This window comes from Myotis yumanensis, unplaced genomic scaffold (genome assembly GCF_028538775.1).
Source record: "Myotis yumanensis isolate MYYU_CA2020_CCGP unplaced genomic scaffold, mMyoYum1.0.hap1 SCAF_2, whole genome shotgun sequence".
Taxonomy (NCBI): Eukaryota; Metazoa; Chordata; class Mammalia; order Chiroptera; family Vespertilionidae; genus Myotis; species Myotis yumanensis.
In genome coordinates, this window is record NW_027223753.1 from 79,226,751 (window position 1) to 79,433,198 (window position 206,448).

The 206,448-nt window shown below is 41.2% G+C and overlaps 1 protein-coding gene across 1 annotated transcript; it reads right to left on the minus strand.

Moving 5' to 3' along the window:
* Positions 1-23,875: 23,875 nt before the first annotated feature.
* On the minus strand, positions 23,876-165,065 carry CAP2 (cyclase associated actin cytoskeleton regulatory protein 2). Its single transcript, XM_070405687.1, has 13 exons — positions 164,763-165,065; positions 143,212-143,333; positions 138,799-138,899; positions 113,208-113,285; positions 70,890-71,033; positions 70,483-70,568; positions 66,729-66,834; positions 40,519-40,708; positions 39,319-39,494; positions 37,715-37,838; positions 37,544-37,626; positions 29,322-29,462; positions 23,876-25,321 (listed from the first exon to the last, which is right to left on the minus strand). Exons 2-13 carry the CDS (start codon positions 143,330-143,332, stop codon positions 25,238-25,240), a joined length of 1,434 nt encoding a protein of 477 aa, XP_070261788.1. The 5' UTR covers position 143,333; positions 164,763-165,065; the 3' UTR covers positions 23,876-25,237.
* Positions 165,066-206,448: the final 41,383 nt, after the last annotated feature.

Here is a 206,448-nt window from a genome sequence, read left to right on the forward strand (position 1 = left end):
TCCCGTCAGAAGGAATGAATAACCAAATTAAACGGACCATTTGTCCAGTTCGTTTGGCTCCGCTGCGGAGAGTTGCATTGTGAGAGAAGAGGGATCGCGCTGATTTAAGAGCTAGACTGTCCTTATTCTGGAGCTAACCTTTCAAAATCTTACTTTCCATTGCTGTAGACAGAAGCCTACTGCTCCAGCAGAACTGCGTCTTTCCCCAAATCCAGTGTCCCCCACCTTGGGTGCCTTTTCCTTTATTTTCTGTTAAGGCAAGACCTTTCATATCGCAGGGCTTTGGAGCCTTCTCTGAGTATATTTGTATTTTAATACGCTTTCCTATGTCCTCAAGCTGATTAAGTGATAGCAATATGTGTATGTGTTGGTGGTGAGAGCAGCACCAGGTGTTAGACTGGTGGAGTCAGACCAGACCTTGGTTCAGCAACCTCGTACTTGAGTTCTGGCTAATTTAGAGCCAAGACTTAAACTATGAGAGAAAGTTTATTTAGAAAGTCACAGAAGTAGAAACGAGCTGTAGAAGAAATGGGCGCAGGAAACAATTTACAGGGGCAAGAGAAGAACCCTGGGAGCTTAGGAGAGAGAAAGGTAAAGGCAATGAACCGAAGGGTACAAAGAGGGAGAGGGGAACAGTGTGGGGATGCTTCCGGAAGGAGAGCGCAGCGGGGTCCTCCTGTCGGAAGGGCTTTTTTCTTTTCTTTTCTTTTCTTTTCTCTTTTCTTTTCTTTTCTTTTCTTTTCTTTTCTTTTCTTTTCTTTTCTTTCTTTCTTTTTTTTTTTTGGTTAATCCTCACATTTGCAGACCTATTCAAGACAATATTAGTATACTATGAATCCAAAATAAGGGAAAGGTCATGGTAGCATATAGCTAGAAAGGTTACCCTTACAAATTTGGTTTTAAAGTAAACGAAGTGTAATGTTTAAACAAGCATTCCAAGTTTGGGTGGTGGAGGCAGGAGAAGCAGGAACAAAGAAATGAAGATGACATAAACAAGAGTGAAATATTGTGCTTATTGGACACATGGACTTTGTTTGGAACTCCACTGATTATATAGTAGCTGGCACAGTGCCACTCACATAGTAGACATTTAATCAGGACTATTGGTTACAATTGTCAGAAGTCCAAATGAATTTATTGACTTGCATAACTAAAAAGTAGAGGAATAGGTTTAAAGGATATCTAGTTACAGATAATCAAATGATAACTTAAGCGGTCACTTCTTTTTTTCTTTCTCTGACTTTGCCTTTGAGAAAAGTAAGAGTGTTTCTGTTTTAGTGCTAAAAAAACTAATTTTAACTTGCTTATGTAACGAACAAATTAAGAGGTTCTACATTTAAAAGGCATTTCAAAAGAGAGAGGCGAAGTTCAAAGAAATGTTGGCCAATAATTTTCTAGAATTGAAGAAAGATGATTCGTTAGATGGAAGAAACACAAATTTTGAGAACATAACATACAATGTGATGAATGTAAGCAAAGAAAAAAAAATGACAACCTTAAGAGCAGCAGTTAAAATATAACCTACCTACAAAGAAGCGACATTTAGATTGGAAGCCAAATTTTCAAAAGTAAAAATATGTGTGCAAAATATATATTACTGAGGGGAAATTATTGAAAACCTAGAATGTTATAACCAATTGAATTATCACTTAAGAATGAGGTTGCAATATAATGCACCACTGCAAATTCAAACAACATCCTGGTTAACCCTAGCTCCTTCCCATCATACTCAGCTAAGGCTTAAAGGCTCAGGGATGTAGAAAGAGAGTATTCATGAGTCAAAATGTAAATGGATTATGTAAATATGGCTGTACATGAGTTTTGAATCTCCACGAATCCCCACATAAACACAGAGTATACAGTGAAACCAAAAATGCATGGGACAATATTTGCAACAATACTAGATCACAAATAACTCCACAAACACAAAATACAAGAAGGTGGAGTCAAACTACAAATGCAAAACTTGCACAGTATCAATACTGAAAAAGTCCTATTAAAACTGTTAAAATTTTGAGAAAATTATATAGGATATGACAGAAAAAAACAATAAGAAAAATCCAGAAATGAAGTAACAACTTGGGAAAGAATTAGAAATAAAAGAAAAAATACTAAACTAGAAGGAACACTGGAGTAAACAAACACAATGATAGTGCCTAAAGAAAGCTAGAATTTGAAAATAAGGTTTTCTTAAGTCAAAAAGAAATACAGAAAAACATAGAAATTATTTGAGAGAAATGATAAATATTGAAAATAGGCAAAGAAGATCCAACATATGGATAAAGAGTCTTTGATAAAGAACACCAATCTTGCTAACAGAACAAATACAACACATTATAATTCAAGAGAATTTTTCCTGAAATATATATTCTATTTACATATATTCACATGTTTTTATATAAATATGTATATACATTTGAAACCATTTTTAGAAAGAGCATACTGTGTATCTGAAAACATTGAAAATGAAGAACAACAAGCTGTATTCTAGTAAAATTACTAGATTTCACATTTTGAAAAGTGGTCATTAGGCCAAAAAAGTAACTTATGAGTGAAAGAAAATTAAATTATCATAAGACTGCAACCTTAACACTTCACGTAAGAAGAAATCAGTGAAACATTTAAAATATTCAAAGGAAGAAAAAGAGAACCAAGGTCTTTGTACCCAGCAAAACTGACTTTCAAGTATAAAAGCATAGATATAATTTGTTATCAAAATGAAAGAACTCAGAGAACATTATTCACTTGAATTCTTCCTGAGGAATCTACTGGGGAATGAATGATGCCACCCATATGACTGACAATGACAGGAGGACAATTGGTGAACATTAAATATTTAATTACATGTAGATCTAAGACTAAGTGAAGGTTTGTTTTGGTCAGGGAGATTGAACCCACAAACTTGGCATGTCAGGGTGACACTCTCACTAACTGAGCTACCCGGCCAGGGCTAAAATCACGCAGCAATTTGAACAGAGAACGTTTACTATAAAGAATTAATGGAATTGGAGTAAAGGGGAGTTAACTGTTAAGTGGCAAAGATAACTCCTGCAATATAGGAATAGTAGATATAGGGAGCAGCCACCACTCCTAGGATTGAAATAGAGTGGCCAAGGTACAGCCCCGCTGCACTCACCCCCACCCCCACCCACCCACAGGCACCTCGTTGCTGAAGAGGGCATGACTGTGGCTCACTGGTTGTCACAGAAGTTTGCCGAGGAGTGGCCTCAGTGGGACTAACTAGAAATTCTCTCTTGAAAGTGCTGGGAGAAGCTATCTACAGGGAGGTGCCTTATCTCAGAATTCCTTGCAAACTTACAGAAAGGTGCTTTGCCAGCAGCATAAAGCCATCCAAGAAGCAGTGTACTGGGGGGAGTGGCCGTGGGAAGCTGCTGCTTGTTGCTGGTCATTGGGCACTGCTGAAAGAGACCATGTGCTCTGCAGGAGCCCAATGAGAAAAGCACATGAGAACCAGAAAGAGAAGCCTCTTCCCCCTCCAGTGGCATCCTGGTGCCCTCTACCAATAAAACATGTCAAACCTACTGGCATGGGAGAAGTATTGACAGAGTTCGGATTTGTTATTGCAGAGCAAGCAAATATTTGGAGCAGAGAGTCAATAAACTGATATGTAAAACAGGGTTAAAAGAGAGTATACTCTGACATGGATTTATATTCTAAAGTATTGATACAAAGATTACTATAAAACTAGAGAGTATGGGGAGAACATCAGCAAAAAATTTTTAAACTTTTCAGTATATTGATGGTGGTAATATTATTATTTTGAGAATGTGTGTGTAAAATTAGTGATTATCATTAATATGAATTCTCAAAGAATTACAGAAACGTGATGACTATCAAAGTCAGGATAATGAATACTGTTAGGGTCACTGAATGAGGTACACACGAGGCTGAAAGTGGTAAAGAATTATAAATTTATTAGATCATCTGGAAACCAGATGGGCTGAGCCCCAAAATGGCACCCATACCCAGGGATAGGGAGTAGAGATTTTAAAGGATTCTAGGTGGGCTTTTTTCAGTTGGGAATTCTCTGGGCAGGTCTGGATCCTGGGCAAGTCCAGAGGGGAAAGTTACTGGTCTTAGCAAATGGAATGTGGTCTAAGTGAAAGGAAATGTTGGTTGTGAAATGATCTACTGGTCAGTTTCCCAGGGAAGGGGTATCAATTCAGTTATATGGTCAGACCTAACAATTACTTTTGAGGGAGGGAAGGGTTTGTGATTGAGATGGAGCACACAGACAGACTTCTGGGGTGGCTGACAAAATTCTTTCTCCTCCTTTGGGAAGTGATTACAAGGATATTCATTCACCTTATAATAAACCATCAAGCTGTTAGAGAAAGTGACACAAACGGAACCTCTTTCACTCACACACCTGAACTGTGAAGGATATCCTTCAGTAAGAGGGAAATGGAATTCAGAAGCAAGGAGTGAGATGTAAAAAAAAAAAAAAAAGACTTTAGGAAAATGAGATCCTGCAAGGTTCTAATGAGTTGAATGAATTTGAGAAACAGAGTCTAGAAAAGCATGGTGAACTGATCATTGCCAGAGACCAGTTCCAGCATGTCATAATTTGAAGAATTTCATCAAAAGGTTGATGAGATTTGGGGACTCATCAGGGTTGAGTCACACATGTAGTCACCTGTTGGGAATGGCTGAAGGTATTTTCCCAAACCTGAATATGATACATTAAACTGATTGCTGGCTGCCAGACAGCTAAAAGGCATCTTAATCTACATGCTATTGCCTCCTACTGGCCAAACACCTGAACAGCCGTAGGCTAATTCCCTCATTCTGACAATGGACTCTGTACCAAACCCTGACCTTTTGAAGTGTATATCTCTGCCTCGCCTCAGGACAAGTTGTGTTAATAAAAAGCATGGGGTCCTGGGGACAAGGAGAACCTAAGAACTTAGACTTAAGATCTTGGATCTTAGCTCCATTAGCTAAGCTCCTCTGACTCCCAATGCCTTTCAAAATTATATCTCGTCTCCGGACTCTTTATTAGTCCCTGGATTCCTATTAAATCTACGCACAGCCTTCTCCAGATTCCTGAACCCTTCTTGATGCTGGGACAAGAACCCCGGCAGATCATGTGTATTAATCTCCTTTCCAAAATACCCATTGAAAAGAAACAAAGGACTAAAGTTGTAAACCTACAAGGCTCATGTAGTTTTGCAAGGCAGGAGGCCATTGACGTAAGGAGGAGAGACTCAGAGCTTGGAGGTGCATGAAAGTGGAAGTGAAGTACAGTAAGTTCACAGGAAGCAGATTGAGTAAAAGTCTGTATGCTAAATAGTGACTCCTCAACCCCACTCCCCCCTCCTAACTCTGTTCTTAAAATTCTATCAGCCAAACCTATGCCTCCAAAGCTAGATATTGAAATCTTTTGAGAAACTGAATGATCTCAGAGAAAACCCTCTATATGTTGTCATTTGGGTATCCAAGAACCAAAGTTTGGTTTGCAGCTTATCACTCTCCTCTGAAACATACCAGGATATAAAAATAAAATGCTAATGTCTCAAGAGCAACAGTAGAATCTAATCTGTAAACATGTTTGAGATGGGAAAATAATATTGAGGAGCATTTAACAATTTAAAAAATAATTGCATAGATATACAGAAAACAACAACAACAAAAATTGAAAGAAAGGCAATCATTAAAACCATGAAAAGCAAGCCTTTCTGAGCTACCCAGAGAGTGGTCTATACTGCATTGCTCTGAGTTCCTGTTGTAACTTAAGAGAAACTTGCACCATGTCCGGAGGCTTTGATGTTCTGCAAAAGAAGGAGGAAGATGTCCTCAAATTCCTTCCTCCCCCTTAGGTGGCACTGACCTTGATTTTACATTATAAATCTAGAGAGAACCTGGGATATACTTCTGCTGGCAGCTTTTGCCATTGTTGCCATTGAAAACCGTGCTGATGTCAGTGTCATTTCCTCCAGAAATACTGACCTGACCTGGGAGCTGTGCTGAAACTGCTGCGCCACTGGAGCCACTCCTACTGCTGCTGCTTCACTCCAGCTTTCTGAGAGCGGTGGTTCCTGATCCCGGGCGTGAGCACCAGCCTCTCATAGAGGTGCCCATGGTGGCCTGCCTACCGTTGCTCTGTGTAACACAGACTCTCCTCTGTGCTGTGTGAACAGTGCCATCCTGTGAAACCACAAGGGAGCTCTCACTCAGTGGGTCTGATGTGATGCTGGCCCAGGAAGTTCTGCACATGCGTGGCACCATCTCCAGTGACCACCGTGGGAGGTCATGCCTGAGCTCTACTTCTACAGAGACCCTGAAGATATCGGAAAGAGCAGGCCACTGCTGAAAGGCTGTGACCAAGGAGGTGTTCCTGGGTGAATGAACCGCTCTCGCTCTCACAGTGACTGCTGCTCAAGTTGAAGTCACAAACTGGTCTGAAGGCATGCAGGTGCCCTCTGCGCCTGGTTCCCTACTGAAGACTGGGGCACTCAGCCTGCCACTGCCCAGAGCCCCGAATGGGTAGGAGCAACCACCAAGTGGCCTAAAGCTGTTCTTCCACAGATTCTTAAACAGAATGGAAATAAGGGTGATGAAAATTAAACAGTTAAAAAAATACCAGGAGAAGAAAAGAAGAGCCCCAGGGAGCAGGATGGGGGCTGGGAATGGGGAATGTGGGGCAGGTTATTGTCATTTCTCTTTTACTATATTTGTTTTTAAAACTATATATATGTTACTCTGATGGCAACAAAAAAGGAGGGAAGGAAGAAAAAATGAGAAAGGTGGGGCTGACTTCAGGTTTGGTTGCATAGAGAGGGTGCAAATAATATCATCAGGACCTGGGTTCTATCTCAGAAACGCAAGCTATTTTTTATTTTTTATTTTTTGTTCTCATTAGAACTTGAATCTTGAATGGTGATGCGAAGTGGTTGGATATCTATCAGTCTAAAAAGACGGTTCATGAGTTTCTGTTACTGGATCCTTGTATTATCCTTGGTTCCTGATAACTTTAAGGTCCAGTTGTTCACCTTTCCTTTAGATTTTGTGAGCCTGATTCTTTGGATTTTAACCAAAGAATAGTAACTATAACAGGATAATAATCACAAAATTCTGTATCAGTTTAACACATAAAAAAGAATTATTAATTTTTTTGCTTTTCAACATCTCTTTGGAGAACTATACCTCCCTCCATTCTTAACCTATGTAGTTCCGATAAGATTGACTCCATCTCTGTATCCCTAAAAGTAGACACACGAGAGTATTCATCCCCTCGCCACAGGTTCGGGGATAGGAAAGTGATATGAACTGGGCCACACCGAGTCATCTTTGGAATTTTGCCATTTGAAGGAGATACTTCTGATTCGGAACCTATAGCTGCTGGTGGCCATTTTTTATGCCGCATCAGTTGACCTTTCCTAAAAGTGAAACCAACATAGAGAAAAGTGAAACTGTGAGATGGAGAGAAACAGAGAAAGTATTCTTGTGACATCCTGGATCCAGCTACATCTGAAACCATCTCCTGGAATTTTAGAGTTGCCCAAGCTAATAAATTCCTCGTTCCTTTGTTTCTGTCACAACCAAAAAAATCCTAATGCAGACTGGGATTCCAAAGTTCTTCACATGCCTTCTTTTGCTTTGTCAGTGACCTAAGTCACTCACAAGTTCTCTCCAGCATTTTTCCATGAGGAGAAAGGTTAACATCACAATTTATAGCTTTTTACAAGTGTTGACTTTCAACAAACGCCCTTAGAGCTGGGTCGCACATATTTAAATGGTACCGTTTAAATGGTGTTGTTGCTCTTGAAAGCATTTCTCTTCATTGGTTACAAACCAGTGCTCAGGTCAGAGACCAGTGGTGTTAACTCTCTTCCTTTGGTGGGGAAGCTGTTTGCCATCTGGGCATTCTTCTCCTCATCATCCCATAGTCCAGCTGGTTTATGTCATGAGTTCTATGCACCAGGGGCTGCACACTACAATCTCTGAGGAGCCTTTAAAAACCACCCATGTCTGGGTCCTACCCCTAAAAATTCTGATATAACTGATCTTGGTTAGGGTTCAGCCATATTTTCTAAAACCTCCCCAGGCCATTCTATCGTGCAACCAGAGTTGAAAGAGCCGCTGGCACACACTGCATCTCTAGAGAGGCCTCGCCGGTTCTAACCAAAAAGTGTTGGTAACTGTTCGCCCTGAATTGCTCCAGTGAGTATGTAGACTTTCTTCACCTCCTATAGCCACAAATTCATTTCTACACTCATTTACTGAGCATTTATACTCATTTAAGCATTCCTGGATACTAGGAATACAAAGGTGAATTAAGCCACGTTTTTTTGTAGTTGAGGGACTACAGAATAGATGGGAGAGATTGGTAGGTAAGCACCTACATGACAAAATGTGAGCCAAAGGAGGGTGTGGCCAGTTCTCCCTGCAAGGAGACAGAGTTGTAAATTGGAAAGGGCTTTATGTAGGAGGTGACTTTGAGCTGAGTTGACGCTTTTTATTTTTTTATTGATCTCAGAGAGGAAGGGAGAGGGAAAGAGAGATAGAAACATCAATGATTAGAGGGAATCATGGATCAGTTGCATGCCCCCCACCGGAGATTGAGCCCACAACCTGGGTATGTGCCCTGACTGGTCAATGCTTAACCACTGAGCCATGCCGGCCAGACAAGCTGAGTTGACTCTTAAAAGTGTTTATTATAAGGACACAGTAGGGAAGGTTATTTTGGGAAGAGGGTGCAACATGAGCAACTTTCATGGAAATAGCTAAGCTGATATTTAAGGTCTGGGGTGAACTGAGTAGAGATAAATTTGGAAAAGTAGGGAGGGGCTGGATTAGGAAGGGCTTTTGTCTCTTATAAGAAAGTTTGGACTCTATCCAAATGCTGTGAACAACAGAAGCTATTGAAAAGAGATAAATCTGGTCAGATTTGCTTTTTAGAAATATCTCTCTGGTAGCCATGTGAGAGGTAGGTTGGAATGTTATAAATTTGGAGACAAGGACTCCAGCTGGGAGATTATAATCTGGGTAAAATGAAGTGAACTTGAGGCAATAGCAATGAGGAGGTAAAGGAGAGAAGGCATTTGAGTGAAATAAATGAAGCCCAATTTGCAGAATTCGGTGACTGAATGGATTTGGGGAGAGAGAGAAGCATCACACTGTCTTTGGTTTAGATGCCTGAATGAGTGGACTGTGATGCCATTCATAGAAATTAAGGAAGGCAGAAGGAAGCACAAGATGGGAGAAGGGAGGAGCAGTAGGGTGCCTGTGAGATGTCCAATGGGTACTGGCTGTTGAATATATTGTATCATAAAGATACAGATTGAGGTGTTGTAAGCATACAGGTGGCCCTTGACAAGTAGGTGGAAAACTCTATGAAATGAGAAGAAATGAAAGTCAAGAGCAAAGGCCAAGGGACTATTAAAGAAGAAGGAGGAAGAGGAAGAAGAGGAGAAAAAGGTGAGAAAGGATGATGAGGTGGGAGGGAAAGTAGGATTGAGTAAGAGGAGAAATTTTTCATAAGAAAGGAAAACCATAAAGTGTCAAAACCATAAAGAAATCAAGAATTGCCCAGCTGGTGCCCAGCTGGTGTGGCTCAGTGGTTGAGTGCCAACCTATGAACCAAGAGGTGACAGATTCGATTCCTGGTCGGGGCACATGCCTGGGTTGCGGGCTCGATCCCCAGTAGGGGATATGCAGGAGGCAACCAATCAATGATTCTCTTTCATCATTGATGTTTCTATCTCTCTCTCCTCTCCCTTCTCTAAAATCAATAAAAATATATTAAAAAGAAAAGAATTGTAGCAGGCATTTTTTTGTACCCTAGCTCTTTTTTCCTTCTTGTGGTAATAGCACCCCAATTTCCTCTTATTGAATAACCCTTCTCTCAATAGATGCAGTTGGGGAAGGACTATCAGGGCCTTCTACTCCGCCACTCCAAGCCATGTGGTGGGCATGTGACCCAAGCTCAGCCAACTGGACACACTCACCTGGAACTTGGAAAGTCGGGCAGATGGTTGAGGGATGGTATAAATATAACACCAGCAGAGATTCCTGGTAATACTGTTGGTTATTTCTTGCTATCTATGCTTCTTTCTTTAATTTCAGAGGCTGTGATATCCTTCCACTAAATTCCTCTTAAGTGTAAATTAGCAAGTGCTGGTTTATGATCCTTCCAACTGAAGAACCTTACATGAATTCAGCCATTAGGAGGTCACTGATGGCTTTGCCTGGTAATTTCATGGAGTGAAGGGTGAAAGGCTGATTGAGGAGGGAATAGAAGGTGAGCAAGTAGGGATAATAATTGCATTTAACCATCGAGGAGTTTCTTTTGGAAGAGAAGGTGTTAGGGAAATAGCTAATTATTCTGAACCATATTTAAATCCATGCTTTGCTAGGACAACTGACAAGAGAGTTTCTGAAAGTTGGGTAGCCATGAATCTGTTATTTTAGTATTGATTTCTCAAGTTTTTAGCCAGATTTAGTTTATCAGTATATTTTAACTCTTCTTACCAGTAATGTATGAGAAAGCTACCCCATGATGACAAATTGCTCTTTAAAGTATCTACTTCAGAAAAAAAGTTTGTTTGATTTGACATCCTGATAGAAAACAATGTGAAAAAAATAAAAGCACCATGAAAGGTTTCTTCTGACACGTTGTCCAATGCACCCAATAAAAGATTAAATTTAAAAATAATTTAATTTCAGTACTTTTAGAAATACACATTAAATATCGTTTCCTTCTTTAGCCAAACATTGAGTGAATTACCATATGATGCTTTTCTGCCCTCCAGTGGTTGTTATAAGCACTAAGAAATTTATTATCTGTTTTTTAAATATTTTATATTATAAGAATATATTTTCTTTATAACAGAAATTTTAGAATTCAAAGTGATTTATAAATGCATCAGCATTTACAAGAGGCGCATGTTATTCTTAGAAATGGGCCGCACTCATAAAACAACAGCAAACCTCATTCTATAAAGTCAACTGACTTGAGGCAACCAGTAGGTGGAGGAATTTCCAAAGCTAAGAACTCCACCATGCTATCCAAAACCAACTTCAGAACCCAAGGATCTTAAAAATAACTGGTTCAGTCTTCCCAGTTTTACACTAACAGGAACTAAAGACTGCTGAATAGCCCCAAGCTATACATACATATACACATCGTGTCCATGAAATTGTGGTAAAAGGAAAGACTATTCTAGATTAAGATTAGATTTTACTTGTGAAATATGAGACTTGGGGGTGAAGTGGAAACTTGTTAGGTATGGATAGCATGAAATAAAAAGCTGAAAGTAAGTAGGGTATATGAAGAAAGTTATTATGACACTAGAGTCTCCATGCACAAAATTCATGAAAGGGGCTTGGCCCTCGTAGCCCGGGCTTTGTCCGGAAGGTCGTCGGGCTCTCCGGTCTAATTAGCATATTACGCTTTTGTTATTATAGATAAGAGAGGAAAAGCGGCCGAAAGTGGGAGCCCTGATCAAATGTTAGTGTTATGATATGCGGAGAGGTGAAGGGAGGGAAATGAGTTTGGCTTTGACCTGGTTAGCAATAAAAAGCTGTTATGAAAGACAAATGACAAATATTTATAAAATATAAAGTGTGGGTACAAATGAATGTGAAAAGCACTGATTTGCCTCTTCCTGCTGCTCCTTTATTTATCAGCACTGGAAGCAACCAATGCAGAGGGAGAAGCCACAAAACCTCCTAAATACCTGGTCAATTTAGCCTTTCTATGCTGAACTCAAATTCCTTCTTTGCAATTTCTTTCTTAGCTGTGGTACCTCCCCTACCAAACTTCTTCCTGAACTCCCTCCAAGACAGAGTCGACTAGTTACTCTCCCTCTTCATGATTGTTTACTTTATTTGCATGCTTTTCCTCAATTGTGTTACCATTTTCATAAAGTGGGACTGCACTGCCGGGTCATTGTGGAGTTGTAAACAAGCAGGACATGAACTGAAACTTGAATTCAACTTCATCAAATTTCACTCTGTTCTTGGCCTTCTCTCCTGTGGCCAAAAGCATGAAAAATTTCCACAGTTCTCCAGGTTTCTTCTCCATTTTCTCTTTTGTCATAGGGTTTTGTTGACCTGCACCCTCTTTTCTAAATGTAATACCCTGGCTCATTTTGTTCTTTTTTTTTTTCCGTTTTGTTCTTACTAACCAACAATGATAACTTATCTTCTTTTTATATAATAGGCTCCCCTGCATTCTCGGTCAATTTATGTACAGTTTTATAGGCCATATCATGTTTTTGCCTGGAAAAACTTACTAAGACTGATGGTACCCACTATTGTTGAAGTATGGAGAAATAGGTTCACTCATACAGTTTGTGGGAGTGTAAGTTTGCACAACTTTTTGATGGCTGATTGTTAGCATCCACCAACATTAAAAATATTGGAGACTTATGACTAATTAATGCCCCCTTTGGAATCTGCCTTTCAGAAATATGAGCACTAGGTATGAAGATGCAAGTCTAGTATATTCCTTGCAGGATTATTTGTAAATGTAAAGTAGTAAGAATAAATGAGATAGCCATCAGAAATGAAAAGATCAGAAAGCAGGATAGTATAATTTGTCAATAAATCCAATAACTAGATCTTTGAAGAAAAAAATAATACCCTACATAAAAATCTGGCAATTTAATGAAGAAAAAAGAAGAAATCACAGTCATGGAACTTTAATAATAAGAACGAACGTATAGTGCTAGCCAGTTTGGCTCAGTGGATAGAGTGTCGGCCTGCCTACAGAAGTGTCCTGGGTTTGATTCCAGTCAAGGGCACATGCCCAGGTTGTAGGCTCGATTCCTAGTGGGGGGCATGCAGGAGGCAGCCAATCAATGATTCTCTCTCATCATTGATGTTTCTATCTCTCTCCCTCTCCCTTCTTCTCTGAAATCAATAAAAAAAAATTTAAAAAAGAACATGTAATTTAAAATCCTGAAATCATTAAAAAATAAAATAGAATATGTTTAACATCATTCCAACAAATTTAAAATATTCGGAGGAAGTGAATTATTTCCTAGAAAAATATAAATTGCCAAAATTGACTGAAGAAGAAAACAAAAACCTAAACATTTTTATTACCACTGAAAAAATTTAAAAATCAAAGAACTATCCACCAAATGGTTAATCTTTTAGTTATTTTTTAATTCTCATTTTCTAATTTCATTGTCTTGAGCTCAGAAACAATGCCTGTATATTTTTGTACTTTAGAATTTGACATATTAATATTGAACTATTACATAACTAGCTTTTAAGTGTGTTCTATAAGATATTGGAAAAATAGTCTATACAATTGGCACTTTCTAGCTAAACTGCATAAAACCCCCACAATATTCCTTATTTGCCTACCTCTCACTTATTTTTAATTACAAAAGCAAAAATATGATTATTATAACAAATTCAAACCATAAAGAAATATCTTTGCACCCCAAAGAGAGTTTAAAGATCAGCTATAGAAGAGGTCAGAGAGACTGGAAGTGAGATAGATCCTCATGCTGGCCTTGAAGGAGGAAATAGCCATGCTGTGATCTATCTATGGGAGGGGCCATGAGGCAAGGACTTGGGGGATGGCTTCTAGAAGCTGAGAGTGGTCCCCAGCCAACATCCAGCAAAAAAACCCAGAGACCTCACTCCTACCACTTCAAGGAACTGAATTATGCTAATAGTCAGAATGAGTTTGGAAGAGAACCTAAAGCCTTATATGAGCTCTAGATGAGAATGCAGTTCCATGCTACATTCATTGATTTGATTTCAGTCTTACCTGACTCTGACCAGAGCACTCAATTACATCATGCCCAGACTTCTGACTGCAAAACCTAGGGCAGTGATGGCGAACCCATGACATGCATGTCAGAGGTGACACGCGAACTCATTTTTTTGGTTGATTTTTCTTTGTTAAATGGCATTTAAATAGATAAAATAAATATCAAAAATATAAGTCTTTGTTTTACTATGATTGAAAATATCAAAAAATTTCTATATGTGACACGGCACCAGGGTTAGGTTAGGGTTTTTCAAAATGCTGACACGCCGAGCTCAAAAGGTTCGCCATCACTGACCTAGGGGATAATAAGTGGGTATTGTTTTGAGCTACGGAGTTTGTGGTAATGCAGCAATAGAATAATACAAATACATAAAGACTTCTGAAAGTTATATTTTCAGTGTGAATTGTATTCATCATAAACTTTAATTTTCTATTTAATATATTTACTTTGAATTTTATAGTATTATATATTATTAGCTAGAGGCCTGTTGCATGAAGAGATTTGTGCAATAAGCCTTCCCTTCTTCTGGCTGCTGGCACCGGTTTTCCTCCAGCACCTGGGACCCAGGCCTTCGCTCTGGCTGGAGCCACCTTCCGTCCTCCATCTTCGTGGCCCCCGCTGGAGCCGCCTTCTGTCTTCCATCTTCGCGGCTCCAGCTCACCTTCAGTCTTCACTCTGCCACTTGGAGCCTATGTATGCAAATTAACCACCATCTTTGTTTGTGGTTAATTTGCATATCATGCTGATTAGCCAATGGGAGGTGTAGCAAAGGTACGGTCAATTACCCTGTTTGTCTATTATTAGATTAGATGTTGTGACTCCTGCTTCTCATTTGCATTTATTTAATATCCTTTTGCCTATTTTTTTAGTTCTAATTTTTTATGATGCTTTGTTTAGATGGGGCTTTAAAAAACAGTGGAATATCCTCCTTTATTCATGGTGCGTACATTTCGAAGATCCCCAATGGATGCCTGAAACTGCAGATACAACCAAACCTTATATATACTATGTTTTTTCTTATAATACATATCTATGATTAAGTTTAATTTATAAATTAGGCACAGTAAGAGATTAACAATAGTAGCTAATAATAAAAAGAATAGTTATAATAATACTAGAGGCCTGGTGCACGAATTTGTGCATGGTTGGAGTCCCTAGGCCTGGCTGGCAATAAGGGCCAATTGGGGCCATCTTGCCCAGTCCCAATTGGGGCTGGACCATGGGAGGTTGGCCAGCCGGCTGGGGGGAGGGACCATGGGAGGTTAGCAGGCATGGGAGATTGGCTGTGGGAGTGCACTGACCACCAGGGGGCAGCTCCTGTTTTGAGCATCTGCCCCCTGGTGGTCAGTGCGTGTCATAGTGATGGGTTGACCGGTCGTTCCGATTGTTCTGGTTGTTTGGTCATAATGGTCACTTAGGCTTTTATATATATAGATACTGTAATAAAAGTTATGTGAATCTGGTTTCTCTCTCTCTCTTTCTCTCTCTCTCTCTCTCAAAATATTCTAGTGTACTATATGTTCAATGTGGACAAAGAGATGGTTCACATCTCGAGGAGGATACAGTGGTGAGAAACAGCATGAGATTTCATTACACTACTCAGAATGAGACCCAATTTAAAACTTACAAGTTGTTGGGGAAGGGAGAATCGAAGATGGCGGCAAGGGAAACACCGGAGACTGCCGCCGTGGACAACCACTTCAAAAATACAACTAAAAGTCGGAGCGGACATCAACCAGAACCACGGGAAGGCTGGCTGAGGAGAGTCTCTTCAACTAGAAGCAAAAAAAACAGCATTCCGACGCTCAGCGGAGGCACAGTGTGGAAAATTTAAAGGTACGGCGGTGTGGTGGTGAGGGTGCGCGCGCAATTCGGGCTGGCGGCTGAGGGCGCGATTGTCGTTTTCACTCAGGAGCGAGTCTCAGACTCTGGGCTACAGATCCGGGCGAGTCTCTAGGGACCCAGACTCAAACGGGAGAAGCGGGACTGTCTGGCTACGGCCCCTCCGAGGTTTGCAGCGATTGCTGGGACAGAGAGGCAGAGCCCCTGGGGACGGACTGAGAGCGGCCATAGCTGCTCCCTCCCCCCCGCCCTGTTGAGCCCGCCCCGCCCAAACCCTGCGCACAGCCATTTGCCGATCGCCTCAGGCAAGGGCTGGACTAGCGCCTCCCCTGAGGACTGAAGTTTTCCCACAGCTGATTTCCACCGCCAGTCGGCCTGGTGGTCAAATCCCTCTAGTGTTAACTACAACAATTAAGGCTTGGCTAGAACAAGACTGCGCACAGAGACCACAAGGGGGTGCACCAAGAAAGCATAAAAGATGCGGAGACAAAAAAACATGACAGAAATGGAGGATATGGAGCTAAGAATCGCAATTTTGAGGGCTTGCCATAAATTTGTGCAGAGCCTCACGAAAACTAATGAGACCCTCGATGCTACGATAAAGAAATTAGAAAGTAAGCATACACGGACTGAAATAAAGAATATTATACCCAATAGCAGACCAGAGGAGCACAAGAATCAAACCAAAGATTCGACAAAAAACACCCAATTGGAAAAGCAAAATGAAAAAAGAATCCAAAAGTGTGAAGATAGTGTAAGGAGCCTCTGGGACAGCTTTAAGCGGACTAATATCAGAGTCATTGGAGTGCCAGAAGATGAAAGACAGCAAGATATTGAAAACCTATTTCAAGAAATAATGGCAGAAAACTTCCCCCACCTGGAGAAAGAAATGGACTTACAGGTCCAAGAAGCGCAGAGAACCCCAAACAAAAGGAATCCAAGACACATCATCATTAAAATGCCAAGAGCAAAAGACAAAGAGAAAATCTTAAAAGCAGCAAGAGAAAGAGGCTCAATTACCTACAAGGGAATACCCATACGACTGTCAGCTGATTTCTCAACAGAAACTTTGCAGGCCAGAAGGGAATGGCAAGAAATATTCAAAGTGCTGAATACCAAGAACCTACAACCAAGATTACTTTATCCAGCAAAGCTATCATTCAGAATTGAAGGTCAGATAAAGAGCTTCACAGATAAGGAAAAACTAAAGGAGTTCATCACCGCCAAACCAGTATTATATGAAATGCTGAAAGGTATCCTTTAAGAAGAGGAAGAAGAAGAAAAAGGTAAAGATACAAATTATGAACAACAAATATGCATCTATCAACAAATGAATCTAAGAATCAAGTGAATAAATAACCTGATGTACAGAATGAACTGGTGACTATAATGAATCAGGGACATAGAAAGGGAATGGACTGACTATTCTTGGGGGAAAAGGGGTGTGGGAGATGCGGGAAGTGACTGGACAAAAATCATGCACCTATGGATGAACTCAGTGGGTGGGGAGTGAGGGTGGAGGGTGGGGTGGGAGCTGGAAGGAGGGGAGTTATGGGGGGAAAAAAGAGGAACAAATGTAATAATCTGAACAATAAAGATTTAAAAAAAAAAACTTACAAGTTGTTTATTCTGTAATTTATGAGTTGTTTATTTCTGTAATTTTCCATTTAATATTTTTGGACCACAGTTGACTGCAGGTAACTGAAACCACAAAAGTGAAACTGGGGATAAAACTACTGTATATACCTGTTGAATTGAGTTTCTGTATTCTCATGGTAAAATTTGTCACATTTATACCTATTTTTGTAATATCTTTGGTTTTATTTTTCATCTTGCTCCACTTTCTATCTCATTCTTCCTTTTATTTTCTGTATTTTGGAATATACTTTTTTTGTTTTCTCTTTTCCAGTGTTTTAGAAAGTGTGCATTTATTTTTTATAATTATTTATAAATTAAGGTTCTCTAAAGAAATCCTCAAGACAGAGACTATGAATCTGGCCTCCTTGTATCCTCAGTACCAATTACATAGAAGTGTCTAAAACACATTTGATTTGATCAATTGATATCACTAACATCTGTGCAATTATACTAGCTTTTGCCACTCTTTTCCTTTTGGAATATATTTTTTCATGTTAATTATAAAACATGAAAAACATTTTTTTACATGCTCTTTAGAATAAAGGGGAAAGATTTTTTTCTAACCCCATACTCCAAAAATAGGCATTGTTGCCATTTAAAAGATATTTTTATTTATGTCAGAGAAGAAGGGAGAGAGAGAGAGAGAGAGAGAGAGAGAGAGAAACGTTAATGATGAGAGAGAATCATTGATTGGCTGCCTCCTGCATGCCCCACACTGGGGACTGAGCCTGCAACCCAGGCATGTGCCCTGACTGGGAAAAAAACCATGACCTCCTGGTTCATAAATCAACGCTGAACCACTGAGCCATGCCAGCTGGGTGGCATTGTTGCCATTTTAAAGTATATCTTTCCATATTTTTCTCTACTTTTTAATGATGATAACAATAATAATAATTAATACTTATTTAACCTTTCTATGTACTATATGTATATTGATTAATCAAGTCCTCAAAACAGTCCAATGAGTAAGTACTATTTTTACTGTCTCTGTACTAGGGATGAACAAACTGAGGTGTAGAGAAGTTAAGTGATTCCCCTGCCCCCAAATTATGCAGCCAATAAGTGTTAAAACTATGATCCATTCTCTCAACCATATATTAAACTGTTTCATCAAATATGTTTATATAACTTTACATACAAACTAAATATAGTTATTTTAATTGACTTACATTCAATAAAAATGTTCTTATAATCTATTTTTCTGTTACACTAGAGGCCCAATGCATGAAATTTGTCTGGAAGGACGTCCGGAAGGTCGTTTGGCTGTCCGGTCTAATTAACATGTTATGCTTTTATTATTATAGATGCTCATTTTACTTACTGTATTTGTATATCTTTCCAAATTTGCTGAAGGTATTTCTGGTGAATGAACCAGTAAATCAGAGAATTCTTTAGGTGGCATATTAGTTTTGGTAGGCTACGTTTCTCTGATAAGTAAATCCAAATAAAGTTTATTTCTCATGCAACCACCTAGGGCAGGTTCAGATCAGTGAGTGGCTGTTTTCCATATTGTGACACAGGGGTCCAGGCTAACTTGCTCTTCTTGCATAAGCAGAGTATATTGTCATTTGCATGATTGAAGCTGGATGTCATGTCAAGTATTTTGTTGGTGGAAAGAAAAGGGAACATGAAGAAAACATACTTTAACAGACTGAATCCTGAAGTAGGATTTATATTACTTAACACTCATATTCCTTCAAGGAGTATCTAGTCATGTGGCCATTGGAAAGAAAATAGATTTTGATGGACAGCTAGTGACTGCCACAGGCAGTTTTGTTGCATATTTGTTTTATCATATTTGAAAAAGAAATTTAACACAATTATCTCATTTTTAAAGAATTACATGTTTTTAAATGTATCATAGGTATTTGTTAAATGGACACACACCTCTGGTTAGTGGCAGATCCAGAATAGAAACCAGATCTGACTCCCAGGCCAAAGCTCTTTCTAATTAATGCAAGACCTACTTTACTTTTTTTTGAAAACTTAATGAAATATGAAGATATTTTTTTCCTGGTGAAGCCAAGTCCTGAGGTGTTGAAGAGAGACTTATTTCTGAAAACGATAGAGTATGGAATTAATTTAATTTGGGAAAACAGCTGTCTAGCCTTTTGGCAGAAGCAGCCTGCAGAATGTAAACCATATTGCTGGTATAATTATTATAGTTGCTAACAAATGAGAGAACATTTTGATAACTGTAGAGAGCCAGATTTTAGTTGTTAATAGTGGGACATCACTCTCTGAAATCCACAGCCACTGAACGGGCTTACATTAAACTATTCTTTCTTTATTCTTCAGATACTTGCATATCAGTGGTGATTGAGCATAGAGAAAAGGGCTGACCACTTACATAGTGAATTAGAACAGGTAATTTAGGTAACTTAGGTTTTCAAATAGTATTTCTTTTTCAAAAAGCATATGTCATTTATTTCTTTTTGCTTAAATTAGTCAGATAAATATAAAAATCTCTCTTTCAATTTATCATTGTAGTCAGAGCTAAACAAGTGAGATTTTTAATGGTGGAGGAAATTCCTGGTTATTGCAGCCAACTTTTTTCTCTCAGGATATGGAGAGTACATATAACTTACTACTCCTTTAATACCATATCACAGTAAATTTATATCCTTTTAAAAAAACATACGTATCGTATGTGGCTCTTATAAAATATTTCTCTGGATCTCGATACATCTTCCAGTAATGCTACAGGACAATGTCTTTAAGTATACATGCAGGAGGATAGATTTTTATCATGCTTGATTGCAGAAGGCAATCACTTCCCTGGAACTGACCATCTGCATCAGCCTAACTCTTATATTTTCTCTTTAGCTTTTAAATTGGAGAAGAATGCCCAAAGTAGGGATGTCATATAGCATCAGCTGCATGCAGGACATGTGCCATTAGCTCCTCCTTGCCAGGAATGTGCCATTCATTATGTGTGGGTACAATGCCCATAGGGACAAGGAGCAGGAAAAACCAGTCTTCCCAAACAAATCTCGCTCCTTCCAAACATATCTATAGAACTGTTATGTTCGTGGGAAGACTTTCCATTATAAGTTTATTGGCTTATGAGCTGAAATGAGGTCATGAAGTTATTATTAAAAATAAAAATTAAATGCATACTTCTAATCAGTCTTTAAGATTAATTATTGATATAATGGAAAAATCACCAACTGAATTTTAATGAAAAAACCTCTATGATATTGGTGAATGGGATTTAAAAATTATTGTTTAGTAAGTGTGGTCAATGATGCATCTCTTTCATCTGGATCTTCACATCAGTAAGAAGTATTATTTTTTGACTATGATGGTGCCAGGGAACTTATATGCTTATAAGTAGAGCCATGGACACAGACAACAGTGGGGTGAAGGCCTGGGATGGGTGGGTACGGGGTGGAGGGGGTCAATGGGAAAAAACACAAAGGGGACATCTGTAACACTTTCAACACCAAAGATAAAATTTAAAAATAAAATAATTCTTTTGAAATAAACATGATCAATTAAAGTCATTTTTGGAATATTAAACTTACAAAATACTTCCTAAGGATTTGTATCAGAGACAATGGAAAAGACTCAAGACCCATTCCACCTGCCAACTCTCCATTTCCAATGAAATATCACAAAGATGCCTTGTTAAACATGTTCAAGACTGAACCATGGTTCTCTTCCAGATCTGGTTGTCCTCCTGTGTTTCCTATCATAGGAAGTGGCTAGTTTGAAATCTGTGATGAGAATTGACTAATTAGAAAGGTGTTCAATGAAGTAGGGATGGGCAAGATACTCTGTGGACACTTGGAGTTAAGAATTTGGGGAGATGGACTTGGGTTGGAAATGTGGATTTGGGAGTCATCTACATTGAGGTGATAGGTGAAGTTAATGAGCATTTGAGAGAGGGGAAAAGTAGAAAGGAGAGAAGGCAGAGAAGTTTATTGTGTATCAAAGTCAAAAGGAGTTTAATAAGAAAAGGACAATGTCAAAAACCTTGATGGATGAGGAATGAAATAAAATGGGACTAAGTGACTTTCGGGAGTTTTAGAAATGTGGTTATAGACAAGCCAAATTACAGTAGTTATAAGAAGGTGTGTGTGTGCGTGTGTGTGTGTGTGTGTGTGTGTGTGCGTGTGTGTGTTCTAGTCCTTGCTTTACCTATAACTGGTTGCTTGTCTAATGTCAAATTTCAAATGTTTAATGTCACAGAACCTTAGCCTTTTCATTTTTAAAATGAGGGGATTCCTTAGATAAACTCATCTAGATTCTAAGAAGTTGAGGTACACATTTTCAATAAATGAAAGAGTGAATGACTAAACTACATGCATTTCCTATCAGTTCTAGAAAGAATTTCTATAGATAAGGAGAAGTGGTTAGTACCAACTGCTCACTTTAAGATGTCTTGCTGTGAAAGGAAGACTATCAGAAAGAAGCAGATTATCTAATGGAGTCAGTATTATCAAAGAAAGATTTTTAAAGAAAACAAAGGCTCTTTTGGATTATTTAAAAAATCATTTTGATCCTATAACATGATACTTAATAATATGACAAAGTAAACAGATCCTTGCACTTAATTATTTTTACTGACATTTATTCTCGTTTTGATATTTTGTGAATTTATATGACATGCAATTCTACTAAGTATGGACTCCTTTCCTTCCTTCCTTCCTTCCTTCCTTCCTTCCTTCCTTCCTTCCTTCCTTCCTTCCTTCCTTCCAACTCTGGCAAGTGCTATTTTATTTAATAACTAGAGGCCTGGTGCATGAATTTGTGCATGGGTGGGGTCCCTCAGCTTGGCTGGTGATCGGGGTCCATCGGGGTTGTCTTGCCCAGTCCCGATAGGGGCCGATCGGGGATGGCCCACTGGGGAGAGGGACTGCAGGAGGTTGGCTGGTGTGGGGGAGGTTGACCATCCATGGGAGGTTGGCTGTGGGAGCGCACTGACTACCAGGGGGCAGCTCCTGCATTGAGCGTCTACCTCCTGGTGGTCAGTGCGTGTCATAGCTACTGGTCGACCAGTCATTTGGTCTTTCGATCGACTGGTCGCTTAAGCTTTTATGTTTATAGATGTAGCATATCCTTTTTAGAGTTTTTTCTTCCTGGTTAAATTTTTCCTCCAGAAGTTAATTTATTAACTAGAGGCCCAGTGCATGAAATTCGTCCATGGGGGTGGGTCCCTCAGCCCGGCCTGCACCCTCTCCAATCCAGGACCCCTCCGGGGATGTCTGACTGCCTCTCACAATCCAGGACCACTGGCTCCTAACCGCTCGCCTGCCTGCCTGATCACCCCTAACCCCTCTGCCTGCCTGCCTGTTCGCCTCTAACCCCTCTGCCTGCCTGCCTGTTCACCCCTAACCACCTCTGCCTGCCTGCCTGATTGCCCTAATTGCTCCCCTACCGGCCTGATTGCCCCTAACTGCCTCTGCCTCACCCTGCACCCGGAACCCAGGATTCCCTCCTCTGGCCGGTCACAGGCACCCAGGACCTGGGCTTCCTTCCCTCTGGCCTACCGCAGGCACCCAGGGCCCAGGCCGGCTTCACCCAGACTGGTCACAGCCGCAGGGGACTGTGGGCAGGCAGCTTTGCCTGGGCCACAGCCACTGGTGCCTGGGACTGCATGGCAGGCAGCTTGTCCTTCTCCCAGGCTGCAGCCTGGCTGGTCCCCATTCCTCTCTTGCAAGCTCATTTGTGACTGGCTGGTTCCCATTCCTCTCTCCCCAGTGTTGAGTGTCTGAGCCATATGGCATGACAGCGTGAGGGTGTGATGGCCATTAGCATATTAGCTCTTTATTATATAGGATTGATTATAAAAGTTATTTATATTTATATTATACATTAAAACATACAGTATCTCTCTATATAAAAACCTAAGTGAGTGTTCAACCAGTCTCTATGATGTGCACTGACCACCAGGGGGCATATGCTCAACGCAGGAGCTGCCCCCTGGTGGTCAGCGCCACTCAGCTGACTAACGGGTGCCAGACGCTGGGCTCATGGCTGGTGAGCGCAGTTGTGGTGGCACAAGCCTCTCCTGTGGACACTCCCCCTGCGTGCCCCTCCCCCATCCAGACCGGGACCGAGATCAGTACTAGCATTGGAACTGACTGGGCATGAGCCTGCGGCCACTTCTCAGTCATGGGCGTGCTGGTATCGCCCTAGGACGGGCGCGCAGAGACTGCAGCGGAGTGGCAGCGGCAGGTGCAGCGGGTCCGGGATGAGCGTGAGTGGCGTGGCACCCGGCCTGGACTCAGGCTCCTCCCCAGCCACCTGCCGCTTCAGCACTACTATACCCCTCAGGGGATGCTGGACTGCCTGTTTCGGCCTGATCCCCACAGGCCATGCCAAGGGACCCCACCAGTGCATGAATCTGTGCACCGGGCCTCTAGTATATAATACTTATAAACTAAATTTATTTTCTGGGGTGTTTACATTAACTAAGATGTATGAGGGAGGTTTTCTCAGTGAAGAGACCTTGAATTATAAAACAATTCTAGAATTTCCTGACTAACTATTCCAACTACAAATGGCTTTATGTTATATGGATCTCAGAGAAGCCATTCTTCAGAGAAGGTGAGGGCATGCTGGACATATTCTTTAATTCAACCAGAAAGACAGCTATCTTTCCTAAATCTGACAGATGAGCAAGAGGCAAATCAAAGGAGAAACAAAGAGCTTTAATACCCAGAAGTCATCATAGCATTTAAACAATTAGAATATTACTTTATTTCATAATAAATTTACAGTTGAAAAAAAGATATTTACTAAAGCCACAACATTATTCATATAGACAAAACTTTTATTGCAAAACCTTGGTACAGGAGCATTAGTAATTTTAATTCCATATGGATATAGAGATATTTAAAAAAACAGAAACAATGTATTCCAAAGGCTGTAATAGGCACAATATATATGCTTGTGTTTGGTCTGCAAGCATTATACTATAACTCAGTATATCTGATCTAAGAAGTTGCAGATTTTCATCACTATGTACTAAAAACATACAAAAGAGTATCATACTATGTTAAAAAAGCATGTACTATCAATACTACAAAATAGGAGCAGCAAGCCAAACCAACAAACGATTCCTTGGGTTTTGGAAGAAGTAATACATTTATGGCTTTTTTATGTTTGTTTTTGAGACTGGTTAGCAAGTCTGGCAAGTGGAAAAGAAGAAAGTGGTCTATAATATAACATTAAAGACATCACTTACAAGGCATCTGATATTTAACAGGTGCATAACTGGAAACAAAAATTGAGCTTGATCTTAGTGCAAAATTGTAAGGTAACATGTCAGCTTCCACCCATCAATTTTTTGGCATAAAAATCTTTATGCAGAAAAGTAAAAGTTTTCCAAACGACAAGTGGAAATATTTAAGACAGATCATTAGACCTGACTTTTGGTTTTTAGTAACTGTAAAGAATACAGGTGTCCCAAGGACCAAGAAACTGGATATGGTCCTTTGTATGGGATTTTCTTTTGTTCTGTAAAAACATGGGTTGAAATATGTGTTCATGCTGACAGTGTATCCATGCTGATAAAGGTGAACATGTGGAAAAAATAAGAAAAAAAGAAGGCAGATTTTTCAGAGCATACTACTATTACATCATGTTGAGATTGTCTTAAAGGTAAAAATATACATCTTAGATTCTCGAAGGTTTTATTTTCCAGCTAGCAATTAAACATAAGTGCAAAAGTGAACCATGCAATATTTTTACCTATCAGCTACTGTGCTAATGACATGAAGGGAACAGAATTCTTTTTTTCCCCCTTTAAATGCATAATGCTCACAAGTTATCATTGGAACTCAAGTCATACACAAAAGCAAATCATGAAGAAATGTTAAATATTTCAAAATGCCCAGGAAAGCATGCCAGAAATGATGCTGTTTCTATTGCACAGAATTGTTGGAGGCCACTGCTAAAGCGGTAGGAGCTACTGCAACTTCTAGGTCTTTAACACTGCTTTTTTTTGAGGGGGTGGTGATACAGGTCAGGGGGTCTGGTCTCTCTGGAGGTTAACCCATAATTTCTGCAGGTTCAGTGACCAACTTGGATCCATCCCATGCAGTCTTGAATTGTTCAGGAATAGGGAATTCTCTCTGGAAAAAGGCAAGGAGAACGCAGTTATTTAAGAAGGCTTCCTTTTGCAAACAGATGGAAGGCTGATTAGTGTCATACGATGGACAAAGTCATTTTATGGAACTCAAACCTGTATCATGGAGAAGACTTCTATGTCACATGAAGACTTGCATAGTCATGGATCAGCTTTGTGACTGTCTGCTAGCCTCATCATTAAAGCTAGGACTTATTAAGAACCAGATATATATTTTTTAATCCTCACCCAAGGATATTTTTCCATTGATTTTAGAGAGAGTGTAAGGGAGAGGGAAAGACAGAGAGAAACACGGATGTGAGAGAAACACATCGATTGGTTGACTCCTGCACGTGCCCTGACCAGGTCGTGGGCTGGGGAGGAGCCTGCAACCGAGGCACATGACCTTGACTGGAATCAAACCCGGCACCCTTTGGTCCACTGGCAGACGCTCTATCCACTGAGCCAAAACAGACAAGAACCAGACATTTTTAAAGCACTGGTTATACTAGTATGTGAACTCAGTTAATCGCCTACATCCCTGTGAGCTAGATACTGTTGAGATGCCATCTGCAGCAAACAGAGGCCTGTGAGGTTAAGCTATTGATCTAGGTGACATTACTAGCAAGTAGAACAGCCAGACTTCACACCTAGACAGCCTCTCTTACCCATGACTCTCTACCAAATTCAAACATATACAGGAATCAACTGGGGAGTTTGTTAAAATGTAGATATGGATTCAGTAGATCTGGGGAAGAGAATGACAATCTGCATTTCCAACAAGTTCCCAGGGGCCACTGGGCTACTCTTTGATGAAATATAAAAATATGCTTCAGGTTATGCATCAATTTCTCAAGCTTCATCCTGTCAACCTACTCTTCCCATTGCAAAATACATGCACACGTACCACACACACACATCACACATGCACCACACACACACACACACACACGCGCGCGTGCGCGTGTGCGCGCACGCGGAATAACCAAAATAAAAGTAGTTTAAACTCTCCTTTCCCCAGAGTGGTTCTCCAGTCATTTCAGAAGAGGATTAAAAAGGAAGGTGAGGAGGAGTAGTCCTTGGCCCCAGCTTCTATGGCCTCCCTGGACTTCTGTACACACAGCACTGCTGAAACCACAACTGTCTGATAAGTGGGTGCCTGTGCTCACCATTGGTGAGATGTGAAGTTTCGTGGAATACACACATGAGTCCATATCTTCCTAGATGTAGGATCCAACTATTTCCTCTGGAAGAAGCTATTTATTTATTTATTTTAAAGGGAAGGTCCTTTCTTTTTTTAAAAAATATATTTTATTGATTTTTTACAGAGAGGAAGGGAGAGGGATAGAGAGAAACATCAATGAGAGAGAAACATTGACCAGCTGCCTCCTGCACACCCCCTACTGGGGATGTGCCCACAACCAAGGTACATGCCCTTGACCAGAATCGAACCTGGGACCATTCAGTCTGCAGGCCGACGCTCTATCCACTGAGCCAAACTGGTTAGGGCAGGGAAGGTCCTTTCTATAGTGAGTGATGAATTCTTCTTGAGTGAAATGCAATGCAAAGTCTTTTGATGAAGCAAAGAAGCCACAATCTTAATGACCGTGTGTGTGTGTGTGTGTGTGTGTGTGTGTGTGTGTGCGCGCAGCCAATACCCCTTCTGGGGCTCTTCTTGATGAGTGAAAGAATACTCTGGTGTGAAGGCACGGCACCTCTTTGATAATAACTGCACTGCAGCTGTTCCAAACTTTTTTGGGGGTGTAAAGTGAGAGTGATAGGATGACAGATTTCTCTTGGGATGAATCATTGCTCCCATCCATTGCCAGGTGACAGTGCCCACAGCAGGACTTCTGTATTGCTCTCTATGACCTCCACCTGGAAAATGCATGAAGAGGGCCTAGGACAGAGGGCACAAGGTAATTTAGGAAGAGAGGGAAGACTACATTTTCATGCTCAGGTTTTGACCTGTACTCATTCTTTAGATCAGTGGATCCTACTCTTGGCTCCATACTGAAGTTATCTGGGAAGCTTTAACGAATACAGATGTCTGGATCCCATGCCCATGGATTGTAGCTTAATTACTCTGGAGTGCTCATCCAAACCCAATGCTTTTCTTAGCAGATCCAGTCCCCATGCAACTGAGCCTTCTGCTTAAATAGCTGCAAAGGCCAGGCCTCACCCTCATTTTTGGCTCGCTTCTCTGGGGCCATTCTTTAGTGGCTATAGCACTTCAGTGGTTTGTTTTAGGTGGAGAACATGCAAGAAGCCTCCTCTAGCCCAGGATTAGGCTGGCCATAGACCCAGCAGAGTGCTGGCAGAGTCTTGTTTTTTACACTTAAATGATGAACTATAGGCTGCAATATGTAGGTGTGTCTGGGTAGTGCTGGAGAACTTAGTGAGAACTGGGGAAAGGAGACATTAGCAGGCAATGGTCCTGTCCATACTTAGAAAACATTCCTGAGTTCAAATAGCCCATAACATTCATTTCTAGTTTTGGTTTACATGATTAATATATAAAGAATACTACCATGTTTTATTGACCCCATCATTGTGTTGAGGCTATATTGCCAGTAATCACTCTTCTTGTCTCAGTAGCCTGGCTTCTGAAAGCACATGGAATTAGGTAGGTGGATTGGGATTTGAATTTTGCAGAAGAGCAGGATTATATTTACTACTAGAGGCCCAGGCACGAAATTCAGGATCCCTCAGGGGATGTCTGACTGATGGCTTGGCCCACTCCTCAGAGGGAGAGGGCTTAAGCCGTCAGTTGGACATCCTTAGTGCTGCTGCGGAGGTGGGAGAGGCTCCTGCCACTGCCCTTGTGCTCGCCAGCCATGAGCCTGGCTTCTGGCTAAGCGGCGCTCCCCCCAGTGGGAGTGCCACTAGGGAGCAGCTCTTGCATTGAGCGTCTGTGGTCAGTGTGTGTCATAGCAACCGGTTGTTCCGCCATTCGGTCGATTTGCATATTAGCCTTTTATTATATAGGATGAGCCAAGTGTCTCCATGGACGTTTTGGGCAGGATCAAATGCCTTGCAAGGAAAGAACATGAGAACAGTCATGTTGTCTGTCTAAGGAGATTAACCCAAGTGCTGACAGTGGTGTAGATAGTTGGTTGATTGACCCACAGGATGATGGGGGCCTCTACATCCAAACGTGTGCCAGCTATGCCATGTTTGCTCCCACCCTCCCTGCTTCACTGCCCCCTCGCACAGTTAGAATCAGAGGGAATGATCTCAGAAGTAATAACTAGTGGGAAGCAGTACTTGCTTCCAAACAGTAACAACTGGCAGGTCCACCACACTGGGGATGCAGAGGATATACTTCTTTATACTTCCTTTGCAATGTGTGAGGATATCCACACACTTCTGTCAGAGGCTGCTTTGTTGGGGAAAGGAAGCAAAGAAAATAAATGGTGGCAAAATCACGCAGGCTAGTGTTTCTCTGAAGGGTTGCTGGATATACTGTTGGCTTATTAAAATACAGATTCTCAGCTCCAGGTCTCCCAAATCCCTTTTGGGAGCAGGCATTTTCATGAAGCTTCCTAGCGAATTCTTGTGCTGAGTTTGAGAACCTCCGGCATAAGAATAACGACACACTTTGGTCTACTTATTGTTATTGCTCCCCCCTCCACTTTTCCCCCAAAGCATTTCTCCCTCGTTTCTGTTTGCCTCCACCATAGCGAAGGACAATATTTACTCCTAACTAATATGGACTCCGATGTATGCTGTACAGTTTGATAAAAGCTAGCCCATTAAGCTAATGATTAGTGAACTGCCTTGAGTCACAAATTTAGGAGTGAGCGTAGTCAAGGAAATAAAGAGGGGAAAAGATATGGATTATATTAGGCAGCTAATTATGTGAAGGCAACTCTTGGAATGCCTTTCCTGTCTGTGAATGAGGCTACAAATGAAGCTCATAGATTGGAAGCTAATTGAATCAATCTCAAAGAAGGTTAACGATAAAGGCTACAGAACAATTCTTTAGTCTTTTGAAAGGTACGTACATAATCACCGTCCTGAGGGATAAGTATATTCATTTCAGATGACTTGGCACTCACTATCTCACAGTCTAATGCATCTTCACTGAGGTATATGTGGCAGCCTTCTGTCTTATTAATGGAAATTGTTGGCACTTTTCCCATGACCTGAAATAGAAAAAATAATAATCTAAGCAAAGAAATAAAGATTACAATATTCTCAAATAAATACAACACATAGGCCAAACCAAGCGTTAGGAATAGCAGGGTTAGAACTGGAGGCTGGTTAAAGGTGTGGTCTCCAGGCTGAATTGGTGGGTGTCATTTGGGGACAGAATGAAAGGACCACACAAGGGGATTGTCAAACCTCAGGGTCTCTTTCCTGAGACAAAATAAAGGGATAATTTGAAAACAGCAGCTAAGTGTTGAGAAAAAGTCTCACAACCCTGTTAGTGGATTTGAAACATATATTTGATTTCATGATAAAAAGTAACAAGATGCATTGCCTTTATGTGCTTAAAATTTTAGTTTTGACAAATCTCTGTAAAAGTTGGATTAAAAACAAGTGCTAATATTGTCATTTAAGAGCAAAGAAATTATTCTTGTAATTGAGATTTCTCCTGAACCTAAATAAGAATAAATAAGAAACACTACAATTCGTTTCACGTAAGTCCTTTGCTAGATAAAAATCTCACTGGCTGAATGTGAAGCTTAAATGAGAGAATGAGGGTCTAGGTATTTTGAAATGTATTCATTTCAGGAGTGAAAACTGGAGACTTCGTTCAAGCCACTCATTGTATAGGTAAAAGGGACCATACACAAGAGGAGGAGATTCTTTGTATTGTTTACAAAAATCTAAGTGCTATAAAAATTTTGATCAGTCTTAAATGTCTCCTTTACCAGTCAGTTTTCAGATGTCCCCCCCCCCCCCAATCTCTATAGGGGTAGACTGTTCCCCCAAATGACCATATTACATCTCTATAATTTTCCTTTTTGTAATGGTAATTGAAGCGATAAAGACATCTCCTCTTTCACCCTGAAGAAAAGACTGGATTGCAAACCAAAGGAGCAACTCCTGTTGATAGTGCAGGTGATGTAAAGAATTCCTTTGGGGGAGTCTAGCCAGGTCACCACACTTCTCTGTTTTCTCCTCTCTCCACAGAAACTGGACACTGATTTGGACTTGAGCCCCAGGCAAAAAAAAAGAAAAAAAGAAAAAGAAAAAGGCAGAGGTAGTTCAAGGTCAGGTAAGCACAGGGCTTTGCCATAAATAAAATAGAATAATAATACATATATCTATATTTCAAACATGTGTCAGCAATAATGTTTTGGCAATCTAGACTTGTTTATTTTATAATGCTGAAGAGCATACACGTACTGACCAGAACTGTATGAATAGCAAAGGAATAAATTGCCAGTGAGTCGTAGGTGGTTTGTTTATGAGACTGAGTGAGGCCAGCACATTATGCTAATATAGTGTATTTATATATTGCTATACTAGTATCTACACTAATAAAAGAGAAACATGGTAATTAGCGTACGACTGCTACCCTTTTCATTGGCTAATCAGTGAGTATATGCAAATTAACTGTCAGCCAAGATGGCGGCCGGCAGCCAGGCACTGAAGTGAGCATGAGGCTTGCTTGCTGAGGACTCCAACGTTCCCCGCCTCACTTGCCGGCCTCTCAGCAGCAAGTCTAAGCAACTATGTACTATGTTGCAAATAAGAAGGTAAACAAAACCCCAGAAACCAGCCGGACTGAAACCCAGCCAGACCGAAACATTGTATCAATGTTTTCAGCAGCGAGGCCTCAGAGCTAAAGCTGGCCTAGAATAAAAAAAAAAAAAAGAAGAAGAAAACAAGGAGTGGTTGGGAGCTTCAGTCACTCGCTTCAGGAAAACAGCCCTCAGCCCTTCACCCAGACTGGCCAGGCACCAGGCACCCCAGTGGGGACCCCCACCCTGATCCAGGACACCCTTCAGGGCAAACCAGCCAGCCCCCACCCGTGCACCAGGCCTCTATCCTATATAGTAAAAGGGTAATATGCCTCCTGGCACCGGGATCAGCGGAGCAGCGAGGCTCCCGGCACCGGGATCAGCGTGACAGGGGGCAGCGCCCAAACCCCCTGATCGCCCTGCGGCTCTGTGTGTGACAGGGGGCGGGGCCACAACCTCCCTATCCGCCCTGCTCTGTTCGTGACAGGGAAAGGCGCCCTAATCCCCTGATCAGCCCTGCTCTGTGCCTGATAGGGAGGAGCTCCCCAATCCCCTGATAGCCCTGGAGCTCTGTGTTTGACAGGGTGCGGCGCCCCCCGCCCCCAACGGGCCCTGCTATGTGTCTGATAGGGGGGAGCTCCCCAATCCCCTGATCGGCCCTGCTCTGTGTGTGACAGGGTGCGGCGCCCCAACCCCCCCCCCCCCCCCCCCGCCCCCACGGGCCCTGCTCTGTGTGTGACAGGGTAGAGCCATAACCTCTCCATCGGCCCTGCCCCGAGTGTGACAGCGGTGGCGCCCCATCCCCCTGATCAGCCTGCTCTGTGGGTGATAGAGGATGGCGCCCCCCCCCTCACGGGCCTTGCTCTGTGTGTGACAGGGTAGAGCCATAACCTCCCCATTGGCCCTGCCCTGAGTGTGACAGGGTGCAGCGCCCCAACCCCCTGATCCGCCCTGCTCTGTGTGTGACAGGGGCTGGTGCCCCAATTCCCCTATTGGCCCTACTCTGTGAGTGACAGGGGGGAGCTCCCCAACCCCCTAATGGGCCCTGCTCTGTGAGTGACGGGGGCAGCGCCCCAACCCTCTGATTGGCCCTGCTCTGTGTGTGACAGGGGGTGGCGCTGCAACCTCCCCATCGACCCTGCCTTGAGTGTGACAGGGGGCGGCGCCCCAACTCCCCAATCGGCCCTGGTCTGAGCCTGACCAGGGGCTGCACCTAGGTATTGGGCCTGCCCTCTGCCACCCGGGAGCAGGTCTAAGCCAGCAGGTCATTATCTCCTGAGGGGTCCCAGACTGGAAGAGGGCACAGGCCGGGCTGGGGGACCCCCCTCCCCCCACCCCCCGAGTGCACAAATTTTTGTGCACCGGGCCTTTAGTTGTGTTAATAATGCTGAAACGCCCTGCTAATCTGAAAAGCAATAGTAGAATTTAAGAAATAGCCCCGATATGGTAGGAATTGTCATTTCCACAGCATTTTGGTCGATACTGTAGAGAGTAGGTTATACACACGCCCTTCCCCCTGTGAACACTTTGAGAACAGAGATTACTTCTTATCAGAACTGGGCCAAAGAGTAGCTCCTCTGCTGAGTGGCAGGTGACATGTGACCTTGCCCAGGCCAGCGCTCCAGCATTTAATACATGTTTCTGGATTAGTTTTGCTTTTCAAAAATTTATTTCTCCATAAAAATTTCCAAAATTTCCATGGAATCCCCTAGTCTCTTCTCTCATAATGTGCACTCTTTTCTGGGATAGTTTGCCAAAACTAGAATTGCTGGATCAAATCATATTAACTTTGGCCCATGCCCTTTTCTCCCTTTCAATCTTTTTAACAGCGGTATTGAGGTAAAATCTGCAAACATAACATTCACCTAGTCTAAGCGTACAATTTAATTATATTTAGTGAATTTACAGAGTCGTGCAACCATCACTTCCATTCAGTTTTAGGCCATTTCCATCATCCCCCAAATAACCCTGGTGCCCATTTACAATCAATCCCTGTCCTCACCCAGGCAACCACTAATCTGCTTTCTGTCTCTGTGTCCAGGCCCTTTTAAAACAACGTAGTAAATGTATTAAATAGATAATGACATCCACTTGGTCTGAACACTTAAAAGTTCAGAAAGTATTCAGTAAAATGTCTCTTGTCTCTGAATTACAGATAACATGGCTTACCTTTCCACATTTTTTTTTAAGAAATCTTGACTATATCATTAAAAAATTATGATATATTTCAAACATAGAAGAAATCTTGTAAAAAATATAAATACAGATATGCCTGTCAAACAGCTTTATCAGAGTTGAGCATTTGGCTTATTTGCCTTTTTTAGGACTGTAATCTTACAATATCTTTGAAGATTACCACCCACCACCTCATTCACCAACCTTTTTCTCCCTCCAGATGTAACTAACTCTTCTGAATTCTGCGTTTATATAACCTTCTGTGTTAGTCCCTTGGGTAAAGTGACCTTGAGCCCTCATAAGCATAATTAACATGTGCGTATTGTTTGGCATGTTTTCAATCTTTATGTAAAGGGACACATTGCCAATGTCTGATTCTGTAACTTGCATTTATTGCTCAGTGTTGCTTTTGAGATTTATGTTTCTATACATGTAACTATAGTTCATACATTTTAACTACTGTACAATATTCTATTAGTAGAATTTTTTTATTCACTTACCAGTTGGTGGACATTTAAATTGTTTTTTTATTGGTATGCAAGCTACTGCAATAAACATTTTTACACATCTCATGATGTATGTATTAGAGCTTCTTTAGTGTACAAACCTAAAAGTGAAATTGATCGGGCACAGGCTATGAATGTCTTTGACTTTATTAGATGGTGCCAATTTACTCTGCACAGTGAGTGGGATAGATTTATTCTCCTAACACCAAGGTATCAGAGGTCCCATTATTGCACTTCTTTAACAACCTCTGTACCATGAAACTTTAATATACCACAGTCCGTAAGCTGCACAGTTGTGACATACATGAGCTTCAGCTAATATGTCCCTCATAAAGTAAAGACAGCCTGAAAGCAAAACTTTTGAGTGTTAAAAGATATATGTAATTATAGTACTAATTTGTATTCCTATTTCTGTTAGGTGAGTCATGAATATTTTCATGTATTTATAAAAAATTCATTTTTTTGTCTTTTCTGGATTGCCTTAATATTATTTGCCCATTTTTCTATTGGGCTATTGTGTTTTTTTTCTTAATGATTTGTGTTAAGTTCTGGTTACATTATAAATTCTGGTTACAATCCTTTTTGATTATCTACAAGTGTCATTTTTCCACCCATGGCTTGTCTTTCAGCTTTGTGTCTGATGTCTTTTACTATATAATTTTGAATTTAATGTAGTTAGATTCATCTGTCCTTTTCTTTACAGTTTGTGTTTATTGACCCCAAAAGCAGCGAATGAACAAATAAAACAGACAAAGAAAGATACAGACAAGAGAATGATGCTTACCAGAGGAGAAAAAGGCTGGGGAGATGGCAAAAAGGGTAAAGGGGGTCACATATATAGTGATAGAAGGAGACTAGATTTTGGGTGGGGAACAAACAATGGAGTATACAGATGTTATATTATAATGTTGTACATCTGAAATTTATATTAATGTTTTTATTTATTTATTTTTTCTCTCTCTTTATTAAATTAAATCTTTATTGTTCAGATTACATTTGTTCCTCTTTTTTTTCCCCCCATAACTCCCCTCCTCCCAGTTCCCGCCCCACCCTCCGCCCTCACTCCCCACCCACTGTCCTCATCCATAGGTGCATGATTTTTGTCCAGTCTCTTCCCGCATCTCCCATTCCCCTCTCCCCCCCAAGAATAGTCAGTCCATTCCCTTTCTATGTCCCTGATTCATTATAATCACCAGTTCATTCTGTACATCAGATTATTTATTCACTTGATTCTTAGATTCACTTGTTGATAGATGCATGTTTGTTGTTCACAATTTGTATCTTTACCTTTTTCTTCTTCCTCTTCTTAAAGGATACCTTTCAGTATTTCATATAATACTGGTTTAGTGGTGATGAACTCCTTTAGCTTTTCCTTATCTGTGAAGCTCTTTATCTGACCTTCAATTCTGAATGATAGCTTTGCTGGATAAAGTAATCTTGGTTGTAGGTTCTTGGTATTCATCACTTTGAATATTTCTTGCCATTCCCTTCTGGCCTGCAAAGTTTCTGTTGAGAAATCAGCTGACAGTCGTATGGGTACTCCCTTGTAGGCAACTGACTGTTTTTTTCTTGCTGCTTTTAAGATTCTCTCTTTGTCTTTTGCTCTTGGCATTTTAATTATGATGTGTCTTGGTGTGGTCCTCTTTGGATTCCTTTTTTTGGGGTTCTCTGCGCTTCTTGGACCTGTAAGTCCATTTCTTTCACCAGGTGGGGGAAGTTTTCTGCCATTATTTCTTCAAATAGGTTTTCAATATCTTGCTGTCTCTCATCTTCTGGCACCCCAATAATTCTGATATTAGTGCACTTGAAGCTGTCCCAGAGGCTCCTTACACTATCTTCGTATTTTCGGATTCTTTTTTCATTTTGCTTTTCCGGTTGGGTGTTTTTTGCTTCTTTGCATTTCAAATCTTTGGCTTGATTCTTGTGCTCCTCTGGTCTGCTATTGGGTATAATATTCTTTATTTCAGTCTGTGTATGCTTAATTTCTAGTTTCTTTATTGTAGCATCAAGGGTCTCATTAGTTTTTGTGAGGCTCTCCTCAGTTTCTTGCAAGCCCTCAAAATTGCGTTTTTTAGCTCTATATCCTCCATTTCTGTCATGTTTGTCTCTGCATTTTTTATGCTTTCTTGGTGCACCCCCTTGTGGTCTTTGTGCGCAGTCTTGTTCTAGTTAAGCCTTGATTGTTGTAGTTAATACTAGAGGGATTTGACCACCAGGCTGACTGGCTGTGAGACTCAGCTGTGTGGAAAACTTCTGTCCTCTGGGGAGGTGCTAATCTAGCCTTTGCCTGAGGCGATCCGGCAAATGGCTCTGCGCAGGGCTTGGGCGGGGCGGGCTCAACAGGGCGGGCGGAGGGAGCAGTTATGGCTGCTCTCAGTCCCGTTCCCAGAGGCTCTGCTTCTCAGAACCCCAGCAGCCGCTGCAAACCTCGGAGAGAAAGCTGCCCTCAGATTCCAACTGATGCCGGACAATCCTGCTTCTCCCGTCTGAGTCTGAGTCCCTAGAGACTCGCCTAGATCTGGAGCCCAGAGTCTGAGACTCCCTCCCGACTGAAAACGACAACCGCGCCCTCAGCCACCAGCCTGCGCGCACCTCGGTACCTTTGTATTTTCCACACTGCGCCGCCTCTGAGCCTCAGTTTGCTGTTCTCTTTCCTTCTAGTTGAAGAGTCTCTCCTCAGACAGCTTTCCTGTGGTTCTGGGTGATGTCTGTTCCGTCTTTTAGTTGTATTTTTGAAGTGGTTGTTTGCGGCAGCAGTCTCCGGTGTTTACCTATGCCGCCATCTTGGTTCTCCCAGAAATTTATATTAATGTTATTAACCAACATTACCTCAATACATTTAATAAAAAATGTTTTTATTTTTTAAATATATTTTATTGATTTTTTACAGAGAGGAAGGGAGAGGGATAGAGAGTTAGAAACATCGATGAGAGAAAAACATTGACCAGCTGCCTCCTGCACACTCCCCACTGGGTATGTGCCTGCAACCAAGGTGCATGCCCTTGACCGGAATCAAACCTGGGACCCTTGAGTCCGTAGGCCGACCCTCTATCCACTGAGCCAAACCGGTTAGGGCATAAAAAATGTTTTTAAAGTGTCAGTGATGAAAAGCCCAGTAAAACAAGAAAGATCCATAAAACTAAAACAAAATTTTAACAAACATTATTAGGAAATATCAGATAATAAGGGGTAATTAGCAATATGAAAAGAGTGTAATCAAAGAAATAAGTTATACTTGGCCAAAGGTAAGAAGTCCTTTAACTTTTTGCATAGTATAAAATCTCATTCAGCTAAATCAAAATTATTAAAGGGATGCAGATTTTCTTCTGTTTTTCAAATTCAATTTCAACCTTATTTTCCAGATTGTGTATCTGTTCTCATTGACTCTTCAGAAAACACCTCCCTCCTCCCTTGCTTTTCCTCAGAATCAATGTTTCCTGAGGGGAAAAATTGTCTTCAGGATGGCGTTATTATGTTTGGAGAATCTCTTGGTATTTTTTTGTTCATTCATTAGTTGATTCATTTAAATCTCTTACTCATCAAACATTTATTGGACACCTACTATGTGCAGGCACTTTGCACATTCTGGGGCTGTAAAGATTAATGAGCTATTTTTGAAATAGAGGTGGTAAACCAGTATCTGGAGTGCACAATAGAATGTATTCTAATGGATTGAAAAGGATGAATCAACACTGCCTAGGAAGTAAGAGAGGGCTTCAGGTGATGATAGAGCTGTGTTAGAGGGAAAGGGAACAGGAGTGTTGTAGGCAGACACGAAGGGCCTCTTGCAGGCAGACTGAATGGTCTGCGCAAAGCCATGCTGGAGGCAGAGCAGGATTAAAGGGCACTTACCTGCATCTGAATATCCTTGGAGTTGATCACTTCCACAATGCCCACCACATTGTCAAACACCAGACCAAACTTCTTACAGTTGTCTAGGAAAAAAACACTCCACTAAATATACACATCACATTTATACAAGCAACTTATTACGGTAACTATAGAGCCATAGTTCTGCCCTACCAATTGTAATGGAATTTATTTTCCCTTTTATCTGTAGGGTAGACTTGTTGCACTTGAAAATGTAAGCCACTTGTTTCAGTTCAGTCTCTGAAATCACAAGGTCATTCCTGTCCTCTTGGTACTCCTGCGATTAAAACATACGCAAACATTAAATGTAAGGATGTGTAGATAAATTGAATCCATTGCATACTGAAATCACTATGGAGCTCAGCATGCATGCATTATAGCTTTTTAATATGTTCTTTCTTTTAGACCATTTTCTTTTTTTTTCTTTTTTTTTTAAAAAAAAATATATTTTATTGATTTTTTACAGAGAGGAAGGGAGAGAGAGAGTTAGAAACATCGATGAGAGAGAAACATCGATCAGCTGCCTCGTGCACATCCCCCACTGGGGATGTGCCCACAACCCAGGCACATGCCTTGACCGGAATCGAACCTGGGACCTTTCAGTCCGCAGGCCAACGCTCTATCCACTGAGCCAAACTGGTTTTGGCTAGACCATTTTCTTACAGACCAAACCACAAGTCTCACTTTGTCATTGTAATGTTGGGATCAGATGCAACCACTGGTTGGAAGGGGGGTTGGTGCCAATTTGCAAACAGTCAGGTATCAGGCACCCTGGTTAGGGGTGGGGGCTGAAGCAGGGATGGGAGAGCTTTATGCTGAGTCTGGATGCTGAGTCTGGACTTAATGATGCTGCAGCAAAATCTGCTGTGTCAAGTACGAGTTGGGCAAATCTCAGTGTATTTTCAGACCATGGTAACCTTTCCTGGGATTTTGGTCCTCAATCTTTAGGGAAGCTCTGGGATTGGCAGGGGGGCACTAGCATCATTCAATGTGTCTTTAGATCCTGCTCATCTGGAGGTAGAGGGTGAAGCGATAGGTTATATCAGCACCACCATCAATGGGGTAGAATGAAACATTTTATAGCCGATCAGAAAGGGGCGCAGATGAACAGTTTATGGAAAGAGTGGTCAGACTCATAGAGACAGCAAGCAGAGTGGTGGTTGCCAGGGGTTGAAGTGAGGTGGGTGGGGCGAGGAGTTCGTGTTCAAGGGGTATAGAGTTTCTGTTTTAAAGATGAAAAGAGTTCTGTGGATGGATGGTGGTGATGGTGGCACAAAGTATGTACTTAATGCCATTGAACTGTTCACTTAAATCAGTGGTTCTCAACCTTCTGGCCCTTTAAATACAGTTCCTCATGTTGTGACCCAAGCGTAAAATTATTTTCGTTGCTACTTCATAACTGTAATGTTGCTACTGTTATGAATCGTAATGCAAATATCTGATATGCAGGATGGTCTTAGGCGACCCCTGTGAAAGGGTCGTTTGACTGCCAAAGGGGTCGCGACCCACAGGTTGAGAATCGCTGACTTAAATGTTAGGATGGTAAATTTTGTGTTACGTTATTTTACCACATTTAAAAGTAATTTTAAAAGTTGAAGGAAAGAATAAATGGGAAATAATGATAAAAAATGTTTATGGAAGCATCCAAAAAGGCCCTGGTTTCTAGTGTAGCCATTTCACTTGGATCTTTAAGGCCCTGGTACAGTTTTGCCTTTCATCAGAGCGCATCAGGAATAAAGGCTACAGGCTTCACTCACCACTCTCCATTTCTTCCCTTCCAGCTCGAACACAGGGGCATGTTTCTGAAGAGGACGTGACTGGGGAGCCTTGGGGCCCGGAGAGTGGCTTTTGGTGGGAGATGCAGTTTGTCCTCCTTGAGTCCGAAGGCTGGGGTTCTTGTATGTCTTCTGCGCATCGGTGACGTGCCGGAGCCCTGGGAAGGCAACGCAGAGACACAGTTCTGAGTAGGTTATGCAAAGGGAAATGTCCCTGTCTTCTTAGAGTGACACGTGTAAACAGCACAAGAATTTTTTTTTAATGCTATTTTCATAGCAGTCAGGTTAATATGCAGAATTTGAGACGTGTTTATGTTAGAGTTAATGGAAACACTGTAAGCATTTTTCAGTTTGAGGAACCTCTTCTTATAAGTACCGCGCGCTAACCGATTGCGCCACTGGAGCCCCCAAGGAACCTCTTCTTTAAGGAGATAAGATGACAGATAAAAGTTCTGCAAAAAGAAAACCATGGTGCCAAAATGGATCACTTGATTTTTTTCTCCCATGGCTAAATCATTCCGCCCAACAGCCAAAAGGTAAGGGCATTCCAGTGAGTATAAGTCAGAGTACAGGATCATTTAGGGTTACAGATCCATTCCCTTACTCTCCAGATGAGAAAGTGCAGCTAGTTGAAGCCAGAGAAAAATTCAGAATTTTGGGTTCTTAACTGCCATCCTAGTTCATAGGGACACTTATACTATGATTCCTATTACCCATGCAAAACTACATTTGCATAAGGCGTTTGGCAACAGGACTTTATTAAATGTTGTATGATTTTTAAAAAAATTAACTGTTTACTGTGAGGAGAAAGTAGTTCAATGATATGATTCCTTGACAAGCCTGTGCAAGGATTGAGGACACAGGTGCTATTGTTTGTCATTTGTTATTTTTATTTCACTTGATCTCGATGCCTGGGTTGTAGATGGTGCCGTAACATCAGGGGCTGAAGTGTTGAGGCAGCGTGCAGTGGTCGATTTAGAACCTAGGGTCTCTGAGTTCTTTCTGGTCCACCCACTGAGTCCATCTACCCCGAGATGAAGACACCGCAGGCTCCTGCCTTCCCCGCAGCAGCTCCCTGTGTGCTGGGGACTGGGATGGAAGGGTGCAGCCATCATTGTGGGCTCTAGGGGATCTGTGTGCCTCCAGGGAAACAGCTCCAAGGTGAGAGCTGATATTTCTCACCTTTCGTAATGGCCTCCCCTTGGTTCAGTTGTGCAAATAAAGCTGAGCGTGAAGGGGAGGACTGCTCTTTGCTGCCTTCATTCTCAAAAAGTGGAGGTGGCCCGGGAGGAGGCGGAGGAGGCGGGGGTGGAGGAAGGCCAGGCCCAGGGGAGAGGGCAGACAACGTGGCTGCGGCTGAGGCCACTGGACCCTGTGGGAGAGAGCAGATGGAAAGCACTGTGTTGAAACTGATGTCCTTTCCCAGCACTGGGATTTTGTTAATGTCACTTACAACCAATGTTGCCAATGAGGAATTGGGGTGCAAGACTCACAAAGGGCACCCCAGAGGTGCGCTTGTACATCATGGGTCTGTTTGGGACGACCTGGGACCCAGAGAGGGTTCACCTTGAGAACATGGAGCATGACTCAGCTGTCCAGACCTGTCAGTAGAAACTCCACACCCTGGATTCACGCTGCTAACTCAGAGGCAAACAAAGCCATACTCACAAATTCATGTCCAAAGTTCAGAGTATGAAGGAAACGGAGCCTTTTGCCAATGGAGAAGCATAAGAAAAAAGTGGTCCAACTCGTAAGAGGATTCCCTTTTTTGGGACACTGGGAATTGCCACCACCAAAGAGCGAGAGAATGTTGAAAAGTATTCAGTGAGTATTAGATGTTTTTGAACCTTCTTGTGCAACTGAAGAAAGAGATACTGAAATCCTTTCTCTGGAACTCATTTTTCTAGTATTATTCCTCACACTGATCCCCCAAGCAAGGACCACGTGTGACCTGGATGCTGTCGTGCCTGAAGGTGGCCAGGGACCAGGACCCACCTGAGGATTTGGCTCCTCTAATGCTGAGGTTTAACGAGCCAACTAAATGCTGCGATATCTATGCTTAGTCTTACTTTCTTTGCTATGTGAAGTGCAACCCTTGTTGTAACTAATTGAAATGGCAGTAAAAGGTGATAGACAATAGAGGGATTTGTTTTATCACTTCGAGAGGATTGCGGCTTGAAACTGGTAGGAGAGAAACACATACACAATAAAGCTGTCTTACATACCATTTTACTTTTAAATTCTGAAGAAGAACACTGTATTCCTAGGATAAGGAATATTTTTTCCCAATGGTCACACAGTTCTTGAGACTGACCAATTTTTTTTGGATGAAAAAAAGTAAGAAATTTAAAAAGAGTGATGGAAACATGGCTTTATCTCAATTGTTTTCAATACCAAATGCAATATGTGAAACATTACATAGTGCTAAATATTAACAAAGGTAGCATATCCTTATTTTCCTAAACAACTCACTATTACAAGGGGTCAATGTCAAGTTTTTAATCTGTGGGTTTTTTAGTTAAAAAACAAACAACAGCCGAAACCGGTTTGGCTCAGTGGATAGAGCGTCGACCTGCGGACTGAAAGGTCCCAGGTTCAATTCCGGTTGGGGGCATGTACCTGGGTTGCAGGCACATCCCCAGTGGGAGATGTGCAGGAGGCAGCTGATCGATGTTTCTCTCTCATCGATGTTTCTAACTCTCTATCTCTCTCCCTTCCTCTCTGTAAAAAATCAATAAAATATATTAATAAAAAAAACAAACAAAAAAAGCAACAAAAAACCCCACATGATTTTCAAAGTGTTTACATGGTCCCTATTATGTGTAGAATTACCTTGAAATAAAAATTCTCTTAGTAAAAATTGCCAGTTACAAAAATAGTCATGGGGATGTAAAATAGAGCAGAGGGAATGTAGTCAGTAATGCTGTTATAACTATGCCAGATGGATATTAGATATACCAGAGTGATCACTTGGTAAGGCATATAGATGTCTAATCCCTCTGCTGTACACCTGAAACGAATATAATATGGTATGTCAACTATGATTGAAAAATACATGTACAAAAAGATTCTTCTCTATTCATAATGCAGATCTTAAAAACCGAGCAGGCTGGAGATCTCACCTCCTGAAGGAATAATATGTGATGGGTTTTGTTTCTAAGGAAAACCAGCCTGACTCCATCAGGATTTTCGGGTCAAGCAGAAAGTGATCACACAGTTCTTGAGACTGACCTTTAAAAAAAAAAAAGGTATCTTAAATGTTTCTATTGTGTTACTGAGGTGAAATGTGAGACTTTGCTCTGAATCATAAAGAGCATAAAAGATAAGCTTTGCGCATCAAACAATATCCCAGCCCTCAGCTCCAGACACTGAGTATTGCTTTTACTCATAAGCACATAATAACTCAAGTAGTCAGTGAAAGGACAGCCCTTTCTCCCCCGTCTGAAACCAGGCAGCTTTACAGCTCTCCTATTTGTGGAAAGGAGAGACGACGCTGGCTTCTAAATCGCAGTGATTTACATGGCCCCCTGGCTCTCAGAATTCAGAGCCGCTCTCCACGAGCCATAAAAGGACACTGAAACCAATAAGCCACATATTCAACTTTTTGGAACTTTGATACGTTCAGATGGCCGACCCAGGAACACTAAACAAAGGATTTACTGCAACAAATGTTGCATATAAAAGCCAAAAAATAAGAGAACTCAGGACCAGCTGAAACTCTGCCTTCGGCTTATCCTTTGTGCGTTCGGGCTCATGCCAGGATCAGCCGCAGGGAGAGCACAAAACTAGGCTCTGGTTTCCAAGGGGACTTTGTAATTAGCATTCCGGGGCTTTGCTGTGTACAGTGCACTTGAAAGCAAACTCATTAGATATTCCCTTAACAGGAGCTCTGTGGGCCGCCCCTGGCAGCGCGGTGGCTTCTTTCTCTTCTCCTCCTCCTGTAGGGCATCACAGCACGCGATACCACAGCCTTCTGCGCATGTGCCTACCCATGAGTGACAGCCACATCCACTGGAATCACACCCAACGTTAAGTCTTCAGACGTTCCAATAAAAACAGAGGGGAGATGGGCAGGGAAGGGAAGGCAGCCAAACATTCTGGAAAGTCTAGTATGGGTCAGGCACTAATTGTTTCCATTCATTTAACATATATTCAATGTTCATTATAGGACAGGCATTTGCCAGTCTCGATGCCAAACTTGTCTGAACCTTAGCATCATCTGGGAATCTCTGAGAAATTCCAAAACCCGGGCCATGTTGCAGAAACACTCTCCGGGGAGGTGGGACACAGGCATCGGGTTTTTTGAAGCTCTCTAGGCCAGTGGTCGGCAAACTCATTAGTCAACAGAGCCAAATATCAACAGTACAACGATTGAAATTTCTTTTGAGAGCCAAATTTTTTAAACTTAAACTATACAGGTAGGTACATTCAACTTTAAATTCACGGTTTTCGTCTTCCATTTTTCTTTGCTTCTTCTTTGTAACCATCTCAAACAGGGCACCTAAAAAATGTTTCGTTTTATAATAATAAAGTCACCAACACAAAAGAATTATAATTCTTAAATTGATGACAAAAATACCTGTAGGATTTGCAGCTGGTTGGAAAAATACAGGTAACTTTATGCTTCGAGTAGGTACTTTTGTCACCCGCACGCGATTTGCGGACGCGACTAGCACTAACCACTGCACAATGAGACTGCTGACTGACTGGCTCACTCAACTCATGCATGAATCGTGTGTGCCTCCCCCGCGCTGCGTATTCAGCGGCCCGCTGCCTCTCCCGTAGCCTGACCGACCGACACCCCCCACTTCTTCTAACGCCACTTCTTCAAAATAGACTCCCCCAGACCGAAAACCGACTTCTGCGCATGGGCCATGAAGTTTCAATCGCACTGTACCTGTGCGCCCGCACGTGGTATTTTGTGGAAGAGCCACACTCAAGGGGCCAAAGAGCCACATGTGGCTCATGAGCCGCGGTTTGCCGACTACTGCTCTGGGCGATTCCAATGTGCTGACAGGTTTGGGAAAACCATTCTATGTGCTGAGATTGATTATAGTCATCACAACAGTATTACCAGAACTGTATTGAAATCCTTTCTTTCCAGAAAATAAAGCAGGAAATCAGAAAGGCTGACCCAATATTAAACGGCCAGAAAGTGGCAGATGCATAACTCAAGCACATACCTGCTTGATTCTAAAACCTTCTTCAGGATCGGTGGTTGCCTGAGGTGGGGGTGCAGGGGAAATGGGTGAAGGGTGTCAAAGGTACAAACTTTCAGTTATAAAATAAGTAAGTCCTGGGGATGTGACTATAGTTAATAACTCTGTATTGTATAGTTGAAAGTTGCTAAGAGAGTACATTTTAAAAGTTCTTATCACTAGAAAAAATTGTAATTACATGTTGGATGGATGCTAACTAGACTTATTGTGGTGATTGTTTTGCAATATATACAAATTTCAAATCATGTTGTACACCTAAAACGAATATAATGTTATATGCTAATTATAGCTCAAAAATTATTTACAAATTAAAGCCTTCTTCAGGGAAATCTTTTATACCATATTCAGACTTTTAAAAAAACGAGTCACTAGTCAAATGAAAGAACCAGAGGTATGGGCTACCTGAAGACATACCAGGTATGTAGTGTTGCTCATGGGCCTCTTGGAGTTGGTGTGAAACTGGCTTCATTTTTATCTCCACTACAGCTCGCTCTATCCCTCTATCGCCTAAGCAGCTGACCAGCGCCTACAGCCACCCTGGAACCAGGCTTCATCCTCTGAGGACATAAGAAGTCTTGGGTATTGTCCTAGCTGGTTTGGCTCAGTGGATAGAAAGCCTGCCTGTGGACGGAAGGGTCCTGGGTTTGATCTGGTCAAGGGAACATGCCCAGGTTGTGGGCTCGATCCCCAGTAGGGGGTGTGCAGGAGGCAACTTATCAATGATTCTCTCTCATCATTGATGTTTCTATCTCTTTCTCCCTCTCCCTTCCTCTCTGAAATCAATAATAAAAAAAAAACAAAACCCAAAAGGAAGTCTTAGGTGTTGACACTGGTACCTCAGCATCAAGTCACCGTTGATGCTGGTTTGCTGTGACCCTGTGCTCTGGATCTGGAAACTGGTCTCCTGCCTTCCCCATTTTTCCCGAGTACCCACAGGTTCCAGTAATGGGATCTTGCAACTAAACCTTGGTTCCCTGCCTATTGCTCAAGCTGTTCTGGGATGGAGACCTAATTCCCCTGCTGGGGATAGCTGTGACGTAAGGGCATTGCCTCTCACTGTGGTTTCCTCTTAGAGAGAAACTCTCATGGCAGAGCTAACGCCCCAGGTTGACTAGACTGAACAGGAAGCAGTGGCTCAGATCAGGGCCTGCAGCCTCAGTTGCCTGTTGAGGGTCCACTGCTGCTCATCCTCAGTGAGATGGAGGCCCCGTGGGAAGCAGAGTTAAGCGGGAAAGGCGCACTGGGAGAGGCAGGCTTGGCACGGCTCACACTCCGTTAGGTCTGTGTAGGGATATTAGAAGGATCACTTCAGAAGGGCAGATTGTCTGGAGGTGCTGAGACCAGGGCTCCAGGAACCTGAGAGAGTCCTGGGAGAGTCACAGGGCAACATCTCATTAGCCTGCAGAGTGCATTAATTTCTCAGGACAGAGGCCACGGTACGGGTCAGATTTCCCATGCAGAATAAAACTAAGACATTAAAAAGATGCTGTTTACTTATAAATTACCCAAATATTTCTGGTCCTTCTAAAAGAACCCCTTTCTTAATAAAAAATTCTTTCCTGGTATGTTTTACCCTGACAATTACTTTAATGGTATTTCTATGGCGTAGAATTATACATCTAAAAGCTCAGGACCTACAGGATTGTGATAGCCTGGGACTGGCACAGGTCACGTGGATTGGAAAGGAAAGGGGAGGGACCTGGAGGGAGACTCAACCTTGGTTCAGCAGCCGGGACTCCCTCCGCCCCCAAATGCTTTTAAAGACACGACTTCATTAGGTTGATGAAATGAGTCTCGAGTACCTTAGAGCCCCAGACTAAAAAAAAAAAAAATGGAAAAAACAACATTTTATTCAAGTCATGTTAATAATGGCTTACAACCTAAAAAAAGAAAAGCAGCACATTTCTGATTCTAAGTGACCATATTCAGGGGACAAAAGTTCACTCATGTTGCAAGAACACAGCACAAAATCTAAAAATGCTGCTTTTGAAAGCTCTATTAAGATTAATTTTGAGAGCAGATGTTTGATTATATACTTTTTTTTGGAGGGGGCACAAAAGACTTCAAAAAATGTCTGCAAATGTCTTTCTCTAAATTAATTTCAACTGTCCCGGGAACAGCTGCGTCCTCTGATGTTAAATATACGAACTATAACTACCAGATAATGAAACCATTGTACGTGACATGTGGAAAGCTTGCCTTTTTTTGCTTTATACAAATACATTATATAAAAATTATATATATTACATGTAATGTATTTATGTACCAATGTGCATCGACTTTTTCATTAAATGTCACTTGAAATAATTACTGATTTTATTACCTTATAATTTAGATTTTATTCTGAAAGGGAAAGTACTTCTAGTTCTTAAATGAAATCTCCACATTGTTTTTCTGTTGGCAATTACACATGTACTTAACAACCCATTTCTATCCCCAACGACAGACACCATTGCATTAGTTACCCAGCTAATTTGGGTGCAGTCTAGCTTTGGATCTAAATAATCTACAAAAAGGACTCCAATTTTCCATTTTGTTGAGTTTGTACAAAGCAGAATATCGGTACTTTTAGACAGAGGTTTTATGTCTTTGTGACAAAATTAAGCAAAATGTGAAACACTGCTGCTTAAGTAAAAACACACACACACACACACACACACACACACAACTATCAGCTACAGAGAGAAGTTTCCCACCTAAGATTTTCTGCTTAATAATTAAATTGGAGATTTTCAACTTTCACACTTCAAATTCTAAGATTTTTTCAAACCCAACAAATTAGGGCATCAGATGATTTGGTCTAAATAGACTCTAACTCAGTAGTCGGCAAACTCATTATTCAACAGAGCCAAATATCAACAGATTGAAATTTCTTTTGAGAGCCAAATTTTTTAAACTTAAACTATATAGGTAGGTACATTGTTATTAACTTAATTAGGGTACTCCTAAGGCTTAGGAAGAGCCACGCTCAAGAGGCCAAAGAGCCGCAGTTTGCCAACCATAGCTCTAACTCTTTAATAGATGGGTTGAAAAGTGAATTAGAATAAGTTGGGCTCATTTGTCAGTTCATCCAACAAATTTACCGAGGTCTATCTTGCAAGGACCTGGGATATGATGAAGAAGGAGGCATGCATCCTATTTGTTAAGAAGCTTATAACCCAGTGGGAGTGTGAAGTATATAAATAAGTTAACTGCAGATGCAGCTGGACATGTGCCATGTGTCACATGAGCCAAGGACACTGGGGGCACACCGGAGGGTGTGGCCATCTCTCCTCAGGAGAGTGGGCCCAGGACAGGCTGCTGTGGCCACACCATCCAGTGCTTTGTAGAGAACAGAAGTTCTACGAGAGACACTGAGGGGTTGGTTCTCAGCATGGGAGAGACGTAGATCTAAATAACATTAATCTCCAACTCTGAGAAGAGGTCAGGCAACCTATATATTGGCCTATGCTTTTACAATTTTTTGAAAAAGCAGAGAACAAGAAAATAAAAATAACACGTGACAGTGTCTTGGAACTAGTGGATTGTGTTTCTTATCACCGAGCTTTTATTGATGTTTTTTTCTATAAAATGAGCTTAGTGATAGTAATGTTTTGAGCCACCTGTCTTTAAATATTTGTGGAGAGCACAGATAAAACTGCAAAATAAAGCAGCTGACATGTGGTGGTGCTGTTTTTGGGTTTTACCACTCCTGCCCCCATCCTTTCCTCATGTCCAGCTTCCCCCCACCCCCCCCCCCCCCGCCCCGCCCAACACACACACAGCTGTCTTCTGTTTCTTGGTTATATTCTCTCTTTAGCTGTCCACCCTGAAGCCATCCTGGCCCGCTAATCACCTGGTATCAGTGACAGTTGACATGTGCCCACTTACAGACTTTAAAGCAGTTTAAAAATCTCCAAACCATTTTAATCACAGATACACTTACATTACCATGCTAAAACTACAGGAATTCACAATGTTTTATAACCGCTCATTTTTTTCAAATGCTGTTTTATTGATTTTACCAAAGAAAATGAATCTCAAATGGTTCTGTGTAATATGAGAAAAATAAGAGGATGATTAACTTCTCATATACCAAAATAGGAGGGAGGGCTTAAAGCAGTGGTTCTCAACCTTCTGACCCTTTCAATACAGTTCCTCATGTTGTGGTGACCCCCAACCATAAAATTATTTTCGTTGCTACTTCATAACTGTAATGTTGCTACTGTTAGGAATCATAATGTAAATATCTGATATGCAGGATGGTCTTAGGTGACCCCTGTGAAAGGGTCGTTCGACCGCCAAAGGGGTTGCGACCCACAGGTTGAGAACCGCTGGCTTACAGGCAAGAACTATCAGTTTCAGAACCCAAAACTAACTTTCTATATACATAAATCAGAAAGTTTGCATAACAGCAAGAAATGCTTTGCAAATTCGTGATTTGGGGTTTGTTTATGGTTTCGATGTCAAAACAAGTTGCTTTCTATTTTCTGAAAGATATAGTTTGATCAAGAACTGAGTCAAATTGATACATTTCCAAATTTGTAAATTTCTGTATTTGCAAATTTTACATTCATATTGATATCACACTTAAAAAATATATTTTCATTGATTTCAGAGAGGAAGGGAGTGGGAGAGAGAGATAGAAACATCAATGATGAGTGAGAATCATTGATTGGCTGCCTCCTGCATGCCCCCCACTGGGGATTGAACCCGCAACCCAGGCATGTGTTTTTGACCGGAATCGAACCTGGGACCCTTCCATCTGCAGGCTGACGCTCTATCTACTGAGCCAAACCAGCTAGGTCTGGATATCACACTGTTACTGGAAAACAACTATAATCAAGGAAAAAAGATTAATGGATGATCATCCTGTACAACATAAAGTATAAGCCAAAGTGAATTTATGACTTTAGTTTCTATTCTCTTATTTTTATCACTTCCTATAATTTTGAGACTTCTTCTGCCAATGAAAACAAAGTTTCTGTGGGCCTTTCCAAGGAAACAGAATTGTTAAAAATACAACAATAAAATGCTGTATTATATTTTAAGCATGGGTTTATTAATATTTTTTAAAAAGTCCACTTAGGGAATATTTCCCATTTCATCTGTGGCAACAGAACACCACTCCCAACGATACGTCCATGCAGTCCAATAAAAAGATGGTCCCACAATCTGAAGGAAACGTGGGATCACTTTTCTTCAGAGGCAAGACTCCAAACACCCTTATAGAAGTAAAGAGGGAGGTAAGGAAGACTCCAAATCTCATGACTTCATCAATGACTTCCAGTCGCCTCACTCTTCTAGTGGTCCCCACCCTCCCATGATCTCTGTAAGCCATGTTTTTGATGACCTGGAGGGATGTGAGCTATGGCAGTAGATGAAAAAAGAACAAGAAAAAAATCCCTTCAGAGAAGGAAAAATACTCTTAGGTTGGAAACCGTCTGGGAATAATGTACACAGTCTATAATAGTTTGTGGAAACTGGTAACTTTGTTTTTATGTTCGTTGTTCTTCTAATTGATGTATTGAATGTGGCCCTTCATAAAACATAGGTGGTGATTTCTGTTTAACGAAAAGTAGAAATGTGTGATGAAAGCTGACCACGCCCTCAGAGCAGAGTCCAGAAGAATATATTGAACACTTTCTAATTTGCTTAAGCCATCCAGCTATTTTGCATAAATTGTCTTGATGAGTAGTTCCAATTATTAGTTTGGCCTTGCTTTGCTCCTGCTATCAGAACTAAATCTGGAATTTCCAGATCGTCTTTTCTTCTTGTCTGCCAGCATTGGCAGCTTGAAAATAAAATTTCTCATAAAATAAAAGGAAAGATAAAATTAATTTTCCATGGGAAAATATTCCAGAGTTAAAGATAGCAGAGTATACTCACCAAAGAGACAAACCACAGAGAGCCAACAGTTATATGAAGACCCAGAGCGACTGACATGTGGCTTGAATTATCTGGACAATTACTTTATTTGGACAGAAAGGCCTAGGTCCGAACTTCATTGAATTAAAGTTTTCGATTTTCTTTCAGATTTTAGGGTCATAAAGAAACTCTTGTATTATTCAAATTATCCATACTTGGTAGATGGCAGAGATGGGGGTGAGGAGGCAAAATAATAGCTGTTATAAAGTTGATTTACATTTGGCTCTGTTTTCTATCTTATTTTTTTAGGAAAAAATAAAAGCACCAATATCTGCTGAGCATTACAGTTAAGGCATACTAACACAGTAACTTTTGTCTCGATTTCAGTTCCAAAAACTACAGGAAAGGTTAATTGGCGCTTACTGGTGGGTCTGGGAAAAGGTCTGTTATTAGCCTAGCTTGCATCAAGGGTGCAACCTGGAACAACACACTATGGTCTGGCCTTGACTCTGTGTTATATTAAGAATTTGTTTTAACTTCAGAACACAATCTGCACCTTTCCCTTATTCCTTCTCAAGAAAATCTTTTTGCTTAATCTAATATTACATGCATTTCCCGAGTTTATACCAACTGGGAATAGGGGGCATGCAGGTGGCAGGTGCAGGGGAGGCACTGGTAACCAATATGCCCTTATAATAAAATACATTGCTCATTTCTATTACCATCATTTGGTACAAGGAAAAATATGACTTATATGGCTTTTGAGCAACGGACACAATCTGTATAGGTAATGGAATAATACTATGAAAATTCCACTTTGAAGAACTGTGATTACAAACTAACAAGTTCAGTTTAGCAAATGTGTTTGGACTTGGTGTGTGTTTAAGGCCCTGGGCCAGCCACTGCTGCAGATCCCAGCGGAACGGGAGAAGGACTCTTCTTTCAATGAGCTCCAGCCTTGGGGCGAGGAGACTTCTGTGCTCCCCGACTACGGGCACTTGGCTGTAGGCCTTTGTATCTTTGCTCAGCTGGGCTGTGCCTTTGTTTGGAAGGCTCTTCTTCAATTTACTATCAGGAAAATTCTTAAATATCCTTCAAGATTCAGCTCACAGTTCTCTTCTTTTGTAGGTTTTCTGGGGCTCTCCTAAGAGAAAACGTCCTGTATCTCTATTACAAGGAACACCTGCATTTGTCTGTGAATTCAGGTTTGTCATCCTAGCCTGGGCTCTGAAGAGCCACTCATTATTCATATTTTTTGTTTTGTTTTGTTAACCCTCACCTGAGGATATTTTTTCCATTGATTTTTTTAGAGATAGTGGGAGGGCAAGAGACAGAAAGAGAGAAACATCGATGTGCGAGGGACCATCCATTGGTTGCCTCCCACATTGACCCGGACCAGAGCCAGGTATCGAGCCTGCAACCGAGGTACATGCCCTTGACCGGAATCGAACCTGAGAGACCCTTCAGTCCAAGGGTTGATGCTCTATCCACTGAGTAAAACTCTTCTAATGCCACCAGCAATGTGGCCCAGTGCCTGAAACAGGCTAGGTGCCTCATAAATATTTGCTGAAGTGAATAAGGAACTGCTTTGTAAGGTAGAAAGTGCTAAGCATCATGCAAAAAACACAGACTTTATTGCTTTAATTTTTTCATTGATTCTTTTTGAGAGAGAGAGAGAGAGAGAGAGAGAGAGAGAAATTTGTTGTTCTACCTATTTCTGCATTCATTGGTTGATTCTTGTATGTGCCCCCTGACTGGGGATGGAACTGGAAACCTTGGTGTATGGGGATAATGTCGAGATAATGCTCTAACCAACTAAGTTACCTGGCCAGGGCAAGAAATACAGATTTTAGGAAGTGTTGCAGAGGTTCTGTGGAGGGAAAGGGTAACTTCCAGCTTGGGGACAGGCAGAAATCAGAGCAGCTTCTTGAAGAGCAGACCTTTTGAAATAGACTGTGCAGGATGAATGGATCAGATTTGATACAAGGAAGCAAGAGAAAGGGGATTCCAACAGCGGGGACACAAGTACTGTCATTACAACACATACATGCAACTGGATTGTTAGCAAGCACACGGGAACGCACAGATCCACATTGTTACTGTCTTTCCACGCATTACCTTTGATGTGACACACCTGCTAATGAAACGGTCACTACTCAAAACATTCTTTTAGAGACGCCTTCAGCCCTGTGTACCAAAACATGCCCACCAAAAAACCACTCTGGCCTTCATACTTTGCTTCTTTTGACTAAAAAGAATATTATTCAGATGAATTTCTCTCTAAACAGGGTCTCAATGGTTTGTGGCCATTTGAAAAGATAAAATTCACCTTTAAAGAAGGAAGATTTGCTACCACTGAGCATCCTAAAAAGGATGAGCCGGCCAGAGGCTTTCTGTCAAGGCCCTTTCTCACTGGGGAGGGACAAGGAGATGGAGAAAGCCATGCAGCTATGAAGGTGATTACTGGAAGGCCCGGTCTCAGGAAATCATGGTGGAGGGGGGGTCCTGGAGGTGTGGAGGCTAAGAGGTTGAACCCCAAGGCATGGCACCTTATTAGTGAATAAGAAGCTGGGGTGCCCACTGAGTCACTCAGGGTGTCCTTCACTCCAGGGACCCCAGCCCTCCTCTGGGAAGCAGCTCAGCATGCACCCCTAAATCACCGCCTCCTGATTTTCCCGAGAGGGGCTGGGGGAGAGACTGGGAAACGGGGCACCCCAGTTACACACCGCCTTCAACATTACACATTAAAGAATTTTATATAAGCTCACCTGAATTAAAATAGTCCTGAGGTGAGGGTTTAAATGAATCAGGGCCATATATTAACTTGCTGGCCCTCAGGTTTAGAGAGTTCAAGTTCTTGGTTATGAAAAAGTTCTGGCAAATCAAATAATCTTGATCATTAAGGCAGGCAGTTTTAAAAGCCACTACTGTTTTGATTTAGGGAGAGAAAGATTAAAACACTCTAAAAAACATGTGTTCTAATCAACTAACAAAACTAACAATAAAACTCAAAGGTATTTATGAGACAATAAAAATAGTTCTAACTATAAAAAGTTTACGGCTTTATAGTACAGATAATTCTAAACTATTGTGTATAAAATTATGGATATTCATTTTAACCTACACTTATTCTAGTGAAGACATGGCGCAGGTAGAAATAAAATCATCCCCAAACTTCAAAAGACAGACTTTGAAGTTATAGGCAGTAATCTATCAAATCAGACAGCTGGTCAGTAAATAACCAAGAGGTCATTACGTAAAACCTTACTCCTTAATTCCACAAACCTGCATCTACCTCTAACGCTCCAGAAACTGCTTTCTAAAGGCCACTGATAAGATAGACGGGGCAGCCTTTCCCAATCTTACTGCCCCTGCCTGGCCCGGTGATGGTGGCAACCAGCCTCGCTTTCTTAGAGTCCGGGGCCCTGGACTCCAGTTGTCTTGTCTCCGTGACGGATTCACACCATTCTCTAAATAATGGAGTCGCCCAAGCTTTTATTCTCCACAGTATTCTCTTTTTTCTCTGTTCTCATCTATTTAACTATCATCTCTAGGTCCTCCCCACACGCCTTCAGTGATTTTTAAAAATTGGTTGCCTCCTGCATGTATCCCGACTAGGATTGAACCCACCTGACTAGGAATCAAACCCGGGACCTTTCGGTGTACAGAACGACGCTCTAACCAACTGAGCCATACTGGCCAGGGTCCCCTTCAGTGATTTTCATACCTGCATTTCACCTGCTTACTACACCTATTCATCTCCATGGATGTCGCATCTGCACCCCAAAAACAACATGGTGAAAGCTTGTGAATATTTTTCATGCTCCTCTACTAACCCCTCCTGTTGATTTCCCTATTTTCATTAATGTTATTATGGTTCTCCTAGACTTCCAGATTGGAAACTGTGTGTTTAGAGTTAATATCTCTCTTCACCTCTCTCTCTGGCTCTTCCCTTTGTCCTCCAATTCGGGGTCCACTCCATCTCTTTCTTTGCATTTGCACTGTCACACTCAAGGTCACATACTACCACACCTCCCCTGGCCATCCACTCGTCTCCTAACATGTACCAGAGCCTTTAATCTCTCCCGGTTCCAGCCTTGCACATCTCCGACATCATTACTTACAGTGTAAGTTTCTGAAACAAGACCTAGTGTGAAGAAAAGAACCCTGCACATCACATAGGCACATCTTCTTAGGAACAGAGAAGGATTTCGTCATTTGGCCCCGGTTTGCCTGTCTGACCTCACCACTTGCCTCATTCAACTCTGCGAAACGACCAGCTTTTCTCTCAAAGCACTTTGTTCACGTCCTATGTGCGTGTGCCGAATTCTCTGCGAAGAACTGCCCTTTCCTTTACTGCCTGGCTCAGGAACACCTGCTCGTCCTTCAAGACCCAAATCAAATGTCTTGCCCGCACAGGAGCCTGATTAGCCAGGTTTATTTCCAACATAGCCCTGTATTGTTGTTATTCATTTTTGCTTCATAATTAAAATCTGCTATTTGATGGCAAAAACTGAAGCATAAATATAATGCCTAATGTATGCTCTGTACATGGTAGGTAGCAATAAATAGTTATGAAATAAATGAATGAGTAAAAATTAATGATATCCCTTGAGTCTCCCTTAAGTTGGACTCCTTTGGTCTAACTTAAACATGAGAGCAGTGCTTTCCAAACTTTTTTTTTAAAAATAAATTTTATTGATTTTTTACAGAAAGGAGGGAGAGGGATAGAGAGTTAGAAATATTGATGAGAGAGAAACATTGATCCGCTGCCTCCTGCACACCCCCTACTGGGGGATGTGCCCGCAGCCAAGGTACATGCCCTTGACCGGAATCGAACCTGGGACCCTTCAGTCCGCAGGCCGACACTCTATCCACTGAGCCAAACTGGTTAGGGCACTTTTCAAACTTTAATGTGCATATAAAGCCCCTGACAAGTCTCATTAAGAGGCAGGTTCTGATTCACAAGTCTGGGCTGGGGCCTGGGATTCTGCATTTCTAACAAGTTCCCAGGTTGCTGCAGGCTCAGGGACCACACTGCACTGCAGGATTGGGTGTCCCCCCCCATATTTTCCTGGCCTATGATACTCATCATGCTTTGTGCTCCCTCTAGCATGCTACTCATCCCATTATCATGTTGTATGGTTTATATATTCATCTAGAATGGGAGTTTCAGTGGACAGGAGCTGTGTCTACTGAGTCATAGATCCCTCTTTGTATTCTCAGAATCTGAGGCATGGTAGGTGCGTCAGCAATGCTTAATTAGTAGTCTCTTTCTGGCTGAACTCACCACCATTTCCAATCTAATTCCATTATCTGTGCATTGGAGCTTATTTGTTAGTCAATGACCCTCCCAACTCCTTCTGGTCTCTTCCGTAAGAGAAGAAAGGGAGCTAAAAACCCAAGAGCAATGGAGCTGACTGAATGCAGCTGTGGTCAGGTAGACTGGAGAGAGTCAGTCTCTGTAGCCACTGAGATCAGTGGGCTTGTGATCCAGACAACTGGCACACCATCCAGGCTTCATCCACTCACTATGATTAATAAATCCCAGGCATAGGTTTGGGACAACTTTAAAATATGGTGTGTAAAAAGCTTGTATCATATGTAAGTAAATGTGCACTCTGCCAAAAAATAGCAAAAATTATTACATTTTTTTTCTTGAAAAAATGCATAAAATAATTCTGTTTAAAGCCTAAATGAAAATTTAGATATAAGAGATTGAGTTTTTGCTTGTAAAATCAAGAAGAAGCCAGAGAGGACAGATGACTTGAAAATTTAAAGACATACATATTTAATGACATGCTAGAGCATCTACATTATTTATAATAGTCAGGGTACCCTCTGGCTGAATTTTAATTTGATCACAAGCAAACTGTTAACTTTTTGCTTTGTAAATGGACATTTGTTCTTTATGTTGAGAAACAGGCTGAAAATAAATATGTACCTGGAAGAAAAGGAGTGATTTCAAAGTCTCTTGCTTTGTGATAAATAAAACCCCACCTTGTAAAATATTATAACCATTTCCAATGATATGCATTTTCTGGAGGTTCAGGGGAGGTTAGGATGGATGACAATTGGTATATAGGATAGATTTTTTAAAAAATCACCTTATTAGCAGAGGGAATTCCATCACCATTATATACTACTTTATACACATTCATCAATGTGTAGTTTTATCCTGCTTTACAAATAATCATATCATAGTTGTTTTCAAAGCAAAAGTAATTCAGACAGACATGTAAAAGGACAAAAATCCGTTAAGTTTAACATCAGAAAGTGAAGAAAACAACCGCATGTTATCCTATTTGTGTGAACTTCTTTTCATGACCTTTTTTCTGGCCAGATCCTCACAGAACAGAGTAACAGCTGGAAAGTTGATCTGGGCAATTCATAGAAAGATCAGTTATTTCGGTAATTACAAGTGTAAAGATTAGGCCTTCGTGGTTCAGCGTTAGTTATCTGATTTGTAGGAACTGCCAAAAGATATTACAAATCTGACCTACTGCCCAGGAAAATAATGAACAGTATTGGGTTCCTGCCAAAAGATCAATTTATTCCACAAAGTGCATTTGAGACTAGTGCGTATGAGGAAACTATGTAAATTAATATGGAGAAGAGTTCCCGATCACTAAACTACCCCCAAACTGCAAGAAGTTTCTGGTGTGGAGTCCTAGTCCACGGCCATGTTGCAGAAAAGAGAAGATTCCATTTGCCACAGTGAATGTGAGGAGAAATTCCAGACGCATTACTTCACAGCTGCTTCTTCCCCCAGCGCACCCCCACCCGCGCCAGCACACTTGTGCACACAGGGACCCCCCTGCCAATCACTGTCCTGAAAAACTGCTGGCCGCAAAGTTTTCATTTCACCCTGACAACTGAAGGCAGGAACAGTTGTCTGACACAGCTGCAGTCCGGACGCAAAGGTTAGGAGGTGGGAGCAGGCAAATACAGTTCCAGTGCTAACTCGGGGATGATCTTTCTCAGAGCATGTACCCTTGGAAACAGGCTCAGACTCAGCAGCAGGCATGCAGTCATCTGGTCACTCAAACCCACAGAGCGCAAATCTCAAAATCCAATTTGAAAGAAGAAAACCTGTTACTCAAAATACTTAACATTTATATTTAAATTAAAAAATATAATTAAAAATATTTTTAATAGTTTTTTTTTTTACCCCAAATCTAAGAAGGGAACAAAAATATGAGGAAATAGGTTTCTATGTATATGTCTTAAAACTTGTCAGAAGATTTTGTACATATAATGTTATCTCTGGATCAACATTTTCTTACCATAGTCATTTCTCACTTTTAATATCTGGCCAAAACTTTATCATACTGCTCTTCTGTTAAAGAAATGAAGTAGATGCTCTGCTTTATAATGATTACCATTTTGAATAGAATTTTCCAGGATCATGACATGTGCTCAATAAGTAATAGCTGTCATTTTTTATTATGGCAACCCATGCTGCCTATACATGCTCCAAGGGTCATTTACATTTTGCACAAATATAACATTTTTTGTTTTATAACATGTTTTTCAAAATGTGGAATATGACCCATCAGTCGGTCATGAATTTAGTGAATCTCAGCCAGAATTTTATAAAAAATGAAATAAAACGTAAAGGAAAATATCTGAATGCATATCATGTGCTAAGAAAAAGTATTGTTTTATGAAACTTATTTTAGTGTTGTGGGTACAGTGTGTGTGTGTGTGTGTGTGTGTGTAAAATGTATTTCTTACTATGGGTTGCCTTGAAAAAAGTTTGAAAGTCATTGTTACAAGGCATATATTTCTAATGAACATAATGAAAAGATAAGTATTCACTCTAGATAGAACAAAGCAAAACAATTACATTTATTTATCTATAATTAATAATAAATTGTTTTAAAAAATATTTATTGTTTCCCTAGCTGGCTGGGCTCAGTGGATAGAGCATCAGCCTGCGGACCTAAGGGTCCCGGGTTCGATTCTGGTCAAGGGTACATGCCTGAGTTGTGGGCTCAATCCCCAGTAGGGGGTGTGCAGGAAGCAACCAATCAATGATTCTCTCTCATCATTGATGTTTCTATCTCTCTCTCCCTTCCTCTCTGAAATCAATTAAAAAATATTTTAAAAAATCTTTATTGTTGAGAGTATTACAGATGTCCCCTCTTTTACCCCCCCATTACCCCGCTCCATCTGGTTTCTGCCCCACCTCAGGCCTTCATCATCCTATTGTCTGTGTCCATAGGTAATGCATATATGCATATAAAATCTTTGGTTAATCTCTTCCTGCCCCTCACCCCCTGAGATTTGTCAGTCTGTTCCATGTTTCCATGCCTCTGATTCTACTTTATTCACCAGTTTATTTTGTTCATTGCATTTCTGTTCCTTTATTTTGATTTTTAGATTCAATTGTTGGTAGATATGTATTTATTGCCATTCTCCTCCTCCTCCTCCTCCTCCTTCTCCTCCTCTTTCTTTCTCTTCCTCTTCCTCTTCCTCTTCTTAAACAATACACTTCAACATTTAATGTAATACTGGTTTGGTGGTGATGAGCTTCTTTAGCTTTTTCTTATCTGATCTTCAATTCTAAATGAGTGTTTGCTAGTTAGAGTAATCTTGGTTTTATTTCTTGCCATTCCCTTCTGGCCTGCAAAGTTTCTGTTGAGAAATCAGCTGACAGTCATATGGGTACTCCCTTGTAGGTAACTAACTGCCTTTCTATTCATGCTTTTAAGATTCTCTCTTTGTCTTTAACCCTTGGCATTTTAATTATGATGTGTCTTGGTGTGGGCCTCTTTGGGTTCCTCTTCTTTGGGACTCTCTGTCCTTCCTGAATTTGTAAGTCTATTTCTTTGACCAGGTAGGGGAAGTTTTCTGTCATTATTTCTTCAAATAGGTTTTCAATATCTTGCTCTCTCTCTTCTCCTTCTGGCACCCCCATAATGCGAATGTTAGTATGCTTGAAGTTGTCCCAGAGGCTCCTTACACTATCATCATAAATTTTTTTATTCTTTTTTCTTTTTGTTCTTCTGATTGGGTGATTTTTGCTTCCTCATATTCCAAATCATCGATTTGATTTTTTGAATCCTCTACTCTACTGTTATTATTTATTTCAGTTAGTGTATGCTTAATTTCTGTCTGGTCCTTTTTCATGTATTTGAAATTCTCACTAAGATCCTTGAAAGTTTCAGTAAGTCCCTTGATACTCTCATTAATTCCCTTGAAGCTCTCATTAAGTCCCTTGGAGCTTTCATTAAGATCCTTGAGTAACCTTAAAACCATTGTTTTGAACTCTGTATCCAGTAGTTTGCTTGCTTCCATTTCTTTCATTTGTGACACGTTTCTTTGTATCACCTTTTGGCTCCTTCCCTGTGTTTGTTTCTATGTATTAGGTAGAGCTGTTATGGCTCCTGGAATTGGTATTAGGTGTCCTGTATTGCCCAATGGCTCAGTCTCCCCAGCCAGCTGAGCTGGGAACTCTAGGTAGGCCCCTGTGTGGACTGTGTGCACAGTCTTATAGTTAAGCCTTGATTGCTGTTGGTGTCACTGGGAGGAAATGACCCCCAGACCAATTGGCCTTGAGGACCAGCTGTGTCTACAATGGAAGAGCTGCTGTGCAGGAGGCACTCCTATGCAGCAGGACTTGCTTCAGTGGGGCTTTGGTGCTCACTGAGTCTTCCCTTTGAGTGTGTCACTTGTGGATGTATAGAGTTGTAATCTGGTATGGTCTAAAGCTTACCATTGGGTGCACTGGCTATGAAGCCTCCCAGGAGGTACAAACTCAGACACTGCCTTTATGAGATCTGCAGGTGGCTGCTACTTGTTTTGGGCTTGAAAGTGCCTAGACAAGGCCCAGCTGTGAAGCAAGGCAAGCTGCTGCTAATGCCAGGTCTTGGGCCTTTTGTTGATAGGTTTGGGGCACGATGACACCAGCTGCTGCTTATTTGAGAGATTTTAGCAAAGTCTGAAGCCTGAGCCAGGATAGGCCATTCATATAGGAAAGCAGTTGCAAACAGCTTAGGTGGGGCTACATATTGGATTGGATGGGGTCTCAGGGAATCACCAGGGTGGAACAAACAGTGTGGGCCATGTTTATGGAAACTCAGATATGGCTGTCACTCAGCTCTGCAACAGGAGAAGTCTCAGCACAGGAACAATGACCCCTAGGAGCACCCCTGTCTGGAAGAAAGACACCCCAAGTTTCTGACCTGATGCCAGACAGTCCAGTTCCTCCCCATATGTCCCTGGATTCTCCCAAAGTCACCACTCAGCACTAGAGTTCAGAGGAAATGAGACCATATAAGTTTGTGTGTGGGCCCTTTAAGAGGAACACCTAGGACTCCAGCAGCCTCTATGTTACTCAGCCACAATCCCCACTGGTTTTTATAGCCTAAAGTTAGGAGGACTTCTCTTTACAGCTCTTGAACCCTGGGCTGGGGGTCTGGTGTGCAGCTGGGACCCCCTGCTTCTCACAGGAGGCCTTGGAGATATACCTCCCAATTAAAAAGATGCCACATGTGGGTGTTGGACCAGCCCGTTCTGCACCTCTGCTCTTTCTACCAGGGTCAATATGCTTTCTTCTTTACTTCTCTAGTTGTAGGACTTCCATTCAGCCAGCTTTCAGATGGTTCTGAATGATGGTTGTTCAGTATTTTAATTCTAATTTTGATGTGGTTGTGGGAGGCAGTGAGTACAGGCATTTACCTATGCTGCCATCTTGGTTCCAATCCCAATCAATTCTTTTTTCACATTTAAAACAAAATTACTCAGCTCTGCATATTGCATTAAAGGTATTCAAGCCATTTAAAATTAAATTTCTATTCATTTTCCATGGGCACCATTAGAGAATTAACATTTGTTTGTTCACATGATTATTTTCAATAAATTGCTGCTTATTCCTGTTTCATTTATCTACCATGAAATAATGAGATATCCAAAGACCATTGATGTTTAGTTTGTTATTCTCTCATGATGACCTATCTTCATGGCAAACTTGTGACAATTTTCCTTGATGACAAATTATAAAACAGCATCTCATTGGAAATGTATGAAAAATAATTCCACCTACACATTTCCACACACACCCTTCAAATATTTATGAACTCTTCTTTCAGAATTCATAACATTGTGAGCAAAAGAAAAACAATCAGCTCAATTATTGTTTCTCACACTATACATTTCAGTTTATGGAGAAAATAGGCAAAGTAGAAAATAAAAAGAAGTGTCAGTCTTTAGGGGTCAATGTTAACATTTGTACAAGCATTGGGGAACAAATGCATAAGTCCCACACTCCCTTGAAAAATCACAAACTCTGCCTTCCTATTAAGCCTAATCTACTAGCATCAATATTTAGAATGAGGTTAGGTCAGTGGTCGGCAAACTCTTTAGTCAACAGAGCCAAATATCAACAGTACAATGATTGAAATTTCTTTTGAGAGCCAAATTTTTAAAATTTAAACTATATAGGTAGGTATATTGTTATTAACTTAATTAGGGTACTCCTAAGGCTTAGGAAGAGCCACACTCAAGGGGTCAAGGAGCCGCATGTGGCTCGCGAGCCGCAGTTTGCCGACCACGGGGTTAGGTGATACAGTACGGCTATCAGGAAAGTGTGGGTTCTACCCTCAAATAGAATTCACAAATATGCCATTTCATCTCAGCGTTTACTCTAGTTAGACCATCCACTGTGACCACTGAAAGGTAACATTCATTTCTAACAGAAGGGATTTTTCCATGAGAAGCATTTCCCAAACAGGTACATAGACTTAAAAGGTCAAAGAAGATTCTAAAAGACCCATAATTCACAACTTAGTTCAAACTATTTACTGAGCACTTACTCTATGCCAGGTACTATGGTAGGGGCTAAAGGTAGAGATGAGTTTCCAGTCGAATGAGAGAGCTCTGGAAGCACACAAAAAATTACAACTCTATATACTGAAGGCTATGATTGAGGTATAATAAAACTATGAAAGAGGCATAGAGGGAGGGCCATCTATTCCAGATGGAGAGCCAATAAAGATCGATGGAAAATTCTTGAAGAAGTGATGTTGAAGCTGAGTCTTGGAGAAGAGGGAGGGTACACCCCCCAGAGAACTCAGGCCACATAGCATACTATATGTTTGGGACATTGCAGTAAAGGCTGGCCCATATGAAATTTGCAAATTTTGAAATAATGACAATTTGATTTGTTTCAGCCTAAGCATTGCATATGGTCAGGATTCCATGAGCAGTTTGGTAGTGTTGGGATGCAGTGAGATAAGGGAGGGTAAGAGAGAAAGCTGAAGAAGAAGGCAAAGGTCAGATCAACATCTCGTGCAGGAATTGAAGTGGGAACAGACACAGCCTGGGATTTTAACCCAGGACTAGGATATCATACAGACTAGTAGAATTGCTTAAGTATTCAAAAATATTATTTTATAAACTTTAAAACACCAGAAGAGAAAGCAAAAACATTATAAAAGACATTTTATTCATAATTCTATTTCCTTAAAATTAATAACAATTTCAAACCTTTCTACTTCCTTCCATTTTTATGACAGTTTCTTTTTTTTTTAAATTAAATCTTTATTGTTCAGATTATTACAGTTGTTCCTCTTTTTTCCCCCCATAGCTCCCCTCCACCCGGTTCCCACCCCACCCCACCCTCTGCCCTTACCCCCCCACCCCACTGTCCTCATCCATAGGTGTACGATTTTTGTCCAGTCTCTTCCCGCACCCCCCACACCCCTTTCCCCCCCGAGAATAGTCAGTCCACTCCCTTTCTATGCCCCTGATTCTATTATATTCACCAGTTTATTCTGTTCATCAGATTATTTATTCACTTGATTTTTAGATTCACTTGTTAATAGATGTGTATTTGTTTTTTGTTTAATATTTTATTGATTTTTTACAGAGAGGAAGGGAGAGAGATAGAGAGTTGGAAACATCGATGAGAGAGAAACATCGATCAGCTGCCTCCTGCACATCTCCCACTGGGGATGTGCCCACAACCCAGGTACATGCCCTTGACTGGAATCGAACCTGGGACCCTTCAGTCCGCAGGCCGACGCTCTATCCACTGAGCCAAACCAGTTTCGGCAAGATGTGTATTTGTTGCTCATAATTTGTATCTTTACCTTTTTCTTCTTCTTCCTCTTCTTAAAGGATACCTTTCAGCATTTCATATAATACTGGTTTGGTGGTGATGAACTCCTTTAGCTTTTTCTTATCTGTGAAGCTCTTTATCTGACCTTCAATTCTGAATGATAGCTTTGCTGGGTAAAGTAATCTTGGTTGTAGGTCAGTGATGGCGAACCTTTTGAGCTCGGCGTGTCAGCATTTTGAAAAACCCTAACTTAACTCTGGTGCCGTGTCACATATAGAAATTTTTTTGATATTTGCACCATAGTAAAACAAAGACTTATATTTTTGATATTTATTTTATATATTTAAATGCCATTTAACAAAGAAAAATCAACAAAAAAAATGAGTTCGCGTGTCACCTCTGACACGCATGTCATAGGTTCGCCATCACTGTTGTAGGTTCTTGGTATTCATCACTTTGAATATTTCTTGCCACTCCCTTCTGGCCTGCATAGTTTCTGTTGAGAAATCAGCTGAGTCATATGGGTACTCCCTTGTAGGCAACTGACTGTTTTTTTCTTGCTGCTTTTAAGATTCTCTCTTTGTCTTTTGCTCTTGGCATTTTAATTATGATGTGTGTTGGTGTGGTCCTCTTTGGATTCCTTTTGTTTGGGGTTCTCTGCGCTTTCTGGACTTGGAAGTCTATTTCTTTGACCAGGTAGGGGAAGTTTTCTGTCATTATTTCTTCAAATAGGTTTTCAATATCTTGCTCTCTTTCTTCTTCTGACACCCCCATAATTCGGATGTTGGTGTGCTTGAAGTTGTCCCAGAGGCTCCTTACACTATCTTCATATTTTTGGATTCTTTTTTCTTTTTGTTTTTCTGGTTGGGTGTTTTTTGCTTCTTCGTATTTCAAATCTTTGACTTGATTCTTGCCATCGTCTAGTCTGCTGTTGGGAGTCTGTATAATATCCTTTATTTCAGTCAGTGTATGCTTAATTTCTAGTTGGTCCTTTTTCATAACCTGAGGGTCTCACTAGATTTCTTGAGGGTCTCACTACATTTATCGGCAGTTTCTAGAAAATTCTTGAAAAACCTTATAAGTGTGGTTTTGAACTCTATATCCTGCAGTTTGCTTTCCTCCATTTCTGTCATTTGTGACCTGCTTCTTTGTCTCTTCATTTTTTATGCTTCCCTGTGTTGATAGAATGGCTTTCTGTGCTAGGTGTCCTATAGGGCCCAGTGGCTCAGCCTCCCCAATTACCTGAGGTGGACACTCTTGGTGCACCCCTTTGTGGGCTTTGTGCATAGTGTTGTTGTAGTTAAGCCTTGATTGTTGTAGGTATCACTGGGGGGAATTGACCTCCAAGCCCATTGGCTGTGAGAATCAGCTGTGTCTGCAGTGGGAGAACTTCTGTGCTGGAGACACCCTTATGGGGCAAGACTTGCTTCAGTGGGGCTTTGGTGCTCACTGAGTCTGCCCCCTGAGTGTGTCCCTTATGAATCTGAGGAGTTGTAATCTGGATGGTCCCACTCTGACCTCTGGGCTTCCTGGCTCTTGGATCTCTAAGGAGGTGCTAATTTAGCCTCTGCCTGAGGCTATCCAGCAGGAGCTACGGAGAGATCTGCAGATTCCTCTTCTTTGTTTGGGGTTTGGAGGTGCCCAGATGAGGCCCAGCTGTGAAGCAATGCAAGCTGCTGTGGGACCTTGGGCCTTCTTTTGGAAGTTCTGGGTCTCTCTGACCCAGCTGCAGTTTGTTAGGTAATTTTCAGGTTGCAAAGGGCCAGGGCATTCATATGCAAAAGCCTTTGTGCACAGCTTGGGTGGGGCAGGGTCTCAGGGGATCAACAGGGCGGAGCAAGCAGCTATGGATGCTCCTCAGTCCTACCCTAAGAGGCCCCGCGTCTCAGTGTCCTGGTAATCGCTGCAAGCACCTCTGAGAGAAAGCCACCCTTGAGTTCCGACCGATGCCAGACAGTCCAGTTTCTCCCCGTATGAGTCTGGGTCCCCAGAGACTCACCCGGACCTGGAGTCCAGAGCAGTCGGGAGCTTGAGACTCCCTCCCGATTGAAAAAGACAACCATGTCCTCAGTTGTCAGCCCTTTCCACGTGTACCTCCGTACCTCTGCACTTTACTTCCGCACCTCCTCTGAGTCTCAGTGTGCTTCTCTCTTTCCTTCTAGTTGTAGAATTTCCACTCAGCCAGCCTTCCTGTGGTTCTGGATGATGTCCGTTTTGTCTTTTAGTTGTATTTTTGAAGTGGTTGTGTGAGGCAGCAATTTCTGGTGTTTACCTATGCCGCCATCTTGGTTTTCATGACAGTTTCTTAATAATATATGCCATTTTTGATTCATAAACTTTTGCACTCTAGCACTAAACTAACTACAAAATCATTTCCCATGTAATTATAATGTTACTAAGAGGCCCAGTGCATTGAATTTGTGCACTGGGGCGGGTCCCTCAGCCCGGCCTGTGCCCTCTCGAAGTCCGGGAACCCTCTGGGGATCAGGCCTAAGCCAGCAATCAGACATCCCTCTCACAGTCCGGGGCTCTCGTAGTCTGGGGCTCTCGCAGTCTGGGACCCCTGACTCCTTACCGCCTGCTGGTGGGTGAGGCTCCCACCACTGCCGCTGCACTTGCCAGCCGTGAGCCTGGCTTCTGGTTGACCAGTGCTGCCCCTGTGGGAGTGCACTGACTACCAGGGGGCAGCTTCTGCATTGAGCATATGCCCCCTGGTAGTCAGTGCACATTATAGCAACCGTCATTCTGCCGTTCAGTCAATTTGTATATTAGTGTTTTATTATATAGGAAAGGATTTAAAAAAAAATATTTTATTGATTTTTTACAGAGAGGAAGGGAGAAGGATAGAGAGTTAGAAACATCAATGAGAGAGAAACATCGATCAGCTGCCTCCTGCTCACCCCGCAACTGGGGATGTGCCCGCAACCAAGGTACATGCCCTTGACTGGAATCGAACTGGGGACCCTTCAGTCTGTAGGCTGATGCTCTATTCACTGAGACAAACCGGTTAGGACTAGGAAAGGATTTTTAACAGTTGCTCAGGGTTCTTACCATAGACAACTTTTCTTCTCTCTTTTGTATGTCATGTAGGCAGTTCCCAGATTTTCCTATGGCAAATGACATTTTTATAAGCAGTTTCTACATGTATGTTTTATCTTATGCTTTCCTTGAGGTAAATTCTAGTGTGAGGTTACTAGGCTACCAGAATAAATACTTCTGTGGTGTTTTGCTAGCCAGGTGAAAGAGGGCTTGGTACTTACTGTTTTGCTCCAAGTAAGGCCTGTGGTGTGGTGTTCCTTGATGTATGCTTGAAGCTCACTCCAGATGTTCAAATATGACTTCACCCAATCTACATGGCGTAAATCGCTTTATTATGAAAGAGAATAAATGAGAATGGAGTTAGGATCTAAAATCAGATTTAAAAGAAAAGCAGGAAGGCACATGATAATCCAGTAACTAAGGCTGGATGACCTTGGAGCAACTGTCTTTCTAGTTTGGTCACTGTGAACTGATTCCAAAGAGAACCTTGAAAGAAAAGCATTCCAGGTCTCTCCTGAGGGGAGCCAAGTGCCCTGGAGGTGGGGAACAGATAGGATCAGGGAGGCAGACCCCACAGAACCAAGTTGATTCAGGTCACGTGTCCTCATGTCACCTGTAATGGGAAGATGACTGCAGAGAGGTGACCCTTCCTTTCTGTACTGCTTCTAATGCACAATGAAAAACTAAGTGTTTTCAGGAAAGACAATGGAAAAGAAAAAATGTCCTTTGGTTTGTTTTCTAATAATTTGGTTGAGTTATTCAGTTGAAGTATAACCAAATTGGAGGATTTTCAACTGGTAAGGACACTGCTGTTATAAGAAAAATTATTTCGGCCCAGCTAGCATGGCTCAGTGGTTGAGCACTAATCTGTAAACCAGGAGGTCACAGTTTGATTCCTGGTTGGGGCACATGCCCAGGTTGTGGGCTTGGTCCCCAATGGGGGGTGTACAGGAGGCAGCCAATCAATGATTCTCATTATTGATGTTTCTGTTTCTCTCTCCCTCTCCCTTCCTCTCTGAAATCAATATGCATATATATTAAAAAAAGAAAAATAACTTCCTACAAATGGGTATCATTCCATACATCTAAAGGTAACATTCATTTAAATTACCTTAATTTGATACTCCCAACGACAATGTAAGCTAGGCGGGGCATTACCAGTACTTCTATCCCAATTTTGCTGAGCCAAGATGTAGTCAATGCTTACCTTTTACAACAGGATTAACATGCAGGATTGAGTTGACTGTTAGAAATATTTAACTTGTAGACAGGCAAAAATAGTTGCATTTTCTTTGGATAATGTCCACCCACACATTTTCCCCACTTTGAATGAAGTAGTGGTAAATGAGACAATGATGAGATCTCAGTTAACAAAAACGGAATCACGAACCTGGGCCATTAATCGGAAGACAATCACTGAAGGAGAGCTCTGTTACTAAAGCTCTTGTCAATAATGACTTTTTTCTGGATGTATTTTGTTTTGTTTTCCTGGAAATGCTCCATGAAAAGTACCACTAGCACGCTAGAATCCCACTATATTAAGTCATGCCATTGAAGAAAAGTGAAATGGGGAACTGAAGTCATCATTATCTACCCTTCAAAGAGGAAAAATGTGAGTGTGGTTTTGTTCTATATTTTTAGATTTCCTGATTATATTAATCAAATCTGTGAAAAATCTCATTTTCACTTTCTTGCCAAAACCAGAAAGGCTAAGTATAGTTCCATATGTCTCTTGCATCGGTTTCTTTATCCTATGAGGTGTGTGAGGGTCTTAGTATAGTGCCCTGCACATAGGAGGCAGTATATACAACAGCTATTGTTAAAACACTAAGATCGTTTCAATATAATGTACACACATATTTATATATGATTATTTAATACATATATTGCATAAGTACATATGTGTATGTGCATACAACACACATGTCTATAGACGTTCTAGAAATAGCAGGTTGCATATTTAATATATTTAAAAATAGAAAATAATATATTTTCTATTTAAAAATTCTAACAAGCAATGAAGTTCAAACATGTATATGCAAATTCATTTTTAACTGTTATGATTTTGACTTGAAGAAAGCTCTATCAAAATAGTGAGGAATAACAATATGATATCTTCTAGCCTGAAATCAGCCTCTATGAGACAACACATTGAGCAGGACCCAACGACACATCAGGAGCTGCAAACCCATCCTCAGTTTCATTTACCCTGGAAGAAGCTATGATGCGGGGCATGCGATTTCAATGAGTATGACTTGGAGAGGCCATTCCTCTATAAAGTCAAATTTACTGAAAAAGAGCCAAACAACCAACCGAGCCAGTCATAAAGGTTATTTACACAGATGCAGAGTTCACTACAGCTGGCTTGGGTGCACCCAGAAGTGGGTGTTAGGTGAGCAGTGTGCAGTATTCTCCTTCTGTCAGGTTAGCACCCCTGGAAGTCCGACCAGTGACTTGGGACTGGTTTGACTACTTCTGGAAGTGAAGTGAACGAATCCATACCTCTGGCTGCATTTCCCCAGCTTCTGATACAGTCTTCAGGTGGTCCATTAAGTGTCATTGAGTTGTCCCTGATGCTGCCAGCAGTATATTTTCTACTCAATAGCTGACATTGAGAGGCAAACACTGGGCTCTATTTGCATGTGTACAAAAAAGCAAAAAACCACAACCCTCCTGGCTGTGCTGCCACCTGGAGAGAATCACACCCATGGCCCCCACACACACTCAGATAGGGGCTGGGAGGAGGCCAGGAGCTGATGACATGAGAGGAAAACAGAAATGACCTCCAAGGGTGATATGCAAAAGAGCAGAGACCTAGGTGTTGCCCAAGGGGTCCAGTCCTGAAAAAAAGGCTAGGCACAGAAGGTCTTTATGATGTGGAAGTCACTATGGGCATAGGTTCGTGCCAACATAATTTTTATGTCCGGCTTTTGTAACAGACTTCATTTCTGAATTGTTATTTTTATGTGAGAAGAGCAGGCTGTCTTGCATTGTTGATGCTTCTTCTCATTCATATTGCACAATTCTATAGTATCTACTACAACATGGCAACATTTGGAGCTGTATCCTTGGGCACAGTCACCTCCACCACAGTCCTCTGGGTGTAGGAAGTCTGTTACTGGGTATAATAATCATTTTATTGAAAGTTCCTGGGGAGGGGGTAAAAGGAAACAGGCATGCTTAAATCTCCTACAGCTGCCCTTCCTAAAAGCTACAAGAACTCTTTTGCTAACATGGGATAAATGAACTATGAAGGCAGCACTGCAGTTTAGGAGGTGTTTTCCTGATATTCAGCTCTAGTGTCTCTCCATTTGGTCCCATTTTCAATTTTAACCCTAGTTTAGGTCTAACATCAATGATTTGGGTTGTAGAAAGCAACGATTTTAAAATTTAGAAGCTGGGTCTCTGGGCATACCCCTTGGTTCAGACTCATCTGCACTTCCAGCAGCTCTCTGAGTGGCTGCTGTTCTTACAGATGTCTCTCTGTCCACCCCGATTGTATCTCATCTTAACACAATCTCTGGTTTCCCTCAAACTGGCCTGGTTTATTGTCTCATCTCATTTTTGTTCTTCATTTATACTTCATTTCCCGATTCCTCCTTTCTTCTCTCTGCTCACCCACCAACTCTATTTTGATCAGTGTAAAAGATCTGGGGCCATATAGGGCCGGTCCATCACAAATCATCACAGAGCTCTCGCATTATTGTGGGAATTTGTAATAACATGCATTCAAGTGGGAGAGTCTGTTTATTCATTACAAGAAAACTGAGGCAGACTTTCTAAAACACGCATCTTATCTGGACAACTGTTTCACTTTTCATGTTGCTTTACCTGCAAAGATAGGATTTTTCATTATCATTTATAGTAAATTAGCTAACAGCCCCTGAAAGGAATCAGTAATGAACTATGTTGAGTTTTAGGACAAATGTCTAGTAAGCGATTAACTAGAAATTTAATTCAACACACTGCACGTACCTGTGTTTGTAGTCCTTTAACACCCTGTTAGTGTAAAAGGTGGCGGCATCATTCATCTCCTTGACATAAGGGCCGGGTTTGGGGGACTGAGAGAACAGCACCATCACCCAAGCATAGAAGGGAAAAAAAATAGGATAAGAAATAAAATGCCTTAAAGAAGAAGAACAGCAATGGAGATGTTGACTTGAAAGTTGGAGACAAATTTTCTCTGTGAGGATTGATAAAACACTTTGCACATCGGAGAACACAAAGCACCAAACTTCAAACAGCACAAGAGCGGCACATTCCGCCTGCACGGCCTCGGCCTTCAGTAGCAGACAGAGGACGGAGGCTGAAGGGAGCCGTGGCTTCTCTGAAACGCTCCACAAATGTGACGAGGTGCAGGGCCCACACTGCACGCGACTCACCACAGCTATCCACCCCAGCGCCGGGATGCTTTCGCTGACGGCTGAGAGATGGTTAAACATGGTGCTGCCCCGGTTCCTCTCTCGGAAAGTTTGGATTTCCTGAATCTTTTCTGATATTGGTTTCAGAAGTGCAGCCACGTCATTCTGTAAGCAAACATTGAGCACTGTTACTTCAGACGGGACAGAAGCAGGTGGCCTCCATGCTGGCGTGAGCCGTGGTCAGGACGCACCATTTGTCAGTGGCTTTCAGAAAAGAATGATTTTTTTCGTTACAATAATGCTATATTTTCATTCTCTGAAGTATGAAAATTGCACATAGTTTTAGCAACATTAATGTCGCCCGAGACATGGAAAACCCCCAGCATATGATACAGCCCAGTTTTAGAGAATTATGCATGGAACAGAGTGAAATTGGGTGTGGATCAGTTACATTTTAAAATGGGATGCGTAGATCCCATGCTGTAATAACACAGGTCTGAAATCAGGGTGGGTGAGAGGTTGGTAAAAGGACAGCTTCCTATTCCCGTGGGAAAATGATGTGAGGGAGGGTCCTTGCCTTTATTAGAGTTACCCTCACCCACGTGAAAAAGCAGAAATCTTTCGTTGAAGCTTTTTTAAAAGAAAACGTGATGACATAATATTTATAGTTACCTTAAAGTCTGGTTTGACTTTTTCTACATGCCCTGGGTCAACTTTGCCTATGACGACTTCTGATTAATTCAACAACTGATTTCACCAGCTATATTAAAAATGACTTTCAAATGCATGTGAACTGACTTATGGCGTATCACAGAGGTAGGTGCTTGCAACATCTCTCTGCCTATACCCTTCGCATCCTCTACTTTCTCTGGTTTTGAAGAGCAGATATAAGGTTACCTGAATTTTTTTTTTTTTGGTGTGTTTGTGCTCCAAAGAAATAGCAAGTCTTGTACTTCAGCTTTGTAAAAGCAGTTGAAGAGGTTTCTAAGTATTGTTTGCAGGAAATAGAATAGAAAAGCTCCTAAAGCTCTTTCATTTCTTTAACCAAGACTTCAAAGATTCCAGCCTTGGCTACATATCGGAATCACCTGGGAGCTTTCAAAAGCGGAGGCCGGGTTTCACCCCCAGAGACTCTGATTTAACTGGTCTGGAGGTGACCTGGGATGGGGGAGATTGGAAAAGTTCCCCAGGTAAGATTTTTGTTGTTGTTAATCCTTACCTGAGTACATTTTCCCCTTGATTTATAGAGAGAGTGGAAGGGATGGGGAGAGACAGAGAGAGAGAGAAACTTTGATTGGTTGCCTCCTGCAAGCGCCCCAACCAGGGCCAGGGATTGAGCCTGCAACTGAGGTACATGCCCCTGACTGGAATTGAACCCGGGACCCTACAGTCTTGGGCCAATGCTCTATCCACTGAGACGAACCTGCTAGGGGCCAGGTAAGATTTTAATCACTGCTACAGTGGTGGATTAATACCCCCAAATACTAGGACAGAAAACAATTAGGGAAGTAGTTATATTCACTGCTGCAGCTTCCAGACCTCACTTTTCCTTCTTGAACCCCAAAGATTCGCTCCCTTAAAATAAATGTATGTAAAGGCTTTAGATTTAGAAAGAATTTAGTTCAAATCTCAGCTCTGCCATTTAACTAACTTTGTGGCCTTAAGCAAATTACTTAATTTGAACAGTGGTCTCCTCATCTGTAAATCAGATATAATACTTATAGCCTATAAACTATAGGAGATACAGCATATTAAATCTCTGGCACATGGAAGGTACATAGTAAGTGGAGGTTATTATTATTACTATTATGCAATTAGCTCAGACTGGAGGTAAAAAGGATGTTCCTTGTAATATGTGATATTGATTTGCTTCAAATAAATGTATATTTGACATTTTTATTTTTCAATTACAGTTGACATTCAATATTATATTATATTCATTTCAGGTGTATGGCACATGGTTATACATTTATATAACTTATGAAGTGATCCCCCAATAATTGTAGTACCCATTTGACACTATACATAGTTATTACAATATTATTGACTATATTCCCTTTGCTGTACTTTACCTCCTTGTGACTTTTTTGTAAATGCCAATTTGTACTTCACCTTTTTCACCCAGTCCTCCAACTCCCCTACCATTTGGCAACCATAGTCTGTTCTCTGTACCTATGAGTCTGATTCTGTTTTGTTTGTTCATTTATTCTGTTCTTTAGATTCCACATATAAGTGAAATCATATGGCTTATTTCACTTAGCATAATACCCTCTAGGTTCATCCATGTTGTCACAAATGGTAAGATTTCATTCTTTTTCATGGCCAAGTAATATTCCACATCTTCTTAAGCAAATCATCTATTGATGGACACCTAGGTTGCTTCCATATCTTGGCTATTGTAAATACTGTTGCAACGAACAGAGGGGTGCATATATCTTTTCAAATTAGTGTTTTGAATTTCTTCAGATAAATACCCAGAAGTGGGATTGCTGGCTCATACTATAATTCAATTTTTAATTTTTAAAGATGCTTTAGGACTTTAATGTCCTTCACATGTTCAACATAAAGTACTAGCCTACTGGTGTGGCTCAGTGGTTGAGCATCCACTCTTGAACCAAGAGTTCGATTCCCAGTCAGGGCACATGATGGGTTGCGGGCTGAATCCCCAGCAGGGGGCATGCAAGAGGGTGCCAATCAATGATGTTTCTCTCTCATCCATGTCTCTCTCTCCCTTTATCTCAATAAAAATCAATAAAGCATATTTTAGCCTGGCCAGCATGGCTCAATGGTTGAGCATCTACTCATGAACTGTTGATTTCCCTGTCAGGGCACATACCCGGGTTGCGGGCTCGATCCCGAGTGTGGGGCATGCAGGAGGCAGATGATCAATGATTCTCTCTCATCATTGATGTTTCTCATTCTCTCTCTCTCTCTCTCTCTCTCTCTCTCCATTCCTCTTTGAAATAAATAAAAATATATTTTAAAAATAATAAATAAAACATATTTAAAAACACACACACAAAACTGTCATAAGGAGAAAGAGTCTTCAGCAAGCATCTTCCGGAACTGACAGCATTACACAGAGAGGCCTGGCTACCTCCCACAGACCTAGCCCTTTCAGGGAAATCATATGGAGCCCAAGAGCTTTATCTGAAGCTAAAGAAAACAAATAGCTTTATCGAGAAACATTTTTTCTAAAGCATCACCTCCTTTTGCCAATTTGGAATGGGATTATCATTTTGCTTCTATTCTGGGGCTCCCTTGGACGTCCCCAGAATCCTTGAGAACTATCAACTGTTAGAAGAGCTGGAGCTAGAACCCAGGTCTTCTGTGAGGCCCCAAGATGATTCTCTACATTGAAAACGCAGAAAAATACAGTTAGCTTCCTGCACACAGGTTTCTTCTCTGCCAACAGGACTAAGGAAAAGTATTGTGAAGAGATTAAAGGCTCAGGTCTGGAATAGGACTACTTGGGTTCAAATCCATGCTCCCCGGTACACTAAGCTCTAGAACTTTCCACAAATTACCAAATGTGTCCATGATTCCATGATCACATCTGCAAAATATTGTTGATAATGGTACCCACTTCCCAGGGCTGCTATGAGGAGTAAATGAGAGAACAGGCCTACACTTGCTACAGCATTAGGTACATTGCGGGTGCTCAACAAACGGTAGGCAATCTCCAAGGTGTCTGCCAGTTAGAAAGTCTCTGATTGATGGGATGCATTGGCCAGCTCTTTCCTATCATTGATATGCAAACACAAGGAGAGTAACATCCTAACTGAGATATGCAGATGGACAGAGGCATGTGTTTACTTGGGGGAAACAAAAAGAAATTTAGGGAAAGATAGCAAAGTGTGCTCAAAGTTCTCAGTGGGCTTTCTACTTCTCCATGTTGAAGGAGGGGAAAACCAAAAAAGAGTTGCTGCAGTAGCCAGCCAGGCCTTGTGAAAACCTCATCAACACTTTCCCACCTTCTCACTTTCCCTTCTGGCCATCACTGGGAAAAGGTCTTACAGATTTGGCCAAAGGACCCCGAGTCAGGTTTGTTTTGGGCTGAACTGTCCTTCCCAAATTCCCATGTCGAAGTCCTAATCCCTGGTACCTCAGGATGGGATTGTGTTTGGAGGCAGGGCCTTTAAAGTGGTAATTAAGTTAACATGAGGTCATTAGGGTGGACCCTAAACCACTATGACTGTCCTAATATGAAGATGAGATTAGGACACACTGACACTCTGTGGGAAGACACCAGGAGAAGACATTAACTCAAAGCTAAGGAGAGAGGCTCCAGGAGAAGCCAACCATGCCGACACCTTGACCTCAAACTTCCAGTCTCCACAATTGGGAGAAAACAGTTTTTGATGTTTAAGACCCACCCCACCTGCCCTGTCTGTGGTACTTTGTTCTGGCAGCCTGAGCAAACTAATGTCAGGATGAAATGCCAATGCAGGAAAAGCAAACAAACACCCCCCAAAACCAACAATAAAACAGACAAAACCCTCTAAACATTGCCTGCCCCAGACATAGCTATTTCATGCTTGTTTGTTAATGGCCGCAAAAGTCAGGTTTAATGCCTCTCCCTGAACCATGCTCTTTAGAATGCAACACCTATCAAAGGTGTGTTATCAGTTTTCCCAGAAGGCAGCCGGCTTTAATTAAGGCAAAACTACCATAAACGTCTTAATTTTCTCCAACAGCTTGCTAAGACATCATATTCTTGATGCAATGACATTTTTGAGAAAGACCAGAATATCTGAATTGTTGATGAAACTTGGCCTATTGCCCCAAAGAGAAGAAGAACCAGAAACTGTGTATTTACAATGTTAGATAGATTTATTAAGGCCATATTTGTTTATCTCCAACTTCTCAAGAACAAACTCTAAAGTCTGAGGAGACAGAGTATTCTGAAAAATATTTTATATTGGTTATCTGATGAAAGCATTATAAAGATGGAGAAAGTTTCCTTCTGCCTTAGTTTGGCAATTTCGTGAAGAATTGTCTTCATTAAAAAAAGAAAAGAAAAGAAGAAAGCAATGCAGAGAGAACTAAGTTCCACAGCTATTTGCACAACCTTAATAAGCAGTACAGCTTTTATTTTGTGCCAGTAGATTTCTCCTGTGCTTTAAAGTAGGCTTACATTCTCCAGCTCATCCCTAACTTTCACAGCTGGAATAAAAAACACAGAGAGGACATTAGAGTTGTGATGTGATTTCCACCCAGGCTGATGGTGTGGGATGTCACATGAGAAGCAATGGGGAGGTTGTTATTTAGAGGCACTTGCATCTGTTTAAGTATTAAGCGTGCATTAGGCGTACTCAATAAACACAGGTTGAATTGTACTGATGTCAATTAACACTGCAAGAGGGCTTGCAACTGATAGAAGGAGATACATTTAAGAGGCACCCTGGGCTTTTTTTTTTTCAATGGAATGCATTGGCGGTGGCTCCTCAGACACATCTAAAAGCTACTGTGCTTTGAAATGATTTCAGATCTGTCAGTTTTACACAGGTCTCACTCAGATTATTATTATTATTTATCACTTATGTTTCTTTTATTCTAGATGTTTCTCTGAAAGAAAATCATTTTTCAAGGCTCATGTGAGGATTAGCTGAAAAAATCTCCCCCACCCTTCCCCAGGTTTCCGCGGCTTTAACAGAAGGTGAAAAACGGCCACAGCGAAGGAGATACATGCCCCAACTGTGAGTTTCAGCAAGTGTTTCCAAGGGCTGTTTAGCTTGATGGGGCTGTGCTTTGGAGAATATGTCAGGACTTTATGACTTTAGTTTCTGCTTTAAAGTTGAAGAATTGAGACCCATTATCAGCTTCATCTCAGTTTAGCTCCAGAAATAATTGTTTTGCAGAAAGAAAATTAAAGAGCTTTATCAGCAGGCTTTGTAGAAACGTTACCCAAAAAGGAAAACTAAATTCCCACTCATGCTGTTCTGCAAGGAATGGAACAAACCCTGGGAGTTTGACCTCAAAGATTTGTCATTAAATTAAGTGAAATAAGTCGGTTTTTTCTGGAATCCAGGGTTTTTCTGTGGTTTCTACATCAGGTAAAAAATAGATCAATCTGTTGTTACTTCTTTAAAAATAATTTCTTTTTCTGATTATAAAATTAATACCATTTGCTCTTTATGAAACATTGGAAAATACAGGTTGGAAAACATAAGTAAACAATAAACATTCCACCACACTGAGAACTACTGCTAAACTATTTTTCTTGTAGATATAATTATTCGTGATATCTTTAAAAATAACATAAATGATTTTAAAACAATCATTTTATTAAGACCATAAAGAATGGCCCTAAGAGTTGAATTCAACTCTTAGTTCAATTCAAACAAACAAGCACAAAAACAAACAACCATCACTATATTCTTGGCAAGTTTTATGAGAATGCTATCATTTTAGAAAGGATGTTTTAAATATAAATACCACAAAGGCATTACAACTCAGGCAAATTTAATGGCATTAAAGTAAAAATTAGACTTTTTCATTTTTGGATCCCACCTACATTTTAAATTGTAAGAAAGCTCAGTAAGAAAGCTCAGATCCAGCAGTTCTTCTTAGCCAAGCATATTACCAAATATTGATCTTTGTTTCCGTTCAAAGTTTTAGCAGTTGCTTCTGTTTGGGTGCATGTATGTACATGTGTGTGAGTTTTAGCATAGAAAACATATGGAAAGTATACCTCAAAGTATTAATATAAAATTTTATTTAATTTTATTGGCTTATCCACATTCTCTAAATTTTCCAGAATGTACATGCATTTCTTTTGTAATTAAGGAAAAAGTTTGAAACATATTAACCAGGTTTGTAGCTTCAATGGTACAAAATTTCACATAGGTGTGATTAAGTTTATATATATCCAAAAGTACTAAGTCTCTTTCTTCCCATCAGGGAAGTAGCTTCAGGAAAACATATTCAGCAATTATTAAAATAAATTATTCAGATGAAGAAGAATAGTTAATATTTTCTTAGGCAAAGGTTATCCAAATTAGAAAGAGCGTTTGTTCTAAAAATATATTATTTGGGTAAACTCTAATAAATAAAGCAATTGTCTTCACCATTTTAAGTGAGTAGCTAATTATTTTTATCAGAGATATTAATTTGAGTTAACTTGCTTTGGTAGATATTTCCCGAGGCTCTTTCCCCTTCATGTTCCTCTTATGTAAATATTTTCCACTGCTCAGGAATACTTTGGAGATTTCAGAATATGCCTCATGGAAATACTTTCAGAAACATTTGTACATTTAAGACAACTTGAAAATTTAAAACATTTGCAAACTGTCACGGAAGTCAATCTAAATAAACAAAACCTACTGAGCACCACAAAAATACACGATACCATGGTAGTTACCATTATATTGCATCATGACAAATTCCGTGGAAAATATTTTTATATGTTCATAAGGCTTTACATTCCATGTATGTTTTTTACTTTGGGTTGCTAAACTCTCTTAAAAATACACTCCAGAATTCCAAAGCCTTTTGCTTATATTCCTTAAAAATCGTTCTTAAAGAGTAAAAGCAAGGAGATTTGGTTTCCTGGGGGAATGAACTGCTCTGGAGAGTTGCCTTGTCCTGACACCTAAGAGAGAAGCTTACAACAGGCATGAACTTTTATTTACATTTAAAATCAAATGTTCAACAACTCATTATAGTCATCAGCACATTTTTTTTAGTAATAACTTGTTTTTTTTTTGTTTTGTTTTTTTTTGTTTTGTTTTTTTTTATTTTTTTATTTTATTTATTTATTTATTTATTTATTTTTCGCTTAAAGTATTACAAAGGGTATTACATAAGTGTCCTTTTAGTAATAACTTGTTTAAAAAAGAAATGATTTCAGACATCCAGAAAAACTTAGAAAGTAATAATGCCATGCACCCATGTATACAAAACATAATTTAATATCCTACCGGGCCCAGGATCATCACTGTGATATCCCTTTACTGACATTTGCTAAAGAACAGCTGGAAACACAGAGGTCTGGAGCCTGGGACGTAGAACTATTTAGGTAAGACCTGAGGGGTGGCACTAAAGCTTGGTGCCATGTTGTTCTATTTTTCTCAGAAAGGTAGAACAGTGTGCACTTGCAGTTGTCAATTGGGCATTTTTAATGTGAAGTCTTTTCTGCAAAAGCATTCAGCAAACTGTAGGCTAAAGAGCTTCTCCAAAGTCACTTTCTTACTTTTCAGATAATAACTTACACTGTTGCTATCAATGTATTTTAACTTGTCAGAGGCATTCAAAGCCTTATTTAGGATTTTGGGGCCATTGGCACAATGAGCAAGGGACATGTCTTGGTCAGTTCCCACTGTGTTTTGTCTTTGGCCCTGTTCACAGGTGTGAGCCCTATCTCCCATCATTTCTAGTTTCTGTGCTGCTGTATTTGGGGGAGCAATTACTTAAAAACCTATAATTTATTCATCAGAACAAGAACAGAGTTCTGCTCATATGATATGTGGGCCACAATTTTCTCTAAGCTCTTGATGTTTGACATGTCTTGGAAAGTAGGGTGATATAAAATGTCAAGTTCAATGGAAATCTAAATGCTTACCCATTGACCCACAATAGTTTGTGTCTGTATAATATCATATATCCTGAATCTTATTGCAATAGGGGTCGGAAGGCAGTGAAAATCAAATCCCAAAACCCTTAACATGAACTGTTCCCTCGGGTTAAGAGTTATAGTTTTCATTAAAGCTGTTCTGATAGGTAGGTTCTTTCACTGGTAGTGCAAAAATATAGTAGCCAGTCTGAGAAAACATTGCATTGATGTGCAGGCTAATGAATGAGTGAACCTGGGATATATACGAAGCTCTAGTGAAACACTCCTGTACAGCTGGGCTGGACAAAATGGGTTCTAGAGAATGCCAGGGTCATGGCAGGGACATGGGATTAGCTGGATTATTTGAGATCCGGGAAGGAAGCAGTGGGTCAATTACGGGGAATGACAAATGAAGACATACAAAATCACGGCAGAGAGAAACCGGAAGGGAAAATCAGGCTGAAATAAAAAGCTTAACCTGGTTATCCACAATAATAGACTGGGTGCCCAAGAAGAATTTGATCTTGCATTTTGTTATTCTTTCAGCTGATTTTATTGGCCCAGCCAAAAAGATAGCAACTCTTCCCCTATCTGGGTAGGCACCACCTGGCTTCTGACAGTGAGGGCGCTTATAATCGCCTATAATTTTACTTTATGGGATTCTGAACATTAAAGCTGAAAGGCAATAGATCTCACTTCAATGCACAGGGACTTCACTAACCAGCTATCTTCAGGGATATATATTGGAGAAAACTGCCAAAACCATTCAAACTCACCAGCTTAATAAAATCTAAAACAATAGACTGTAATCAGACATTAGTTTTTTGAAACAAAAAATTCTGAGCTGCCATTAATTTTTTTCTGCCATTTGTTGAGCATTAACTGTATATCAATCAACCATGTTGACTGGTTTACACCAGTTGTGTCTGCTTTCTCATGATCTCAGTTTGAACTACCAAAGCCAACATCTGAAAGACCCCCGCCCAGTCAACTGCATTGAGTGGGTTATGTTTTCCCCTGGATAAGTCCCATGGGCCAGATCTTTCCTTGGAGATTCATTTATGTGGAGCATTGCTGAGATGACATCTATAGCCTGCATTCCAAACTCAGGGGTGAGTCTGAAGACATTCCATTATTGTACCAAGCTACTGATAAACTTCGCCCCATCATCCTTAACGAGAAATCTGCTTTCTCTTTGAAAGTTAGCACAATCTTTATAAGCTTCCACGGTTTGTTTTTCTCAGGAACTGTGCACCCCACAGAGCACCGGCCCCAGCTTGGCGGGCAGCTCAACATAAATGGTGCCTCCTGGTCAGTGGAGGGGAGGGACTTCCGTGGATGGCATCCCCTTCTGGCCAGTGACGTTTCACCACAGAAACCTGTTTAACTATGCTTCACCTGATGTATTTCAAATTGCCTCTGTAATTTTTTATTTCCCCCCCAGTTTCCAAGGAACTGGTGTTCTGTGGAACAGACTCTGGGGAAGGCTGTCAGAGGGTCTGTGAGTGACTTTGTGGATTCATAGAGATCTGCTGGGCTCTTATCATGTATTCATTTGTTTATTTCCTCTCCAGTTATTCTTGCTCATTACCATGGAGACACTTTCAGGGGCATTTAATGGAGGAAAAGAAGTCTCTTCTCTCTCACCTCCAACACACACACACACACACACACACACACACACACACACACACACACGCTGCTTTTAGGAGCTATAATAATCTCTGGGAGGCTGTTGGCCTAGCCCTCCCCCTCTGCACTGAGATTCTAGCTTCTATTGCTGTCTCCCCGTCATTCTTTTTTTGGCCAGCCCTACCCTCTGCTTCTAATCACCATTGACAGTTACTATCTCTTCCTCTCCTTCCTCCTTATCTTCTTTGTTTTCTCTTTCTTCTCTCACACGGCTAACCTTGCCTGTGGAAAGGTGGGCCATTTAGAAACAATGCCACTGAATCACATTCTTGTCCTTCTGCTGAGCAAAGGAATGGCTAGTGACATTGCCTTTAGCCTTCAGGTCTTGAGCTCTTTTCTCTCTGAGCCGCCCATGGCCGTGGGCGCTTTTTTTTGGTTTGTTTGTTTCTGAAGAGGGATTTGCCTACTCCCAAGTCCAGAGGAATCCCGTAGCTTTTCCTGATTTAAGGCTTCCTTATGCCATGGATCACACACACTCAAAAGTCAATCAGTGTTTGCAGATTGCTGTGCCTCGCTTTTCACACTGACCCCAAAGTGTGTGTGCAGCCAGCATCAAATGCGAGGCACATCCGGATTGCTTCCTAGGAGGCATGTGCAGGAAGACCGATGTTTGGCTCAGCTATAAAGTCTATAGCTCTTGCATATGTAATAAAATGGAGATGACTGCATGCATTATATCTCTAAAGAGAGTCACCTTATTACCTGTTAGTTAATTTGTTTCCTCAACAAATATATACCGAGTGCTGTTTATGCCAGGGCTGGTCAGAGGGGGAAACAGTACAGATAAGTTACAGCAGCAACATGCAGGGACTCTTAGGTCCCTGTCCACTTTCATTCAAGTGTGATGGGGAGAGCATTACTCAGGGTTTTCCTGGATTGGGGAGGCTGACAGTGAGTTGGCAGGCTGCAGACCCAGGAGAGCTAATGGTGGAGTTCCAGGCTAAAGGCCAACAGGCTTGAGACCCAGGAAGAACTGGTGATTCCGTCTGAGTCTGAAGGCAGGAAAATGCTGGTGTCCCAGTTGGAAGGCCTGCAGGCATAATGAACCCTCCGGGGAGGGTCAGCCTTTTGTTGTATTCAGGAACTTGAACTCATCCGATGGGGCCCACCCACTTTAGGAGGGCAATCGACTGTACTCAGTCTGCTAATGTACATGTTAACCTCATCCAAAAACATCCTCACAGAATAATATTCGACCAAATATCTGGGCACCCTATGGTCCAGTCAAGTTGATGTATAAAATTAACCATCACCAGGGGAGACAAAGGGCAATAAACATAATAAATAACTAAATTATATAGCATGTTAGGTGTCAGAGGCCATAGGGGAAAAAAGTAGTCAAGTGAAGTGGATCAGAAACATACATGAGGATGGGTGTGAATTCAAACAGGTCCTCAGGTTCTCATGGGGAAAGGGGCATGTGGATAAATACTTGGAGGCGGTATTAGCCATGTGGGTACCTGGGGGAAGTAGACACAATCATGGCAAAAGGGAAGTATCACTGCAAAGGCCCTGAGGCTGAAATATGTCTCCGGAGTTGGAGGACTAGCAAGCGGTTAGAGCTGAAATGAGGGAGGGGAGTGGTGGGTCTGAGGAGAGAGCAGACATAACAGGGGCGCGGATCACACAGGCTGTTGAAAGAACGTTGGCTTTTATCCTGAGTGAAAGAAAAATCATCATAGTTTTGAGTAAAGAAATTACATGATATAATTTTCTTTTATAAGGATCCCGGATGCTGCAGTACTGAGAACAGACTGGTGGTGGTGGTGGGGTCGGGGGAGTAATGGTAGAAGTGAGGAGCTCATATTTGAGACTTTGCAGCAACTTGGATGAGAGAGGAAGAAAGCTGGGAGCAGAGTGACTATAGTGGAGTGTATAAGGAGTAGATTCTGGATTGGATGTGGGCTAACTGAGCAAAGGAGGGGTCAAGAATGACTCCTTGGTTTTGACCTGAGCAAACTGGAAGAATGGAGTTGCCTTCACCAGAGGAGGAGAAATTGCAGAAGAAACAGGCTTTAGCAGGAAGACCAGGGGTTCAGATTTAACACAATATTTAGTCTACTCTTAACCACACTTTCCCAGGGACCACAATTCACTAAAATGATCTGCAATGTGACTGTTGATGTCCTTAACTTCTCCTCCCCCACAAGCTTTGCTCCCTTTCTGGTTTCCACTCTTCAGCTCGCCTTTGTTTGGGAGCATCTTCTCAATTTAGTACAACACACAGGTCAATGTTCCTTACAGACAGAGATGGTGCTTTGGCCCACAGTCCTCTGGGGTGAGCTCTGCTGCGTCTCTCCTGGTGATGGCTTGTGCCCCAGCAAATGTTTGTGAGGCAGCCAGCTGGATTATGGGGACATTCTGAGGATTCTGATATTATAATTGGTGACTGAATATCTGGGCCCTTCTGCAATGTGGTCTCTGACCTGGCTTGAGTGATCAAGCCATTTTGCAGTTTAAACTCTGCCTCTACCTGACGCACTGCATTCTTTGCATTGTGTTTTTTTTTTCCACGACAAAACTTGTTTTACTAGTTTATTTTTCAGACTCCAAGAGAAACTGAGGCACTGGCCCTGCCTTGTCTCCCCCACCTCCTTTGCTGAACATGGCTCTATCTGTTGGCCGTATCCCATGACTCATGACTACTACCTGCTGAACATGAATCCAATAGAAACTACCCATTGTTCTTATCTCACAATCCCACTTGCTGTCTGCTGAGTTAGCAGACCCCTGAAAATCCAGTCCCTCCACCAATCAGAAAACAAATGACCAAAAGTTTATAGTTTTGTTTTCCTAGCAACCCATTCTTTTGATCAGCAACCCTCACAACTCTGGCCTTTAAAACTCTTGCCTTATTCTTCCAACCCTTAGAGCTTGTCTTTGGTTTATGCTGAAGGCTATATTCTCTGATGTGCAAATCTTGTCAGAATAAAACTTTCTTGTATCCCTCAGAAGAGTCCTATGGAACTTTTGTTTACATTGCTGTAGTTGGCGGTAAAATTATTTTTGTTAATTTCTTAGGTCAAATACTCATTATATCCTGAAATTAGCTGGCCCAAAGAGAGATCAAACCTTTGGTCTTGATTTCATCTGTACCATAGTTTAATAATAATAACTGATGGAGACATAGTATTTAAGATGGTTGATCATGTTATATGAGTGTATGCTGATTATCCAGCCTGCATTTTTATACTAAGTATAGTGCTTGTCACATAACACGTGAATGAATGAATGAGTGAATTAATAAACAAATTGTGAAGTTACAAATAAAATGAACCTTCTGAGAAGTCAGATATGATCTAGGTAGCAGCAATAAACTTATCTATCTAAAGATGGCAACAGTTTATCCTGTTTTGATATGTGTATTTTTTTATTCATAAATGAAATATTTTATCAGATCTTTTCTTTTACATGCTTCTCTTCTGTTTTCCTTCATAAACTCCTTTTGTGCTTGGTGTCCACTTACCCAGACTTCATCATGTTTTCTTGTTCCTATTATCTATTAAAATATTTATTGAACACCTATTATGTACCAGGTATGATCCTAGGTAATTGGAAGACAGTGAGATAACAAAGACCTCCCTATGAGGTTTACAGCAATGAACAGACAATAAACAATGGGCATAATAAATACATCACACTATGAAAAAAAGGAGTTGAGCAGTATATAGGAATCAGGAGTGCTGGGGAGTTTTTATTTAATATCAAAAGGTTTAAGTGAGAATGTTTGGCTATCTGAATATCTGGTTAATTCTATTTGATTTAGCTGGTCTGACATATCGTAGTAGCTGATGAGAATGGAATGTGGGGCATCAACGAGGAAAAAAACAGGAAGAAGAAGGGGACAAAAGTTAATTTCCCCTTCAAGTGGCTAACGTGAATTCAGCCACTTGTAGGCTATAGAGTTCACTGTCAATTCCAGACACTCTTGACCTTGGCACACAGTACAGGATAATATGCTTGCTGCTCAAGAGCATTACAGCATAAAATCTGCCAATTCCAGTTCCAAGTACCTACTTGGCCACCTTGGTGTTTTACTAATTTTTATTTTATTTTATTTTACTTTACTAGAGGCCTGGTGCACAAAATTCGTGCACTGAGGTGGGGGGTTCCTCAGCCCACCCTGCCCCCTCTCACAGTCCAGGAGCCCTCAGGGAATGTCCTACTGACAACTTAGGTCTGCTCCCTGTGGGCCTAAGCTGTCAGTAGGCCTCCCTCTGCAGGAGGCAATCTGGCTGATCAGGGGAAGGCGCCACCCCCATCACCCCCGCTGCTGCTGCCACTGCTGGCCACCGTAGCCGCCAAGGTGTTTTCATCCACACGGACTCCAGTCCCTTAACCACGAAAAAATGACAACTTTCTTTAGGCATTTTCAAGGTGTCTCTTTCATAGGATATGACATTTCTTTCTTTCTTTCTTTTTTTTTTATCCTCACCTGAGAAAGTTTTTCCATTGATTTTTAGAGAGCATGTAAGAGAGAGGGAAAGACAGAGAGAAACATCAATGTGAGAGGGACACTTTGATTGCTTGCCTCCTGCATGAGCCCTGACCTGGGCCCCGGCCAGGGAGGAGCCTGCAACCTAGGTACATGCCCTTGACCAGAATCGAACCTGGACCCTGCGGTCAGCAGGCTGAGACTCTATCCACTGAGCCAAACTGGCTAGGGCAGGATATGACATTTCTTAGCCCCTCCAGCAGTGGACCTTCATTTTTTCCTCCAGGAGTGAGGTGGAAAAACCCTAGATCACCTTTTTGGATTCTTATTAGGCAAGTTACCAAGAACACTGTGAGTAGTGTACAGGGAGCTTAACCAATGAGCGGTCAGAAAGGTGTTTCCTCTGCAGCTCACACACAAGAGGCGGGACTGCTGGAGGGTGGGCCCTCTCCCTCTCCTTCTCCCTCTCCCTCTCCCTCCAGTCTACTCTCTCTAAAAAGCAGTGAAAAAATACCCTCTGGGAGTATTAAAAAACAAAACAAAACACAGAATAACAGGCCTCCTCCTTGGAGATGCTGAGTATGTAGGCCTGAAAGAGAGAATTCTTGGTTCTGTGAAGATCCCTACATGAATTTTATTAACAATATTTGAAAAATTAGTCTAAGACACACCAATGATTCAAGTTTGTGTTTTTCTGTGTTCCAGGGAAGAATCAAATGATCTTTTGTTTTATTGTGTCAAAACAAAATTTTGCATGTGTTAAATACATAATTCTTATTCAAATACATAATAGCAGATGCAAAAGTTCTGTATAACTCAATGAAGGGACTGGCAGGATGATAATGCTGTTCCAAATGTTATTTCCAAAGATGAAAGCCTAAAGTAAAACTGCTAAATTAGATACAATTTGGCTAATGTCCTATAGGACAATAAAACCATCACTTTTTGAATTGGTGTGTCTTCTAGACAGAAATTAGTTACATCTGTAGAAGCCTAAAAATTCTTTTCATCTTCTCACTTTGCTGATCATTATAACTTTCCAGGGCTGTAAAATGTCAAAATATATGGAACTTATTTAATTATAAATAGTGTGTCAGAGTTATGTGTTTCATAGAAAAGGAAATAACCATTCTGTGGGCCTCCAATGCCCCAATTATACTGAAAGGACTTGCTGTCAACATTTTACTCTGGGCCTGTGCTGGGCTGAGGCCTGTGCTCGCCTCTCAGGGCCGGCGATGGTCCCAGGAGGCTGCGGGCTTGGCTTGTCGGGGCCAGCGATGGTTTCAGGAGCCTGTAGGTGTGGCTTGGCGTGGCCACCCTCGCCTCCTGGGCCTGGCGATGGTTCTGGGAGTCTGCAGGTGTGGTGCCCATCCCTGGGACCCAGGCCGATTGGCGCCACCCCGCCCCTGGCTGCTTGGTGCCTGTGTATTCAAATTAACCCGCCATCTTTGTTGGGTTAATTTGCATACTCACTCCTGATTGGCTGGTGGGCGTCACAGAGGGATGGTCAACTTACATCTTTCTCTTTTATTAGTGTAGTTATTTTTATTGATTTCAGAGAGGAAGGGAGAGGGAGAGAGATAGAAACATCAATGATAGGAGAGAATCTTTGATCAGCTGCCTCCTGCATGCCCCACACTGGGGATCAAGCCCGCAACCTGGGCATGTGCCCTGACTGGGAATCAAACCGAGACCTCCTGGTTCATCAGTAGATGCTCAACCACTGAGCCACACTCACCAGGCTTGTTTTTATTTTTTACTTTAGGTACCTTTTGTCAGCTCTGGGTCCTTTTGATTTTCAGCCCGTAGAGCTACTTTATTATAGTCAGTTGCCTTTTTTTTGGGGGGGGGGGGCTAAATACAAAATTAAAATATGAATACATGCACCCTATCACTGGCCAATATTATAAGAAGTTGATGAATTTACAGATAGAAAAAATATACCATCATTTCCCAGAGTTGGTTCTAAAAGATTTCTCTTAATTTCTAAGATGCTCCTTTCCAGCATCATACATTAGGGTTGCAGAGTACAAAAAACAATTTCTGCAAAGGAAAGGCCAAGAGGTCACACTCCTTCCTTCTGCTTTTTCCAGGATGAACCAAGGTACAGGTCAGGGCCTAGAGCAGCTGAGTTGGGCAGTCAATGGGATTTAGTCCTCATCAGCATGTTAGGAACCCCACAAAAGTCTGTACCAGTCCTTTGGCATGTGTATCATCTGAGGATCTCTTTGGGGAAGGAGGAAATAAATTATTGATTGCTGCTATAAACCAGGCACTATCCTTTGTATTCTATATCTTATTTTAAAGAGCACAAAATCTTGAAAAGATTGGCATTATTATTCCTGCTTTATGGATAAGAAAACAAGGTTGAGAACTACTTAGTGACTTGCTCAAGATCACCTGGCTAGAAGTGGAATTTGAACCCAGATATGTCTGGTTCCGAAAGCTTATATATTCTTAAGCTTAACAGAAAAAGCACTGGCTTTAACTCTCTGGGTTTAACTCTCAACTTCACGTACACTAACTCAGAGTATGTACTTCAATGACTAACACAAATTACTACTTACTGAGATGCTACGATCCTTACTGAGTGATACTATGGTTTCCACCTCAATAACTGCTAATTCTCATAATGACTTTAAAATTAAGTATTATTATCCTCATTTTTCAGCAGAGGAAACAGATTTAGGCAGATTTAACATTTTATCTCTGAAATTAATGTTGGTTCATAATATAAGTATATATTTTTTTAAATTAGAGAATAAAATTCATCGAATAATTACTATTAATTAACTGTGATTACATTCCTGGCACTGTGCTGTCCACAGATGACAGAGATGGTCACGTGAACATATGGAAAGGAGGGTGGCTACGCACAGGTCTGAGGTGGGTGGGGTCAGGTGGGACAATCCAGAGGGGCCAGTTTGCTCATTGTTTAAGGGTGAAAAGAAATGTGAGGGGAAGGCATTCTAGGCTAAGAGAACAGCAGACAAAAAATACAAAAAAATCACAGCATGGCAGAAGTGACACATTTTCCTGGATGGCCTGGAAGACAAGTCCTGTGGGGGTGTTCTGGGTGCTGAGGCTGCTAAGCCAAATGGGGATGTGGGTTGCAGTAAGGAGCCCTGGTAGGACCTTCAGCAGAGCAGTGCCTGAAGTGGAAGCTTAAAATGACCAATCTGGCAGGGAGGAGAGATGAGCAATGAGCAGCAAGGCAGCACCAAAGCAGGGGCAGCGAGGCAGCAGGGGTGTTTCTAAGTTACTGAGGCTGGACTGAGAAAGGCAGCGGCAAGGAAGACTGGGAGAGGGAGATAGACCTGAGAGGAATGTAGGACGAGGATGGATTCTGTTTCTCTTATGCTATGTCTTGATCACTGGGCACATGATAGGCCCTCAATAATTGAGTGCTGAGTTGAATGAGGTGAGTATGAAAACTGATGGCAGGGGAAGATACGGAGAATGACTCCAAGGCTCCTTGTTTGGAAGATGCTATTTAAGACTCAGGAAAACCACTGGATTCCATGTGCACACCACCCGCAGCAGCTCACCTGGAAGCTAGAGGTGACCATAAGACTACACTGTACAAGGGATCCCAGGCATCCTGAGACTGCCGCAGGACATGCGATGAGAACTCAAGCCCATCTTAACTGAGCCTTAAGGGGAAGAGGGACTTCAGTTGGCCTTCGGGTTATGGTCATAAAGTCAATAAGAGAAAACATTTTTAGATCCGTAGCCTTTAATGATTCCATGTGATGGTATCTGAGCTCTTTATAAGAAGCATTCCTATAGTCCTTTTATGACATCCCAGGCATACTTAAATATGTTATTTATCTAGGTTTTTCCTTTGAAAAATATTTAAATTATCATTGGTAAAAAAAAATCCTGGAGTTTCACTTCTGACTATTTTGTAGGATTTTTCTATTTTATTGGATCTTAGAATATGTTTGGCCACAAAAGCAGAAGATTGTCATACAGAGGGATGTTGAGGTTTTCAAACTTTCACAGCATTATAGATCTGTGGATGGTGGGAATAAGCACCGGTTGTCTTGCCCTATCCTTTTCCCTTGACCCTCCTCATCCTCAGAAGGCCTTGCATTATGTAGGGGCCTGGCAGAGCCTGCCATGGAGGTGGGGTTTGACAGCTACTTTAATAGAAGGTTCTATGCATCCCTGGTTCCTGACAATGAAGGGACAGAGTATTAGAAACAGGGAAAAGGCAGTAAGACATGGCTGCCCTTTAGATTTTCCTTCCTAATGATTTACTTGTTTGAAAATACACTTTTTTGAAAAGTATGGCCTTATTAATAATTACTAACCTCTTTTGTTATCAAATACCGTATTTTCCCGGGTATAAGATGCTATTTTTTTCTAAAACCATTGGACTGAAAATTGAGGGGTGTCTTATACACGGAAGTCAGCTGAGGAGGGAGCCGCGTGTGGGTGCGAAGCTACCCACACCTTGTCAAACAGGATTCCTCCACACCAGCCTTACTGTTACTGACGTCAGCTGATGCCGTAATTGGAGGTGGAGGTGGAGAGTGTGCAGATGCAACAGGGACCGGAGCGTTCTGAGCCCATGAAGATGTCAAAAAATAAAAAGATAAATATCGGTAAGCGATTGCCTTACTCTGCAAAATTCAAACTGAATATAATCAGCTATGCAAAAGAGCATGGAAATAGAGCTGCAGAGAGACAATTTGGACCTCCTCCCACTGAGTGTATGATCAGACAGTAGAGAGAACAGGAAGAATAACTCCTTAAGATGCCAAAAAAGAAGCAGGCCTTAAGAGGAAAACCAGCAAAATGGGCAAACTTGGAGCAGAGGCTAAAGACTTAGATTATGGAGCAGCACCAGAATGGCTTATGTGTGTCAACCAAGCTTATTCAATGTCAGGCAAGAATGTTTGCAAGCGAAATGAACATTGTTGATTTTATAGGAAACACAAAATGGTGCTTCAATTTCATGAGGAGAGAAGAGTTGGCCATGAGAACACAAAGTTAGCTCAGAAAGTGCCATTGGTTTATGAGGATGATCTCACATATATAGACAGTGACTCATAAGACAGCAGTGATACAATAGAAGTTGAAGAATTTGATATGTCTGGAACTAATAGTGATAAAAAAGAAAGCAGTGATGCAGCAGAGGCTGAATAAAGTGATATGTTGCATAATATCATAGTACTGGTATGTAAACATTATCTGCGGTAATAACTAAATAAAAATGTGTTCTGTTTTATGTTTAAAATGTTGATTTCTTAATTTTGGGTTGGAAAAGTGGAGGGCGTCCTATACATGGGGACGTCTTATACACGGAAAAATACGGTAACCCTTTTTCAGGGTCAGTAGAAATCAGCCAAGGGCAATGAAGCAGCTGACAAGAAAGGATAAGGGGTGGATAGGAGGTGGGAGCTTGTACAGCAGGCAAAGGGTGCTGATATGGGTGCTGAGAGGATGAGGTTTAAATTCACCATTCCCATTGACCCCAGAGCTAGCCATAGACCTGATTCCCAGAACCAGCTCACTTGCTGTCTTGGGTCAGAGTGGCATTGGTGACAAGCCTTGCTGGGGAAGGCTGGGTGGCACTGGTAACCAGAGGCTTACGCCCTGTGCTGTGAAATACCCTGTTGATCACTGCAGGTCTCTGGCAGGTTCTATAACTGAACATCTGCAAGCTTTGATCCCTCCATCTGTAGATGGAGTATAACATTATTACCCACACGCTCGAGCATGACACTGTGAAAATTAACAAGTGATAAAAGAATTTGAGATTGTTGAATTAAAAGGTCTCTCATAAATATTCACACAAAATGCCATCAGTATTTATGCAAGTCATATTAAGACTCGGGAAAGATGTAATTTCTATTTGCCGTTCTACTTATCTCAATTTCTCTCCCTACTGAACTCATCAAAGTCACAAAACAATACTGTCCCTTCCATATTAGCACTCTCAGTAGGAGTAGGAAAACTGGACAGTAGCATTTCAGTCTTGTATTTTGGATTCATGTAGAAGAATCCTCACACTAGAAAATCCTAAAGAATGATTTTCAAAGGGAGCGAAGGAAAACCATCTTTGGTTCTGGACAGTTTGTGTCCAGAGAAGCAATGGGACGTGGACCCTGAGATAATGACACAATCCACCCTTCCTCTGTCACAGGGAGCGCTCCCGGTGTCCACAGGCAGCTGCTGAACTGTCTCAGAACCAGACTGCCTGTTGGATTTTCTTACTCAAGACAACTCCACGTACTGTCACAGTCAGGTTTCCTGGTCAGGCACAAGATATCGCGGGCACGGGACCCTGTACCACATAAAACTACCTCCACACTCGACTGACACTCATAACACACACCTTGGCCCATGTGTCTCTCACTTGACGTTTTTATTTGTAAAACACCCAGGAAACATGTTAGCTTGAGATGAAAAGCAAGGTGTTTACAAATTGGAAAAGAAATACGATATTTATCCCATCAGGTGAAATGAACCTGACAGATGTATTTTTGGTTGAAATTAAAATTGTGAGACCGATCATGTTACCCCGGGCGATGCCGCCAGATGCACAGCGTGTGTATGACAAAGAGGCACCCACTGGTCATTTGAGCCAGGCTGTGGGTTCCAGCAATTCATTACCAGCGCTTGCCTGAGAGGGGGGCCCCGCCCAAGTGCTGAACACACAGAAGCAGGCTTGTGAAAGGGGTATAGCAATGATTCTTTTCTACCTTTCCCAGCCCACAGACCTTCTCACTCTCAGGGAAGAGCTATGGAAGGAAAATGAATGCAGTCAACCATCTTTGATTCTGGTTTGCCAAAATGGTTTTCATCTTCAACTAGCAGCCTAGACATACCCACCAGGACATAATAATGGAAATGGATCAGTTCTCCCCACTCTATTTGCTGGGATCCCTCTTCCCACTGGAATTACAACCCCAACCTGAATGTGTGCAGAAGACATGGAGGAGAGACATGGGCGAGGGCCTGTTTTCTCAGGCAAGCTCCTCTGGTTTTCATCAGGCTCCTCCTGCACATAGTTTATGAGTTTTCTTAACACTGAACAAGGAGCTGGTAGTTCCTGATGTGAAAACACTGCTGGCAACAGGAGAGAAAGATCTCTGAACTGTCTTTAGGGCCAGCCTCCCTAAGGGCCTGTGGTCCCGCAGTGGGAGCTGGGCGTGGGACAACGCTGTGTCAAGGGATCCTGGGCTCTGCATAGGTTTGAACTTCCATCCTTGCATACCTTCCCTTTATGGACCAGTATTTGCTTCTTTAGTTCAGGGGCCTAAGCCCAACCCTATCTCTGTGTAATAATGAACCAGGTCAAACTATATGCGCTGTCATCACCTATCTGTACCCCGTAGAGTTCGCCTACTACTGATTGTGTCTCCCTGGAGTGTGGCCACCCGCACACATGTGTCCCATGTGTACACATGGCATCTTAGGAAGTCACACAGATTCTCATAGAACTGGTCAAAAGAATTAGAAAGGAAACAATAGAGGGGGAAAAAGAATTAAAGCAAAGAGCTGCATATTATTTACCCTGGACTCTTGAGAAAGAATTTTGGGGATGGTAAAATTCCTCCTGTCCCCTTACCGTGATCTGAAATAGGGAAACAACAAGACACAACAAACACAATATGATGTGCTTCATAAATAACAAATAAGCCAAACAAATAAAATTCACTAATTAACAGCCCGAGTTCTATGTAACAGTTTTGCAATTTAAAGGGGAATGAGCAAAGCCCCACAGACCTGGGGCTATCTACTTGAACAGGGCGTGATGTGAAGCTCAGCAAAACTTGTGAATATGATGAAGGAATAAAAACACAAAGAGAGGAATTGGAGCAGCACAGATGGTGAGTGTTACCATGATGTGCCAGGACTGGCCCACATGTGGCTGCATCACGCAGATAGTAATACTGGAGCAGTACCTGAAAAACCTAATGTTAATCACTGAATTATGTCTCCCCCAATTCATATGCCAAAGTCCTAACCCCCAGCAACTTGGAATGTGATCTTGTCTGGAAACAGGTGTTGCAGATGTAATTAGTTAAGATGAGGGCATACTGGAGCAGGGTGGGCCCCTAATCCATTATGATTGGTGTCCTTATGAAAAGGGGAAATTTTGACACAGAGACTTGCACACCGAGAGAATGCCATGTGAGCATGAAGACAGAAACCAGGATGGTGTGTCGACAAGCCGATATATGGTATATGCCAGGTTCCAGCAAACCTCCGAAGCTGGGAGACAGGCCTGGAAAAGACCTTCCTTGGCGCCTGCAGAAGGAGCATGACCCACCGACATTTTGATTTTGGATTTCTAGCCTCTGGACTGTGAGACAATACAGTTTTGTTGTTTATGCCACTCAGCTTGTGGTACTTTGCTATGACAGCCCTAGCAAAGTAATACACCTAGGAAGCAGAATAAAGAATCTCAAGCTCTGAAGAGCAGGAGAAACGGATTGTGAAGAGCACCAAGTTAGGCACAGAGACAACAGAGAATGTACTGAATGGAAACAGAACTTTGGCATAAACATCATGAGAATTCAGTCAAATCTACTCAGTGGTGGGTGACTCCCATGCCTACATTTCCCTTCACTTGCGTGTCTATCACTTTCCTAAAAAAACATAAGGACAAAGACAAAGCTTTAAAGCTATCACAAATACAGGAAGTTGGTATTTAATGATGTAAGAATAATAATGTCATTATATACCCCTCCTTGGCCTTTGAAGGAGAATAGTGCTGTGTGGACAAACTATGACAAAGCCAAGACAAAGTACTTGACCAGGGTCACCTTTCTCTTTAGAGGCAGAGAGAAATGTTATAAGACTTAGAGGACGTAAGACAATTGGCCAACTAAAAATTCGGTGGATCGCAAAGACTCCTAGCCATCCTGATATTGTAGGAGATAAGTAAGGCTAGACAGAGATTTTAAGACCTCTTTGGGAAACAAATGAATCAGAGGATTAAGCAAGTGTTAATTAATAATCCTTTCACTAATAATAAAAGCAATCGGTATATTAGCAAACAAATTCTTGAAGCTATCAGGTATTAGCAGAACGTCAAAAGGATCTCAGAAAATAACTACAAAAATAAACAGTAGTAGGGGAAACAAAAGGTTTCTTTTGTTTCCAAGAGGGAATCAAAGTTTATTTAGTTAATAATAGAAACAAATAGAAGCAATTAAAATGGATTTCTGAAATACACTAATGTTAAAATGTTAACAAATTGACTACTTAAGTCATCTTTTATTTATTTATTTATTTTTTGGGGGGGTGGTGGTGGTGGGGAGTTATTTTTTATTTAAATCTTAAAACATTTTTTTTTTTTATTGATTTCAGAGACATGAAAAGAGAGAGAGAGAGAAACATCAATGATGAAAGAGGATCATTGATCGGCTGCCTCCTGCACACCCCACACTGGGGATCCAGCTTGCAACCTGGGCATGTGCCCTGACCAGGAATCGTAACCTCCTGGTTCACCCAACCACTGAGCCACGCCAGCTGGGCTAAGGTTATCTTTTCACCTAGCTCAAAAAAGAAATAGTTTAAAATCCACCACAGAAAGCAGAGACATGAAAAGGAAGATCAGAAAGTGACTAACAAATAGAAATTTACTTGGGCTGAAGGACAAATAATGTAAATAAAGTAAATGTAAACAGTCAAAACTTGCTTATTAAAAGAAAAAAATTGGATTAAAATATAGAATTCAATAACCAGTTGTTTAAAATAAAAACATATTCAGCATCAGGGCATCCTGATAGCTGGGGCGGGGGAGAACAGCCTGAGATTAACCCTCTTAAAAAGAACAGCAAAGGTACTCTGGGCTCTTCTGTTTGTCAGATGCAATTTCATACACTTGAATCCTGCTTATCTTGCAAGACTGGGTTCAAGAGGCCCTTTCTCTGTGACTTCTCCAACTTCCCCTGACCAATGTCCAGGACTGCTCAGTCCTTATTACAATGCACCTCATTTAGATTTATCTCTTGCCCCCATTAGGCCTTAAGCTCTTGGAGAAAGCAGCGCTTGGTGTTTCCAAGCATAACGAATCAAAGTATGGGATATCATATATCTGTCAAAATAAAAAATTTATGGATTAGAAAGAGAAAGATGGACATTACTGGCCTATCAATCCTTCACATGAGCAAAGAAAGATAGGCACAAAGTGTACATGTTCAGAGAACTCTTCGACTGTGTGATGGGGATATTAGATTTGTTTTGGGGAAGGGATTTAGGGAGAGGACTCAGACGCTGACACAAGAAATTGAAGGGCCTTGAGTGTCATCCCATGGAGTCTATGGCATTGGTTGCAGAGGCAATGGGAAACAATGAGGCAGGATTAGTTTTGTTTTTGGTTTGCTCTCTTTGTTTGGTACCAGTACCTCTAATGAGAGAATGGGGAACAGCCTGGAGGAGAGGGAGCTTTGAGGCAGAGAGACTAGTTACAAGAGGCCACAGCTATAAGGTTTGTCTGTGAGTAGTGGAATTTTTTCTTCTTTGTATGCCTTCATTTTAGAGTGTTTTAAAAAGCAAGCTTGTAATATCTTTATATTAAAACATTTTAAAAGCAGGCCATCTCTTTCTTTTCCTCTCCCTTTCTCTCTTTTCTTCATTCTCTTCTTCCTTCTCTTTTCCTCCCTCCTACCTTCTTATGTTTTCCTTCCTCTTTCCCTCCTCCCTACTTCCCTCTTTTTTACCTCCTTCCTTCCTTTTTCCCTTCCTCTCTCACACCCTTTCTTCCTTTCTGCATTAGGGAAAGGGGAATGGATCACAGATCCCATAGATTCTTGTGGCCCGAGTATTGTCAGGTCTCAGAGTTTGGTTAGATGTGAGGGGTGAAGGGAAAGGAAGAGTTAAGAGGACTTAGAAATTTCAAGTTCAACTGACAGGGTATTTGAGGATCCACCAATTGAGAGAAAGAACCAGGAGGAAGAACAGTGCTTGGTTGAGGTGTGTGTGTGTGTGTGTGTGTGTGTGTGTGTGTGGTTTTGGACAAAGTGCATTTGAGGCTCATGTATGGCACTCAGACCTGGGTTAAGAAGATCCTGGAGTCTGGAGATGTACAGTTGGCACTATTAGCACAGGGGTGAGTGATATCACCATGGAATTTGATTAAATCAACTAAGGACAGCCTAAGTTCAAGAAACTCCTCTTCTAATGATATAAGAATGAAATTTAAAGAAATATATACACTTCAGGAGTATAGAAAGGAAGACAAGTCAGAAAAAGAAATGAAATGAAATAGAAAGAATAGAGTTTCATTTCCAAGGTAAGGAAAAACTTTGGGGACAGTGATGGTTAGTGAGAAAGATTCTTCAAGGAGCTTGAATGGAATGAGGACAATTAGAAAGATACTAAGATACCAAGAAAGTCTTTTTCTTTGTAAAGTGATAAGAAGAGAAGACAGATGACAGAAGACTGAAAAGTGACAGGGAAATGATGACACAAAATCAGGAGGACAGAGTGTTCTTAAAAAGTTTGGAAGTGAAGGGAAGGTAAGAGATGACTTAGGTGGTCAAGAAAGTATTTTTAAGGCAAGGGGAACCTGATTTGGTTTGTAGACTAAACAGAAGGAGCCAGTAGAAAGAGAAAGAAGGAAATGATTGATAAGATAAGGTTGCAGAGAAACTAGGAGGGAAGTCACACAAATGGGGAAACATAAAATGCCATCAGATTAAAAAAAATAATTCTCAATAAAAAGCAATGAGAATTATAATAGACACAACCTATCTAAAATAGTAAATACTTACGAAAGAAAAGTGGGGAAAATGTAAGAAGAAATAAAATTAGTAATTGCATAACAAACTCTATTCAGGACCTACTGGAACGAAGAATAGAGACAAAATAGAAAACTGCAATAATGAAGAAAAAATTAACAGATTAACAGATATGTGAAACAACCTAATTGACAGAATTAAAAAAATACTTTTCCATTAAAACCAGTTCTCTCCCCCAAATTTATCACATAAGGGAGACAAAATCACCTTTACTAAACATTTGTTCACAGCAGTCCGTAGGCCAGGAGATAATTAAGCTATGGCGTTTAACGATGGCTGTATTGAGTGAGAAGCTCCCTGTGCTAGAGAACGTACACCCCGTTAGCATGGAGGAGACTCTCCACTCCCAGACTCCTGAGATGCTTACTGTAGAAAGTGATTGGGGTTGACTTTCCCTGTACTGTTTGTTTCCACAGACACAAAGACAACAGGAGGTCCCCAGAGACTCAGGTAATAAGTCATCTTGGGAGAAGGTCTTAGTCATTCAGAATATTTGGGGTCCAGTTGGTTTATGAGGGTTTATTCATTCTGTGGGGCACCTACTGTGGGCACTGGACACAGGGCTAGGCTTTCATTGCTTGGCAGTACTGAGTAATCACATTCTACCGTATGAATTCCTCCCTGGTACTTACTGGTAGTGATTCAAGTGATTACTCACTATCTAAGTCAACAATCAAATTGATTTGGTGCCAGGGACAACATAAGAGCATAAAGAGTCCATTAATACAGGGAAGACAACTAAGTTTAGGGTAACCTGACAGAAAATAAAGATTTTACAAACGAGTGCAAGGAAATTAAAGTGTTCTGATGATATGTGGTAACAGCACAGGCAGTCCTGTATGTTGTTACGGCTCTATTCCTTCATCACTGCCTTCTGATGAACTAATATCTACACCTTACTTTTCCTGCTTTGGGGGCTACAAATGATGGACAAAGACACAAAGAAGAAAATAAGAGCAAATGAAACTGGATATCTTTTTGCACAGATAAGTCAAGCGGTAAGAAGTTCTCAGGTGCTGAGCCACATGCTCAGCCCAGAACTGCGTCCCTCCCTTCCAGCTGACAGACTACAGGGACACGATTTTCCTTCTCTGTCTCTTCCCTCACATTCCTTCTGCTACTCTCCCCTGACTCCCTTTCCCCCTTTAAGTCCTGGGAGATGGAAGAACAAGGAAAAGTTGAATGAGAAGACCGGGGCCCAAGAACCATCCCAAATGCATCCTTAGGAAGGTCTCTGAGTGTTGTAGTTCTTTGGTTGCTGTTAGTAAAGAATAATTCAATCTCACGTACACCATTAGAGAATTACAGAATGATTCAAAATGTCTCTATCCAGGCCAGAGAAAGGCTGTCAAGAGAGGAAAAGAAAAGGCAAGAGTTTTTGTTTCCTACAGAAAGTATTTTAAAAGGCCGGGGGTTGCGGAAGGATGAAGAGGGTAAAGGGAGTCAAATACATGGTGATGGAATGAGACTAGACCTTGGTAGTGAGCACACAATGGAATATGCAGATGATCCCATCTAATAAAGAGAGAATATACTAATTGACCCTCATGCTGTCACAAAGATGGCAGCGCCCACAGCCAATAAGGAGGGAATATGCTAATTGACTGCCCTGCCCTCAAAGATGGCGGCACCCACAGCCACAGGATGGTGGCGCCCAGTCCCCTCAGCCCTGCCGGGGCGGCAGGTGTGTGGCAAGACCTTGCTGCGCGCATGCCTCCAGAGTCCCCCAGTCCTCTCAGCCCCCCAGCCACCCAGGGTCAGCCTGAGGTGCAGGCAAGCCTCAGATGGTGGCTGCCCAGCCACCCAGGGCCACCTGAGGCTCAGGTAACCAGGGCCGCCCGAGACTTGTGCTGCTGGCAGTGGCAGCAGCAGAGGTGTGATGGGGGCGTTGCCTTCCCCTGATTGCTGGGTCACCTCCTGCCCCTGAGGGCTCCTGGACTGTGAGAGGGGGCAGACCGGGCTGAGGGACCCCCCATCCAGTGCATGAATTTTCATGCACCGGGCCTCTAGTGTATTATAAAACTGTACACCAAAACCTACATAATGTTATTAACTAATGTTACCCCAATAAATTTAATTAAAAATCAGTTAACAGAGAATAGTCATTTTAGTTGATATAAATAGAAAAGCTGAGAGAGTAGAAGAGTGTTTTGAATGTCTTATGTATGGTGCATCCTATACACTGATTTGAGGGCTGAGGTTGGTGTTTTAACAGAATTCTATCTTATCTTGTGGGTCAGTGGTGTATTTTACCTCAACATGAATAAGTATCCTGTCTTCTATATTAAATAAAACAAACAAACAAAAATTATAGCTGATCCAGTTCATTCTACAAAAAGACTCTTCAAAACCTGAAAAGTCAAGTAAAATCATAACTGATGAATATTTATTATAGCCATCATCAGTTTCAGAAAGCTAAGTTATGATATAGACTCTTTAAAAAATATATATTTTTATTGATTTAGAGAGGAAGGGAGAGGGAGAGAGAGACAGGCACATCAATGATGAGAGAGAATCATTGATTGGCTGCCTCCTGCAACCCAACCCCCACTGGGAACTGAGACTGTAACCCAGATATATCCTGACTGGGAATCAAACCTTGACCTCCTGGTTCATAGGGTGATACTCAACCACTGAGCTACACTAGCTGGCGATACAGGCTTTCTATGAGTTGTATAAGCAGTTAGAATTCATTAGAAACTCGTAATTAAAGTGAACAGTATACTAGTATTTACAACGACCATGCAGGACTTACAGCCACATTTTCCCATTTTAGATAATTATAATATTTTAGTTGTATCATATGTGTAGTTTGCTCTGTCTGGGATTTATTTGTTGTCAAGTTGGTAAAATATGAAGTTTCAAATTATATCCATGTTCCTTGGGGAAAATATAATCCAATTTGTGACTTTCCAAGAGGAATCCTGTACACATTCAACTGTAGGATATTCAGTCAAAGAAAATGATGAGACTCTTGTTTGAATCATTTAAATCCAATTTGTGTGTCGTGCTGCCCATTATTCCATGTAGAGAATGCATCTGGAGGAGATGGGCTAGAGCAGGGGTGGGCAAACTTTTTGACTCGAGGGCCACAATAGGTTCTTAAACTGGACCGGAGGGCGGAACAAAAGCATGGATGGAGTGTTTGTGTGAACTAATATAAATTCAAAGTAAACATCATTACATAAAAGGGTACGGTCTTTTTTTTTTTTTTTTTTTAGTTTTATTCATTTTAAACTGGCCGGATCCGGCCCGTGGGCTGTAGTTTGCCCACGGCTGGGCTAGGGCCTGGAGTTCTTCTTCAGTTTCTGTGGCTCTAACTGCGTGACTACTGGCTCCAGAGGGCTGACACTGGGCACTCACGACAATTTCACAGCCGCAAGAAAGTACTGTTTTCCACAATTTACATGGAAACCCTGCACAGAGAAGAATCCATCTAATTGGAACATTTTTCAACAGAGCTTAAATATCAGGCCAGCTGGATCTCCGCAGCTCCTGTGAATTTAATCAGCACACTCTTCCCAGAACCTATATTCTATAACCATTGAAGGCTTGAGCTACATTTGTCACCCAAATCTGGTTGTGACCATTTCTCATCATTAGCTCTGCACACCCAGAAATGAACCGTTCTGTGGCAGCCTCAGAGGCACTCACTTTGTAAAAGAGCCTATGAATGAGAGCCTATGAGAAATGGTGTCTGAAATAAAATGCCTTACTAACACCCTCTCACTTGTTCTTTCCCTAATCTTCCCTTCCCAAATCCCCATGAGGAATTCTTAATATTTTTCAAGGTTTATTCTATGTGGCAGACCCATCACTTGCATTTGATATCTCATTCTCTACCAAATATTGCTCCAAATGTTGAGTTCTATTTTCTTTTCTTTTTTAAATAAATGTTTTTATTGATTTTAGAGAGATAGAGGGAGAGAGAGGAAGAGAGAAACACTGATGAGAAAAACATGGGTTGGCTGCCCCCTGCATGCCCCCTACTGGGGATTGAGCCCCAAACCCGGAAACGTGCCTCAACCTGGAATTGAACCACTGACCTCTTGGACTATGCTCAACTAATTGAGCCACTCCGGCCAGGGCTGAGATATATTTATTTATTTATTTAGGCAAAAGTTAATAGTATTACTAAACAAAAATGTCATTTTACTCTGTTCCCTTCCTGTGCCCTTACCTATTAATCCAGCTTTTATTTCTCAAACAAACGAAAAGTGATCAGGAGCCCAAGCCTCTCTTCTTATCAAATTTGACACCAAATAAAATATAGTTAAGAACACAATCTATCTAATAATAGGATAATATGCAAATTGGTCAGGATGCCATCACGTAATGACTGATCAGCAGGCTGCATCCCCGCCCCCTGCACTGGCCCATAAACATGAGGCTTGCATCCCTGCCCCCCTGCACCGACCTGAGGCACATGGAGAGGCCCCTCCACCGTGGGCCTGGCCCGGTGTCCACAGGCGCGAAGAGGTTCACAGGCCTCCGCTGTGGCCCGACCCAGGAGTGGGGTTGCGGTGGGGCCTCCGTGTGCCTGTGCCAGGGGTCTGCAGGCCTCCAGCGCGGCCCAGCCCGGTGGTCCTCTGGCCTCCCCCGGCTCTGGCCTACCTCTTTGGGGCAATCCATCGAGGAGCCCCAGATGGGTGCGTGGGGCCTACCTCTTTGGGGCGATGGATTGTGGGGCTCCCACACTGTGACAGGACACAGGCCATGCTCGGGGAACCCCTCCCCCACCCCGAGTGCATGAATTTTGTGCACCGAGCCACTAGTATGTCATAAAAGCAAAGACACACCTATTATAAAGATCTCTGAAACTCTTAGAATCTTGTCAAGGGGGTGGAAAATATGCACAAAGACAACAGTGGAATGTTTCTAAAATAATACACAACCAAGTTACTTCTGTTTTGACAGAAACTATTATATAGACGCTGATAAAGTTCAGAGCTATAAAGAGACTATCAGAAGGCATGGTTAATATGTTCCTTAATCGAATAAAAGTTAGGAAGGGTGGCTGTGGTGGAGGCATGAGGGTGGTAACAGTTAAGATAAGTGCAAAGCACAGGAAAACATGAACCATGACAAATAACATCACCCAGACCCCATTTCCCCAACGCATGTTCTCATGCAATTGAGATAAAAGATGTAGGAGTGCCAAATGCTATGAATGCTATACAGCAAGCACCCAATAAATGTTTGGTTAAAAAAAAACCCGAAAAATAAATTAATGGAGTTGAGCAATTAAAAAAGGCTGGAGTACATAAGGTGAGCAGGGCCTAACAAAGGTCGGAAGCAACTATCCACAGGCAAATTTATCTACTAAGCGATTCCAGAAATGGAAGTACTAGTCCTCCCAGCAGCGAATCCACCAAAACCTGACAAAACATTTTTTTTCCTGTCAATTTATAAAAAGAAGAAATCATCATGTAAGTACATTCTGTAGGTGTTTGCCACTTAGAAACCTGAAAGGGGGCGGGAGGGGGGGAAGTGATGTGGAGAACAGAGGGGAAAAAGCTTGTGTGTGTTTTCTTCTCTCCATTAGTTTGGGAAATGTATCTCCTTTAAAATAAACTGCCATCAGCAAGATGCCCCCTTGTTCAAGTTAGGAGAGGAGCTACGAGATGTCAAATGGTGAATTTGGGTTTTTATTAACCTGGCAATGTTAACTTGTTCCTGTTCAAAATTTATGTTTTAAAAATCTCTGGAAGGCACAGTGCATTTCAATTTAGGACATGCAGTAGTTTGTCTTCTCCTAAAATCAATTATGTACAATTTATTCTGGATTATTTGTAATGTTAGTAACTCTGAAATATCTGCATTTTTAATTAAGAGCTAAGTATACAAATTAAAAGTACTGCACAGTGAAGCTTAAATCTTGCCCTCACTAGTTGGAGCACATAAACACTAATATCAAATGATGGTTTTGTCATGTGACCCATCCATCCCCCAGCACATACAAATATAGAACATGACCATAAAAAGTAATGGACCATGCCCTCTGCTAAGTAATTTATGACAGCGCACCCAGACTGGAATGCCAGCTGGAATTACCTTCTCCCTGACTGCTATTTTCGCATATACAGCTTTGAACAGATGATAGAAGCTATGTCCTGCAAAAAGGACCTAAATTAAGGCTGCTGGAACAATGAACAAGTAGCAAATCTGAACTAAAGGCCAAAGTATGTTTAGTTTTTAAAAAGATTTGTTGAATGACTCAATGAATGACCTCTTTTAAAATTAATTTTTGATTCAAGCTGTAAGAGAAAAACTTGCAACACTTCCAGTTTGTGTTTTTTTCTTTTTTCTTTTTTTAGATTAATGGTGGCTAGCAAGCAAACAGTTAGCTTCACGGTGGAGAATGAGAAATAGTGGATAATTATTTTATTAAAAATACAAAGTGATTCCAACGTTTGACTAAACAGAGAATGAAAAATTTCCTAGCCACATACACAGTTCCAGCCTTTAAGAAGAAACTGCCATCAAGGCAGTCTGGAACTGTAACAAACTTCGGATGAAATAGTTGATAAAACAAAAGATATTATTCTTCTTTATTGACCTTTACCCCTCAGATAATCCCCAAATCCCCTGTGTGTGATAACCACCTCACTTCCTTTGGGCGGCCATTCATTATCTAATTCATGTCTTACACAAAGACAGATGAGCTAATGTGCCTTATCAGATTAAAAAAAAAAGTCACCATGAGTGATGTCCAACAGGACAGGATCTTAGCAAATCCTTTCTGCCTCCATACTAACCAGGGTCACAGCGCACAGGGCCATTCACAGCTTCATGTTGCTAAAGCAAACAGTCTGGGCAGAAGAATGACAGAATTACCCTCCTTTCTGATTACCCTCCTCTCTGCACCCTGATAAACGAATGATTAGCTTTCCTGTTGGGATTCAGCACCGACTGGGTAGCTTCAGGCTGTCAGCTCCCGCAGACCCAAATGATACCACCTCTCCCTTGCCTGGTGCTTCCTTCTTCCTGAACCAGCACTGCAGCGAGCCTCCCCACGGCAGCCAGGGTGTAATTACTGAGGTGATTTTCTTGCCGTGGAAACGCTCAGATGGAGAGCAAAGGCCTCTTTTAGCCTCATTTCTCCACCTACAACAGGAGATGCGCACAGAAAGCTGCTGGTTACCATACAGCAATCCTGGAGGTATCAGTCAGCAAGCAGTTTTTACCTGCTTGAGCAGATATTTTAGTTGGGGTTAAGACTATACTCTTCTCTAGAAATTAAAAGCATTGCCTTTGGGTGCTTTTGAGTTGGCAGTGAAGAGAACCAACCCATTCAGTAATATGAAGTGAGACTAAAAAATTAATTTAGAAAAGGCCATAAAGTGAGCCACTGGTTAGATTCGAAAGTACTACCTCTTCCTGAAACTGTCAACGCAGACCACTGGGAAATACCTCTATTTGAGGAAAAGATAACAGTATAATACAAAGGGTAACCTTTTTTTTTTTTTTACCTTTTATTTCTCTTATAGTTTTTCTTTTCTATTTTCAAAATTAAAAATACTTGCTTGGCACATATAATTAATACCAGTTACTCAGTTTCTGATGCTTTTGTATTAAAAAAAAGCTTCGGAATGATATTTGAAAGTAAGCACTTCATTTTACATTAGGGCCAGAATGACTTCCTTGCATTATGTTACCTGCCACATTCCCCCTAACAACAGAACTTAGCACTAATTATGGCCAAACCTTTCACGAAGATTCAGCAGCCTTGACTGAGCAATGTGGTGACATTTTCTGGGCATAGATGTAAGGAACGCTTGGGATTCTGGCTTTGTTCACTCGTTTGCCTTTCCTTACAATTTCCAGACCTGCCACAAGCACCAACTAATTTACCCAAGACATGCTCTGAGATCAAAGTCACGTGACCATTGTGTTAGACAATACTTTGACACTTGATGGTAAAACATTAAAGAGAAACAAAGGATGAACACACTCTAATTAAGAGAAACTTTAAGATGTTTGTATACATGTATCTATATCTGTATTTCTCTATCCATATCCAAATGCGATAAAAACACATTCAGCTGTTAGAGTTGCAAGCTTTCCTGCCTTTCTCTGGATGGCTACTGGGCTAGTCACCTGGAAAAACCCACCTGAGTGTTTAGAAAGACAATCTACTTCCACTGAAATAGACCTTATTTTAGCCAAACCAAGTTCCCCACTCTGGCAGATTGGCTAGATGCTCACCAAATCTATGACTTCTTCTCCCAGGCACACGGGTTGGTTACATTCCTCAGCCTCCCTTGTGGCTAGGAATGGCCATGAGACTGAATGAAGCTGGAGGGGACACATGCCACTTCCAGGCCTGGCCCATAAAACTTTGCAGGAACCATCCTGCATTCTCTTTCCCAATTCAAGGGCTGATGACCGGATGGAAGAAGCCTGGGTCCCTGAATGGCCATGTAGAATACGGTCAACCAAAATCACAGAGCAGACTTTTTGAGAGCAAGGAAAAAACGTCTACTTGGCCAAATCTCTGAGAATTGAAAACTTTTTCCTAAAGCAGTTGGTCTACCTTGGCTAACAGTGAACTCTCCTCAGTTACCTGATACTTTCTGCTTTTCTCTTTCAATCCTCACTGTAACTTTACGAGGTAAAAACTATTATCCCCATTTTAAAGATAAGGAAACATAGGCTTAGACTAGAGTTTAACTGCCTTCCCCTAAGTGGGTAACTTGGCAAGTGGATTCAGTTAAAATGGTTCAGTGGAAATGTACTGTGGATTTTACCAAATTAAATTGCCACAAGTCACCCTGAAAAAGAAGACTTTAAAACTTAGGAGACTCAGATGAACTTGTTGTTTTTTGCATGCGGAGTAGCAGAGCTAATGAGAAGGTCTGTGATTCTAATCCAGATCGGCCCAAATCCAAAGTTTCTACCCTTGACGACCCTCACAAATTACTGAATCTTATAAAAATCTCAAACACATTTATGCCCACTAATAAACAATAATCTGGATCTATTGATGCCTCAAGTAATTAGCAGAAATCTTGAAGTGACCCCCACTAGGCTTTCCTGCTTAGTTTAAGAGTAACAAATCATTTGCAAATTAGATTACTGCTCCATGAATTTAAAAATCCTTCTGAGGTGAGTGCTTTGAGCAGAGCACTGTGCTGGGCGTGCATAGTCTCTCAGAGCCGGAGTGATGGCCAGAAGGAAGCTCTCTGTGCAAATTTTCCAACTGTATACAAGTGAAAGGACCACGAATCAGTTTTAGGTTCCTTCTCTGCACACAAGAAGGCACTATTTCCTTTAAAAATGCAAGTCCAAATAAAGACAGAAAAGGAGAGGGAGGATAGAAGAAACTCACCTCTCACTTCTGGAGGAATAAAACCCTCAGACTCCTAGTCTTTTCAATGGAATAAAATCCACAGGGCAGTCAGTGACCATAAATCATCTTCTCTGAAGTTGGAAACTTAGGGTTATTTTTCCCCCTCTGTGTACCAGTAAGCATTCATAACACACACACACACATACACACACACACACACACCATTTCATTGTCAGGACCTAGCAGTATAAGAAATGTTGGAGGAAATATGGAAAGTGTGCCTAGGAGGGAAGGAGAACAGCAGTTCCCCAGCCCACCAACACTTCCTATTTGTCTGCAAATTAGCCAGGGCCCGAGGAGGTGGGCCTCAATGGCTGACCATCCAGGAACCCCCGGTGACAGCCTTCTTTGGGTGGTGCCCATCCAGGGCACTGGTCTACTGGAGGCTCCATTTTCAGCTCAGGCCAGAGTTTTGGGGTCACTCATGGTGGAGATGTTTAAAGATCATGTTTCACATCTCTCCCAGGTGATGTGGAATGTCTCAGTGCTAAATAAATATTTCTTTCAGCTCTCTATTCAACTAAACACTTTCTACAGTTTTATTTTGACCTACAGGTCTATAAGTGACTACGCAGTATGGCTCTTATTATGTGTAGTGTCTGTGAAGAGGACTTTGGATGGTGAGTAAAGGAACGGACCCTGGTCTGGATCCCAGGGCCAGATCATTAATGTGTTACTGAATTTCACACTTCATGCTTGTAAAATAGAAGTAGAACATTTCCCTTCCACCCACATATTGTAAAAGTAAAGGAATAGTTGGATGTGCCAGTGTCCCTTGAAATTTTCTGCACCTACAGAATGGGGGTTTCTTGACTATTTTCCATATGAGAATCCTTCCATCAGCTGGGAAGAAATAGGCTTCATCAATTGTCACTAAAGTCCACAGACAACAATACTGAAAGGACTAGGCCATTCTTTTGCCCACAGATCATTTCTATAAATTACAACAAGGGGAGAGAGGACAAGCATGAGATATTCTTCATGTTTTATAACCTGTTGTATGTCTCGAGCATTGTAATATATCAATGAGAGAGGCGCTTTCAAAATGCAAGGTGTCATGACCCATTAGTACATCATGAAATCCACTCAGTGAGTCATGATCATCATTACAAAAGGAGGAAAAAAAGAGCAGAGCAATAGAATGGACTAAAGAAAAATGTCAGAATGCAGTGAACTCAGTAAGGGGAACTGTTGTGAAATTGGGTGGTGAAATAAAATATATATTTTTTTCTATGGATGATGGCTTAAACATTTAAAAGCCCTTATATTACAGAATACAAGAAATGTGTTTCTTAGTTCAAAATGAGAAAGGAAACTTGAAGTTGGATGTCTTCATTGTCAATCAAGCCTACAGACAAACCTCTGCTCCTGCTTCTCCCAGGGTGAACAGGAGGAGAGGGTGGGGGAACTCTTAGGGCAGAGAAGAGAAAGCAAATGGCAGGGTGGCTTCTCATTTTGGTCTGTGGCTCATGGCCTAATTAAAAAAACAATTCTCTTAGAGTCTTGTAAGGAGAAGGGACTCAAGGTAATCTGTATTAGTTTTCTATTGCTGCACAGCAAATTACCACAAACCTAAAGACTTAAAACAATATCCATTTATCATCTCAGTTTCTATAGGTCAGAAATCTGGGCAGAGTAAAGCTATGGTCTCTGCTCAGGGTCTCACAGGGCTAATCGAGGTGTCGGCAGGCCTATATTCCCATTTGGAGCTTGGGGTCCCCTTTGAGACTCATGTAGTTGTTGGCAGAATTCGGTTACTTGTAGTTGTATGAGACCCCTGTTTTATTGCTGGCTGTTGGCAGAGGGTCTTTCTGAGCTTCTGGAAGCTGTCTTCTCCCTACATGGCAGCTCTTGTCTTCAAGGACAGCCAAAGAATTGGTCTCCAGCCACTTTGACAGTCTTATATGTCACAACAGAGTCACTGGAGTGACTGTCCCGTCACCCTCCTCATAACCTACTCAAAGGAGTGATAGTCTATGAACTCACAGGTTCCATCTACATTAAAGCAGAGGGATTATATATTAGGTGGTGGGAATCTTGGGGTCCATTTTCGAATTCTGCCTTCCACAGAATCTCCCCTAAAAGTTAGAATTCACCTAAAGTGACAACCATCAAGCATTTAAAGCAACTTAAAAAAATGTGCAACTCTGCATTTTCCAAACTGGTGCACCAGCTTCTGCAGAACTCGAGTAGATATCCTTCTACAAGAAGCCTCTGTGGTCAAATAAGTTTTCAAAAACGTGGGTATAATATGTTTAACATGTTTCTTTACTGAGCAGTGTGGGGTTTCCCCCCATGATATTTAACCCAGGAAATAGATTTTTGGGTTTGTACTAAATAAATCCACCACTTTATGAATATTACTGTAATATTAATGTTACATTGAAGGAGCTGTATTGCTGCTCTTGTACTGTCATTTTATTACCTCTACGATGCCTTTGTTGATCCTTTGTCTACAAGATCCCCACCTGCCTGAATTTTGGTAGCACTAATGGTCTACCTCACTTGATTGGCAGTTTGCTTATAATTGACTAGAGGCCCGGTGCACGACATTCGTGCACTGGGGGAGGGGTCCCCTCAGCCCAGACTGTACCTTTTCTGGGAGCCCTTGGGGGATGTCCGACTATAGGACATCCTTAGCACTGCTGCGGAGGTGGGCTGCTGTGCTTGCCAGCCATCATCCCAGCTTATGGCTGAGCGGGGCTCCCCCTTTGGGAGCGCACTGACCACCAGGGGGCAGCTCCTGCATTGAGCATCTGCCCCCTGGTGGTCAGTGCGTGTCATAGTCACCGGTCATTCAGCCGTTCGGTTGATTTGCATATTACCCTTTTATTATATAGGATAAGTATAAAATACTTTTTTTTTTTGATGGTCACCTTCTACTAAATTAAATCTCTTTGAAGGCTGGCACTCTGGCTTAAAGCAGCAATGTAGAGCACCGCACACAGCTGTGCAGTGGTGGAGTGTGTTGGCTGAGATATCTGGGAATCAGAGTTATCCTGGGGCATTTTGTCAGCTTTGGAACTAAGGAGTAAACCAATTCCTCTCTCTGAAGCTCTCCTAGCTCATTTTTAAATTGAGAATGCTATGAGAGATGGTTTCTAAGGGCTCTTCCCAGCTAATATTTAATACATGCCTATCCTTAAGCCCTGCCCCATCTCATAGGTGTTTGTTTTTACAGTGCCTGTTAAGCACTTGATGAATATCTGTCCACTGATTAACTGTGAGCATGCATTGTTGTAGGTTCCAGTAGTTTATCAATTCTCTCCTGTGTTCCAGGAGGTTTCTAGCTTCCAGCTGGCCAGGGTGTACAACCTCAGTTTTGGGCATCAGCTTATACAACCCTCAGACCCTAACTGACCACTGATGTTGGTTTGGCCTTGTCTCATGCTTCTGCAGAGTTAGAGGTCATCTCCATCAGCAGGATTGGAGGCACCCCTCGCAGGTCCTCCTGCCTTAAAATATCTTCCTTTTCTAATGCTTGAAACTCCTATTAAAGATTCATCCTCTACCATTTTATTTCAGAGCCTTATTACAACTCTAAGTAAAAAATTATGAGTAATTATTTAATAACGCATCCTCTAGAAAGTAAGTCACCTTGTATAGGCATGAAATGTGAGCAAGAAATAAATCTCACTAAGATTTTGAAGATGTGTATTACTGCAGCATAACACAACTTGCTTTGATGTAGACATATTCGGAGGAAATAACATAAGTTTGATATTTGACTACTGAGGGATTTTGTGCTTCTGGAGATATTAGGTGGTAACACCTAAATCAGTGGTTCTCAACCTTGGCTGCACATTAGAATCACCTGGGAATCTTTTTAAAATCCTGATTTCTGGGCCTATCAGGTGATTCTAATGTGCAGCCAAGGTTGAGAACCACTGACCTAAATTCTTGCTGCCCAAAGTGCAGCAGCATCACCTGGTCAGAACCACAGATTCTTGGGCCTCACCGTGGACCTGCTGATCCAGACCCTGAACTTTAACAAGATCTGCAGGTGATTAAGTGAAGATTCGAGCCTGAGAAGCAGTGCTCAAGAGGTAGCTGGACATGACAGCTGGAAACATCTGAAATAAATGTGAGCTACAGGCATAACGGTGAGAGCCACAGGTTCTGAAAATGTGGTCCCTGGACGAGCAGCATCACCATCAGGTGGGAACTTCCAAGATGCAGATTCTCAGGCCGCAGCCAGGTCCTATTGAACTGAAAACTCTGTAAGTGGAGCCCAGAAACCTGCAACTTAACAGCCCTGCAGGTGATTCTCAGGTATGCTGAAGTTTGGGAACCACTGCCCTATGTCAGCAAGAGTTGAAATTACAGGAGTTAATATTCTCCCGAAAAAAGGAAGAAGGGATGACATGGACAGTTACAATATTGTTCCCATGAAAAACTATAACCTGCTTTATGATCATCCTTTTTATGATGTATCTTTTAGAATGTACATGGGGAAAATAAAGGCCTGGTCATGGACTATTCTCACCACTGTGGTGGTAACTTCCCAAATCTACTTTTCCACTGAGTGGAAGTACTAGAACAGTCCTCTGGGCAAAGATGGAGGGGATGAAAAGGGGGGTGGGCATCAAAACATTGCTTTGCATTTCACCTACCTGATACTGCTGGGGTTTATTACGCTCAGAGCACTGTAATAAGTGCTGGAACACTGCCAGCCCATGCCCTGCCTGGGTCACAGTCCCCTGGAACTGATCCATTCCTCTCCCTTTGATCAAGAACGCACTGGAGCTATACCCAAGATATTACACCCAAGAATCTGCACAGCCACACACTCAGACACACATTATCCCTGACCATGGCTCCTCCCAGTACATTCATTCATTTCTTCACCCAATACTTAATGAGTGACTTTTATGTGCAAGGCTGCAAGGCCAACGGGGAAGCCTTTTTTGTGTGTGCTTGAAGAAGTGATTGAGTGGGGCACTGGCCAAGAAAGTCATGGTTCTTCCCTCCACCTGAGACTCTCGATAATGCATTGAGTTTACTTCTCCTCTCACTTTAATCACAGAAAAGCCAGGCTAAGTCTGTCTCTCGAGTGCATCACATTGTGATTTCCTAGTATCACTGTTCTCTTCTGCAAAGGGAGAAAAAATCAGGGATTGAGAAAGCCAAGGAAGAAAATGCATCCACAGTGGAACACAATATTTCCATCCCTACAAAGCTATCTGCCTAGGCTGTGTGCTAACTCGTTTCCTGTAAGGGAAGTGATCCATCCATCTATCCTGGTGGGGCTTGGTAGCTCTGGCTACAAAACTTTCAAGGCCAAGACCACTTTCTGACCAATTAAATTAGAACCTCTTGGAGTGAGAACTAGGCACTGATATTTTAAAAATTTTCCGGGAGATGCCACTGCACAGGCAGCGCTGGGGAACATGGTTCCAGGGAGGGTCTAGGGCAGTGGTCGGCAAATTCATTAGTCAACAGAGCCAAATATCAACAGTACAATGACTGAAATTTCTTTTGAGAGCCAAATTTTTAAAACTTAAACTATACAGGTAGGTACATTGTTATTAACTTAATTAGGGTACCCCTAAGGCTTAGGAAGAGCCACACTCAAGGGGCCAAAGAGCCGCATGTGGCTCGAGAGCCGCAGTTTGCCGACCACGGGTCTAGGGTCTTAAGTGCTGGTCCTTTATGGAGCTGAGCTTCATTCCCTGAAAGTCAAAGTCCTAGTTTCCCAGGATTCTCAGCTTCACTTTTTCAATTTCAAGAGTTTGCTTTAGAATTAAAAGTGAGCTATTAAATTTAAGATATTGTGTTATAGTGAATATTCAATGACCTTCTATATTTATATAGTTGTACCAAAATTCAGATGCAGAATATTTAGTCAAAACAATTATTTTTTCCTTATTTAATGAAGAATGCTGGTACTAGATCTATTTTTTAGCCTATCTATACTACTTATGAAATAGAAGATAATAAAATTTATACATAGAGTATATATATGATGATAGATGTGAACACATTTTGATAACAAAGCAGCACAAAGTATGAACTAAAAAGTAGTAGTAAACACTTTCTTGATTATAAAACTATTGTGAGAATAGTAAAAAGAATAGGATAGGAGAGGGTGTGTGGGTGGGAAGAGATCAACCAATGAACTTGTATGCATATATGGATAATCCATGGACTCAGACAATGGGGTGGTGAAGGCCTGGGGTGGGGGGAGGGGGCTGGTTGGAAGAGGTCATGGGGGAAAAAGGGGACATATGTAACACTTTCAACAATAAAGATTAAAAAAAATAAACTGTTCATTCAAAATTAAAAAAAAAGATATAGGTGACATAAATAAATTGGCCTTTTAAACTGGTGATGTCAATTTTTACAGAATGAATTTGGCCATATTAAGATTATGAAGACAGAAGAAATGTTCCATATCATGGTCTGGCTTAGAGACAGAACCTACATGTGCTGTAACTCTCATTTTCAGGTTGTCACTCACAGCAGCTGGTTCTATTGCTTCCTATTTTACCTTACACCGCCCATTTCCCAGGCAGCCCTGTCTCTAGGGATGCACTCTTACCTCCTGGGGTTGTTGGTACTGAGAGGCCATGAGGAGGAAAGCCCGCTGGGCCTGGAAAGCACTATGCACCATTTCTGCCTGGGAACAAAGAGGAAGAGGAAGTTTAAATGTTTGAGCTCCTAAACAGAGTTACCATATGATCCAGAAATCCCATTCCTAGTATATACCCAAGGAAAATAAAAAAATATGCTCACACAAAAACTTGTAAATAGAGGTTCATAATGGCATTACTCATAACAGCTCAGATGTGGAAACAGCCAGAATGTTCATCAACTGATGAATGAATAAATGAAATGTGATATACCCATACAATGGAATATTACTTGGCATTAAAAAGAATGGAGTGCCGCCCGGCTGGCGGGGCTCAGTGGTTGAGCATCGCCCTATGAATCAGGAGGTCATGGTTTGATTCCCGGTCAGGGCACCTGCCCGGGTTGTGGGCTCGATCCCCAGTGTGGGGCGTGCAGGAGGCAGCTGATAATGATTCTTATCATTTCTCTCTCTCTCTCTCTCTCTCTCTCTCTCTCTCTCCCTCCCTCCCTCTCTCTCTCTCTCTCTCTCTCTCTCTCTCTCTCTGATACATGCTACAACATGGGTTAAACCTTGAAAACATGATGCTGAATGAATAAAGCCAGTCACAAAAGACTGCATTTGTGTGATTCCAACCACATAAAATGACAAGAATAAGCCTATCCGCAGAGTGGTTGCCAGGGGCTGGTGGGTGGGGGTGAAAGGGAGTGACTGCTAATGAGAATGGGGTTTCTTTTGGGGGTGATGAAAATGTTCTGGGATTAGACAGTGGCAATATCACAACTTGGTGAGTATACTAAAAACTACTGAATTGTGCATGTTAAAAAGTGAATGTTATAATATGTGAGTTACTATATCTCAACAAAGCTGTTAAAGAATGTTTGAATCCCAAAGTGTTTTCAATGGGTGTCTCTCTTGTCCTTTTTCATAGTGTGCCCAAACCTGTTCCATACCTTCTGGTGGAAGGAAAATTGTCTCTTATGCTACCCCCATACAGATATACTCACTGAGAGCTAGTGGCTTCCACAATCATTCATTAAGATGGTTCCAGAAGAGATTTCAGTGCTACCTGGACTCAACCCCCCAAAAAGGAGTTGAGTGGGTGGGAATATCTTCAAACACAGGGTATCATATTCTTTATCCTCACCCTCTACACACTCTTAACTAATTAATTCTTTCATTTTTTAAAATTAAAAAGTTACAGAAGAGTACCAAGAAGAAAATAATTCCAAATACTCACCCCCACCCCCATACTTAATCACTTTTGGCATTTTTTTAATTTTAAATTTTTTTTTTTTTTAGTTTTTAAGAAAATTTGCACAGTTGTTTTTAATAACACAAAGCATAATGATATAAGACAGGTTTTTAAATGTTGAAGGTTTCAAAAATTAAAGTTTTGAAAAAAATGTCTCACAACCTAGAAAAAATCATTATTAACATTAGCTGAATATTTAAGATACATGTCCAGAAAGATTTTGAAAAATGAGACCATACTCCAGGTGCTATTTAAAAAGTATGAATTTTAATTATAACTGAATAGTAGCAATGAAAGAGAAATGACTGATAAACTTCAAATAAAAATTTCTGCACTATATAATTATGCCATAAATGATCATTCTAAGGCTAAAAATTATAAAATAATATGAGATTGGAATAATTATGTATGGCATTTTAAAGTACATGATATAATTTGACATAGTATTGATGGGAATCAATTGGCAAAGATAAAAACATAAGTACTTTCTCACTGCTATCTCTAGTCCCCTATCATCCATATTTTTTAGTGGTTGTTTCCACTTAGCCCAATTGATAGCATTCATATTCTACCTGCAATATTAATTCCCAGCATTGTTTAGGACTAGTTCTACATTTAAACATAACTAATGGTTCTCACCAGCTATTTTACCATGACTTCTCCATTTCTGAGTTATTTGGATGTTTTTATTGACTGAACTCTCATTATCAAGTATTTTCTTCAAAACAGTTTCAAGGTTGCTTTAGTTCTTCAGGATTAAATAGACCTCCCTATTGTCTTTATACTTAACAACATCTTGGCTGGATGTAAGATCCCGGGGTCTCTCTCCACTTTCAGATACCCTGGCACTAAGTGTGGCAATGGAAAGTCTGAAGCCAGCCTGATATTTTTCTCCCTTGGAGGACATTGGCTTTTTCTAGTTTGACATCTGAAGATTTATTTCTTTATCCTTAGAGTTTAATAGCTTAAACAAGATGTTTAGGTTTTGAGCATTCTATATTCTATATCCTGGAATAGATTTGGTCCTTCATTTCTGGGAAACTTTCTTATATTTTTCAATATTTCTTCCATTTCATTTGTTAGAATACCTATTCAAGGACTCCTATTATAATCCTCAGATTATATAATATTTTAATGTCCTCATATCTTTTAGATTCTTTCTCTGCCTTTAATTTCCTTGTCTATCATCTGTATTTACTGTGATTATATGTATACGTTTCTCCATTGTTAGTAACCAGATTTTCAACATGGTTTCTTATATACATTAACATTTCTATTTAGATATGATTTTTACAATAATGTTGTTTCTGTTCCTGATTTGTTAGACTTTCAATTTTCCTTTTATTTTTATTCTTGTTTTCTAACCTTTCTTTATGCTTTAAAAAAAAATACATTTAGCCCGGCTGGCATGGCTTAGTAGTTGAGCATCAACCTATGAACCAAGAGGTCACAATTCGATTCCTAGTCGGGGCACATGCCCGGGTTGTGGGCTCGATTCCCAGAGTGGGGCATGCAGGAGGCAGCAGATCAATGATTCTCTCTCATCATTGATATTTCTCTCTCTCTCTCCCTCTCCCCTCCTCTCTGAAATCAATAAAAATATTTAAAAAATACATTTATACTCTAAATTCTAAGAATATGGTATATTCTTATTAAACCTTGTGAGGAATCCATTTCTGTTCCTTAAGTTTTGTTTTCTTTGAGGGCTAGTATGTCTGTCTTTCGCATGCTATGTTACTTTCTGACACTATGTAGCTTTCATGTGCTGATTCCTTGAGCCTTTGGCCACCGTATTGGAGGTCAGTTAATTTTCCCTTTCAATAGACAGGTTGAGGGCTAATTGCCTGTGTTCTCTACTCTATTAGGGCCTGATGGACTAGGGAATAGGGAAAGGGAAACTCAGCTGTCCAGTCTTTATTTGAGAATTTGGGGGCTCATTCTCCTGGGAATATGTTACATGTCCTAAATCAGGATTCACTTCACCTACATGAAACATAGGCCATTTGATGAAGATTTGGGATCATTTCTCCAATTCTGAACCCAGACAGGAAGCCGTTACATATGCATAGGGAAGCAGCCCTGTGGCTTCCATTTCTTGTTTCATATTTTCATCTCCTGACTTCCTTTTTAAGGCATGTTTTTAAGGGTTGGGAAATAGATGCAGAGTTAGGAACCAAAGGTTGCTCGGCCACCAGTTACTGAAATGTCTTGCTTTAGATTATGGCTTTTTTGTTTGGTTACTATCAGTGCATTTAAAAAAAATCTTTTCCTCCCTCATTTGCTGGAGAGAAAAATTCTGATTTAGTTGTATGTGGTCATAAATTTATATTATTTTATCCTTGTTGATTTCACCTTTAATCTCCTCCTGGTTAGCTTCACATCCATTTTGGGCCAGTTTCTATTTCTCTGCCTTCTCGGATAATGGCTTACTTCTCTGAGAGATAAGTAAGAACTAGCTTGATACATTTCCAAAAAACAACTAGAATAGCATCAACGGGATTAGGTTAATTTCATCCCAGTGTCAATCAATATCAGAAAATTTTCTGGGCTTGAAGGGTAAAGGTGTTAGCTAACTGGGACATGACTAGTTTTCGCCATTCCACTTCATTATCACGTTTTGGTATCTGACACATTTTCCAAAATATCTACTGAAATTTTGTTTCTAACTTTTCTCATCCAGAAATTTTTTTCTACTGAGAAATGGTTGAAATCAAACCAAAATTAGTAAGCCGTTTATTTTAAAATCACAAATTCAATCATCAATAGTATAACAGATCAAGTCTAATAATGTTTAAATGAGGGCATAGTTTCCATTTTGGGATACATCGTCTCATCTTATCTTTGCCCTGGTATCTGATTGCTGGGATTATATTCGGCGGAATAGAGGAGTTTTGAATTTTCCTGGAGGCCATTATGACCTATAAATAAATGTGAAGCTCTGAGCTGCATGAATGTTTACCCATGAATCAAAACGTGTGTTTTCAGTGGTTCCAAAGGACTGTTGTTGTCTCTAACAACCACAATTCCAAAAAGAAAGCTATTAAGTACAACTTTCCATAGCTTGGACATAAATAAAAGAACTGCACTTCTCCCAGCAACAATAATATGGAGGTATTGTCCTCATCTATGAAAAGCCTTGCAGAGCCGACTGAATTACAGTTGCTATGGGAACAGCAATTTGGGATCACCTGACTTCTGTAGTTAAAATTGCAGCTCAGAAGTAACATTAACAATATTTTTGTAGTTATCCCAAGATGAACACTATCATTAGCCCTTTTTACTTTCCCTAGAAGCAACATTTAGCATGTTGCTAATAGAGTAATTTTCTGGTGGGTTAGATTAGTGAAGATGGCCAATTTCATTAATTAGTCTCTTCCCCCAATGGCCTCTCACTCAACAATAGAGGTGGAGGTTGGAGCAGAATCCGGCTGAATATTTAGACATCTGCTTCACCTTTTCCTCTCAATTTGCTTATGTAGACAGATCTTTCTGAGGATTCAGCTGTGTGCTTCTTCCTGCTCCCGGGAACTCTGGGCATAACCAGAAAACTCTAAACCATATTCATTTTTAACCTCATTGGTCCAAGTTTCAAAGGATTTTCATTTCACCTGTGAGATATTCTAATCCATCTGCTTCCTTCTTCTGGAAAGTTCCATGAGTTCTCTCAACCAGACAGCATCCTATTTAGGAGCAATTTTACTGAACCTGCTGAGTTCTGATAACTTGAAAGGGAGAATTTGGCTCACTCAGGCTATTCAAAACATTGTGAAAGAAAAAGCCAAACGTAGGGATTTTCAGTCATGACAAATAACTGAGGGTTTTTGCTGAGTTTGTCCATCACACATGTGCAGGACTCAGTGGCCTTTGTAGGTAAATACGCACATCTATCTGCCTGTGAGCACGTGTGTGTGGAGAGGAAAGGGACAGTGTTGGTAAGAGCCAGGGCTGTGCATTTTCTTTGAACCCTATCAGTTATCACTTAGGCGACTGGGGTTCTTGGACAGATAGGTTGGTGGACCATCGTGTTCTATAATCCTAAGGGAGAATGTAGGAGAATGAATTTCAGTAATCAGTTTAAAATAAGCCTTGGGACAAGCAGATATGAGCTAAATACCAGTATGACTTATTTTCAGCTAATCCCCTTGGGAGAGAGCTGGGTCCCTGAGAAAGATGAATCTCTGAATAGTTGTCAAAGCTTTGCATGGTTTAAGCAGGAAAGCTATGGGCTGCAAAGCACCATGTAGATGACAAAATGAGCAGGTGCAACAGAGGGGAAGAGCACAGGCAAGACTTGAAGGAGTTGCACAAAGCATCCAGCCAGGGTGCCTGTGCCAGGTCTTCTGAAACTGGGTCAGCCTCTTCATGAGAGCCCGACAGTGAAAGGAAGGGGCTCCTCCACTGACTAAGGTCAGGGGAATGGGCATCTGCTCATCGGGTGCAATCTTTGGGCCTGAGAAGGTCACTGTCAATGCCATCCCCACATTCCTTCCCAATTAGTCTGCCAATGCTCTATATTCATAATTAGAAATTGTATTTTTAGATCTTCTTCCATAGGGGCCTCTAATCTACCCTAATGTAGAAGTCCCTTGAATTGCAGCCACCGAAAAGATAAAGAGGGACCTGATAGATAATAGCACGACAGGAAAATGGGCCAACAGGAAGGTGATACGATGCCAAAGATATATTTCACCTACATCACAACTTTGCTTAAAACAAGATTGAAGATGCCTCATTTTGTAGACATGAAAATAAGCACTGACTTAAATCAGATTATGAAAGGCACTTGGGTTGACATACTAAGAATCATGAAGAAGGCTTACACCAGTGGTTCTCGACCTTGAATGTGCATAATAGCCATTTGGAGGGTTTCATACAATCTCATACAATGACTTAAAAGTATTCCTTCTGCTTCTATCCTCTGAAAGAGATAATATAGAACTGGTATAATTTCTTCCATAAATGTTTGGTAGAATTCACCAGTGAACACATTTGGGTATGGTGCTTTCTCTTTTTGGAAGGTTATTAATTATTGATTCAATTTCTGTAGTTGATATAGGCCTATTCAGATAGTCTATTTCTTCTTGTGTAACTTTTGGCAGATATGTCTTTCAAGAAATCTGTTCATTTAATTTAGGTTATCAAATTTGTGGGCATAGAGTTGTTCAATTTTCCTTTACTATCCTTTTATTTTCCATGGGATCTGTAGTAATGTCTCCTCTTTAATTTTTGTTATTAATAATTAGTGTCCTTTCTCACTTTTGCTTATTTAGCCTGGTAGGGGCTTATCAATTTTATTGATCATTTCCAAGAATCAACTTTTGGCTTCACTGATTTTCTGTTTTCAATTTTATTGACTTTTGCTCTAATTATTATTTTCTTCTTTATTTCTAGTTTCCTAAGGTAGATACTTAGATCACTGATTTTATATATTTCTTCTTTTCTATATGATTACATATTCATTTTCTATATGATCACATATTCATTTAATACTATAAATTTCCCTCTTAACACTGTTTTCAGTTTTTACTGCATCTTCAAAATTATGATCTTAAGCTTTCATTTTCATTTAGTTCAAAATAATCTTAAAACTATGGTATAATTGACATATGAAATATATAGTTTTAGGTGTACAGCATACTGATTTGATACTTGTATATATTGTGAAATGATCACTACAATAAGTCTAATTGACATCTGAGTTCAAAATATTAAATTTTTTGGACTAAGTGTCATTTAGAAGTGTGCTGCTGATCTCCAGGTATTTGGAAATTTTCCAGTTATCTTTCTGTTATTGATTTCTAGTTTAATTCCATTGTGGTCTGAGAGCAGACATTGTATGAATCTATTTTTTAAAATTTGTTAAGATGTATTTTATGACCCAGAATGTGATGTATCTTGGTGAGCTTGAGAAAAATGTATATCATACTGTTGTTGGATAGTCTATAAGTATCCATAATATCCATTTGATTGATGGTATTGTTAAGTTCAACTATATCCTTCCTTACCTCATCTTCTGCCTGACAGATCTGTTCATTTTTGAGAGAGGGGTGTTGAAGTCTCCAAATATGATAGTGGTGTCATCTATTTCTTCTTGCAATTTCATCAGTTTGATGCTCTGTAGTTAGGTGCATACACTTTAAGAATTGTAATATTTTCTTGGAGAACTGACCCCTTTATTATTATGCAATGCCCTGATAACTTTCCTTACTGGGAAGTCTGCTCTGTTTGAAACTAACATAGCTACACCTGATTTCTTTTGATTCATGTTAGCATGGTATATTTTTTGCATCTATTTACTTTTAATCTATATATGTCTTTATATTTAAAATGGTGTCTGTAGACAAACATAGTTGTGTTGTGTTTTCTGATCCACTCTGACAATCTCTGTCTTTTAATTGGTACATTTAGACCATTGACATTCAAAGTGATTATTGATATAGTTGGATTAATATTTACCATATTCATTACTGTTGTTCATATATTGCCTTTGTTATTTGTTTCTATTTTTGCCTTCCACTCTTTTTCTATCTTTTATGTTTTGTTTTATTTATTTTTTGCCTTTTGTGGTTTTAATTATTTCATGATTCCATTTTCTCTCCTTTCTTAGCAATACCAGTTATGCTTCTTTTTTTAAGTGGTTGCCCTAGAGTCTGCATATACATTTACAATGAATCCAAGTTCATTCTCAAATGATACTATACCACTTCACAGTAGACTAAGTATCTTAGAATCTTAATCCCTCCCTCCAGTCCCTTGTATCATTGCTCTGATTCATTTCATTTATATATGTAAGCATACATAAGTATACATATGTAATATATACATAAGCATACATGATTGAATACATTGCTGCTATTATTATTTTTAGATCAAATAAAAATATGAAAAATAAAATTTTTATTTTACCTTCACTTATTCCTTCTTTGATGCTCTTTCTTTCTTAATATATATTCAAGTTTCTAACTTATATTCATTCCCTTTAAAGAACTTGTTTTAACATTTATTGCAAGGCAGGTCTACTGGCAACAAATTCTCTCAATTTTTGTTTGTCTAAGAAAGCCTTTATTTCTCCTTCACTTTTGAAGAATAATTTTACAAGAAACAGAATTCTAGGTTGGTAGTTTTTTCTCTCTCCACACTTTAAATATTTCACTCCACTCTCTTCTTTTCTTGCATGATTTCTGAGAAATCAAATGTTAAGTCTTATTTCTGTTCCTTTATAGATATGACATTGTTTTCCTTTCCTTCTTTCAGAATTTTTTATTTATCTTTGATTTTCTGTAATTTGAAAATGATATGCAGTGGTATAGAGTTGTGGTGTATTTTTTTTATTTATTTATTTATTTATTTATTTATTTTTGCCATTTATGCTGCTTGGTGTTCTCTGAGTTTTCTGGATCTGTGCATTGGTGTCTGACATTCATTTTGGGTGAAATTCTCAGTCATTACAATTTCAAATATTTCTTCCATTCCTTTCTCTCTTCTCCTTCTAGTATTTCCATTATACATATGTGACACCTTTGCAGTTGTCACAAAATACTTGGATATTCTATTCTGGGTTTTTCTTTTCAGTCTTGTTTTTTTTTTCCTTTTTAGTTTTGAAGACTTTATAGATACATCTATCTTCTACCTCAGTCTTTCCTCAGCTACATCCAGTCTACTAATAGGTCCATTAAATCCATTTTTTTTTTCCATTTCTGCTACAGTGTTTTTGCTCTCTAGCATTCCTTTTCAGTTCTTTATTTATATTTCAGAGAGGAAGGGAGAGGGAGAGAGAGATAGAAACATCAACGATGAGAGAGAATCATTGATTGGCTGCCTCCTGCATGCCCCACACTAGGATCGAGCCTGCAACCTAGACATGTGCCTTGACAGGGAATCAAACTGTGACCTCCTGGTTTATAGGTCGACACTCAACCACTGAGTGGGCCTCCACTTTTTTTTTTAATGTGGAAAAACGTATTCCATTTTCATTTTCAGACAACTTTGGAACTTCCATCGCAGTTTCATCCTCTTGGTGACAGAGAATCTCCCTGTTACCTGCCTTTGATGTAAGTATGTAGACTTCTGGACAATGTGTGTGTGGGGGGGGGGGGCGCAGGGAGAGGGGGGTTATTTATACCTATGTGGGAGGGGCTTAGGAGCAGTTATCTGGTGGAGAGGATGGTGGTACTGTATGGTGGAAGGAGAGGTCACTCAGAGGCTCTAAGATTAACACAGTTTTTACCTGAAATGTTTCTGTTTGTTAAAAATGGCAATGTTGCCCTAGCTAGTTTGGCTCAGTGAATAGAGTGTTGGCCTACAGACCTAAGGGTCCCGGGTTTGATTCCGGTCAAGGGCACCTACCTTGGTTGCAGGCTCCTCCCTGGCCCAGGCCCTGGTCAGGGCGTGTGCAGGAGGCAACCAATCAACGTGTTTCTCTTACATTGATATTTCTCTCTGTCTTTCCCTCCCTCTTCTACTCTTCCTAAAAATCAATGGAAAATACCCTCGGGTGAGGATTAACAACAACAAAAATGGCAATGTTCTCTAAAGATGCTTTTATACTCACTAAGTGAGATTTTGTTTTTTGTGCTTATCATGGTTATTTTTGTCATATTTATCTGTGGATGCTTGGTGACTAATGAAGATAATTGGGGAAGATTATCTTGGGTTGTGATGGCACAAACTGCCTCTCTATGCCATCACAACCCAAGAAAAAATATACAAGTACTTAATGCTTCTTTGCTATGACTTCTTTAGTTCCCATGGACTTTTGCCAAGTTTGCATAAGTTTGGGAAAGGGCTCTCTCTCTTCTCCATGTGCCAAATAGAAAAGGTCACAAGAAGCCAGAATTACCATTAGCAAAGAAACTGGCACATCTGCTTGTGCTAAAACTTGTTCTGAGGGCAAAATCTGTTTTGTCAGCAACATAGTCTAAAGCTGGAAGTTAAGAAATGAGAAATCAGGTTGATTGCTGTTTGTCGTTGAAATAGCCACAGTGACACAGGATAAGGGTCACCTTCCCTTGGCCTGTAATTGGCGACATCATTTCAGTGGGCATCTTAATATCCCACCCCGTGCTCGGCATGTGTCACTTGTCTCTTACGTATGGCTGCCACATATTATGGTGTTGATGCTATGTTATCAAAGAGAAAACAGAATTTTGTCCTTATGAAATAAGTAAACCATCAAATCAATGGCAGTTATTTCTCAGAAGTGGCACTATAAATGGTTTTTGCTCTCTTCTTCAAATTTATTGTCAATTTTTCTACATGAAATATTTCAATTTTATTATCAGAACATTTATTTCAAAGATATAACGGAGTGAAATAGAAATTTATTAATTAGCTTTTTAAAAAAGTATTTTCTGAGTAGCTTCTATGTGCCTAGGTTCTACTAGTTATAAATCAGGGGAAACAAGTGGTGAACACAGTGAAGGGTCAGTGAATATGAGTGGTAAGTGATAAGGTATTAGCTGTATAGAATGGACAACAAACGCCCAATCTTGAAAAAAATGGTTGGCTGATAATCACGACTGAAAAGTTAAGTTTTCCCATTCGGTTGGCTTGACAAAACACAAGAAACACTCTCATTATAAAGGGGAATGGCTATCACCAATAACAGGTGTTGGAGAGGTTGTGGAAAAAGGGAATCTTCATTCACTGCTGGTGGGAATGTAGACTGGTACAACCATTATGGAAAGCAGTCTGGTGATTTCTCAAAAAATTGAGACCCAGCAATCCCGCTCCTGGGTATATACCTGAAAACCTCGAAAGCATGTATTTTCAAAGATATATGCACCTCTGTGTTTATTGCAGCATTATTCACGGTGGCCGGGACATAGAAACAACCAAAGTGTCCTGTGATAGAGGACTGGATAAAGAAGATGTGGCACATATACACAATGGATACTGCTCAGCCATGGGAAAAGATGAACTACTGCCATTTGCAACAACATGGATGGACCTTGAGAACATTATGCAAAGTGAAATAAGTCAGTCAGAAAAAGCTAAGAACCATATGATTTCACTCATATGTGGGATATAAAACTGAAACTTGTGAACACAAACAGCACTGTGGTTGCCAGAGGGAAGGGAGTGGGGAGAAAAGGGGATCCTAATATAAGGTGACAGGAGAAGATTTGACTGTGGGGGGTGGGTGCATGGTGCAATATACAGATCTTGTAACCAAGAAACCCACACCTGAAACCTATATGTTCATGTTGACCAATGTCACCCCAAGAAATTTAATTTAAAAAAAAGGGAATGGCCCTGGCTGGTGTGGCTCAGAGGCAGAGCATCGGCCCGCACTGTGAAGGGTCTTGGATTTGATTGACAGATTCCCAGCCAAGGGCACGTACGTGGGTTGCAGGTTCCTTCCCTGCCCCGAGTCCAGCAGCCAATAGATGTGTCTCTTACATTTATGTTTCTCTCTTTCTCTCTCTCTCTCTCCCTCCCAATCTCTCTCCCTTCCTTCCACTCTCCCAAAAAAATCAATGGAAAAAAATATCCTCGGGTGAGGATTAACACAAAAAAGGGAATGTATTCTTTTTTGAAGAAAAGAACTCTTCTTTCTAGAACCCAGGAATCACAATGGTTAGTACCCAGTCATTTCTAACCAGCGTTTCCCTTATCATGGCTCTCTGCTGTTCAAAACAACAGGTTTTGCTAAAGCCTATGACTCAGCTTTGGCTGCCTTTTTGAAGTATCCAGTGTGTGCACAATTTACATCTAAATTTACAGTCTCACTAGGGAAAGGAAGCAATAATGTCACACTCCACTTACTTAAAAATATGTTGGCAGTGCTCCATTAAATCATAAAGACAAGCTAATTTAAAGACTCTGGCCTGCTCAAATACCAACAAAGTCCCAGTCAATTTCAGGCTCTGCCTTAGCCAAAACATACATCAAAAGGGCAATAATTTTATATTAGGTAATTGTTATAAATTAGTCTATTTACTGCCTTTACAGTTGACTGGTTTTTTCCTTTCAATGATACCACTCTCATTGGCAGAGAAAGGAGGCATGCTTATTGAACAGAGCTAAATAGTTTTGCAGTCTGGAAAGGAAAGATGAGTAGGTAGATTGAGAGTCAATGTTAGACTACGAGGCACATTTTGTAAAAAAAAAAATCATTCAGGAACTGACAATAAAAGAGGTTTATTCTTCATTAATAGGACTGTTGCCTTGGCAACTCACATAAGTATTTACAGCAGCCCTGGTGCACAGTTCTGACGCTAAGACAGCTCTAATGTGTCCTTGCTGCAGCTAAGCCTGGAATCTCCCATTATGCATCTCAGATGCATTTTTGGTCCAGTGATCTCAACACCCAACCAACTCCACCCAAAACACGTCAGATCCACCCCCAAATAGGCAATTTAAACAAATTTTTTGGTAAGTCAAAATGAAAACCGGAGATCAATGGTTTTCTTTCGTAAAAAGAAAAAAATGATTTATATAAGGAAATATAGCTTTGCTTTTATTTTCCTGCTTATCCAGCAGAGGGCAAAGTATTTTTTAAAAAGAAATGCCATGAATGTTACTGTGCATTCAAATCATTTCCCTAAAGTCCTTTTTTCCTAGTTTGTAATGATTACCACATAGCCTAAAGAATGTTTAGACACTGCAAGTATATGAATTAGTACAATGCGTGTGTCGGGGAGAGAGGGGTGGAGACAATAAATATTAGGGAGCGCTTGCCATTGACCTAGCACACTTCCTATTCTAGGAATTTGCCTTGAGGAAATAACTGTACAATATGAAAGGTTTTCAAAAGAAAATGCTTGCAATTGTATTCCTAATAGGGGAAAATTTGAAAATATCAAATGTCACTAATTTTTAATATTATTGTAAATAGTATTAGATGATCATCATTGCAGGGAAAAGGCCAGGGTGAGGCTAGGCAGGAGCCCAGGTGTGCTCCCTGTCAGGGTCACATCCTGGGGCCTCCCTAGTCTGGGCCCTGCATAAGTGTATACCAGTATACATCATCTCACCTACATACAGTTTTGATTGTGTAAATCAATTATGGTGTAACCTTACTATGCAGTCATTAAAAATAATGTAGACCTCAACTTACTGACATGGGAAGATACTCAGAATATTTGGTCTAAGTTAAGCAAACAGGGTACAAAAATTGAATGTGCAGAGAAATTTGCAAAATCTATAATAATAAAACCAATCATTCTAATTAAAAAAAAACAAATAATTGTTGCAATTTATATTGTAAAACATCAAAGATTTGAAAAAGTTATAAAACAGTGAGCATTTCTTAAGACATAGGAATAGAAAATAAAAGAACCCACTATTGTTTAAGTACATTGGCTTTTCTGATGGATGTGAATATTGTTACAAGTTTGTAATCTGGAAAAAACTATTCCCCTAAATTAACTTCATTTTCAAATTCAATCATTGTGTAGCTACAAAACATTTGGCAGTTTGGCCCCTCTCCAAATCTCTTATTTGTTTTTCTAACACTTAAGGTATCTAAAGAATTTATCAACATGTTTAAACCAAATCTTTTGATGTAGGAAGTTAGAATTTCCTGGTTGATGAGTCTTGGGTCTACACAAGGGAAGAACAGTTGACGGTTCCAAGACCGCTCCGAAATACTAGAGACAACAGGCACTCCTTATTCTAGAGTGCACTGCGACTCTAAGCATTGTCCTTCCACTTGGGTATTGAAGCCATTCTCTCATTTAACGGCCATGCACATACACATATGCCTTGTGTCTCCAAGGAGGTAATGCGTTCTTGAGGACTACACCAGTGGGTGCCTTACACAACAGGGCCTTTCTTACAACAGAAGCTCAGTAACGACTGCTTAGTAATGAATCACTTAAATGATTAGAAAGCAGTGGTGTAGTAGAGAACCTGTGGGCTTTATATCTTCAGACAGACTTGAGACATAATCCAACTCTGCCCCTTACTAGCTGCAGGGCCATAAGAAGTTACCTGACCTTTCTGAGTCTTGGCTTCTTTATCCCGAATGTTACCTACCTAAGGGTGCTCCTAATAATTTAGTGAAGCAATGCTTGTCAATAGCTGGCAAAGTGCCTGGCACACAGCAGGCCCTCAATAAATATTAGTTTTCTCTCCTCTTCTTTGCAATGGCCTCTTTTACTAATATGAAAAGTGAAAATAAGGCAGGAAAATAAAGTTGATCCCTACTGATGATAAAATTATCTATGAATCAGATTTTGTTCATTCAACAATGATATCTACCCCACATCAATCCATCTATACTGAGATCTTCCCGTGAAGAGTTGTTGCTGAAATAGTGGATCCCCACGTCCCTATGATTTCCCAGGCAGCTCAGAACCCTGACGACTAGGGTGCCCTACAGCCACGCTGCATGGGATGACACCACCTGGTGCCTGCATTTACCCACGTGTCTTTTGCTGTTCAGTGAACTCCCTTCCATGCAATACCTTGATTCCAAGATTTTTTTTTTCTTAAAGTACCCTTTCCCCTTCATCTAGTGATAACAGTAAACACATACTTGTAAAAATTTCAAAAGACATGGGTGTTAGGAGGTAAAAGCTTTCAGTAAGTCCTCCTATTAAAAATGACTATTGTCAGCAATTCAATGAGTACTGTTCCAGACTTCATTTTTAATAAGGGTGAACCTTTTAAAGTGTACATATGATCTCTTTGCTCTCAATTCCTGCTTAGTTGTCCTCAGAAAATCTTTTTCTGCTTTTTTAAATCCCATTTGTGAATTCCAACGTTATTCCTGTTTTTTTAATTAAATCTTTATTGTTCAGATTATTACATTTGTTCCTCTTTTTTTCCCACCATAACTCCCCTCCACCTAGTTCCCCGCCCCACCCTCCGTCCTCACTCCCCACCCACTGTCCTCATCCATAGGTGCACGATTTTTGTCCAGTCTCTTCCCGCATCTCCCACACCCCTTTCCCCCCCAAGAATAGTCAGTCCATTCCCTTTCTATGTCCCTGATTCTATTATAATCACCAGTTCATTCTGTACATCAGATTATTTATTCACTTGATTCACTTGTTGATAGATGCATGTTTGTTGTTCATAATTTGTATCTTTACCTCTTTCTTCTTCTTCCTCTTCTTAAAGGATACCTTTCAGCATTTCATATAATACTGGTTTGGTGGTGATGAACTCCTTTAGCTTTTCCTTATCTGTGAAGCTCTTTATCTGACCTTCAATTCTGAATGATAGCTTTGCTGGATAAAGTAATCTTGGTTGTAGGTTCTTGGTATTCATCACTTTGAATATTTCTTGCCATTCTCTTCTGGCCAGCAAAGTTTCTGTTGAGAAATCAGCTGACAGTCGTATGGGTATTCCCTTGTAGGTAACTGAGTTTCTTTCTCTTGCTGCTTTTAAGATTCTCTCTTTGTCTTTTGCTCTTGGCATTTTAATTATGATGTGTCTTGGTGTGGTCCTCTTTGGATTCCTTTTGTTTGGGGTTCTCTGCGCTTCCTGGACCTGTAAGTCTATTTCTTTCACCAGGTGGGGGAAGTTTTCTGTCATTATTTCTTCAAATAGGTTTTCAATATCTTGCTGTCTCTCATCTTCTGGCACCCCTATAATTCTGATGTTGGTACGCTTGAATCTGTCCTTACACTCCTTACACTATCTTCGTATTTTCGGATTCTTTTTTCATTTTGCTTTTCCGGTTGGGTGTTTTTTGCTTCTTTGCATTTCAAATCTTTGACTTGATTCTTGCGCTCCTCTGGTCTGCTGTTGGGTGTCTGCATAATATTCTTTATTTCAGTCAGTGTATGCTTAATTTCTAGTTGGTTCTTTATCACAACATCGAGGGTCTCACTAGATTTCTTGAGGATCTCACTACATTTATTGGTGGTTTCTAGAAAATTATTGAAAGACCTTAAAAGTGCGTTTTTTAGCTCTATATCCTCCATTTCTGTCATGTTTCTCTGTCTCCGCATTTTTTAAGCTTTCTTGGTGCACCCCCTTGTGGTCTTTGTGCGCAGTCTTGTTGTAGTTAAGCCTTGATGGTTGTCAGCAATACTGGGGGTGATTTGCCCTCCAGGCTAACTGGCTATGAGAGTCAGCTGTGTCTGCAGTGGGAGAGCTTCTGTGCTGGATCTCTAGGGCAGTGCTAATCTAGCGTTTGCCTGAGGCTATCCAGCAAATGCCTCTGTGCAGGGCTTGGGAGGGGCGGGTCCCTGGGGATCTACAGGGCGGGCGGAGCGAGCAGTTATGGCTGCTCTCAGTTCCATCCCCAGGGGCTCTGCCACTCACAGTCTCAGCATCCGCTGCAAACCTTGGAGAGAAGGCTGCCTTCGATTTGCGACCGAAGCCAGACAGTCCCGCTTCTCCCATTTGAGTCTGGGTCCCTAGAGACCTGCCCGGATCTGGAGCTCAGAGTCTGAAACTCCCTCCTGATTGAAAACAACAACCGCACCTTCCGCCACCAGCCTGCTCCACATGCACTCCACACCTTAGTATTTCACTTCAGCACTGCGCCTCCTCTGAGTCTCGGTATGTTATTCTCTTTCCTCCTAGTTGTAGAACTTCCATTCAGCCAGCTTTCCTGTGGTTCTGGATGATGTCCGTTCTGTCTTTTAGTTGTATTTTTGAAGTGGTTGTTCGAGGCAGCAAACTCCGGCGTTAACCTATGCCGCCATCTTGGTTCCCCAACGTTATTCTTATAATCAAAGGAGTGTGATATACACTCATAAGGAAAAAAAATCCTAAGTTTGGTAGTGAATGTAGAAATAGGCCCGATATCAGCTAAAAGTATAAATAATCTGTACAGAAATCATTATTTATTTATTTATTTATTTATTTATTGATCTTTCTCTAATTAAACTCACACTCTCTCAGGCACCAGCATTCATGATAAACTACGGTTTTTCATTTAGTGCTATCATTTTCCTGCTTCATTTAAATAAAAGCAGAGTGGAAGAATTTTTCTAACATTCTGCATTACATAAGTGCTGCTCAAAAAACCTTTAGTGAAGGTATTTATTTTTAATTTTTCATCTGTCACAGACTAATACTTTTATAAAATAAATTAAAGAGCATCACTAGAAACATGAAATGAAAACCAGATAATAGGTTTAACAGACTTAAAATGACTCTGTTAGATTGTTATAAGAATTCCAGTCTTACTCACAATTTCTGTACTTATCTTGTGGTGAACCATTAGCAGAGACTTTGTAGACAGCAGTGGTCTGTGTCCTATAAATGGAGTAATGCTTTTCTGTATCTTTGTGTAAAAACTGAGCCACCCATCTCTTACATTAGGTCTATGGGCAAATGTCTTCCAGGTTTCTAAGAACTAATTTGTGAATGAACTTTGGGGTAGGATCCCCAATTAAAAGTTTGGGACTGTCTGTATTTGGATATATTTAGACAAGCTACTGAATTTTTCCCCACTTTCTACCCAGATGTTTAAAATTATATAAATACAGGTAAAGACTCTTGAAACCAGGGAGAATAAATTGTTGGAAATACGCAGTGAAGTCCCAGACAAATATTTAATTTCCCAACTGGCCCTTTCAGACTCCAAAGTTATTTCTTGCCTGATTACCATCATTCTGAATGCTAATGATAGAAGGGGAAAGCATCTGCCAAAACCCAATCCAGACAGAAACACCAAACAAAATTCGATTTCTCTTTTAATGTGACCTTTAGTTTAAAATACATACATAAGGTTCAGAAAAATATCCTGTCTCCTATAGAGCTCATGGGATGTCTACTGGCAATGACTACGTTAATATATTGATGGATTTTCACGTCACTTATGAATTCTCATTTAGCTTTCTGAAGATGTCTTGGAGCTCTAGACTGTCAATGGCTCACTTTCCTTAACTACAAAACAAGAATGAGAATGAAGGAAATAAGGGAAGTACTAGATTAATTGTCAGAGCTATGATAAATTCAGGGTGTGTGTGTGTGTGTGTGTGACTGTGTGTGTAAACAAAAATCTATAGTCTATATTTCTTCCTATTTCATTTGCTACTTCATGACTTAAAAACCTGGCCTTGATTTTTTTTGAACTGTTAGTCTAGGGTCGGCAAACTCATTAGTCAACAGAGCCAAATATCAACAGTACAACGATTGAAATTTCTTTTTGAGAGCCAAATTTTTTAAACTTAAACTATATAGGTAGGTACATTGTTATTAACTTAATTAGGGTACTCCTAAGGCTTAGGAAGAGCCACACTCAAGGGGCCAAAGAGCTGCATGTGGCTCGCGAACCGCAGTTTGCCGACCACGGGTCTAGGGCATTACTTGATTCAAATTGTCAGCCATAGCATATCCATACATCCACTGATTCCATAATTCATTATAGAATTGATTCATGCATTTAAACATTTGTTTTCATTCATTCACTTAGCAAACATATATTAACCATTTACTATGGGCACAGTGCTGGACACTGAGAGGGCCAGAGGAAAACAACATACTCCTGGAACCTTGAAATAAAACCCAGCACTCAACATGTGGGCCCCCAAAGGTAAAGCATACTACCTCTATTGCATATTCATCTGTTTTAACTAAAGCAGTTGAAAGTATCAGCATTCCAAGTACCTTACTATTTAAACTATTCACTTTGCCAAGTGTTTTCTGAAAGGGGAAGGATTTCTATTGCCAATGCACACGAGTGATAAGTTACTAATTCATTGAATACCGTGTTTTCTTTTACATTACCAACACATCTTATATTTAATATAGTAAAAAGTTACTTGCAGTGTCTTATAAAATGTATAATGCTATGTTTTAAAGCTTGCAGTGTTAAACCACAATCTAAATACAACTAGAAAGTGAAAAAATATACTACAGGTGAGAAAGCATATCTTGTTCTTGCCTTATGCACACTGACAAATTTGCAAACACATTTCTTACAATTAGAGTGACCCTTGGGTCAGAGCTCTCATATATTTGACCAAGACTGTTTTTTCTCATGTGTTGCTAATACAGAATTCTGAGCAATACGTAGGTGAATGATGCATATGCACATGTGCATGCGTGTGCATGTGTGTGTGCATGTTTTGTGGAGATAGATGCATGAATATAAATAACAAGATAATCTAAATGAAGTCAAGCCATTACTTTTAGACAAATATTAATTTTCAGACACTGAAGCAGCCTCTAGGCAAACAATTAAATAATCCCAAAGTCTAGATAAAAAAACAACAACAAATGTTCCAATTATTGGCATAGTTTTAGAAGGAAGGAAAGATAGGGAAAAAGAAACAGGCAAGAAAAAGGGAAAGGAAGCGTGTTTTGCAGTACTGGGTGTCATGGCTAACATTGGGAAACGATCCTCTAAAAGGGTCTTTCTAGGGAGAAAAATCTTCGGAAAAAAGTTGCTGGTTACCCTCAGGAACTCCTGGCATGGACTGAGCTGTAAATCCTTGCTGTGCTTTTTTGTAGAGCAACGCCATTCATCTGCGACTCAATAGTCTACATTTTTTCATAGGTGCAGGCTAGCGGGTGGGTGACATGGCTTATCTCCAGCAACTGCAGCCTGGGTCAGCTCAAAATGCACCGCCGCATCATTGGGCCCTTCTATTTTGCTTATGCCAGGGAACACAGAAAAAAGAAGGAAAGTCAGGATTGATGATTTACCACAGGTTTCCTTAGAAGGTTCCCTTTAAGAAGCCAAAAGGAAAGCACTCAGGTAGATGAAAGCTTGGCAAAAGCACACTGACTGTCCAGGAAGAAAAAAAAGGCAGGTATCATCTTAACCTGAGAAATTAATGGAACCATAATCACTGTTTCAGCAACATATTTTAGTGACATATTTTATTTTTGGTAGAGTAAATGGGGCAATCCTGGTGGTTACTGATGTCTGGTGGCCCTTCAAGAGATGTTTAGATTCCAAGTCCAGTTTCTCATGAGCCTGTGCCCAACGCTCTAATGTGCTATGAAGCTAGAATGCTCGATGAAACCGACAGGAATTATAGGCCCTAAAAACAAACATTCTTAAATAGAAAAGTGGTCACAAGGATGTCCAACTAAGGTCAATGACTTAGCAGGAGATGGGCTGTGAGTCAAAGTATATGTTTAGTAGCAAATTATGTATTCAGTGCTGAGAATAAAAATTTTACACATTCTTGGGAAGAAATGATAACAGAGGCTGATATATCTGTGAAGTTTCTGAATTCTGCAAATATGGTGCAACAGCTCAAGCTGAGACAAGGTCAGTGTGATGAGGCAGAAGTGAAGTCCCAGGAGGGATGGAGTTCATCTGTCCTGGAGGTCACCATTTTCCCTATTGCCTCACTCAAGACACATGAAAGACACGACTTACAGTGATGTTCCACCCTCTCCCCAGCCCTTGTGCCTGAGCCAAACATCATAATGAGCTTTCTTCATGTGGTGGAAATTTGGTAAGGGGAAAGGTAAGTCCAGTTACCGACAAAGGTGTTGGGAGACACAGCTGCTCAGCAGGTCCTGGCTCTGCCCTCAGGACACGGTGCTCCATTCAACACCTCACCTACATCACCTAACCTCTCTAGCTTGCAGTTTCCTTCTCTGAAGGAAGAAGGAGAGGAAAAAGGGAAGGAAGGAAAGGAGGGAGGGAGGGAGGGAGGGAGGGAGGGAGGGAGGGAGGAAGGGAGGGAGGGAGAGAGAAAGAAAGGAAGGAAGGAAGGAAGGAACGAAGGAAGGAAGGAAGGAAGGAAAGAACAGAGAGAGGAAGGAGGGAAGAAGGGAGGAAGGAAGGAAAAGGAGGAAAAGTAAAAGGGGCTATATATTGGAATGTATGATTTATAAGTTATTTCATCTCAAATAACTCTGACTATTGTAACTGGCTCAGACAGTAAGAAAGGAGGTTCCCAATTTAAAGCCTGTATGAAATCTAGAAGCAGAATTCTTTATACAAGTCATATTTTAGAGCCCTGCCTTTTGGAGAATGTAAAAGACATACAGATCCTTTGGGCTTGAAATCGCCAAGGCATCTACCTCTAGTTATAATAAAAACAAATGTTAAAGTTAAAACAATTAGCAGGAAACCAGAAGTTAATGGGAGACCAACTTGGCTGAAGGCGAGCAGGAGAGTGAGGAAAATGTGCAGAATGGGCTGTTTTGCTGAGTCAAAACTTGTGCTTCTGATGTTTTTGTGTGTGTGGAGGCAGGAGGGTGCCTGTGTAGACCCAGATCATAAAGCACCAACATTACAAATGGTCACTTTATAAATGAGTATAAATTACCCATAGATGTTTTCTAAAATCAAAGGCAGAATACAAAAAGAATGAGTCAAACAAGTGTGCATTTATGTATTAATGATTTCTGAGATAAGGTTCTTAATTGTCCCAGAAATAAGGTCCATGTAAAGAAGTGACAACCTGTAAGACCAAGAAGAACAGACTCATGGCGACCTCGGATCTTTTTAAAGGTAGGAGTCTGACTTTCTGCTGTAGCCTGGGAAAGCAGGATGCTATTTCGTCTTCAGTGTTCTGTGTATCCTTTCCCGGACATGCTTCCTCTGCTTGCTTTGCATGTCAGATGGTTGAGGTGCTTCCCCTGGCCCAGCTCAAGATGCTTCTTATAATGATGTGCTGCTGCCCTATCTCAAGCTTTTCAACTGGAAACCAAACTGTCCCCTCAGGCTTTAATGCCCAGGCAGCGGGTGAGTCACTCCAAGGGGCTGTGAGAGCCGAAAGGTCCTTGGAAGTGAGGTGTCCAGCCTTATGACTGAGCAGGTCAGGGGACGAGCTCAAGGTCATGCCATAAAAAGCACAGCCAGCTCTAAATTCCAAGTACGAACTGCCAGTGCTCCTCAGAGGAAGATACTGCTTATTCTGCCACCCTTTGAACTTGTTACCTAGCCAGCCTAGTATAAACTGAACAAAACATTTTGTAAAGGGTTCAAATAAATGACAAAGACTAGGAGCATCTAGAATAATGATGGTGACCCACCAAAAGTGCAGCTACAATAATGGTCTAAAAGGGTTCGTCCTTTATAAAATCAGGGAACTCAATTGTGCAATGTGGTTTAATCAGACCATGCTTACGTATGTTATACCTCTCAGTTGTTTCTTTCTTATCCATTTTAATCAAAATAGTAAACAAATGTTCCAGACTTCCAGAAGCATAAATTCTATAAATTTCCAAAAAGGGTTTGAGTTAGGAAGAGCCATACGATTTGCAGCTGTTTCATGATTTCCAAATCAGTTAGAAATAGACCCGAGATTAGTTCCATATAGCATGAAAAACAACAAGATAGCTTTGCTAAAAAAATCATATTTGTCCACTTAAGGATAAATGATGTCTGACCTAGGGCTTGGTATTACATAGGCCCAGTTCCTAGAGAATCCTTTGCTGTGACATTGAGGGCTGTGTATACTCTAAACATCTATTATAAAATTATGCGTTGTTTATTCTTTCTTAAAAGGGGTGCAAGCTTTGTCAGTGGTCCTGGGTTGAAAAGTAATTCGAATAAGCCCTTTGGTTTATGTTGCATACAAGAAGGCTTTACAAGATCTAATCTTTGCTAAACCTGTTATGTTCTTCGGTTCAGCAGAGCTTCCTAATTGTAGCTATTAGTTCCCCCTTTTTGTGGTCTGTTCTGTCAATAGACTATTGAGTGTTCAGTAAATTAAGCCCAACCAGCAGCCAACACATCGAGACAGACGTTAAATCATAGCTTGGCTGCCCGTATTCATTATTAGGATCTGTGAAACAGCTTTTAAGTGCAGGGACAGGATTTAACATGATGCACATTTGTGTCATTCTCAAATTTCCATACTGTACAATCAGGTATGTGAGGTTTTCTTTTTTTTCTCTCTAGGCAACAGGTGTGTTCTTGGAACAAAGTTCAACCCCCACTTCTGGCTTATGTGAAAGGCAGCAGCTGCAAGCTTACTGTCAACGACACATGGTTCTATAAGAGAGAAAAAATAAGGTACTTGTTCAGTGTATTAAAGTAATGGGCAGATGGATGATAGCTGCCTGTACTTTTCTTTGTCTTGTAGAATCAGAGTACAAACTTTCAGATAACAAGTGTATTTTTCTCTTTTTCTTTTCCATCTATCTCCCCTCCCTCACTCTTTTCCCCTTTGTCCCTCCCTCCCTCCCTCCCTTCCATCTTTCCTTCCTTTCTTCTCTATCTCCCTACCTTCCTTCTTTCCTTTTTAAAAAATATTATGTATTGATTATTGAGAATATTCCTTCATTTGAGTCATACTGTTTTCAGGCTAATGAGTGGAAAGAAGAAAAAAGTTTATATAATAAATCAAGCTATGCTTTGTTTATAACTCAACTTTGTTCTAAAAAGATTTTAAAGGAACTGTTTACTATGCAATTTGAAGAGACTTAGTATTCAAATGCTACATTTAAAAAAATAAAAAATTAGCTTGGCCAGCATGGCTCAGTGGTTGAGTGTTGACCTATGAACCAGGAGGTTACGGTTTGATTCCCAGTCAGGGCACATGCCCAGGTTATGGGCTTGAACCTAGTGTGGGGTGTGCAGGAGGCAGCCAATCAATGATTCTCTCTCATCATTAATGTTTCTATCTCTCTCTCCTTCTCACTTCTCTGAAATAAATAAAAATATATTAAAAATAAATAAATAAATGTACTTATCTATAGGCTCCATTATTATCTGGTAAAAAGCTTCTACGATGTAATACTGTAAACAATAAAAAAATAAAATAAAAGCTTCTATACAAAATTTTGTGAAATATTACTAATAAGAGTTATAATATACTATGTACCTCAGAAGTACAATGTCAGCATTAATTCATAGTAACAATGAAACAATAATTATCATGATTGTGTTCAAGCAAGTAAATGTTTGTCAATGACTCAAGAATCATTTTTAGTGTATTGGGGTAATAGTCCATTTTATATGTTATCTTTCAGGTACCATCACACCTTAGAATATAAGAAGCTCAGCCACTCTCTTACTGTATATGAGCTCGAGAACAGACCAGAGTAATTATATAGCTCTGTGATATATTTGAAGCAAACATATTTCACTACATAAACATTTCTAGAACTCATGTATGTTAGAACTTCCCCTCTTTAGTCAGTGGGTATTTCAACAGGAATATTTAATAAAAATAGATGTCATGAGAAGAGTCTTCATTTTTCGAAGACTCTTCTCAGATGTGTCGAACAAATTTGTTGCAAATGTGATAAGCTAAGCATCTATTCAATTACAGTCCTGGAACCTCTGGTAGAACTTGAGTCACCTGATCCCCTGGGAGACTGGTGTTGGGTGTTGCACATAATGTCTAATTGGGGAAGGAGCAACGTGAGAATCCCTTCTTATGTGTGATTTTTAACCCCAAACCACAACTTCATTCAATAATCAGATTTTATGCAAGTCTAATCTGAAAATGGTTTTGCCAGGACTGTCTCATTGCTGGGAAAGCTATAAGCAGATGGAGTTGGAATTCAATCCTCTTCGACAAACATAGGCAAAGGAAAAAGAAGAACCTGGTGATAAACTTGTAGGTTTTTAATTGGTTTGGCTATTGCATTAGATTTTCACTAAATGCATGCAAATAATGACTAGCCTTAGAGAGGATGCTAAACATTTAAATATGTATAAAAAGTGTCTAAAACTGGAAAGCGATCCTGGATATCATTAAAGGCTCTACTAACCCAGAGATCATCAAATTCTATGACTTTGCTTTCCTCAAGCTATACATATATATTTAATTGTAGTAAAAAACACATAGCATAAAATTTACCATCTTAACCATTCTAAGTGTACACTATAGTAGTGTTAAGTATATTCACACTGCTGTGCAACAGATTTCCAGAACGTTTTCTGAAGTTAGTTTGCATCACAAAACTAAAACTCTATACCCATTTAAAAAGTTCCAATTTCTCCCTCTCCCCACCCCTGGCAACCATCTTTCTACCTTCCATCTCCATGAGTTTGACCACACTAGATACGTTATAAATAGAATCACACAGTATTTGTCTTCTGTGACTGGCTAATTTCACTTAGCATAATATCCTCAAGGTTTATCTTTATTGTAGCATGTGTCAGAATTCCCTTCCTTTTTGTGGCTGAATAATATTCCCTTGTATACCACCTTGTGCTTATCCATTCATGGTCCACAGACACTTGGGTTGCCTTGTCTTTTGGCTGTTGGGAATAACGCTGCTGTTAGCATAGGTGTACAAATATCTCTTTGAGATCCTGCTTTTAATTCTTTGGGGCATATATCCAGAAGGGGAATTGCCGGATTGGATGATAATCCTACCTTTAATTATTTTGAGGAACCGCTATATTCTTTTCCATACCGGCCACACATTTGACACTCCCACTAGCAGTGCACCCACCTCCCACCATCTCCTTTCCTTGCCGACCGTGTTATCTTTCCGTGCAGGACAAGAGAGGAAAGTACTCACATGAGTCTCCACGTCGCCAGCAAGAATCCTACTCTTCTTTAAAAACTCCGCCACTGTGCTGTTCATCAGCTTATCAAAGGCTTCCACAGAGGGGGCCACACCTTTGGAGGAAGGACATGTTGTGATTCCCTGGTAGTTTAATGAACAGCTGGTACTGCTTTGCCATGGGGAATATGCAAGTTTAATATCACTCATCCATTTTCATTCTCTTCACTAAGTCATTCATTCCTTCAATCAGTGTTTATTACACACTTCTCAAGGGCTCAAGAAAACAATACTTCCCTATTTTTCATCCTCCCCAGTAAGCACTATCACCTTTCACTCAATTCTCCCGCAAACTCACGAGGTAAGGAGCACCACCACGGCTTTTCTGATCATAAATGAAAATGCAAAGAGAGCACGTGACTTGACCAAAGCCATATGCCACGTAAGAGGCAGATCCAAAACCGGAATCAAGCCTCATTCATCCACAGCCAGTGCACTTCCTTCTAGACCAGCGGTTGTCAACCTGTGGGTCGCGACCCCTTTGGGGGTCGAACGACCCTTTCACAAGGGTCGCCTAAGACCATCGGAAAACACAGATATAATTACATATTGTTTTTGTGATTAATCACTATGCTTTAATTATGTTCAACTTGTAACAATGAAATTGGGAGTCACCACAACATGAGGAACTGTATTAAAGGGTCGAGACATTAGGAAGGTTGAGAACCACTGTTCTAGACTGACCAGACCAGGTGCTGTAATAGCTTTGCCAACAGTTACCAATGTTATCCAGGGCAACTAGAAGCTAATATGGACTGTGGGCAAGTGGGAAAAGAAAGCTGATGTCACGCATTCTGTCCCTTCTTCACCTCCAGGGGAGGAGAGGTGGGCAGGAGAGACTGCTGAGCTACTGCAGAGTAAGTTTGATGTGTCAAATCCCTATAAAAGCTGTAGTGACAATGCCTCAGCCTGGTGTGCTCTGAACGCTCCCTGCCTCTTAATTTACAGGAAAAATTTGTCCAAGTCCTAGACTTCATATGCCTAATCTTGAAAAAGATAACATGGAGAACCTCAGCACTATAGGCTGCTAAAATCCAAAACAAAATCTAGGATTGCCTTTCTCATATTGGACAGAAATATCCAAGCTCATAGATCTGTCAGATAAAGTTTTCCTTCCTTTTCGCTTTTTCCCAGTTGCCCATTTCCACAGGCCCAAAGGATGACTGAAACAGCTGTCTGCAGCTTTCGGTACCTAGTTTAGCTTCTAACTTCCAGAACCTAAAAGGGGTGCAAGCCCAAAGATTCCTTATGGATCCATCTGGAAACAGGCAAACCTGTTTGCTGGTGTGGGAGAGGCCAGAGAGGTAGGTCTCTGTTCAGTATTCAAAGTAGTGGAAAGTTTTAGGAATGTGGTGGAGAAGGTACAATGATAAAAGGGAATGTTTTCTGATGGCTTTTCATCACTCAGCTCTGCTCACATCTCCTCCAGGCAGCCTCCGATGACCTGTATTTCTCCCCAGCCTGCATCCTTTGAGCACCCCGCAATCGAAGCATTTGTGGCCCTGTATAGTAATGCATTGAGACCAAAGATCCTAGAGCCGTGGTCGGCAAACTGCAGCTCACGAGCCACATGCGGCTTTTTGGCCCCTTGAGTGTGGCTCTTCCTAAGCCTTAGGAGTACCCTAATTAAGTTAATAACAATGTACCTACCTATATAGTTTAAGTTTAAAAAATTTGGCTCTCAAAAGAAATTTCAATCGTTGTACTGTTGATATTTGGCTCTGTTGACTAATGAATTTGCCGACCACTGTCCTAGAGGATTAGGACTGTGTACATGATTCATCTTAGATTTTCTTGCACCTATTACAGTGCTTGCCACTTGGCAGGCATGCAACAATATTTCTTCTACTGCTGAGCCAAACTTACCTGATTGTCAGGGATAAAAAAAGCATAGCAAACACATCATAACACCAGTATCATTAAGAAGGCAGTTCTTTGGTCTGTGCATAGATGGATTTGTAATGGACCGGATTCCTTTCAAAAGTTTTTTTTTAAATAAAAAATAATTTTTAAACTTTAATTATAGCATCATTGTAATGCTGATGTTTATATTTAAGGTGAGAGGTTGTCCTTAAGGGTTTTTTCAAAATAGAATTTAGATAATTACCAAAGCTTACTAATTAAGAAGAAATGAAAGCAATGTTGAAAATGTCTTAAGGATGGATATCATTCAGACATTTTACTAACTATCCTACTTACTAATTATCACTTCATTTTAAATAGGATAATAAATTGGTGGCTAGTTGTTTTAAAAGACCTGACTTTAACAAGTGAGAAAATATTTGCTTAAATACTTAAGTAATTTAATTATATGCCTTTCAATTTTGCTTAGCCTATTAATTTTCCCAGAATGTTTTTTAATCCTCACCCGAGGATATGCTTTTATTGACTTTTAGAGAAAGGAAGAGAGAGAGAGAGAGAGAGAGAGAGAGAGAGAGAGAGAAACATCGATTGGTTCCCTCCCGTACATGCCCTGACCATGGACTGAACCCAAAACCTAGGTATGTGCCCTGACCTGACTGGTAATTGAGCCCACAACCTTTTGGTGAACAGGGTTACACTCCAACCAACTGAGCCATCCAGCCAGGGCCCCAGAATATATTTTTTATAAAGAAAATAAAAAGTGCAGTCCAGTAGCTCTTTGAGTAAGCGAAGTTCAAATTATGGAGGGTTTTTTTTTTTCCGTTTACTCAACAACACTACATAATCTCTGGGGAGTTGGATTTAACTTTATTTTATGTATTTACCAGCTTTATATTTTGTGGTTGGCAATTTTAGAGAAATGTCTTTTGTTCACCAGATGCCAAAGTAATAGGAACACAAATTTACTGAAGAGAACATAAAAGTATATTCTTGCAAATAAGGTTAACTGAATCTCACAGAGCAACTGTATAGTTAACAAAAAGAGGCTTAAAATGAAATCGTAGATGTGTCTCTGTTGATGCAGAAACAACTTACAGGCCCCTGGCAGCCTTCCTTTAAATAGCACCCCCTTTCAATGCACTCAGAGCATTTTAATTTTCATTATGTTCAGCGGGAAAAACCAGCCTGCACATTTGTGCTCACACAGTAATTTTTGTCCCAGGGCATGTAATACAAGGCACAGCTCCAAATACGCCTGAAATTCTAGAAGCACTGCTGTGGATCTTGCCTGGCGAAAGCTTTGTTTGAAACCCCCTCTTCCACAAGTCTTTTCTCAGCCCCCAAAGCCTAACAGGATTCAAAATGGGTCAGATAAGGAGGAACCTTGTGTGAGACAAGGATAGAGTTGCTAGGTTAAATACACATAGCCCAGTTAAATTTGAATTTCAGATAAATAAGGAATAAATTTTTAGCATAAGTGTGTACCATGCAGTATCTGGAACACACTTACAACTCCTCGCCCCCAAAAAAGTCAGCTTATCTAAAATTCAAATTTAACTAGATGTCCTGTATTTTTATTTGCTAAATCTGCAAGCTTAGGCAAGAAGAAATTGGAAAAATTACTGTAGATAACTTAGAGAGTTTGCAATACCTGGTATCATGTTAAAGAAATAGTTAATTTTTTTATATTTGCTCACATAGTTTTTAGGATCTATTTTTTTCAGTGTGGTGTCAGCATGTAATTTAAAAAATGCTTTTATTGATTTCAGAGAGGAAGAGAGAGGGAGAGAGAGCGATAGAAACATCAGTGATGACAGAGAATTATTGATTGGCTACCTCCTGCACGCCCCACACTGGGGATTGAGCCCTGCAATCCGGGCATGTGCCCTGACTGGGAATTGAGCTGTGACCTCCTGGTTCATAGGATGATGCTCAATCACCGAGCCACGCTGGCCAGGCCTTTGCATATATTTTTAAAAGTGTGTTTGGTTAGGAGCAGGCACAAGTAAAACAACATGATGGGATCATGTCACTAGGAATTCACATTCGGATTCACATCGGGTTCACTCTTTTAAAACTGCAGTTCTTAAAATTAATGACTTGTTCTTTTTAAAATTAAAATCTACAGAATAATAATTCCTTCCAGTTTACATTCCAACTGAGAACATTAGTTTCTTTTTGATAATCACTTAGATAATATATTTAGTCATTGAGCGTGGAAGAGCAGCATAAACACCAAAACGAAAGAATAATGATACTTGGCACATGGATATGCTCTTAACAGGCGGAGGTGCTGGTAATTTTTGTGGAGTGTGCATTGAAACTTTTTTTCCCTTTCTATTTTTCATGGATTGCTTGCATCTGGTGAATGTCATGGTCACATATAAAGGAAGGAGTAGGGAAGTTGAAGAAAGTAGACAGAAATATTTCTTGAGAACTAAGTGATGGGGACAAAATGAAGTGACCCACGTAGAGATGGGTAATGACAACGGTTTGTGGCCCTACCTCCGTTGACACCGTTAATTTCCCCACAGTTTCCAGGAGGCCGGTGTGACACCGCAGACAGCAACTCCAGTCGGCCGACTGCCTGTTCCAGTCTCTCCACCAATCCCTGCATCGCCTCCATTCTAGAAGACAGGAACAAATGGAGTTCATGTGAGCTCAGGCAGGATTAGCAAGCTGACACCATCACCCTTAGTAGTGGCAAGAAGGAAAATAAAAATTGCTGGGAAGGGCTTTAATTACCTAGAGAGTATTTCTACATGTCAGGGAAATATGTGAAAAGCAAAAGAACATGAAACTTAGAACAAAAAACCCCCCCAAATATTATTGAGTTTATTCAATTCAGTGACTTTCACAAGCCCCATATGCAATACACAAACATTCACTCTCTTGACAGCATTATCAAGTGTTTCCTTGGGTGGTTCTTTGAGCTATGATACAATCTATGTCCACCACTTACTTAAAAGCCCAAGAATATATATTCACAATTAATATTGTCAACTCTTATTGCTAATGGTGGGAGGAGACGTTAACCATTTCCAATAATTCTTTCTGTTAAAGTATAATTCCGCAGGGGATACTAACCCCTTGTTTACTTAGTTGCCTTAAACCAAACAGCACAGCGCAGGAGAACTGTGAGTTTGTGAAACTGTGCATCATTAAGGAGCCAACAGAGGCCATTGCCTCCAGAGCGAATTGTCTTCTACCTGCTATTAGTGTGTTTCAGGGGTCTGTTGCTAAATTATTTTAAATTGCAATTATTTTGAATGGTGGGTATTTTAATTTAAAATATTATTTCCCTTTGATGTTGGTTGTTTTTAGACAAAATTCAGTTTTAGGTGCGGTAGTTTCTGGAGACAGTGATCTTGAGTTACCCAACACTGTTGGCAGAAATACGCTGGCTTTGAGGTTGGCTAAGGAATTGGGGGTAAAAGTGAGGCTGGGTATCTATCCATCCTTCCTGCTTCCAAACAGATGTTAGATAGCCACACTGAGTATACACAAGGTGAGTCCCTTAGAATTACTGACCCGGAATGTATGTTATTAAGGCAGCCTCTGAGGAATGGAACCCAAGCTCATTTGGCCAGATTCGTGAGATCTAGCTAACAGGTACCATAACTCTGACCATACCAACCTATGGTCTTGGCAAAATCAGGCTGCTGCCTCAGAGAGAGTAAAACAGGCCTCATCTCAGTGTCTGCACTTCTCACTGTTAGGAACTTTCCAAGCATCATTCTGAGCCACAGAGGATGACACGCTCCTGCATCTCAGACAACACTACCCAGAGCGTGGGTAAATTTTATTGCTCTAAGATGTGTAACTATTTTCTCTTTCTGCCGGGAAGGCACTTCTCTTTTGCATTTTGTAGTCTCTTAGTTTTGAGCTTAAATGTAATTACTTGCCATTGCCTTATTTTAAAAACAAGGTTATACTTATCAAAGCACATGGATAGCTCGGTAATTCTGCATCCAAATGTCAGATGGTCATCAGACGCGGATGGGGGAGGCTCACTGTCTGTTTTGGAAAGTCATCTCCTCTAAAATTGCCAGCAGCCACTCTTTCAAAATATGGGGCAGTGTTCTCTGCACGGCTGAAATCAGCATCTAATCCCAAGGGCACTCAAAATTAGAAGTTTCTCATCTATTCTCTTCCTCTTAATGTCAGAGCTTTTACTTCCACCGCAAGTGAAAAAAAAAAAAAAAGGAAGAAGAAAATTAAATCCATTACGTAAGCTTGTGAAGGAACTGGGTGTCCTGTAGGTAGGTGGGTGAAGGCCATTTGAGAAATGATAAAAGCCCCTCTAATCTTTTAATAGTTGCCCATCTGTTCACAGTTATCTGTTCCCTGTTACTCAACTTGCCAAATGTTACCACCATAGACCAAGCCCACGCTAGAAAAGAATGTGTTTGCTTTCCTAGTGAGCTGGTTGTCCCCCAACAGAAAAGCACCAAGTACCTCCAGTCACCCCAGAGCTGTTAGAGGAAGGCCTGTTACATTTCACACGTAGGATTGCTGTCCCTGACTGTGGCTTAATCAGCTTCCCAGACAAGACCCAAACCACACATTATCTAGTGCTTCGTATGTTGAAAGACAATAGGAGTGAGTTAGCCCATAAACTGCAGGGCTGGGCAGACTGGTGTGGAATGCAGTCTAAAAGTGAATCAGATGTCACTTCATGTGAAATCACCATGAACTGAAGTCTTGCCACAGCCTCATACGAGGTCAATATGCAACTTCATGCAAGGAAGCTGGAAAGATGCCTCTGGGTTTAAAATTTTAGAACAGTTTCTAGAAGAAATGGAAGAACAAATAAAAGAAAGAATACACCAAGATATAAAAAACATACGTTAGTATTCCCAAAAAACATGACAGGGTCCAAGATGGCTGTGTCCTCTTCTTTAACACATACACACACACACACACACACACACACACACACACACACACTTCTCCCCACATGCGCCCTCAGCTGCTAGCTTGGCTCTCAAGAATGAAGAAAGAACAGAGCTGCAGATTCTCCAAATTCTTCCCAGGCAATTCCATTCACCTTGGTTTTTCAAAATGGATTTAGCCAAGTTTTGACGAGGAGGTGGGAGCCAGGAATTAAGAATTAGATTGAGGAAATGGATAGGGGAGTCAAAGCAAATGCAGGCAGCTAGATCCGGCTATGGAATGAGTCAGGGTCAGTGGACAAATGATGTGGATCAGGAAGCCAGGAAAGAAGGGAAAATGGCAAGATGGTGGATGTAAGATGTTCTGGGAATCGGATGAGACACCAAGAGAAGCCAGATGTATAGCTGGAGAATCAAGAGACTGGTTTAGATGCTGCTGCTCAGATTTTCTACTCAAGTACTAACCAACCTTGAGCTTATAGAGGATAAACACCAATGTTTGACCAGAGTGTGAGGGTAAGCAAAAAGAAAAAGGTGGAGGAACACAGAACTTCACAACTTTCTCTTTTTAATGTTTTAGGAAATGATACTTGAGGTTAATCTTAATGCTTTATTTTGCATTATTTTTTGAGTATTCTCTTTTGAGTTTCTCTATAATGAGAAGTATAAGTTATCCTTGCGTGTCCTTTTTTTCTTATTTAAATTTCTCCTTCACCCTTCATTTTTTATAGTTTAATTTTTATTTTTATCAAAGCCAAATAAGAGCAGATGTAGAGTCAACAGTTCTTCAAGGCTTATGATAAAACAGAACAGTCCCCTGACTGCCTCCTTCCATTCTTTGATTTGAGAGTCAACCATTTGCAATTCTTTTAGCTGTTTACTTTAGTGCTGTAATTGCCTCCTTATTTCTAAATAATATGCTTATAGTTCTAGGTCTCGTTTGCTTTCTTCACTTTCAGACATTATCCACTGAGTTCCCACCAAATCAAAAGGGTTTACTGTTCTCTTGCCCCATCCCCACCAGCACATACATGCACATTTCCTTTTATCCCATTCTCCCAACAGGGTTATATCTCAATTTTTCTGTGACCAACAATCAGTGTTAATACAGTTATGACTAATCACAGCTAAGTCATGATTTTCACTTGTTGCATAGCTTGTTTTCTTAAAGCCACGTTTTTCAGCTTCTCAGTTGTCTACACACTTAAAAAAATTAATCATCTCCAAAATCTTCCCCCAGTTGTGTAAGTCCACTTTCAATGGGACCAACCACATCTGGAATTCTTAGTTCTTTCTTCTCAGAGTTATCTCTTCTGGAGAATTACTCCAACTGCATGGTTGTTCCGTAGGCCTGCTGCACATCTGTAACCTGGGATCTGCCTTCACCGTCGCTGAAGGTGAACAGAGAAACCATCCTAGGGATTTCTCTCCCCCATTCCTTATGTGCTATCACCTGTTTTCTGGACTCTATCTCCTCCTCTTTCTTGGTGTATTTCCTTGATTGGAAAGAGCATTGTCTTTTGAAAAAAGGTACATGAAAGGCCAATTTTTTTGAGATTTTGCATGCCTGAGAATATCTTTATTTTGCTCTCACACTTGATTGGTGATTAGGCTGAGTATAGAATTGCAGGCTGAAAATTTTCCTCAGAATTTTAAAGGCATTGCTCCATGTCTTCTAGTTCCCTAGGTTACTGCGGAGAAGTCCAAGCCATTCTGATTCTTCATCCTTGGGATATTATCTGTGTTTTCCTCTCTGGAGGAAGTTTTTGGAATCCTTCTCATTGTCCCCAGTGTTTAGAACTTTTATGATGAGACTAGAGGCCCGGTGCACAAAATTCATGCACGGGTTGGGGGTGTCCCTCAGCCCGGCCTGCACCGTCTCCAATCTGGGACCCCTCGAGGGATGTCCGACTGCCGGTTGAGGCCCATTCCTGTGGAATCGGGCCTCAACCGGCAGTCGGACATCCCCCTCACAATCTGGGACTACTGGCTCCTAACCACTCGCCTGCGTGCCTGCCTGATTGCCCCTAACCACTTCTGCCTGCCAGCCTTATCGCCCCCTAACCGCTCCCCTGCCAGCCTGATTGATGCCTAACTGCTCCCCTGCTGGCCTGATCACCCCCAATGCTCTCCCCTGCTGGCCCAATTGCCCACAACTGCCCTCCCCTGCTGGCCTGATTGCCCAAAACTGCCCTCCCCTGCCGCGACCTGCCTCCTCCGCCAGGACCCGCCTCCTTTGCACAAGGCGGTAGAGACACCAGGACTGACCTCCTCCATGCTGCACAGAGCCGTGGGACCCCCAGGCCTCACCACGTGGAGCGGCTGCTGGGCCCCGCCTCCGCTGTGCACATGGCCATCTTGTGGCGGCCACCTTGTGATGACATCGCATGCGAGGGCGCGAGGACCACCTAGGCTTTTATTAGTATAGATACTTTGTTGTTGATCAAATATTCTCCTTAAAATAATTTTCAAAAGGTGTAGAAAAGGTAGGAAAATGGGTATTGCACATTGTATGTCTCTGGGTGAGTTTATAAACCAAAGTTTTGAGTGTTTTTTTTCAAATAAAGAAGTTAGCATTCTAAATATTTAAACAATTCAAACATCTCTCATACCAATTTCATACATTTACAAATATTTCATACACTTCAACAAGAATATAGCCAGTAAGTATTCTCAAAGGCACCTCTGAGAATAATAACGTGTCTTGGAATAATAAGCTGTGCTAGAAACATTATTGTAGGATAAAAGATAGCTATCATAACAAAAAAAATTTCTTTTGCTTCATTGGTCATTTTATAGAACCCATCCTCAAAGTTTAGGAATTTGGTTCCTAACACTGTCCAATGGCCAATGTTATACCAACAGTACCATGACTAAGCTTAAAGCACTGAGGGAGAGAGCGTGCACACATTTCTATCCTTCTCATGGCAGTTTCCAGAAAACCAGAGTTCCCCACACTTTCAAACATTTTATAAGATCTAAATTGTTTTGCCCATTTTTAACTAGGATGTTATAGAGGCTTTGGAATCACTAGCTGGGAGATTCTGGGAAAAGAGCTTAATTTTGCTTTGTTTTAGTTACTACTTATACATAGAGTTGATGGAAGTATGCATATGAAGACATACAAAGAATGGCACATGGTCAGTGATAAACTTGCTAGCTCCTGCTATGAAGACATCCCATCTCATTTTTCTTTCCATGGGAGTAGTTAGATCTACATACCGCTACATCAAGTCTTTGGGGATTTGCAATGTTCAGCAAGATCTGGCCAAGGAAAATGAGCAGCTGAAAAGTTTAGGCTATTATTATCGTATTATTATTTATTATCATTATTATTTTCAACATTTGATTTCTCTAAAAGAGGTTTTCTCAAAACTTATGTGTAATGGTTACTATGAAATGAAAATTTGGCTATGTAATTAGTACTTTTTTAGTCATATATTTCCCCCTAAACATTTTTATGATGATTCTTTTGCTTTTAAATTGTCCCCTGCGAAGGACACAAGCATAATCTCTGTGGAATCATTTTTGGAAAATAACACTCCTTCATCCCTCATATATTGCACCCAAACCATCTTATGCTCAGGGTCTACAAAGGCCCTATCTACTTGGTCTAACCAGTTATAAAAAGCAGCTTTCATAGTCACTTTGAAAATTGACACCCCATGGCCCAGAATAAACGGTGATAAGCCCCGAGTAACAGCGTGTTTGTCTGTATAGCCTTCTGGTGCCTGTAAGACATACTGCCCAATTAAAATACCGCCTCATGCTGTCTTTCCTGCCAGCACATGCACACCTTGCCTCCCAAGGAGATTAGTCCGAGCTTTCCATGGGCTGATTCTCCTTGTATCTCCCACTGAGCCTGCATGCTGCCATGTACATGGAGAATTCTATAAATACTTTCTGATTGACTAATTAATTGGCTACCCCTCACTGCCTTTCCCTCACCTGCCCACATCCTGGCATAATCTCAGATCAGGCAGAAAGCCAACTTTTCATGGGAGAAATGTCCATGTAAAAGAAGATACTAGATTAGTTTTCCCACTTAAAACCACAGTGATGCCCTGGCCGGTGTGTCTCAGTTGGTTGGGCTGTCCTATGCGCCCAGGAGTTGCCAGTTCAGTTCCCAGGTTCCAGTATTGATCCCCGGCTGGGGGAGGCAGCCGATTGGTGTTTCTCTCTCTCTCTCCCTCTCCCTTCCTCTCTCTGAAAATCAATTAAAAATCTTTAAAGCAAGCAAGCAAGCAAACAAACAAACAAACAAAACAAAGCCACAATGGCTTCCTCCTGCCTTGATTTAAAAGGGCACACACTTGCTCTCTCTAATATAAACCGTAGGCTTTTCCATGGTTCCTCCTTCTTTTTTAGGTTTCAAAAATTTTATAACTACATTGTCTAAAGGGTTTTTTGTTTGTTTGTTTGTTTTGTAAATTCTTCAGAGCAAGTTCTTAAGACAAGTAGAGCAGAAAGCTACTTTGGTAACTCTTTCCTGTTAATAAAAGGGCTGGGTCTTCTGGGTGTCCGGGTTGCTAGTTTGCAGCTCTCCTTAAGAGGCCAAAGGTGCAGAAATAATTGTGGTGAGAGTTTCTCTTCTGTTGTCTCTGTGCCTAACTTTGTGCTCTTCACGATCCGTTTCTCCTGCTCTTCAGAGCTTCTGATTCCGTAAGGGTCCAGTGGATTTCAAAGATCATAAGACAAAGATTAACTAGAAAATAGACTTGAAGTGACTAGGAAATTGAAGACTTTCAAACCTTGTTTCATGGTGAGGCTGGGCAGCTGGCTTATGGGTGAGCTCTCTGTGAACAATAAAGTCAGGGTAGGCTACTTTCTCGATAATTCCACCAAATTTAAAAAATGTTGTTAAACTACCATCAAACTAGACTGTCCTGGATTGTTAAATTCTCTTTACCATGACTATATTAATTATCTTTTTTTTCCCAGGAAGATCTTGTGATTCAGTCTTACTAACTGGAATAATAGTATATATAGAAAAACAATGATATTCATTCATTCACTCATTCAGTGACTATCTCACTGATTATGCTTGCTTCACTCATTCAGTTAGTCTCCACGACCTGCTAAGCACAATGCTCATATCTAGAAAATCAGGAGTGATTAAAATACTCCTGCCCAGCTGTAGTGGGAGGGGCTGGAAGCAGACCCTGCTTGGTCAAGCCAAAGAATTATTTCACTAGGAGACACATTCACGTTGCTGAGGTGCCTGCCTTCATGTCTTTTGCTTACTCTCCCACAGAGCATTTCTGGAGCCAGCTTCTTACCAAACAGAAAAGAAAAAAAGGCACTGTTTTCTTTATATTGCAAAAAAGTTCCAAGAGTGGTTGAGTGTTGAAATAGTGTAATCATAATACAAGAGATTAGGGAGTTATACAGGAAAAGAACACTTAAAATTTTTCACAAAACTGGAGAGAACATATATGAAATCCTGATTGGCCATTTGCTTAATGTCCCACTACAGAGATAAGAAGCAAATCTTCAGTTAATTTTCAATAGGACCTCACTCCAGCTCTCTGTACCTTGTCAGACTCCTGAGATCCAGTCATAGAGATGACCCCCTCCTCCTATACTTGCCCCCCCCCATCTCTCCTCTATGCTGTGGTTCTGCTGTTTCCACTGCCTCAAGGTCCTTCCTGGCACTGCTGCACCCACTTTTCAAACCTCAACTTCTCTGAGGAGTCTTTCAGCGTCTCACAAATCAGAGGTAACTTGCCTCCAGGTATTAACTTCCTGTCACCCGAAGGTAAAATAAGCAACCACATATAGAAATTACCTCCCCATCCATTTGCCCTCTGTACTCTGGTGGTACCACTCCTCAGAACCACCCCTGATCATTCTCATATCATAAACATTTCTCTTCAAGGTTGGAATTTATGAAGATAAGAGGCTAGGGTTTACAACTTGAGGTAGTGCAAAAGCATTTTTTGGCATCAGAGAATCTTAATTTGAGATCCTGCCCCTTAATTGCTCGCATAATGCCCCTCACTTCCAAAACACAAACTCTTTCCTTCTTCATTCATATGCACATGTGTGAGCTGTGTTCTGTGCTGGTTGCTGGGGCTGCACAGGTGGATGAGACTCAGAGTGTCTTCGAGGCACCATGATCTCCTTGAGGAGAGGACAGTTTGGCTGTTGGGGATAGGCCAGCACTCTAGGACACCAGGCTGCAGGGAACTGGGTAATTTCAGCTGGAAAGAGCCCAATGAGAACTGAGACCCTGGGGGAATCTAAGTATATCTTGAAGGCTTGCTCTGTGCCTTGACTTGGGGTGGTGGGACTGGGTAAGGACACAGCCATAAAGTCATAGGCTGTGAAGGCTGAGTGGAAGCAGGACAGATCCTTATTCCACTCCCCTATCCTGAAGTGGGAACTCCTTTAGCTAAGCGTGAAGTAAGGACTCTCCATGGAAAAGTAGCTTCCTCCCCAAACTCTGCCATGATCCTTTCTAGGCTCCAATGTTGTTGGGGAAGCTCTTTCTATTCCTGTGTCCCCATGCTGCCCTTCTGCTCTTGTTAGGCCACTGAGGAAGAAGAGGTCAAAGAGATGCTCTAGGAGTTCTCAAGGGCCACACCTGGCACTGGGAAAAGAAGAGCCATGGAGATGCCACTGGCAGGGCTTTCATGGACGTTTTGTCCCTCCCAAAAGTAAATATACTGCTCTCCTTGTATCCAGAATATATAAAGAACTCTTAAACTCAATAATAAGACCAACACTCCAACTTAAAAATGGGCAAAATATTGTATAGACATTTTCCCAATAGTACATATAAAGACATTCAATATTAATAGTCATTAGAGAAAGTGAAATACAAATCAAAGCCACACAATATCACTTCATTCCCAGTAGGATGGCTACAACCAAAAAGACATATAATAACAAGTGCTGGCGAGGCTAAAGAGAAATTGGGACCTTCATATACTGTTGTGGGAATGTAAAATGATGCAGCTGCTGTGGAAAACAGTTTGGAAGTTTCTTAAAAAGTTAAGCATATATTTGACATATGACCCAGTCATCCCACCCATAGGTATCTACTCAAGAGATACAAAAACATATGTACACACACACAATAACTTGTCTACAAATATCCCTAGCAACATCATTCATAATGGCCAAAAAAAGGAAGCAACTTAAATTTCCATCGATAGATGAATGGATAAAAGAAATGTGGTATATTCATTCATTGGAATATTACTTGCCAATAAAGAGGAATGAAGTAGTGATCATGCTACAACATGGGTGAACTGCCAAAACACTATGCTACATAAAAGAGGCAGAGATAGAAGACCATGTGTTCTACAATTCCATTTATATGAATATCTAGGAAAAGCAGATCTGTAGAGACAAAAAAATAGATTAGGGGTTGCCTAGGGCTGGAAACAGGAAAGGAGAGTGACTTTAAATGGACACAAAGTTTCTGTCTGAAGTCATGGAAATGATTTAAATTAGAATTGCCGTGGCAGTTGCACAGTGCTGTATATGTACTAAAAATTACTGAATTGTGCATGTAAAATGGGTGAATAGCATGATATGCAAAATTTTAGCTCAATAAAGCATTTAAAATCAAATAAAAAATAAGTACTGTTCCTCTTTATAAAGGTAGTTTAAAACCTATTATCTCTGATAACATGATGCTCTCTTCTCCGAGCAAAGTGATAGATGGTAACTAAACTTAGCCAGAGACTGCTCTGAGAGGCCACACTCCTCTCTCCTGGAACTAGTTGTAGGGGTCAAGATAGGGGACAGAAAAGAGTGGCAGTTCTCACTGTTCCTCTCCCTCCTGTGCATCAGAATCACTGGGAAGGGTTGCGCCTTAAATGCAGATTCCTAAGCCCCACACTCAGCTATACAATTCAGTGGTCCTGGGTATTGCTAGGAATCTGCATTTTTAATAAGTACAATATGAGGTCCCCCCCTTTGAGAAGCCCTGTAATAGAAGAGTGTAATATGGGAGCATGTGGGAAGGGTCTAGAAATGGAGCACTCAACTGAGCCCTGGGAAGTAGGGAGGCCACTAAAGTTTGAATAGGAACTAAACTAAATCTCAAAGGATGAGGAGGTGTTGTTCAGAGGAAAAGTAAGTAAGGGTGTTCCTGAGCCTATGGCCAGTTTGTGCAAAGACATGGAGACAGTACAGCCAGAAAATATTTATTGAGCATTGACTATGTGCCAGGAGCTTTCTAAGAAAGCAGGAGAACGAGGAGCTTGATGGGGAGTTAGAAAGAGTGGTTGATAAAGCTGGAAAGGGACTCGGGGAATTACTGCCATGATGACAGCGGATTGAAGATCTGAGAGATGTATAAAATAGGTAAAGTCTGAGAAAGGATTAAATGGGATCAGGAGGGAAATGCAGAAGGTGGGATTTCTTAGATGTCTTGCTCTGTGGTAGGGTGGTGTCAATCAAAACAGGGATAGGGAGTGGAGGTGGGTAATGAAGAGAAGCACTTTTGGACCTGTGAGTTTCAAGTGCCTATGTTGATACTGAGAGGATAGCTGGCAGCTGCAAATAGGAACCCAAAGTCCAGGGGACTTCTGGAATGGAAGTATAAGTATTACCTACCTAATAATAATAACTGCCCCGGGACTCTATGGAAGATTAAAGGAGACTGTGAACTATAAGTGATGCCTAAGTGCTGTAATTTATCTGTGAATGCTCCACAGCACTCATCATCATGATCTGTCCCAAGTGCTCAACCTGTGAACTATTATTGAGTGTATTACCACCTCTCCTATCCCCAAACACAACAACCCTAACACTTCACACACCACTCATCCAAGACCATGCTAAGAACAAGGGTGGGGAACCTTTTTTCTTCCAAGGGCCATCTGGATATTTATAGCATCATTCATGGGCCATACAAAATTATCAACTTAAAAATTAGCCTGCTATATTTGGTCAAACATTTAATTAACTCACCCCGAATGCCTTGCCAGGGCCAGGCTAAATGATTTCGTGAGCCTTATACGGCCCTTGGGATGGACATTCCGCACCCCTGCCATAGAACAAAGAAACTACAGAAATGCTATTGACTGAAAGCATAAAGGGGAAAGCATTTTTTTATGGTCAGTTATTTCTCTTAGCATAACTAGAAGTATTTTACTTCATTAAATCTTGTCTTTCAGTGTTAAGACTGCCATGTCTCTCTGGACTAATGAAGGTAAGAAGTTTTGCTGAAATTCTTCCTAATCTCAACATTCTGGCACTCATTGTAAAATTTATATACAATTGAATAATAGATTCAGCAACTCTCTTAAAAGAAAAGCTGTAAGGATCACTTCGTAAGTGCTGGGCCAGATTTGTGCATGGATATTTTCAACAAATGTGACTGTGATCATTATACTTAAAGTAGCCAGGTGATGGATTTGGCCCAGGCACTCTCCTCCAATCCCTTTTTGCTTCTTCATGTGCCTCCAGCCTCTGGGTCTCCTTTCAGACTTGACTTTGATTTATTAGGAGTGACAAAATCAGTTTTCAAATAGAGCTGTGAGCCATCAAAGAACTAGAGGTTCTTCTTTTTTGCTCCTTAGACCTGACAGCCCAAAAGAAATGGGAAACAGATAAAGGGCAAGATGAAAAGAAAAAAATGGCAGGGTGTAGGAAAAACAGAGGGGAAAAGGAGGAGGAAACTACCAGTGACATCTTGAAGGTATAAGCCCACTGTAGCCTTTCTCTAAATTATATTCAAAATGCAAAAAGCAACTCCCTGACTCTGAAAGATAAACAATAGCAAGTGAATTGAGGACAGCAACCAAACTTGAAAACGGGGCCCATTTGGGGCTATGTTTTGGGGTTTTTCTTTTTCTCTACAGAGTTGGCCCAAAGATTGGACCTGTGCAGGAGGTGCGGGCAAGGAAATCTTCCAGAGAACCCTCCTCTTTTTGGCCAGAAGACCTGGAAAGGAGACCCTTGTAAATCGAAGAATGTGAGGAAAAGAGCAGGTTTTTCCCATTTTTTTCTTCTTTGAGTAGCCACAGTCACAGAATTGTGTGGCATAAGCAGCTAAAAATTTCTGCAAAAGAAACCTAGTCTTATTGCCAAAGAGCGGGGGTGGGGGTCGGGGGGAAAGGGCCCTTGTGGTTCAAAGAGTGTGGGAGAATCCCTGTAATTTTTTCTCGCTCACTTTTCTCTCAGGGCTTTGCCTTGAGGGTGACTCTAGTCTATTCTGCAGCACCATGAGCAACTAAAACTTTAAGAGAATGAAACATTTTTGGCAGAAGATCAGGAAAAATTGGTTCTTAAGGGAGAGTAGAGTGTGGGAGGAATCCCAGAGGAGAGAACTGAAGAAGGGGATCCCCTGATTGTATGCATGGAGTGCAGGCCATGGTTTCTCCCCTGGGCTGTGCAGATGTGGGGCAGACCCAATGGCTTTGAGAACTGAACGATGATATAAGCCACTGTTGAAGTCCCAGTCTAAGACGTGACTTGTGCTTCCACGAGACCCAAAACAGCACAGCAAAAGCTTTGAAAAATGAACAAATGTTGGAACCATTGCTCATAGAATACAAGCCAGAACTGGATAAACTGCCTGGTAAGACAAAAACATTGAGCATTTTAAAAGGATTCAGAGTCTCAGAACATAATATTCAAAATGTCAAGAATTCAATCCCAAAATGTCTGACATGCAAGGGACTGGGAAAATGTCATCATTTCTCAAGAGAAAAAACAATCAACAACTCCACGATGACACTATGTTGAAATTATCAGATTTATAGGAGCTATTTTAACTATGTTCCAGGTGATAAAGGTAAACACTCTTGAAATGAATGGAAAGATCAAAATTCTCATAAGAGACACAGAACCAAAAAATACAATAACAATAAAAAAACACAAATACACTGGATGAATTCAATGGCAGAACAGAGAAGTCAAAGGGAAATGTCAGTGAACTTGATGATATAGATATTATCTAATTTAAAGAACAGAGAGGAGAGAAGATTGAACAACAACAACAAAATGAACAGAGCCTAAGAAGCCTGTGGGACAATATTAAAAGGTTTAATATTAATGTCATTGGAATCCCAGGTGAAGACAAAGAGATTTAGGCAGGAAACATATTTGAAGAAATATTTGCCCCAAACTTCCCAAACATGGTGAAGGCTATCCATTTACAGATCCAATGATAGCGCTATCTGGTCCTTATACACATACATGCATACACACGTAATACCTTAAAGTGAGTGCCTCCAAAGGGAAGAACAAGAAAGATGAGCAAAGTGAAGCTATAACTGCCTAAAAATAAATAAATAAAATGTGATGGGCCATCATCTCCTTTTAAGAGGTATCCCAAGTACCAAGACCTTTACTTCTAAATGTCTTTCTTAAATCTAACAGAACAATGAGTCATTAGAACTATGTCAGTCATTAAATTGGTTCATCTACCAATACTAAACTTACAGATGGCATTTACCATATTATAGACCCTTGATTTTTGGTCAGAAAACAGAGGCAGGATGAGCTACAAAGAGATTTTCCAATTTGTATATAACTTAAAAGATCTTTGTAAAACTCTCTTGCATATTTTTAGGTAGGCATATAAAAACTTTCAAGAAAATGTAAATAGTTGTGAAGAATGTAACTTCTAGCATTCTGCAAAAGTAAAACTATTTTATCACTAGCTGAAATATATCCATTGAAATTCATCACCACTCATTTTAAAAGGATACATAAACAGGCTGCTCTTTGAAAGTCATAAATTTTGCATAATAACATTTTCTCCTTGAATTTATATTTCCATTCTTCTTCCACCATAGAATTTTACCCTAGTTTTATGTATTTTATGCTTTAATGTCTTTTATTCAATACCCTATCATACTTTTTTCTGCATCAAAATATGTATATACACTTAATTTAAATCCAGTGGCAAAAAAAGTTCTTCTAGTTGTTATTGTTGTAACTATCATTTGAATGCAAATTATAAAAATAATACAAATATGACAAATGTTGACACATAATTACTAAATGTAAATAAAAAGTAAATTTTATTGGAAACCCCTCTCTTTTGAGAACTTTGATTTTTCAATTATTTCATGCATAAGGGGATGAATATTCATATTATTAGAATGAGTAAAGATTGAAAACCAATTTGACTCAATTTTTGTTTTTATCAATGAAAATGCTAGGAAACTATTCACATAAATAAGGAGATAAGAATGAATGAGATTTTATAACAGAAACATTACTCAATTCTTTGAATTCCTTCTGAGCTATATACTAAACATCACATGGTGATGAAATATCAAAAACTATTTTAACCATCAGTGAAAGGAAAAATTGGGGAAGACTGAAATTTAGTGAGTACCCTATCTATTCATCCATCTGGATTATCTCAGCCATTCATGGTCTTTGCCTAGGCAATTCACAAATCTGTACACAGAGATGTGAACTTGTCGAAAACTTCTAGTGGAGACAGTAATTATGTTCTATGGGAATGCAAATACATTTTATCATGTGGAAGTCCAATTGACTTCCCTCTCAAACTATGAAGAAGCCAGTGTTATATCTATTAAGTAAATTCATTTCAGCATTCCTATCAATGGTCCTCTTTGATTGTAGACTTTTCTGGCTCTCTTATTTTTAAATGTTTAAAATGTTAATTTTATTATTTGTATGAGAATCATGTTTCATTCTCTTTTAAATTTTTCCTTTAACATTAGTTTACAGTTTCATTAGAGTACCTTCATTGTTGTTGTTTTTTAAATCAAAGACTTAGAAAACATATGATTTGCAATGTCCAGGAAATATAATTATTGACTTTCTCATCTCCAAACTGATATTCTAAATGTCCCCCTTTTTTTGCTCTCCCCATTCCCTAGATTTTTACATCCTTGGACAATGCAATTTAATAAAATGGGTTAGAGATAGACCTTTTAGTAAAATGGACGAATAAGATAGGTTTGAGATAGGCCTTTCTTACATAAAATGAGAGAAAGGTGATTATGGAAAAGAAGGTGGGAAATACCTGTGTGTGTGTACCTTTGGAAGTCTCTGCAAACTATGTAGTTAATGTACACAGTTTGAAGAATGTAGGAAGCACAAAAATTAGTCCCAGCCTGGCCAGTGTGGCTCAGTAGTTGAGCATCGACCTATGAAGCAGGAGGTCACAGTACCATTCCCAGTTAGGGCACGCACCTGGGTTGCGGGTCCATCTCCCGCATACAGGAGGCAGCCGATCAATGATTCTCTCTCATCATTGATGTTTCTATCTCTCTCTCCCTCTCCCTTCCTCTCTAAAATATATATATATTATTTTATATATCCTCTCATATACTTTTTAAAAATGAATTCCACCCCTCATTGTATACTACCTGGACTCATTTGCATTAACAAACCTCTTCTTAAAGTTTTCAATTACTGAAGAACTTAGATAATTGTCCACCTTCCATTCTGAGGGAAGAGGAGGCCTATGAAGGGAGAGGCCATTAGGAAGCAGGATGGAAGAAGCGGGGGGCTCTCTATAGAAGGAACTTTGAACAATCAGAGGGTACCACGAGAGTACTAAGAAATGAAAAAGAAGAAGTGGATATGAAGAAAAAACGAAACTTCAAGCTTTAAAAATTTTGTCCAAATATTTGCGAACCTACATGGTACCCCTGAAAATGTCTTGCTACAGCTTCTAGCACGGTAGAAGATGATGCCAGGAAAAAGATGGTGTTTAGCCTAATGCCAAGCAACAAATTAGATAAACTCTTCCGTCAACATGCTAACTGGGCCAAATATCTCAGCTTCCTGCCACTTGAGAGAGGTGAGCAGAAGCACCAGACTGTATTCATTAGGTGGAAAGACCAACCTTACATGACACTAGTCTATTATCTACACATTCTGGGCAATACAGAGGTTTCTAAACTCAGATTCCATAAAATGAACTACAACTACATGTCAGACTACAATCAGACTGAAATATGCATTCACCACTGTGAAGCCTATTTTACCTGGTTCTGGAAAATACGATTGGCCAGTGTTCTTAGTGTGGTCCAATGTGGCTGCTTCTTGTTAACTTAGAGTAAAATAACCGATTTGTCTCATTAGAATTCAGTGATTCTTCTCAGAATAAAACTACGTAGAAACAAGGTTGGACCTAATGATGACGACCACCTAAGCAGATCCTTTGAGATCTATGTTCACAGCTTAGGTCATCTTCTGTTCTGTCTCAGATCAGATCCTTCACTGATATTCATCTTTGTATCCCTTTTGCTTCTCACTGGACGTATAACAGTCACTCAGTGTGGCGGAATGAATAAATAATCAGGGGATCCCAGAGTGTCTCTGGATTTCGATGGGGACTGATGCAAAGCAATAAAGGTTATTTTCTCATGAAACTGAGTACAAGTACAGACACAAGACAAGGTCTGTCTTTGGTGTCTCCAGCATCTGGCTTCTCCAGGGACCATCATCCTCTTCAATACTGCCATCTATACCACCTCATTTCTACTTGCAGTCTCCCAGAATGCTCTGGCTCTTTATTATCCCTTTCTATCAAAACAAGAATAATTTTAGAACAGACTTTTATACTGTAGAATGGCCCTTAAGTTCTGTTAGCTGGTGCTATGATTCCACTTATACGTGGTACCTAGAACAGGCAAATTCATAGAGACAGAAAGTAGAATGGTGGTTGCCAGGGGCTGAGGGAAGGGGGAGAATAGGGGTTTATTGTATAACTAGAGGCCTGATGCATGAAATTTGTGCAAGAGTAGGCCTTCCTTCCCCCAGGACCAGGTCTTCCCTTGCAGCCCCAGCTTTGTCTAGAAGGTCGTCCAGAAGGACATCTGGAAGGACGTCTGGATGGACATCCAGTCTAATTAGCATTTTATTATTATAGATGGGGACAGAGTTTCAGTTAGGGATGATGAAGTTCTGGAGATGATGCTGATTATTGCACAACTTTTAAAATGCACTTACTGCCACTGAATTGTACAATTTAGAATGGTTTAAAATGGCAAATTTTATGTTATGTATATTTTACCACAATAGAAAATAAACTTTAAAAAATCCCTTACAATGGCTTGTTCTGACCTGAGGGTGCTCCCCTACTTCCTAAGTGGAAATATCCCAAATAAACTGTAAAAGCTCACAGCCTGAATCACAGCAGACCCACAAAGTGTCCAAGGCTAAAATTCCAGATTTCCAACTGGCTTGTTACCAGAATAACCAAACTGATTGGAACATTGGAGTACCCAGCAGGATACCATACAAGGAAAATGTTAGTGAAGATTAGTAAGCACTTACTAGTATGTACCTTGCTTAAAGTAATGTTTCTTTGATATAATAAAGTTGTCCTCTGTCCCATCCCAAACCCAGGTGATATACCAGTAAGAGGATGGAGATGTTCATAAGTGATTGAGGTAAGTGGTCCTGCTGTGAAATTGTTGTAAAGTTTTAGATTAGTATTTTTCCATGCTTCTTAGGTCAGGAGAAAGTAGATATTACAATTAGAATTTAAATAGGATGAGAAGTCAGGCTCTCAGCTCTAGTTACTTTATCTGGGTTTGAGGGAGTGAATAAGCAGGGTAGATAGCATTAATCTATAAGTCAGAGGAAGAATCAACCTTTTTTGGGTCATTAAAATACAAGGCACATTCACATTCACATGGAAGAATTCTTGCACATGTGTGCCAAGACATGAAAAGAAAGTTTCCAAATTACACTCTTTGTAATAGCAAAAGACTCAACCCAAATGCCCATCAATGAGAGAATGGGTAAATAAATTATGGAATATCTAACAGTGAATACTATATAGCTACATGCAACAATTTGGATAATTCTTAAAAACATAATGTTGAATTTTTAAAAGTGAGAATATTATATATACCCTTTTTATAAATCAAAAATAAGCAAACCAAAACAACATATTGTTTAGGAATACATACATATGTCATAAAACTGTTTTACAGTACAGGAATGATTAACACAAAATTCAGGGTTGGGAAGGAACGGGAATGGCATAGGAGAAACTCACAAAGAAAGATGCAACAGCATAGGTAATAATCTAGTCTTTTTTTCTAGCCATCTGTTTATTTTCTTTATCAGTCTTTTTTTTAATCTTTTTTTTTAATCTTTGCAAGTCCTTTATCAGTCTTATTGAGAGATAACGCACATAAGATACAATTCACCCATTTAAAGTGTACAATTCAATGATATGTACAGCCACCACCACGGTCAATTTTAGAACATTTTCATCAGCTCAAAAAGAAACCTTGTGCCCTTTAACTAACACCCTCCCTCCCTAACTCCAATCCTCAGCCCTAAGTAACCACTACTCAACTTTCTGTCTCTATAGATTTCCCTGTTCTGAACATTTTCATATGAACAGAATTATACAATGTGTGGTATTTTGTGACTAGCTTCTTTCACTTTGGATAATGTTTTCAAGGTTCATACACATTTTAGCATGTATCAGCACCCCATTCCTTTTTATGGGCAAATGATATCCCATTGTATGGATATAACCACATTTCATTTATCCATTCATTAGCCGATGAACATTTGGGTTGTTTCCACTTTTTGGCTATTATGAATAATGCTGCTATAAACATTTGTATATAGGATTTACGTGGACATATGCTTCCATTTCTTTTGGGGATATATATATATATATATATATTTGGAAAGAAATTGCTTTATTATATGGTAACTCTGTTTAACTTTTAAGGCACTGTCAAATTGTTTTCCAAAGCAGTCGCACCATTGGATATTCCCACCAGCAGTGTATAAGGCTTCCAATTCCTCCACATCCTCACCAACTGTCATTATCTGACTTTTGAATGTAGCCATCTGAATGGGTGCGAAGTGGTATCTCACTGTGGTTTTGATTGGCACTTTGCTGATGAATGAGGATGCCGAGCATCTGTTCAGGTGCTTATTGGTCATTTCTTTGGAGAAATGCCCATTCAGATCCTTTGACCATTTTTATTTTGGGTTATTTATCGTTTGATTATTGAGCTGTAAGAGTTCTCTCTATATTTTGGATACAAATTCCTTATCAGATATATGATTTTAAAATACTTTCTTCCATTGTGGGAGTCACCTTTTTACAATTATCTAGTTCTTAAGTCCTAGTTTTAAAGCTGAGTGATGGGATCACAGGTGGTCATCTGAATGTAATGTTTGTAGCTTACATAAACTTAAAGTATTATTTTTATGTAGAAAATATTACATAATTAATGAATTAAAGACGAAACCTTATGCATAAAGATGTCCATTAGGTAATATTCAAGACAAAACACTGTAATTCCCAAGATAAGTTAATGCTACTCTTGAAGACATTTAACTTAACTCCTAGGTATGACTCTTAGGCACTAGAAGAATCTGGCTCATCAATCCTTTCAAAAGGTTCCTCTCCAAACTCTGTCACATGGGAGTAGCAAACTACTAACAACAGAACAAAACTCTCCCTCCCCTCCTGTTTTTGTCCCCCGCTCTCCCCACCTCCTCTCCCAAGCTAAGGATGATTTTTACATTTTTAAATGCACCGGGGGGGGGGGGGGGGGGGGGGGGGGGAGATTATATGAACTTCAAATTTCAGTGTCCATAAATAAAACAAAATGCAACCACACCATTCCTTTCCATATTGCCTATGGCTGCTTCCAACTACAGTGGCACAGTTGAGCAATTATACTAGAGAGACCACGTGGCCAGCAAAGTCTACCATTGAGTCCTCTACTAAAAAAGCTTACCAAAATTCACACTCTGTTGACAAACTGACTTCTCACTCAACAATGAGCAGCAAAAACTTTTCCCACTAGCCAAGACCAACTTGACGGCCACCTTCATGATTCTTCATAGTCAATTTCTTTTTATCTTTATTTTAACAAATATTTATATGACACCTTGATTCTGATTTTATTAAGCATTTTTAGATTTGGGGTCGTTCCTTGCAAAATATGCAATTTCAAGAAGTCATGATCCAGCCACACTCAAGAAGTCATGATTGAGTTCATTAGTTTAATTGAGTTCATTAGTTTAATAAGCTTTTATGTCTGCTCATTACGTGCCCTGAGTCAAATACTGTTTGGTGCTATAAGAACTACCAAAAGCCACCTTTGCCCTCAAGAGGCTTACAGTCTAATTAGACTCTTGTCACCATAAGAACAATTTTCCCAAAGATCACTCGGCTGTTGTAATCTTACATTAAGTGGCCTTAGATATTTTACCCGAGAATGCTAAGGCATGGTCTTTAAAGGAAAAGCAGTGGTTATTCGCGGTAAAGAAATAGTGTTCTGCAAACAACTCTGGAAAACTAAGGTGAGTGTGTCCCATAGCTTCTGCTTTCCCACGGGTTCTTGATCGTTTTGCTAACTGTTCACCTCCTTCCGCTTGGGCCGTTGGGACCTAATCAATATCGTAAATGCAGACACCTGTATTTATTCATTGTAAAGAATGCATCAATTCAAGTATTGCTAAAACTTGCAGCCTGTTATTTATGATGAGAATAAAGGAAAGGCCATCCGCATATGTGATTTCAGCCCAAAAAGTGATGACAGCGCGACTGCGAGCATGAACCACCCTCTCCCCAAAGCGGTCCGCGAGCCAGCGGTGAGGCGCCTTCTCCAAGCTGCCCCTCAACGCCTCCGTCGCGTTTGCATTTAAAGGTGACTCCTGGCCTCAGGTCAGGTTCCGCAGGGAAGCCGGGTCCGCCTTCCCCAGCACCTTCTGATGGAGATGCCCGCGGTCAGATCCAGCCCAACGACAGCCCCCGACCCTCCCTAACCCGCACCCGCGCGAGGCGCAGAGCCCGGCGCGCGGACACCCGCAAAGTTTGACGAGCCTGGCGCGCAAGGCCGCCCCCGCCGCCCGCCCCGCCGCCAGCCCGCACCCGCCTCGCCAGCGGCCCGGGCGCTCCGAGCAGGACGGCGGCGGCGGCGGGGGCGGGGTGCGCGGCGGCGCTGACCCAGATGGAGCGGCCTCTCCCGCCCGCGCCCGCGCCCGCGCCCCGCGCAGGGGCCTGGAGCGTCCGGCCTGGCTCCCGCCCGCGTCCCCGCCCCGGGTCCCCGGCGTCCGGCCCCCACCGGCGCCCACACCGCCTCTCTTCCTCGCGTCCCGGCCCCCCTCACCCCACCCGTTCAGCGCAACTTCCGAGCGCCGGCCGCCGGCGCCCCCCGCACCTGCACCCGCGGCCCTCCCCGCCGAGGCCGCGCCCAGCCGCTCCAGGATTACCTGCTGGGGCGTCCTGGGGTCTTGTCCCCCGCGATGCCAAATCCGTGGCCCGCCACTCGAGACCTCCTCCCGTCAGCCCTCCTCCCCTCCTCCTTCCCCTGAATGGGAGTCGGTGTCGGTCACGCTGCTCCCGGGGAGAGCCGCCGGCGGCTTCCGGGAGCTCCAAATACAGACAAGTCAAGGGGGAGAGAGAGGGAGCGCAAAGCCACGCGGGTGGGGAGTGGAAATAAAGGGGAGCAGAGCGGAGAGGGGGGTGGAGGGAAGGAGGGGCAGATGGGCCGTGGGAGAAAAGAGAGGGAGATGGGGAAGGAGAGGAGGGGAGACAGCCTGCCAAGCGCCAGGCTGGGAAAGCAATGAAGTCACCGCATCAGGCAGCATTGCAAAGGAGTCTGGAAAGATCCAGGACGCCCCTGGCTGAAGAAGCCACCGGTAGAGTGGACCTCATACTAGTAAGACTTGTGCAGATAAAGGATGGGCCTTAGGAAGCCACAGGCAGGCCTCTGTGTCCCACAACCCGGTACATGGATAAAGACCCTGGCAGGAGAGGGCGGGGGACATCTCAGGCTTTAGGTAGACATCAAGTTGAGATGCACTCATATCTTGAAACAACATTTTAAAATGTACTTTGCATACGGCATCTTTAAAAGCTGAAAAAAAATGTACCTGATTATTTAAAAACAAATGTTCACCAAACCAATCTATTTTTTTAAGTGTGTATTTGTGGCCATTGTCCCATTATATATTGATTATAATTACAAAATTGGAAGCTTTTTTACTTTTTTATCCAAACCATTAGAAGGAAAACATTGATTTTTCAATTTTCATCAGTTTATTTCAATCTGCAGAAGTGGACTTGAAGCTCTTTGCTGAATAAATGCCAGGAAAATAATTACAGGCAAGAAAGAAAAGGGAGAGGGTATAATTGATACTTTTTAAAGCAAAATTTCCAAACAAACACAAAGATGAATGTCTAAAAAGCCAATATTCTGTGTTGATGCTAAAATGGCATCTGATTTGGTTCTGTGCGTGACAAGGCTCATTCTAACACCATAGGACACAACTTAAATGAAGGTCACTCTTATTACACATTGCTCTTGGCTAACAGTGGTGATGAGTGCCTCTGCATATGTCCAGAACCAATGCATCCTTATTATGCACATGCCTCACATTTGGTAGGTACTCAATACATTTATACGGAATAATGAGTGAATGAATGAATGATGTATTATGTATTTAGAACATTTATGTTCTGTGCCAAGCCAGCTCAGCCAAAGGTTCGAAAGCCTGCGTGAGGGTGGCGAATGGATGAAGAAATGACAAAGAGAATAAGCTGGGTCTAGGTGGATCTTCTGTGCCTGGCTAAGGCCACAAAGAGAGACCCAGACAGCAAGCTGAGCCTTTATTTTATAGCCAAAGGTAAACAAGGTAGTGGTCACCATAGTTACAATGTTCTTATGAGTTTCACTTGTTTTGGCAGCACTTGCTGCAGCTCCCTCAGCCCATTAGCTTCCCAGATAAGATCTCATAAGGTCAAGCTTATTTATGCTAAGACGGCTATGCCCTCTAAGCCGGGACTTGTTTGTGGCTTTGCTAACAGGTCAGTCCTAGGCTTAACCCTATAGCCGCGCCCTACAATGTTCCAGCCATATAAAAAAGAATATGTCCATAGGACCAATTTGTGCAGGTTCACAAGAAACTTCCAAATATTCAGTCTAATATGAGTTTTCCCCTTAGCATTAGCATCAACAAATATTAGTAGAACATTTCCTTTAGCTAAGTATATTTTGCATTGGAGTATAAGAATTATGGAGTATATAGGCGAGTAATGCAAAAATCCTGCCCTTAGGTTTATAATATAGTAGGAAGATGAGGAGAGTATAAAAGTAAACACAGTGTAAGAAAGACTGCACAGAAGTGTCCTAGGAGAAGTATGAACAAAGTTATGTGGATGTGCAGAAAAGAGGGAGGTTGCTTCTAATATTGGGGATCAGAGAATGCATCCCAGTGGAAATGAGAGTTGAGCCTTCAAGCAGAAATAAAACAGTAAGAGTGGATGGTGAAGGAAGGACACACAAGATGAAAGGAGCAGCTGGGACAAAAACAGGGGAGGTGACAAAGGATGTCTGAAGGGCAGTCAATGAGTTTAGCTGGAATGGAGAGTTGTGGGAGCCAGCAGTTGTGGGAGATCTGGGAAGGAAGGACACATCCCAGATGGTGGATGCCTTCAATCTGAGCCTGAGGTGTTTGAACCCTAGGGGGTAGGCAGTGGGCAACTATTGACAGTTTTGGAGCAGAATCATGATGGCAATGGTTAATTTGGTGATGTGGTGGTTCTGTCTAGGATTGGAAAGAAATACGAGGCAAAAAAAAAAATCCTCTCATTCTTTCAATTCTCCTTGAGATTCCAATCCAAATCTGCATTTCTCCTTAGCAGATCATCTCAGCTGCTGTACAAGATCCACTGATGCCATGTTAACATCTATGCATTCAACTTTTCTCAAAACTTCTCCTCCCCTCCCCTCCCCTCTCCTCCCCTCCCCTCCCCTCCCCCTCCCCTCCCCTCCCCTCCCCCCTCCCCTCCCCTCCCCTCTCCTCTCCTCTCCTCTCCTCTCCTCTCCTCTCCTCTCCTCTCCTCTCCTCTCCTCTTCTCTCCTCTCCTCTCTTCTCCTCCCCTCCCCTCCCCTCCCCTCCCATTCCCTCCTTAGATTTCATTTGAATTAATTTCCCCATTCCTTGTCAACAATATTCTTGTCTTATTCCATCTTGGGCCCCTCCTCTTGCATCTGAAACTCCGCCTCACCATTGATTTTGTTCCCCTGGATTCCCCTGAAATTGCAATCAGCCAGGGCTGTACCAAGAGCTAATGATATGGTAAATGATATGGTAGACACTTGGAAAAGGGGGCTCATCATTGGAATGGCTCTACTATTCCTCCGCCTTTCATTATATAGCGTAAAACTTTTAAACTTGTTTATGTGAAGGGGCTTTGCTAGAATCTTGACAGAAAGTAGGTGACTCAGAGCTTCAAAAATTCATAGTCCATAAGCTTACACAAGTATCAGTGGGAATCCAGGCTTTCACGATCCCCTTCCAGATTCTGCTCCTGGAGTCCAACACGCAGGGGGTTAACCATCTCTGTACTGGCTTGGTGGACAGTTCTCCCAAAGGGGTGCATTGGATGGAAACCAATGAATCCAAATAGACCTCCTTTCTTAAGCAGTGTTCCTGCTAGGGCACGGAGAGAGTGTGTCTCTGGATTCCAAATTGTGCCCTAAATGCTGGGCCCCAGGTCTCTGTGAAGCCTGCTCCACCCACATAGCTGCTGGGACAACTGAGATCAGATTATTGCCCCTGCACTGTCTTACCTTAGCCCCATTCACCACATTGGCATGTCTTTTACTGGCAAATAGAAAACACCCAGTGAACACAAGTTCTTTTTTGGAGCTTTTCCTAGCCCCGAGAGAAAAGGATGATGATGGCGTGCCTTCACAAACACGCCTTCTCAGGAGGCAGAAGACCTGAGAGCATGTTCCCAGTGTACCATGGGAGTTTGTATTTTATTTCAAGGACTGACAAGTGGAAAGTTACCCATGGCAATTTTACCAGCGGTTGATTCACACATTGTAGATGCTGAGAATGCAGTACTCTGAGCAAGCAGCCTAATAGCCATAGTGAAGACTTACTGAGCACTTACCTGTGCCAAGCTCTGTTCTAAGCATTTTATATGTATTAACTCACCAGCTTTATGAGGTGGGTACTGTTCTCATCTGCACTTCATAAATGAAGAACTGGGCATAGAGTGGTTTAGCCATTTGCCCAAGATTACAAAGCAACATTGTAGCGGGATTTTGGATTCAACAGTCTACCTTGACTTTATGCACTTAACCACCACACTTTGTAGGAACAAATAAAAACAAATGGGAACGAATGTAAAACTACTAGTTAATGTTGCAAATACTACAAGACTAGATATCTGAACAGTTGTAATGGGGGTGATGTCTATGCATCACCAAGAATACCTAAAAATAAAACTGGTATCCTGCTTCCGTTGAGCTGATGTAACAGGAATGGATAAATCTGACTAAAGGAAGTGATAGAAGCTTATAGCGTTGCAGAGTGCGGGAAAGGGGCAGGTGAGTAATACTATCTTGAGTTTATGAAATGTAGACGAAGATAAGTTGTATAAGTTGTGTCTTCATCTCTGCAATACAAACTCCCTTGGCAGGTCTAGCAGTGAGTCACTGATTGCTTTGGGCATATGAATTCTTTACATTCTTTCTTCTCAAAGAGGGAACCAGGGTAGCTCAGCTCCTGCATCTTGATTCTTCTCCTCTCCATTGCAGCATTGGAATCTCGTGCCAGAGAAGTCAAAGACCCTGAAAACAAGTTTAAAATAACCCAAACGTGAACCGTGCAAAGCCCCTAGTAAGGATTTCTATCTTATTTACTTTCACATGTCCTGACCCAGAGTCTATAAGGGAGAGAACTCCTTGATGGCTATGCTCTGTGGCCTGATTTTCCCTAATATGTTACACTGAGCTTTCACTTGATGGAGCAGCAACAAGTAGGCAGACCTGGCTGCATCACCTCACCTCTGTAACAGCTCCTCCAGCGCCCACCTTCTCCATACCCTGGCTTCCTTTGGCTACCTCTTGTTCTCTGATACATAATTCTAGAACTTGCAAACACATTGGAGGTAGCAGCACACAACCCTCTTTTTTCCAGTTGAGGATCCTTAGTCATTATTTTGATGGCTCTGCCCACCCACACATGGTGTGGGGGAGGGGAAGGGATGAACAGGGCAGTTGAGTGGATCAACTGTAAATAGAGGGAAGGTAAACACTAGCTTCCCCAGCACTAAAGACATTGAAAATGATACTCTGTTTGCTCAGTGAACAGAGATCCTTAACCTGGGACCTGTAAACAGGCTTCAGGAATCTGTGAGCTCCAGGAATTATACAGAGTGAGGCAAAAGTAGGTTTACAGTTGTGAGTATGTGAAACACAGTGCATTCTTGTGTTATTATTTGTAGTGTCTTAAGATAATGAAAATACAGAAAAGATAAATATAATCCTATTATCCATTTCTTTCCATATCTTCTATGTGATATATTTTGTAGTTGTAAGTTAAAAGCGAAGCTATAATATATAGCTAAACTAGAGAATTAGATTTCAATTTTTAAAATAAAATTGTGTTTATTAAGTGGAATACCTTTTCCTTTCTCATTCCTCTCATCCAGATGTAAGGGCTTTTACTAGTGCTATAAGATGAGGAGCTAATTACTGATGATGAAGAAGGAAAAACCGAGAGGTGTGGAGAACTTAGCCAAAATTAACCTTTTAAGTGGCAGAAATGTTAAAATATCCATCCACTTGGCACATGGAAGGCTCTCAATAGATATTGGTTGAACTGAATATTGTGATAAGTAACACTCAGCGAACGATCTGAAAAATATAAAGAATCTAGAAGAAACTTTCATTGTTCAAAATAATTTTAAACAGTAACTATAATAATCAGTGGTCTATTATGAATTTAATATTGTATATATGTATTATATACTTAACATGTATTAAATACAGAATACACTTAATACATATAAAATAAAGAGTGGTTGACCTGCAATTTCATGGAATCTTTAAGAGAATAAGTGGAAAATTCCAAAACAGTAACTCCTTCCAATTAGATATATTTCCACTCAGGGAACCTGAAAACTTTTTACAATGACCAGCTCTATATACTAGTAGTCAAGTTTCTGCATGCTTTAGTTCAATAGTCATCAACAAAAAAAGGAAGGATTAACTTAAAATAATTTTCTTGGCCAAATCTCATACTTGGAAAATAATATTCTATTGAGTTTTATGGATTGCTCAGTTTTTTGGAAACAGTGCAATCTGGATTAAGTATTTTGTAATGATCCTTTAAAGGAAACCAAAACAAGACAATAAGGCTTTTTTTAAGACTTGACCCTTATTTCTAACACCTCAAAAGCTTTGTTGATAAGACCCAGTTGTTTCTCATCAAATGGAAGGAATGAAATCATGAGTTATTTAGGTGTCTGATCTATGAGCCATCTTAGCCAGTTCTGGTCAGAGCAGGAGCATTTGTCTCCTCCTTCTCTCCCCCACACTTCCCATCCTAGATTATCTCCATCATCTTGTGACCAAAGGAGAAAATAACTCTGCAGCTGTCAGTGGCTTTCTCAGCTGCCAACACGAGAACTTGATTATACAGAGGGAATTTCCTGAATTCAGGAAAGACAGTTAACATGCACACTTTTGATTACACCATCCAGACTTCTGCTGGAAGTAGTGGGGACCGGGTGCCTCTGTCTGCACCCACCAGAGCTCCCTGAAGGATGTCTGAAGCTACAGCTGCCTTGGCTCTTTTTATTATTCTTTTAGCTTCTGTGTTACTGTTCTTTTGAATGAACTGTCATGTGGGACCAGACCTTTAGCAGCTGGGTTTCATTGATACAGAGAAAGCATACCTTGTGCGCTGTATGCCACCTTAGAAATTCTCTGGGTCCTGTTGAATCTGTTCCTAGTGAACTGGCGGTGGGAGGAAGGGAGCAGCTCTGACTGAGGAGCTGGGGTCTTGCTCAGCACTGCCTCTTGCCCCAGGCTTCTAATTTTGAGGGATCAATCAGGTTGGAGGCTGGAGAAACAGCAGGCATGATGACTGAGAGAAGAAAGATGAGGATACCCATGGATCCACCTGGCAGTGCATGGTGGACGGGGCCCTGGAGGAGGCAGCAGGAGAGGTGTGAGGCGGTTTGCAGGGCAGAGAGGACAGACAGAGCCAGAGCCAGCCTGCAGTGCCAGGGTTGGTGAGAAGCCTGGCTGGCTGGGGTGGGTGTCATGGCGTGGTGGGGGAAGGGTGGACAGTGCAGTATGTGTGTGGGGAGGGCTTCTGGGACAAGGGCCTGGCTGAATAAACTTTCAAGTCCACAGTCTATCACCATGTGGCAGGTCTCACTGAACATAGTCCGGAGTCTAAATGGAAAGAGCCTACATTTTAGAGTTCATGGTTTAAAAATAATAAAAACAATAATGGGTGGAATTCTTTATTTTTGAAACTTTAATAAGTACCTAACGATACTTTTGTGGATTTCCCTAGTTGTGATGAAATAAAAGTAAATGAACCGCTGCAAATGCCTGTGGGGAGAGGGCTGTCAACAGGGAGGAGAAAAATTCTACAGCACAGAATGGAGTGCAGTTTACAGTGTGGGGCAAAAGTAGGTTTATGGTTGTTCCTATGGAAAATAATGCAATAATTAATAAACTCTGTTTTGCACATTTACAGCTGTAAACCTACTTTTGCCCCACCCTGTTTATTTCCAGTTTCTGACATGAAGAACAAGGAGAAGGAAGAGGAAGGTGAATAATAATCTACACTAATAAAAGACAAAGATGCTAATTGACCATACTTTTGCTATGCCCCAAGCCACACCCACCAGCCAATCAGAGTGACTATATGCAAAGTAACCCAACCAAGATGGTGGCCGGCAGCCATAGAGCTGGAGCAAGCAGGAGGCTTGGTTGCCTGGGCGATGGAGGAAGCCAATCTTCCCGCCTTCTCTGAGCCGGCTGTGGCCTCCATTTATGGAAACACAGTTTCAATTATGGAAGACAAATAAATCCCAGATACCTGCTTCCAGCCAGCCTCCACTGGGAGCTTGGGTGGCTGGGGGCCGTGGCCAGCCTGCAAACAGCCATCAGCCCCTCACCCAGGATGGCCACACCCTCATGGGGTGAAGGTTTCCACTGGGGGACTTGGCCAGCCTGCAAACAGCCATCAGCCCCTCACCCAGGCTGGCCAGGCACCCCAGCAGGGATCCCCACCCTGAAGGGGCTGTGGCCAGCCTGCAAACAGCCATCAGCCCCTCACCCAGGCTGGCCAGACACTCCTATATAATAAAAGGGTAATATGCAAATTGACCCTAACAGCAGAACGACTGGGAATGACTGGTCACTATGACACACACTGACCACCAGGGGGCAGATGCTCAATGCAGGAGCTGCCCCGTGGTGGTCAGTATGCTCCCACAGGGGGAGCTCTGCTCAGCCACAAGCCAGGCTGATGGTTGCCAGTACAGCGGTGGTGGTGTGAGTCTCTCCCGCCTCCTCAGCAGGGCTAAGGATGTCCTACTGCAGCTTAGGCCTGCTCCCTTCTGGCAAGTGGACATCTCCCGAGGGCTCCCAGGCTTCCAGAGGGATGTCTGACTGTCAGCTTAGGCCCAATCCCCTGGGGAGTGGGCCTAAGCCAGCAGGTGGTCATCCCCCGAGGGGTCCCAGACTGCAAGAGGGCACAGGCCAGGCTGAGGAACCCCTCCCCCCACCCCCACCGAGTGCACAAATTTTTGTGTATCGGGCCACTAGTAATAGTAATAATAATAATGGGGGCTTAGATCTAAGTTGATTTGGGGGGAAAAGTGATTAATTTCTTACTTCTTACAGATGTAGTAATGAAAATCCATTCAACAAAACTTGATCTTCACACAAGTCTTGAATGATTTACTAGTACTTCATATAATATGTAAGATATAAGAGACCTGTAAGATAAGACCAGGCTGCCTCATTAAAAAAAAAAAAAACAACATAGAAAAGTCTGAATAACTGTATGGTGTCATTCAACATGTTTGATGGTTGATAACCCATCTAAAATTATAATTATACACTTGAACTTTTAAAATTTGTATTATGTACATTTATTTAGAAGATGATTAAAAAATGAAGCTCTTTTAGCATCATGTAAACCCACATCTTACAATCTCATAACTGTGCTTCTCTTTATTTTTAAGTTCTATAACTCAGAAGAGATTTGTGTGTCTGATTTTTCCTATATTCATGATTTTGCATAAAGTCTGATGTGGTCATTAATAAAGATCGCAATGAAAAGTAACTATAATCATAACCCTCTTGTTATCTAAAAACAATGGTCAGGAAATGGCTATCTTGCTGAAATGTTTAGTTATCATCTTCTTGATCATGTCTAACCAGAACCTGAATTTAAAAACTTCCTGAAAACAGCAACATCATAAGCCTTTCATTTATTTGATCTGATTCTAAATATCCATTGAGAGATTTTTGCCCTCTCACTCACCCCCAAACAGAGAACTGGTTGCAAATTGGAGCAAATGCTGACACAGATTTGCATTTTCCTGGATTCGTCAAAGCACAAGTAAGAGCTCCACGGCCTCCCACAGAGTGGCCAAAAATAGCCAATTTTCCATGGTCCACTGGAAAATTGGCATTTATCAGTGAGGGAAGCTTATTCATTATGTAAGAGTACATTCTGTAGATAGTTTTTCAAGTATCCACATAAAATCCAGCCCCAGTGCCAAAGTTCCAGATCTCGTCTTTACCTGATATCTGGAGCAATGATGACCAGACTGTGTTCTGAGCCCACTGATGGCTGATTCATTGTAGTATTTTCTGTGTGTGTTTTACTACCGGCAGCCTGCACAGCTCAATGACTTTTCCAATTCCTGGCTTTGGAAGGAACAAGACAGCAAATTTCATTTTGCGCATTACGTTAAACCTGTCATGTTCGAACACCTCCAGCAACCCTCTAGAGAGCAGTGCTGTCCAAAGAACTTTCTGGGATGATGAAGGTGTTCACCTAAGTTGGATGTGAAAAGTTCAAGTGTGCTTCCCTCCTCCTCCCCGCCCGCTTCATCTCCCTGAGCAGAAGCCTCCACCACCAGTGCCAGCAACCACCTTCTTTATCAGTCACCCTTTGGTGAGGACAGGAAGATTAAAATAGCAATCAGAGGGAGAATGACAATGAAACAGATTCTGGCAAGTTCTCTAGAGTTGCTCTGTTCAATATGGAAGTCACTAAACACATGTGGCTATTATAATTTAAATTTAAATTAATTGAATGTATTAATTAAAATAAAATGTAATGAACAATTTAGCCCTTTACTAGACACATTTCAAGTGTTCAATAGCTGCATGTGCTGGTGGCGACTGCTTTGGAGAGTACAGCATTTGGCCATTCAATAGGATGTCGGAGAAAAAGAGTTGAAAGGACAAAAGTGTTCTCCCACTTAAACAGCCCGACTCAGACATTCCTTTTCTCATAATCACCATCATCTAATGCTTCTAAGTTTTAAAAACCACAGCTTGCAGTTTAAACTCATCAGCATAGCTTCTTATTTATGAAATACTAGAGGCCCGGTGCATGAAATTAGTGCATGAGTTGGGGGCATGCCCCTCAGTCCAGCTTGTACCCTCTCCAATCCGGGACCCCTCGGGGGATGTCCGACTGCCTCTTGCAATCCAGGACTGCTGGCTCCTAACCACTCACCTGCCTGCCTGCCTGATTGCCCCTAACTCCTCTGCCTGCCTGCCTGATCGCCCCTAACCACCTCTGCCTGCCCTTCTGATCATCCCTAACTGCTCTCCTGATGGCCAGATCACCCCTAACTGCCTCTGCCTCACCCCAAACCCAGGACCCAGGATTTCTTCCTCTGGCCAGTCGCAGGCACCCAGGACCCAGATTTCCCTTCCTCTGGCCAGCTGCAGGCACCCAGGACCTTGGCTGGCTTCGCCCAGGTTGGCCACAGACACAGGGAACCATGGGTGGGTGGCTTTGCCTGGGACACAGCTGCAGGTGCCCAGGACCAAGGGGTGGGCGGCTTGTCCCTCTCCTGGGCCACAGGCTCAGCCACTGGTGCCTGGGACCACAGGGACTGTGGGGCTTGCGGATTGTCCCTCTCCCGGGCTGTAGCCCCAGCTACTGACACCTGGGACGATGGCGTGGTGGCTTGTCCCTCTCCAGGGCCACAGCCTGGCTGGTCCCCATTTCTCTCTCCCCAGTGTTGAGTGTCTGAGCCATTAGGGTGTGACGGTGTGAGGGTGTGATGACTATTTGCATATTAGCTCTTTATTATATAGAATATTTATACTAGAGGCCTGATGTACAAAATTTGTGCAAGAGTAGGCCTTCCTTCCCCCAGCTGTCAGTACTGGGTTCCCTCTGGCACCCGGGACCTGGGCTTCCCTCTGGCCGCTGGCAGGCGCCTGGGACCCGGGCTTCCCTCACAGCCCTGGCTTCATCCGGAAGGACATCTGGTCTAATTAGTATATTATGCTTTTATTATTATAGATGATAAGGAGGTCAAAACCTTTTCAGATATTGCTTTTTAGCAGCTTTATTGATGGCTAATTGACATAAAAATAAATCACAGCTATTTCAATTGCACAATTTGTTAAGTTTTGGCATCTATATACACCCACAAAACCATCACCACAGCCAAGATAATGTGAACATCCGTCACCCCCAAGAGTTTCCTCTGGCTTTTTTGTAATCGTCTCTTGACCCTTCTCCCATTCCCAGGCACCCACTGATCTGCTTTCTGTCATTATTGATTAGTTTTAATTTCTAAAATTTTATGTAAGTGGAACCAAACAGCTGGTTTTCTTTTTTTGTCAGGCTTTTTTCCCTCAGAATAATTATTTTGAGATTTACCCATGTTCTTTTTGTTGTTGCTGTTGAGTAGCATTTCATTTTATGGATATCTCTCAATTTATTTAACCACCTATATGTTGAAGGATGATTGGGTAGTCTGGGAATATACAAATAAAGTTCCTATAAACATTTGTGTAAAAGTCTTTGTATGAACATATGCTTTACTTTCTCTCAGGTAAATACCTACTGATGGAATGACAGGGTCATATGGTATAGGTATTTTGAAACTTTTTAAAGAAAGAGACAAAATACTTTCTAAATTGGTTGCAACATATTATATTCCCACCAGTGGTGTATGACAGTTCCAGTTGTTCTGTGTCCTCATCAGCACTTGGTGTGTTGTCTTTCCAATTATAGACATTTGGATCTCTAGTAAAAATCCCATTGCTCCCCCTTCTAAGCTTTTATTTCTTCATCTGACAGGAATGTTTGAGCGTGTGACATTAATTTCTTATTATTTTTAAAAATTAAGGTCACCAAAGTGATGTCATTGATTTTTTTTTTTAGAAATAAATGAAATAATATCAATTTTTACTTTATGGTGAGGTCTGAACTAAGGAAATTAAAAAGAAAGGATGGAAGAGATCTTTTTATAGATCCAGATGCAAGCCCCTTTAAAGCCTGGATTACCTATAGTTGTTTGGATAATCTACTATCTCTGTATTTTGCATATGAAGCCCTGTTAAAGGATTAATAAAGCAGAGAGATAGTTTTATATAAAGGAGAAATTTTTAAAAAATTAACTTAAAAATTTTAAATAAACTTGCTCTTGACAAAATTTAAATAGTATATAAATAAGAGTAGAATGTGAATTGTAGAAGTCTTTTCCCACCCCAGCTACTGCAAATCTTTCCCATTGTGTCACTGTGTACAATCACGATTAAGAATGTGTGTGTGACCCTGGCTGGTGTGGCTCAGTTGGTTGAGCGTCATCCCATGCACCAAGGGTCCCCAGGTCAATTCCCAGTCAGGGCACAAGCCCAGGTTGCAGGTTCAATCCCCAGAAGAGGGAGTGCAGGAGGCAGCTGATTAGTGATTTTCTCCCTCTCCCTCTCTCTCTCTCTAAAAGGTGCTTCCCCAGCTTCCGTGATCCTGCCTGGGACTGTCTTCCCACAGCTCGGCAGCTTGTTAGACCTTGGCCTTGGTGCATAAAGTAGAAAGTTAGACGAACCCAGACGACTCTAGTCTCCTTTCTGATATAATATTTTTAAGCTCTTCATTGACAATGGCTTTTTTTATACTTAACATGTAGAGAGAAAGTATGTTGTCTAGGAAAAATGTGCTTGACCAATGTGTTATTATATAAAACTAGAGGCCCGGTGCACAAAAATTTGTGCACTCGGGGGGGAAGGGGGGGTCCCTCAGCCCAGCCTGTGCCCTCTCGCAGTCTGGGACCCCTCGGGAGATAACAACCTGCTGGCTTAGGCCTGCTCCTGGGTGGCAGAGGGCAGGCCCAATCCCTAGGTGCAGCCCCTGGTCGGGCTCAGAGCAGGGCCGATTGGGGAGTTGGGGCACCGCCCCCTGTCATGCACAGAGCAGGGCGGATTGGGAGGTTGTGATGCCACCCTCAATCATGCTCAGGGTAGGGCTGATTGGGGGGTTGGGGCACCACCCCCTGTCACACTCAAGGCAGGGTCAATGGGGAGGTTGCGGCACCACCCCCTGTCACGCACAGAGCAGGGCCGATCAGGGGGTTGGGGCGCTGCCTCCTGTCACGCACAGAGCAGGGCCAATCAGGGGGTTGGGGCATTGCCCCCCCCCCCCCGCCCGTCACGCACAGAGGAGGGCCCATCAGGGAGTTGGGGAGCTCCCCTCTCTCATGCACAGAGCAGGGCCCATCAGGGGGTTGGGGAGCTCCCCCGTCACACACAGAGTAGGGCCGATAGGGGAGTTAGGGCACTGCCCCCTGTCACACACAGAGCAGGGCAGATCAGGGGGTTGGGGCGCCACCACTGTCACACTCAGGGCAGGGCCGATGGGGAGGTTATGACTCTACCCCATCACAGACAGAGCAGGACCCGGGGGGGGGGGGGGTTGGGGTGCCACCCCCTGTCACACACAGAGCCGCAGGGCGATCAGGGGGTTTGGGCGCTGCCCCCTGTCATGCTGATCAGGTGCCAGGAGGCCTTGTGGCTCCGCTGATCCTGGTGCTGGGAGGCATATTACCCTTTTACTATACAGGATAGAGGCCTGGGGGCCGGCTGGTTTGCCCTGAAGGGTGTCCTGGATCAGGGTGGGGGTCCCCACTGGGGTGCCTGGCCAGTCTGGGTGAAGGGCTGAGGGCTGCTTTCAGGCTGGCAGTTTTGACTGAAGCTCCCAACCGCTCCTTTTTTTCTTTTTTTTATTTTCTTCTGAGCCAGCTTTAGCTCTGACTCTAGCTCTGAGGCTTCCGCTGCTGGCTTGTTTGCCGTTCTATAATCGAAACAATGTATAACTTCAGCTCTGAGATCCCAGCCGGCTATATTTGTTAGAATGTTTCAAACTGCCAGCTCAGAGGCCAGCAGCGCAGGCGGGGAACGTTGGAGTCTGCAGTCACTGGAGCAAGGAAGCCTCATGTTCGCTTCCAGCTGCCTGGCTGCCGGCCGCCATCTTGGCTGACAGTTAATTTGCATAAGGATATGCTGATTAGCCAATGGGAAGGGTAGGGGTCGTACGCTAATTACCATTTTTCTCTTTTATTAGTGTAGATAGTCCCATTAAAAATCTAGGTTTCCCTCCTCTAACAAAATCTATTTTCAATATATTTTTGGGCCAAAGCCATTATAAATGAGACTCTTGAGAAATAAACTTCTTTTAGCTTTAAAAATAAAATAAAATAAAATAAAATACAAAATCAATAAAAACATATTGTTAAAAAAAGTGTGTGTGTTTCTAAAAAAATGTCTTTATATAAAGTAAGCACAGTTAAAAATGTTCGATACTAATCATTAAGGAAATGTAAATTAAAATTATGAGATACCGTTTTAAAAAATAGTTAAAATAATAAAAAGAAAAATCTGACAATACCAAGTACTGACAAAGATGAGGAACAATTAGAAGCCTCCACTTCTCCTGCCAGTTTCGATGTGCTTTTTTCTTCTCTAGTTGTAGGACTTCTATTCAGCCAAATTTCAGGCGGTTCTGAATGATGATTGTTCTGTATTTTAGTTGTAATTTTGATGTAGTTGTGGAAGGTGGCAAGTACCTATGCCACCGCCTTGGTTCTCCACATTTACTTCTTCCTTTCTAATTTGGATGCTTTTTATTTCTCTTACTTAATTGCTCAGGCTACGTCTTCCAGTTCCATATTGAATGAAAGTGGCAAAAGTGGGCATCCTGCTCTTGCTCCTGATTTTAGAGGAAAAGCTTTCAGACCCTCATCATTGGGTATGATGTTGGCTGTTGATTTTTCTTATATAGGCCTTTATGTTGAGGCAGTTGCCTTCTATTCCTAATTTGTTGCATGTTTTTATGATAAAAAGGTAATGAATTTTGTCAAATGCTTTTCTGCATCAGTTGAAGTGATCATGTAGGTTTTTGACTTCATTCTTTCAATGTGGTGTATTATACTGATGGATTTTTATATGTTGAATCATCCTACATATGTTTTTTTTTTTCTTTTTTTAAAAATATATTTTATTGATTTTTTTTACAGAGAGGAAGGGAGAGAGATAGAGAGTTAGAAACATTGATGAGAGAGAAACATCCATCAGCTGCCTCCTGCACATCTCCTACTGGGGATATGCCCGCAACCAAGGTACATGCCCTTGACCGGAATCGAACCTGGGACCTTTCAGTCCGCAGGCCGACGCTCTGTCCACTGAGCCAAACCGGTTTCGGCCTACATATGTTTTTGATCTGTATATTAGCTGATATTGAATGGTGAGCCAGTACAATATTTACTGTAATAAATAATTTTTGACTGCTTAAGAAATTGTTTCAGCTTTTGTATGTCATTTTCTTGCTTATATACTTTTTCTTATACAATTGTTTTTTTACGATTATGGAAGTCCATCACTCTCATTTTATATAACTTAAGATATTTTAGAGAGGTATAAAGTGAATTGGTAAAAAAAAATTTTAAATGAACTATTTGGAGAAAGTACTTATTACTTTAAAGAAAATTCTTGAGATGATTTTAAACTTGTGAAACGATGTATTTATATAGCACTTTACTGGACCTATTCAGTTGTAGTTATAGATATGCAGTTTTCTCATTCTGGGAGTTTTTTAGCTCTTGATATATTGAAATTTAACTTTCTCTTTAAAAGTGGTAAAGGCGGCATAAGCATGTCAAGTGAGGTCCTCAGCGGTCCTACCAACTGGAGGAGCAGGGGAAGCGTGCTTTTGGAGCAGCGCTGTCCCACAGAAAGGTAACGTGAGCATGTACATAATTTAAAATTTTCTAGTAGTCACGTTTTAAATAGTAAAAAGAAGGGGGAAATTAATTTAATATGTTTTATTTAACTCAATATATTTGAATAGTATTAAGAGTGTAATCAAATTAATTTTCTGTGAAATTTATCTTTGAGATCATTATTGTACTAAATCTTTGAAATACAGTATGTATTTTACACTAACAGCACATCCCAATTCGCACTAACCACATTTCAAGGGCTCATTAAACACATGTGGGCCAAGGCAACGGTGCAACTTTAGTTCTACATCTTTTGACTTTACAATAGTAGAATTTTTATACCTATGAAATCACATGATGCAATACTTGGTTATATCTCAGCATAATGTTTGTGAAGGCCCTCTAAGGGGGAAGAGACTGAGGGGTGATGAGAAATGGTCATATCACTACTTGCTAGAAATTTGGGGCCTATTGCCAACCCCCAGAATCCTTGGATAAACTCTTCTATTCACAAAAATTGTTGGTTCCTGATTGTTTTCTCTTTTATTTTTAAATCAGAAAGTTAGGCTTCTGGCAGTGCCCACTTAGTGGTTAATGTAGTTGCCACTTATTTCCAATTTATAATATTTGAACTCAATTAAAACATTTTAATTTAATTTTAAATAGGCATATAAATGTCCAAATGATAAAAAGTCATATAATGGAAAGTCTCGCTGTTACCCTTGCCGCCTGTCATCTCAGTTACAGAATCTCCAGTGCTTAATCATTGTTATGTATCCCTCATTTATCTTTTTACCTAATGAAGCTTAAGCTTTAGGAAATTCTATTTGCCTATGTCACTTCCAAGGCCCTTGGTAGGGGTCCCAACTATGTGCTCAGAAAGAAGTAAATTTTTGTAAATATTGCAAAAACATAAGATATTTTCAATTATAATAAGTTAAGACCATTGTCTGTCTCCACTCCAACTTACCTTCCAGTATACCATCCCTCATTTGGGTGGTGATAGAATGGTTAGATTCAATTTTGGAATCTAGCCAAAGGAAAGTGTGTTAGGTTTAGAAGGATATATTTAAGTGGTTTATAGTTATTTTCATGTATAGTTAAGCCATTGGGAGCTGTTCCAATACAAGAGTAGATTCTAGGCATATTCCTACTGTTTACAGTGCTGAATTACCTTGCCTTAGAACACATAGGTGCAGGGCCAGGGACTGTGCCATTACATGGACATGCCATAATTTACACAACACTGGAAGAGCATGTTTAGTGGAGGAAAAACAACGTTTGAAATATAGAGTCAAAAAGAGTTTGTGGGGTCCTAGCCAGGTTGCTCAGTGGATAGAGTTGGCCTGTGGACTGAAGGGTCTCAGGTTCGATTCCGGTCAAGGGCATGTACCTTGGTTGCGGGCACATCCCCAGTAGGGGGTGTGCAAGAGGCAGCTGATGGATGTTTCTCTCTTATCGATGTTTCTAACTCTCTAGCCTTCTCCCTTCCTCTTTGTAAAAAATCAATAAAATATATTTAAAAAAAGGAGTTTGTGGAAATTCTTCCAAACATCAAACATATCCTATCTAATAAAAGAGAAACATGGTAATTAGCATATGACCACTACCCTTCCCATTGGCTAATCAGGGCAATATGCAAATTAACTGCCAGCCAAGATGGCGGCCAGCAGCCAGGCAGCTGGAAGCGAACATGAGGCTTGCTTGCTTCAGTGAAGGAGGACTCCAACTTTCTCCGCCTGCCTTGCCGGCCTCTGAGCTGGCAGTTTGAAACATTGTAACAAATATAGAAGCTAAACAAAACCCCAGAAACCAGCTTTCAGCCGGCCGGGATCTCAGAGCTGGAGATGATACAGTGTTTCGATTATAGAACCCAAACAAACCAGATACCTGCTTTCAGCAGCAGAGGCCTTGGCCCAGAATAAAAAAAAAAGAAAAAAAGGAGTGGTTGGGAGCTTCAGTCACCCACCAGCTTGAAAACAGCCCGCAGCCCCTCACCCAGACTGGCCAGACACCCCAGTGGGGACCCCCACCCTGAAGGGTGTGTGACCAGCTGCAAACAGCCATCATCCCCTCATCCAGGCTGGCCAGGCACCCCAGTGGGGACCCCCACCCTGATCCAGGACACCCTTCAGGGCAAACCAGCCAGCCCCTACCCATGCACCAGGCCTCTATCCTATATAGTAAAAGGGTCATATGCCTCCTAGCACCGGGATCAGCGTGACAGGGGGCAGCGCCCAAACCCCCTGATCGCCCTGTGGCTCTGTGTGTGACAGGGGGCGGGGCCACAACCTCCCTATCCGCCCTGCTCTGTTTGTGACAGGGGAAGGCGCCCCAAGCCCCTGACCAGCCCTGCTCTGTGCCTGATAGGGGGGAGCTCCCCAACCCCCTGATCACCCTGTGGCTCTGTGTATGACAGGGTGCGGCGCTACAACGCCCCCCCCCCCCCCCCCCCGCCCCCGACAGGCCCTGCTCTGTGTGTGAAGGGGTAGAGCCATAACCTCCCCATCGGCCCTGCCCTGAGTGTGGGAGTGGCGGCGCCCCAACCCCCTGATCTGCCCTGCTCTGTGTGTGACAGGGGGGAGCTCCCCAACCCCCTGATGGGCCTTGCTCTGTGCATGACAGGGGGGAGCTCCCCAACCCCCTGATCGACCCTGCTCTGTGCGTGACAGGGTACGGAGCCCCAACCCCCCTGATGGGCCCTGCTCTGTGCGTGACAGGGGGTGGCCCTGCAACCTCCCCATCGACCCTGCCTTGAGTGTGACAGGGGGCAGTGCCCCAACCCCCCAATCGGCCCTACCCTGAGCGTGACTGAGGGTGGCATTGCAACCTCCCAATCCGCCCTGCTCTGTGCATGACAGAGGGCGGCGGCCCAACTCCCCAATCGGCCCTGCTCTGAGCCCGACCAGGGGCTGCACCTAGGGATTGGGCCTGCCCTCTGCCACCTGGGAGCAGGCCTAAGCCAGCAGGTCGTTATCTCCCGAGGGGTCCCAGACTGTGAGAGGGCAGAGGCCAGGCTGAGGGACCCCCCCACCCCCCCTGAGTGCACAAATTTTTGTGCACCGGACCTCTAGTTTAATTATAAATCAAGAATTTAGTTTTAACTAACATCTGATCAAAGCTAAACTTCCCTTTTGTTATGAATATACTCAATAACATAGCACATATAATTATAAATGTATCATGCATTTTTTCTCAGTAAAATTGTATAAAATAACATTTGTCAAGAATTTGTACATTTGAAAAACACAAACATGTAGCACTGCCACAAAGAGTGAGTATGACTGTGTAAGAGGTCACAAATTTTATGTATATTAATATATTGGACTTATCATATTTCATACAGTTTACCCTAACAAAAGTCTGGTGCTTTCTGAGAAAACAGCCCCAAATTTCTAACTCAGGAAATGATCAACCATGTTAGAGAAAAAAATTAAAGAATATACCTATTGTCTCCAATATAAAAGAATATTATAAATTGTATTATGTAAAGAGGCAATAAAAGATTAAGCAGCCCCCAAAGTTGGGGGAGAGGGAAAGCATTTGGTGATGTATCACACATTAATTTAAAAAATATTATGATTTTTTTATCCCTAGATTTTGTAACATTTGGAGTATTTTCTCATATATGCCCGTGGCTTGGTGAAATTCTCCATCTTTTCATCTTTTTTAAAAACATTCTTTCCTGATAACTACAATATCTGAAACACATACATTCTGTTTCTATCATCTATTTTCTCTTGGTTTCCAGTCATATAGTTTTGTTGCCTGGAGTGCCTCGTAATTTATCTTTGACTGTTAGACATTGTATATAAAAAATTCTAGAGGTTCTGGAGATATTATATTCTTCCAGAGAGGGTAAATCTTTAATTTGCATCTTAGACTGGAGTTGGCACACTCTTTTTGTAAGAGACAAGACAGTAAAAATTTTAAGTTTTGCAGGCCAACAAGCAAAATCAAGGGTATTATGTATATATTTATGTAATATGAGAAAACAAACTTTCAAAAATTTTTAATGTTGAAATTCAAAATAGAATAATAATTGATAAGTTTTGGTAAAATGTCTAGTAATAAGAAGAATGGATTTCTTTTTAGGGGATGATATATTGCCTAATTGGGCTTAAAATTTATTGTTTCCTATCATCAAACTCAATCTCAACTGTTCATCTGTTAATGCTGATCTATAATGAATTTATGTATTTTCTTTGAAAATGTCCTTTTACACAGATAGGTGCTGTCAAATATTGATATCAAATTACAATCATATCATTTTAACAGAGCATATTTATTACTTGGAAGGCACGTATATCATTCTATTAGATTCTTCTCTTTTTAAGATCAGAAAATATATCCACTGAAAATTGGCACATGAATAGAAATCTTCCTTCTTGTTTTAACTTTTGCCAGAACAGGAGGTATACAAAGCATATTGACATAACCAAAATCAGGATAAAGAAGAGATGTTACTACTGACCTTACCAACATTTAAGGATGCCAAAACAATTAAATGAAGACAGGATAGTCTTTTTAGTGATGAGTCTACTATGTCCATTTGCAAACAAAACAAAACAAAACAAAACAAAACAAACAACAACAACAAAAACTAAAACAAAACCAAAACAAAAACCCCGTGGAATAAATAAATAATATTAACCAACAAATACAGAATCTTGCCTCACACTATACTGAAAAATTAGCTCCAGGCCTCACCAGTTTGGCTCAGTGGCTGGTTTGGCTCAGTGATTGGAGTGTTGGCCATCAGATCAAAGGGTTGAGGGTTCAATTCCTGGTCAAGGGCACATAACTCATTTGCAGGTTTAATCTGGTCAGGTGCATGCGGGAGGCAACCAATTGATGTGTCTCTCTCACCTCTATGTTTCTCTCTCTCTCTCCCCTTCCTCCCTCCCTTCCATTCTCTCTCTCTCTCTTTCTCTCTCTCTCTCTCTCTCTCACTCTCTCTTAAAAAAAATCAATGGAAAAGATACCCTCAGGTGAGGACTTTTAAAAAAAATTAGCTTCAAAGGAGCTGAAGGTTAAACCTCTATAAAAAACCATAGGAATAAATTTTCATGCATTTGGGTTAGCAAAGAATTCAGTCATAGCACTAAGAGCACAATTTCTAAAATTAAATAAAAAGATAAATTGGACTTTATAAAAATTAAAAATGTGTGCTTCAAAAGACAATATTAAGAAAATGAAAAAATAAACTTGGGAGAAATATTTGTAAATCATATATCTGATAAAGACATACATGCAGAGTCTATAAAGAACTCTTACAACTGAAAAATAAGAAGATGAACAACCCAATTAAAAATGGGCAATAGACTTGAATAGACATTTTACCAAAGAAGACATATGAGTGGCTGGTAGGCACATGGAAAAGTACTCAAAATCATTAATCCTTAGGGAAATGAAGTTTAAAGTCACAATAAGATACCACTATTTGCCTAGAAAGAATATTTATTCTAAAAAAGGACAAACAATACCAAGTATTGGCAAGAATGTGGAGAGACTGGAATGCTCAGACATTGCTGGTGGGAATGTAAAATGGTACAGCCACTTTGGAAACATTTGGCAGTTTCTTTAAGTGTTAGAGGTAAACATATCATGTGACACCCATATTTTACTCTTAAAAATCTAACCAAGAGAAATAAAAACATAGGTCCACAAAAACATACATAAATGTTCTTACCAGCATTATCTGTAATGGCCCCAAACAGTGAAGTTATCAATCAATAGACAAATGGATAAACAAACTGAGGTATATCTATATAAACAAAGTACTAAAAAAGTCTAAGAAAGAAAATACTAGTACATACTACAACACAGATAAACTTCGAAAGCATTATTATAAACTAGAGGCCCGGTGCACAAAAATTTGTGCACTTGAGGGGGGGGGGGGTCCCCTCAGCCTGGCCTGTGCCCTCTCGCAGTCTGGGACCCCTTGGGGGATGACCACTTGATGGTTTAGGCCCGCTCCCTGGGGAATTGGGCCTAAGCTGGCAGTCAGACATCACTCTGGCAGCCCGGGATCCCTCGGGGGATGTCCACTTGCCAGCAGGGAGCAGGCCTAAGCTGCAGTCGGACATCCTTAGCGCTGCTGAGGAGGCAGGAGAGGCTCCTATCACCACCACTGTACTGTCAGCCATCAGCCTGGCTTGTGGCTGAGCAGAGCTCCCCCTGTGGGAGTGCACTGACCACCAGGGGGCAGCTCCTGCATTGAGTGTCTGCCCTCTGGTGGTGAGTGTGTGTCATAGTGACCAGTCATTCCCAGTCATTCTCCTGTTAGGGTCAGTTTGCATATTACCCTTTTATTATTTAGGATAGAGGCCTGGTGCACGGGTGGGGGCCGGCTGGTTTGTCCTGAAGGGTGTCCCAGATCAGGGTGGGGGTCCCCGCTGGGGTGCCTGGCCAGCCTGGGTGAGGGGCTGATGGGTGTTTGCAGGTTGGTCATACCCCCTTCAGGGTGGGGGGTCCCCACAGGGGTGCCTGGCTGAGGGGTGTTTTCAGGCTGGCCAAGCCTCCTGGTGACAGAAGCTCCCAGCCTCTCCTTTTCTTCTTCTTTTTTATATTCTGGGATTTATTTACCTTCTATAATTGAAACTTTGTTGCCTTCAGTGGAGCTCAGAGCTGGCTCCTGCTTGCTCCAGCTCTGTGGCTACAGCCAGCTGAAAGCAGGTATCTGGGTTTTATCTTCTATAATTGAAACTTTGTTGCCTTCAGTGGAGCTCAGAGTTGGCCGGGAAGCTTGGCTTCCTCCATCACTGGAGCAACCAAGCCTCCTGCTCTCTTCAGCTCCGTGGCTGCCGGCCGCCATCTTGGTTGGGTTAATTTGCATATAGTCACTCTGATTGGCTGGTGGGCGTGGCTTAAGGTGTAGCAAAGGTACAGTCAATTTGCATGTTTATTTTTTATTAGATTAGCTGAGAGAAGCCAGATGCAAGAGATTACATATTGCATGATTCTATTTATTTGAAGTGTCCAGAAAAGGTAAGGTTAGAGTCAGAAAGCTAATCAGTATTTGCCTAGGGCCAATGCTGAGATCAGGAATTAATTGAAATGAGCTTGATGGGAAAAGTGGATTTTAATAGTTACACAAATCTATAATTTACTAAAAGTCATTGAATAATCTACTTCTGATAGACAATACAAATTTTATGAAATCTCAATTATACTTCAATGAAATTATTTTAAAAGTTAAGGCTGTTTTTTCATATAACAAGACATCTAGGTATAGACACTTTACTTCTAGGAAATGGTTTGACAATGTTGTCAGGATGTATCCAATACTTTTCTCTTTCCTATCTGCCATTCTAATTGTGTTAGCTTTCATCCTCATGCTAGTTGCCTCATGAGGTCGCTTGTCACTGATCTAGGCATTATATTCACTTTCAACTCAGAAAGAAGGGAGGGGGAGGAAAAAAAATGCTGATAGCTGTGTGTTCCTTTTTTCTCATAAGCTCTAAGTAGGCTTTCACTTATATCTTATTGGACAGACCTGTTAAACATGGCTTATTTTGTTTTATAGCCTCTCTTCAGAAAGACAAAGAAGAGATAATGGCAATGATTATTAGGATATCCAACCAAGAATTTCTGATACTTCTTTTCTACCAAGGAATAAATAATAGATTTCATTATATTGAATGGTGTCAAATTATTTATGTAGATACTAGAGGACCGGTGCACAAGTTCGTGTATGGGTGGGGTCCCTCTGCCTGGCCGGCGATCGAGGCCTATCAGGGGGCTGGCTGGCTGGCTTCGGGGAGGGGTCATGAGAGGTTGGCTTTTGGGGGATGGGGTGAGGGGCTGCAGGAGGTTGGCTGTGGGAATGCACTGACCACCAAGCTCTGTGTTGACTGTCTGCCCCCTGGTGGTCAGTGTGCATCATAGTGACTGGTTGACAGGTCTTTCGGGTCATTCTGCTTGTTTCGTTGTAATGGTAGCTTAGGCTTTTATATATAGAGATTTTCTGAAGGAAGGGATGTCACTGGTGTAGAAATCATTCTAAAGATACCTTTTCTTCTTACAACCATAAAGCTTTGTTATGAAAGTTTCTTCTTTGATATAAGAATACAAATTCAACTTTACAAAGATGGGAAGGACCTCAAAATAAATATTAGAATAGCTGCAATTTTCATTCTTAAAATACTTTTTTAGTAAGAATGCAAATTTAGACAGCTGATCAAAATAGTTGGCTAAAGGACAGGAAAAGGAAACAAATACTCCTTTATTTTAAGCTACCAGCCCAAACCAGCCTTAAATACCTCTGTAAAATCTTTTATGAAGAAAGATTCTTTCCAGGTGTCAAATATTAAGGCATTTGTTTTTCTACTCTCAATACCCAGCTAAGTTTGTTCCCCCACTTCCAGTTGAGGAGGCTTTCTTAGCTCATCAGAGACTGTAATATCTCTTCCCAATGCAAACTTGAGTGGTATCGATATTGGTAGCTTTAAATCAACCACAGTGGGAGTATTTATACCATAGAAATTGGAAAATGCTAAAAACCAGGGCTGTTTTTTTTTTTTTCTTCCCAGAGAGTAGTTAAACAACTACTAGCATATTCCTGCCCAATCGCATCAATTTTTAGAGTGACAGCATTGCACACTCACACAACACAAATATCTTCCTGCCATCCACAACCCAAAATGAATCTATTTGCCTTTTCCTTTGAAGATTTATTTTTTCCTAACTTGACAACAGTACACATACCAATACCAACAGCAAAACCAAGGCAGCCAGTAGCAATTTTATGGCTTACAAAAATTAAGCCATGAAAATATTCAGATGAGTAATTTGATTTTTTTTTTTTTTTTTTTGGTGGGAGGGATGGTTAAAAAGTAAATTCATGGCACAGTTGTTTTGTATAAGAGCAACATGAAATCTTTTGGCAGAAAAGTAGTTCCTATTAACATCAGTAAAGTCGGCAGACATAGCACAACGTATACTCCTCCGCCTGGAGCTAGGTACAGGGCAGGACATTTATCTACAGCTCTGGTCTTGTTGCCTAGGAGGTGAGGGATTTTGTTTCTGGAATGCCATCAATAACTACTGTCAGAATGTTATATCAGTATGGTAGAGGAATCACTACACCACTCCTATGAGGATCTCAAATGGTAGCAGCCATCCGTGACACTAAGTGCTCTTGTGTGATTGTGGCCAGGGACAAGGAATGAAGGAATGAAGAGGCGATCTACTGGGATGAGGCTGAGGTTGAGCACAAAGGATTCTATCTGCTTCAGGCATGCAATTCTACTTCATCTTCAACAAGATCAGTCTAGACGAGATGTTCATCTTCTCTTTTCGGTTTGGAATTTAAGGAGGTACCTGTAATAAAGGAGTATATACCATATTCTCTGAGGCAAACTCCCTTGGACCACCTACTCTACTTCCTATGCCTACCCTAAACTATCATTCTTGATAGAATTGGTCAAATGAATAAAAGTATTTGTTTAAGCTATGATATTACTTTTTTAACCTTAAAAATTACAGGTCAGGTCAGTTATTAATTCATGTCATAAAGTTGTATGTTTTTAGAATCCCATAATTGGCCTTTAAAGCTGTCCACCTGGTACTTTTCATTCAATCAACCAAGAGAATGCAACACCTCACAAAGCAATCCATTTTATAGAGACCTGAATTTTGTCTTCATGAAACTTCCCCTCTTTGGTCCTAGTTTGAATCCTGAGAAAACTTTTTTCAACTATGTAATTGTGAACAACAAAAGGGGTTCTATAGAAAGTAACTTCACAGGGTGATCTGATAAAAAATTCCTAATCGGGCGGTCATGTGGATAGTAATGCCCCCCTCATAACTTCTTTAGTAAAGGGTTTATCTTTGTCTTAAGTAACCCCTGTTCATTGTGACTGTGCATCTAGTTTAACACACGTTTGAAGTAAGCTTTAACCACCTTCAGGAAAGCACATATTCTTGTTAACTATCCTGTAACCCAATCCCTGCCTTGCTTTCCCCCACCTCCATATAACCTTTCTTAAATTCCCTCCTTAATTTCAAATGCATAAAAGAAACCACAAAACTGATGTTCTCTGGAACATTTGAGATCTTGCTCTTCAGCATATGTTGGCAGTTTGGCTCAAATTAACTCTTATAAACATATTTTTACAGGTTTGGACATTTCTTATGTCGACATAATCAAATGTGGATAGCAGCCAAAGTATATCCTTAGCTTATTTGAAGTGTCAGCCAGCTAAAAATCCCTGTCTTGTCAAATTAGATTTTATTAAACCGTGTTTCCCTCATTTTGTACTTGTGTTGCTGGATTTCTAAATTTAAGGGTAGGGCTTTACATTAATCCTAAATCAATTTCATTCTCTTAGATTTGATCAACATTTCCAGACAGTCAAGATATTTCTAAATTCCTAGTTTTAGAATCCAAAGAATTAACTATTTTTTTCCAGCCTCACATCATTTGAAACTTTGATAAAATGCATTTTTCTTCCCTATGAAAGGCAGAGGTAAAAATATTTTAAAATAGGACCTGGGACAGAGTCCTGGAGCACACCACAAGTTACCTTTCTTGGTGGTGAATGGAAATCTAGATTTGGTTGTTTCCAACAATTACAAATCCACCTCATTGTCCTTGAATCCAATCCATTGATAAGGACATTGTGATATTGTGATATAATAAGAAATATATATATTTTTGTTCTTTGTCCTCGATTCCTGGCACAAAGCTCCCCAAACCCTTGTAATTTCTTAAGTGATAAAGTGATAGAAACATTTTTGTTATAATATTTGGTTTTTGTTCCCGGGTCCTGAAACAGCTTCAAAGCAATAAAGGGGAAAGAAGTCATTTTTATAACAAGCCCTGGTCAACCACACTTGAATTTATGTTAATGAGGTGACTTTTGGAAAGCCTGTAAGGATCAGGGCTGGTTGCCAAGGGAATCAAGCATGTGATTAGAAAGTTGGAACTTTCTGCCAGGCACACATGGCTCAGTGGTTGAGCATCAACCTATGAACCAGGAGGTCATGGTTCAATTCCCTGTCAGGGCACATGCCTGGGTTGCAGTCTCAATTCCCAGTGGGGGACGTGCAGGAGGCAGCCAATCAGTGATTTTTCTCTCATCATTGATGTTTCTATCTCTCTCTCCCTTTCCTTCCTTTCTGAAATCAATAAAACATATTTTAAAAAAAAGTTGGAACTTTCAGCCCTACCTCCTGACCTCCAGGGAAGAGAGAAGGGGACTAGAGGTTGAGTTAATTATTATGGTTAATGATTTAATGAATCATCTAGATAATAAGAGCCTAAGCGACCGTTATAGCATAATGACCAGAACGACCAGTCGTTATGATGTGCACTGACCACCCGGGGAGCAGGCACTCAATGCAGGAGCTGTCCCCTGGTGGTCAGTGTGCTCCCACCGCTCAGCCAGAAGCCGGGCTCATGGCTGGTGAGTGCAGTGGTGGTAGCGGGAGCCTCTCCCGCCTCCATGGCAGCGCTAAGGAGCAGCGCAGAGCAGTAAGGAGCAGCAAGCAGGTGGGCGGTGAGGAGCGAGGGGTCCCGACTGCGAGAGGGCACAGGCCGGACTGAGGGACCCCTCCAGTGCAGGAATTTTGTGCACTGGGCCTCTAGTGCCTACATAATGAAGTCTCTATAAAAGACCCTAACTGAAGTGGTTTTGACAGTTTTCAGGTTGGTGACCCATCAGGGTTGGGGAGGGTGGTACACGGAAGCTCTGCAAACCTCCCCCAGATCCTGCCCTCGGCATCTCTTCCAGCTGGCTGTTTCTGAGTTGTGTTCTTTATTACAAATACATATTAACTATATATGCTTATTACTATAATAAGAAGTAATAGTAAGTAAACTGTTTTCCTGACTTTTGTGAGCACTATTCTAACAAATTATCAAGCCTGAAGAGAGGGTCTTAGGAACCCCTGCTTTATAGTCAGAAGTCTTGAAGGCCCAATCTTGTGATTGCCAGCTGAAGGGGGTCTGTGCTAGCTCCAGGCAGTTAGTGTCAGGATTACTTGGAGTGGAAAACCCACACATTTGGTGTCAGAAGTAGAGAGAGGAGCAGTAGTATTGAGATAGGGTCTGTGGGGAAAGGGCTGTAACTGATAAGGCCTACAAGGACTGTCAAGGAGATAGTAAGACCCACCCCCAACAGATTTATGGTTTAGAACCCTCAGAAGACCAGCTGGATCCAACATGGCAATTAATTTCACCTTAAGGTAACCCCTAGCCTCATTATACGCTCATTGTAATACATTAGCATAGTAAACCACACACCATGATCAGAAACAAAAAAAGCTCATAAAAGAACACAACAAGGTCATGGGGCTCTTCAGAGAAGTCTCCACCCCTTTCCAGGAAAAATCCTCAATATTCCTCCCCTTTATGGAATGCCCTACCCCTTCATTAAATGAGCCTCCGTAAAAGAAGTAAACCCCACTAGGGAGAGCTGCTTTGCTTGTCGAGTAGTCATTCTCTGTCTCACTGCTTCCCTAATAAGCTCTCACTCTTAACTCTATGCTGGCTCATGTTTGAACTTCTCTGCTTGAAGCCAAGGACCCACAATGAGTTACAGACCTTCAGGTCCCCAGACCCCCGGGACATCTGCATAGTATTAGAGAAAAACAGAAGTTTTCTTTTAGAGATCATTCATGAACAGATTCCTAATGAACCTACAGCAACTTCCATTGGTCACTTTTTACCTTTCTATTAAAAACAATCACAAAATTGTAAATAAATTCTCTTTGTTAAAGTACATAAAATACAGGAGGAAAATGACTAAAAAGTTAACCTTTCCTCAGAAGAAACCACTGTGAAATGGATGTGTGTTCTTCTGGATCCTTTCTTATATATTTACATGTATGTACTGACATACACACTCGTTTCTTCAGTAAATGTGCTGGATAGTGTTCTATATTGTCTCTTTTAATAAAACACCTGAAGATCTGCCATAACAGCAAACATACCCTATCATGACTTTAAAATAGTCCCCCAGTTTAGTGTAATCTACTTTACTACTTCCCTACTGAGAGATATTTAGGTTGTTGTCAACATTTTGTTTTATAAACAATGCAACCGTGAACATCCTTTTGTCTTCAGGCAAGTGAGAGAAAAAGTTCATTTCTAGAAATAGAATTACTATAAAAAAGCATGCACGTTTTAAAACCCTAATGAGTATTATAATTTTTTCCCAGTTTATATTTCTTTCAAGAATATAGCCTAGCTATGCAAAGGATGGTCCAATAACAAATAGAATTGGCATCATCTGGGAGCTTGTTAGCAATGTAGACTCTCAGGTCCCATCCAGACCCACTGAATCAGGATCTGCTATTTCACAAGATTTCCGGTGACTCACATGCTCATTATAATGTGATAAGCACTGCTCTCTATATTCTTTTTCTCACTAAAATAAGATATTAGCAATCTCTTTAATGCTTGCCCGTTCCCCTTTATTTTCCAAGTACTTAAAAACTATTCATTTAAGAATATTTCCTAGAATTTTATCTGTGATCTCTGCTGAATGCATAGACTAGTCATCCACAGAATGTACCCTTTATGAATAAGAAGATATTATTTTCATTTTTCTAATTTTGGGGGACATTATTTCATTCTCCAAGATTCCTTAAGGACAATTTACAATTATTTAACAAATTCATTTGCTGGTTGCCTCTGTTTTCTGGGACATAATTTATCTGGGTTGGGAGACCTAAATTTATTTAGAGCAGTGAGGTGTTCTTTTAACTTCTCACTGTGCTTACAGCCATAGGGAATTCACAGACCACCTGGAGGATATGTAGAGCCATCAGAAACATGTGTGCCCCCCTCGAGAACTACTATCTCAGGGAAACATTTAGCAAATGCACATGGAACTTCTACATTCCTTTTGTTGGTTGGTTCCTGAAGAAGGGTTTACCCTCTCTGTCCTCTACCTCCTACATGTTTCAAGACAAAGAGCTCCTCTGCTTCCTATGGAAGGAAAGGCAGAGCTGTGCTAATTGGAGTGGATTGTTCCCAAATTATTGCCTAAAATGGCTTTGTACGCACCAGTTTTTGAGTCATTCTTTGACTTTTATGTGGCTAATAAATGTTTATTGACTGCCTACTGCATCCTAGATACCTTATTTATAAGCACTGGGTTTCTTAATCCTCAGGGCAGCTCTGTAAAATAGATCTCATTACTAGCCATTTTCCAGAATGGGAATTTGGAGATGAGTAAATAATAGTATAGGGTATGATCTGACTTGACTGCTAAATACCACCCTATACCTCCTACAAGTGACCAGCAGAACTGTTAGGAGGATCAGAAAAGGGACGCAGCAGGACTGAAGACTTTTCATGCAAAGCATCACTTTGATTGAGTAAAGAGTATGATAGAAAATGTTGCCATTTATGGCATTAGTAAATATAAAACTAAAACAAAGTTGCTTTATCTGTAAACATAAGTAGCATTCTTGGGTCTATTTGTTCCTATGAATACTCTGTTTTCTGGGGAGCTTAAGGCTCAGACTTGACAACGGCCCCTATTTATAGATTTCCTGAAAGGGTAAGTCAAAGAAAAAATAAACTCATGATTCTCAACCCCTGTTAGCAAGCAGTGCTCTGGTTCACTATTAGGGTTAACTTACCTTCATGATCCTCCTTTGAAATCAATTTCAATGAAAAATATGTATTTCCTTCTCAGTACTTTTGGGGTGTGGTTGTTATAATATACAAGACCTTAGTAATTATTGCTCAAAGAACTGTAATGATCATTTATTAAAAGATTTCCCAGAAGCTAAAGATTCTGTTTTCTCAAATATCTAATATACTCTGAGCAATAATTTATGGAGAATCTGAAAAATATGTGCAAGCCCAGATTACTTTAAGACCTTCTTGGGGGGCATTTCTTGAATTTGAACTCTTTCACAAACATACTGTATACATAAATATCAGATAGTTGCACTCTGTTGGCTCAATTGGTTTAGATATTAAAAAATAAAGAAAGAAAATGAAGACAAGCAATGATATATAAAGTATATATTAAAAATGTAATCCAAAAAGCCCTGGCTGGATGCTCAGTGGTTGGAATGTCACCCTGTAAACCAGAGGGTTGTGGATTAGATTCCTGGTCAGGGGCATACCTAGGTTTCAGGTTCAATCCCTGCTCAGGGAGCATATGGGAAGCAACTGATCAACATTTATCTCTCACATCAATCTTCCTCCCCGCTTCCTCTCTCTCTAAAAATTAATGAAAACATATCCTCAGATGACGATTTAAAAATGTACCCAAAGGAGGGAGGTGGGGGGAGAAGCAAATCTATTCCACTAATGGAATAGCCAAAGCCCCTGTTTGATGAATTTTCTTGACTTAAGCCCTCAAGGAATTCTATGAGTACAAATTGTAGAGGAAATGAAATAATCTTATGAAATTATAAGAAAACTAGAGGCCCACTGCATGAATTTGTACACCAGTGGGGTCCCTCGGCCTGGCCAAAACTAGATCTCCAACATCCACTGAGGGGTCCTGGATTGCAAGAAGGCACAAACCAGGCTGAGGGACTTCACTGGTGCACAATCAGGGTTGGGGAGGGGTGCAGGAGGTTGGCCAGCTTGGGAGGGACCATGAAAGGGCTCCAGGGCGTGTTTGGCCCTTCTCACTCAGTCCTGATCGGCCAGACCCCAGCAGCAAGCTAACCTACTGGTTGGAGCATCTCACCCTGGTGGTCAGTGCACATCATAGCGACTAGTCGACTGGTCCACTGTCTGCTCCCTGGTGGTCAGTGCATGCCATAGCAAGCGGTTGAGCAGTCTTAGCATATCATTACCATATTACGCTTTGATTGGTTGAATGGCCAACTGGATGACCAGACACTTAGCATATTAGGCTTTTATTATATAGGATATTTACTTGCAAAGTAAAGATGATGTGCTGGGGGAAATAACCATATTTCCATATTATGTGATTGGGAATGAGAACCTAGAGGTCCTCTTGCAAAATGAAGGGGTAACTTGAGTAATTTAAAAAATTAATTAAATCCAAATATATAGTAATTTGTTAAAGATAATTTTCAAAACAGATAAAATCATGACTTTTATATACATACTAGAGGCCCGGTGCACAAAGATTTGTGCACTCGGGAGGGGAGGGGGGTCCCCCAGCCCAGCCTGTGCCCTCTCGCAGTCTGGGACCCCTCGGGAGATAACAACCTGCTGGCTTAGGCCTGCTCCCGGGTGGCAGAGGGCAGGCCCAATCCCTAGGTGCAGCCCCTGGTCAGGCTCAGAGCAGGGCCGATTGGGGAGTTGGGGCGCCGCCCCCTCATGCACAGAGCAGGGAGGATTGGGAGGTTGCGATGCCACTCTCAGTCATGCTCAGGGTAGGGCCGATTGGGGGGTTGGGGCACCGCCCCCTGTCACACTCAAGGCAGGGTCGATGGGGAGGTTGTGGCACCACCCCCTGTCATGCACAGAGCAGGGCCAATCAGGGGGTTGGGGCGCTGCCCCCTGTCACCTACAGAGCAGGGCCCATCAGGGGGGTTGGGGCTCCGTACCCTGTCACACACAGAGCAGGGTCCATCAGGGGGTTGGGGCGCTCCCCCCTGTCATGCACAGAGCAGGGCCGATCAGGAGGTTGAGGAGCTCACCCCTGTCACTCACAGAGTAGGGCCGATAGGGGAGTTGGGGCACCGCCCCCTGTCACACACAGAACAGGGTGGATCAGGGGGTTGGGGCGCTGCACCCTGTCACACTCAGGGAAGGGCCAATGGGGAGGTTATGGCTCTACCCTGTCACACACAGAGCAAGGCCCGTGGAGGGGGGTTGCGGCGCCACCCTCTATCACCCACAGAGCAGGGCCGATCAGGGGGTTGGGGCGCCACCACTGTCACACTCGGGGCAGGGCCGATGGAGAGGTGATGGCTCTACCCTGTCACACACAGAGCAGGGCCCATGGGGGGGGGGGGGTGGGGTGCCGCACCCTGCCACACACAGAGCAGGGCCGATCAGGGAGCTGGGGCGACGCACCCTGTCAAACACAGAGCTGCAGGGGAATCAGGGGGTTGAGGAGCTCCCCCCTATCACACACAGAGCTGTAGGGCAATCAGGGGATTGGGGAGCTCCCCCCTATCAGGCACAGAGCAGGGCTGATAGGGAGGTTGTGGCCCCGCCCCCGTCACACACAGAGCCGCAGGGCGATCAGGGGGTTTGGGCGCTGCCCCCTGTCACGCTGATCCTGGTGCTGGGAGCCTCGCTGCTCTGCTGATCCCGGTGCCGGGAGGCATATTACCCTTTTACTATATAGAATAGAAGCATGGTGCATGGGTGGGGGCCGGCTGGTTTGCCCTGAAGGGTGTCCTGGATCAGGGTCGGGGTCCCCACTGGGGTGCCTGGCCAGTCTGGCTGAGGGGCTGAGGGCCGTTTTTTCGGCTGGCAGGTGACTAAAAGCTCCCAACGGCTCCTTTTTTTCTTTTCTTTTTTTTATTCTGGGCCAGCTTTAGCTCTGAGGCCTCGCTGCTGAAAGCCGGTTTCTGGCCTTTGTTTTTCCTTCTGTATTTGATACAATGTTTCGGTCTGGCTGGCTGAACCTGGCTGACTGAAAGCCTTTCTGGGGTTTTGTTTAGCTTCTTATTTGCAACATAGTACATAGTTGCTTAGAGTTGCAGTTCAGAGGCTGGCAGTGGCAGGCGGGGAACGTTGGAGTCTGCAGTCACTGGAGCAAGCAAGCCTCCTGTTCGCTTCCAGCTGCCTGGCTGCCGGCCGCCATCTTGGCTGACAGTTAATTTGCATAAGGATATGCTGATTAGCCAATGGGAAGGGTAGCGGTCGTACGCTAATTACCATGTTTCTCTTTTATTAGTGTAGATAAAATATGTTAAAGGGATTATTTAACTCAATAATTAAAAAGGGAACCAGTTAAGTGTTGTAACTGGTTCCAAGGGGAAATAAGAAAGCAGAGGCATAGGTAGGCCATAAAACTAATTTGCAAATAGGTTCAAAATTGGTTATTTCTGCAGAATAAGGAACAGAAAGCAATTGTTTCTCCACTTGACAGAACATATTTGTAGGTTTATTGACAAAAAAATATTTGCATTGTAGATATTATCTTCCACTTATCTATACTAATAAAAGGACAATATGCTAATTAGACCAGACATCTTCTGGACATCTTCCGGACGTCCTTCCTGACAAAGCCATGGTGGTGGAGCCAAGGCAGAGGCAGTTAGGGGCAATCAGGCTGGCAGGAGAGGGCAGTTAGGTGGCAATCAGGCTGGCAGGGGAGGGCAGTTAGGGGCGATCAGTCTACAGGGAAGCAGTTAGGGGGTGATAAGGCCAGCAGGGGAGAGCAGTTAGGGAGTCATCAGGCTGGCAGGGGAGGGCAGTTAGGGGCGATGAGGCCAACAGGCAGAGGTGGTTAGGGGGTGATCAGGCTGGCAGGCAGAGGCAGTTAGGGGTGATCAGGCAGGCAGGCAGGCGAGCAATTAGGAGCCAGAGGTCCAGGATTGCAAGAGTGTTGTCTGACTGCCCAATCCCTGGGATCGGGCCTAAACCGGCAGTCGGACATCCCCCAAGGGGTCCCAGATTGGAGAGGGTGCAGGCTGGGCTGAGGGATCCCCCGACCCCCAGTGCACAAATTTTGTGCACCAGGCCTCTAGTCTATAATAATAAAAGTGTAATATGCGAATTAGACCAGACGTCCTTCTGGACGAAGCCAGGGCTCTGAGGGAAGCCCCGGTCCAGGGTGCCGGAGAGAAGCCGGTGCCTGCAGCTGGGGAAAGGAAGGCCTGCTCTTGCATAAATTTCATGCATTGGGCCTCTAGTGGAGTTATAAAGTAGCTCAAAGACAATAAAAGACACAAGCTCTTCAAAACTAGATAATCCAGGAGAGTGTGATATAAGCAAAACATCACTTTTCTTTCTTTTTTTTGTATTTTATTTTATTTTATTGTTTAAAGTATTACAGATAGTAGTACATATGTCTCCTTTTTATTTTCCCCCCATTAACCTTCCCCCAGCCTCCCCTACCCCCCGGCACATGCCTTCACCTCCTCTCCCCCCAGTGTCTTGTGCCCACTGGTTATGCTCATATGCATGCATACAAGTCCTTTGGTTGATATCTTACCTTCCCCCCGCCAACACTCCCCAGCCTTCCCACTGTAATTTGACAGTCTGTTCCATGCTTCTCTGACTCTGTATCTATCTTTTTGTTCATCAGGTTATAATGTTCTTTATTATCCATAAATGAGTGAGATCATGTGGTGTTTTTCTTTCACTTCCTGGCTTATTTAACTTAGCATAATGCTCTCCAGTTCCATCCATGCTGCTGCAAATGGTAAGAATTCCTTCTTTTTTATGGCAGCATAGTATTCCATTGTGTAGATGTACCATAGTTTTCTAATCCACTCATCTATTGATGGGCATTTAGGCTATTTCCAAATGTTGGCTATTGTAAATTGTGCTGCTATGAACATAGGGGTGCATACATTCTTTCTGATTGGTGTTTCTGTTTTCTTGGGATATATTCCTAGAAGTGATATTACTGGATCAAATGGCAGTTCCATTTAAAAATTTTTGAGGACACGCCATACTGTTCTCCACAGTGGCTGCACCAGTCTGCATTCCCACCAGCAGAGAAGGAGGGTTCCCTTTTCTCCGAATCCTCTCCAGCACTTGTCATTTGTTGATTTGTTGATGATAGTCATTCTGACAGGTGTGAGGTGGTACCTCATTGTCATTTTGATTTGCATCTCTCAGATGATCAGTGACTTTGAGCATGTCTTCATGTGTCTCTTGGCTTTCTGACTGTCCTCTTTCGAAAAGATTATATTTAGTTCCTTTGCCCACTTTTTGATTGGATTGTTTATTTTCCTTTTGTTGAGTTGTATGAGTTCCCTGTAAATGCTGGAGATTAAACCCTTATCGAAGATAACATTGGCAAATATGTTCTCCCATGCAGTGGGCTTTCTTGTTGTTTTGATGATGGTTTCTTTTGCTGTGCAGAAGCTTTTTATTCTGATGTAATCCCATTTGTTTATTTTCTCCTTAGTCTCTCTTGCCCTAGGATCTGTGTCTGTAAAGATATTGCTACGACATATGTCTGCAATTTTGCTGCCTATGGAGTCTTGTAGGACTTTTATGGTTTCCTGTCTTACATTCAAGTCCTTTATCCATTTTGAGTTTGTTTTTGTGTATGGTGTAAGTTGGTGGTCTAGTTTCATTTTTTGCATGTATGTGACCAAATTTCCCAGCACCATTTATTAAAGAGGCTGTTTTGACTCCATTGTATGCTCTTGCTTCCTTTGTTGAATATTAATTGAGTATAAAGGCTTAGGTCAATTTCTGGGTCCTCTATTCTGTTCCATTGGTCTGTATGTCTGCTCTTGTGCCAGTACCAGGCAATTTTGAGAACCGTGGCTTGGTAATATAGTTTGATGTCTGGTATTGTGATCCCTTCAACTTTGTTCTTCTTTCTCAGGGTAGCTGTGGCTATTCGGGGTCTTTTTTTATTCCAGATGAATTTTTGGAGAGTTTGTTCTAGATCTTTGAAATATGCCATTGGTATTTTAATAGGTATTGCATTGAATCTATAGATTGCTTTAGGTAGTATGGACATTTTAATGATGTTGATTCTACCAATCCATGAACATGGTATGTTCTTCCATTTGTTTATGGCTTCCTCTATCTCTTTTTTCAATGTCCTGTAATTTTCTGAGTACAGGTCTTTTATGTCCTTGGTTAAGTTTATTCCTAGGTATCTTAATTTTTTTTGTGCAATGGTAAATGGGATTGTTTTTTTTTCATTTCTCTTTCTGTGAGTTCATTATTGGTGTATAAAAAGGCCATAGATTTCTGAGTGTTAATTTTGTATCCTGCTATATTGCCAAATTCATTTATTAGGTCTAATAGTTTTTTGATGGAGTCTTTGAGGTTTTCTATGTATAATATCATGTCATCTGCAAATAAGGACAGTTTTACTTTTTTCCAATTTGGATGCCTTTTATTTTTTCTTCTTGTCTCATCGCTATGGCTAGTACTTCTAGTACTAAGTCAAACAGGAGTGGTGAAAGTGGGCATCCTTGTCTTGTTCCTGTTCTTAGGGGAAATGGATTTAGTTTTTGTCCACTGAGTATGATGTTGGCTGTAGCTTTGTAATATAGGGCTTCCCTCTCAAGACTGCTTTCACTGTGTCCCATAGATTTTGTATTGTTGTGTTTTCATTGTCGTTTGTTGCCATGATGCTTTTTATTTCTTCTTTGATCTCTCTGGTAACCCAGTCATTGTTTAATAGCATGCTATTTAGCCTCCAGGTGTTTGATTTTTTAAAATTGTTTTTATTGGTGTTGATTTCTAGTTTTATGACATTGTGGTCTGAGATGGTGCTTGATATGATTTCTATCTTCTTGAATTTGAAGAGACTGCCTGTGACCCAATATATGGTCTATCTTTGAAAATGACCCATGTGCCCTTGAGAAGAATGTATATTCTGTGGCTTTGGGGTGAAATGTTCTGAAGATGTCAGTTAATTCCATCTGATCTAGTGCATCATTTAGGATTGATGTTTCTTTGCTGATTTTTTTGTTTAGAGGATTTGTCCAATGGTGATAGTGGGGTATTAAAGTCCCCTACTATGACTGTATTGCTATCAATCTCTCCCTTGATATCCTCTAAAAGTTTTTTTATGTATTTGGGTGCTCCTGTATATGGTGCATATATGTTTACCAGAGTTATATTTTCTTGTTGGATTGCTCCCTTTAGTATTATGCAGTGCCCTTCCTTATCTCTTGTTATGTCCTTCACTTTGAGATCTAATTTGTCCGATATAAGTATTGCTACCCCAGCTTTTTTGTCATTTCCATTCGCCTGAAAAATCTTTTTCCATCCATTCACTGTCAGTCTGTGTGAGTCCTTTTTTCTGAGGTGGGTTTCCTGTAGACAGCAGATATATGGGTCATGTTTTCTTATCCACTCAGCTACCCTATGTCTTTTGATTGGGGCATTTAATCCATTAACATTTAAAGTTATTATTGATAGGTACTTGTTTGTCACCATTTTTATTCTTTACGCCTGTGTTCCTTCTTCGTTTCTTATTTCTTCTTTTTACAGCAGAATTTTTAGCATTTCTTGCATTGCTGGTTTGGTGGTAATAAACTCCCTTAGTCCTTTTTTGTCTGTGAAGCTTCTGATTTCACCCTCAATTTTGATTGATAGCCTTGCTGGGTACAGTATTCTTGAATTCAGACCCTTCCTTTGCATGACTTTGTATATTTCATTCCATTCCCTTCTTACTTGATGTGTTTCTGTTGAGAAATCAGTCGCTAGTCTGATGGGGGATCCTTTGTAGGTAACTTTCTGTCTCTCTCTGGCCGCTTTTAAGATTCTTACTTTGTCATTGGTTGTTGCCAATTTAATTATAATGTGCCTTGGCATTGGTCTTTTGGGGTTCATTTTGATTGGGACTCTGTGAGCTTCTTGGATTTGTGTGAGTTTTTTCTTCCCTATATCAGAGAAGTTTTCTGTCATTATTTCTTCAAACAGGTTTTCTATTTCTTGCTCAATTTCCTCTCCTTCTGGCACCCCTATTATGCGAATGTTGTTTCGTTTCATCTTGTCCCAAAGTTCCCTTAGGCTCTCCTCCTGTTTTTTAAGTTTTTTTTCTAGATGCTGCTCTCCTTGGGTATTTTTTCCTACCTTGTCTTCTAGATCACTGATTTGGTCCTTTGCTTCTTCTAGTCTACTGTTGATGCTTTCCATTGAGTTCTTTATAGCAGTGATGTCATTTTTCATTTCTTCTTGGTTCTTCTTCATTTCCTCTTGGTTCTTACACATATTGTTGAATTTGTCTTCCATTCTTTTCATCCACCTTATGACCATTTCTCTGAATTCTTTCTCTGACATATTGCTTGCCTCCTTTTCATTTACTTCCTTTTCTGGTGATGCCTCCTTTTCTTTCATTTGTGGGCTGTTTCTTTGTCTCCCCATGATCTCTCTTCTCCAGCTGTCTGGTTATGTAGCTCTCTCTCTCCTTTTAGTGAGGAGGAGCAGGGCTCGTCTGAGTCCAAGTATTTGTGCTGCTTGAGATCCGGTGTTCCTCGGTTTGTAGCTGGTCCCTGGGTGCCGTGGTTGCAGGGTCCCTGGATGTATCAGCAAAACATCATTTTTCATTGAAAATATCTTTTGGTACAATTTTTCCTACATAGGAGATATAAATACAAAGCCAAGTAACCCTATGATTGCCTAAAGTTCTTACAGTTGTCTCCCCAATCTGTCATGTTGTTTTCTGTGGTTTCAGTTACTGGGGTCAGCTGTGGTCTGAAAATATTAATTGGAAAATTCCAGAGAGAAACATGTTTGTTTTAAACTTTGTGCTGTTCTGAGTGTTGTGATAAAATCGTGAGCTGTCCCATTTTGTCCTGCCCAGGTGTGAATCATCTCTTTGTCCAGTATCTCCACACTGCAGATGCTTCCCACCTGTTAGTATGTAACTTAGTGACCATCGTGGTTATGAGAGAGAGAGAAGGGAAACCATACTCACATAATTTTTATTACAATATATTGCTATAAATGTTCTATTTTATTATTAATTATTGTTAATCTCTCAACTGTGAATACTTTATAAATTACACTTTATCACGAGTGTGTATGGGTAGGAATAGCATAGTATACTACATAGGTTTTGGCACTATTCTCAGTTTCAGGCCTCCACTTGGAGTCTTGGAACGATTATCCCCCTGGATAAGGGTGACTACTATAGTTTATATTTCTGACATAGATGTAATCTTATCAAATATGATTTTAATCCAAATAGAGAAATGGTATATATATATATATATATATATATATATATATATATATGTGTGTGTGTGTGTGTGTATATATATATTTTGATGATGAAGATTTGTCTTTTACTTGCAGAAGCAGAAGATTAAAATAATTATTGAGAGCACATACCCTCTCTTGGAATGTGCATCTGATGTGGTTTTATAATGAGGTCATGCTAGATGACATGGAGACATCAGAACTGGGAGGTGAAGGTTGGGGGACAGCTGACTTTGAATTTTTGGTGGGTCTTCCCTCTGGAGTCATCAAAGAAAATATCAAGAAGCACTTCAAAATTTTTCAATATTTTTGGAAATTTATTTAAAAATTCTCTTAAACCTTGGAAAATGTTATATTTTTAATCAGATCATTATATTAATTGTGTCTCCCAGATGAGCCATTAATTCTCTGAGTTTTTCTCTCTGAACCGCCTGATCCAAGAGTTGCATAAACTTTGCATGAATCCCATCCCTTCATTTATTTTTTATAACTTTTTAATCCTAAAGTTCAAATTGCCTTTTAACCACCAATAATGTACAACAGTAAAGAAATTGTTCAGGCATAGCTCTCGTGTTCTGATCAAAATGATTTCTCTCAAGATGATTCATATTCTCACACTTTCAAAAAAGTGCAAACTTTTATGTTGTTACTAATATACCAGCAAGGCTTCAGCTGTACCAAAGGCCAGAAATAAAATTAGAGCAATGATCTAATTAGCATTGTATGTATTTAAGAGAAACTGGCAAGTATTTTTTATATTTACCACTTGGGAATGGGTTGGGAGGGTTTGTCAAGTTTAAAACCCAAAGCATCAACAAAATTCTACCCAAGTCTTTTCAGATTCAAATAGTATTACTAGTGGCAGCGTGCAATGTCATCTTTTAGAAATATAAAAACTGGCACCAGAGAACAAACTGCTCTGCTTCTGGGAAAAAGAATTGAGTGCATTTTGGCTTTTGAGCTTTTCAGAGAAACAAAATTGCTTCTCTTCAGACTGAGAAGCTATAATTGTAGCTCTGATAAAAAGATTTCTTGAGACAAATTCTTCTTTTAAAATGCCTTGATTAGGTTGTTTACGCTTAACTTAAATCGTGCTCTGAGTGAAGTTTTGTACAAAATTGAGTTAGTATTTTTACTGTTTTTCTGCAGGATTTAAAAGCTAATGCTCTTTGGGCTGGTCACCTCTACTCCTTCAATGTGAACGGTTGACATGACTTCACGCTTGCAGGGGAAATTATCACTTAGGATGGTTTGGTCTGTCTGCCTTTTAAAAAGCTTTGCAGAGGTCATTGAAAATGAATGCCAAAGAGTGGGATGGAAGTGGCTCTCCATGCCTTTTGCCATCTATTTTTTCTCTTCTTCCTCAGTTTTTTCACATGCTAATGCTGGCTACTGAAAGCATCTTTCATTCCTTGTGCCTAGCATCTAGTCTCCTTCAGGAACAGACGATTGTGGATTGTGCTTCATCAATGGAGAGGAATCAAGGCCCATCAAAGCTTAGCATGGAGTCTTGCACCAGAGAGGGGAGGGTTTGAAGTCCAGCTCTAGAATTATAGCCCTGTGACCTGGGACAAGTCACTTTATTGCTCTATTCTCAGTTTCCTCATCTATAAAATAGAGATGATGAGATTAGTACCTACTTTAATGGTTTATTTTAGAGGTTAAACGAGTTCACTTTTGTAAAACGCTTTAGAACATAGTTTGGCACGTGGTACATGTTATATATTTTGAATTAATTAAATTAATTGCTTTTAATTGTGAAGGCTAGAATAAAAGCTAAACATCCATCAATAGAATGCTAGTTAAATCAGATATAGTACATTTATAAAGAAGTATATGATGCAAATATTAAAAAGAATGTGACCAATTGCCCTAAGTTGGGAAGATGTCCAAGAAAAATTACCACATACACATACGTATGTGCATAGAAAATGAAGTCTGGAAGAGCACGCAGGTAACTATACTTGATTATTTCTGAGTGACAGAGAGATGTGGGAATTCAGGAGGTTTCTTTTTAAAAAATATATTTTTATTGATTTCAGAGAGGAAGGGAGAGGGAGAAAGAGACAGAAACATCAATGATGAGAGAATCATTGATCCGCTGCCTCCTGCAT

What these genes read in the sequence shown, in the direction of transcription:
- CAP2 (XM_070405687.1), bottom strand. Translation starts at nt 143,332, where the DNA reads ATGGAGGCGATGCAGGGATTGGTGGAGAGACTGGAACAGGCAGTCGGC. An exon ending in CGCTGGGGTGGATAGCTGTG is followed by an intron (nt 70,569 to 70,889) that starts GTGAGTCGCGTG and finishes CTGTTCTCTCAG; the next exon opens with TCCCCCAAACCCGGCCCTTA. An exon ending in GCCTTACTTGGAGCAAAACA is followed by an intron (nt 40,709 to 66,728) that starts GTAAGTACCAAG and finishes TCTCTCCCACAG; the next exon opens with GGTCCAGTGGCCTCAGCCGC.